Genomic DNA, 288,358 nt, shown 5'->3' with positions numbered 1-288,358 from the left:
CCCCCCCCCCCAAACTGACACATTCTCATCCCCCCACTTTTGCTTCGCTCCTCTTTTACCCACATTCCTCCAACAGGATCTCCCACCTGATGTTCCTTCCAATTTCTGGCAGTCAGTGTGCGCAAACATCTTCTGTTGTGCAATTTTATTTTAACCGATGACAAAAGAATGTGCGGACTGAATGCTTGTGCAAATGCAAACTTAAAATTGTTTCAGGATAATTTTGGTACAGCCTATCTCTCATGAATAAGTACGATTATTAATTTCTACATTATTTTAGGTAACTAACCTTTTGTGTGCACATTCATTTCCTTTGTGCACTGGTTGCAAAATGCGTGTGTGCACGCACACAGTTTAGAAGGAACAGAGCCTCCATCTCCTTCAGTTCCACCTGGCCCCATCTGTCCTACTCCTCTCTGCTCATAGGTTCCAGTATTATCTTCTCGATGTCATATTCCAGAATTGGCAGCCTCTGTTTCCATTTATCACCCTCCATTTGGCCACCTCCAGTTTCACCCGGTATAATTCATGTTCCTCTGCTTGTGTTCATTTTTTTTCTCTTGCCCCCTCCCCCTCCCCTCTCTCTTTGTTGGAAATCTGTTTCTGTCTCCCAGCTCTACCCTACCCTTCCCCCTCTGTAAATCATCCTTCACCCCTCACTGGTTCACCAGTCCTTTACTGGCCTCCTATTCAATACCTCCTGCCCTGTCCTCATTATATTGGCCATCTCTGCTCTGCACATTTAGTTTTGTTGGAGGGTTTGGGTGCAAAACACTGACCATTCTTTTCTCTCACTGATACTGCTCAATCTGCTGAGTTCCTCCATCTAATTATTGTTTTTTTTTTCTCTTGTGCCTCCTTGATAATGATTCCCTTCATTAATGATTTCAGAATACAGTAGCCCATATTATTCTCTGATTTCCCCATCTGCTTTTGCTCAATTGTCAAATTCATATTTCCACCCTCATAATGTAATGTCATAACATGCTACAAAACCGAATCCAGTGAAGTTGCAGAGGGCAAAGCTTCACTCCCAGAGGAAACTCAATGCCATCTACGCCCAAATTTGGTGAGAGTAACAGTGACAAACCACCTCTCCACACCCCCACGTCCCCTGATGATCCCATCCTGTCTGTATCTGAGGATGACGTGCATGTTGTCTTCAGGAGAGTGAATCTGAGGAAAGGATCCAGCCCTGACGGAGTACGTGACTGAGTATTAAAAATCTGTGCTGACTAACTTACCAATGTGTTCACAGATATCTTCAATATCTCACTCCAGAAGAGTATGGTACCCACCTATTTTAAACAGATGTCAATCATACTGGTGCCCAAGAAGAGTGTAGTAACCTGCCTTAATGACTATCGGCCAGTAGCACTTACGACAACAATGATGAAGTGTTTTGAAAGGCTGGTGTTGAAGCCTATTAGCCCCTTTCTATAATGGTTCAATATCTAACATTTGTGATAAGTTGTTTGGAATAAGAGAGGCTCCCATAGATAAAATTAGAAAAAGCCTTGGAACAGGACTTACGGCTTTTAATTCCTGATGAAACTTGCAATGTAATTTTCAAATTGGTTAATATCTCTTCTTCTTTATGTATCCACCAATCTCTCCTACAATTTGAAGTAGTCCATAGGGGTAACATGTCCAAAGTCAAACTATCTCATTTTTATGTGGATGTATTTCCTCATTGTGATAAATGCAACAATGGATGTGCTTCATTGTTTTGGACATGCCAGAGTCTTTATTTGGTATTGTTGGAAAGAATGACATAACATTAAAGACTTCGGAGTTCCAGGTATTAACCTTTATTTCTCCCATGGCTAGGTGGGTGGTGTTGATCAGATGGAGAGACATTATCCCGCTTAATCATGCTCAATAGCTCCGTGATTGCAGTGAACTGAGATTCACTGGTGGTGTGTTGTACTGATGGCTGGCTCCACCCCCATCTACCCATATATAACCCTGGTTTCCCGCCTAAACCCTGAGCCCTTCTGAAGACCACTATAAGACCCTACCCTCAGTTATAAGCCGATAAAAGCATATGTTCTCCTTCCAGCTTTCATTCATGCTACAGTGATGTCATGTCATATTTAAACTTAGAGAAGATTAAATGTTCAATTTCCAATTTGAATATAAATTTTCAAACTGTGGGTACTCTTTTGAATTACTTTTATAATCTTTGATTTGGTATGAAGCTAGAAGTGTTAACTAATGAGGTAATTTATCACTCTTAAGAATTCTTTCTTTTTTTTGGCCAAACAGCTTCTTTCTTGCTCATGGGTTTAGATTTTCTTTTTTTATATAAAATAATAAAATAAAATAATATTAACATAATATAATCTGTTTGATTAAAATGTGGAGTACCTTACATGAAATGATATAAGTATTCTTTTGAGTTTTAACATTTGTGGATATATGTTGGATGTGAAATTTCAATGTTAATAAAAATATTGAAAAGAAAAGAAGAATATCAGCTCCTGTCTAATCGGTGAAATTGATATGTTCCAGTTCACATATTGTAGCCACAGGTCAACAGCTCCACACAAAGACCTGGAATGTCTGGACAGTAAATATGCATTCATTAGGATTCTCTTTATCCCCTACAGTTCAGCATTTCACATCATCATCCCCCCCAAAACTGATCAGCAAACTCCAAGACCTGGGACTCGACACCCCACTGAGTAAATTGGTTCATGGTATTTCCTCTCCTCCAGACTTCATTCAGTGAGGATTGGCAAGAACATCTCCTCCACAATATCCATCAGTACCCGAGAACCACAGGGCTGTGTTCTTAGCTTCCTGCTCTATTCACTTTACACCTACGACCTGTGGCTCAGTACAACAATAACATAATTGATATATTTGCTGACGATACCACAGTAGTGGGTTGTATAAATGAAGGTGATGAGTCAGCATATAGGAGGGAGATTGAAAATTTGGCTGAATGGTGCACCAACAACAACCTTGCCCTCAATGTCACCAAAACTAAGGAGCTGATTGTGGACTTTTCAGGAAGGGAAAGCCAGAGGTATACAATCCAGTGATCATTGGGGGATCAGAGGTGGAGAGGATAAGCACATTTAAGTTCTTGAGAGTCACTATCTCGAAGGATCTTACCTGCAGCCAACACACTAATAGCATCTTGAAGAAAGCACGTTAGCACCTCAGGAGGTTGCAGAGGTTTGGTATGACATTGAAAACCTGTAGCTTGATCAATGACCACACACAGACATGAAGCACATGACCAAAGGCTTTCATGTCCTGAAATCTCCAGCATACAACTACATCCTTCTGGCCCAGATCCAAGACTGGAATTGAAGGAGGAGACTAGGGCTCTCAGCCTTTATTGGTAAACCAAGGGGAGGAGTTACTAGGTTGGAGTCAGGCCTGCCTGAAGTGAGGTCCCCTACCTGCATTACCATGTTCCACCACAAAACCTTGGAAAATTTCTATAGAGGTGTGGTGGAAAGAGTGGTGACCGACTGCATCATGGTCTACTATGGGGACACCAGTACCCCTGAGCACAAAGCCCTCCAAAAGGTAGTGGATGCAGCCCAGGACATCACAGGTGTCATGTGTTTTCCCTTTGAAAATAATATCACTCGAGAGAAGTGGTAAGTATGTCTTTATTCATTTGAAGATGGCGCCAACTAACACTCACCCTACAATGTACCATGTACCTGACATCACACGCACATGTGCGTCCCATAGTCCTCTTTCCCCTCAAGCAAATGTTTTGTACTTACTGGAAAAAAATATAAAAAGTTAAAATTAACGATACTGACACTACATAAAATTTTATGATGTTAACACTCAAGAGAATTTAACTATAACTTCCACAAATCATGGTAACTATTGATTCCGCACTACTGGAAACATACAAAGTCTTAAAGTCTTAAGTCACCTCTCATAATACATTTAAGATGTACTGAATAAAGTCTTTAAGTTACTGCACATAGTCTCTTAAATGTACTGGAGGGTGTCTTTCTCTCTTGGATCTTTTTGGGGATGAAGATTGCTGAACTGGAGTACAACTTTTCCTCACTGGCTGGCACTACTAGCTGTGTGTCCAGTATTTGATCAGTATCTTGATCTTGTGCTACTGGTACTGGAGCTTTCTCAGGGCATCATCATCACGTTGTGCCCAAACCAGAATGAGCGGGGGTTCATCCGCCATTGGAACGGAGATGGAGTCCTCGATTGCTCTTAACTGGTTGAGGTGTCATTTCTATATCTTGTCCCCCACTTTCTCTGAGCTCCAGAGCTCTTGTTGGCTTACTTGGGGATGTCAATTGTTAAATACGAAGTCCGATGTTTGGGTGTTGCGTCCCAACATCTGTTCTGCTGGCATGCATTTTGTAGTGGAGTGCAATGTTGTTCAATATGATAACAGAAAGTCTGCAATTTTATGGTTCCATGATAATTTCCATGACTTCTTTGCTTTCATTGCTCTTTTAAATGTCTGCACAAAGCGCTCTGCTTTATCATTAATATTATGATGGTAGGATGCAGTTAATATGTGCCGCCCAACAAATTGAGGTCCATTATCTGAAACCAGTTCTATGGGTAATCCATACCCTGTGAACACACCTTGTAATTCCTCCATTGTTTTTTTCCACTGTCATTGTCCACATTAAGACTACTATAAGGCATTTGGAGTGTGCATCCACAAAAATAAAGAACATTTTTCCCCATAAATGGACCAGTGAAATCAATGTGAATTTTGGGCCATGATTGTGATGGCCATTTCCATGGGTTAGCTTTGGCCTGGGGTACCTTCAGTTACATTTTTAGGCAAATATGACATCGCCGTACAATCTGTTCAAAGTCATTGTCCATCGATGGCCACCAGATATTTATGCATGCCAGTTCCTTCATCCAAACCATTCCTGGATGCTTGGTGTGGAGGTATTTTAGCCTGGCCTCTTGCCATTTCTTGGGGATGATTGTTCTTGTTCCCCACAACAGGCAACCCTCTTCAATTGCCTCATGGTAAGCTTTCAATTCAGGGTAATACTGTTACCCCCTGGCCACCTATTCAAGGAGAAGTATAGAATCTTCGACAGTGTAGCCTCTTTCTGTACCTCTTTGCTGATAGCCTTCGCTGTAATAGGCAAGTGATGAAGTTGTTCCTGGTTGTTCGCTGTAGCTTCCGCTGTCCGATTAATGTTCTCAGCCAGTGGTAAGTGTGATAATGGATCCACATTGTTGTCCTTGACTAGTGGACAATGCTTTATCTCATGATCATAAGCTGTAAGCTCCATCCCCCATCTTTGAATTCTTGCAGATGCTAACACAGGAATGCCTTTCAAGCTCAGTAGTTTATTGTCAATCACTAAAGTAAACTTCTACCATATAGGTATTAGTGAAACCACATGAGACCAAATATTATGACCAGTCCTTACTTCTCCAATTGTGCATAGTTCCATTTCACAGGCTGCAAAGGCACGGGAAGTGTATGCAACCTGTTGTTCTCCCTTTTCTGTGATTTGTGACAATACCACACCTAAACCAATGGTGAAACATCAACAGCCAGGGTGACTGCCTTATCTGGAACATAATGCATGAGAACATTGTCCCTTGAGGTCAGCAGTTTCTTCAAGCAATTGAAAGCAATTGTCGGTTTCCATATTCCAGCACCATTTTTTTTTTAACAACAGGCTGCATAGCCTTGACATGTTAGGGATGTGCTTTTGATAATGGTTAAACAATCTATAAATGATTGTAACTCAGCTTGATTCAATGGGTAAGGTGCACTGCAGATGGCTTCGGTGCCAGCTGTATCTATCCTGATTCCTTCACGGTCAATCGTAAATCTCAAATATGTTACTGAGGGTACTATAAATAAACACTTGTCTTGATGCAGTTAGAATTTAGCCTGTTCTCACCTGGCTGGAACTGTTTCCAGGTTTGTTAGGTGCTCTGCGACATCCCAACCCAATCCAACATTTAGTCCTTGCAATAGTTTGTCTATGACAGCTTGAAATATTGCTGGAGATGATGATATCCCATATGGCATCTTGTGTAAGTGTGCAATCCCAGGTGGTGTTGATAGACACATATTGTCTAGATTTTGGGTCCATTTCAACTTGTGAATGTCCAATTTCATGTTTTTTTCCCACCATTCAGAGCTTGAAATAATTCATCTGCTCTCAGAATGGAGTGTCTAGGAACTTGCAGGGCTTGGTTAATGATGATCTTATAGACCCCACAAATTCAAATTTCACGATTGGATTTTGTGACCAGAAAAATAGGAGCTGCCCGTCACTGTACTGAAGTTTCTGAAATATTCTTTATTTTTCTCATGTGTTGAGCTCCACTTCAATTCCTTCTTTTTATTAAGATCCTTGGCTTAAAGAACTTAAGTTTGGCTTCTGGTTCCAATTGCAATTTTACCTGGACTCCCTGAATTTTTCCAAGGTCCTTCTCAAAAACTGTCTGATACTTCTGAACCACTTGCTTCAGCTTTGATTTCTTTTCACCCACAATTTGTACATTCTTCACTGCAACAATTTCCTTCCAATCCAGTTGGATGTGCGACATCCAATTCCTTCCAAAGAAGGCAGATTATTTTGTATCTGCAACGTTAAGGGGCAATCCTTTCTTTGACTGTCACTTATACTTGATATCTACTTTACATTTCCCTAGCACTTTGACTTTCTGTCCGGTAACATTCTTGAACACTATGTCCAACCGTTTCATTTCAAGTTTGGGCAGTAGTTTGTCTTTCAGATCTTTCAGCATTAATCACACAGCCACCCAATGTTGAGTTCCATCTTCACTGGTTCATTGATAACTTTAATACGAACAATAATTTCTGACCTGCAATCAACTACACAGCAGATGTAACCATATAACCATATAACAATTACACCACGGAAACAGGCCAATTTGGCCCTTCTAATCTGCACTGATCCAAGTACCCTCCTCTAATCCCTCTTACCAGCACTCTGCCCATATCTCTTCATCCCCTTCCCATCCATATACTTATCCAACTCTTTCTTAAATGATAAAATTGACCCTGCCTCCACCACCTTTCCCGGAAGCCTATTCCACACAGTAACCACTCTCTGAGTAAAGAAGTTCCCCCTCTTAAACCTAAACCTTTGCTCATAAACTCTCAACCCATGACCTCTTGTATCCATCTCTCCTACTCTCAATAGGAAAAGCCTTTCCACATCAACTCTATCTATCCCTCTCATTATCTTAAACACCTCTATCAAATCCCCTCTCAACCTTCTATGTTCCAAGGAATAAAGACCTAATTTGCTCAATCTTTCCTTGTATTCCAGATGCTGAAATCCAGGCAACTTTACTGCCAATGCTTCATCATCCTTAGGTTGCTTTGGTACTCTAGCTCACTGCTGGAAATTTTGTCATTTCCCCTGAGGTTTTTTTTAATTTGGAAGTTTTTTTATACTTCATTTTCTGGTTTTTCTTCCTTCTGTGACCCTCTTTTTCTCTAGTTTCTTTCTGTCTTGGACACTTTGAATTGATGTGTCCCTCCTTGTCACATAAATAGCACTTAAATCCTATCGTCCGGAGTTTATCCTCATCACCACTTTGTCCTGTATTTCCCCTTTGAAAATAACATTCACTCAAAAGAAGTGATAAGTGTGAGTTTATTCATTTGAAATTGGCACTCTCCCTACAATGCATTGGATACCTGATGTATATAACAACAGGCAAAACTCTCTCCACTAACATCTACAGGGAATGCTGCCGTGGAGAGCAGCACCAATGATCAAGGATCCACACCACCCAGCACACGCTCTGTTCTCACTGCCGCCATCAGGAAAGAGGTATATGTGCCACAAGACTCACACCACCAGGTTCTGGAACAGCTGCTACCCCTCTACCATCAGACTCCTCAACAACAAACTCAATCAGAGACTCACTTAAGAACTCTTGCTTTTTTAAGTTCTCTCCGTATTGCACAGTCGGTTTGTTTACATTCATTATATGTTTACAGTTCTTAATTTGTTTACATGTTTATGCTGTTTATAGTTTTTTTTGCACTACCAGTAAATGGTAATTCTGCCCTGCCCACAGAAAAAAGAATCTCAGAGTTGTATGTAACGTCATGTATGTAACTCTGACAATAAATCTGAAATCTGACAATGATCCATTTCAGTTGCAAATATCTGAACTGGCACACCATTCACAGTCAGACAGGTTCTTGGCACCCATGGTTGGCTTAGATGTTGACCAACTCCAGTTCCTTATGTTAAAGCCCTGTGGCAGATGACTGCAGTGAATGAGTATCATAGAGTGAAGAATGCCTGCTGTTGATGTCAGTTTAGGATGTTTGAATGTTGTACTCCAAGTGGCTACCTGCTAATTAATTCTATGTTGCGCACTTCCATTTCCTCGACAGGGAATGATCACTGAGATCACTCCTTCTCTCCAGATGTTACTGTGATAGTACAGACCTATCACCAATGTTTATAGTTACAGTATCTAGAGTGTAATGACTGTGCTTACAGCGATTGGCTGAGAGCTTAGCCATGCCTACTGTCTGGGCCTTAAAGGGTTGTGTCCCTAGCCAGGTCGGATCATTCCGGACCTGTGAAGAGCTCCTGTCTTTTGCTAATAAAAGCCTTGGTTTGGATCAACAAGTCTTTGGTTCTTTCGACGAGCTCTACAGTTACCCATCCAGCTCATTCATTCTTTGTGGCTCACAGGCTGCATATATCCCTGATCTGGAAAGCCACTTCCAAATTTCTGCCTCATTTTGGAATGCACTACTCTCTTCACCAGCAGGGAGGGGAGGGAATGAAAAGACAGATAAGTGACATGTGACCACTGGCAAGGGGAATGTTTTTGCTAGGGAAAGAGACATGATGGGACTTGTTCATTTGTGGATCCATGGCTGAGGATATGGCTCTGTACCAGGTGTGTATGGGGTGGGGAGGAGAGTGCGTTGAGTAGCAGTGGTGCATCCGTAGCCATGCACAAATAAGTATTTGATGGGGAAAAGGTTGCGAATGAGTGGGAAGCTGCGTAGGGGGTCTGTTGGAAAGGGTGAAAATGTGTGTGCAGGGGCAGGAGAACAAAAGTAGCTCAAAAGAAGAGAGAGGTGGGGGGGCGGGGGGACTCATTACCTGAAATTGGAAAATTCAGTGTTCACACCATTGGGCTATAGACTGCCCAGAGAGGAAGAGCGCAGGACTGTTCCGAGAGGAAGAGCGCAGGACTGTTCCTCAAGTTTGTGCTAGGTTTTACACTGGCAGGGGAGAAGGCCAAGTGAAAACCATGCGTTTCCTGCTGCTTTAGTGTTACTTTCACAACTCACCCACCCACCCACCCACCCCCCCCCTCACCAAGGCAGAGAAAAGGTGCTGGCTCTGAAGTGGTCTAAAGGTCCTAAAACAAAAACAATTCCCCTTTAAAGGAAAGAACTGTACAGGCAGAAGTTAGACCAACACTTCATGATCTGGCCACTTCAAACATCACCTCAGTTTGGTGATGGACTGCTTTGTGGGTGCTCTGGATGCAGCAAATAGAGAAAAATTAGATGGAGGGTTTCCTGAGCGATTGAGGTAATTTACCTGAATTTCTGTATGAGATAAAATTAACAGGGATCATTAAGTATGTCCACTCTGGAGATCCAGTGTGACAGGCATAGGAATAAACAAAATATACTATGCATTTTCACATAACAAGTGTTATCCCACCACTACCAATCTTTCAGGGGAAGACTGTTTATGCATAGGAAAGGAGAACAGAAAGGGCATCATGAAGAGGATTGCCAAGGAACAGGGGGATCAGGGAAAGACAATTGGATAGGCAGATGATCAGGGTAGGACACTGACCAGATTTTTGGAGATTATGTTTGAGCTGATGATGGTGGCTCAGACTCCACAGCATCTGACAGACCGAGTCCTTGGGAAGAAATGGAGTCACTGATTCATTCCTGGACTTGGGGGGCGGGGGGCGGTGGCAGAGCATCATTGAAGTAGCTGCAGTTTGAGAAATGTTAACGAAGTGGTGATGGGCGCAAGAGCCCTTGAAACCAATGACATCTGCTTGTTTTTTATTCAGTCAAAAATGGGCTACAAAAGCTTAATCTTAGATTACTGATCAGGGAAACATGATGCCCTTGAGCCTCAATGAATAAATGAGCAAGAGAGCACTCAAGACCATAAAGAGTACAACATGCTTTTATTCAGTAAGAATAGCACACATGGTCTTTGGACTTAACTGGAATTTTGGCAGGGATCCAGGGTTTATATCGGGATATGTGGGGGAGGAGTCGGGGGAGGTGCCAATCCTTAGAACATCATACCAGTAGTGAATTCCCAGATCACTACAATGGGTACATAAAACAAAAACAGAAAATGCTGGAAATACTTACCAGGTTGGGCTACGATTGTGGGAAAAGTAACAAAGATCTTTCATTCATATAGAGCAAAAGGAAATCCTATCTCAGAGCAGATATAAACTTCTTCAGGTTAGGCATTCCTGTGAGAAAACTGGTCATGAATTAAACAAATAAGTGAAAATCAAAAAAAGCTGCAGATGTTGGGAATCTAAACCAAAAAAAAAGTGCTGCAAACACTTTTAAGGTCAGGCCACATTTGTGGGAAGAGAAACAAAATTAAAATTTCAGTCAGAGATCCTTCATGAGAACTTTGATTTGAAATGTTAACACTATTTCTCTTTCCACAGATGTGGCATTTTCTGTATTTGTTTTAGATTTCTAACATATGCAGAATTTTGATTTTGACTGGATGGGTACCAAATGTGTGTCCAAGGCCATTACATTACCGTCACCAGCATACCCCATCGCAATACTCACCTCTCCCACAATGTAATGCAGAAAGCCTACCTCAATGCTTAATACTAATGATTACAAAAAAAATCATAGATTTATTGGCCAAAAGAATGTGTTCACTTTTCTGCCAAGGAGCTGGCTATGATTTTGTCAGATGAATTGTGTATTAATGTTCTGTAGGGATTTTAAATTTATACACTAAAATGTATTTTTTGATATATTTTACAATCCCAAAGGAGGGGGTTGGCATCTTTCATCACTATGTTATTATTTGAATTTCTATTTTGCAATGTTGAATATTGTTCAGATGAGAAATGCCCAATCAATTAAAATAAATACAGTAAAATCCACAGTGTCCAGTACCTGTGGGAATTAGTAGATGCCAGGTAAGAGAATTTGCCAGTTGCTTGAGATTCCGTCTTGCGTGATTGTCAAACTAACCACTAGGTGGTGGCACATTTAAATGTTTGTATTTTTTTTCCTATTTATTTTCTGCAAAGTTTTTGCCAGTTGCTTGAATTCCGGATAACAGGCTTTTTACTGTATTGCTTGGTCAACAGCGGCAAGACAAAGGAGCCTATTGTGGATTTTAGAAAGGGAGGCTGAGGGATCACGTACCTGTGTTCATTAACGGGATGGCGATGAAGATGATTAGTACTCAGGTGGCCATTCCTAAGGAGGACATGGTCATAGGTTACCATATATATATAAATTAAATGATATTGCAAAAACAACAAGTGCAAACACATTGAATGTATGTATAGATTTGGGGAAAAATCTGTAATTCCAATGGAAAGTCAGCAATCAAATGACTGTACCCCAGAGGTACTGCTATCGTCTTTAAGGACACAGAGGGAAAATACTTCTTTTGGGAAAGCCAATAATTTCTGGTTGGTTTTGGCAGAAATGGTCGTCAACTGAAGCATAATGATGTGCTCTGGCTCTAAAGCAAAGATTATTTAATGATAGAAGGTAGAAAGTAAGGCACCACTGACTTACTGATGAGTCTCTCACCCAAAAACCAAGTGCTCCCTTCCTGCCCTCAGTAGAAAGTACAACACCGAGCAACAGTTCATCAGCTTCCCACCAGAGAGCCAAGGCCACATGTCATAAAAAATATATATAAAAATATAAGTAACCTATGAGCATATCCTTCTTTGGTATGGTCACCCTAGTCCTAACTAGTACCTTCAAGTTGTTGGGAGTTCACCTCTCCTGGAGCCAGCATTCTGTCCGGTACAGACATAGTGAGCTGTAGGGCCTGTTTCTGTGCTGTATTCTTCTATGTTCTTGAATTACCTAAAGGCAGACATATGGCCTTGGCTCTCTGGTAGGAAACTGATGAACAATTGCTTGGAGTTGTACTTGCTGCTGAGGCCAAGAAGGGAGCAGATGGCTGTTGGGTGAGAGACACATCAGTAAGTAAGTAATAAAGTCAGTGGTGGTGCCTTACTTTCTACCTTCTATCATTAAAAAAAATCTTTGCTTTAGAGCCAGAGCACATCATTATGCTCCAGTTGCCAACCTCTTCTGCCAACTCCAACCACAAATTATTTTCCCTTTGGGTCCTTACAGACTTTCATGGACTTTCCATGGAATTATAGTTTTTTTTCCCTTCTAAATCTAAGTGTTTCAACTGTTTGATCTCCAACCTGCATCCTGAATTATTCCTTTAGGTACTAGAGCTGGGATCACATCCAAGGGGCGTAGCTATGCCCACTGTTATGAATTGATAGAAACCCACAAATGAAATGTTAATGAAGTAGCTGCATTAAAAACAACTGATTAATAGATTCAACACATATCTGTTTTTTGTTTTTGATGTGCACTCTTATTTTCCATACCCCTTGATCCGAGAGTGAGTGCACATTAAAATCTTGCCAAAAGTAACAGGAGTAAGTCATTCAGCACCCCACCACTGAGCCTCCTCAACCATTACATTAAATCATGACTTATCAGTGCTTAACTTAATTTACCACATCTGTTCTGTGTCCCTTGATATCCAACAAAATTACTCCATTTTGAAAGCTCCCATTCCAGCTTTCTTTGGATCCATAATTTCTCAGGGAGGAGAATTCTGCTTTGCCACAACCTTGTGCAAAAGGATGCTTCTTGATTTTGCTCTCAGCTCTAATTAGAAAATGATGTTCCCACTTCATTATTTTCTCACCAGATTCTGTATCAAATGGTTTTAATATTTTAAACATCTTGATCAGTTCAACATTCAGACTTTCCTCTTCAGGGCAACCAGTTGTGCTTCTGTAGCCTGTGCTATTATTTAACCCTTTAGCATTTGCTGTGTGCATTTCACCCTGTGCAAGCCCAATGTACCTTTTATGACATACATTGTCCAAGACTGAAATAGTATTCCAGTATTGGTGAGCTGATGTATATCTGTGGTCAATTTATAATTCACCCTCTTTGTTATAAAGGCCACTGAGGTGAAAACATTGGGTCTCTATGCAAATTGCTGAAATATATCAGCAAGTACCATGAAATATATCTTTTTATTCTACCCTGTCTGTACAATGTTTTTAGCAGTATCTATAACATTTCTTTTTCCTTCATGTTAAGGATCTCAAACAATTCAAATATTTTGGACAGGCATGAACTACCCATCAAAAACATGCTAATACTGGTCAGCTTACACATTTGAGGCAAACCTCAAAGCAAAGCTCGAGGATGCAATCCACCTCACGGACTCGTCCCCTGAAACCCTCTGGGATCAGCTGAAGACCACCATACTGCAATCCACTGAAGAGGTACTGGGCTTCTCCTCCAGGAAAAAACAACAACTGGTTCGACGAAAACAACCAGGAAGTCAAGGAGCTACTGGCAAAGAAGCGAGCTGCCCACCAGGCTCACCTTGCAAAGCCGTCCTGGCCAGAGAAGAAACAAGCCTTCCGTCACGCATGCAGCCATCTTCAGTGCAAACTCCGGGAGATCCAAAATGAGTGGTGGACTAGCTTCGCTAAACGAACCCAGCTCAGCACGGACATTGGCGACTTCATGGGTTTTTACGAGGCTCTAAAGGCTGTGTACGGCCCCTCACCCCAAGTCCAAAGCACGCTGCGCAGCTCAGATGGCAAAGTCCTCCTAAGCGACAAGATCTCCATCCTCAACCGATGGTCAGAACACTTCCAACTGGATGAGGTCCTCACCCGGGAAGAGACATATAAGGCAATTGAACAACTGAAAAGTGGCAAAGCAGCAGGTATGGATGGAATCCCCCCCAGAGGTCTGGAAGGCTGGCGGCAAAACTCTGCATGCCAAACTGCATGAGATTTTCAAGCTCTGCTGGGACCAAGGAAAGCTGCCTCAGGACCTTCGTGATGCCATCATCATCACCCTGTACAAAAACAAAGGCGAGAAATCAGACTGCTCAAACTACAGGGGAATCACGCTGCTCTCCATTGCAAGCAAAATCTTCACTAGGATTCTCCTAAATAGAATAATACCTAGTGTCGCCGAGAATGTTCTCCCAGAATCACTGTGCGGCTTTCGCGCAAACAGAGGAACTACGGTCATGGACTTTGCCCTCAGACAGCTCCAAGAAAAGTGCAGAGAACAAAACAAAGGACTCTACATCACCTTTGTTGACCTCACCAAAGCCTTCGACACCGTGAGCAGGAAAGGGCTTTGGCAAATACTAGAGCGCCTCGGATGCCTCCCAAAGTTCCTCAACATGGTTATCCAACTGCACGAAAACCAACAAGGTCGGGTCAGATACAGCAATGAGCTCTCTGAACCCTTCTCCATTAACAATGGCGTGAAGCAAGGCTGCGCTCTCGCACCAACCCTCTTTTCAATCTTCTTCAGCATGATGCTGAAACAAGCCACAAAAGACCTCAACAACGAAGATGCTGTTTACATCCGGTACCGCACGGATGGCAGTCTCTTCAATCTGAGGCGCCTGCAAGCTCACACCAAGACACAAGAGCAACTTGTCCGTGAACTACTCTTTGCAGACGATACCGCTTTAGTTGCCCATTCAGAGCCAGCTCTTCGGCGCTTGACGTCCTGTTTTACGGAAACTGCCAAAATGTTTGGCCTGGAAGTCAGCCTGAAGAAAACTGAGGTCCTCCATCAGCCAGCTCCCCACCATGACTACAAGCCCCCCCACATCTCCATTGGGCACACTGAACTCAAAACGGTCAACCAGTTTACCTATCTCAGCTGCACCATTTCATCGGATGCAAGGATCAACAACGAGATAAACAACAGACTCGTCAAGGCAAATAGCGCCTTTGGAAGACTACACAAAAGAGTCTGGAAAAACAACCAACTGAAAAACCTCACAAAGATTAGCGTATACAGAGCCGTTGTTAACCCACACTCCTGTTCGGCTCCGAATCATGGGTCCTCTACCGGCATCACCTACGGCTCCTAGAATGCTTCCACCAGCGTTGTCTCCGCTCCATCCTCAACATTCATTGGAGCGACTTCATCCCTAACATCAAAGTACTCGAGATGGCAGAGGCCGACAGCATCAAATCCACGCTGCTGAAGATCCAACTGCGCTGGATAGGTCACGTCTCCAGAATGGAGGACCATCGCCTTCCCAAGATCGTGTTATATGGCGAGCTCTCCACTGGCCACCGTGACAGAGGTGCACCAAAGAAGAGGTACAAGGACTGCCTAAAGAAATCTCTTGGTGCTTGCCACATTGACCACCGCCAGTGGGCTGATATTGCCTCAAACCGTGCATCTTGGCGCCTCACAGTTCGGCAGGCAGCAACCTCCTTTGAAGAAGACCACAGAGCCCACCTCACTGACAAAAGACAAAGGAGGAAAAACCCAACACCCAACCCCAACCAACCAATTTTCCCTTGCAACCGCTGCAACCGTGTCTGCCTGTCCCGCATCAGCCACAAACGAGCCTGCAGCTGACATGTACATTACCCCTCCATAAATCTTCGTCCGCGAAGCCAAGCCAAAGAGAAGACACGTTATTTAATTACTCAGTCACTCTGTCTTTGATGTTCGATTCCAGTAACAATTCCACAGCCGATGTTTGTGGTTTCTTGTTTTCCAGTAATCTTTGCTCATTTCTTGCCTCTAAATCAGAAGATTGTACATTCAAGTTACATTTCAGAGATGTGATCAAAATGTCAAAACTTCTATGCAGGTCTACTGGGGGAGGTGATGTTGTTTGGAAGAGACATTGAACTGTATTTCCATTTTGTTTCACAGTATACATATAAAGCAGTCCATGATATTATTTTGTAGAAGAAAAGGAAGTTTTTCCTGATATACAGACCAATATCACTGAAACAAATTGAGGAGTAATTATCACATTGCTGTTCATTGAAGTTGCAAACAAACTGATTATCAACATTCAGTTTAAAGCCTTTGTTACTGGGTTAGGAATGACCCATGCAACTCATTTTGGCTTTGGTACTGCTACCTTTTCTGTGCAAGTCTTACTAAAGTGCATCTCTTTTCCAGCTCTGGTTGTCACTATTCATTGGTTTGGGCAGTGGTGTCAGAGACGAGCAATGAATTAAACTAGCTTTATAATTTAGCTGCCAGCTTCTGATGGTCTCTTTGCATAGCCTCCTCCCCATTCTTTACATGTTGCTGGTTAAATCATGAACCATGTGTTCCTTTCCAGTGCTTCAACATACCTCCTCCTGAATAGTTGAGAAATATATACCTGTGGTTAATATCTCCTTCTAAGACATTGGAAAAATAATTATTGCAAATTAATTAAAATAAAAGGTGCTTTATTAAATGAAAGATAAGTAATCAGTGCAGGACCTTATCATTGCTGTGCTTTACTTCCATGGAGACACATCGGTCTCCTCAGTTGGCACTGACATATTCACAGCAAAATACAGAGAACAGTTGTAGTTTCCAAGATCTGAATAATTTCAAATAGACATGGGCCTTATTTAATCCTGGTAAAGTTATCTAGCCTTAAAACAGCACGGATTGTTAACATCACAAATCCACCTGAAAGATTCTTGATAATAGACCTGCAGCTCTTCGACTATAACTTACTGCACGTTGGCTTATTATTTTTCCAGTATTGCCCTGATGGTTAGGATGCTCCAGTCAGTCATCAACAGCATCTTTACTTTCTGACATGGCACAGCATTAAATAGCTTCCACATGCCTCGTGTATCCCTTTTCTGAGGTTTTCTTCTGTGAGAGTTCACTAGTCATTGTCTTGGGTATTTTGTCTCAGGTCTTCTGCCCTCCCAATGCTCCCAGCAGAGAGTATAATCTATCCTTCAAATAATCTGAACTTCAATGACTTCAGCCTCTCTATGTTATTCCATTTTCCATTGGCCACTCAACCACACATGCACAGCCATTCAAACCTTCCCCCAACTAGATCTCACTCTACCTTGGGCTCTTACTGTTTTGGGCATCACCCTTATTACCTTATTCCTTTTTCTAACAAGCTTCAAATACATTACACAAGATAGTATAAACCAGTTTATCTGGTTTCTCTTGCTCTGTCTTCCCTTGATTTCTTCACTAGTTATCAACCAGTAGCACTTATATCAACAGTTATGAAGTGTTTTGAAAGGCTGGTGTTGAAGTATATCAGCTCCTGTTCCAGTTCGCCTATTGTAGCAACAGTCTATGGCAAATGCCATCTCATTGGCTCTACACAAAGCCCTGGCACAGTAAAGATGTATTCAAAGCCCTCTTTATCAACTACTGTTTGGCATTTAACACCATTATCCCCTCAAAATTGATCAGCAAACTCCAAGACATGGGGCTCAACACCCCACTGTGTAATTGGGTCATGGATTTCCTCACCTCCAGACAACAATTAGTGAGGATTGGTAAGAACATCTCTACCATCTCCATCAGTACCGGAGTAACACAGAGCTGTGTTCTTAACCCCCTGCTCTACTCACTTTACACTTACAACTGTGTGGCTCATCCTGATAATTGGATCATCTAAAATTCTGCCCACAATACCACAGTAGTGGGTTGTATAGATAAAGTGACGAGCCACCAAAAAGGAGGGGAATTTTTTTAAAAATTGGCTGAATGGTGCACCAACCTTGCACTCAATGTCACCAACATTAAGTTGCTGATAGTTGACTTTAGGAAGGGGGAAACCAGAGGTATACAATTTAGTGATCATTGGGAATCAGAGTAGAGAGGGTGAGCAAATTTAAGTTCTTTGGAGTCACTATCTTGGAGGATCTTTCATAGACTCAACACACTAATGGCATCATGAAGAATGCACATCAGCATCTCTACTTCCTCAGGAGTTTGTGGAGGTTTGGCATGTCATTGGAAACCCTGGCAAATTTCTACAGATGTGTAGTGGAAAGTGTGCTGACCAGCTCCATCTCGGTCTGGTATGGGGACATAGATATCTTTGAGTGTAAAGCCCTGCAAAAGATAGTGGACACAGCCCAATTCATCACAGGCAAAAAAGCCCTGCAAAAGATAATGGACACAGCCCAATTCATCACAGGCAAAACACTCCCCACTATTCAGAACATCCACAGTGAACATTGCCGTCAGAGGGCAGCAGCAATCATCAAGGATCCACTTGCTTTTTTTCTCGCTGTTGGTATCAGGAAAGAGGTATAGGTGTCACAAGGCTTGCACCACAAGGTTCCTGAACAGCTGCTACCCCTCCACCATCGGACTGCTCAACAGCAAACTCAATCAGGGACTCATTCAAGGACTCTTACTTGTGCACTTTATTGATTATTTTTTATTCTCTCTGCATTGCACAGTTTGGTTATATTTGTTATCTGTATAAAGTTTATTTGTTTACATGTATCTTCTTTGCACTACCAATAAGAGGTAATTCTGCCTCGCCCACAGAAAAAAAGATTCTCATGATTGTACGTGATGTCATGTATGTATTCTGACAATAAATCTGAAACCTAATCTAAATCTAATTTCTCCTGTTAGTGACCATCAGTTCCAGTTCCCCTTCTCTAACTTTGTCTCTTCATTTGATGTAATTGTATTGGATAAACTGCCCTCCTCCAAAATCTGCTGAATGTCCAACCTGCATACCAGTTCAACAGTGCAGAATCTGTGTTTCCTCCTTGCCTCCTTATTATTTCTTTAATTTAATTGATTCCCCATGCTGTTTTTAAATACTTCCTTTGTTTATTTCCTGCAGTGATCTACCACTAAAATCTTTTAACCACATGAACTGAAAATCATCTACCAAATGAAAGGAAGCTTCAAATACATATCCGTACTCTTTGTATTTAATCTAATAACATTTCCAATGATTTCAGTTAAGATGACAAAGCTTTTATGGTAGCTCTACCAAGATGAAGGAAGTAATTCATGGAAAGTTATATCTAGAGTACAATCTGGTCGACTAGAGATGAACCACCAGTATTGCAGAAACGATAGATTAGAAATTTCCATAAAACCCAAGAAATAAAAATACAAAATTGCAACATTTAGGACCTGATGTGTGCTCAGTATCATTAAAAAAAAATAGCTACAATTTGTTTTTTATATGTTAAAAGCTGATGCCTTCAGACATCAAAGTAGATTATTGTGGCTGTTACGTCAGTTAAGCAGCCTGGGTGAATGTCACGCTCACCTAAAAGCTGCAAGTCTAATTACTTACCAGGAGAAGCAGAAGCATCTAGTCAGACAAACTGCAATAGTTTTATAAAGCTGCTGCGATTGTTAGACTTCAAGCTATACATGGCTCTATTCACATAGTCATGTGAAATTAATCAGATGGAATAAAAAAGGTCTCAGTTCCTCAACTTTCATTTGCTGTGAAATATCCAAAATATACCATCATTCTTTGCACATCACATCCTCCTCCAAAAGTGAAGTTGGCATCTGGTCTGATCAGCTCTTGATAATATTCTATAGCATTACTTCATTCAATTGTGTAACAATTTGAATGAAGTAATGTAAATGTAGGGAAGTAGAATAAGTGAAAATCCAGAAGGCAGATTGATGCTGATGCAGGAGAAGTGATGTAATTTTATATCTTAAAATTACTTGGTCATGCTGGGGGAGGCAGGGGGTAGGGGATGAGGGGATAACGGGGGCCCCTTCACAAGTTTTACGCATCTTCACACACAAAATCAATCCAATATCATGCCACAAATCATCCTCTCCATATATTTCTGTACAATTTTTTTTTACATTTTTACTCCTGAAAAGACTGGCTCTAATCCTTGTCCTAATCTGCTCAATCATGGGAATTAGTCTTTTTTCTATCTCCCTTGCCAGTTCATCTCAGAATCTTAAAACATTAAATCAAATCACCCTTAATTTTTTTTTTAATTCTCAAAATATTACCATGGGTTTGTATAATCTTTCCCTAAAAATCTGTGTTTCCAGGATTCTTGCAGATGATATTTTTTGCAGGACTTTCTTCAGTCCAATGTGTAGGGCCGAGAAACACAGTACTCCAGATGAATCGTAAGCAAGGTTTTGCATAGCTGAATCATAGCTCCACCCTTTATACTGTAGTTCTTTGATAACATCCTAAAAGGTATGACAGTTTAATGCTCCATATGCAAGTTTCTTTGGACCTTTACAATGTTTAGTGTTTTCATTATTGAGAAAATATTCTGTTCTTTTAATAACCAAGGCGACCTTATTTATATTTACTTATATAGAAATCAATATACCAAGTTTTCTCAATTTGCTTAATCTATTAATATCTCTTTGTACTTTTATACTCCCATCAACATTGTTTATAATTCTACCAAACATGGGGGGAGGGGAGCGTGGCAAGATGGCGTAGAGGTCAGACGTGCGGTCCTAATCCTCCCCAGCCACATTTTTTAAACACCCGTTTTTAAACTTTAATCTAAGTATATAAACACTTTATTTCTACTTCTAAGTACATTATTTGTCTATAATGTTGGCTAATATTAAAAAACCTAAGACTCAACTACAGAAAAAACTACTCTTTAAAAGTGCTGAAGAACTGAGGCCTACCTGTCCAGCTGGAACCAAGGAGTTGCCGTCGGGAACCTCCAAGCCACAGAGAACTCCAGCTAGGTTAAGTATTACGCCGGTGCCGGTCTTGTCTCCATAAGATGGCGCCGGCTTGTTGATGAAATCGGCTGACGTTGACCCACGCGTTCGCGATGTCGGGCATGCGGGCGACCTGACTGAACAAAGAGCCCTTGAGTCTGCACTGCCATTGGTGGAGACGAGGACGTGCAGGAGAGCATTGGAGATTGCCCCTGCACAGCCCATAGCCCTCCAGGGTCCACGACTTACTGGAGCGTGTGTGGTCTGCAGAGGGCCCAAGCGGCGGTGCTCCGATGTGGTCGGGGTGCCGTTGTCAGGTGTGCAGACCTGCAGCTGCATGGGAAAAAGCCTGACAATGGTGGAACAAGAAGAAGACTTACCTTTAATGGCTAGTTCACAGGAACAACTGGAGGAGGAGTTTATAGAAGGTGGGTCCTAAGATGTGGTACTGGAATCTGGACTGAACTCTATTTTTACTGTTTTGGAAGGGATTGCCTACCATATGAATAATATGTCTCACCAAATGACCCAAATGCAAACTACAATGTTTAATGTGTCTGAAGATATATGTACACTTAAGAGAGATGTTAATAAATGCCTTACTTCAGTGGATGTAGTACAAGAAAATTTTAAAAAGCTTGAGACAACTTTCTCTGAATGTAAAGAGCAAGTTGTATGTAATAAGGATAAAATAGAGAAAGTGGAAGATTCATTCATGGATTGGGGAATTCAGAAAAGAGATTTATTGAAAAATATTGATTCATTGGAAAATCAAAGTCGGAGAATTGTGGGCCTTCCAGAAGATATTGAAGGAGCAGATCCAATAAAAAATTTTTAAGGACTGGATTCCCGAGATGTTGGGTAAAGAGTTATTTCTGGGTGGTTTAGTATTGGAGAGGGTACATAGAGTGCTAAGGAAGAAACCGTTACCAGGACAGCCATCACGAGCAGTTTTAATTTGGTGCCTGAATAATCAGGATAGAGAAATTATTCTACGGTTGGAGGTACAGAAGGCCCGACAAAGTCAAGCTCCAATGATGAGTCAGAACAATAGAGTTTACTTTTTTGCAGATTTGAGTCAAGAAATTATTAGATGTCGACGGGAGTTCAATTCGGCCAAAGATGTGTTGTGGCGGAAAGGATATAAATTTGCTTTTCGATACCCTGTTGTGTTAAAGATTTTTTATGGCAGTTAACAATCTCAATTTTTTGAGAATGATCATGATGCATTGGTCTTTGTTAATTCATTACCAGATCTTCGTGGTCAGGGAAGAGTCTCACCGTCGTCGCCTAAAAGAAGGGCCAATGGAAATGGAAATGGACAGAAAGGAAATAATGGGAAAAATGGGAAAGATGGAAAGAAGGAGGTTTTGGTGCACAGTCTTATTGATGTTGAAGATTCGAACCAGTCATTGGGACTGGAGTCACAGGGCTGAATATTTCTATGACATTGAATTACATTATTTTATATATATTGTATTTCTGGCTGGCAGGAGGTGGATGGCACTGATATCTTTGATAGTCATCTGCCACTGGTGGAGTTTACCACAACCAGTTTTTTAGGGAGTTACTACCTTTGGTTGTTTTTTTTTTGGGGGGGGGAACTAATTGTATTAATTTTTATATAAACTTTTTCTATAATATTAGGGGAGGGATAGTGAATTTCATTTATAGTAGGAGAGCTATTTTTTGTATTAAGTGATTATATTGTTAGTTTGTTAAAATGTCTAGTTTGAAATTTGCAACTTTTAATGTTCAAGGATTAAATAATCCAATTAAGCAAAAGCGAGTTTTAGCTTATATCAAGAAAATGAAAATTGATTTTGCTTTTTTACAAGAAACACATTTGACCGAAAAAGAGCATTTGAAATTGAAAAGAGATTGGGTTGGTTTTGTGTTTTTTTCTTCATTTAACTCTAAGGCAAAAAGTCTAGCAATTTTAGTTCATAAGAATTTATCTTTTGAGTTGCATACTGTAGAGGGGAATGCTGGGAGGGTTTTAAAAGTGGACTGTAAAATCTTTAATGAACTTTGGACTTTACTTAATATTTATGCACCTAATGTAGATAATGAATGTTTTGTTTCAGACTTTTTTTGTTATTCAGTCAAGCTAATGAAAATATTTTAGTTGGGGGGAATTTTAATTGTGTTTTGGATCCTTTGATAGATAAATCCCCAAAATGTATTAGAAAATCAAAGATGGTGATACAAATTGGGGCTTTAATGAAAGATTTAAATTTGGTAGATATTTGGAGAAGGATTAATCCTACAAAGGAAGATTTATCTTTTCATTCTTCCCGACATGATTCCTTTTCTAGAATAGATTTTTTAAAATATTGACACATTTACAAGGAAGGGTATTGCAGGTAGAATATAAGAGTAGAGTTATATCAGATCATTCTTTATTATTTTTTTCTTATGAAAGTTTGGAGGTGGTACGTTCATCCTATAGATGGAGATTTAATACAATGTTGTTGAAAAAACATGAGTTTGTTACTTTTGTTAAGGAACAGATCAATTTTTTTCTTAACTGAAAATGCTAATTCAGTTAAAAGTCATTTTGTGTTATGGGATGCATTAAAAGATTATTTAAGAGGGCAAATAATTAGTTATACTACTAAAGTTAAGAAAGGATATATGGCTGAAAGTCTTAAATTAGAAAAGCAAATTGATGAACTGGAGAATTTCAGAAGAGAGTGACAGAAAATAGCTTTGAATACATTGAAACTGCGATATAATATGTTACAGACTTATCAATTTGAATGTTTACTTAATCGATCTAAGCAATGATATTATGAGTGGGGTGAGAAGGCACACAAAATACTTGCATGGCAGTTAAAGAAGGAACCGACCTCAAGGGTTATTAATGCTGTTAAAAAGAATTCAACGGTTACCTATAAACCTCAGGAAATCAATGACCAGTTTTATTCATTTTATAAAAAATTAAATACTTCTGAGGGGAGACGGGACAATGGATCTATTGTTTTATTTTAATCTACATTAATGTTATCAGCATTAGAAGCAGAGGATATTATAGATTTGGAAGCTCCATTTACTGAATTAGAGATTAAGGCAGCTATGTTGGAAATGCCTAATTGTAAATCACCAGGTAATGACGGGTTTTTGGTGGAATTTTATAAAGTTTTTTATGAGGATTTATCCTCGGTGTTTGGGGAGGTATTACAACAAGTGACTGAACATTATGAGTTACCAGAATCTTGTTCTAGTGCTTTAATTACTGTAATTCCAAAGAAAGATAGAGATTTGTTAAAGGTGTCTTTGTATAGACCTATTTCTTTATTGAATGTGGACTATAAAATAATAGCTAAAATGTTAGCAAATCGACTTACTAAATATTTGCCTAAATTTATACATGTAGACCAAATGGGTTTTATTAAAAATAGACATGCTTCAGATAATATTCTTCGATTAATTAGCTTGATCAATCCATACCGGCAGCAACCCAATGGTGGTTACGCTTGATGTGAAAAAAGCTTTTGATAGGGTTTATGAGATTTTTTATTTAAGGTTTTGGAAAAGTTTAAATTTGGCCCCTTTTTTATTGGTTGGGTTAAAGCTTTATATATAAACCCGACTGCTAGGGTGGTGACAAATAGACAAGTTTTGTTGTCATTTAAATTGATACGTTCTATCCAACAAAGTTGTCCATTGTTACCAGCCCTGTTTGTATTAGCCATTGAACCATTAGCTCAATTAATAAGGCAAAATGAACAGATACAAGGGATGAGAGTTCTGGATGAAGAGTATAAGATTAATTTATTTGCAGATGATGTTTTGATATATTTAACAAACCCAGAAAAATCCTTGCCGCACTTACAGGAATGTTTATTACAGTACGGATCATTATCTAGATATAAAGTTAATTGAGATAAAAGTGAAATTTTACCAGTTGGTGAAAGAGATTATTCAGTTTATTAAAATGTTACTAATTTGAAATGGTTGGATAAAATTAAATATTTAGGAATAATTGTGAATACTGAGTATCAATCTTTATATAAATTAAATTATGTTCCATTATTGAAAAAGATTAAAGCAGATTTAATTAAGTGGAAGGACCTTCCGTTAACTCAAACTGGCTGGGTTAATTGTATTAAAACGAACATTTTTCCATGTATTCAATATTTGTTTCAATCAACACCATGTTTTCTTGCAAAGAACTTTTTTCAGGACTTAAATAAAGTCACTAGGGAATTTTTATGGAAAGGTAAATTACCAAGGGTAGCATTAAATAAACTTACTTGGAAGTATGCATTAGTTGGATTACAATTACCTCACTTTCAGAACTATTATGAAGCAGCCCAACTTAAATTTATTAGTGGTTTGATGGATTTGGATTGGTCTCCAAGTTGGGCTAAAGTTGAGATGGCATGTATTTTTGAAACTGCAATACATCAATTTATATTTTGATAATATGCTGATATTAAAACATTTACTAATGTTATGGACAAAAAAGAATAAGATTATAGGATCAAAAAGTAAATTATCTATTTTAATGCCATTATATAATAATCAGCTTATTTGTTTTTCATTATTTAATAGTCATTTAAAGAACTGGGATTTTAAGGGTATAAAAACATTACAGGATTGCTTTGTAAAAAGACAATTTCTTTCTTTTAATCAATTGAAATAACATTTTGATATCGTGGAAAATTCTTTGTTTGTTTACTATCAACTTCGATCTCTGGTAACAAATATGTATGGTAGAGAGATGATTTTACTTGTATTGTCGGAATTTGAGTCTTTAATTTCTTCTATACCAAAAAAGGGTTATATTTCTGTTATGTGTCAAGATAATATGGATAAGCCAAAATGGGAGAAATCTAAGCTTAAATGGGAAAATGACATAACTTTTGTTTTCCCTGAAGAATATTGGATGGATATGTGTCATGATAGAGTTACTAGATTGACAAATACACAATATGGAATGGTTAATTATAATTTTTTGCATCATTTTTATTTAACACCTGAGAAATTGAAAAAAAATATGGCTTTAGTAATTCAGATTCTTGTTTTAGATGTGATGCATGTGTTGGAACTTTTTTACATGCTGTTTGGTCCTGTATGTATGTACAACCATTTTGGGAAGAAATTAAGTTAATTTTGGAAAAATTGTATAAGTTTAAGTTACCATTAGATCCATCCATTTTTTTTATTGGGTTATGTGATTCCTTTATAGGGATTGGGGTTGGATAAATTTCAAATTGCATTTGTATATTTATCATTGTCTGTAGCTCAAAAATGTATAGCAAGTACATGGAAAGATAATAATGAAATAAAAGCTTGTATTGTTATGGAAAAAAATTACATATGTTTTGCATGATAATTACTCTTTTTTGTTAATAAGTGTGTACCATTTTTGAATTATATGCATTTAGATGTACCTTGATTTATTTTATTTTTAGTTTTTCTTTATATATTATTTTGGCTCTCCTTAAGAGAGCTGACTGAAGGGGTGGGAATTTAATTTTGAATTTTTTTTTCTTTTTTTTCCTTTTTCTTTTTTTCTTTTCTTTCTTTTTATTCTTAATTATTTATATTTCTATATATATAAATATATAAATAGTTGTTATTGTCTGTATTTTGTATGATTACTAATAATTTTTCAAATAAATAAAATTAGAAAAAAAATTCTATCAAATATTTTGATATCATCAAACTTTGATGTTGACCTTTCAACAAGTCATTATAAGTATGTCAAAGAGTTGAACATGTACTTTGAATAAATTATGTCAAAGTGAATGTCTAACTGTTTTCTTCTCGGGTCTCATGTCATTCAGATAAGTGTCTCCACATGAAGTCCATTGAAATATAATCTTTCATTATTCTCTGGTCCTCTGAATGGTAGTTCATACCTAAATTTGTGCTTCATATTGTGAAGGCATAGATTTGTGTAAACTCATGCCATCTAAATTCATGAAGAAACTTAAACTGTAAAAATCTTAAAAGACCAAAAATTACAATTTAGATGTAGCATTACAGTGTTAATTTGCAAGTCACATTTAATTATCTGAAATAAAGTGACACTGGGCAATATCAACCAAGCTTTCTGTGGGTGCATATTCATAGCAGGAAGCCACCCAGAAAACTTGGCACTGATTAGCTACAACTGAAATATGCAATCCATATGTGGTTTAAGTCTATTAATACCAAGATGCGTAATACAAAGCAAACAACCATACATCACTGTGTTTTGGTTCATTATTATGTGCAGCTTTGAAGTTCACCAGTAAAAGTATTTGAGTAAAAAATGGTGGCACTTCATAATCTGCTGTTAAGGCAGTGCTACAACTTGTGTAGACCTGGAAGAAGGAGTATCAGAGACACAGCGCTACTCCACAGGGTCCAACCTCCAGGTCCTGATATCAAAGGATCTGTACAAGTTTTAAATGGCCGGTAAAAGGAGTTTTTAATTAAAATCCTGCATCTGCATTGCCTGTGTCCAAGATTAATCCACCATGACTGGATCAACAGCAATAAATATCATCCTTTAAAATTATGTAAGTGATGAGATCTGACTACGTTGATTTTGATTGACACCTATCTTACATGGACCTTGCCTGGTTACTGAAATAACAATCTCATCATATCCTGTTTGTATGCAGCTGTGAGCATTGAGCTGGTGGGTGCATGGCGACGAGTCTGGTGTGTCAATTGGGGTTAGGCAATATGCCATAGCCCTGGTGCATCGTGAGTGATGAGGTGTGGGAGAGGTGTGGGGTGATCAGTGGTAGTCTTCGGAGTCCCTGAGGGCATGAGGTCCCTAATGGAGATAGTGTCTTCATGGATATTGGGGTAAACCACATAGGTGTATTGGGGTTTGGCGTAGAGAAGGTGGACCCTTTTAACCAGTCTTGTGATTCCTCACCTTTCCAGATTAGGAACAGGCCTGGGGAGGTCAGCCATGTCGGCAGCATGGTCCTTGATGCTGATTTCCTGGGAAAAGAAAACATACGTTCATGCAGTGTGGAATTGTTGCCGTACACAGAAGGGACCTGATGGAGTGGAGCACCTCAGAGAGGACCTCTTGCCAGCAAGAGATTGGGAGGCCCCTAAACCACAGGGCTAGGAGGAACAGCTTTCCAGATCGGAGCATTCTCCCTTTCTATCTGCCCATTTATCTGGGGGTTGTAGCTGGTAGTTACACTCAGGGCAATGCCTCTGGCCAGCAGGTACTGGCACAGCTCATCACTCATAAATGAGGACCCGGTCACTATGAATATAGCTGTGGAAGCCAAACAGAATGACGAGATGGTGTAGGGCTTTGATGACTGTGGCAGCTGTCATGTCAGGGCAGAGGATGGCGAACGGAAAACACGAGTACTCATCAGTAACACTGAGGATGTTTACATTGTGGTCTGAGGAGGGGAAGGGTCCTTTTAAATTGACACTTAGGTGTTCAAAGATGCAAGAGGCCTTTATCAACTGCGCTCTGATTGGTGAATAAAAGCACGGTTTGTACTCTGCGCAGACCAGGCAATTTTTGGTAATTGATCTGATCTCTCAGATGGAATAAGGCAGGTTGTGGTGTTATAGAGTTCTGTGTTGTGTATTGGTCTATGTGTTGTGTGGTTTTATGTTAAAAAGTTACAGTTTGCCTGAGAGAGCCAAGGTGAAGACGGACTGCAGAGAGTGGGAGATGGACTGAGCATGTGCAGAAAATTATCTAAAAATTTCTGGACTTGGATGATAAACCACCACTGGGTGGTGCTGTGGAGTGGAAGGAGGCCCAGAGCATGAGTCATGGTCTGTTGGACAGTTTAGAATGTTAGAATTTCAAAAAGGATGAACATTCCGAAGGGAGCCAGAAGGATTCAGACCAAGCCAAGTTGTTCCTCTCTCTGCAAGCAACACAAGACAACTTTGAATTTTGTGCTCTCTCTCTCTCTCTCTCTCTCTCTCTCTCTCTCTCTCTCTCTCTCTCTCTCTCAAAGATCTTTTGGCTTCAGTTTACCAAACAAACTGAATTTTGTTTATGATCTTTGCTTTGGTTGAGATCAAAGTTTTGTGAGTCTTGTGTATTTTGTGTCTAAGTTTTTCTGTGGGGTGGTTGGAAATATATCTTAGACTTTAATTACATATATTATATTTAGGCTGGGGAATTTATTAGTTTTACATTGTTATAGAAATTTGCATAGTAACCAGTGGGCATTGTTATAAAAGAAGGGATTTTTGAATTTAAGTTTGAAGGTGAATTTTTTGTTAATAAAGTAATTGTTCATCTTTACCCCTGTGTGATATGCCTTCTTTGTGGTGCTGGTTTGATCTTGTTACATAATTTGGAGGTATCATCCAGGATCAAACCAATGCATTTGTCTGAGTTTGACTCAACCTCCAGCTTGAAATTAAAAATAAATGGTGAGTGTATAAATCACCAGCAGAAAAACCAGCAACTATGAATATTGACCAGTTCATAGTGAACCCTTCAGTGGTTAATTTAAAAATGGCTAAAAAGTCAGAACTGATGGTTATAGTTGGCAAGTTAAAATTTCTTACAGTAAGAACTGGGATAAAAAAATGGAAATTGCCCGAAAGATTGATAAGCACTATGTAGGAAAGGGGGTATCTGAAGAAGCTGCATTAGAACAGTTTCCAAAGGAGAAAACTTCAGAGGAAGTAAAGTTGGCTTTGAGAAAACTAGAGTTAGAGGAAAAAAGAGAGGCAGAAAGGAAAGCTGAATGGGAAGCAGTAAGGCAGGCAGAAATGGAGGAAAGGGCAGCCCCAAGGGAGGAGAGAGAGAAAGAATGGAAACAAGAGCTAGAACTAGCTAAATTGAGGCAGACCCTAACCCAAGGAGAGTGAGAAGCACAAAACCCATGTGCTGGTCAGGAGGAGAGGTTTCTGGTCAGTAGAGAAGTGAGGTTAGTTCCTCCATTTGAGGAAGCTGAAATAGACGAGTATTTTCAGCGTATTGCGAAAGTAGCTGTAAATTTAAAATGGCCACCAGACCAGTGGTCACTCCTGCTACAAAATGTTCTTAAAGGGAAAGCCCAACAGGTGTATTCGTGTCTCACTGTACAACAAGCAGCTGATTACAAATTTGTAAAGCAGGCTAGACTCCAATCTTATGAACTAGTCCCAGAGGCTTATAGACAAAAGTTCAGGAGTTTAAAAAGGAGAGCAACCCAATCTTACCTGGATTATGCTTAGAGGAAGGTTGTGTATTTTGATCGGTGGTGTGCTGCAATGAAAGTAGAAAATAACTTTGATTTATTGAGGGAAATCATTCTGATTAAGGAGATTCAAAATTGTCTTCCTGACGATATTCAAGTGTATTTGGCAGAGAAAAATATAAAAACTTGGCAAGAATTGGGTAAATTCACAGAGGAATATGCTTTAACCCACGAGTCTAAGTGGACACCAGGGAAAACCTTTCAAAGGAATACTACTGATAATCCAAATAGAGTAGAAAGAAAATCTAGAAGTGAGGTTAAAGGAAGAGAAGAAGAGAAATTGGTGAAGGAAAAATTTTCGAGTGTTATTTGCCACTATTGTAAGAAGCCAGGGCACATAATAGCAAATTGTCCTGTACTGAAAAGGAAGAAAGAGAAAGGGGTGGTGCCAACCGCCTGTGTTCAGAGTGAGAAAGATAGGGATATTTTTAAACCAGTCATGACTGAAGGTTTCATTTCAGTTAAAGAAGGATCTAATTAAGTGCCAGTTAAAATCCTGTGGGATACCGGAGCAGCCCAATCGCTTGTATTAAGCAATGTTTTGAATTTTGGTGAGGAGACCGATACTGGAGATGTGAATTTAATTAAAGGCATTGGTGGTGAAGCAGAGCCTATACCTTTGCATAGAATAGTGATGAAATCAGACTTAGTTAATGGCCCGGTTATGATAGGGATAATATCAAGTCTGCCAGTGGATGAAGTTTCTCTTTTGTTAGGAAATGATTTAGCAGAGGGTAAAGTCATACCTGTGGTGAAACTCACAAGTAAGCCATTGGTTTATGAGTTCAAAAAGGATTTGGAAATCTACCCTGCGTGTGCCATTACTAGAGCCATGTCTAGAAAAAAGGTAGATGTAGAGAAAGTCTGTGATGATCCTGCAGTGGAGGTAAGCATTGAGGACAAACCTAAGGATCCAGCTTTGCTGTTGTCAAGAGAAGAATTCTTCTTTGGCTTGGCTTCGCGGACGAAGATTTATGGAGGGGTAATGTCCACGTCAGCTGCAGGCTCGTTTGTGGCTGACAAGTCCGATGCGGGACAGGCAGACACAGTTGCAGCAGTTGCAAGGGAAAATTGGTGGGTTGGGGTTGGGTGTTGGGTTTTTCATCCTTTGTCTTTTGTCAGTGAGATGGGCTCTGAGGTCTTCTTCAAAGGAGATTGCTGCCCGCCGAACTGTGAGGCGCCAAGATGTACGGTTTGAGGCGATATCAGCCCACTGGCGGTGGTCAATGTGGCAGGCACCAAGAGATTTCTTTAGACAGTCCTTGTACCTCTTCTTTGGTGCACCTCTGTCTCGGTGGCCAGTGGAGAGCTCGCCATATAACACGATCTTGGGAAGACGATGGTCCTCCATTCTGGAGATGTGACCTACCCAGCGCAGTTAGATCTTCAGCAGCGTGGATTCGATGCTGTTGGCCTCTGCCATCTCGAGTACTTTGATGTTGGTGTTGAAGTCGCTCCAATGAATGTTGAGGATGGAGCGGAGACAGCGCTGGTGGAAGTGTTCTTGGAGCCGTAGGTGATGCCGGTAGAGGACCCATGATTCGGAGCCGAACAGGAGTGTGGGTATGATAACAGCTCTGTATACGCTAATCTTTGTGAGGTTTTTCAGTTGGTTGTTTTTCCAGACTCTTTTGTGTAGTCTTCCAAAAGCGCTATTTGCCTTGGCGAGTCTGTTGTCTATCTCGTTTTTGATCCTTGCATCAGAAGAAATGGTGCAGCCAAGATAGGTAAACTGGTTGACTGTTTTGAGTTCAGTGAGCCCGATGGAGATATGGGGGGGCTGGTAGTCATGGTGGGGAGCTGGCTGATGGAGGACCTCAGTTTTCTTCAGGCTGACTTCCAGGCCAAACATTTTGGCAGTTTCCATAAAACAGGACATCAAGCGCCGAAGAGCTGGCTCTGAATGGGCAACTAAAGCGGCATCGTCTGCAAAGAGTAGTTCACGGACAAGTTGCTCTTGTGTCTTGGTGTGATCTTGCAGGCGCCTCAGATTGAAGAGATTGCCATCCGTGCGGTACCGGATGTAAACAGCGTTTTCATTGTTGAGGTCTTTCATGGCTTGTTTCAGCATCATGCTGAAGAAGATTGAAAAGAGGGTTGGTGTGAGAATGCTGCCTTGCTTCATGCCATTGTTAATGGAGAAGGGCTAATAGCTAGACAAAAGCATGATCCTGATCTTGCTGTGATAAGAGATCTGTCTAACTAGGAAATTGAAACTGTGCCAGTAGGTTACTTTATTCAGATGGAATATTGGAGACCACAAGTGATACCTGCCAATGAAAACTGGGTGGTAGTAAGGCAAGTTGTAATTCTCAAAACTTACAGGAATTAAATATTAAAGTTGGCTCATAGTACAACTTTAGGAGGTCACTTTGGAGTGAAGAAGATGGTAGAAAAGATAAGGAAACTGTTTTATTGGCAGAAATTGATGTTGTGAACTTTTGTAGAACCTGTCACACTTGTCAATTGGTGGGCAAGCCTAATCAAGGACCACCAGTGGCACCTTTACAACCCATCCCTGCTTTCGGGTAGCCCTTCTCAAAAGTGATAGTGGATTGTGTTGGCCCATTGCCAAAAACCAAAACAGGAAATGTATATTTGTTAACACTCATGTGCATGGCTTCAAGGTTTCCAAAGGCTATTCCCTTGAGAAACATTAAAGCAAAGACAATTGTGAAGGCTATACTAAAATTTTTCACACTGTTTGGCCTACCAAGGGAAATTCAATTGGACCAAGGGAGTAATTTTCTGTCTAGAATATTTCAACAGGTGGTGAATTGGGAGCCTATCATTCTGAAAGTCAAGGGGCCTTGGAAAGGTTCCATTTAACTGTGAAAAATATGATGAGGGCTTATTGCATGGAAAATAATAAGGATTTTGGATGAAGGAATCCATTTGTTATTGTTTGCTGTTAGAGAGGCAACTCAGGAGTCTCTTGGCTTTAGTTCATTTGAGTTGGTGTTTGGTCATGAAATCAGGGGTCCATTACTATTGTTGAAGGAACAGTGGATACATAATAATATACAATCAAATTTGTTGGAGTATGTTTTCAAATTTAAAAACAGATTACATCAGGCTTGCGAGATGGCAAGGAAAAATTTAAAGACTGCTCAGAAAAAAATGAAAATTCGATATGATCAAAAAGCAAAAATTAGGAATATTAAACTTGGCGACAAAGTATTGGTTTTATTTCCAATGCTGTCAAACCCTTTGAGAGTTCAGATTTCAGGACCATATAAGATGAAATCAAAAATTAACCAGGTCACCTATGTCATTGAGACACCGTATCATCGAAGAGAGACACAGGTCTGTCATGTGAACATGCATAAACCTTATTTTGAGAAAATGACTGAGTAGGAAACTAGGATTCCAACCAAGGTCCTAGTTATAGAGGAAAGTAAGGAGGAGATAAGTTTTGTGGAAGGCCATGGAGCACAGAAAGTGATATGCCCCAGGCTGGAAAATTGTATAGATTTGCAAAACTTAGACACCAAGTTAATGCATTTGACTAAATCAGAAAGGGAAGAAATGAAGACATTACTTATGAAATTTAAGGATATATTCCCAGATGTTCCAAGAAGAACTACTGTGGCTTGTCATGATATGGAGGTCAGTGATGCTAAGCTTATTGAGCAGCATCCTTACCGAGTTGATCAGGAAAAGAGCAAATTGTTGGATCAAGAGGTGGATTATATGCTCAAAAATAACATCATCTGAAAATCAAGTTCAAATTAGAGTTCACCCTGTGTTTTGGTGCCAAAGCCAGATGGCTCAATTAGGTTTTGTGCAGATTATCAAAAGGTAAACTTGGTGACAAAGACTGATGAGTTCCCTATTCCCAGAATAGATGATTGTATAGATAAGGTGGGAAAGGCTAAGTTTCTTACAAAGATTGATCTCTTAAAAGGATACTGGTGCGTTCCTTTGACAGAGAAAGGCAGGGAGATTTCTGCATTTGTTACACCTTTGGGATTGTATAAGTATAATGTTATGCCTTTTGGGATGAAAAATGCACCTGGCACATTTCAGAGAATGATTAACGCAGTGATTCAGGGTTTAGAGCACACAGGAGCCTATATCGATGAATTAGAGCAGTTATTTCAGAGACTGGTGGAAGCACACCTTACAGCGAATTTGCACAAGAGTGAGTTTGGACATGCCACTGTCATTTATCTGGGTTATGTGGTAGGACAGGGACAGGTGGCATTGGTTGGAGCGAAAGTATGGGCTATCACTGTGTTCCCTCTCCCCAGTAATAAGAAAGCTCTTCGGAGATTTCTAGGTATGATTGGCTACTATCGTAGATTTTGTAAAAATTTTGCAGAAATTGCACTCCTATTAACAAAACTACTTGGAAAGAAATAAAAAAATTATCTGGTCAGATGCATGCCAGGAAGTGATTCTGAAGTTAAAGGCCATTTTATGCTATCAGCCTGTACTTGTGTCCCCTAACTTAGAAAAGCAATTCTCTTTAGCTATGGACGCCAGTGACTAAGCCGTTAGTGATGTACTGTTACAGAAGAAGGATGGTGATGAAGTAGAACATTCTATTTCAAACTTCTCGAATAAGTTTAATGACCATCAACAAAATTATTCAATCATTGAGAAGGAGTTATTAGCGCTTGTTTTAGCTTTGCAACATTTTGATGTGTATATTTGTACTGCTCAAAAACCATGAATAATATTTTTCTTTGGCTTGGCTTCGCGGACGAAGATTTATGGAGGGGTAAATGTCCACGTCAGCTGCAGGCTCGTTTGTGGCTGACAAGTCCGATGCGGGACAGGCAGACAGAGTTGCAGCGGTTGCAGGGGAAAATTGGTTGGTTAGGGTTGGGTGTTGGGTTTTTCCTCCTTTGTCATTTGTCAGTGAGATGGGCTCTGCAGTCTTCTTCAAAGGAGGTTGCTGCCCGCTGAACTGTGAGGCACCAAGATGCACGGCTTGAGACGATATCAGCCCACTGGCGATGGTCAATGTGGCAGGCGCCAAAAGATTTCTTTAGGCAGTCCTTGTACCTCTTCTTCGGTGCACCTCTGTCACGGTGGCCAGTGGAGAGCTCGCCATATAATATGATCTTGGGAAGGCGATGGTCCTCCATTTTGGAGACGTGACCTACCCAGCGCAGTTGGATCTTCAGCAGCGTGGATTCGATGCTGTCGGCCTCTGCCATCTCGAGTACTTTGATGTTAGGGATGAAGTCGCTCCAATGAATGTTGAGGATGAAGTGGAGACAACGCTGGTGGAAGCGTTCTAGGAGCCGTAGGTGATGCCGGTAGAGGACCCATGATTCAGAGCCGAACAGGAGTGTGGGTATGACAACGGCTCTGTATACACTAATCTTTGTGAGGTTTTTCAGTTGGCTGTTTTTCCAGACTCTTTTGTGTAGTCTTCCAAAGGCGCTATTTGCCTTGGCGAGTCTGTTGTCTATTTTGTTGTCAATCCTTGCATCCGATGAAATGGTGCAGCCAAGATAGGTAAACTGGTTGACCGTTTTGAGTTTTGTGTGCCCGATGGAGATGTCGGGGTGGGGGGAGCTGGTAGTCATGGTGGGGAATTGGCTGATGGCGGACCTCAGTTTTCTTCAGGCTGACTTCCAGGCCAAACATTTTGGCAGTTTCCGCAAAACAGGACGTCAAGCGCTGCAGAGCTGGCTCTGAATGGGCACATAAAGCGGCAGCATCTGCAAAGAGTAGTTCATGGACAAACCATTAATAATATATACTGATCATAATCCATTAGTTTTTCTGTCTAAAATGAAAAATAAGAACAGAGAGTTTTTGAATTGGAGCTTACTATTACAAGAGTATGATTTAATTATTACAACATAAAGGGGATGGATAATGTAATAGCAGATTGTTTGTCAAGATGTTAATCTGGGTAGATATGAAACTAATCATATATTTATTTTTTAAAAATTGAGTGTTTATTTTATTTATGTAATATTTCCATTAATTGTTAAAAATTTGTTCTTGTGGACCAAATTGTTTTTAGCAGGGGAGGTGTTACAGAGTTCTGTGTTGTGTATTGGCCTATGTGTTGTGTGGTTTTGTGTTAAAAAGTGACAGTTTGCCTGAGAGAGCCAAGGTGAAGGTGGACTGTAGAGAGTGGGAGATGGACTGAGCATGTGCAGAAAATGATCTAAAATTTCTGGACTTGGACGATAAACCAGCTCTGGAAGTGCTGTGGAGTGGAAGAAGGCCCAGAGCATGAGTCATTGGTCTGGAGGACAGTTTAGAATGTTGGGATTTCAAAAACGATGAACATTCCGAAGGGAGCCAGAAGGATCCGGACCAAGCCAAGTTGTTTCTCTCTCTGCAAGCAACACAAGACAACTTTGAATTTTGTGCTCTCTCTCTATCTCTCAAAGATCTTTTGGCTTCAGTTTACCAAACAAACTGAATTTTGCTTATGATCTTTGCTTCAATTGAGATCAAAGTTTTGTGAGTCTTGTGTGTTTTGTGTTTGTTTTGTGTCTAAGTTTTTCTGTGGGTTGGTTGGTACTGTAGCTTAGACTTTGATTACATATGTTATATTTAGGCTGGGAAATCTATTAGTTTTACACTGTTATAGGAATTTGTAGAAATAGTAACTAGTGGGTATTGTTATAAAAGTGGGGTGGGGGGGTTTGAATTAAAGTTTGGAGGTGAATTTTTTGTTAATAAAGTAATTGTTCATCTTTACCCTTGTGTGATATGCCTTCTTTGTGGTTGCTGGATTGATCTTGTAACAATGGACTTTGACAAAGTGGAAGAACCTGGTGACTTCAGGGTGGCAGGGATCATTGTGAAGGTCTTGTAAACAGTTGATTTGTGTGCTGGCAGATGTTCCATGGGATAAGGGATCTGGGGGCTCATTTAGTTTCCCGGGCCAGAACAAGATATCGTAATTGTAGGTGGAAAGTTAAATTCGCCATCTCAATATTTTGTCATTCTTGATTTTACCCTGCTGCTGGTTATTGAACATGAACACATCGGCATCGATTAGCAAGGTAAATAGTGGGGGGGGGGGCGTGGCAAGATGGCATAGAGTCTAGACGTGAAATTCCAACCTCTCTAGCCAGACTTTTAAGTACCCGTTTTTTAACCCTTTGTTTTCAAGTTTAAACTTTTTAACTTTTAGTTTAAAATATTAAGGAATTGTTATGGCCATTAATGGTAAGAAGATTAAACCTCAAGTTCAGAAGAAGTTACATTTTCGAAATGTTGAAGATTTGGGGCCTAAATAACTTGCTACAGCTTCAGGTTTAACATCCTTAGTGCCTAAACCACAAAGACTGCCTGTGGGAGCTGAAAAAAATGTCTACTACTCACCAAGTGAAGGATAGCGCTGGAATTACCCATTCTCTGGAAGAAGGTGCGTGTTCCCAAGAAGTGGATCCCAATTCTGGCAGCCTTTCAATTTTAAAGGAGGGAGCACGCAGGAAGACGACGCTATTGTCTGAAATGCTTCAGGCAGCACTCCAACCTGAAGATATCGATCTCCTCCATGGTTTTGTGGAAAAACAACAAGCTGCGAGGGGAGCCCAGCATCGACCCCCTAAGGAAGTCGGGGTGCCATCACTGGGAGTCTAGACCTGCAGTAAAACTGTTAAAATGCCTTTTGTTGAGTTGCAGCAGGAGCTGCAGTTACCTGGTTCTGCCACTACACAGAGAAAGCAGGACTGAACTTTTTTGACTACAATATAAGCAGTTAAATGCTGTAATTCAGCCTATAATGCAAGAGCTGGCTCAAATGAATGGTAGTATAAGTTCAGAATTGAATACAGTTAAAGCACGTGTGGAAGCATCTTGTGAAGATTTCAAAAAATTTCAGTCTGCTTTTTTGGAATGTAAACAGCAAGTGGCTTCTAATACAGAAAAAGTGTTGAAGGTTGAAAAATCCGTTATAGAATTGCGAGACCATGAGAAGGAGTTAGAGAGGAAAATAGACTATTTGGAGAATCAAAGTAGAAGGAATAATGTGAAAATTGTTGGTTTGTGAAGGATAGCGCTGGAATTACCCATTCTCTGGAAGAAGGTGCGTGTTCCCAAGAAGTGGATCCCAATTCTGGCAGCCTTTCAATTTTAAAGGAGGGAGCACGCAGGCCCCCAGGGCCTGATGGGCTGCATCCTAGGGTGCTTAAAGAGGTGGCTATGGAAACTGTGGAGGTACTGGTCGACATTTTCCAAAGTTCCATAGAAAGGAGGGAGGGAGAAAACGGGAAATTATAGACCGGTTAGCCTGACATCAGTGGTGGGGAAGATATTGGAGTCCATCATAAAAGGAGAAATAGCAGAACACTTAGTCAGTAATAATAGTATAAGGGCTAGTCAGCATGGATTCCTTAAGGGTCAGTCATGCTTGACTAACCTTCTGGAATTTTTTGAGGATGTGACAAAGAGGGTGGACTCGGGAGAGCCAGTGGATGTGGTGTATTTGGACTTCCAGAAGGCCTTTGATAAGGTACCGCACGGGAGTCTAGTGGGCAAGATCAGGGAGCATGGTATTGGAGGTAAGGTGCTGACATGGATAGGAAATTGGTTAAGAGATAGGAAACAAAGGGTTGGAGTAAATGGGTCTTTTTCAGAATGGCAGGATGTGACGAGTGGAGTGCCTCAGGGATCGGTGTTGGGTCCTCAGTTGTTTGTAATTTATGTTAATGATTTGGATGAGGGGATTATAAATAACATGAGCAAATTTGCAGATGACACTAAACTGGGTGGCGGTGTGGGGTGTGAGGAGGATGTAAGGAAAATGCAGAGGGACTTGGACAGGCTGGAGGAGTGGGCGGCTAAATGGAAGATGAATTTCAATGTGAACAAATGTGAGGTTATTCATTTTGGGGGAAGTAATAGGAAAGCTGAGTATTATTTAAATGGAGACAAGCTAGGGAGTGGGGAAGTGCAAATGGATCTGGGTGTACTTGTTCACCGGTCACTGAAGGCTAGCGTGCAGGTTCAGAAAGCTGTGAAGAAGGCAAATGGAATGTTGGCTTTCATAAAGAGGAGATTGGAGTATAGGAACAGAGACGCCCTTCTGCAGTTATACAGGGCCCTGGTGAAACCCCACCTGGAGTATTGCGTCCAGTTCTGGTCTCCAAACTTGAGGAAGGACATACTAGCTATAGAGGGTGTGCAGCGCATTTTTACAAGGTTAGTTCCAGGGATGGCAGGGTTGTCATATGCAGCAAGGCTAGAAAAACTGGACTTGTATCCATTGGAGTTTAGAAGGATGAGGGGGGACATGATTGAGGTATACAAAATCATCAGGGGGATAGACAAAGTGAAGTCTGATTACTTGTTCCCAATGATGGGGGAGACGAGGACTAGAGGGCATAGTTTAAGAATACAGGGTAGGCCCTTTAGGATGGAGATGAGAAAGCATTTTTTTTACCCAGAGAAGTGTGAATCTGTGGAATGCTCTGCCACAGAGGGTGGTAGAGGCGGATTCGCTGACTATGTTCAAAAGAGAGTTAGATAAGACTCTTGTGGGTAACGGAGTTAAGGGTTATGGGGATAAGGCTGGAAAGGGGTACTGATGGTAATGATCAGCCATGATCTAAAATGGCGGTGCTGGCCCGACAGGCCAAATGGCCTACTCCAGCTCCTATTGTCTATTGTCTATTGTCTATTGTCTTTGTTTTTTTAAAGACTGGATCCCACAAGTACTAGGGCGAGAATTTTTTTGTGGAGGCTTGGAACTGGAAAGAGCTCATAGAGCTTCAAGAAGAACACCTTTACCTGGTCAGTCACCGAGACCTGTAATAATTCGATGTTTGAATTATTTGGACAGAGAAACAATACTTCGACTAGCAGTGCAAAATGCGAGACAATGACAAACTCCGTTATTGATTCAGAATAGCAGAGTTTTTTTAAATCCTGATTTGAGTCAAGAGGTCATTCAACATCGACATTGATTTAATCCAGTTAAAGAAGTTTTGTGGCGTAAAGGTTATAAGTCTACTTTTCGCTATCTGGCAGTGCTGAAGGTGTTTCATGGAGATTATCAATCTCGTTATTTTGAGAATGATCATGAAGCAATGATTTTTGCTGATTCATTGCCAGATATAAGATGCAGTCCACCATTGTCTCCTAAAGAAAAATCTGCTTGTTCTGGAAATGGAAGAAATGGCAGAAATGGGAAAAACAGGAATGGAAAGAGTCCAACTTCTTCTGAAATGGGATCTCCGAGTTTGGAATCTCTTGGATGAATAGAAGAATCTTATTCTTATTTTACTTTTTATGTTATTATGAAATTTTGAGGTTAATTTTTGTTTGGCTGGGGAGGGAGAGATTTGCTCTAAGTTCTATTAGTCATCAGCCACTGGTGGGTGATCCACACCCAAATTTTGTTTAGGGATTACTACCTTTTGGTAGTTTTTTGGTTTTTTTTAAAATTATTTTTATTTAGCTTTTAATTTGTGCTTTATTTTCTCGTATTGGAGGGCCTATAAACATTGATTTGAGTTTTTATATAAAGATTTTATTGGTCTTTAGTAATATTAGTAGATATGTCAAAGTTGAGGTTTGCTACTTTTAATGTTCGAGGTTTAAACAGTCCGATTAAGCGTAAACAAAGGATTGGGATAAATCCAAAAGTAAATGGGAAGTGGATATTGGTTTTATTTTTTCTGAAGATGATTGGTTAGATATCTGTTATGATAGTGTAACTAGACTGATAAGTGCACGCTCTGCAATGATTAATTATAATTTTTTTACATCAATTATATTTAACACCTGAAAAATTAAAAAAGTATGATTTTCATGAATCAGATTTGTGTTTTAGATGTGGTAATTCTGTTGGAACTTTTTTTCATGTTGTTTGGTCATGTATATATATACAATTTTTTTGGAAGAAAATTCAATTGTTTTTAGAATACGTATAAGATTAAAATACCTTTGGATCTGAGTATTTTTATTGGGCAGTTTGCAACTTTTGAAAGGTTTGGGATTAGATAAATTTTAACTTGTTTTTGTATATTTAGCATTATCTGTAGTGAAAAAATGTATTGCTAGTATGTGGAAAGAGACAAATATGATTGATATTAATAGATGGCATAATGAGATGAAATATTGTTTAATAATGGAAAAAAATACATATGTTTTGCGTGATAACTATAGTTTTTTTATTAGTAAGTGGTTGTTATATTCAGAATATTTACATTTTGATTTATGTTGATTAGATCTTAATATGTATGTTTAATTTTTCCGTAATTTTTTTTTCCCTTTCTTTATGGCTCTCCTTAGAACAGTTGGCTGAAGGGGGGTTCTTTTCTTTTCTTTTTATCTATAAAATATAACTTTCCTGTTTATGGTTCATTGCTGTATATGTTATTTACTATCTGTATTTTGAACAAATAAATAAAGTTTAAAAAATAGCAAGGCAAATCGTTTCCAGCCAGGTAGTGTCTCCAGTGCCATAACACCTCAACAATGACTTGTGCTTCTTTCTCGACAGAGGAATGTCGTATTTTGGGACCTTGGAGAGTGTAGGGAAAGAAAGCGATGGGTCTACCCGCCTGATTAAGAAGGTGACCAGAGTGAAGTATGATCCATCACTTTTAACCTGGAACGGGATGAATTCATCCACAGTGTGGATTGTAGCCTTGATGTGGCTGAAAATTATATGGAACTCTGGTGTCTGGGGAAAAGAGGTGGATTTAATGAGGGGTCGGGCCTTGTCCGCGTATCTGAGGACCCACTGGGCACAGTAAGAGAAAAATCCCAGGCTCCTTTTCAGGGCCTTGAGGCTGTGGGGTAGGGGGAGTTCCAGGAGCAGGCATATGCTGTCAGAGTCAGGACCAATGACTCTGTTCTCAATGACAAAGCCAAGGATGTCAAAGCTTGCTATGTGAAATATGCATTTAGCCTTATTGTATATGATGTTAAGGAGCTTGGGGATGTGAAGGAATTTTTGAAGATTGGTATCATAATCCTGCAGGTTTTGACCTGCAGATGGTGACATTGTCAAGCTATAGAAATGTGGCCTGCAGCTGTACTGATCTACCAGGTGGTCCATTTCCCATGAAAGGCCAAGACTAATGTTGACACCAAAGAGGAAATGATAGAGACAGCCATCTGCCTCAATCCCAGTATATTGGGGAGTTGATGGTATGCCAATTTTAGGTCATGGTAGAGAAGACCTGATGTTGTATGATTTGGTTCACCATTCTGATATACGGGGAAGGGGGTATGAGTCCAGTTGTGTGTACCTTTTAATAGTCTGACTATAGTCGATGGCCATCCTGCATTTTTCCCCATTCCTCACTACCACCAGTTGTGCTCTCCAAGGGCTAGTGCTAGCCTCAATTATCACCTTGTTGAGGAGTCGCTGCACTTCCTCCCTAATAAAGGCCCTGTCTGCAGGACTGTATCACCTACTTTTGGCGATGATGGGTTTACAGTCGGGGGTGAGGTTGGCAAACAGTGATGGAGGGGTGATTTTGAGGGAAGAGAGTCCACAGGTTGTGTGCGATGGATGATCAGGTTGAAGGCTGTGTGCATTGGGGGAGGGGGCTGAAGGGTAGCTGGAGTACAGTGGGTGATTTGAAAATTGCTGGGTACAGACAATGAGGGGTGTATGGGGCCCATCATACTCCATCAACACGTTTTTAAGGTGATACTGAAAGTCCAGTCCCAGTGGTATGGCAGCACAGAGCTGCGGCATCACCAGAAGTTTAAAGTTTTGATGGTCTGTGGTCCGCACAGTTAGAGTCACTACACTGTAACCTGGATATATGCTGAATATGACTTTGATGTCAGGGAGACTTTTTGGCTCACTGGGAGTAGCACTGCATGGTGACAGGGTGGATGATGTTCTCCGTGCTCCCATTGTCGAACAGGCAACTCTTCACATGGCCGTTACCCCGAATGTCCATCATCAATCTGGAAAGTTGATGGCGACTGCCCTGATCGAGAATGATGGAAGCCAGTGTCAGGTTGCTGCTTTTCATTGTGTCAGAGAGTTCAAATTTTCATTCAGAAGATGGCAGCATCCAAGATGGTAGCCCCATGGCCTGCAGACAGCACTGCTGGATCACTGAGATGGCATCCCTCACAACTTGCACACAGCACTGCTGGGTCTCAAAGATGACACCCACAATGGCAGCCCCCACAACTTGCACGTGGTGCCATTAGTGTCCGGAGATGGCAGCATCCAAAGTGGAAAACCCCACAGCCTACACGTGGCACTGCTAGGGAGGGATAGTTTTGATCGGCGCACCTTAGCATAGTGCCCTTTCTTCTTAGCAGCATAGCAGACCGTGTCTTTCGCTAGGCAGTGTTTGCTCAGGTGCTTGCCCAGGCCACAGAAGTAGCACTTTGGATGCTCACAGAGTACAGCGGCCTTGGTCAGGTCACTGTCGGGACATGGTGGTAGTGGTGTTAGGCACTTGTGGAGTACGACTGCTTTGGTCGGATCACTGGCGGAATATGACGGTGGTGACACATCCCAAGTTGGTGACGCCTGGGGCAATCTCAAGGTGGTTGTTGGTTGAGTAGGCATCCATGTTCTGAAGGGCCAACTCCAGTGTGACTGCCAATTCAACCAACCTTCGCTGACTGAGCTCACCTTGCTCTAATAGTGTCTGGCTGATGCAATTGGACCTAATGCCAGCAACATAGGCATCTCTAATCAAGTCCTCTGTGTACTCTGCGATTGTCTCAGCCTTACATTCACATGTCCGTCTGAGGGTTTTCAGGGCCTGGAGGTACTCAGCATTTGACTTCCCAGGTCATTCCTTTCTGGTCACTAGGAGGTGTCTGGCATAGACCTCATTGACCTTTTTCAGGTACTAGCCTTTCAATATGTCCATTGCCTCCAGATACGACGCTGCATCCCCAATCATTGTGTACACCAGGAGCCTGACTTGGGATGCAGTACCTGCAATTTGCCTTTCTCCAACCGAACGATGGCTGATGATGCCTGCAGGAGCGCTTTGAAACAGGGCAGCCAGAGTTCAAAGTTGGTAGATGCCTCGGGAAATTCAGGGTCAATTTCCAGTTTCTCTGGCCTCAGGATCTACTCCATTGTCAAGATTATTGCGAATAAAATTGATGCACCATCAAATATTCAAAGGTCTGAAGTTGAGCAAAGCTGATAGGCTTTTATTCTCATTAGAATGAACGCACATCCCTGCCGGTCGACTGTTCCGAACTGAGGATGGGGCTGAGGGACAGTCACCTTTATTCAGGAGCCTGTGGGAGAAGCCACAGGTACAATCGGACAATGGGTGTGCTCAGATAAATATAAACATACAGTGGTTTACAAAATGTGCAATCAAATTTTTTGGTGGTCCCAGACTAGTTTATAGTTAGGGTTGGAGTAGTGCAGAGAGGTTTAGGATTGGGGTAGTGAAGATAGTTTTAAGGTTGGAGTAGTGCAGAGAGATTTAGGATTGGGGAGTGCAGATAATTTTAGGGTTGGGGGAGTGCAGAGAGATTTGGGATGGGGTAGTGGTGCACAAAGGTTTAGGGTTGGGGTGATGCAGAGAGATTTAGGATTGGTGTCGTGCAGATAGATTTTGGGTTGGGGTTGTGCTGATAGTTTTAGGGTTAGGGTAGAGCAGTGAGATTTATGGTTGGGATAGTGTAGAAAGTTTTAGGGTTGGAGTCGTGCAGAGAGATTTAGAGTTGGGGTAGTGCAGAGAGTTTTAAGGTTGGGGTCGTGCAGAGAGATTTAGGATTGGGGTAGAGCAGCAGAGAGATTTTGGGTTGGAGTAGTGTAGTGAGATTTAGGATTGCGTAGTGCAGAGAGATTTAGGTTTGGGGAGTGCAGAGAGATTTAGAGTTGGGGTGGTGCAGAGAGTTTTAAGATTGGGGTCGTGCAGAGAGATTTAGGATTGGGGTAGAGCAGCAGAGAGATTTTGGGTTGGAGTAGTGTAGTGAGATTTAGGATTGGGTAGTACAGAGAGATTTAGGTTTGGGATAGTGAAGAGAAATTTAGTGTTTGGGTAGTGGAGAACGATTTAAGATTGGACAGTTCAGCAGAGAGATTCAGGGTTGGAGTACTGCAGCACAAAAGTTTAGTGTTGGGGTAATGTAGAGAGATTTAGGGTTGGGGTAGTGCTGATAGTTTTAGGGTTAGCGTAGTGCAGAGAGATTTAGGGTTGAGGTTATGTGGCAGAGAGGTTTAAGGTTGGGGTAGTGCCAAGTGGTTTAGGTTTGGGGTCGTGCAGAGAGATTCTCAAGTTTGATTGCTGTTGGATAAAAAATATTCTTGAACTTTGATAAAATATGTTTTTGAAGTATTATTTATAGGAGTCAGAGTCCTTGCAGGGAAGTAAGTCATTTGACCCCTGTAAGGTAAAACATCATGAGATGGGAATGTGTAGGGAGTTACCCTGTACAGGGCAGTAACAAGAAGGGGAGGTGTCCTTGTACTCCTGTTAGGTAAAACATCATGAGATGGGAATGTACAGGGCTGTAACAAGATGTAAATGCATCCTTGTACTTACAAGATAAGAGAGACATTGATGGATTGAGAGGCAGGAAGCTAGCAGGGAAAGGATAGCAACAGTTTTAGTCATTGGACAAGTAATGATATGATGATGTTCTAAGCATGTATCCAAGGGTATAAAAAATCACCATTTTGCTGATAACGGCAGAATGCATTCTCCGACTAACTTTGTTAGTCGCAAGTGTTACAATCCGGTAATAAAGAACAAAGAACCCTGATTTCGACTCAGCCTGGTGTTTGTCTCACTCATTCATGAACAAAGCAGACCTAACACCCCTCACGTCTGTACCATACCTCAAGCCCCTATTTTCACTAATGCTGCACTGTCTATTTTATTTTATTCACATTCCCATTAACTCTCCAATTTCTCCTACTTATCCACCTACAAGGGGCAATTTGTAGTGGTCAATTAGCCAACAAACATGGGAGTCTTCAGGATGCAAAAGGAAATGAGAGGACCCAGAGGAACTCATATTCGTTAGCAGGGAGAATGGCCAAACTGCACCTAGACTGCATCGGAAGTCATGATTGGACCCAGGTCACTGGTGCTCTTAGGAGCCAAGTTGACTAGCTGTGTTACTATGGAAACTGTGTCTGACACAAAGGTGAATGGTAAAGTGGATGGCTCAATTCACAGAATGGCAAAATAAAATGAGAAATTATTGCAAACATATTTCTGCACAGAAGTGAGCATCTTTCAGATATGTGATGTTGAAAGGAATTGCAATGCATCTGAATTGAGGCATTTTTCGGCTGGCCATGAACCATATAGACATGAAATCATGCTTGTTGACATGGGAGAGTTAAATATTTCAGCCTTCTGCTAATGGAATTCCTCAAGTTTATTATTTTTATTTTCCCAAGGCTTAAGAGATAGCCTCACAATTAGTTGGCAGATCCTTTCAATTTCCTCAAGGATTGAAATATTTGCCCCTTATGGAATTGATTCATGCCTCATTATGAAAATGTATTTCAGTAAGTAAAACATGGAAATAAAATGTATGTTGAGCATGTAATTTGTACCATGGGCCCTTGTCCATATATAACTCAGTGGTATGAAAAGACAACAAAAAGCTTTCTCTTCCATCTTTGACAGGAAATAAAAAGCTGTTAGTTCTTTATGTACAATTAAATCCCAACTTACTGCAAACAAAACCTTAAATATTTATTGTAAATCGAATGAACAATTTTAAATTAGCTATCATTGGTCCTGCTCAAGATTGATGCCAAGGGATGGCAATAGGATCAGCATGCTGAGTGGGGTGTGGCCATGGACAGACTTCATGTACTATCCCATCAAGACCACCCATAAACTGGAGGAACAGAGCTTGATTTTCCATCTGGGAACTCTCCAGCTGGATGGCCTTAATATTGACTTTACCAGTCTCTGCTAATCTGCTTTCCCTTCACTTCCCCTTATCTTCTTTCCCTCAGCTCTCCACTCCTTCACCCTCTAATCACCTACCATCCCTCCTCCCCTTGCTTGCTGCTATTACCTCCTGTTTTTGCGACCACACCTCTCCCCTCAACTTTTTATTCGGACACCTGCCGACATTTTTTTATACCTTGATGAAAGGTTCAAGCTCGAAACATTGGTTATGTACTTTTATCTTTGCTATCTAAAGAACGCTGTTGGACCTGCTGAGTTTTTACTTCAACCACAGTGTCTGCAGACATCCGTGTTTTACTTCTAATAGAAGAAAGGAGTTCAAGGTAAACAAAATATATAAATAAGATAGAAAGAGTGCAAGAAGATTTACTTGGATGTTGCCCGGACTTCAGGAACTGAGTTCATTGGAAAGGTTAGACAGCTGAGGACTTTATTCCCATAGAAGAATGAGAGGATATTTGATAGAGGTATTTAAAATTATGAGGGGAATAGACAGAGTAAATGTAGAAAGGCCTTTTCCACTTTGGGAAGGTGAGATATAAACCAGAGGTCATGGGTTAAGGGTGAAAGGAGAAAAGTTTAGGGGAACTTCTTCACACAGAGAGTGGTGGGAGTATGGAATGAGCTGCCAGCTGAAGTGGTGAATGCAGGTTCAATTTTTACATTTAAGAATTTGGGCATGGATGGGAGAGGTATGGAGGCCTATGGACTGGGTGCAGGTCTAGTTAGAAATATGGTTCAGCACAGTCTAGAAGGGTCAGAGGGGCTTGTCTCTGTTGTGGAATGTTCTTTGGTTCTATATGTTCAGCACGCCAGTTATAGATCAGAAATGTGGCAATAGATCTCTGAAATGTGGCATCGATTAATTCTTATTGATCACCAAGATTTTATCATTGAGGTAAAAAGTATAATGCTTGTATTTAACATGATGCAGGTTTTCCAGAATGTATTTCCTGCAGTTCAATAAAAAAAAAGGAATATCTGCTTGTACTACAAGAGTATCTTCATTCGGTTGTCATTAAAATAAAAGGGAAAAGGAAGCAATTTCCTGTTCTCAGGCTATGTCCATCAACACCAGTTAATAACTAAAATTTGTGTATATTTTTCATCCCCTGAAATGTTATCTGTAAGGGTGTATCAGAGTACTTAAAAGCACAGTAGGCTAATGTCATTATAATTTCCTTCAAGTGTGATCTTGCTTTACAAATCCATTGGAATTCTCTGAAAAAAAAACAATGAGCAGGACAAAGAAGCACCAGTAGATGCAATTTATTGGATTTTCAGACAAGGTGCTGCACATGAGGCTGCTAAATAAGATAAGATCCCATGGTATTATGGGAAAAGTAGCATGGATAGATGATTGGCTGACTGGCAGAAGACAAAGAGTAGGAATAAAGGGGATCAAGGAGCCGTTGACAAATGGTGTTTTGCAGGGATCAGTGTTGGGTCCACTACTTTTCACGTTGTAGATGATGGAATTGATGCCTTTGTGACCGGTTTGTGGATGATACAAAGATCGGTGGAGGTGCGGGTGGTATGGAGGAAGCAGGGAGTCTGCAGAGGGATATGGACATGTTGAAAAATAGGCATAGAAGTGGCAGATGGGGGAGTCACGAGACACAGAAGATGTAGGACGTGGGATCCTAAAACTCCTGGGAAAATAGAAGAAAATTATTATTTAATTGAAGTAAACAGAGATTAAAATATGAAGTAGAATATAAGAATAGTCCTTTTGCTTTTTAAAATGCCTTCGAAGAAAGGAATTGTTGCTGGAGTGGACGAAGATGTTGTTCCTGGATATGAAGAGAGGCCTTTGAGGCAAAGAAATCTTGGATCTGGGGTGATAATCAAGGCCCAACAGAGAGTTGAGTTACTGGGAGCAGCAGTGAGTGTGACCAGCCTCTCGGATGGCAAAGATGGCATCGGGCCAAGGAAAACAGATTCTTTAAGCAAGGTCAAACTGTCGAGTTCAAGTGAGATGATTGATTTTGGTGGTGAATTAGCAAGTGTTGTGGAACAAGGACAGACAAAATTTGGAGAGGATGCTTCAGTCTATGAAAATGTGAAACAAGTTAAATAAAAAACTAAGGCTATACAAAAGGATAAAGAGAACTCTGATGGTGAATTGCAACAGATAGTATGGAAAATGTGGGATTATATCAAAATGATGTGGAAAGAAATAGATTATTTAAGATCTGAGGTTAACGATATGAATGAAAAATACAAGCAGTTATCAACAAATGATGCAAGTACAAGAACAACAGGATGAGGAAAATCAGAATAATGAAGGTTTATCAAAAGGTTAAATATGTAAAGGAAAAGTTGATAAATTTGGAGTCTGAAGAAATTGTTGAGAGGAAGACAAATTCAGAAAAAAATTGATAAGATGGAAAATTTCAGTAGGAGAAACAACATTAAGATTGTTGGCTTCGAGGAAGGAGAAGCAAAACACGACATGGTTTAGTTTCTCCAAGGATGGATACCTAAAGTTCTGGGTGTAGATCATTTTGAAGGTCCAATTGAAATTGAAAAAGCACATAGAGACTTCAAACCATGACCACAATCAAATGAGAAATCTCTCTCTGTAGTAATTAAGTGTTCAAAATATCAAGACAAGGAAAATATTTTAGCTTTAGCAGCAAATTAAATTAAGATTAAAGAAAAGTCCACTTGAATATTATAGTTCAAAGGTTTTCTTTTATCCGGATATTACTATACTCCTGTTAGCTAAGAGGAGACAGCTTAATGAAGTTAAAAGAAGTCTTTGGGAAAAGGGATACAAGTTTACATTACGTTATCCACCGATGATGAAGAATGTATTACCGGATGGAAAAAATAATTTTTTTATGGATTACAAACAGGCATCAGATTTTGTGGAAATGTTGCCTTCTAATAGGCCAAGTAACTGAGAAGTAATTATTTGGAATGAGACAATGGACTAGTAAATTAGAGACTCTGTTCTGATGTAACACCCGGGAGGTGAAGGGTGCCGGAGTCCATCGGCTGCTGTTCATGGGCGCATTTGTGGCAATGAGCCACATCCCACATGATAGAGGGGGGGTGGTGCTATAATCTTTAGCACCAATAAAAGGGGGGGGGGGTTCTACTAATAGATATATATATATGAATGGAGTTATATTGATGCTTTATTTTACTTTAGAGAATTGATTCAACACAGAATTTAAATTGGATGATGGAAGAGGTGTGAGATTCTTAACGGATATATGATTAATTATGATTAAAGGATTAATGTTAGATATATTGGAATTTAACATTTGGAATTGATTTAAAATATAAGATGTCCAAACGAAATTGAAAAGCACATAAAGCTCTCAGACCACAGCCGTAATCAAATCAGATTTGGCAGAAACTTGAGTACTTGAGAAGGAATTATTTGAGTCAAAGTGGTAAAAGGCATTGGCTCGAAGGGCTTTGCGAGAAGGGGGTGAGGTGGTGGTGCAGGAGTAAGTAAGTAAGGCCACCCTATTTAGGGAACAAAAAGGATTCAGCAGGTAGGCACAGGTGAGGGCAAGTTTGTATTTACTTATATATCTTTATATCAAGTCATAGGCAGTGGTAATGAATGCCAAGGCAGGGCAATGCTCCTCTTGCAGAATGTGGTTAGTCATGGAAGCCAACTGTATCCCTGATGACTTCATCTGCAAGATGTGCAGCTCCTTACAAAGCAGTTAAGGAATTGGACCTGGAGTTGGATGAACTCTGCATCATTTGGGAGGCTGAGGGGATGATAGAAAGAAGTTATAGGGACTCTATAAACTTAGGAGGCAGGAGGAAGATAGCTGAATCTCAGTCAGGAGAGGGAAAATGAACAGGCAGTCAGATCATGGCACCCTTGTGGCCTTTCCCTTCAATAAAAAGTATACCATTTTGGATACTGTTGTGGGGGATAACTTACCAGGGACAAGACATGGCGATCAGGTCTTTGACATGGAGTCTGGTCTTAAGGCTAAGAAAGGGAGGGAAGAGGAGGAGAGCTGTAAGTGACAGAGGATTCCATAGTTAGGGGGACAGATGGGAGGTTCTGTGGAAGGGGTCGAGATTCCAGGATGGTACGTTGCTTCTCTGGTGCCAGGGTCCAAGATATCTCAGATTGAGTTCAAAGCATTCTCAGGAGGAAAGGCGAGTAGCCAGATGTTGTGGCCCATATAGGGACCAATAATGTGTGTAGGAAGAGTGAAGAAGTCATGCAAAGAGAGCTAAGGGAGTTAGGTGCAACATTGAAGGACAGGACCTCCTGAGTTCCTGCCCATGCCACATGCTAGTGAGGTTAGAAGTAGGAAGATAATATAGCCTAATAGGTGGCTAAGGTCATGCTGCAGGAAGGAGGGCTTCAGGTTTCTGGATCATTGGGTTTGCCTCCAGAGACGGTGAGACCTATTCCGATGGGACGGTTTGCATCTGAACTGGAGGGGGACTAATATCCTTGCAGGAAGGTTTGCAAGTCTGCTCTGGGGGAGTTTAAATTAGATTTGCAGGGGAGAGGAACAAGAGTGCCACAGCAGATAGGGGAGAATATGGAAAATGCATGCAATGTCAGATGTCAGCGGGTTGTACGTGGTGGAAATAGTCTCAGGTGCGTCTATTTCAATGCAAGGAGTATTGTAGGAAAGGCAGACAAATGTAGAGTGTGGATTAGCACATGGCTCTATTCATTTTGAGTAATTTTAAGGTTATAAGACCTAAATTAAAATTAAGTATGTATCAAATTAAATTTGCACAAATTGCTTTAGCAGTTTCTAGGAAATGTACAGCAATATCATGAAAGTCAAATGTAGATTTATGGATGGAAAGATGGCATGCAGAACTTCATAGCTGTATAACACTAGAGAAGATTACTTACAGTTTACAAAATAAATATAATTTGTTTTGGAAAATATGGCACCCATATTTACAACATGTGGGTTTGTGCATTTGATAGACTCCTTGAAGTCCTCACTTCTTGGTAACCTCCAGTATTAGACTTTATAATATAAATGCTCTATTCCCTTGGCATTCTCCAGTCTTTCTTTCTTTCTTTCTTCTCTTTTTCTTACTTTTCTTTTTTCTTTCTAGGGGTTTTGGGGGTGGGGAGGGAGATGGGAGGGGGAAGAGGGTTTTTATATTCCACATGTATAACTTTTTGAAATAATTTTTGATTTTAATGAAATGTAATTATTATTGTGGTTTAAAATTTGTAAATAAAATATTTAAAAAAAAAGAATTATGACTCTGTGGCCATTAGTGAAACTTGGTTGCAGGAGGTGCAGGACAGGCAGCTCAGTGTTCTGGGCTTCCATTGTTTCAGATGCGATAGAGCAGGAGGAATGAAAGGGGGAGGTATGGCATTGCTTATCAGGGAAAATATCACAGCTGTGCTCAGGCATGACAGACCAGAGGGCTCGTCTACTGAGGCTATATAGGTGGAGCTGTGGAACGGGAACTCATGGTGTTGTATTGTTGTCCACCCAATAACCAACAAGGATTGTAGGACCAAATCTATAGAGAGATAGCAGACAGCTGCAGGAAACAAAAGGATGTGATATTAGGGTATTTTAATGTTCCACATATTGACTGGGATTCCTGTACTGTAAAAGGATTGGATGGCTTGGAGTTTGTCAAATGTGTTCAGGAAGGTTTTCTAAATCCACATATAGAGGTACCAACTAGAGAGAGTGAAATACTGGATCTCCTTTTAGGCAATGCAACATGATAGGTAGCATAAGTATGTGAAAGGGAACATTTTGGGTCCAGTGATCATAATGCCATTAGTTTCAAGTTAATTATGGAGAAGGATAGGTCTGGTCCACAGGTTGAGATTCTAAATTGGAGAAAAGCCAATTTTGAGGAAGTGAGAAAGGATCTAGAATGCATGGATTGGGCTAAGTTGTTTTCTGGAAAAACTTTGTGAGTAGAGAGTTTACTCCTGTCAGAATTAAAGGCAAAGTTAACAGGCATAGGGAGCTTTGGGTTTTGAGGGATATTGGGGATCTGGTTCAGAAGAAGAAAAAGGTGTGTAACAGGTATCGACCACACGGAGCAAATGAGGTTCTCAAAGAGTATAAAAAAATGCAAGAAAAAACTCAAAATAAATCAGAAAGGCTAAAAGAAGACATGAAGTTGCTTTGGCCAATGACGTGAAGGAAAATCCAAAGGTTTTCTACAGGTATATTAAAAGTAAAAGGATAGTAAAGGACAAAATTGGTCCCCTTGAAGATAAGAGTGGTCAGCTATGTATGAAGCCAAAAGTGATGAGGGAGGTTTTAAATGTTTTTTTTTTCACATCAGTATTCACTCAGGAAACAGGCACAGAGTAATGGAAAGTAAAGAATACAAGCAGTGAGGTCATGGAGCCTATACAGATTAAAGAGGAGGAAGTGCTGATGTCTTAAAGCAAATAAGGGTGGATAAATCCCCAGGGCCTGACAAGGTATTCCCTTGGATTTTGAGGGAGACTAATATATAAATTGTAGAGCGTATGGAAGAAATATTTAAAATGTTCTTAGCCACAGGAGTGTTTTTGGAGGATTGGAGGGTAACTCATATTTTCTTTTGTTTAAAAAAATGTTCCAAAAGTAACCCTGGAAATTATAGGCTGATGAACCAGATGTCAGTAGTAGGCAAATTATTGGATTATGTTCTAAGAGATTAGATATACAAATATTTGGATAGCCATGAAGTAATTAGGGATAATCAACATGGATTTGTGTGTGGTAGGTCTTGTTTAACCTACTTTATAGAGCTTTTCGAGGAGATTACCAGGATAGTTGATGTAGGTGTTGTCTATGTGGTGAAACCACTATTGTATATTTAAATGACATGAGCTTTTATGTTTGACCCTGCTGTCACTGGCCAGCTCATGACTCCTCCCCCTTTTCCCCCCAAAAAGGCTGTCATGCCACAACCCTGCTCCCAGTTTGAGTCCGAATCAGTGTGAGCCAGCAACTCAAGAGATGCTGTCCATGTCTTGCTAATAAAAGCCTTCAGTCCCAATACCTTCAGTTTTTGTGCAAGTGATTGTGTATCAATTTTATTAGCAAGATTTTGCTTTCCTCAGAACATGAACAAATACTTAAAGTTGGATCACCTAGAAATCGACACGAGAGAACCTGAAGCAGCTGACAAATTCACGCTCTGGTGCTGCTGCATTGAAAAATTCTTCATAGCCTCTGCAGCTGTGATTCAGGATGACGAAGACAAGCTCCATCTGTTATTTTCGTACATTGGGCACTGAGTCTACTGGATGGTCTGGGACTGCCAGACATACAGAGATGATATGGACATCCTGAAAGACCAGTACAAGGTACAGGTGAATGAAGTCTATGCACGGCACGTACTCCACTTGCGCAGACAGGGACCTGGGGAAACATTCACTGACTTTGTCTGGGCCCTGCAGGAGCTTGCAAGGGACTGCAACTGCCAGGCTGTGCGTGCTGAACAGCACGCACAGCTGCTGATCAGAGACACCTGTGTAGCAGCCATCCTCTCTGACTACGTGAGGCAAAGGTCACTCAAACTGAAACAACTGAACCTACCTCAAACCATTCAACTGGAGAACACTCTAGAAGTAGTCATCCACAATGCTGAATTGTTCTCCAACGAGCAAACAGCCACCTTGGGGGCGTTTCCATCTTTTCCATCTTGGGAGGTGGGAACACAAACCCCCCCTCCCATCCTGAGATGAGTGTCCTCCACTTCCATTAGTGACCACCCGATGTGCTATTTCTGCAGGCAGGGCAATCATCCAAGGAAATGCTGCCCTGCCAGGGACACCATGGGCTCCAACTGCAGGAAGAAGGGACATTTTGCAAAGATCTGTAAGTCAAAACAAACTGCAAAGTCCAGCAGAACCACATGCGGGCTGTGACCACCATCTTTGATGTAGTCACTTCCACCGTCCATTCGGGGGACCTGGGATGCCTGCGTATGTGCACCACAAAGATCACCGACTGTGATGTCACTTCCGTCTTCACCTTCTTCTCTTCCGGTGAATAACAATGGGGCTGCATGCATATCATGGGTGCCGCCATCACAACCACCATCTTACTGGACTGCCAGTAGCCAATGGAACTCCTCAGATGATGAGCTAACACTGGCATCAATAATCCTGAATCAACACAGACTGCATCAACTCTTCATGGTCGTCCAGGTAAATGGCCACCCCACTGCTTGCCTATTTGACAATGGAAACATGGAGAGCTTCATTCATCCATACACTGCACAGCCCTACTCCCTTGGGGTGAAGCCTGCAAAACACAGTGTTTCTCTGCATCCCAATACCACTCAGCTAATGTTTGTGGCAGTTGTACAGTAACACTGACTGTCCTGGGCACAGTATACTGTAACTTTAGGTTCCTAGTACTCCCACAGCTCTGTGCGCCCATCCAACTGGGATTAGACTCCCAGTGCAATTTAAAGAGCATCACCATGGAGTACGATGGGCCCCACCCTCCCCTCATGGTCTGAAATGGGCAGTTTATAAACCCCCCCCCCCCACCATGTGGCCGACCAACTGCCTCAAACCCATATGGCCAACCAGCAGCCCCAAATCCAATCACTGCATCTGACTTGCGGCTTCTCTATGATCCACATCCACCCCCCACCCCCCCGTTCCTGTTTGCCAATCTCACTCTTGACTACAAGCACGTTGCCACTAAAAGTTGGTAATATAGTGCCAGGGACAGGGCACTTATTAAGTCAGAGGTGAGATTCCTCCTCACTGAGGGGAGGATAGAGCAGAGTACAAGCTGCTGGAAAGCCCAGGTAGTGGTAGTGAAGAGTGGGGAGAAATACTTATGGTCATGGATTACTCCCAGACCATAAACAGGTTTACACAGCTAGATGCATACTCCCCTGCCCCACACAGCCAACATGGTGAGCCAGATCACACAATACAGGGTGTTCTTGACCATAGTCCTTAAGTCTGCATATCCCCAGCTCCCCATCTGCCCCGAAGACAATCGACTGTACCACTTCCTGAGAGTCCCTTTTTGGGGTCATGAATGGAGTGTCCATCTTTCAAAGGGAGATGGATTGGATGGTGGTTGAACACGGGCTGCAGGCCACTTTCCCCTACCTCGACAGCATCACCATCTGGGACCATGATCAGCAAGATCATGATAGGAATCTCCAAAAATTCCTCCACACCGCAAAAAGCCTCAACCTGACAAATAACATAGGGAAGTGTGTCTTCAGCACATGCCGGCTGTATTGTGGAGAATGGAGTCATCAGCCCCAACCCTGAACACATGCACTCCCTGTTAGAACTTCAACTCCCCCACTGCCTCAGGTGTCTGAGTTTTTTTTCTTATTACGGTCATTGGGTTCTCAGCCATGTGGAGAACGTCCGACCCCTCATCAGGGCCACCTTTTCCCCCTGTCGGCAGAAGACCGCGAGGCATTCGACTGTTACAAAGCCGACATTGCAAAGGCCACAATACACACAGTGGACGAATCCAACCTGTTCCAGGTGGAGGGCGATGAACGGACATTGTGCTGGCTGACACATTTAAGCAGGCAGGCAGGCCCATGGTTTTCTTTTCAGGCACGCTTCAGGGCTCCGAGACCTGGCACTCCTCCATCAAGAAAGAGGCCCAGGCTATCGTTGAAGCAGTATGACACTGGAGGCGTTATCTTGCTGGTAGGCATTTTACCCTGCTGACTGGCCAACAGACAGTCGCCTTCATGTTTAACAATCAGCAGCGGGGTAAAATCAAAAACTTTAAAATCCTGAGGAGAATTGAGCTCTCCACCTACAACTATGATATACTGTACTGGCCCAGAAAGCTCAAAGACGCTCTGTCTCAGAGGACATGTGCCAGTGTGCAGATAGACCAGTTTCAGGCCCTGCATGATGGCCTCTGCCACCCAGGGATCACCCATTTTGGCCTCCCCTATTCTATTAAGGACATCAGGATGCTGACCAAAAATTGTCAGGTCTACGCAGAGTGCAAACTGCACTTCTACCAGCCTGACCTGTCACATCTGATCGAGGCCACTTGCCCCTTTGAACGTCTAAGCATGGACTTTAAAGGACCCCTACCCTCTGTGAACTCCAATGTGTACTTCATCACCATCATCAATGAGTACTCGTGGTTACCCTTTGCCTTCCCCTGCCCAGATATGACTGCAGCTACTGTCATAAAGGCTCTGAACAACCTGTTCACCATTTTTGGATACCCCTGCTACATCCACAGTTATAGGGGTTTGTTTTCATGAGCGATGAGCTGCATCAATATTTGCTCCAAGGGTATTGCCTCTAGCTGGACTACCAGTTATAACCCCAAATGGAATGGCCAGGTGAAGCGGGAGAACGGCATGGTCTGGAAGGCAGTACTACTGGCCTTAAAGTCCAAGGTCATCCCTGTCCCCCACTGGCTAGAGGTCCTCCCCGAGACTCCCTTCTGTGTAAGGCCACCATCGAGACACCTCATGAAAGACTCCTTACATTCCCCAGGAGATCAGCATCGGGAACCACCTTACCAACCTGGCTGATGTTCCCTGGGCCCGTCCTACTTTGCTGGCACATGAGAACCAATAAGTGTGACCCTCTGTCAGGTCGAGAGAGTTCAGCTGCTCCACGCTAACCCACAGTACACCTACATGGCATTCCTGGATTGGCGCAAAGACACAGTATCCATACAGGACCTGGTTACATGCAGGAGCATATGGACAACCCCCCCCCCCCAACCAGCCAGCAGGTATGCCCCCTCAGCTCTCCAGGGCCTCATTTCCCTACCCCCACCATTCAGCAACCGACACACACACACACACACACACACACACACACACACACACACACACACACACACACACACACACACACACACACACACACACACACACACACACACACACACACACACCCCCCCTCCCGGCTCAACCAAGTACCCCAGCCGGGCCAAATGAGATGGATCAGCTAGAGCCAAAGAAGACCACAATGGAGCCCCAGACAGGGATGCGCCAGTCACAATGCCAAAGGAGACTGCTGGACAGACTGAACTTATGAGGTCGGAGGTAAAACAGGATTCTGTTGACACCATGGTTAAGTGAAAAAACACACAAATACTGGAGAAACTCAGCAGGTCAAACAGCGCCTTTATGTAGCAAAGGTGAAGATACATCACCAACGTTTTGTGCTTGAGCACTTCATCAAGGTGTGGGGAAACTTGAGAGATGTCTGAACAAAAGGGAGAAGGGGTGATGGTGAGGGTGGGAGATAATAGCTGGGGGGAGTGTGAGGAGGAGTCTAGGTGGAGAAAGGAAGTAAGAACTGGAATAACTAGCTAGTGGGAAGAAGGCAAGCTGATTAGTGGAATGCAGTGAACTCAATGTTCATGCCCTGGGGTTGGAGGGTGCGCAGATGAAAAATGAGGTGTTGTTTCTCCAATCTGTGGGCGGTCAGGGTGGGGTCATGTGAAAGGCCATGGACAGACATGTGAGTTTGAGAGTGTGACTCAGAATTGAAATGGTTGGCTACAGAGAGGTTGCTTTTGTTGCGGACGGAGAGGAGGTGCTGGGTGAAGTGATCTCCTAATCTGCGACCGGTCTCTCCAATGTAGAGAAGGAGTTCTTTGGAGGTACAGGTGAAGTTTTGCATAAATGGGAGGGGTAGGGAGAGCTGTGGACTGAGTGCAGGTTAGTGAGACTAGGCAGAACAATGGTTTGGCACAGAATAGAAAGGCCGAAAGAGCCAGTTTCTGTGCTGTAATCTTCTATGGTCCTAACAAGAGGTCACACTTTTGAGATGGAGATTAAGAGAAATTATTTTTCTCAGAGATTGTAAATCATTGGATTTCTCTATATCAGAATTACGGGGTTGAAAATAGCAAACATTTGAACAACAAATATATTGGGAGAAAGGTAAAAAAGACCTTGCTAGGATCCACCATGCTCATTTGACAAGGCAGAGCAGATTGGAGGGGCTGATAGGCCCACTTCTGTTCCTGTTTCTTCTGCTCTATCTTTCCTTTGAAATTTCTGATCACACTCGTCACAATTTTGTTCTTTAAATCTGCAGATGGATGCAATAGCGACCAAGCTTTGTGATCTACTGTACTTAGCTTCCACTCACTCTCCAATAGCAGATAACAAGCTAATTTGAAATGTCATTCATTGCTAGATGTCTCCTGTCCTATCTTTAGTAATTCATGCTACCATTTAGTCAATCACTCTCTACATACATTTATATATTAAACTTTAATTTTTAAATATTTACTTTAGAGATACAGCATCTCAAGAGGTCATTCAGACGCAAGAGTTTTCACTGCTCAAATACACCCATGTGACTAATTAGTCAACTAACTCCATACAGCTTTGGAATGTGCGAGGAAACCAGAGCACCTGGAGGAGACCCACACATTCACTGGGAGAACATGCAAGCTCCTTACAGATAGCAGTGGATTTGAACCCAGCTTACTGCTGCTGTTACTGCGTTGCATGAACTTCTACCCTACCCTTGCCATCCCATAAAGTGACAATACTCTTGTGATTGGTCTGCAGATTAAATTTGGATGGAACATTAAGTAGTCAATGCAGTTGTCTCGAAATGTTGACTGACCATTTCTTTTTTTTTCTTTTTTTTTCTTTCACATTCTTGATCATTTCCAATTCTGTTTGTGGCGGAAAAGAGAAAACTAGGAGGATGAAAGTGGTTGAAGAATGTGGGCGACGGGCATGAGCCTTGCGGGGGAGGGGGATGAGGAGGAGCATGCGCGTTGAGGGGGAGGGGGATGAGGAGGAGCATGCGCGTTGAGGGGGAGGGGAATGAAGAGGAGCATGCGCGTTGAATGGGATGAGGAGGAGCATGCACGTTGAGGGGGATGAGGAGGAGCATGCGCGATGAGGGGGGGAATGAGAAGGAGCATACGTATTGAGGGGAAGGGGATGAGGAGGAGCATGCGCGTTGAGGGGGAGGGGATGAGGAGGAGCATCGACCATTTCTACCCATGGATTCTGTGTGACCAACTGAGTGCCTGCAGCAATTCTTTTTTTCTGCTCAAGATTCCAGTATCTGCAGCTTTTGTGTTTCTTTCATTCAGTAGACCTTCCCTGTAAAGGATATATAAGTAATTTCACACTGACAGAAAGGTTGTTGTGGATGACCTATCACAAATCTGCGAACACACTGAGCCTATCACCCAAAATGCATCCTCTTTTCCCAAGCAAATACCCGACTCCATAGTTCACTGATTTTTGACCTGTCACATGCCACTGGGGAAAAAAAAATTGCCAGAATTTTGATGTAAAATGTCAGCATTTGACATCATATTTCTGAGAATGAAGCTCTACTCCTCCATAGGGTATGTAGTCTTTGCAGTTACAATTAGTTGGAAATTGATGGCTTGTTGCATACTTGAACAATTAACAGATTAGTTTCACTATAATAAACAAAGGTAAATATTATTCATGCAGGCCTATTTGAGGTTTTAACACGTGATTTATGTTCCCTGAATTTTACTTCAGCTTTGCTGTCTTGTGATGGTTCTTCAATATGACTGGCTGGTTGGCATAACTTCAGTCTGGCTTGTTCTTCAATATGTAAAATGCTGAATATCAAATTTGATATTGGAATGAGGTAAGATAATTATCAAGAACTTTCTAAAATTTTGCGAGCAGATTGATTTGCAAGGCCATTTTTTCGCAACTGACTCCAGTGTCTTCATTTGTTAAGCTCAGATGCAGTTGACATATCCTTGTGCACTAAACTAGACGTCAAGCACAATTCTCTGATTATAATTGGGAAAATTCATTCCCTCAGATCAAAGCAAAATTGCTTGGTGGTCAAAAGTGGATTTCTTGAGTAGGCAAAACAGCACTACAACACTGCCTAGGAAAAATCAACTCTGACCCATATTAACAAGGTATCATCCCAGGAAACCAGTCTCCTCGGAGCAATGTAATGTTCTATTTTCCCCTAAATATGGCCCATGCCTAGGAAAAATCAAATCTGACCCATATTAACAAGGTATCATCCCAGGAAATCAGTCTCCTCGGAGCAATGTAATGTTCTATTTTCCCCTAAATATGGCCCATGCCTAGGAAAAATCAAATCTGACCCATATTAACAAGGTATCATCCCAGAAAACCAGTCTCCTCGGAGCAATGTAATGTTCTATTTTGCCCTAAATATGGCCCATGGTGTCAGAACGTACAGCCTGGGACATGGTTTCCAATGGCAGCCACAATGAAAGATAGAAACTTCACCATTCAGAGGCAATGGTCTGTTCTGCTGGTCAATGAGATGGCATCTTAAACATAAGCCATCCTCAATCTCTGAATGTCAGCAAGCAAGAATGAGCCCTGCGAATCATTTTCAATTACATCAGGATTGTAATCCAAGGCTATAATAAACTTTTATGGTTTTGAACTGAAGTCTTTCAGGGCCAACATAATAATGAGGAGAGTCTAACTGTTTCAAGATGTGTTTGAAGGGACCTTGCTTTGTATTCTGTGGCACTACAAAACTATGACTTTTGCTTGCTTATGGAGAATTGGCATTGATCCTGTCAGAGATTTAATCATACCACTGGAAAGTCATTAGAACATGTGGTGTAAATCAACCTGTACTGACAATTCTCATTATGGGCAAGAAGAAAGAAGATACAGTGTCCTCTGTTCTGATGAGTTCATGATTGGTGTAACTTAATAGTTTTATGAGCTGTATGGGGTGTAGCTGCCCAGATCCTGGCAGTGTTTTCATGGGTTCTTTAATAGAATAAATGGTTGCAGCTTCCTTGATGATGCTGGATCAGCAGTTACTGGCAAAGAATAGATCCAGCATATTTCCTCAACCTTTGTACTTGGTTGTGGATAGCCAGTTAATTTTTGAAGGAAAGAGTTACAACCTACAACTACTATTACATCAATGATAATTGCTACATTGTACTTTTGGTTACTTGCCTTTGAGACATACAGATTAATTTGTGTAGTTACGGATGTAGATCTGTGTATATTTATTTGATATATCCATTCATTTGACTATATTTTAAAGAAATTGTTAGTTTTCATGAGTCACATGTATAGGAATTTAAATTATCAAGGGATTTAATCAAAAGAAGTAGAGGGAATGTGAGCAATAAATGCTGGCCTCACCACATCCTGTAAATGAAAAACAAACTTGATGCAGAGTTCAAAACTTGGAATCATAAATGCATGTCTGATAAACCCAGTAAGGAATTCAGGACAAACCCATTTGATCTGAGAACAATAAGAATGTGAAAGTTGCTAACATGTAATAATTGAGCGAATATCATTGAGAGGACTTGGGGAGAATAAAGTAAGAGTTGATAAGGTGATTAATAAGGCTTCTGAGGAGAAAGAACACAGATGTTGGACAGAATAAAAATATAGTTTTATCTCCAGACAGCTTGTGCAATCCATGAATTATATCAACATTGTATATTATCGGCAGCAGGATCATAAACTATTTTTACAATAAGATAACTGATTCAATTGTCTGAAAACAATTTTATTCTCCAAGAATCTTGGCCTAGAATTTCCTTTCTGTTACTCCAGGGAAAAAAAAAGGGGCTGTGCTGTTGAAAATTATTTAATTTGTGTTAGAGAAATATTGTGACCATCTTAATATTCATTCTGAAATTCAAATCTTTACATTTTGGTGATTTTTGCTTGACACATTGTGTCCATGAGATCTTCAACTTCACGGGGTATGAAAAACAACTGTTGTTACTTGCTCACAGAATAATCGGGTTTTAGTCACCTAGTCACCCAACTCCAACTATACAATTTTAACAAAGGAATGGCCAGGCTGAATTCTATTCTTCTGAGTTCTGTGACCTCTTGCCTTAGCTGCTGCCAGCTGGACTCACCTCCCAAGACCGATTCTACCCATAGCCCATAGCATGCTCCTCTTTTCACTCTGCCTTGGTCAGTCAATTAGGTTATTTTTAAATAATTTTTTTATTTTTCACACTGTGAACCATATCAACCAAAATACAGAGTGGCATTTTCTCCCTTTTTTCCCCCCTACCTTCCCTCCCCCCCTTCCCACCCCCTCCAAAACCAATAAATATTCAACATGCATAATACAATAAAACCATTAAACAATGTCATCACACAATGAAAAATAAACAAGAAAAATGTGTCATCTACTTTTTCACACTGGATCAAGTCATGTTGTCTTCTTATCATTTTAGGGGGTGGAGGTCCACGGTAGGCCCTCTCTGTTATGTTCCATGTATGTTTCCCAAATTTGTTCAAATAATGTGACTTTATTTTTTAAATTATATGTTATTTTTTCCAATGGAATACATTTATTCATTTCCATATACCATTGCTGTATTCTCAAGCTCTCTTCAATTTTCCAAGTTGACATTATGCAAGTTTTTGCTACTGCTAAGGCTATCATAATAAATCTTTTTTGGGCTTTATCCAATTTGAGGCCTAATTCCTTACTTCTTATATTATTAAGAAGAAAGATCTCTGGATGTTTTGGTATGTTATTTTTTGTGATTTTATTTAATATCTGATTTAGATCTTCCCAAAACATTTTCGCTTTCTCAAATTGCATGTACTGAACATCTATCTGATAATGTTGGATCCCATTTTTTTTTAACTTTTGGGACATGATATATAACCTGTGTAACCAATTATACACTATCATGTGTAACCTTGCGTTTATAATATTCTTCATAGTTCCAGAACATAACTTTTCCCATGTTTCATTTTTTAGCTTTATGTTTAAATCCTTTTCCCACTTTTGTTTGGGTTTCAGCTTTTTTCATCATTTTCCTTATCTTGCAGCTTAATGTACATGTTCGTTATAAATCTTTTAATTATCATTGTGTCTGTAATCACATATTCAAAGCTGCTTCCTTCGGTAATCTCAGTCTGTTTCCCAATTTATCCTTTAAATAAGCTTTCAGTTGATGTTATGCAAACATTGTACCATGAGTTATTCCATATTTGTACAACTGTTGAAATGTTAATAAATTATTTCCCAAAAAACAATTTTCTATTCTTTTGTTTCCTTTTCTCTCCCATTCTCTAAAGGAAAGGTTATCTATTGTAAAAGGGATTAGCGGATTTTGTGTCAGTAGTAATTTTGGGATTTGGTAATTCGTTTTTTTTTTCCTTTTTAAGTGGATCTTCTTCCATATATTGAGTAAATGCTGCAGTACCAGTTAGCTTTTATATTGTACCAGCTTTTCATCCCACTTATAATGTACATGTTCCGGTACCTTCTCTCATATTTTATCTAGTTCTATCTTAGTCCAGTCTGGTTTTTTCCTTGTCTGGTAAAAATCTGATAAATACCTGAATTGTGCTGCTCTATAATAATTTTTAAAGTTTGGTAACTGCAAGCCACCTTGGATGTACCTCTCTGTTAATTTATCTAACTCAATCTTTGGTTTCACCCCTTTCCACAAGAATTTCCTTATTATTCTCTTTAGTTTATTAAAGAATTTCTCTGTTAAGGGAATTGGTAACGATTGAAATAAGTATTGTATCCTTGGGAAGACATTCATTTTAATGCAATTTACCCTCCCTATCAACATTAGCGGTAATTCTTTCCAATGTTTTAAGTCTTCCTGCAATTTCTTATTAGTGGCTGATAATTTAATTTGTATAGGTGGCTTAAATTATTATCTAACCTAATATCTAGATATCGGATTGCTTGTGTTTGCCATTTAAATGGTGATTCTTTTTAAAATTCTGTATAATCTGGATTACTCATTAGCATCACTTCACTTTTACTTGCTTTGATCTTGTATCCCGATATTTATCCATACTCCTTCAATTTCTTATGTAGTTCTTTTATTGATATTTCTGGTTCTGTTAAGTATACTATGATGTCATCTGCAAATAAACTGATTGTATACTCCTTCTCCTTTATCTTTATCCCTTTTATTTTCTTTTCTGTTCTTATCAGTTCTGCCAACGGTTCTATTGCTAAAGTGAACAGTGAGGGAGATAGTGGACATCCCTGCCTAGTTGACCTACTTAATTTAAATTGGTTCGGTACATATCCATTTACTGTTACCTTCGTCAAGGGTCCATTATATAGTGCTTTAATCCAATTAATATATTTTTCTGGTAGAGTGAACCTCTGTAATACTTTGAATAAATAATTCCATTCTACTCTGTCAAAGGCTTTTTCTGCATCTAAAGCAACAGCCACTGTTGGCTTGTTATTTCCTTGAACTGCATGAATTAGATTAATAAATTTACAGACATTATCCGCTGTTCATCTTTTCTCAATAAATCCAGTTTGATCTTGTTTTACTATTTTTGGTACACAATCGGACAATCTGTTTGCTAATAATTTTGCTATTATCTTATAATCTGAATTAAGTAGAGATATTGATCTATATGATGCTGATGTTAGTGGATCGTTCCCCGTCTTTGGTATTACTGTAATTATTGCTGTCTTAAATGAATCTGCAACTGCTGCAACCATGCCTGTCTGTCCCGCATTGGACTTGTCAGTCACCAATGAGCCTGCAGCAGACGTGGACATACCCCTCCATAAATCTTCATGCACGAAGCCAAGCCAAAGAAAGAAGAAAGAAATGAATCTGGCAAGTTTTGTGTTTCTTCTATCTGTTTCATTACTTCCAGGATAGGAGGAATTAATAACTCTTTAAATGTTTTATAGAATTCTATTGGGAATCCATCCTCTCCAGGCGTTTTATTGTTCGGCACCTTTTTTAATATATCCTGAACTTCCTCTATTTCAAGTGGTTTCAGTTTGTTTTGTTCCTCTTCTTGAAATTTCAGCAGTTCAATTTTAGCTAAAAACTCTTCTACTTTATCATCTTTCCCCTCGTTCTCAGTTTGGTATAATTGTTCATAAAATTCCTTAAAGTTCTCATTAATCTCTATTGGATTATATGTAATTTGTTTGTCATTTTTCCTTGATGCCAATACAGTTCTTTTAGCTTGTTCTGTTTTAAGTTGCCAGGCTAATATTTTATGTGTTTTTTTTCTCCTTCATAATATTTTTGCTTTATTTTCATTATTTTCTTCTCCAACTTATACATTTGTAATGTTTCATCTTTTTTTTGTCCGTCAATTCTCTCCTTTTCGTTATATCATCCCTTTTTACTAAAAGTTTCTTTTCTGTACTTACTATTTCCCTTTCCAACTGCTCTATTTCCTGATTGTAGTCCTTTTTCATCTTAGTTACATAACTTATTATCCGCCTTCTACTGAAGGCTTTCATTGCGTCCCATAATATAATTTTGTCTTTCACTGATTCCGTGTTTATTTCAAAATATGTTTTAGTTTGACATTCAATAAACTCTCTAAATTCCTGCCTTTTAAGTAGCATGTAGTTTAACCTCCATCCCACACTCCTGTTCGGCTCCGAATCATGGGTCCTCTACCGGCACCACCTACGGCTCCTAGAACGCTTCCACCAGCGTTGTCTCCGCTCCATCCTCAACATCCATTGAAGCGCTCACACCCCTAACGTCGAGGTACTCGAGATGGCAGAGGTCGACAGCATCGAGTCCACGCTGCTGAAGATCCAGCTGCGCTGGATGGGTCACGTCTCCAGAATGGAAGACCATCGCCTTCCCAAGATCGTATTATATGGCGAGCTCTCCACTGGCCACCGTGACAGAGGTGCACCAAAGAAAAGGTACAAGGACTGCCTAAAGAAATCTCTTGGTGCCTGCCACATTGACCACCGCCAGTGGGCTGATAACGCCTCAAACCGTGCATCTTGGCGCCTCACAGTTTGGCGGGCAGCAGCCTCCTTTGAAGAAGACCGCAGAGCCCACCTCACTGACAAAAGGCAAAGGAGGAAAAACCCAACACCCAACCCCAACCAACCAATTTTCCCTTGCAACCGCTGCAATCGTGTCTGCCTGTCCCGCATCGGACTGGTCAGCCACAAACGAGCCTGCAGCTGACGTGGACTTTTTACCCCCTCCATAAATCTTCGTCCGCGAAGCCAAGCCAAAGATATGTTCTTGGTGGGATGTCCTCCAGTTCCATTGCTAATAACAGGGGTGAATTATCAAATAATAATCTAGCTTTAGATTCAGTTTTCCTAACTCTCCCTTGAATATGGGCTGACAACAAAAACATATCAATCCTTGAGTATGTTTTATGCCTACTTGAATAATATGAGTATTCCTTCTCTCTTGGGTGCTGCCTCCTCCATATATCCATAAGTTTCATTTCCTGCATTAATTTAACCATAAATTTGGCCTCTTTATTCTTTTTGCTAGTCTTTTGTCCAGTTTTATCCAACATTGGATCCAAATTAAGGTTAAAATCCCTTCCTATCAATATATTTCCTTGTGTATCTACAATCTTCAAAAAATATCTTGCATAAACTTTTGATCCTCTTCATTAGGTGCATATATATTGAGCAAATTCCAAAATTCTGAATATATCTGACACTTTACATTTTGATACATTTTTATTAATTAATATAGCTACACCTCTAGCTTTTGAATTATATGATGCTGCTGCTATGTGTCCTACTCAGTCTCTCTTTAATTTATTATGTTCCACTTCAGTTCGATGCGTTTCTTGCACAAATGCGATATCTATTTTTTCTTTTTTCAGTAAATTTAATAGCCTCTTCCTTTTAATTTGGTTCCATTAATGTTTATAGTCATATAATTCAGCATAGCCATCTCATATCCTGTTTACACCTCATTTCCGCTTCCTCACCACCACCATCCCCCTTTTCCCCATTTTCATCTCTCAGTTTTCCCTTTTTAAACTCAATGTATGACAACACATTTAAAACATAAAATACCCCAACAACTCCCACATCCAATATTCCCTTAACCCCAAATATCCCCCCCCCCCTCTCTGAGTTGCCCCTTGTCCCTTGCCAGGCAACCACAACTCCCCTTTCCATTTGGATTGCGAACCTGCTCGCAAGCATCAACTGATTTTGCAGTGACGATTATTCTCTTCCCCCAACCCACCCCAGAAAACACTTATTTTTTTACACATATTGCAAAGTTCTCCCTTTTTTCCCCCTGACTTCCTTTCTTCCCTTCTCTTTCCCTTCTTTAGTTCTTTACATATACATTGTTTTACATCTTTATATATATTTTATTGCCGTTCTTTATTCTTGTTATATCTCTTCATCTCTCCTGTCCTGCAAGCATTTTGCAAATTCTTGTGCTTCCTTCAGATCCGAGAACAGTCTGTTTTGGTCCCCAGGGATAAATATTTTAAGCAGAGCTGGATATCTTAACATAAATTTATAACCTTTTTTCCATCGGATCAATTTTGCTGTATTAAACTCCTTCCTCTTCTTTAAGAGTTCAAAACTTATGTCTGGGTAAAAATATATTTTTTGACTCTTGTATTCCAATGGTTTATTGTCTTTTCTAATCTTATTCCTAGCCAGCTTCAGTACATTTTCTCTTGTCGTATATCTCAAAAATTTTACTAAAATGGATCTTGTTTTTTGATATGTCTGTGGTTTCAGAGCTAGTGTTCTGTGTGCCCGTCCAAGTTCCATTCCTTCCTGTATTTCTGTCATTCCCAGGACCTTCAGATCCATTCTTTTATAAATTCCTTCATATCTGTGCCTTCTTCATTTTCCTTTAGGTCCTTTATTTTTATGCTGTTTTGCCTACTATAATTTTCCAACATATCAATTTTATGAGCTAACAACTTTTGTGAATCTTTAATTTTTTTTATCACTTTCTTTCAATTTTCCTCTTAAGTCATTTACTTCCATTTCTACAGCCATTTTCCACTCTTCCACATTTTCTACTCTTTTCCCTATTTCTGTCATGACTAGCTCTAATCTTTACATTTTATCTCCTGTTTTCATTTTTCTTTTAATTGCACTAAATTCTAATGATTCTCGTTTGTTCTTGGAAAAAAAGCTTTATCTATATTCTGTCCATCTGTTTTACCTTCTATTTCTCTGTGAAGATCTTGGTCTTCTTCTTCCTCTTCTTTTGTGTCTGTACCTTTATTTGTGTTTTCTTCTCTTCTTTGTATCTGTATCTCTTCTGACTTACCTGACGAGTTGCTTGTCTCACTTTGTTGGGCCTCTTCTTGCTTGGCCTCTTGCTGTTGGTCCTCTTCTTCTGAGCTGCGCATCTGTTGAGGCTCCTGCTGCTACTCTTCTTTCCTTTCACCCCGTCGACTTTCCTTCTCACCTAGTACTTCACTCCCTCTCCTGCCGCTTTCCTCTTCTTCCAGCTGAGAGCCCTGGTGTCGGGCATCCCTCAGCTGGTCGCGCTGTGGTTGCCCACTCCTCGGTTGAGCTCCCTTCCCATTGGTGTTTTCCTTTTCCTTAATTTGCTCACTGCACATGTGCGACTCCTCACACGTGCAGTTGCACACTTTTGTTTGGCTCAGAGAGCCATTTTTGCAGTCCACCGGTCAGGGGGTCACTACTCCACAGGGCCATCACCAACCTTGGAGATCGGGTGCTCTTCTCCACCACGGCTCCCTGTTTCTTCGTGCAGCTAAGGCTTCTCCTTTCTTTTCCGGCTTCTTTTCTTCTTTTTTTTTCCCGTTGTTTTTACTTTTTCCTTCTTGGGTCCCATTTTCTTTCTTTTCTCTACAACTTTATCTTTTATTTCCTATATTTTGTATTTATTGAACTTTGTATTTTCTTCACTTTTTTTCTTCTTTTCTGGAGAGGGCTGGTATTACCCTATCAGCCTCTACTCCATCATGTGACTCCTCGATCAGTCAATGAGGTTGATAGCTGTTCCAGTCTATAGTTAATAAAAGCCTGTCAGTTTCACAACTTCAGTCTTTTGTGATATTTGATGATGCATCACTCCCCAAATATAACCTCATAGGATATGCAAGTCCAGGTTGCAACTTTCCATTCTCAGGATCACCCCAGTCTATTGCTGGGGATTCAGGCACATTAACAGTTTGTTCTTCTCTACTGCTTTACCGAGGTCATTGAAGAGAAGACTTGGATCGACTAGGGCAAGAAATTAAATTGATAACAATCTGATGGGCCCATTGACCTCCTTTTATGTTGCAAGGACATACAAAATATGAGAAGAAATGATCATATCATAGAAAACAGAGTGATTACTGGAAGTGCGATTCGTTGCACAGGGTTTTATTGTCTACTATTAACTGCACATGTTTACTGACCAATCCTGAGTAATCATTTACAGAGATGAAGCGAGGGAGTGTTTGTAATGGTGAGACTGTAAATTTTGAAAACTCAGCTAGGAGATGACTGAGGCTGCAGACAATCTAAATCCACTCTGAGATAATTAATAAGTGTGCAGAGTTTGCGACTTCCATTTGTACATCACATTCAAAACTTAATGCCTGTCTGTTATTCAATCATCACTAATCTATTCCTTGAGTCTACTTGATATTTTTACTCATTAAAACAATCTCAATGTTGAAAAAATAAATTATAGAGTTGTGGGAGCTTGCCCAGGCAACAGACGAACCAGCTCATGGAGTCGTGGGCAAGTCCATGGCAGATCCAACTGTGAGAGATCCAGGTGGAGAGCAAGCCACAGCCTGGAACCTTGATGTCATTAAGGTTCCAGGAGTCGCAACCATCATTGGGTTTCGAGGGATTTAAACACATGCGAGAATTCTAATAAGAGTCAGTTGGATCAACTCACTTTAGACTCTGTGTGGTTCTCTCGCTCGCTGTCTGCCTAGTGTGACTACATTGGTGACCCTGACAGTACAAGCGCCATTTAGACCCAACGATGACCGACCCAAGCACACAGAATGCAGTTTCACTGAAACTACCAACTTTCTGGACCTCACAGCCGCAGGTCTGGTTTGAACAGGTGGAAGCCCAATTCCAGGTCAGGAAAATAATCTCGGACGCCACAAAATACTACTATGTGGTCGGTTCACTCGACCAGGAAACAGCAGGCTGCATCATTGACTTCCTACACCAGCCACTGGCTGTGGACAGGTTTGAAAAAATCAACGTGCTCCTGATATGTACTTTTGGTCTGTCCTGCCATGAGCATGCAGCGCGGTTGCTCCACGTGAACGTCCTAGGCGACTGCGTGCCATTGGCCTTAATGAACAAGAATCTGGCACTAGCAGATGACCATAAGCCATGTTTACAGTTCAAACAAGTCTCTCTTGAGCAGATGCTAGAAGGTATCCACCTTGTCATCGCTGACAACGATTTCAGTGACACACACAAAGTAGTGGCCTGTGCAGATATCCTGCAGCACACCAAGCAACATGGTGGGGCCTCCATGGATCAAGTTGCTGCGTCACGCCCTATGGCCTTAGCCTTCCCCATGACACCAAAGCTGTTGATGTTCACAGCAGGGAGCAACCAGTTCAGATCATTAGTATTTTTAACCACCAAAGTTTAACCAGAGGTTAAGGAGCCCACCATTGCCGCCCACCCTGTTCTTTCTGGGAAATGCCGAGGCCAGCCGTCGCTAATGTCTACGGCGGCTGACCACCGTGATAGCCTCCTTTATTTATGTGAATGACACTTCAGGCAAAAGTTTCTTGTAGACACAGGGGCGGATGTTAGCGTCTTTCCCCCCTCAAGCCATGACACCCATGCCTGGAAGTTAGGACTGGTGTTCACTGCTGTCAACAACACCAGTATTCACACCTGCACCAACTCTGCCATTGCCTGAGTGAATATGGCCTGGCCATCAACCCCACGAAGTACCAGTTCAGGTTGTCATCCATTGATTTCTTAAGGCACCACATCAACCAGCATGGAGCAGCTTCCTTGCCAGCAAAAGTCAAGACCATACGCCAGTTTTCCAGGCTCATTACTGTCAAGGGCCTACAGGAGTTCATGGGCATGATCAACTTTTACCACCGATTCCTATCGTCAGTGACCCGAATCATGCGACCCCTGTTCAGCCTGATGTCCAGCAAGGCCAAGCAAATCACCTGGGATGTGGAGTCAGCAGCAACTTTTGAGCAGGCCAAGGATGCTCTTGCAAACACCACCCTCCTGGTACACCCATGGGTTGATGTACCCACAGCCATAAAGATTGACACTTGCAACTCAGCAGTCGGTGGCATACTGGAACAATTAATTGAGGGTTAATGGAAACCACTTGTGTTTTTCAGCCAGCACCCTGTGACCCCTGGAACTGAAATACAGCACCTTCAACAGGAAGCTGCTTGTCCTCTACTTCATCATCCAGCACTTTCGATATTTCTTGGAGGGATGGGAGTTCATCGTCTTCGCTGCCCATAAACCGCTCACCTTCGCATTCATCAAAGTGTCAGATCCATGGTTGGCACAGCAGCAATGCCACCTGTCATACATCTCGGAGTATACCATCTCCATGAAACACATCTCCAGGAAAACAACATTGTGGCTGAAGCACTGTCTCGCCTCTCCATCCACTCGGTGCATTCCCTGTCCCCAGTGTTGGATTATGTGGTGCTCAATGTGAGCCTACCACAACCTGGTAGAGCATTTCCGTCGGCCCTTATGGCGTGCCTCCGAAGCCCAGATAGGGTGGATGAACTCCTGTGAGTGCTTCTTGGCATTCACATGGTTTCCAAAGAAGACTTCACCACATCTTCAGCAGATTTGGTATATGGCACCCCACTAATGATTCCAGGTGTTTGTGCTGGCAGCCCATGGCACAGAGGAGACACTCGCGGCAGTGCTCATGACCCGAGAGAAAATAGGAACATTAGCTCCTGTCCCAAACCTGTGCCTCGATCCAAAACCTTCCTTTGTCCCCAAGGTCCTCTGGGACTGCGACTACATCTTCATCCGCAGAGCATGTATCAGACACCCTTCAGCGGCCATACGAGGTGGTGTGTCAGAATGGAACCATGTGCATCCTCAATGTGAGTGACCATGAGGAGACCTTCATCATCAACCATCTCAAGCTGGCACACCTAGACATGGAATACCCTGTGACTGTGCCACTTCCATGCGAACAAGATCATCCATCCAAATGGACTAAAGAGGTGTTGGCTGTGGACTCCACACCTCCTAACACCAGTTTTTTTTTGGGGGGGGGGGGTGTCATGTGGCCACTTGCCCACACTAAAGGTGAACTGGCTCACAGAGACACAGCATGTCCATGGCAGATCTGTCTGTGTGAGCTTCGGGTACAGGGCAAGCCCACAGCCAAGCGGCTGATGTCATTAAGAACCCGGGACTCGCAAGCGTCTTCATATTCTGAGGGATTTAAGCACTCACGAGAGTTCTATTAAAGTCAGTTGATTCAACTCAATTTCAACTCTGTGTGGTGCTTTCGCTCATTCTGTGCCTAGTGCGACTACAGAGTCATATATAATTTAACACCACCTTCTTGGGGCCATACCCTGCAGTCAGAAGATTTTAAATAAAACACTGTTGGCTTCTTTAATAAGCCATTTAAAGCATGTACAGAGCCATTGAGAGTAGGACTGGGCAGTACGACCCCATTGGGGAGCATTGTGTCTCTGCTCCCCACTCTCCCCGGGACCACATCAGTGGCAGTGTTGCTGTTACAGCAGCTTTAGCTATGCCACCACTTTATTTTTGGAGGCAAATTGTCCAGTCGATTGGTTGGCATGGACATGTGTGATTGAAGGGTCTGGTTCTGTGCTGCAGAACTCCATGTTATGATTAAGTAAGGCATTACTTAAGGTGGTATGTGAATGGCAAATAAAAAGGTTGAGACCACTGTCCTAGACTCTTCCAGAATGGGAAATAACCTTTCTTCATCTACTCTGTTCATGCCTTTCAACATTCAAAATGTTTTAATGAGATTCCCCCACATTCGTCTAAATTCCAATGAATATAGGCCAAGAGCTATTAAATGCTCTTCATATGATAACCCTTTCATTCCTGGAATCAGCCCAGTGAACCTCCTTTGAATCCTCTCCAATGTCAGCACAACTTTTGTTAAGTAAGGAGCCAAAGACTGCTCACAATTCTCCGTGACATCACACCAGTGTCTCGTAAAGCCTCAACATCACACCCCTGCTCTTTAAATGAATGCCAGCATTGCATTTGCTTTCTTCACCAGTGTCTCAACATGCAAGTTTATATTCAGGGCATCCTGCACAAGGACTCCTAGGTATTTTTGCATCTGGGTATTTTCAATTTTCTCCCCAATTAAAAAATAGTCAGCCCATTCATTTCTTCTACCAAAAATGCCTGATGTCCCTGTTCCTGCAGTCAATGCAAGTGTACTCATGTGTGCCAAATGCCTTCTTCATCACCCTCTCAACCAGTGTCACCACTTTCATGGAATGGCATGATTGTTGACTGCATCCTTGTCTTTTGAAGGGATGTTGCAATTTCCATTGTCCTCTGTGTGAAAGTATACTTCTGTGACAGCACGCTGCTAGGCAAGCGAACCGACCCTGCGGGGCAGCCGGCCAAAATTGGGGTTTCTTCCCGACTTCGGCACCAGGCTTAGAAGCCCGCGCTCTGCGGTCCACGTGTCGTCCTGATGACGTCCGGACCCACGGCATGGTTCTCAGCCAGGTCTGGGCTGGGAGAATAGAACAGCCAGGCAGACCTCAATAAATCAGTTCTGCTCACTGAACTCAACCCGTTTAGTTGTGGAGTTATTCAATAAGCAGAGTAGCCATCGCTACACTTCCTAATTTTCCTTCACCAGAGGAAGTATAAACCCTGGTCCCTGGAATCACCAATGATTCAGTCGCTGCTGACCACTTACCTTTTCTGCATCCTCCTTTTACATAATGAGGCTCTCTACCATTATGTATTTTCTGCTCATATATCGCATCATGGGGAGTGGGTGCAGCCCTGACCTTTGAACCCGCTGATGATATCTGGCAGCTGGATAAAGCCATGTCTTCTGACTTGTCAAGGAACATTTCTCTGGTGGTCAGAAACATTCAAAATCATTCTACAACTATTACAAATGAAAAACAACCATTTTATATTAAAATATTCAGCAATGATGACATCAATGTTGTCATGTGTTTGATTCTCTGAACATATGAATATTTTGGAAAATATTTTATCTTTCTTACGGAGAGCAAAATTGTGAACTTCTTCCTCCACAAAGTGAGAAAAGGCAACTTGGTGCAAAACTTACGACAGTGCTAGCACGCTGTGTGGCACACTTGATTCCATACTTAAACATACAGATATCTAGGCAGGCTTTAGTTCAGCTGAATTAAATACTTTCACTTATTGGGGATGTTGGTATTCATTAGCCCAGCTGCAGAACTATTTCAGAAATTAAATGGACTTGATTTTTTTTCAATCATAGAGATTAGGAAGTGCAATATTATTACAGGCTGGACGAGTAGTTATGGCCATATTGGTGCAGGTTGTATATCAACCTAGATTACGGTAACAATTGAATATGTTATTTAATATAAGTTCTGCCCTCAGTGTTGCAGACAGTACAAGTTCAATCATGACCAGATGGATTTCCACATATTAAATACACTATCACAATGTGGCACTGGGACACTTGAAGGGCCAGTATGTGACTCCCAATTCTAGGATACAAAAACTCTTGTTTCTCCTCATCATTATATAGGTCACCCCAGATAATTTCACACATAGGCAGTAAGGAGCCTGTTCCAGGTGTTGAGTGATGTATCCCAGCCACTGATTGTTTGCAATTCCAGCCAGTTGTGACTGGGACTTTAGTTATGATCCATTAGCAGCCATGGAAATGACAGGGAAAACATCAAGCTATGAGATTTATGCCCCAAAATTCCACCCCCTTGTTTTGTCCATGTTCCAACAAAAATGCCTGCATTCCCTGGCCAATATTTGAGCTCCTTGTTTCTTACTTTACCTTGAAAGCAACAGGTTGCATTTGTTTCTTTCATAAAGTTAGCATCCCATCAAGGTTCATATATATAGTCAGGCTCAAAATATTCCAATATCTAATTGTTCAGAAATGCTGATAGTTTGGCACATGGCTCACCATGGTGTTAATTCCTGCATACCCTTTCACACATCATAGCCTCAGTTTTTATACTCCATATAACATAGTCAGGCCCTGGTTCCCATTCTCCCCATAAATGCACCAGGATGCTTGTTCCTTTAAACTGACTGGGGCACCAGTTCTTGTGCTCCTTTTAAAAGCTCGCTGGACCCCATTTTTTGAACGTCCTTGAAACCCAACATGGTCTCTTTTCGGTGCATTTTTTTAAACTAACTGGGTTTGCCGGAAAATTTATTATACAACTGTGTACCACATTACAAAAAGTGAATTAAGAGTGTGTTGGAGTATGAAGTGAAATAACATCCAATAATCTGCAGAATTTGCTATGCCACCACCCAAAAGTTCCAAACATGTCGATTTAAAGGAGTTTTACTGTAGTCTTCTCACAATAGTATGGCTGGGGTGAAAACTAAGGCAACAAGGCTAAATTCCACCGACCCTATTGTAATGCACTATCGTCTGATCTCATTTTGCAGCCCATTAATATGACAGATATGCTGTCAAATGGCCCATAGCTCAAAAGATATGGCAATGAAAATTCAATCTTTCACTCAAATGAAGCTTATGAATTTAGTACAGCTTTCTGGATACATCAGCTATGTTATTAAATTAGGACTCTTGTTTATTATATTCTAGGCCTCTTTACCCCCCTCTACAATTGGATCCTTGATTTTCTCATTTGAAGACCACAGTTAGTGCGAATTGGAAACAATGTCTTCTCCTCACTGATTATCAACACAGGTGCACCCCAAGGATGCGTGCTTAGCCCACTGCTCTACTCCTTATACGCCCACAATTCCAATGGCATCTACAAATTTGCTGATGACACCAAAGTTGACAGCATAATCACAAATGGCAGTGAGGAAGCATACAGGAGGGAGCTAGATCAGCTCGTCGAATGGTGTAATGACAATAACCTTGCACTTAATGTCAGCAAAACCAAGGAGATGATAGTCTTAAGGAGGAAGTCACGGGAACATGACCCAGTCCTCATCAAGGACTCAGTAGTGGAGAGGGTCAAGAACTTCAAATTCCTGGGTGTCAACATCTCTGAGTATCTGTCCTGGACCCTCCACGTTGAAGCACTCACAAAGAAAGCTCGCCACCGGCTATACTTTGTGAGGTGTCTAAGGAAATTCAGTATATCTCCGAAGACTCTCGCAAACTTCTACAGGTGTACCGTGGAGAGCATTTTGGCTGGTTGCATTACTGCCTGGTAATGGAGGTGCCAACTCTCAGGACAAGAATAAACTCCAGAGGGTTGTTAACTCAGCCTGCGACATCACAGGCACCAGACTTTGCTCCATCAAAGGCGGTATCTTAAAAAAGTAGCCTCTATCCTTAAAGACCCCCACCACCCAGGCCTCTTCACTCTGCTACCATTGGGGAAAAGGTGCAGGAGCACACAGACGAACACACAGCAGCACAAGGACAGCTTCTTCCCCACTGCCATCAGATACCTGAATAATGAATGAACCAAAGACACTGCCTTACTTTTCATGCTATTTTTATTATTATTTTTTATATTTTTTATATAATGTCATAAGATAGTTATAATATGTATATTTGTACTACGACGCTGCTGCAAAACACTGAATTTTGTGACTTGTTCATGACATTAAATCCTGATTCTACCACAAAACAATGCATTCAATGTTTATGATTGATGGCCAAAAGATTCTATGGTTTATATTCATCCTGATTTAACTCTTATTGTATTCCTGGCAATGATCGCAACTGGTCAGCAGGAATTATCACCTCTTCTTTTATATAATTTGGGATATGTTAAAGATTATCTATGTATTTGAGCAAAGGCTCACAGAATTGGATGGACACTCACTTTATACCCTGACTTTCTGCAGACATATGGGTTCCAGTTGTGAAATCAAGACAGAAAGCCAGAAATACTGAGCAGGTCAGGAGGCATCTATGGAGCAAAAAAATTAATATTTCAGATGTTTTTCTCTCTCTACACAGAAGTTGCTGAGTATTTCCAGCATTTTCTTTTTTGATGCCAATTTCCATCTCTGCAGTATTTTGTTTCTCAAATCCAGTCAGGAAAACTAGGTTCAAGTCAACCCAATATATATGTTCAAAACACAACTACGACTTTAATTTCAATTTTATATATTAGATGTGAGAATACTTATGAATCATTGGTGCAAGTTTTACCTCCATTGTCTGGGCATTAATCTGGAAAAACCAATCTTATTCTCTGGAAGAATCAAACAATTTTCTTCCTTTCCAAATGTTATCCCTCCACTTTGCAATTTATGGAATATGCAGAAAATGGTAACAAGGATGTTTTCAGACCCATCTGGAATGTAAAATCTCTGCCTCAGAATTCAAGACATTTTAATAATTTCAGTCTGCATTTCTCCAGCTCTGGTCTGGTTCCTGGCAAGTATTGTGCTCAGTGAGTTTCCTGTTAACTCAAACAGACACCTTGACAATTGATGATCTGGGCTGTAAGATCCAAGTGACTACAAGATAAAGGCTTTGTAACAACTGGTATGATACCAAACACAAAACAGAACAATGCATCATCTCTCATCATGGACCACATTAATCTCTTAAAATTCATTTTTATAACCACTTGAGTGTTCTCAATGCAACCCCGACCTGGAAAAGTCTGAGATAATGCTGCACGATTTCTGGAAGGCAAGTGATTAGTAAAATGTTTATCAATCATCAGTTGGTGATATGACTTGCTGCAGCCTGCAATTATATGTACGTTTGGGTAATCAGAACTGGTGGAATCTTCTGAGTTGTTCATTTTGGTTGGTTGGTGAATTCATCACATGATCTCTTGTTTGATCTACCACCCCAGATTCCACTCATTGGTCAATTAACATGCCTATCCTAATGGCACATCAACTTTCCAGACCATTTGGAATATGAAAAGTCTTTATTAACCAACTGGACAATTCTTGATAGTAATACAATCTCTCATGCCATATCCAATAATCTCTTGACCAAAAAATAGAAGCATACAAGGAAATTAAAGAAAAGTACATTTTCTCATGGAGTGCCCTGGAAATTAGCCCAAAATGTTAATGATCCTGATGGTTTATGGCCTGATGTAGGTGGGACCTGTGTGGATGACATGACACGATCACAGGGGGAATGCTAACTGGCAGCCTTCCTTTGTGTACATCCCTCAAAACAAATAAAGCAGCAATTTTCTCAGTGAGAGCAGACAAAACAACTGAACAGTTGCTGACTGCAAGGAAGATCTGCAATAAGGCCAAGTCTTTAATTTTATGAAGCAGACTGTGAGCGTGAGATTTGACAGCCTGGGTCTCATTTGGACAGGTCCCCTTCAGCTAACAAAGAAAACCTCCAATATCTCTGCAAGGTTATTACTTTACAAGTGGTCTACAATGTCTATGGGGAGGTGAGGTCGAGGTTGTTGGATAATGCTGAGTAGGTCCACACACAACAAATGTCATGGGACTCATAAATATCATCAAATATCTGCATTTTTCCAGAAATAAAATAAAAATTAAATTCACTGTCTTTGATCAATAACCATATTTTGATAATGAAATACCATATATTTCAGCATATATGTCGAATTGTGAAACACTAAAAAAATCTCAAAAAGTTGGGGGATTAACTTATTCACAGAATATACTTTTGAGACCTTAAATTCACCAAGAGGATAAAAAAGATTGACATCAATTCGGAGTATAAGTCAGTGCTGAAAGCACCTCCCCACCACTGGCACCGCCTCTCCCCGACACCTCCCCACTGCTGGGTGCCACCATAACTGGTCCTACCTGGAACCCTGAGGTTGCCATTGCCGCTTCTGCCTGTGATAGGCCGAGGTTCCTACTCCTGCTGGGAGCACAATGCCGCTGCTGTTGCCTGGTGGGCAGCCTTCCCGCTGGGAGCATGATGTCGCCACTCCAGCTCCATGGGCCATCGCTGTTGCTGTATGGTAGAACGACTTTTGTTTTTACTTAAATTTACAGTTTTGTTACTAGCGATTGGGGTGTTTTAAAAAAATAATTTGGGTTGTTCCTGGGAGACCCGGAATGCACAGCCTGAAAAATGAGGGTCGACTTTTACGCCAAAATATACGGTAAGAATGATTTAAAACTATCGGGGCTTAAGGGAAGACGAGTGTGAGGATTATGATATTTTACTGCCACATTGAATGAATTGCAGGCAACAATTGCTCCTATCTCATTCTAATTATTTAGGCAAAATGAACGCATGATTTAATGTAGTGTATTTTGAGACATCCAAATGGTTATTGTGGTATTCAGTGGCAGATGGAAAGAATAATATGGGATGTTGGAGAATGGGGAATTGGGGCTGAGCAAATATATCAAATGAATTTTTCACGGACTAGATGGCAGAAAGAGTCGGCCTACTTTATCTTGTTCCTTACTCTTTTCTTTGTCCACCTGTTTTGAAGTAAGTTGTCATGAAACTGGTGACAAAAGCTTGTTTCTATCTTCCTGCACTGAATATCTTACCCCTCTACACCACTCCTACTCTAAGTGGCCTCTGCTCTCTGACAAGTCATGCTGTATCCCAAAAGGAATGCACCATATTTTGGAATTCATTTTTTGAAGAAACTAAAATCAAAATAAACCCCCTTCAACACTTGGTTTCACCCTTCCCCAAAGAATTTAGCAATGTTAAAAGAATTCTAGAAAATACAAAACAGTTGTAAAATTATGACGAGGAATCAATCTGCCACTGACGAAGTTAGTTGATTCTTTCGTTAATACAGACAGGGCGAATCTCTCCTATGAATGAATCTGTGATCAGTTGTGCAAGGTATGAGGAGAGGATGAGCTGTGTTCCAGAATTATAGCTAAAAGCACTATGCTGGAGAAACTCAGCAGGTTTCCTTTATATAGTCAAGGTAAAAATACACAACCAACGTTTCAGTCTTGAGCCCTTCATCAAGGTATGGAAAAATGTCGGCAGGCATCCGAACAAAAGAGTAGAAGGGGAGGTGTGGTGGCAAAAGCAAGAGGTGATAGGTGGAGAAGGAAGGGAGGGGCCAGCAGTGAACAAGGGGAGGAGGGATGGCTAAGTGAAGGGATGGAGGAGAACAGGTTTGCAGAAACCAGAAAAGTCGAGGGTAATGCCATGTAGATGGAAAGTGCCCAGACGAACAATCAGGTGGTTTTCCTCCAATTGGCGGGTGATCTTGGTGGAATAGTACTTAAGGCTATGGAGAGACATGTGAATGTGCGAGTGAGACACAGAACTGAAATAGTTGACTACTGGGGCATCTCTGTCATTGGTGCAGATGGAGTGAAGGTGTTCAGTGAAGCAATCCCCCAGTCTGCGCCCAGGCTCTCCAATGTAGAGAAGGCACCATATGCACCCCTCACTTTGCAACTGTCCCCTCTCTCCCTTCTCAACCTGTCACCTCCTGCCTTTGTGACCTGCATCCAGTGCTCCCTTTGTGGCCTTCTCTTCATCAGAGAGACTGGGTGCAGATTGGGAGATTGGTTCACTGAGCACCTTCGGTCTGCCCGCACCAGTGACGGAGACCTCCCAGTAGTCAACCATTTCATTTCTGTGTCACACTCCCACAATCATGTCTGTTCATGGCCTTAAGTAATGACCCACCAAGACTACCCGCAAATTGGAGGAAAACCACCTGATTTTATGACTGGGCACTCTCCAGCCAGATGGCATTAACATCGGCTTTTCCTCAGAACAGGCTAACCTGTTCTCCTCTTTCCCCTCCCCACTTCCCTTCCCCTTTCAATTTTCCTCCCTCCCTTCACCCAGCCATCCCTCCTCCCCTTCATCACTGCTGTACCCTCCCTCCCTACTCAACCTATCACCCGTTGTCTTTGCGATCACCCCTCCCCCTACTCTTTTGTTCAGATGCCTACGGATATCTTTCCATACCTTGATGAAGGGCTCAAACGTTGGTTATGTAGTTTTACCTTTGCTATATAAAGGACACTGTGTGACCTGCTGAGTTTCTCCAGCAATCTGCTATTATTTCAACCACGGTGTCTGCAGAATTTTGTGTTTTACCTCCAGAAAGACAGTATCTGCTGTATTTGCTAAATGATGACCTCACCTGCATGGTGGCTGGCAAGATTCTCTCCAAACATTCATCATGTATATGGCAGCACTATATTGAAGGGGCATTGCCAAGTCCAATATCGGAAAAACTATTGAGTAGACCTTAATCCAATTAAGTCTGATCCAGAATCTAATTAAATCGTGTCTAATATCATCCAAAGTTATATTGATTCATTGATGTCACTTTGATCTTAGTTAATATCACCATGTGATTCTTTTTTTTTCCAATTTTTGCTTCTTGCCCCAAAGCTTCTTAGTCATTGGTTTTTGGAGAGTAGTACAGTATTGTACTTTTCCTTTATGCCTAACAAGTTGAAAGCAATTGGAACTTGTGTTTTTAAAAATCATTTTAAAAAACTGTGAAGTAAAAACAGAAACTTCAGGAAATACTCAGCAGGTCGGACAACATCTCTTTAAAGAGAGTTAGACTTAACATTTCTGGACTGACAAAGGGTATTTAACATGAAGCGCCAAGCTTGTTTCCATGGAAACTGATTTCTTTGCTTTGATGTTCACATTGCTTTCAGTTGTTACTTCAAGTCAACTTTATTGTCATCTGATTGTACAAGTAAAACCCAATGAAACAGCATTCTCTGGTCCTCAGTGTAAAAACTTGCAGACACACAGCCAGACACAACAACCATACAGACAAACAATACATATACAGGACAAGTATTTAATCTGTACAAATAAAAAGTAAATATTGCAGTGTACAAATAAGAGTATTGGTTAGTGTGAGCAGTTTCTTTGGTCATTCAGTTTTTTCACTGCCCGTGGGAAGAAGCTATTCCTCAGCCTAGTGGTCTCTGATATTCCTGAATCTCTTCCCTGACAGGATCAGCTGAAAGAGATGCTGGGTTCAGGGTGGAAGGGGTCCTTGTTAGGTGCTTTTAAACTGCCACACCTGAGTAGCCCTCCTGGGACCCAAGTGTGTTAAATGGGTCAATGGTGCTCCCAGCATCTTTCAGCTGGAGTAAGATCGACCCAGTAAATCGTCAACCTGGGATCTTGCCCCCTGCAATGATGTGTTGAACTATCAGTAACTTTCCCTGTCCCCCCACCAACTGTCAGTCGCTTCGCCTCCCCCACAGCAGCCAGCCCCTCTGCCCACAGGGGAGCTGATTGCAGCTCCCCCCACCCCCGGCCTGCTAATTGCGGAGACCCCTCTCCCCTTCTGCCAGGGATTCCCTGTGAGACCAGTGTGCAAGTGATGATGTCACAGGAGTAACTGGGTCAGCCATTTTTGCTTTCAAGCCACAGAAGGACGCAACCTAGGTAAGTTTTAATGGGTTCCCTAACTACTTCAGAGGTAGGGCAGGGACCCGGCTGATTTCCAACATGCCTAACCTTGTCAGACCCTTTCAAAGTGCCCTGTGAATGGTGCGCTAACTGGGCAAATTGCCCGGTTATCCCCATTTTACAGGGCAGTTTAAAAATGCCAAATTATTTTGTTCACCCTCTTCAATGATCCCAGATTATGTCGATGTTGGGAGGGGGGTGGTTGTAGGGAGACTCCAGTGATCCTCTCTGCTACTCTTAAGTTCCTGTGGATTGACATCCATTTCTCTGCAGCAACTCTACGACACTGTGATGTAACAAGTCAGGACGCTCTCTATGGAGCTTCTATAGGTTGACATAATGATGGCCAGTAGCCTTGCCCACTTAGTCTTGTCAGCAAGTGCAGTGCACCTACCAGACAGTGAAGGGATGTTGAGTGTCCACAATAGGTCACCAGTTAAGTGAATTGGAAGGAACTTGGTGCTCTCCACTCTCTCTACTACAGACTTGTTGATGTGTAGTAGACAGTGGTCATTCCTGGTCTTCCTGAAGCCCACAATCATCTCCTTCAACTTGTTCATGCTGAGACTCAGGTTGTTACTCTTGGACCATTTCACCTCTTATCTGTAGTGAGATTCATCATTGTTGCCGACGTGGCCAACTACTTCTATTTAATTATTTAATTTCCAGCTCGGTGTGCATTCCTTCCTTTCCTGTTACTGCTATAAAATTTAAATATTTTAGCAAATAAGGTACCAACAGAATTCAAAGATTCCTGATGTTGGCATGTTGCCCCAGCCTATACCCCAGAAGCATTTCCTTCACCTCACACAGTCTCTGCATGATACTGCAGTTGTCAGTGCCATTGCGAACTGTGCACTTCTGGCCCATTCCAGCATTAGATCATGCTTGATGTGGATGGTTCCTCTACTCTGCCTCCTCAAAATCAGGAGTACCCAAAACAGTACATCCAAACTGGCAATGCGTTTTAGCTTCTTTCAACACCTTCAGGACCTTCACAAGTGAATATCTTGCGTCTTGCACATGTGAAAATGTAGCACATTGTGAAAATTTTCAAAGTTCATAACCAAATGTCAGACTACCTGAAATTATTAACCTTACCTGACTCCACAGGGGTCTTTTTACTGATATAATGACAGGTTTCAGTAATATTTAATTTTAATGTTTCAAAACAACAGAAAATTGAGTCATTTATTGGTAACGTGAATTGAAAATTAAGTCAAATTTGACCCCTGAAGAGTTCTTAACAGGACAAATTAATCCATAATTTTATTTTTATACTATGAAGCTCAAGCTTGCTTTCACAAAGTCACATCAAAGACTTCAAGAATAGTTTCAGAAATACACAATTAAATTTAAACTTCTAAATACTGCCAGGTTTTAATAAAACAGCATGACGTCCCAGTAGTATAACGAATATTTCAATTCTGCATCTGATTTTATATTAGCTGAGGAAGGTTTTAAATCTAAAAAAAAATCACAATCTTCAATGGGGTTTGAAAACGCAAAAAGCGATGTTTGTCTGTTGGATAGATAATGATTTATGATTGTTTGATACAAGCTGTTTTGTCTGTGTTATTATTGATTGCATTGTTTGTGGAGCTAATTCTTATAAGGAGGAAAAAGAGATAATGAACAATGTTTTCATAAAAGTCTTTTATTACTGTCTCGTTCAATAAAACCGCGAAAGAGGAGCACAAATGCAACACACTCCTTCAACAGTCACGCAAACTGAGATTTTATTTTCCCAGCAATGATCTGCTGCCTGAGCGTAGGAATGGGACATCAAAAACTGTTTTGGTTGTTGGTCTTCCACTGAGTTTTTTTTTTGTCTAGTAAACCTGCTGCTTGGAACTCATTGCAGAAGTTTGGATTGGAGAATGGAGCTTGGGATGCAATCATAGACCCAATGATATCTGCATTATGACTGGGGTTGAGGGTGGGGACAGAGATTGTGGCATCTGTTGTCCGTAAACATAATTCTTCCACCAAGTTTTCCAAATTACCAAGTAAACTGTCATATCCAATCATCAGTGAGCTGCAGAAATTGTGTTGAAACAAGTTGCCTTTAAATGGTAGATTGTAAAGATTAAGTTATTCACTGCTTCTTTTATTCCTGATGAAAGCAGACAGTAAATCTTTGAGAAGTTTCACAGCTTTGGGTCTTCAAGCTAATAATCCCATGACAACTACATCTTGCTTTTCATATTAAACTTTGATAACTTTGCCAAATTTACACTTCCGGTTAAAAGCTGCTGCAATATGAGCAGGATTTCAGCAACTTTCCCTTTGTTCATTCTCATCTGATGCTATTGCAACCCCATCCTCTTGCAGCAAACAAACAGGCAGAACTCCAAAAATGAAACCTTTCTTTGTACATTATCCACAAAGTTAAAGAGAGTGAAACACAAAAGTTTGCAGATGCTGTGATTATAGTAAAAACACACAGAAATGCTGGAGAAATTTGAAGCTTGAAGAAGTGCTCAGGCCCGAAACGTCTGTATGGACACTGCGAGACTGGCTGAGTTCCTTCGCCATTTCTGTGTGCTTTTATTGTCCACTTAGTTGGACAAGTTGGACATTATGTACCCCATGGTTTCACACATTTTTGTCCTTTAATAAATTTGATGGTAAATTTGATAAATGAATGGAAATTATGATCCATTTTTCAAAGCATTTTTTCCAACCTGATTCCGAAGAAGGTTGATGTCCCAGGATTCTTTCATTAAGGGTATGGATCAGGTATTTAGCCCTTACATGATTCACACAATACTGCAAACCAAAGCCATATGCCAGTATTCTACTCTTAGCTGGAGGGTAACATGCCTCGCTATGTCAAACACATTGTTCTTTGAAGCTGAGCTTTGTAAATTTGGACATAATTTTCATACTTTGTACATTTGCAGTGGTAATAAAATTTATTTTTAAGGCATATGTAAATGTGCAGGAATAAATTGTGAAAACAAGAACACTGCACAGTTAAGGCAGTTAAGCAGGGATCTTATTGTACAATTTTTTTGTTGCTCTTTTTAAATCTCTGCATGTTTGAATTGTATATACACCAATGAGACAATTTCTCAGGAGAGAAGTAAAACAAATTGATGATGAGGAGGAGGAAACGATCAACCTTTAAATAACACAAAAAGAATACAACACACGGACATGGCTTGTGTTAACTGTCAATATTCAGAATAACAGATGATCCTGCAGAATTGTCATTTCATTTAATTATGATTACATGGTTTCCAGTCATGAACAAGTGAGTTTTTTGTTAAGTGCAGCATTTTACAATCAAATATTTCTGAACCCCTTCAAAAGTTTTCAGAAACATAGCTAGAACCAAAATGGTTATTTGTGAATCTTTTACTCCCATTGTTCAATAGATGCCAGGTAGAAGAGATTTATCAACACTGGTCTTGCTCAAAGACTGTCAGCTTATTCCCAAAAATACCAATGACTTTTCTCAATAGAGATTTCAGATTTAATGTCAGAGTACATACACATCACATACAACCCTGAGATTCTTTTTCCTGCAGGTGCACAATAATTGACTAATGGGTAGTGCAAAAAAAATCTACACAGTGTAAATAAAGAACTGTAAACAGATAACAAATGTCAACAAACTGACTCTACAATACAGAGAGAATAAAAAAGAAAATCAATAAGTAAGCATCCTTAAATGAGTCTCTAATTAAGTTTGTCATTGAGGAGTCTGATGGTGGAGGGATAGCAGCTGTTATTGAATCTGGTGGCACCAATACATCTTTCAGAACAGAGCGTGTGCTGAGTGGGTCTTTGATGATTGCTGCTGCTCTCCTACAGCATCATTCCCTGTAGAAGTTCTCGATAGTGGGGAGGGTTTTGCCTGTGATGCCCTGGACTGCGTCCACTACCTTTTGGAGGACTTTATGCTCAGGGGTATTGGTGTCCCCCTATCAGACAGTGATGCAGCCAATCAGCACACTTCCCACCATACTTCTGGAGAAATTTTCCAGAGTTTCTGATGTCATACCAAACCTCCACAAACTCCTGAGGAAGTAGAGGTGCTGAAGAGCTTTCTTCATGTTGGCATTAGTATGTTGGGTCCAGGAAAGATCCCAAAAGCTTATGTTTACTCACCCTCTCCACCTGATCCCCCACTGACCTCTGGCTTTCTTTTCCTGAAGTCAACAATCAGCTCCTTAGTTTTGGTGACATTGAGGGCAAGGTGGCAGATGATTAAATCTGAGGATATCACAAATTGTGAAGCTCTTTGTAGTAACACATACAACAAATTTAAACATTGCAATAATTGTATAACAATTCCCAGATGCCACAGTTATAGCTCTACCACATGGAAAACTTGCTCACCGAAAGAAAGACAAAGAATGAGAAAAATGTATTGGTTATTAGATGTTTATGTGCTTAGAGAATTAATAAGGGTATAATGGTAAAACTTTATCCCAATATTTTATACAGCTTTCTTCTATTAGGCAAAAATCTTGTGCTAAAAGTTTAATGTTTGGGGTGTGGTTTACTTGGTTCAGAGGTTTATGTGGGAAAGAAGCATGATGATGAACTGCTCAGGGACAGTCACTTAAAAAAATCTATTTGCAAATATATAATACAAGAATATGTTTGGCAACTTTTAGGAATTCTGAGCAATATTGATTAACAGCAAAAAAGAGCCAATCAATATTATCAGGATTGAAAATTAATGCTTTGCAATTGACTTGTAATGTTAACATTTTATTGGCTCCTTCATTTTATAAATCCAACTTATCTGAATTTCATTGGTTAAATTGTTTGTTCCTTCTTCTGAGGGGCTATGTCAAGAATGGTTTTGTCACAACAAACTGGCACCACCTGGCCCTAAAGAAATAAAAGCATGGAATTTAAATTGGCTCCATTAAGGAATGGAACTTCTCCTTCTCTTACTTGCTCCATTCAATAGCCCCACGCACAAGATTAAAATCCAAAGTTTTAAGAATTAAAAAAAAAAGGGAAAATGTGCTTTTTCTGAAAGAACAGAAGAGAGTGGCAAATTGCATCACTGTACAAAAGAGCTGTGGCCACAATGGAACAAATGGCATTGGAGAACACTGCAGCAATCCACATTTGGAATTAAACATAAGGCACATGTGTTTTTATATTTATGGTTTCCAGATCCATTGGGACCTTTCCAGTCTCTTTTTGGGGGGGGGGGGGGGGTCATATTTCAACATGGAATCTGAATATCTTCATGAGAAAATAAATATAGCTACTCTAAATGAAACATAGAACTTGCTGAGGCCCTATAGAACAAATGATAAAATAAAGTGTGTCTGTTGGTCTCCCTCACTGGTCACCCTGATGAAGCTTTAGTTAATTGAGACTGCAGTTTAAAAGCAACAGTTAATTCTCTAATCAGTACAAGCAACATATTTAGTTAAGAAATTTATTACATGATAAACAAAAAGCCAGAAATATTATTCAGTTCACTTACATATCAAGATGCAGAACCTTAACATCTTTTGTAATACCATTTACCATGACTTCATCAAACTTGATTTTTTCCTTTGGAAATATGTAGAAGTCCATGAGATTTTATTTTGATCATTGGATAACCCCCATTACCAAGGCTCATAATCACTTTGCATTTTCCTTTCAATCCACAAAGCACTTTGGGCATTTTCTAAGGTGCACAATATCTCTTTGCTCTCTGTAATATTCCATCTTTATGTATATAAATAATAATCTTTTCTCCACTTTATTTTTCCCAAGAGGCAATTGTTGTGTAAACCTTTAAAGGAATTTATCCCCAATTTTATTTCAGTAAAGCTCATAAATTGACTGGTAGTCACCTACCTCATCCTCAGCCCATTAATTCAAAGCAAATTTTAAATCAGAATCAAAGTTTCACATGATCAAAACTGACAAAGGAAAAAAAAAGGAAGAAGGAAACTAAACAGCGATCAGCTCTGGAGAGCAGGAAGAGTGTGGCTATCTTAAGTTAAGCAAGAAAATCTGCCGATGCTGGGGTTAAGACAACAGCATCCATAGGAAGTATAGGGTAACTAACATTTCAGGTCTAAGCCCTTTGTCAGATAATCTTAAACAATGTACCCAAATGAAAGATGAGGTGTGGCTACCACTTTGACTGGACAACAGAAAGCATTGGAAGCATTCAGCAGGCCAAGCAGCATCTGTTGAAAGAGAAACAGAGTTAGAGTTTCAGATCAGAAATGTTCACTCTTCTCTCTCCACAGATGCTTCTTGACCTGCATTTTGTTTTATTTTAACTTGCAGCATCTGAATATTTTTTATTTTCACCCACTTTATATCACTGATCTAATGATGCCAAATGCATCTTCTTTTATCTGGGCCCTGTGGTGTCCTTGTGACATTTTATTAAATTTAACATTATCTAATAATCACCCTTTGCTCTCTCTCTCTCTCTCTCTCTCCAGTTATGGCTGCACCCGTTACATTTTTAAAATTTCTCTAACTTACAATTCTGAAAGTAAATGTTACCTTGACATCATTGGTCTGCCCCCATCACAAAATTCTTCTATTCTCTCCATACCCCTCCATCCCCTTTCTGCAGTTGAAAAAATGCTTGTCGTCTCACTTTTCCAGTTCTGATGAAGGATCTTTGACCACAAATCCCAAACTCTTGCTTCTCTCCCCATGAACATTGTCTGACATGAATGCTGTTTGCAATTCCAGGTTCCATTGCAATGCCCCAACAGTCTGTCCTAATGTTAAATTGCCTGCTTTGGACATCAGTTTTGTATTTTAAAATATTAGCAGATCTTCCAGTGTAGTTTATTTTCATTTGAATGGTAAACACAACTTGTTTTGGGCTGTTCGCAAAATCACCAGACAGTTCCAAAATTTAAAAATGTGCTGGTGATGTCCCACGTTCACCTGGCTCAGTAAAGGATCCAAATCTGATAAACTGAGTAAAGCACAAATGTGTTTGCAGTAAAAACATACCAAAATGCTGGAGGAACTCAGCCGCTCTTTTCAGTGTCCATAAAACACAAAGATATATTGCTGACATTTAGGGCCTGATCCCTTCTTCAAGGAATAAGCAGAATGAGCCAGAAGCAGGAAATCTCCATCAGAATTCAGACAATACTGGCAGGAGGAGGAATCTAGGCCAACAAAAGGTGTTATTTGGATAAGGTAAGAATTTATTATGTTTGTGTGAAAGGTGACAGGGAAGGGAGAGGTGAAGAAGTGAGGTGGGGGGGGGGGGGGGTTACAAAAACTAGAGAAGTTGCTATTAATCCCATCTGGTTGGAGGGCATTGAAACATTGGCAATATATCTTTCTGTTTTATGGATGCTGAAAAGACAGGCTGAGTTCCTTCAGCAGTTTAGTGTGAAACATTGATTGGCTATTTCTACCTGCTGAGTCCATCCTGCTTCTCATTGTTTGTCCAAAATTCCACTATCTGCTGCTTTTGTGTTTCTCCAAGAGAATAAACCTGTTTGCCAAGTTTCATCTCCCTGTATTGAATTCCATCCATCGTTTACAAATCCATCGATTTTTTTTCCTCAGCAACATAAACATTAGAATATTTGGAGTATGTCATCATCTTAAGGTACCCAATCTCATGTCTATCTCTTTTTTGTCTATCACATGGACTAGGCTGGGCTGTCAAACATTTTTGAAGCTGATCAGCTTTTGTTTATTTTATCAGTCCAGTATGTGTGGTTCTTTTCTACCTGTGATTGGTAATTAATAGCTTCAGACTGTTCAGTTCCTGAACAAACTGCAACAATGGAATCAAATATTCTGCTAGCGAATTGGTTTCTGCCATTGTTACCGACTGCATGTTCTGTGCTGAAAGGAACTGTAAAGCAGTAAACAGTTGGAGAAAATTGCAAGAGCAAATGACAACTTTTATTTCAATCTGAAGTCACTTTTAAAACTATAAGCCATTGTGGACTAAACCAATTTTACTCAGGAACAACAAACATGTACAAAATTGTATGCATTATAAAAATAGGCTAAAACAACCTTTCAATTCTTAGTCGGCAAATGTATTGCCTGCATGTGAATGATAAATTATATTTCAATTAATGGCTTGCTATGGCAGAACTAAGTGATGACAATTCACACACCCCTTTATATAACATTTACCTACCACAGAGAGCTTAGAGGACCAGATGCATTCAGATCATTCATAACAATATAACCCCAAGGCGAGCAAGCCACAATGTCCTGCTAATTCATTCAATTAATTATTATCCTATTCATTCATATTTCAAAAATACTTTATATCTTGATGTCAGACATTCTGTCACAATTTGTACTGCACTGCTCCATGTAATAGCATTTCCCTAATCCTCACATATTCATCGCATAGATTCCTGCAATTCAGTACCTAGCAAATTATTGTGGGCTCCAATGACTGTGCACTAAAATACAAGCTCTAAAACTACTTAAAATAACACTTAAGTCACATTTCACAGAGTACTTTCTTGAGTTAAGCCATGTTTTTGCCTACTGCAAAGATAATCTTAATTCAGATCCTTGTTTTTTAAACCATTAAACCATGCACAATTTACATTTATTATGAAACAGTGCAATATTAGTACATCACAGGTGAATGGAATGGGAGAGAAAAATATGCCCTTTTAAACCTGAGCAAGGTATTTGCTTTCTCACTGAAGAGTGAAAGCCACCCTGTTGAACAGAATTTTCTCTGGTGTTTGTTCAGACATCTCCCAACATTGCCTATAGCAACTTTAAGAGCATTCCACTGGCCCCTGCTCCCTCCCACCCACCCCTCCCATATCCAACTGTTTTAAAAGACTGGTTTTTACCCGAAGAGCTGCAGAGGGAAGTCAACAAAACTGTACAGCAATTGATAAGGAGTATTGTCAAGATCGTGAATTCAGGATCTGGGCATTTTTCTTTTAATCAGTGTTGCTATGCAACAAAAGTTTGACACATGGAGCCCCACCACTTTGCTGCATCACTGGTACAATTGTACTGGTAATCTGTTCATGGTCAAATGCATTTTTCTTTCACCTGTTCATATAAGATACAGGAGTATGCTGAATTTCACATTTACCACAGGCCATTACACAAAGAAATGCCAGTTAATGTATTCGGTTATTTTCAAGAGGAGTTTGATTAACGCAACAAATGTAAAAAGTATGCAGGCAGGGATAAAGAGGCAGGCATCTGGCAAAACTGACATGCGGGCTAGAGACTTGCCAGCAATAGTAACATCATTCCGCTGCAACAAACACTTTGCCACTGGCTGAGCTACATCACATGCAGTCATTTACCATGCTGACTTACCAAGAGAGTGTGATAATGTAATTGTGCTTTCAGGTTCCAGACCTTTAGACATCCTTAATTACAAAGTAACACTGAAAACAAATGCAAATAAAAAGCATCAAAAATAAAAAAAAATGATGCAGTTAAAGAAAGATGGATAATTGAAAATACACAGAAAGGGTTTGCTCTGGCACTTGTCGACCATGACGAGAAGAAATGCTAAAATTCTATTTGTATTTTAAAAAAATGAGAAGCTATGTCCATGACTTCGGCATAGGCCAAATCCATTCAAGTCACTGAGGGGTCGGGCAGGAGCAATCCAATTAACGATATCTTCAGAGCAGAACAGGAGCCTCCAGTCAGAGAATTGCCACAGGAACGGGTGAAGGGTTGTTGTAATGCCTTTCTCATCATGAAAAACTCAGAGAAGCAGTCACCATAGTGAAAAGGGGAACGAGAGGAAGAAATATATGAACTTGGAGCAATCTGTTGGAAATAAATTTTGCACACTGTTAGAATATAAATCATTTTCAGTATCCTTAACCAAGTAAATCATTCTGAAACATCTCTCTCTCTAGATGTCTGTGTATACATATATGTGTGTCCATATGTACGGGTGTGTGTGTTTTACACCCACAATAAATACAAAATTATTATGTGATCATGGTCCCTGATTGTACATGTACAGTCAGATGACAATAATAAACTTGATCTTGATCCAGTGAAGCTTTCACTCTTCAAGCAGACCACATGGGGTCAGGCCAATGTCAACTCTCTTTAATGTAGTGCCTCTGATGTGGAAACATGTCCCAAATACTGCACATTGGTACAATCAGGCAAAAATGGACAAGTCAAGAGATAATGGTGACCAAAAGCTTGATGCAGCAGAGATTAGTTTACTGTTTGTTCTTAATGGAAGAGTGGAAGGCAAAGCATGAGAGGCAGATTTCTGCAGGTAGGGGGAGTTGTAGGCCCAGAGCAGGGAACAAGAATAGGCATGGCTAAGTAATCAATGCATTTAAACATGGGACATGGAACTTTAAATTTGAGACATTAAAGTAACTTCATGAGCATACTTGCGGTGAATGCAAGGTAAAGCTTGCATCAGAATTTGGGGAAAACTTCAATGGATCTTGAGCGATCGGAACACCTTAAAAATCTTAATCTGGCACGATCGGGATTTTGGTGCTGTTGGGCTGCCAGATTTTCTGACTATTGGACACTATTCCAATACAGGATTAATTCACTTTATTTTAAATTATTTTAAACATCAAGTAAACCCCAAGATGTTTCAAGGGAGCATGGGGAAGAATACCAGATGAGTTTCAAGGGAATACATGAAGCAAAGCTCCAGAATTTAAAGGCAGTGTGGGAATTAGCAGCTGGCAAGCTAAAAGCTGAACCACTGGGATTTCTGAACAATCAGCTTACGATTTATCAGATTTTTGTCTGTACAGTATTTAGGATGGGAGGCACTGAAAGCATAAGCAATGAATGAACTGAGATGGGTCACCTCAAAGGATATGGAACTGAAAGACTCCTTGGGATCCAGTGAGGCAGCATGGCTTAGCCTAAAGCAGGAATTGGGAAGTAGAAGCAACTGTTGCTGAGAATGCAATCTCTAAACCATGACCACAATCTCAAAGTTTGAATATTGGAAATTCCAGCAGCTGCCACACATGTAGTCCAAGGGAAGGACAGAGGAGGAGGGAGTGACTATAAGCGTCTAGAAAAGTCATGGGCTTAAGTGAAATCAATTTGAAGGCCATCTCATTATTTACTATCCAAGCTTCTTTCTTCCCTTATTTTCTTTTTACTTTTAATCACTTTTCTAAATAAGGAGTTATCAAGTTCTCTGGATAATAATTCAGCTGCTACTTCCATGATTAAAAGACTAAGACCAAATGTCTTCAGGGAATCGGCGTGGTCACTTCAAGAATTCCATTGACTCAGTCTGCCTTTCCATAATTTTTTTATATATAAACGGGAATCCGGTGGTGAAGGAGAGGAAAAATAAATTCTGATGTCTTAGTTGGCCAATTAACTTGGGAACTAAACGGGAAAGATATAGGATCAACCCTTAAATCTATTCTATTTTAGTTAATCTCAGCTATGAAGACAGGAGTTTTACAATCAGTTGATTCACCCATTTCCTAGTCAGCATCCAATGATTCTAACTGTAAAAGTCACTGGAACACTTTGAACGCAGATTAAATTGAACTTGTGACATTGTTTATATAGCGAGCCATGGGTTCAACATCTAGGTTCATGCTGAAGGAATGGTCATTCTTGAGATGTGTTAAACAGCAATGTGCTTCAATGCTATCTGCTTTTAGAAGAGGCATTGAAAACATTGGATGAAAAAATAAAAGCAATGCTTCAATAAATTATAAATTAAGATTAAAGAAAAGATTGGCATAAATTGCTTCATAATAACCACTGGTACAAAACCTCCAGGAGTGTAATTCCAAATACAAATCAAAGTATGTGAACAAAACAAGATCAGGTGACAGCAGTGCATAGGCACTTCTCCGAGTGAAAAAGATTTTTCAAGAATTCTTCTGAGAAAAAGATTTTCTTAAGTTTGTACCTTGGTGAACCTGAGTTCAGAAACAAGAAAGTCTTTACCATGTCTCTATGGGACATGTTTGCACAAGTTGTCCTGTGGAAATTATCATCCTTCAAATTTTCCCCCCCACACCAGCTAAAATGTTCTTTTTAGTTGATCCATTTGTTTTGGTCATTCTGTCACTTGTTCTGAGACTTGGCATTAGTACTTACCACAGGTTTTATTTTAAATGTTATCCAGCTTTTGTGTCTACAAGCTGCATCTGAACGTTCACTGGTATGGGAGGACCTGCATACCCGCCCTTGGACTGCATTTGATTCTGAATTGAGTTCACCTGTGGATGGAATTAGTGGATTTAGATACAAGTTAACTACCTTTCACAGCACTTGACCAACATTGAATAATGTGAGAAGATAACACCAATAATGTTAAGTTAAACAGTCACATATTCCACTCTTAGCAAGAGACCAAGGTAGGTCTGAGATACTTACAATGACTCATTGTTTTTGTTCCCATCTCATAGTTATAGCTAAACTCAGTGGCACAAACGTAGAAGATTTCATTAACTTCTCTGCAGACCCAAACACAGACAATTTGCTTTCTTAAAACAGTAGATAGATTGGGTGCCTTGAAGCTGATTATTCTATTTTACTCCATCTCCTTTTAAATTTAGCTTTTCAATATACGGTTCTCAACATTTTCCTTTCCACTCACATACCACTTTAAGTAATCCCTATGCCACTGGTGCTCTGTGATTAGTAAGGGATTGCTTAAGGTGGTACACGAGTGGGAAGGGAAGGTTGAGAATCACTGCTCTAGACCCAATTGTTACTGAAATATTTTGCTTGAGAAAAATTACGAAACCGTGCACATAGCGAGTCAATTAGGTACATTTAAAACAGTGGTTTTCAATCTTTATCTTTCTACCCACATACCACCTTAAGCAATCTCTTACCGAGCACCTATAGCATAGGGATTACTTAAAGTAGTATGTGAGTGGAAAGAAAAAGGATGAGAACCATTGACATATTTTTTAAATTTTTAAAAACGTTAAATTTATATTTAAAAAATTTTTTTGGTCTTAAATTTAGACATGGAGCACGGTAACAAGGCATTTTGGCCCATGCACCTGATTGACCTATACCCTAACATGGGAAGAAACCAGAGCCCCTGGGTAAAACCCACACAGGTACGACGAGAATGTACTAACTCCTTACAGACAACGCAGGATTCGAACCCAGGTCCCAAACATTGGTGATGTAATAACGTTGCGCTAACTGCAACACTAACCATGCCTCCACACAGTCTTTCTTTGGTCTCTTCAGATTATGTGGTTACTGATTTACTCTCTGAAGATCAAAGCACTTCTTGACTTACTCTTAATCAAAAGAATATAAAAACAGTGTCACCTGGTGTGTGTTATATGTGGATTGTGGAGAAACACGTGGACTCCCAGCCTTTCTGAAATATTGTGGGTTGCGGATGGTCAGGTGTCCTCCCTGTCTGAAACTTATTCGGAGATTACATCACCTGTCAATCAAGGTTGGACTCCTGCCATTCATTACCGCACTCCTTGCCGTTGGCTCGTTTAAATTACCGTGGCTCATTATTGGCTAGGTGACCAGATTAGAACTTTATATAAAATCAGTGCACAGCACATTCTCTCTCTGCCTCGTGGACCAAGCCCCGAACATCATTCCACGCTAGGTTGTCACTAGAGGTGTCGTGGGTAAGGTGTGCACTACACTTAAGCTGAGCCGTTCTACTGCAATAGATTAGTGCTTGCAGAGAGCTGCACCCCTGTTGGTGTGTGTGAAAGTCCCTGTCTGTAGAGTGTGTATACATGTGAGCATGCAGAGTAAGGTGACCACTGGTATCGGAGTCCAAACTGGGTCCAATGTAAATGTCTATATAGTTGTTTAGTAATATAGTAATCATCATTTGATGTTCTCCCCTGTTTATCTCCTGTGTGTTCATTAAAGTTACCTGTGATTGTAACATGCATCCAGACCCATCACTCTGTGAACCTATTGAACCTGATACTCTTCCAAACACAACGGTGTGATACTTGATAATAATGAATATTCCATGGGTTTTCTCATTTGATGTTTGCTAAAAGAATTGCATTCATTTAATTGGCCAAATAATTAATCAAGAGATCTTTATAAGTTTACATGATAAATAAGTATAAATCTCTAGCAGTAAATAGGTAATCCTCACTGAAACAAATACTTCTCTGGGAAGTTAATCCCGATTTTCTTCACTTTTATGGAGTCATCCATGTGAATATTTCTATCCCCACAATCAGATAAATAAACTTCCATACCTGTTAAATTTTATTCAGTAATTTCAAAAATGCAATAGAAGCATAGTGTAGAGCTCGTCGAAAGAATCAAAGACTTGTTGATCCAAACCAAGGTTTTTATTAGCAAAAGATAGGAGCTCTTCACAGGTGGCCGACCAGTCCGGAATGATCCGACCTGGCTAGGGACACAACCCTTTAAGGCCCAGACAGTAGGCGTGGCTTAGCTCTCAGCTAATCGCTGTAAGCACGGTCTAGATATTGTAACTATATACACTATATACATTGGTGATAGATCTGTACTATCATACATAGGTGTCCAGTTTTCTATTATTTATTTGATAAGAGAGATTGCTGCCTCACCACAATTGATAGCTGTGTCTATATCGAGCACCATCATGGTGCACCTCAGGGATGTGTGCTCAGACAGCTCCTGTTCACGCTGCAGACGCACGACTGCATCACCAGAACCAGCTCCAACAGTGTCATCAAGTCTGCAGATGACACAACAGTAGTTGGCCTCATCGCACTCCAGAGAAGAGGTAGAAAGTCTCATGAAATGGTGCGAGATTAACAACCTGAGCCCAAAATGGATACGATAAAGGCGATGATCATGGACTTCAGGAGGACCAGGAATGACCACCCTCAACAACTATGTAGTAGACAGAGTGGAGAGCACCATTTCTTGGAGTTCACTTAACTAGTGACCTATCATGGACACTCAACATCCTCTCACTTGTCAGGAAAATGCAACAGCGACTGCAGAGGGAGAGGCTACTGTTCACCATTATGTCAACCTTCAATAGGAGCTCTTTTGTGAGTATCCTGGATGGCTGCATTACAATGTGTACGGTTGCTGCAGAGAAATGGATTGGAGGTTAAGCAACAGGACCATAAGAGTGGCAGAGAGGTTCACTGGAGTCTCACTCCTCCCTACCATTTACATGATCTACTGGGATTGTTTTCTGAAGAGGGCATGCAAAATCCTTCATTTGATGTTCTCCCCTGTTTATCTCCTGTGTGTTCATTAAAGTTACCTGAGATTGTAACATGCATCCAGACCCATTTCTCTGTGAATCTATTGAACTTGATACTCTTCCAAACACAACGGTGTGATACTTGATAATAATGAATATTCCACCCTGCAGACAACATCTTTCAGCTGCTCTTGTTGGGGAAGAAATGCAGGAGTATCAGAGCCAGCACCACCAGGCTGAGGAACAGCTTCTTCCCACAGGCAGTGACAATGCTGAACAACCAAAGGAACTGCTCTCAATAGCCATCCGAAACTCTCATTTGTCCAAAACATTATTTTCATAGATAAAATACTTGTCTGCATGTGCATTATATCTGCTTGTGTATCTGCATGTTTTGCACCAAGGACCAGAGAACGCTGTCTTGTCAAGTTGTACTTGTGCAATCAGATGACAATAAACTTGACTTGAGAGAGAGAGACAGATAGAGAGAAGGGGGGAGAGAGAGAGTATATATATAATTTTTCTTTATTTGTTCTTTGTTGCTCAAAACAACTTGACTTCCCAGTAACAACCACAGTCTAAAGGAGAACTAATGTTTGATTTGAAATTGAGTTCCATTCATTTATTATTTTAAGTGGTTATTGGACATTCACAACACTCTGCCTCCTTAGCAGCATTTAATAATAGTCCCTAAGTTATTGAAATAATGTTACTGTATATTCGTGGCCTCAACCTTTTCTCAATGGCAAGTTTGGACAGGATTCCCTCACCCTCTTAATTTCACTCTGATACAATGATGGACTAGACATCCACTCTTGTAGAAGAGGCAAAGAACACTGCTGAAGAAGTTTTGCAACTTGGAACTGTAAGTGCTTGGGGAGATATTAACAAAATGTAATGGCCTTAAGAACCTATGGCCTTTTAAGTAAAAAGAAAATTACATTTCAAATTTGTACCATTCTTCACATTTTAAATTCAATAGTTAATTTTGTAAATCAATCACAAATAGAAACTAAATGTTGAGATTGATCTTGGCAAATCCACTTCAGAATATCCATGTACCACCAAGTTATATATTTTCCATCCAAAAGCAAAGGGGGACTGATATTATAACTTCAATGGGGAGTGGGCAACGTTCTCACAAGTTATTTTTCCCACAGCCCACGTGTAATAAAACCAGCTGAAGTCACTGCTTTGCATGCATGTCTTGTAAAGAGCGGAGAAAACCAGGCAACATATATTCTTGAGCCAGAAAAAACAAAACCATATTTCTTGAGTACACAGGGAATGAGGTTCTATTACACTGTGGGTGTTCATTCTTGACTCACTTTTCCCAAGGATGATTAATGTTTTATTTTCCTGATAAAAATGAAGAATTAACTTTCTGGCTTTTCATTGGTCAGACTTGAAAGAGTAAGTAGTTAAGATTTAAACAAAGATATTGTAATATTCCTATCCACTTCTAATTATAGAAGATGTCCTGTCTGTCTTTTATAATCTCAGTTATGTGAATCTTTGTTTTGTGTCACAAAAGATTTCTCTGCAAATTATCTTCACAAGTTGTATTTTGACAATACTTAAAGCACTTTAACTATATCACGGACCAAATTCAAAGCTTGAACACGGAGTGTTATGACATTTTTGTCTATTTGAATGAATTTACACTCAAAATTGAATTCTGTCACTTTGTAATTGCTGTGGTCTAATGCCATGTTTTTATTATTTCCAGACATGCTTTGATGTTGGAAGTAGATGTATTGCTTGGTAAGCAACTGTTCATCTTGGGCGTCATGGTTAGCATAGAGGTTAGTACAATGTTATTACAGTGCCAGCGACCCTGGTTTGAATCTAGCGCTGTCTGTGAGGAGTTTTGACGTTCTCCCATGTCTGCGTAGGTTTCCTCCAGGTACTCCAGTTTCCTCCTACCTTTCAAAATGTACACATGTTGTAGGTTATTTGGGCTTGAGGGCTGGAAGGCCTGTTACCGTGCTGTATATCCAAATTTAAAAAAAGATGAATCACCACATTACAAGTGAGTAATGTAGCTAAGCCGTGCTTTATTTTTTAAAATGCTAAAGAGTGGATTCCAATTCATCCAAGATGATGTTATAAGCTGTACAACCAGAGATGTGTGAACAGATATGTATTAATGGTGCCTCACATCCAAGGAAAGATTTAAAGATTAAATTCTTGTCCTCAATGCATACCTATCTAACCTTCTGCGCATAACATGTATGATTGCTGTTTAAGATTCCCAAAGGGATTGAGCAGAAGCTCAGTTTTCAAATTCACACACCACCTACAGTAGGAATGAATGATTCAGAAAGACATACAAGACACAAAAGTAGACTTAAACCGCTAGTGCTCCTGTCACATAAAAGAGACATGTTGTAGGTTATTTGGGCTTGAGGGCTGGAAGGCCTGTTACCGTGCTGTATATCTAAATTTAAAAAATAAAAGGAAAAAAAAAACATGAAATCTTATGTACTCAAAATTCAATATTTATCCTTGGGTTATCACTGGATCCAACACACATACAGTCGGATGGATATTAGTTTCTCGTGGTAATAAGATTTTATGGGGTTTTTATAATTGCTCATTCTGCACCTGAATGTAATAATTTTATATTTAAGATAAGGCAAACTGGTTTAGTCTAATGTAGTTGCATAAGTTTGTCCTAAATCTATTCGCATGAGACATCCTGAGGATATTACACTGCTTGGGTTCTTGCTCAGAGCAAAATAAATCATAAACCTGCAGTGAATTTAAATTAAAAAAAAAGCTACAATGATAATCTGAACAAGTTTTAATCTTGATATTAAATCTTCTTATTAAAGAAAACCTAAGGGAATAATCAGTCTTTTCTGACTTTGTAAATTTGTTTACCTTTATGTAAAGCACTGTCCAACTGTGTTTTATTTAAAATCCTGCGATGGGGTGGGGGGGGGGGAGTGGGCCCAAGATGGCGGATGGCGGCGCCTGTGCACATGAGGAGTTGTACACTCCAAGGCATCAGCAGACTGGCACAAGTCACCAGTAATGGGAAGAACATGCCTTGTTGAGAAGGAGAAGCAGACGATGACCATGGTGGTGGACCAGCAAGGGACTCTGCAGGTGAAGGACACAGACTGCAAGCTGTTGATGACTTGAGGTGAAATTTGCATTAAGTACTGGAGCCTTCACACCAGGCTACAGGCTGCTGGAGACAGGCTTATAAGAATCAGCTATCGGAACTGGGGGGGCTGAGAGGGTGCTGATGACAAGAAAGGCTCGCAAAGGGTCCTGGGCTCTGGAGGCTTCCTTATCATGTCGGAGGTTTGGATCTGGGCTTGGGTTGCTGATGGTTTGAACTGAACTAGAGTCTTGTGTGTCTGCCAAGACTATGGGAGCTCTGGAGTCTCAGTCTCTGAAGGCACTCTCTTTGCTTCTCTTTCTCTGACTGTGAGGGGTGTCAGGCATTACTAATGACAAATTTTTGTCTGCTTTATGGCAGACTAAAGACATTTTGTGTAATATTTTATTTCTGTTTTATTAATACATGACAATAAGTAGTATCATATCTGATCTTTAGTCGAGAGGTTATTTAATCCTATTTACACCTATTGCTGGAAAAGTATCTTCAAATATCACACTAAAAAATGAAAAAAAGAATGTGGAATAAGCATTATAACAGGCTGTGGAAGAAAATAAAATATCTAAAAATTCATCTGTGTGGCAATTTTTGTGGTGTCCCTGTTCATGATATACGAGCATGCAGTTCTCTGTGCCTAATACTCAGATGCAGAGGTGAACATCAATCCTCATACAAAGCCCAACTAATAGCTCCTCAGTTAACAATTAGTGTAAACCAAGCACAAGAATACAGCTCTGAAGACACATGTGAAGGGATTTTCAATTATTGGTTCATTTGTTGGAGATTAATTTGGGAGAATATGTTCAACAGTTGTCAAGTTAATCACTGGAATTTATGGAAAAAATTTCTCTGAACCCTGAGGTGAAATTTGCATTAAGTACTGGAGCCTTCATTGTAGTTCCTCTGGGCTTCCAGCATGACCAGAATCAGAAGAGAGGAACCAAAGGCAAAATCCCTGGAAAGGCAAAGAATAAGAGGGAGAATGACTTTGGCTAGGTGGGATGTTTTTCCAAGTGTCTTCTCAAAACTTCCATCATGCCTCTACCTGTCCAGTAAACTTACATCCAGCCCAATTACCTTCACAAAAATTGTCACCGTTATTACTTGCCATTACCAATGTTGTCTGGGCTGATAAGTGGCATGTAATTTAGGCATGGATTATATCAATCGATAAGCGTATACAGAGCCGTTGTCATACCCACACTCCTGTTCGGCTCCGAATCATGGGTCCTCTACCGGCATCACCTACGGCTCCTAGAACGCTTCCACCAGCGTTGTCTCCGCTCCATCCTCAACATCCATTGGAGCGCTTTCATCCCTAACGTCGAAGTACTCGAGATGGCAGAGGTCGACAGCATCGAGTCCACGCTGCTGAAGATCCAGCTGCGCTGGATGGGTCACGTCTCCAGAATGGAGGACTATCGCCTTCCCAAGATCGTGTTATATGGCGAGCTCTCCACTGGCCACCGTGACAGAGGTGCACCAAAGAAAAGGTACAAGGACTGCCTAAAGAAATCTCTTGGTGCCTGCCACATTGACCACCGCCAGTGGGCTGATATCGCCTCAAACCGTGCATCTTGGCGCCTCACAGTTTGGCGGGCAGCAACCTCCTTTGAAGAAGACCGCAGAGCCCACCTCACTGACAAAAGGCAAAGGAGGAAAAACCCAACACCCAACCCAAACCAACCAATTTTCCCCTGCAGCCGCTGCAACCATGTCTGCCTGTCCCGCATTGGACTTGTCAGCCACAAACGAGCCTGCAGCTGACGTGGACTTTTACCCCCTCCATAAATCTTCGTCCGCGAAGCCAAGCCAAAGAAAAAGAAGATATCAATCACTGAAGATTTGTAAATGGAATTGAACTTTGCACAGTTAGTTAACATCTCCACTTCTGATCAGTGGGATGGAAGCCCACTGATAAAGCAGCTGAAGATGGTTAGGTCCAGAACACTGGGTTGAAGAACTCCGATAACTACATCCTGAACTGGGATAATTGATCTTCAATAATTACACATCGATTTTGCACATATTTATAGAACTTGATGACCTTTTAATAAAATTAATAAATTTCCTTTATTTCTCACTTTTCCTTCACTTTTAAACCGTGTTTCTTGAAGCATTAACCATTCCATAAAATCAGGAGATTTTAGGAAAAAATATAAAATATATGAAAAATCAATAATTTTTTTTAACAGTGATTGACAAAAGAAGCAAACACAATATGAGGGAACTTTATTTGGTAAGATTCTAAGATAATCTATTCTTTTCACTAGAATATCTGATAGGACAGCTTTCAAAAGGGAATGAGACATGCATCGGGACCATGTTGGTCTCTGAAAGATTCACACCACCAGTGAAGTGGGATAACTGCACTGGGTTTTGAAAGACAGTGGGCCAAATGACTCCCTTTCATGTTGTATTCTTCTTCTTCAGTCAATCATTCTACATTGCCATCTGTTAGTATTAATTCTTGTTTGGAACATAGTTGGTAGAATTGTTGAGAACCCTTATGGGTGACTGGAATCAAATGGATACTGCTGCATACAACACTGACTTACATCCTTTTACAATTACCAGTAGAGATGTCAGCCAATATCATTCGTAGCTCTGGCTGTGATTCTGCCTGTTGAGTCACATTCTAGGCTTTTCAATTGTAGCTGACAAGAATTGTTGCATGAACCCTAACTCACAATTTGCTGTGATCAGAAACAAACATGACAGTTTTCAAAACAACTGGTTGGTTCTAATAAACTTATAAATGAAGTTTGCCCACTGCTGTGGGATGAAAGGGAAGAGATGGCTGGTACCTTGGCTGATATTTTTAAGTCTTCTCTGGCCCTTATGAAGTACCAAATGACTGGTAGACTGCAAATGTGGTGGTCCTTTTCAGGAAAGGCAGCAAGGGAAGAGCCTGATAAATACAAACCTGTGAGCCTAACATCAGTGGTAGAGAAGATGTTGGAAAAAAAAAGTTTGAGTAAAAGAACAAGTGATCACTTAGTAAGGCAGTGACTGAATTGCTTGAGGAGTAACAAAATGTATTGTTGAGGGTAGGGAAGTTTTTGCAATTTGTATGGACTTTAGTGACATGGGTGACTGGATCCAAAGGTTAGGGGTTGTAGGATCCAGGGCAAATAGCCATGACAATAGGAGTCAGAGGCAGATGATGGGAGATTGCTTTGTGACTGGATGATTAGACTTTTCCCACAATCAGTGCTGGGATGCTTGTGGGTTGTAATTGATGTGAATGATTGAGATACTGTCAGGAGAGGCTTGATCAGTAAGTTCACAGATAACCTAGATTTGAGGATTGGCACTGATGACAGTGTGGAAAATAGTCTTTGGCTTCAGAGACACATTGGATGTTTTGATGAAATTGGCTAAAAATTGCAGATGGATTTTAATCCAGACAAATGTGAGGGGATACATTTTGGGAGCAAATAATGAAGTTAGGACACACAATATAATAGGGCCTTTGGGAGTATAAAGAAACAGAGGGATCTAGGAGTATCTCCAAAGATCCATGCAGATGGCAATGCAGTAGGGTTAAGGAGGCATACAGGCTTCATTAATCAGAACTTGACTGGAAAAAAAAGATCAGATCTCAGCTGGAGATCTGGTCCTGCAGGTAAAGGAAGGATATGATAATGCTGGGAAGATGGATAGCAGGTTCATCAGGCTGTTGCTTGGCATGAAATAGAGTGGAGTTTGTCCTTGTTTGTCATCAGCCTCTAGGACGAAAAATGCTCTGAGGAATCAGAGCACTCACTGGGCCACTTGAGTATTAATTTCAATCATTTTGCGAATCATGATTGTAAAAGCTTGTAACTTATTTAAATGATCAGACATCAGAGGAAGGAACCAATATCTTCATTTTATTGATGTTTTCCCATAGCCAAAATAATTCGAAGGGCAGTGTATTTTGGAGGGAAGAACAATATCCATATTCAAAGGTGGTCAACACCAGCCTTTCATCTCCTGAACCTGAGCTTGAATCCAGCTAATGCCTCTCTTGGTCTCCAAAGACAATGAAGTCTGTTGGGTTTGCTTCATCTATATTCCTTGCCAACACATCACTGTTGAGTAAAATTATAAATAATATGCCACAAACTATATAAACCAAAGGAGGAGCTGACATACAAACCAGGAATAAAAGGAAACTATGTGAGTAGGAAGAAGGGTGAAGGAAAAGGCAAGTTAGGGATTTTAAACCAAACAAGCACATAGAGTAAGAATTATTGCTCTATAGGTTTGAGAACTAGGAGATGTAATAGGTAAGTTTTTCACACAGGGCATGGTAGATGCACGGAATGCGCTGCCAGTTTTGGTGGTAGAGGCAGATACAATGGAATCTTTTAACTGACTATTAGGCATATGGAATTGAAAAAAAAGGAGTGTTATGCAGTAAGGAAATTCTACGCAGTTGTTAAGAGTAGGTTATTAGACCAACACAACACTGTGGGCTGAAGGGCCTGTACTGTGCTGCAAATTTCTATTTTCGATGAAGGATGGACTTTCGTTGTTTGGGCTGGTAGAGGTCACTTTCTAGGTTGAATTTGTCTGCAATACTACAAGTGGGTTGAATCTCTCAATGAGATACATGTAACGAGGTACATTTGACACAACATTTGAAGACTTGCATGAACTTCCTTGGCCCACTCATCTTACTGAGTAAATTAAATAGCATAATGCCTCCAATAGAGATGCTTGTTGCTAATGTCACACAGCAGAATTTCAAATTATATGGCAACTTGGTTAATAAATATATTATCAAGAGTGCAGCAAGTAAGACAATGCAAGGGAATCTCCAGCTTTGACCCCGATTCTGCAGTGACTTACATCATAGGTCATGATCATGTTAGGCATGACTATTGTTTTTCTTACCCCAGGCAAGTGAGCAGAAAACTAGCAAAGATCACTCATCACTTTATTACAATCCTTTCTTGGGTATCTGCTGGAATTCCAGTCCCTTGGCTCCTAAACGTTCTGTGGGCAATTTACCACAATGACCAAAAAGGCCCAGCATGAATCTATACTTTCACGATTGAAATACGTGAGAGAGGAAGGAAGTGACAAATTGAAATCCCAAGAGTCAGTAAAATAAAATATTGTTTTATCGAGGAGGAAAAACTGACCAATCTAGTCTAGAACAAAAAATGTTTGTACTCACAGAGTTCATTCCACTATTAAAGACGTCTCCTGATCCTACGTGGGCCGTGTGCACAAAGTTTGTTGGTTCCCCTATCATGCTTCGGTCAATCCGCCGTCGCCTTTTCTGAAATGGAAGGAATGGACATCAGAAGCTCCTCTTGGGCACACAGATTGGTGAGCAGAAAGGTACAGGGACAGAGAACACTGTTCTTGTACTGCTTAATTTGGCACAAATGGTGACATCATCCTTACCTCATGAAATGTGTGCCGATTGGCTTGCATTCCACACTCTTAAAGAAAGTAAAGTGCTGCCAAACTTAAATGTCCTGTGACTTGCACAGCATGCTTCTTTGAAGGCTTCTGTTTTAATCAGAACAGTGTACAAACCCAGTACCTTCTTTGGGTGTTTTAAAAAAAAAATCTAGCAATGATCAAGCACCCAGACTTCAAAAGTTCATCAGTGTTTGATGGTTGAGACCATCTCCCCTTTAGAGACCCGTAAGTCAAGAACCTCAATTTTAACATGGAGTACAGGTGGGATATGCTGGGAGACCTCTGCAGTGAGGTGAGTGTGATACCAACATTACTTTAATTCATGGTACTCATCAAAAAGGTTTGCGAAATGAATGTCAAACCTGTAAAGTCTTGACAACAAAACAATAGATGCATATTAATCTTTTCACGGATGACACACTACTTTTCTTTATCTTCCTTCAGATTAGACAACAATTTCCTGTAATTGATAATTGCGTAAAAAATAAAAGACTAAAACTGCAAATCGTGGAAATCCCTTCCCAGAAATACAAGAGTTCCAAAGTCACATAGACCTGAGTAATTGTCATATACATTACACACGCACCTAAATTCTTACTTGCTGCAGACAAACAGGCATTTCTTAACAAAAACTACAACAGTATGCATTAAATTAAATTGAGGTAATAAATACAAAAGATAGACAATAAATATTTAGTCACCGTAGTGCAAGATAAAGAGTATTACAATACTGCAGAACTTTTTGTGGCGTCAGATAATATTATTATTATTGTTATTACAAGAGGAGGTTCAAGAGCCTGAATGCCATTGGAAAGAGACTGTTCTTGAACCTTGAGGTTCCGGTTTTCAGGCTTCTGTACCTTCTTCCTGAAGGTAGCAACGAGAAGAGGTTGTGACCAAGTTGTGATGGGGGACCTTTACAGAAACCCAACTGTATGTAAATCTGTATCCAGGCAAATGGAATCCATCATTGCTGGCTGACTACTGTAGGATACTGACATGACAGGCATCAGATTCTGAGTACAAATGAAAATCAGCAACAAAACATTTTTAGATAAGTTGAACTAACGCAATGTGTCACCATCATTCTTCATGGTTTAGTTTGAAAAAGGCAGTAGTATGCATTCTGAGATTATAAATTATGTTTTTACATTGCATCAAGAAAGAGAATCTAAAATCTCAAAAGAGCTGTACCTAACAGTTGATGAATTGGTGAATGCTGAATTGGAGATGATAGTTTTTGTCAGAAAAAGGCATTTGATAATGAGATATCAAAATTGAAGAAGAATCTGAATGTTACAAAAGCAAATCGTGTTTACAAGCTGAATCCTATTCTGGTAAATGATGTATTGAGAGTAGGAGGAAACTGCAATAATGCCAGAAGAAGCGAAACATCCATCTATATTAGCTAAGCAATTTCATATTTCTGATTTGAATGTTCGGCATGGTGGTTGTAATCACGTGTTGTCAGAATTGTGACAGAAATATTGGATACTTGGTGCTTCAACATTAACCAAAAGAATTATATCAAAATGTGTTAATTGAAGATGTGCAAATGCTAAACTTGGACAACAAAAAATGGCAGATTTATTTTGTAAAAGATGGATTAAAGAATATCTTTTATTATTACATGAAAGAGAAAAATGGTCTAAAGCTAAATGCAATTTTCTACGGGGAGACATTGTAATTATCGTGGATGATTCTGCACCAAGAAATCCTTGGTTGCTGGGGAGAATCGTGGATACAATTCCGGACAAGGTTTCGTTCGCCAAGTGTAGATTAAAACCAAGACTGGTTACTTAAATTGACTAAAATCTGTCTTTTACAAGAAGCAGCAAGTATTGATTTTTAATCTTATACTTAACACATTTACTTTTGTATCTGTAATAGTAATTATTATGTATTAGTCATTAATGTCTATTATATTAATTTGGGGCTGGAATGTAAAGGTTAAAACTTGTGTTTTTGCTTCCTAGTAATTTTGTGCCTATCCCTTTAAGGAGAAGAATTTGTAGTGTTACTATAGATCTCTTCTCTTTGGCTTGGCTTCGTGGACAAAGATTTATGGAGGGGTAATGTCCACGTCAGCTGCAGGCTCGTTTGTGGCTGACAAGTCTGATGCGGGACAGGCAGACACGGTTGCAGTGGTTGCAAGGGAAAATTGGTTTGTTGGGTTTGGGTGTTAGGTTTTTCCTCCTTTGCCTTTTGACAGAGAGGTGGGCTCTGCGGTCTTCTTCAAAGGTGGTTGCTTCCCGCCGAACTGTGAGGCGCCAAGATGCTCAGTTTGAGGTGATATCAGCCCACTGGCGATGGTCAATGTGGCAGGCTCCAAGAGCTTTCTTTAGGCAGTCCTTGTACCTCTTCTTTGGTGCACCTTTGTATCGGTGGCCAGTGGAGAGCTCGCCATATAGCACGATCTTGGGAAGGCGATGGTCCTCCATTCTGGAGACGTGACCTACCCAGCGCAGTTTGATCTTCAGCAGCGTGGATTCATTGCTGTTGGCCTCTGCCATCTCGAGTACTTCGATGTTGGAGATGAAGTCACTGCAATGAATGTTGAAGATGGAGCGGAGATAACGCTGGTGGAAGTGTTCTAGGAGCCGTAGGTGATGCCGGTAAAGGACCCATGATTCGGAGCTGAACAGGAGTGTGGGTATGACAACGGCTCTGTATACGCTAATCTTTGTGAGGCTTTTCAGTTGGTTGTTTTTCCAGACTCTTTTGTGTAGTCTTGCAAAGGCGCTATTTGCCTTGGCGAGTCTGTTGTCTATCTCGTTGTCGATCCTTGCATCCGATGAAATGGTGCAGCCGAGATAGGTAAACTGGTTGACCGTTTTGAGTTTTGTGTGCCCGATGGAGATGTGGGGGGGGGGCTGGTAGTCATGGTGGGGAGCTGGCTGATGGAGGACCTCAGTTTTCTTCAGGCTGACTTCCAGGCCAAACATTTTGGCAGTTTCCGCAAAACAGGACGTCAAGCGCTGAAGAGCTGGCTCTGAATGGGCAACTAAAGCGGCATCATCTGCAAAGAGTAGACAGTACATTGATAGCAATTGTTTAGATGGCTCGGTCCAAACACAGGGAAATGGGACTCACTCAGATAGGAACTTGGACGGTTTGGCCGATAGGTCTGTTCCCATCTGTATAATTGTATGGTTTTATAATACTTTTAAAACAAGGCAAAAGAATGTTACTGAGAAGAATAAAAGACAGATGGATATGAGAGTACATGTCCCTTAAAGTATAGGACCAGTTGAAGTGGTTAAGGTGGACAAGAGGGTACTTGTCTTTCTCAGGCCATGCAACACAAGATCAGTGCATTCGAGTTAGGATACAGTCACAAGATTACTTGGAGTTCTGTTCATCACATTACAGAAAAGATGTGAGGGGTCCAAAGGAGAAGCCATGGACTTGTTTTGGAATAGAGAAGTTTACAGGGTGCATAACATTATGAAGAATTACACAGTAGATAAGGAAGTCATATTTCTCTTAGAAGAAGGCCAATAAGAGAGTTGATCTGAAGTGATTGATCGAATGATTGATAGGAAGTTGAGGAGGTAAACTGGGATATTAAACCCTCATCATAGTTTTACAAAATTCTTAGATTCAACAATAGAATAATAATTATTCTAAAAGCACATGATTAGTTTTCCTTTTGCCTTTCCTTTTAGCACTTTTCTCTTTTTCTATCGTTGCCAAAATGTATTTGCTTCTGATGGCTGTTACCATCTGTTTTTTTCACTACAGCATTATTATATTTGGTTCACTTATGTTTATTTCTGGTCCTAAGCATTGCAATTTGTAAGACAGGGCATACAGCAGCCACAATTTTAAACACTTGTTCCAGTTGAGAAGATGGCAAGTCCTAGAGAGATAATAACATGGAATGAGACTCTTCAGTGCACAGTCTGTGCTGAATCATGAACCACCCTTTAACAATAATTGACTGCACTAATATTGATCCTCATTTCATTCTCCTCACACATCCCTAATCTCCGCATGATTCTATCAACCACCTGCACGCAAGGGGCGATTTACTTCTCAAAGCCTACTTCAGAGATTCAACCTTTTGACCAGTTCTAGTGTGGATTTCTGTTGCTCTTTGTGCTACGATTTATGGGACCTCTGCGCAATTTAAATGACTTGATATCCTAATGTAACAGTGTCAATGCTAAATTGATAACTTCCTGTGAAGCAGTTGGAATAGTTTTACAATGTCAAACTTACTGTAAGAATTACTAGTTAATGGTTCTATTAAAAAAAAACTTAATTGACAATGCATTTGACATGTTTTCAGATTCAGATCAGCCCAACCACAGAGTTTTAAATCTACTCTCCATCTCAGCAATAAATATATCCACCAACTTTTATTATTAAATAGCGATCAGGTGAAGAGAAAAAGAGAAGCAAAACAAAAATCAGAACCAGAGGGAGAGGGACATGGAAAAGTGGGTGACCAAGAATAAGACATTGATGTCTTTGTTCCATCTCCTGCAGACTGCTAGGTGGTTACAACTTTCCATTTAGAAGCAAGTTTACATGGCCTGCTTGGTCCTGTTAAGTGGGTCATACTGCAGATCGGCCCAATGCCAAGCATTCTGGTAAAAGCTTGTTGGCATCCTGCTGCAGAAGTCCTCTGACTGTTGCAGTTGTAAATTTTAAATGGTGACATGCTCAATATGCATCTGCACATTCACAGCATGAGCTTGGATTTTTAGTTGCTGCATGTGTCAGGTGATACACAACACACCTGCAGTTACTTATTCATGTGTTCAGTCCATGAGTGTGTGAAGTCCAAAGCTGTCCTGCTGTCATTGTACAGTGTCTGGATGGCCCTTGACAACTGCATCCTGTCTGATCACGGAAGTGAGCATTGAAGCCTACAAGGAACACACAGGTCGCTTCTGATAATTGGACACTCTGGCATTAGTCAACGCTGAAAAAAACCCGATTCCATCTGGAAAGGAGGCTTTGAAAAAAAAAATGCTATGCTTAATTCCAAGGGGAATACAGAAAGAGGAACCATGAAAATGTTTCTAGTTCCTCTTCTTCTCAGGCATCCCTTAGGTGTGAGGATGACTCCAGTTCTGTGGCTCCTGCTGTACTGATGGGGAATGTGGTCCACTCCTTCCAGAGATGCTTTATGAATTTTGTGTGAATGATGATAAATGTTTCCAGTGGCACTCTGAATGCTCCTTCGCCACGATGAATAGCCATGGGCCAGAGATTTACCTGAGTTGGTGGGATGCTGCAAAATGGTTTTCATCTCACTTCTTCTCTCTGCCTGACAATCTCTCCCAATAATGACAATGCTCTAAAAATATCGAAACAGAAATGTCTGCAGCCACTTGTTATTGAAGCAAATCCACAAAATTGCTGGAGAAACTCAACAGGATATGCAGCACATCATAGGAGGTAAAGATGTAAAAGCAATATTTCAGCTCAGATTTTGCGCATCTTATTCAACCATCTAACACTGTGGCCTACTCACTGGAGATAACTGAATGGGATCAGGTTGAAATTTATTGTGTGTGGCTCTTAGGTTAAGCAAGTTCTAGCCAAAGCCAGACATCTACTATCAGACACTTATTCAACAGGACCCCACCAAAACGTGACAAATCACCATTTCACATACTATCTCTGAACTCAACACTTCTGGTCACCTCACTTCCACGGCCTCCAACCTTATTGTTTTCCACCCTGCTCTGCCTAGTTCTACCTCCGACCCAATATCCACAAAGCTATTTGTCCTGGTAGACCCATCGTTTCCATGTGGTCCTGAAAAAAATTCCACCAAACTGGTATCCACTTTCCTCGACTCCGTTTTTTCCCCCCCAGTCCAGTCCCTCCCCACTTCCTTCCATGATACTTCACAGGTCCTCTATCACTTCAACAACTTCCAGTTCCCTGAACTGAACTAATCTAATTTCACCATGGACATCAAATTACTATACACCTCCATCCCCCATGTCAAAGGCCTCAGAGCCTTTTGTTTCTTTTTTGACAACAGACCCAACCTGTCCCCCTCCACCACCACCCTCCTAGGGCTGGCAGAACTTCAATAACTTCTCCTTTGACTCATACCACTTTCTCCAAGTCAAAGGGGTAGTCAAGGTTACCAACATGGGTCCCAGCTACGTCTGTCTTTTTATTGGCTTTGTGGAGTAATCCAATGCTACAAGACTATACAAGCAAGGCCCCTCAACTCTTGCTCCGCTTCAGTGATGACAATGTTTGTGTTGCCTCATGCACCCATGATGAGCTTGTCCCTTTATGTATTTTGCTGCCAACTTCCACCCGACCTCAAATTCATGGTCCATTTCTAGCAACACTCTTCCCTTTCTCGATCTCCATCTCTTGAGATATGCTCTTAACAGTCACTGTCAACAAACTCACCCTTAATTCCCACAGCTACCTTGACTAAGCCTCTTCACAGCCTATGGCCTGCTTTTTGCTCATAACTTGAAGAAGGGCTCATGCCAAAAACGTTGGTTTTATCTACATCTTTACCTCCTATAGAAGCTGCGACACCTGCTGAGTTCCTCCAGCATTTCTGTGTTTTTACTACAGTCCACAGTGCATGCAGACTTTTTTGTATCACTACATGTGATAGATCATCCTCAGTGCATATTCAGGGAAGGATATAAACTTTTCAAATTAATTCATGGTTCAGCTAGAAACAACTAAGCTGAGAAATCTACCCCCTCCCTTGAAGGATAATAATGTTATTAAGAGAGTGCATTTGAAAAAGGTTCTTCAATTATCATTTCAAACTGTTTACTCCTTGTTAAACATGATGTTTGAATTAAACCTGTAACACTGTTAATAACCAACTTGACTGAAGCACAGAGGTGGCAAAACACATGCTGCCCTAGAACCTGTCATTGGCTGTGGTACTTACTTAATTAACTTGGACACACAAAAACCTGTTCACCGTCACCTTTATGACTGGGTTTTGGGTACCTTCTAATGTTTCGACCCTTTCTCGAATGATGCACCAATCGTCAAATATTACTCAAATGATCTTAATGTGGTTTATTTGACAATCAAGATTAAGATTCCATTTATTGTCATGGCCAGGAAATCCTTTTCCCTTTACTGGCCCTGTACAGGTTCAGAGAAAAGCACCACTGGTTCAGTGCCACTACCAAGACAAGAAAGAGAAGCAAAGGAGAGACCCCTCAGAGACAGAGTGTTAGTGGATCTTGCTGTCTCCTCCAATATTGCCACCTTTTGTGTTCCTGTATTCTCCGTAGCTGCACAGCCTCCTGTCCATTCAGTCCAGTGACGAACCCAAGCTCGAGGCATCCCTTGTTGGCCCCTGGTTCCGAACCCATGAAGCAATTCAGAAGCAGTCACTCACCAAGGCCCCTTTGGGAGACCTGTGCATCATTGGCAAGTTCCAGTTCCTGGTTCCCATGAGCTAGTCCTGTGGTGAGAGTCCTTCAGCTGATGAGCCCCAAGGTGGAGCCTGATCCGCTGCTGTGGTCTCCTCCCCTGTAGGGTCCTCTTCCGGACTTCTCATTCACTGCTCTGGAATGGGATGGGAGGGGGAAGGGTAGTTCTCCTGATCTCTGTGCTTGAGCCCATAACCCATGAGGTCTTGGCTGTTGAACATGGGTGCTGGACTCTATGAATCTTTGATGTAAAAAAAAATCACCAAGCACATTTGACAGGCACTGTAAACCTGCATGGGGTTGTCTGATGGGATGCCTGGGCAGGGGGACACCGAAAGAACTCACCTTAGCTCTCTGGCTCTTCCTGAGTCTGAACCCGTGGTAGTACCCCAGTTACAGCAATTACCGGAACACTATGAGTAATTATTTTGCATGTCTCCAACTATTAGTACCATGTGAGCTTCACATGGCTGCCTTTTGAACTTCAAGTGCCTCAGGAAAAATCTTTATTTTGCCAAAGAGCAACAAATATTAAATTTGGCATTTATTGATATTTTCACTCCAATTACAAAATGCACACTCTACAAATAAACAATAACCTAGCACACCCATGTGACTTAAGACATTTTGTTTCAGACTTCTAAAAAAAAATCCCCTGCATGTTCCTTCTTTTGTTTCTTTGCTTTTCTTATTATTGACATCCCATTTTCAGCAGTTTTGGGTTTTTTTCCCCCCATATTTCTCTTATCATTTCCCTCATTTTCTGAATGATGTCTTAGTGTCTCCAGAAAGCTCTAATGCTCAAGATTGGGAATGCCATCAACTGAAATGTTAGCAAGATTTCTCTCTCCATGAATGCTGTCTGATTTGCTGAGTGTTTCCAGCATTCTCTGTATTTATTTCACAGATAGATGCCATTGGATTACGGCCATCCCTTACTTTACAGGAACATAAATGTTTGTGCAGGCACAAATTATATCAAGACCACGCAGCAACACAAACACGTTGGTCAGCAGCTTCTGGAGCTGATCCATCAACTGGTTAAGACCTCCTCCAGGTTTATTGACTGTCAAAACGATCAGAGGTTGTTTTAAAATAATATTGAAAATTGCTAAAACATCAAATTTTAAACAGCTAAATACAGTTAAATTAAGTTTTAAAAAATCATATTCCATTTACACATCTTCCTGTAGCTGTTTCTTCCCAATCAACCTGATAACCTTGTCCAAGGTCTCATCTGACAGAGCTTCCAGCATCAGTGCTGAGGATTCAGTGGAAGCTTGTCTCTCACACAGGAATCCCAAATTTCCAGCATGTTATGCAGTCAACATTTAGCCAAATGGCAGGTTTTTAAGCAGACCCATTCTGCCCTTTTCTTGTTGATTGTAGTGAAGATGAGAATCTAGATTTGGTATTTGCTCAGAGGAAGTGGTATTTTGTGCTAGAAGGGTGGCAGGTCCCTAGCACACCAGGCAGAGGGTTGATATGCCTGACACAAGGGGTCATTAGTGGAATAGTTCACCAATAAACTCAGCCAGCATTAAAGTATGCTTTTACACAGGTGGTTTACTAAAGTGTAACAAATTTTATGATGTTAAACATTCTCTGATTTGAAAGGATTTAGCTGCAGTCAAAAATATGGTCATTCGTAAATAAATAATTGAGCAGGGACGTGCAAAGATCCATGCTTAGAAGTTTCTTCCTGCCCCTTTTTGTGCTAAAATAGGATTGAATCTACCCACTGTTTGTGAAAGTTGAAAAAATAGCAAACCATCGAATGAGAGGTTCACAGATTAATATTGAGTGGGTTTCTGTGTGTAACGACATGATGAATCTGATACCGTCAGTTTTAACAAGGTTTTCACTATTAGTGCATGTCAGCTTCTGGCAGTTGTTATTTCTGCGGCATTAGCAAATGAACAGAGGTGGAGCTACAACAGAACTTGCTTTCAGTCCCATGTCCCCTCTACTGAGGCTCTGTATCCTCATTCTCTCTCACCCTCTGGACAGCACCACTTTATCTACAAAGTAACAATCTATAGTAGCTAATAGTAATCCTTTAGAATGTGAGAGAAAAATGGGAGCACCCAGGAGAAACCCACGCAGTGAAAGGGATAACATGCCAAATCCATTCAGGTCAAGGTAGGACCTAGGTCTCTGGATCTGTGAGACAGCAGCACAGTGCCATTTTATAATGGCCAGGTCAGTAGATAGCCTGACAATTTTGCCTCAGACGGGGTCTAGAAATAGTCCTGCTCGGGTGAGATAGTGTATTCAGGCAGAAGGTGCTGTCAGTTCCTGTTATGTGTGATTGGGTGGAGCAGTCAACTTCCTGCCTGCCATATACTCGATAAGATACATAGCATCTTAGTTGGTTTTGTGCCTGACCTCAAGATATGCTGAGCGAAGGCTGTGCTTCCTCAAGGGAAGATTAATCATGAAGTGGTAACCTCAACAGGCATAGAAACCTCATGTGGAAATGGAAAGGGTTTCAACATGGGAACAGCATGCATTTAGCAGATAGCACACTTACTTCCTGCTCACCACTTTGACGCCTCTACAACTGCCTGAGTGAAGATCGATTTCTGGACCATCACATCTGTTCACACACAGAATGGGCCAGGAGGGAAGTTACTTTAATTTCTCCAATTATTGGCATTTGGCAGGTCTGTTTAGGGCTGTCTTTAGAAAAGCACATTTGCCACCGGAAGTGAAGCAGACATGGGTTGAAGCACATTTATATGAACCAAATCTCTTGCATCTAGCAAGAGAGGAAATGATGCAAATTTAAAATGACAGCAAATTTATGGAATGTATCTGCCAAGATACATTCCCTTTGACAGTCAAATTGCACAAACCAGATGCAAAGTCAATTAAACAGCTCCCAAATCCACATAAAGCTTATTACCAGCAGGCGTAAATTTTGTTCTTAAATGAATGCAAGATGACAGTAACAATACCAGATGAAGATTTTACATGCACTTATATTGTGTACTTATGCTGAAGTCTCCTAGAATGAAAGAAAAACAGCACCTGAATGACTCCAAGACTTTTCAATTCAAATTTTTAAATTTGTAATGTTGCAATTATCTGAGATAAACTAACCCTCTCCCATTATGGAAACTGGTATCAGTGGTTCCTCCTTGCCTTATCTCCATACAAATGTGCTGAGCCAACCCTTGATACTTTTTAAAACACAAAGCTCTGCTCTCTGCTTGTCTCCATATCAATTGCTTTTTAACTTATTAAGATGAATGTGGTGCTACCACTGTGTATATTGCATGTATGTGCTTATGGGCTGGCCCGTCCCTGAACCTGTGAATCCTCCCTCCCGGATATCCCCATAAAGGCTGTTACGCCCAAACCCCTCCCTCAGTACCTGCCTTGGAACCAAGGCAGCAACACATAAGATGTGCTGACACCTAAAGATGAATAAAGCCTATTAATCAGAGATCTTTGTCTAATGTGGTTGATTGGTAGCACAATTTAACCTGCTTTATGCTTTGGGCCATGGACAAGGTAATATTGGCAGATAAACTTGACACCGAGTTACCCTGAGGTACCAGAGGCCTCGGTCAAATTCGACTAGTGGGTGCCCTGCTTCAACGTGTTTATGCGGCGTAACGATGTGGAAGCAAAGAGGACAAACGGGATATGCTCTTTGCTCAGGTCAGCCACAGGGTATTTCAAACAATAAGAGACACTGCTGCAATAGACTTCCTGCAGAAACAGTACCAGGACCCAATGAAAGTCATCTATGCCCAATTTCTCCTGGGCAGTCGTAAACAAGCACCCGGTAAGTCCGTTGATGAATACATGTGGGCACTGTGGGAGTCTCAGCAACTTCCCACCTCAAAGGCATATACATGACGCGTGTGTGGCTGGATTTAGGTCCGATTACATCAGACAGACACTGCCTGAAAAAGGCAAACGGAGCCTGCAGGAGGTCAAATTGGCGAAATCACTCAAGACAGCGCAACGGAATGCTGAAGTATTCTGCTTGAACAATGCAGCCGCCACGCGGGGAATGCGGGTGCTGCCATCTTGGGACACGGGATTCCACGTCATCGCCACTGCCATCGAGAATCCGAAGTGCTGCTTCTGTGGATACAGGAAACATCCCTGGAAAAGCTGCCTGGCCCGAAACGTAACGTGTTCTGCTTGTGGGAAGAAGGGACAACTATGTGAAGGAATGTAGGTCCCAACCTTGTGCCAGAATCACCATGTGTGGCCTCCAGCCGGTGGACCACACCACTTCCAGCTCCACCTTTGGCGTCACTTCTGGTCATGGGAAACGGCTCAACAGGGCCCTGGGGATGGCAAGCTGGGGCGGCGTCACTTCCGGTGGCAAAGGACAGCACCGGGTGCATGAAATGGGGGCCGCCATCCCCAAACCAATACAGCAGCAACTCAGACAGTGGTCAGACACTAGCATCCATCATCCTTGATCAAGGCAGCCCACATCCACAGGCCATGGTCATGATGACCATCAAGAAAAATGGCCACATCACCCCTCGGTAACCTGGGACCCCAATTACACGTACAAAGCCCGCCCCCTGGTGAAATCAACCACTGTTGCCCTATTGGAAGAAGCCCAAATGGCGTTCACATGCATCAAGGGTGACATTGCTAAGGCAGCAATGCATGCTGTGGATGAATCCATCCACTTCCAGGTGGAGAATGATGCGTCCGACTTCGCCCTGGCTGCCATGCTCAATCAGGCGGGCAGGTCCTTGGCATTCTTTTCCAGAACCCTCCAGGGCCCTGAACTTCAGCACTCAGCCACAGAAAAGAAGGCCCAGGCCATAGTGGAAGCTGTGCTCCATTGGAGGCATTACCTGACCAGAAAACCATTCACCCCGCTGATTGACCAATGTCCAGTCGCTTTTATGTTTAATAACAAACAACGGGGAAAAATCAAGAATGACAAGATCCTGAGGTGGAGAATTGAGCTATCCACCTACAATCATGAGATCTTGTACCAGCCCGGGAAGCTTAACAAGCCACTCGATACACTGTCCTGGGGGACATGGACCAACGCGCAGTTGGATCTGCTCCAAGCCCTTTACATTAACCTCTGCCACCCTGGTATCACCAGGCTCTACCACTTCGTCAGAGCCTGTAATCTCCACTACTCTGTTGAAGAGATCAGGGAGTTGGCACGGAACTGCCCAGTCTGTGCCGAATGTAAACCCCAGTTCTACTGGCAGGACGAAACCCACCACATCAAAGCCACCTGCCCCTTTGAGCAGCTGAGTATGGACTTTAAAGGACCCCTCCCGTCCACAAACAGCAATGTGCATTTTCTCAACATCATAGACGAGTACTCTCATTTCCCCTTCGCCATCCTCAGCTTGAACATGACCAAGGCTACCATCATAATGTATGGCATCTTCGGTCTGTTTGGATACCTCTGCTACATTCATATTGACTGGGGATCCTTATTCATGAGCTAGGAGCTGTGCCAGTACCTGTTGATCAAGGGCACAGCCTCGAGCAGGACCAAGGGCTATAACCCCCAGGGGAATGGACAGGTAGAAAGGGAGGAGGCCACTGTTTGGAGGGCAGTCCTCCGAGCCCTAAAATCAAAATGCCTGCCCATCTCCCGGTGACAAGATGTCTTCCCTGAGGTGCTCCACGCTACCAGATCTCTCCTCTTCATCGCTACAAATGCCACACCACATGAAAGGCTCTTTTCCTTCCCCAGGAATTCAGCATCAGGAACAACATTGCCATCCTGGCTGACGAACCCTGGGCCCCTACTGCTCCAGAGGCATGTCAGGCACCAGAAGACTGACTCCCGGTTGAGAAGGTCCACCTCCTCCATGCCAACCCCCAATACGCCTACTTGGAGTACCAGGATGGGCAACAGGACACGGTCTCCATCCGGGACCTGTGCATGCATGGGTTCCAACAACCAACCCTCAGAATCCAGACCAGCTGGTCCCGCCATTGGCACCAATCCCTGACCAACCAGCCCCACCATTGACACCCGAACCTGCACCCCAAACACAAACTCACCCGAACCATCCCACTGTACCACCACACCCCCCCCACCCCCGAATCACTGGAGGCACCGCCTGTTGCACAAGACACCAACTGGGAACCAGCAGCTGTGCTACAGCAGATTCTGCAACAATTGCAGTGACGGATGAGAATGCCGCACAGGGTAAATCTGTGATGAACAATGTACCACATCAACCCTGTCGGACTTTGTTTTAAAACAGCGGATCTCAACCTTTTTCTTTCCACTCACATACCACTTTAAGTAATCCCTATGCCATCAGTACTCTGTGATTAGTAAGGGATTGCTTAAGATGGTATGTGAGTGGGAAGGGAAGGTTGAGAATCACTGGTCTAGACCCAATTGTTACTGAAATATTTTGCATGAGAAAAATTGCCCTTGGCCCATTTTCTTTGGAGTTTTGAAACCGTGCACAGAATGAGTCAATTTGGTACAATTAAAACAGTGGTCTTCAAATTTTTTTCTTTCCACTCACATACCACCTTAAGCATCCCTTACTAATCACAGAGCACTTTTGACATAGGGATCACTTAAAGTGGTACGTGAGTGGAAAGAAAAAGGTTGAGAACCACTGGATTAAAAGAAGGGTGAATGTGGTGCTACCACTATATATATTGTATGATTGTGCTGTATGGGCTGGCCTACCCCTGAACCTATGACTCCTCCCTCCTGGATATCCCCATAAAAGCTGTTACGCCTAAACCCCTCCCTCGGTACCTGCCTTGGAACCTGGTCAGCAACATCCAAGATGTATTGACAGCTAAAGGTGATTAAAGCCTCTTTATCACAGATCCTTGTCTAATGTGGTTGATTGGTAGCACAATGGTGCAATTTTCTTTTAGTCCCCCTAAATAATATTCCTACAATACACCATCAGTTTTCTTCTTTACTGGGGACTGGCTCCAGAACTACACCAGAAGAAGTCATTGTCTGATCTAAACAATTGTCAACTGATCCAGGTATGCTTCCTGCAACCTTTGAGCCACAATACTTCATTCAACAACTTCAGGTCATTCACTTTTGGTTTGTTTCACAACTAGCCGGTTCTAATGTAGATTATCCACCAGTAAAACCCATTTCTTCACTCTACAGACACTGCCTGATCTGCTGGGCATTTCCTACATTCTTCTTTTGATTTCAGTTTCATCCAACAGCCCTGACCTGCTTTACATTTTAATATGTCCCCTTATTTTTTTCTCTCTTTCTCTCTCTCTCTCTTATGCTTTTCATTGATCTAGAAACTGGTTACCTTTACAAACTCCACATCACCTTGATAGGCCTGGCTTCGTCCAGCAGTGGTCCTCCCTTTGTTGTGTCTATCCCTCCCTGTATTGGATCTGCAACTTGGAACTAGCTTGTTTTCCATTTCTGATGAAGGACCTTCAACATGATACATTAGGTCTATTTCTTCTCCTGCAGAACCTGCTGACCTGCTGAGTATTTCCAACATTTTCTGTTATTAGCCCTGATCATGGTTCCTCAGTGGACCGTCCCATTCTCCTTCATCTCAACTCCAACTGTAATTTCATATGGTGTGAACCTCTCATCAGCTGAAACCATCACCCTTCTCATTTTCACTGGTCCCAACAGGCTCTCCAATGCAGCAACTCATTTCCCCACCACCCTCCCCAAATGGGCCTGATTTGATATCTGCTTGCCCTCTCTCTGCTACCTCAGGATCCTCAGACTTTGTTGACTCACACACTAAGGAAAATTCACAACAGCCTTAGACACCACCAAAATCTGCAGAGGCAGGCCCACAACAGCAACATGAGGATCCAATTTATTGTCACTTGTACCAATGACACAGTTTTGTGCACAGACTAGTTGTCTATCTTGTACTTAGTACAAGAGGAAACAGCACAAAAAGTGCAGAGATACACAGAGAGGTCAGTTGGTACAGAGTAAAGGCAGCATCATTTTCCTATTTTGAGGTTCGTTCAAAAACTTCATGACAGAAAGAAAGAAGCTGTCCTTGAATCCTGTGTGAATCTTCTCCTGACAGGGTGTGGGGGCTGAGGTGAGGTGGTGAACAGAGTGTGGCTGAAGTGGGAAAAGCCTTTTAACATGTTGGCTGCTTTTCCAAGGCAGCAGGAATTGTCAATGGAGTTGATGGTTGGGGGCACCGTTTGTGGAACACTACAACTTCCGGCCAAAGGTTATTTTTAAAAGCCACATTTTGTTTTTGCATATTTATTTTCCAAAGAGAGTTTTATTTTTTAAAAATAAATGGTTGTTTTAAATTACTATATATTTTAAGTGCAAGGAAAATCAGCTTGATTAAATTATGTAACGTGCTGCTTTGAAAGCTGAAGCAATTCTGACTCGACTGTTAACCTCCAAAGATGCAAGTTTTTTTAAAATGAGTATTGTTCTGGGGCAATTTGGTTTTTAATTTCATGCTGTACTGATACATTCTTGGGCACAGTGTGAAGATAAATGCAGAACAAGTGGCTAAAATTTAAAAATCTTACCAATCTGTTTAAGATTCTCACTCATCACTTTTTTTCCTTCCAAGTCAAATTAGGCTAGCCCTGTCATCAAGTTAATTGAAGAGGTTTCCCAGAAAGATGTTATTTTCATACATTTCACTACATGAATGTTCAGACGAGCACAAAGCAGAATACTGCTTACTTGCTTTGTATGGTTGGGAAGATGCGTCGTGCAGACATCTTCATGGCTTGTTGGGAAAATGCTCCGTGCAGACATCTTCATGGCTTGTTGGGAAGATACGCCGTGCAGACATCTTCATGGCTTGTTGGGAAGATACACCGTGCAGACATCTTCATGGCTTGTTGGGAAGATACGCCGTGCAGACATCTTCATGGCTTGTTGGGAAGATACACCGTGCAGACATCTTCATGGCTTGTTTGGAAGATGCGCCGTACAGACATCTTCATGGCTTGTTGGGAAGATGCACCGTGCAGACATCTTCATGGCTTGTTCTGGGGAGGCTTCGTTTTCACCCTCTTTCATCCTCCTTCTCACTATGCAATTTAGACACTAACACATAAATTGATATTATCCAGAAAAGCTTGGAGACCAGAATAATGCGCCACATGAGTTTTAGAGACGCCCACCACAATCACCTTTCTGCATGACAGTAACCACCTTGCAAATGGCTGTATCAGATGCGCACAGCAGCAAATTTAGTGTCACTCCCCCAAAAAACAGATGCAAAATGCATACTTATTTTTGCAACTGTCAAACATATACAGAGCATCTGTAATCGTAATCCTTTTATTTGATCTCATCCTCCTCAACGACATTTATCTGCCCTTTCCTACATTGACAATATATCTTTGTTTCCTATAGATGCTGAGTTTCTCCAGCGTTTCGGTGTGATTCCTAAAGAATACCAAGTTAATTTGTTACTTAAAAAAAAAGAAAACAGTTAAAAATGCTTATGTATAGAAGTTCAAGTGCAGCAATCAAGGGCATGTTGCAGTTTGGTTTGGGGGTGTCTGACTATACATAGCAACTGTCTTTTTCTTTTCTTTTTTCTTTGGCTTGGCTTTGCGGACGAAGATTTATGGAGGGGTAATGTCCACGTCAGCTGCAGGCTCGTTTGTGGCTGAGAAGTCCGATGCGGGACAGGCAGACACGGTTGCAGCGGTTGCAAGGGAAAATTGGTTGGTTGGGGTTGGGTGTTAGGTTTTTCCTCCTTTGTCTTTTGACAGTGAGGTGGGCTCTGCGGTCTTCTTCAAAGGAGGTTACTGCCCGCCGAACTATGAGTCGCCAAGATGCACGGTTTGAGGCGATATCAGCCCACTGGCGGTGGTCAATGTGGCAGGCACCAAGAGCTTTCTTTAGGCAGTCCTTGTACAACTGTATACACAAAGAAAAGCTCACAACATTGTTAGGTGCCACTGAAATCTATGCACACTCAGCTTTGGCCTAACAACTAAGTCACACAAACACAAAATTGGTTCTTCTGCCTACACAAGTAGAGGCGATTTAAACATTTTTTTTACAACATTAGGGTTGGTTAAAATTAGTCCCATTTGTCTAAAATCAAATTGATACCAAATTCTATAACTTTCATTGAGGAGTAACAATTGCACAAGATAAAACCAACAGAGTCTTCATTTTGTGTTTGAACTTTGGTGCATGTGAACACTTGTAAATGATAAGCATTTTTTTTCTGCTTGAATAAGACTGTTTCCATTGCATTCAATGGCTCCCTGACACCAGGCAACGTGAACTTATTTAATTTGTGAACCAAGACATGAGAGTGGCTGGTCCAGCAAGGCAGTTTCCATTAAATATATCCTGTGCATGTATTATAGCTTAGTCTGGAAGCAGCTTTGCCCAAGAATACAAGCAACTGTAGAAAGTGGTAAATGCCACTAAGGCCATCATGCCAATCAACCTCCCCTCCATCTATATCCTCACTATTTCCAAAAAGCTGCTGACATATTAAAGAGCCCATCCCACCCCAGTCATTTTCTCTCCTCCCCCTCCCCCCACCACTCCTTCTACTTCCATCAAACAGAAGATACATGTGCTCCAGATTAAATGGCAGAATTTTTCCTGCTGTTATCAAACTTTTAAATGGACCTCTCACTGACAAAAATGATGCCCTCTCACAGTTTTTAAACTGTAGCTTTCTCTAAATCCTGCACTACTTGACTTACTGTAACACCACTGCCTCATGTATTGACATCATTGGAATAAATGGTGTATGAGCTGATCTGCCTGGATAGTATGCAAAATAAAGCTTCAGAATATATCTCAGCACATGTGATAATAAATAATTTAATTCAAATGTATAAGACATAAATGCCTAGGTTTGATTTCCAAAGTTGGTCAACAAGTTGTTGCATAATTTATGCTGAGTACCTTTGACAGAATCTTGAACCCTGGGTGTCTGAGAACATCCCCAAACCTGTGAACTCTATCTACCACCAACAAGGGCAAGGTGCACGACAATATCATATCTCATTAATCCATAGTTCCTTTTTAACATGGATGCAAATTATTTGGGCCAATGGGCCCATATTATCTCATGAAACAATTATTATGTCCCCTAATTTTCTCTATCATATTCTTCCTACACTTCCATCAACTTGCCTCCAAGATTTTACTCAATGTGAGTTTTATTGATAAATTTAATGCCCGGGCATCTTCACACACAAAAAAAATGACACCTGGCGGCTCCCTTTTAAATCACACACCATACACAACTCAGAAATAGTCCTTGATTCCTCCATAACTGTTCCATCTAAATCCTGGGACAACCTTCTTGAAGGACTGTAGCTGTTCAGGAAGGTGAGTCTCCATGACCCTCTCAATGGCAATAAATGCTGGTTTTGTCAGCATCAAGCCATGTCTTGTAAATGCATTATGAAACCTTTACCAATAAATCTATGGGAGATGTATGCACAAATTTAGTGGACCATTTTTGGAAGAACAATGCATACATTGAGTCAATTATACACACATACATGTAAAGGTGATCCATTGATTATTGCAAGGGTGGTGAGGTGGAGGTTTGGCCTCTAGCCCTGTCCCTGTATCCTACCTTCTGAGAACCAAGTGTTTCTACACATCTCTAAAAGCTATAAAGGGAGCTCTTTAATTATATCTTTAAGACACTGCTTTAAAGTATTCTTAAATGTTTTGTCAAATTTCTCAAGATAAATTTATTCCCCTGCTATAAAGGTTTTCATGTTCATTTCAAAAACATGTACTTACAAATTTCTTCTAAGAGCAACCAGCAAAAGCTAAGTTGAATTCAACATCCTTTTTCTTGTTTTGAGCTGTTTTACCCTCCTTCCATGTATTTCTCTAATCATTAAGGAAGCAGATTAGTTTTGCATGTCACATCTTTTAAGATTTTGTTGGATTACTGTTCCAGCCCACTTGCTTCTCATTATGTATTATTGTGGTGGACCCATGTTTCTGCAGCACAGTTTGAATCCAAAAAATTCTGCTTGCATCCATAGGGATTCAGCGACCTAGATTATCAACCATTCTCTACCAGACAAGATTTTTATGGGGCAGAATTTGCATTGCTATTTTGAGGAAACAGCTTGCAAATTCAACAGAACTCTCTGAACAAAATCAGTCATCACTTCACAGGCTCAGGAAAATAAAAACAATTAGATTCCAAAGCAAATGATTGATCAGAGATACATACACATTCCTGCTTGCATCATTTAATATACACCAAATTAGTCTAATGGGCATCTTGCCATGATGTAAATAGGAATTAATAATGTTAGCCACAATCTTACAAGGTAATCTAATGGTGTGTATAATAACGAAACACATGGAACTCTCAGTAGACCTCTGTGGGCTTCCTCCCCCTTGCTGATTAAGTAAGTGCACTTGTTGGCTTCAGGATCCACTCCCAGCCTATACCAAGATATCCACAAGTGTACCCTGAGGTTCCAGTAAAATACACTGGTTTGCCGCCTTCCAAACTCCAGATTCACGATCATTTCCCACAGAAGTGAAATATAACCTCACTCTTTACAAAAAGAGAGAGAGGCAAAACAAGGAAGTAAAAACCAGTTATCCTGACATTAGTAATAGAGGAAATCTTATAGCTCGTAATTCCCCATGTCACATAAAGATTCTTTGGGTCATTGAGTTGGGTTAATGATGAATTTAAAAAAAAATGTTCTCATCATTAAGAATGGTGACAACACCAAAAAAACCAGATTAATGTGAAAAATCTGTTTCAGTTCAGTAATATATTTTCAAGGCAGCAAGTAACACAACTACTGAAGCTGCTGCTTCATGGTTCATGTGATCCATGTCCAATCCTGATCTTGACCACTGTTGTGTGAAGTTTGCATGTCCTCTCTATGACTGCATGGGTTTCCTCTGAGTGCTCTGGTTAGCAGGCTATTTGGCGACTGTAAATTATGCCTAATGCATAGGTGAGTTGTAGAATCTGGGGGCGGGGGAGGGGGAGGTTTTGGGAAGAATTATGGGAATGTGGGATTGATAAATTGGAAATAGTGAAGGATTAGTGTAAATGGGTACTGGAAGTTCAATGTGAACCTAGTGGGCTGAAAATTCTTTTCCTGTTCTGCATAACTCTATGATTCCTTGTCAGACCTTATTAATCCCTTTTCCTCACTTAATTTCTTGTAATCTCTTTATCATATGCCTCTTAACTCCCTCCACACCACCCTTTATTTTTCCTACCACTCACATATTCTCGGGAATATTTAGAGGCCAATAACCTCCATATCATTGGAATATGGAAGGAAACCAGAGCCCACGAGAAAAGCCATGTGGACTCAGGGTAAACATACTTAACTCCACTCAGACAACTGCTATGGCCAGGACTTGAAGCTATGGAGCAGCTATGTCACTATGCCACTCTAACTTGGCTGCCAGTTGGAATTTATCGAGGGTTCTACAATTCCAACAGGTATATGGACATCGAGAAGTTCTTTGAGAGGATGCCATACAAGAAATTAATAAGCAAAATGAGAGCCCATGGTTTTGGGGGCTAATATACCAGCATGGATCAAGGATTGGTAAATGACAGAAAATAGAAAGTACAAATAAACTTATTAATTTCAGATTTGATGCTATGCGTTGTAGCACGCAATGTGGTTCTGTGCTAAGATCACAGCTGTTCACATTGGATGAGGTGACAATACATAAAATATCCAAGTTTACTGATAATACAAGACCTGGTACCAGTGTCCGCTGATGTTCAAATGGACTTTGATGGAAGTTAACATGCAGAAAGAGGAAGTGATTAGGAAGGCAAAATATTGAGGATTTGAGTTCATAACCAGAGATACATTGTACCAGTTGTATAGGGCCTAATGAGACCACATCTGTAATACTGTGTATATAGAAGGTGTGGTGGTGTGTCTTCCCTCCCTTATCCACCTCCTGCCTGTGGGACTCTGCTCTTGCCCTTGCCCATCTCCCCCATCTTTTTGTTTGGGCGCTTACCTACATTTTGCTTATATCTTGACGAGGGCCTCAAGCCCGAAACATCGGTTTTGTATCTTTATCTTTGATATATAAAGTATACTGATTGACCTGCTCAGTTTCTCCAGCTTTGTGCTTATACTGTTCATATATCTGATAGTCGCCTCCAAGTCCTTGCCCCGGCACATGATGCCTAAAGCTGAAAAGCTACAAGGCACCGTGCTCATCTTCGCTTGCGAAGGGATGGGCCATGGATGGATCTGATAGTCCCTTAAGAAGAATATACTCACAATAGAAGTAATACTTCTTGAGGTGATGGATTTGTTTGAGTGATTAAACAGACAATCTATGGTTGAGTGACATTAGAAAATGGAAATATACAGAACTCTTACATAGTTTAATAGGGTAAGTTTGGAGATAATGTCTCCCCTGCTTGGATGTCTGGTCTCAAAATATAGAGTCAGACATTTGGATCAAAGATAAAAACAAATTTCTTTATCCTGAATATGGAGCGTAACATTTAGCATAGCAGTTAGCGCACTAGCAATCGGGACCGGGATTCGAATCCCATGCTAGGTGCAAGGAGTTGATATGTTCTCTCTGTGTCTGTGTGGGTTTTCCCCGGGTGCTCTGGTTTTCTCCCACCATTCGAAACGTACCGGGGATTGTAGGTCAATTGGGTGGAATTGGGCAGCATGGGCTTGTGGGCTGAAATGTCTTGTTACCATGCTGTATGTCTAAATTTAAAAAATTTTAAATGAAAAAATATATAAATTTAAAAAAAATTAAATTTGGAACATGCTGAATTTTTGGAAGGTTCTACACAAGAGAACTGAGGATGTTCAATTACTGAGAATATTCAAAGCATGGACGGACAGATATTTAGATGTTAAGAGAATATCAGGAAAATAAGGGACTGCTGTAGTAAAGTGGCACTGAGGGAAAAGGATCAGCCAAGATCTTACTGCATAGTAGATCTGAACAGAGGGGCTGAATGGCCTATTCCTAATTTTAATGTTTTATGCATTTAGACCTTCCCAAATTTGGCCCGTGATCTCCAATAGCTTAAAGAACACAATAGGATCTCTAAGACAATGGCTAGAAACTCTGGACCAGTGCATTTATACATGATCTTTTAGGGGACAAGTTGTACAATTGGTGCAGACACACCAGATGTTGGCAGTGCAACTGGTGCCTGAGGCTTGTAGCCTGAAATATATGATAGTGAACTCACAAAGATGTCTGCAAGTGCTTTCAATTCTGCAATCATCTTTGGAAGCCTGAGGTCAGAACAGTACACAACATACAATCCCAAGGGGCCATGAAAGGGAGATGTGAAAAGGAAGCTTCATCTTGAGAGGGATGACTTAGAAAATATGAGGTTGCACTCCTAAGACAAATTAGGTGATTTTTTTTCCTCTCCTGGAAGATAGAGAGTCTTTGGTATGGCCTCCCTCAAAGAGGGCGGATTGGGAACCTGGAACTGTTACAATCAGTTTAACTGTGATCTTACTGAATGGCCCAGCAGACTGGAATTGCTAAGTGTCATACTGCTGGTATTAATTTGTTTGGTTTCATGTTGGGATTCAAATATTATGGAGCTTGGGGCAAGGCACCCTGGGAAGGCAGAAGGGAAAGAAACCCAGAATTAAAGCACGGTTAGCATAGAGGTAAGCCACAACATCATTACAGTGTCGGCAACAAGTGCTCAAATCCAGCACTGTCTGTAAGGAGTTTGCACGTTCTCTCTGGGTCTACATGGGGTTCCTCTGGGTGCTCCAGTTTCCTCCCACATTCCAAAGACATACAGGGTTAGTAGACTAATTGGTCACGTGGGTGCATTTGGGTGACATGGGCTCATGGGCTGGAAGGGTCTGTTCCCATGCTGCATCTCTAAATTAAATTAGAATAATGGAAAATAATGGGTACATAGGATTTACATTCTACAGGAAATGTCAGTTGACCGAATCCCTCAGTGGGATTAATGCCCTGCAATCACTTCTGAGCAACCTTTTTTTTATTTTAAATGTAGGTGAGTGACACTCTCTAACCCTTCAACTGATGCGATATTTGCAAAAGGTGAAGTATCATTTCAACTGGAAATGCGTTTGTTTTCTGTTATACAAAGGTGCTTCTGGAGAAGGGTGAGTCTGCTTGAATGAGAGGAAGGTTGCGAGCTGACTGTTAATATGCTGCCAAGGTGAAGTAACCTGTTTTGGTAATACCGCCATGGATTGCTGATGCTCTCATCTAAACTGAACAACTGGCAATGTAAAAAGTAACCGGAGCCAGGCTTGAGACACAAATCACAAGCATGCTTAGAGGCAAATCATCGACAGAGAATAGACACTAAAATTGCTTTCCAGGGAATCAATTCAAATGTTTCTTCATAAAGTTGAAGTGATCAGGTCAGTTAACTCAATTCTTGTCACAGGCATCACTCCAGGATGGCATGTTACCCCCTGTGATGCCAGAGTCAAGGTTATCACTGAACGGCTCCAGAATATTCAAAAGTAAGAGAATGATTAGCTCGAGGTTGTAAACCATTTTGATCCTAGCATGGGTGCAGAAGGTGATAAGCTCCTGCAGATTTTAAGGAGTTAGTAAGGATTGGAAGCAGAACCTCAAAAGGTTGTAATCAAGCAGCTTATTTCTCACATCATGCACTAATGAACTTAGAAAGAAGAAAACAGCACAGGTGGATGTGTGATTCAGAAATGGTGCAAATGAAGAGCTTCAAGTTCCTGGGCACCAAGGGAGGGAGAACCTGCACAAGTGTCCCAAGTCAATCCCAACAGGACCTGGACCAAGATCTTTATGGCTGGATTCACCAATCCAGTTGGGAAGGTTTACATCTGCTTGGCCCATGGATGGGAAGCTGAGCAAAGATAGAAAAAAAAATGAAAAAATTTGAAAGGTAGAGGTTAGAAAATAAAAGAGGAAAAAATAGCTTTGGCCTGCTAACAAAATACAAGTGAAGAAAATTGAGGAGTTGCGAGCATTGTCGGAAAATAAATGGAGGAGAGCAGGATTGGCAGCTTAATATTGCTAATTATCAGGTTATAGGATGAGACAGAGAGGGAGATAGAGGAGGATGTGGTGGATCAAGCAGTTGACAGAGGATTAAAAAATTGGATAAGTAGTTTACAGTGGAAGACTGCTGGAAGATAGTATGGACAGTGGGGTGGAAATGTGAGAAATGGAATTTAATGCAGGGAGTTGCAAGGTAATTCATGCACTTGAGAAGGTGCAGCAGGGAATATACAAAACGGTGGTGTGGAGGAACAAAAGAACCTTCAAAGGTTTATAGATCTTTAAGGAAGCAGGACAGGTCAATAAGCTGGCTGAAAGGCATACAGAGTATTTCCTTTCATTAGCCAAGGCAAGGAACTCAAGAGCAAGTAGACACCTCCCCCCCCCCCAACACACACACACACACACACACACACACACACACAATAACAACTCACGCATAGATGAGTAGTTAGGCCACAGCTTGAGTCCCACGAACATTTCTGGACACATTTTATAATTAAATTGGAGTGAGTGCAGAGCAGATTTATATAGATGTTACCAGGACTGAAAAGCACTATTATCTGCGGGGAAAGAATGGATATGCTCTCTTTGTTTTCTTTGGAACAGAAGAAATTGATGGAACACATAATTGAGCTGTGCATAGCTATGAGGAGCCTAGATAGAATATAGTGAACATGGTCGGGATCTAGTTCCACAAGACCATAAGACATAGGAACAGAATTAGGCCATTCTCCTCCATTCTGAACATGGCTGCTAAATTTTTTTCCTAGCAACCCCATGGTTCTTCCTTCTTTCCATAACCCTCGTCACTCTTGCTTATCAAGAGCATATCAACCTCTGCTTTAAATATACCCAATAATTTGGCCTCCACCCCCATCTTTGGCAGCAAATTCTACAGATCCACCACATTCTGGTGAGTACAGGCCCAGAGCTATCAAATGCTCCTCATATGTTAACTTTCTCATGCCTGGAATCATTCTGGTAATTCTCCTCGGGACCTTTTCCGATGCCATGATAGTCTTAGAATAGAACCATAGAATATTACAGTACAGAAACAGGCCCATTTGGCCCTTCTAGTCTGTGCCGAACCATTTTTTTTGCCTAATCCCACTGACCTGCACCCAGTTCATAGCCCTCCTTACTTCTCTCATCCATGTACCTGTCCAAATTCCTCTTAAATGTTAAAATTGAGCCCACATTCACCACTTCAGCTGGCAGTTTGTTCCACGTTCCCACTACTCTCTGCATGAAGGAGTTCCCCCTCATGTTCCACCTTAACTTTTCCCCTTTCATTCTTAACCTATCTCCTCTGGTTTGTATCTCATCTACCCTCAGTGGAAAAAGCTCATCTACATTTACTCTGTCTATGCCCCTCATAATTTTAAATACCTCTATCAAATTTCCCCTCATTCTTTTACATTTAGTGACATTAAATACTTATTCATATCTGTAACCAACCATTACAGCTGATCACAGCATTCTCACATGGACATGTCTGTCGTCGGGCTCATCCATTGTCAGGGCGAGGCCAAACATAAACTTGAGGAGCAATGCAACATCTTCTTTAGATATGAGACCCAAAATTGAGCAGTCAAAATCAAGAGGGCATGGATTTAAAGTGTTTGGAAGAATGGAGATAAAGAAATATTTTTTACCCAGATGGAATCAGTAGTGGGAATACATTGCCTGAAATGGTGGTAAAGGCAGAAACCCTCACCACATTTAACCAGCTCCTGGATATTTACTTGAAAAGCTGTGACCTGCAGGGCTACAAACCTCAGGCTACAAAGTGAGATGACTGGACAACTCTCTTTGACCACCACAAAAATCAAAAGTCCTTTCTTTGCATCATGAATTTCCCATATTTCTACAGTGTAAATGTCGGCACTGTATGCACTGGGCAGCCAATTTCAGCCTGACATGAATTCAAGCCTAAAGGGTTGCCCTTGCCCCTGCTGCAGGTACCCTCTTCTGTTTATACGAGCTTGTCGCTGTTGGAGCTTTGGAAGCAAAGACCAACTTGTTCTTCATGTTTTTGTTCCCTACATTGTGAAGTTAAGTCAAATCTTGATCAATACCAGAAGCAAGATATTTGCCTTCCTCATATTGCCAGTTGCCATGATTGGAGTAAACACTGTATTCTTGTACATTATCTAAAGGTGCTCTATAAATTACTCTGTCAATTTAAACTTAAGTGTTGAATGTTCTCTTATCTTTTCATTACACATTGGAATTCTAATACATGCAGCAATCTATACAAGTACAGAAACTAGATTTCTCCCTTTTTTGGTGAGCTAAACTAGTATTGCATTTTCTACCAACATCTATTCACAAAATCATGAGAGTGGCTAAAAAGACCTTGAAGCAATATGAAGGTAGGTGGTTTATACCCAAAAGATGGGACTTGCATTGTACCCAATGTTGGTCTGGAAAGTAGCCAATATATTTAAAGCCCCACTCCAGCCTGGTCACGTGCTCTTCCCCCCCCCCCCCTCTCTTCGGGCAGAAGAACAACGAATTTGCAAAGATGCACCAACAGATTCAAGGAAAGTTTCTTTTAACAAACTATCGAATGGACCTCTCTTTAGTAAACTTATGTTGCTCTTGCCCTGTTTTAATTGAGCTTTTCACATTTTCTGCACTCTTGTTTTATTTTGTGCTAGGTTGACTTGTCTGGATAGAAGGCAAAACATTTTTTTTTACTGTACTTTGGTACATGTGACAATAAACAATTCTATTCAAACAATGTGTCAACACTAAGCAACCACTGAATTGGAAAGTTACAGCTAAATGTCAAGAACACACTCCATGTTGCCTGTAGCATTCTGTGGGCTTTGCGAACCTGATGTCTGTTCTAAGCTGCCTAGTGAAGCCTCCCACAGCCAGCCTGGTCACACTCTTATTATCTCCCTTGGTCCTTTGGCAGCGCAGGTGGTGGGGAGGGGGGGAGGAGAGAAGAAAGAAGATCCCTTCTCATTTTGAAGGCACATGAGAGAATTCAGATGCTGAAATCATTTGATACTTTCAAAGTACACAGTGACATCAAACACAGACTTGGGGATCATTTCGCAGAGCATCCACATTATGGCCTGAGCTCCTGCTTGCATGCCATTTTAACTTTCCATTCCCACATTGACCTGTCTGTCCTGGGCATTCTCTACTGCTGGAGTGAGGTCCAACATAGACTAGAAGAACAACTCACATTTCACCTTGGCCGACTATAGTCCAATGGCATAAACATAAAAGGTTCTAATTTCAAGTTCTTTTGTTCTCCTTTCCCACCCACTCCAATCCATTATCATCCATCCCCTCCTCCTGAATCCCCATCTCGGCACCGGATTTTTCCTCACTCTCTTATTCCCCCATCCCCTGCTCCTCTCTCAGTTCCATCTGGTCTTTCTTTATACCACCATTTTCACCTTCTCTGCTTATCGTATTCTAGCATTGGCAACTTTTGTCATGCACTTCACCCTATATGACTCCTCTTCCTCTACATGATATGTCTGTTTTGCTTGCCTCTCTCTCCCTTTTGTCTGACATCTGTCAGTCATCATGTTTCACCCCTCTCTTGTTCACCAATCCTTTGTGGGGCCCCTTGTCTCAACTGTCCCACCTTGTTAACTTTACTCTGCCATCAGCTCTACATCTTCTCAGTCTTGATAAAGGGTTTCAGTTTGAAACATCGACCATTCCTCTTCTCCCACTGATGCCGCCTGACTCATCAAGTTCCTCCAGCAGAGCGTGTTTAGCAACAATTTAAGATTCACGAAAACCAACAAGGTCGGGTCAGATACAGCAATGAGCTCTCTGAACCCTTCTCCATTAACAATGGCGTGAAGCAAGGCTGTGTTCTCGCTACAACCCTCTTTTCAATCTTCTTCAGCATGATGCTGAACCAAGCCATGAAAGACCCCAACAATGAAGACGCTGTTTACATCCGGTACCGCACGGATGGCAGTCTCTTCAATCTGAGGCGCCTGCAAGCTCACACCAAGACACAAGAGAAACTTGTCCGTGAACTACTCTTTGCAGACGATGCCGCTTTAGTTGCCCATTCAGAGCCAGCTCTTCAGCGCTTGACGTCCTGCTTTGCGGAAACTGCCAAAGTGTTTGGCCTGGAAGTCAGCCTGAAGAAAACTGAGGTCCTCCATCAGCCAGCTCCCCACCATGACTACCAGCCCCCCCACATCTCCATCAGGCACACAAAACTCAAAACGGTCAACCAGTTTACCTACCTCGGCTGCACCATTTCATCAGATGCAAGGATCGACAATGAGATAGACAACAGACTCGCCAAGGCAAATAGCGCCTTTGGAAGACTACACAAAAGAGTCTGGAAAAACAACCAACTGAAAAACCTCACAAAGATAAGCGTATACAGAGCCGTTGTCATACCCACACTCCTGTTCGGCTCCGAATCATGGGTCCTCTACCGGCATCACCTACGGCTCCTAGAACGCTTCCACCAGCATTGTCTCCGCTCCATCCTCAACATCCATTGGAGCTCTTTCATCCCTAACGTCGAAGTACTCGAGATGGCAGAGGTCGACAGCATCGAGTCCACGCTGCTGAAGATCCGGCTGCACTGGGTGGGTCACGTCTCCAGAATGGAGGACCATCGCCTTCCCAAGATCGTGTTATATGGCGAGCTCTCCACTGGCCACCGTGACAGAGGTGCACCAAAGAAAAGGTACAAGGACTGCCTAAAGAAATCTCTTGGTGCCTGCCACATTGACCACCGCCAGTGGGCTGATCTCGCCTCAAACCGTGCATCTTGGCGCCTCACAGTTTGGCGGGCAGCAACCTCCTTTGAAGAAGACCGCAGAGCCCACCTCACTGACAAAAGGCAAAGGAAGAAAAACCCAACACCCTACCCCAACCAATCCCCTGCAACCGCTGCAACCGTGTCTGCCTGTCCCGCATCGGACTTGTCAGCCACAAACGAGCCTGCAGCTGACGTGGACTTTTACCCCCTCCATAAATCTTCGTCCACGAAGCCAAGCCAAAGAAGAAAGAAAAGAAGATTTGTGCCCGACAGCAAAAAAATATCAGGTACATTATCCTGAGTAATGGACAGAGGTACATTGAAGCCATTGGGAAAATGGTCCATCAGACCCAGAAAAGATGGCTAGAGCAATCCAATCCAGATTGAAATCCTTTATGTGTGATTTTTGCAAACAGAAAAACTGCTGTATGTGACGATTCACTTATTTTTAGGCAAAAGAAACAAATAGTTGTCACATGACCTTGTTGGTTTTCGTGAATCTTAAAATGTACCTCTAATTTAAAAATTATACTCAATTGACTTAATTATAAAGAAATTCACTCTTAGGATTTCAATTCCACATTAAGTGAGCTCTTGGATCTCAGTCAGAACGCTTTGAAGATTACTGGCTCATAATCCATTCTGTCCCAGTCATATGACAACACAACAACAATTTAGGATTTTCTACTGATAAATCAAGACTTTTCTGCAACCTTTGTAAATTATTCATATATTTTTATGCACTGCTCCTCTAATGGAGTGCAATCAAAGTCTCCCAGACTGTGGTCACCCGCTGTGAATTCCCCAATGGATCAAATGGTTCATTTGTGACAATTGGTTATTTTAACAGTTGGACTTTTAATCAATTCTGTTGTTAAAATAGCAACTTCAAATTTTAATTGAAAATCTTTAAACTAACATAAGAAGAATCAGGAAGTGAAAAATTACATTAAAATCAGCTTTCAATAAAATGGTGTCAATTAAATGTGGACTTTATGAGAAACTAGGGTGGCCATTCCAAAGGAGGACATACACAGTGTGCTTGCATTTGTTGTTTTTGCAATACTGTTTAAATCTTATATTAAAAAAATTAAACACATCCTAGGAGAAACGGTCTTAGTTGTTCTGTGAGCAAACAGTTTCTCAGCTCAGTGAACTTGAAAACTGGATTCCAGGGTTTGGTGAATCAGACTGTGACTGAGTGTGCCAAGTGAATACTGGGTCAGGTGGGATTAATGAGGAGATTGGTGGATGGAGAGCATGCATCATAGGGACATGGGATCCAAATGGTGGAAGGGATATTTTAGTGGGGTCCCAGACCCCAGCTCTGAGTCATGAAGACTGGTCTCTAGGAGTGTCCAACAGTGGTGTCTCCTCAAATAACCTGGTCCATTTCCACCACAACTTTCCAAAGGGAGAATTCATTGGGAATATCAGGTTGGCAATCTCAACCCAGGTGTGGATGACCTAGGTCCTGTATTTGTATAGATATGTATTGGCCTGGAAATGGTTGCTGCCACATTTCATTCTGTGGCAAGTACTTGCCTGACCTACTTTCTTGTCCTCCTATGGTCTGCATAAAATCATAGTTTTTGTTGAAACTAAATAAAGTAAATCATCCTGTCTTATCTTTAATTCATTCATTGAATGTGGGTGATACTGACATGGACAGGATTTATAGTCTTTGAAAAGATGTGGCTCAGCTGGCCTCTTGAGTTGCTGCAGTCCTTGTGTTGAAGATACTCCTGTAGTGCTCTGGGTAGGGAGATGGTACACACAACGCGACTAGTGGTAACAGAAGAGAATATTAAATGTGAAGGATAGGATGTCAATCAGTTGAAGTATTGTGTTCAGTGATTGGTCAGATGAGTATATTCTGCTTCTGATAGAAAGGATATTTTCCACTACATCAAATAGATAATACTGCTTATTGAATGAGACTGTCCCATAGCTTAATTGTAGTGGAGATTTTGGGACAAGTGATTATAAAGATCTCCAATCCTGTTTGACCTGCTGAATTTCTCCAGTGTTGTGTGTTTACTTCAACCATGGTGTCTACAGATTTTCGTGTTTCACTTCCAATCTAGAATATCAGGTGGGCAATCTCAACCCAGGTGCGGATGACCTAGGTCCTGTATTTGTACAGATATGTACAAAGGGTAGACTCGATGGGCTGAATAGCCTATTTCTGGTCCTATGTATGGACTTACAAAGCCAATTCTTTCTGACTGTCTACTCTAATAACTTGGGTTCTTTTTTTTACATTGATGAGACACGGATGGTAACAGAATTCTGAGACATTAGCTAGTGTGAGTCCAATGATTTTGCCAAGCTATTGTGAGGCTGCTCTTTGGGAACAGTGACCAAATTTGGCACAGCCTCCACCGCTAATGGTCTGGGCTGTTTGCCTGATGCTCCAGTTGACCATATTGCTCTGAGCCTGGAGTTACAGAACAGAGCAGGAGTAATGCAGCAGATTTCCTTCCATAAAAGAAAGCTACTAAACCAGATGGGTTTAAGATCTCAATCCAGTAATTTTATGGTCACTGTGACTGATATTAGCTTCTATGTTATGCTATTTAATTAACTGAGTTTACATTCGCCAGCTGTCTATTTGGGATTTGAACTCGTGCCTTTGGAATATTTATGTCCAGGCATCAGGATACAGTGAAATCACCTCTAGCTACTCTTCCTGGCACATATAGAGTACAAGTAGGTTATTAAATATCTGCATCGTGTTTATTTATCTATATTTGATAATAAAATTAGCAGATTGTAAATTTTGTTTTTTCTATTTTGAGGATTCATATTCTTTGCCAGAACTGATTTAGACCAGCTCAACAGTAACCTTGATTTTCTGACAGGGCAATGGATCCTTTATATCCAGACAAGGTTTTTCATATTGTATTTCAGGAATGTAGTATTCACTCAATTATAATTACAAATCCATAAAGTTGAGTAAAATGCAGAGTAGATCAGGTTACTGATCGTGTTAGACCAGTGTCATTTAAATATGGTAAGAGCATAATGTAGTTTGAAAGAAAACTTGTGCAATCAACCATGATTCAAACAAAGTAATCCTCTTTTGCCTGTTCAACATGATTATCCTTGTAGTCTGCCACTAGGATGTACACAGAGGTGACACTTCGCTCCAATTTCCCCCCTCCCCCCCACTTCCAAGTGTGACCACACCCTACCACTTTCCATCACAGGTTAATAGTTGGCAATAAAAAATGAACAGATGGTACAGGACCAAGCTTGAAAGCTTGCTGTAAAAAAAACATAAACCCACATCTCCTTTCCGGTTTCAACACAAGACAGCAAGTAACATTTTGTTTCATGCAGGAAGTTTCTGTGAAGTTCAATATCAATCTACTAAGAACTATACATTCAGGAAGTACCTCTAGAAGTCTATATACAGCTCATAGTACAGCAACCTATAAATAATGAAGAAAATTCCATCTGCTTTTTGAAAAATTGCTCACAGATATTGTTAAACATTTAGTTCATATTTTATTTTCTTGGTCTAACACTTTTTATCCACGTCGAATGAACAAACCCAAGAGGTTCTCTCTGGACAATAACTGTGTTAGCATGGTTTACAAAGAGTTCCATCAAGGTAATGTGATATTGAGACAGCTGACTAAATTTATTCAGCCAGATTGGCTTTAATTTTAAATTAAGTGCTTAATTAGGAAATGCATTTTATATATTATTTGGAAAACCTTTCTCAGTGTATTCATAGGAAAACAATTTTAAGATGGCATTTTTTAATAAGGATCTGGATAAATTTCTTACAGTATTTTTCATATTCCCACTTTGTATTGGAAATCAAAATATTATGTTAACAAGCAGTAATGGTTATTAGAGAATATTATATCCTCCTGTCAATTTGAAGTTTGGCCAGGGCTCCATGGTATGATTTTACATTTTCAGATGCTGCTGTCATTCATTTATTACATTTTTAACAAGGAGCTCATAAGGACCACTACAGGCTAAGATTCAGACACACAGTCCAGATCAGAGGAATTTAAATTCACAGAATTAAATGGTGAAGAATTAAATAAAAACCTAAGAGAACCACGAAATCCATAGATTCCACTAAAACACAAGCGGTTTGCTAGAAGGATCTCAATGGTGCAAGAAGGTGGCTCACCAACATTTTATCAAAGGCATTTAGGGATCTGGAATAAAAGCTGTCCTTGTTCATGGTATAAACAAAAGTAAATATTTTCCTTTTCTTCGTTTACCATTCTGTCTAATCATAGATGTATTGTTATGATTAAAAATAATACCATGTTATTGCAGGCTGAGTGTAGGGACAGACAGATGCAATATAGTGGAGAGACAGGCAATGATCAATATGGGCAGGGAAAAAATAACATCCAATAGACCCAGTGGTTCTTAACCCTTTTTCCCCCCAATCACATGCCACCTTAAGTAATCCCTAACTAACCACAGAGCACTTATGGTATAGGTGCTCTGTGGTTAGTAAGGGAGTACTTAAGGTGGTAGGTGAGTGGGAAAAAAAAGACTGAGACCCACAGCAATAGACAAATAACCTGGAGATTACACCGAGTTAAAGTGTACAAGAACAAATACCTCGTACAATGGAGCCAGCAGATGACAGAAAACCTTATGCAGGTTACACTGGGTACAAAACAAAAGCAATACATTTACCATGGTCTAACATTGGCTCTATCACAGAGCCAATAGTGGGTACATTTAAGTTGTACCCACTATTTTCCTATAGCAGCACATTCCAAATATGGACAACTTTCTGTGAAAAAGTTGCCCTTAATGTCCCACTTAAATCTCTCCTCTCTAGTTTTGAAATCATCTTCTCTGCATTCACGTTATCTAAGTCCTTATGATTTTATAACCCTCTGAAAGGTCACCTCTCAGCCTCCCATGCCTAGAACTCAAGCCTCCCAATCCCAGCATAATCCCGGTGAGCTGACTGTTGAAGCTGCGCAGTGAGAATCTCTAGGTGAGGAGCAATGCTTTGAATAGGACCTTTCATGCCAAGCCTCCACCACTGGTGCTGTGGCTCTTCCCATCATATATATGCAGCAGAACAATGGCACTCTTCCCTACCCATAATCCCCCATGCAACTGGAACCGCTCAGTTTCCCAGAACAGTTCCAGCTGCACGGGGGATTACGGGTAGGGAAGATGGCCATTGCTCTGCTATGTTTTGAGCTGCTGATGGGCAGCCATGACGGTCAAAGCGGCCTGGTGGGATGCCGGAGTGACTGGCGGGGCTGCCAGAGTTTGCACTGGCTGCCCCTGCCCTGAGCGGGTCATGGAGGGAGAGGGGTGAATGGGTGGGAGGGATTGGGGAGATGGGTCGCGGGCTGACGGCACCATCGCGACATCATCAGCTAACCCCTAAACATTTGCTTGCAGTGGCGGTACATTCATGTGAGGTGACAAGGCACAGCGCTCCACTGATGATCCTACCCTAAGTGGGATTGCAGTCGGCACCTCGGAGCCGGCCACGGCACATTCATAGATGCAAGTCTCCCGACGTAAGGGTGGAGAACCTCTGCCTTTACAGTCAGGCTCTTGCACTGCATGAAAGGACCTAATGTCATCCTGATCCATTTCAACCCTCCTCTTCACCAGACACAACTGTTATTGTTGCTTACATCCAAAATCTGTCAAACTCAAGATATTTTGACCTCTTTCCCACCCCCCCCCCCCCCCTCCAGCCTGTTTGATTATTAGGATTCAAGTTTGCTCAGAGATCTTTTTTGTTTGAAAAAAGTGTTGTCATAATTAGGTCACACTTACCGGTTGAGGCTGTTCTGCAATACAGCAATTGAAACACAACCAGAATTCACTCATGATTTACAGTCCACTGTTAAATGGTCCCTCAGTGACAACAGAACCCAGGCTTCAGATCCCAGTGTGGGGAAAATCCAACGTCCTTCCCAAGGCAGACGAACGTGCACAATCGTGAGAAAGTCCTTCCTGGTAGATCCCAATGGTGACAGTATGGCTGCGATTATTGGCCAGCTAGCCCGTGTGGGAATCTTCACTCGGGACCTCCGGCGCCTTCACACCTTCCCTTCCGGGCTAGGAACGACCACCTGCAGGGAATTAAGAATAAAGGTTGGCAAATACAGGAATGAATGGTTCAGGACAGTCGTGACTTGCATCACCATTCACGTTGCCAGCACAAGCAGCTCCTGACATGCTCATATGCAGGGCCAAAAGCATCTGGAAATCTTCTGCTTGACAACAGCCGGCATCCTTTCCAACGTGCAGTACTACCACTGAACCCATACCAGACTTCAATGCTTCCTGTTCCTGGTTTCAAAACATCAAAGCAGAAGAAAGCAAGTTGATGCGAGAGAGAGAGAGAGAGAGAGAGAGAGAGAGAGAGAGAGAGAGAGAGAGAGAGATGGGCAGGGAGGGAGGGAGGGAGAGGGAAAGAGAGAGAGAGAGAGAGAGAGAGAGAGAGAGAGAGAGAGAGAGGCAGCGTGATCCTTGCATACCATAACATACCATAAAGGGACATTAGCTCAAAAGCCAGAAAGAAAATAAATTGGTCAAGACGAGGACTCCTGATTTTGGGGACAGCAATATTTTGCTCGGATTCTCTGTTTAATGACCTGCTGCGTTGGTTAAAGCCATCCTCACTTTTCGAGATGCTTAAAATATCAATCAGCTCTGCTTTATAGTTTTTTTAAAAAATCTCATGCAGTATGAGTCCTCCCCGTCAAATTGTAAGCCGCCCTACAGAAAAGCAGTGCTATAGAAATAATAATCCCGATATTTCAAATTTTGGTTTAAAATTGTGAAGCTGTCTGCTGAAACACTACAACTCATTCTATGAAGTAAATTCTCAGTTGGAGATTATGCTCTTTGCACACCACACCTGCTGCCCACTATGCATTTAAACAGCAGAAAGGCATATACCGGTTTCAAACCAATCATCCCCAGAATCATAGTTAACCACAAAAGGGTTCACCCTATTGCCTTTCCAGTTTCTAATCGACTAGGTCATTGCAGCAATCTAAGACAAGGGTGACAAAACATTTTTTTTAAAATTAACATTCTGCTTGATTATAATGCTGTAAATTAAGATCTTAGGACAATCTATTCTAGTTCTTGGATAGATTTAGGACAATTATAGACTTTTTCCATACATTCTTCCTGCAGTGTCCCTATTTTTTACAGTGCCTTAAATCAAAGATTAGTTTTTGACTCTATGTGGAGATACTTAGTGCACAGTTCCCTGAGATTGAGATGACTTGCCTCCTGTGCTTTTCATAAGAGGTGACTGATGATGAGGCCAATTTGGGACCCATAGATACTGGTCACATGTGGAGGAAGGAGATGTTTAACAGTCTTGGGAGGAGGTGCATTCTTTCCACTGTTTGTTCTGGAATTCTGTACACTCTATGCCATCCAGAATGCTCCTTCTCTAGTCTGACCAGTTGCAGTCTAGATGCTGCGTTACTTCGGGGATATGTTGCATACAAGCCTCAACTGTTTGTTCTATCTGCATAATCTCTTGCATTGACAGAGCTTGGAAAGGAGTGCCTGTTCTATAAGTCTGGGATTGGAATAATGAATAACATAGTCTGACCCAGGGAACTAAGTGAGAACAATCCAGTGGTTCTCAACCTTCTTTCCTCTCACATAAAACTTTAAGTATTCCCTATGCCATAGGTGCTCTATGATTAGTAAGGTGGTATGTGAGTGGAATGAAAAAGTTTGAAAATTGACTTGTTATGTGCATGGTCCTCATAACTCCAAAGGAAATAGGCCAATGACAATTTTTCTCAAGCAAAATATTTCAGTAACAATTGGGTCTAGAGCAGTGATTCTCAACCTTCCTTTCCCTTTCACATACCACCTTAAGCAATCCCTTACTAATTGCAGAGCACTTATGGCATAAGGATTAGTTAAAGTGATATGTGAGTGAAAAGTAAAAGGTTGAAAACCACTGAATTAGACCCTTAATGCTGGAGATATCAACTGGAAATAGAATACTGATGCCAGTTTTCTTATTTGGCTAATGGATTTTGAAGGATATTTTTGAGACATTAGAAAGACCTCCATTCTGCTCCATTACTCAGAAGTATACAAAATGCCAAGGGACACCGCTGACCTTGAGCTTTGCAGAGGATATGGAGTCTTACTCTTCAAACAGCCAATAGCTGTGCAGGCCTACTAAAAGTGATGGTGAATTTCATCACTGACTTCTGATTTAGCTGAGAGGTGGTTCACAAAGATGTTGGAAATGTTTCATGTTTTCCAGAATCTTATTGTCAGAGGATAATGTTGTACATCCAGGAAGGTTGGCAGAGGATTATTGTTTCAAGGATGTTGAGTGTATTATCTATTTCAGTGACTGAACTGATAACACCTTGGGCCTCTGCCTGTGAATGTATGGAAACCCAAGCATCGAATGCACCTTGTAGCTCAATGGTTGTAGAAGGGTTAGCTGCAGTTCTGGAACACTAGTGATGTGAGCTGAATTGGAAAAAAAATGTCCTTCAGGTTATTCATACTCTAAAACTTATTGCAGCAAGAACGACTGAGGAAAGCATTGTGGTGGTGAGATGGCCTTGCTTGCCAACAGTTTGTACTGAGGCTGGATTTGTAGTGGATGTACCATCTTTCTTAAATGACTCTTCTAAACGTTACATAGATCCTAATGCAAACACAGTTCTGTGACACACTTTGCAATAACCTGTGAAAGAGATCCTCCAGACACAAATTAGAGACCATCTTCAAGAAAGGAGACAAATTTAGCAATAATAACTACAGAGGGTTCTTCGTGGTGTCTGCCATACAGAAGGTTATCACTAAGATCTTGGTTGAAGAGCTGTTTCCCAAACCACAGTGTGATTCCATCTATTCAGAGACACAGAGAACCTGATCTTACAGAAGGTGTTGAACTCTCAAGGAACACTGTCCTTGGAACTGCAGCAATCAGGGCAGTACAGGCCAACAATGGAAAAATACACAAGCTCAGTGCAAGATTCTCGAGATGATGAAACCCTTGATCCTGGGTATACCAAACCTCTCTACCACCTTGTGCAATTAAGCAAAGACAAGCTGATATTGAGTCACAAAAGTAGCTGCCAATGTAGCTACTTTTCTTTCCAGGATAGATTTTATGGAGTAGTTTTAAAAGAGAAACGAGAAATAGAAATCAATGCTTGATCCTAAACTATTCGCAATATGGATAAATGATTTGGATGATGGAACCAAATATATTTCTAGGTTTGCTGGTGATACAAACATGAATAGGATTGTGATTTGTGAAGTGGATGCATTATTTAGACAGGTTTAATAAGTTGCAGTATCATATTATTCACTTCAGTTGGACAATTAGAAGGTTGATTTTTTAATAAAATTATGTTAGATTGGGAAATGTTAATATATAAAGGTGCTTTTTGGATGTTATTGTACATCATTCACCAAAAGCAAATATGCATTTGAAGCAAGCAGTTAAAGTGGCCAATGGTACCTTGATCTTCATTACGAGAAGTTTTTCACACAGGAAAAGGAATCTCTTTTTACAATTATACAGGGAGTAGAATGCAAGTATTTGGTCTCCTGAACTAAATCAAATGCTACACAACCAGTGCTAACCAGACATCATGGATGGATGCAGAGGTCCATGCACTTCTCAGAGCTTGTGATGCTGCCTCCAGAACAATAGTAGACAGGAGGATACTAAAATCAGCCAGAGCTGAACTCTCCTGTGTAACTGCAAGGCAAATTGTGAGCACACACAGAATATTCAAAGTCCACTGTGTGACATCAGCATCACGAGGAGTGCGTGACAAGGGATTAAATCTATTACAAGACAACTTTGCGAATCTAAAGTGGCACCTCCCTTCTGGACAGACTTAACACCCTCTACACACAGTTCAATGAGAAGAACAGGCTGACACCAAATAAAGCTCCATCTCCCCCAATGAAAGGGCCCCTTGCAAAGCCTGGCTGAAGTGAACAGAACCCAATCCATGGTGAACCCACACAAGGCAGCGGGAATGAGACAACATATCCGGTCGGGTCCTGAAGGATTGTGCAAAAAACTGACCGAGGCATCTTCTTAAATGACTCTTCTAAACGTTACATAGATCCTAATGCAAACAACTGACCGAGGCATCTTCTTAAATGACTCTTCTAAACGTTACATAGATCCTAATGCAAACAACTGACCGAGGCATCTTCTTAAATGACTCTTCTAAACGTTAATAGATCCTAATGCAAACACAGTTCTGTGACACACTTTGCAATAACCTGTGAAAGAGATCCTCCAGACACAAATTAGAGACCATCTTCAAGAAAGGAGACATCTTCAACATGTCCTTGCAGCAGTCCATCGTTCTTGTCAGTTTTAAGACAGCCACTTTAATCCTGGTACCAAAGAGCACATCCGTAATAGGCTTCAATGACTACCGTCCAGTCACACTGACTTCCGCCATTATGAAATGCTTTGCGTGTCTGTTGATGGAAAGTATCAAAATGCTCTTCCCAGAACTATTTTAATTTGCCTACAGACAGGACTGTTGCACTGAGTATGTTATAGCCTTGCCCCTCCGCTTCTGGAGAACGACGCATCATACACCAGGCTGATGTTTATTGACTTCAGCTCAGTGTTCAATACAATTATACCCCAGAGGCTGTTGGAGAATCTGTCCTCAACACCCCTCTCTGTAACTAGATTCTGGATCTAACAGAAAGACCATAGTGTGTCAGGTTGGAACCAGAACGTCGAGCACCATCACGCAAAGAACTGGCACACCTCAGGGCTGTGTGCTCAGCTTACTCTTATTGACCCTTCCTATCCATGACTGCAATGCCAGATCCAACTCCAGCAGTCATCAAGTTTTCAGATGACATGACAGTCATTGACTTCATCAGCAACAATGATGAGTCACACCGCAGAGAAAAGGTGGAAAATCTCCCGATATGACATGAGAATAACAACTCAAGTCTCAACGTGGATAAGGCAAAGGAGATGGTAGTGGACTTTAGGAGGACTAAGGATGAACTCCCTCTAACCCATTAATAGCTCAGTAGTGGAGAGAGTAGAGAGCACCACGCTACTTGGAGTCCACTTAAGAAGTGACCTATCCTGGACACATGACATCTCCTCACTTGTCAGGAAGGTGAAACAGTGACCCCATTTCCTGAAAAGACTAAGGTAGGCAAGGCTACCAGCCTCCATCCTGTCAAATTTCTTCAGAAGCTCCAACGAGAACGTTCCGGCTGGCTGCATCATAGTGTGGTATAGTTGCTGTAGAGAATCAGATTGGAGGTCAATCCACAGGACCATAAGAGCGGCAGAGACGATCACTGGGATCTTCCCTCCACCCCGCCCCCCAACCCATTGATGTGATTTACCGGGATCTTTGACTAAAGAGAGCTCGCAAAATCAGTGAGGATCCCTACCACCCTGCATGTAGCATCTTCCAGCTGTTCCCTTCGGGAAAGAAGTACTGAAGTATCAGAGCCATAACCACCAGGCTGAGAAACAGCTTCATCCCATCAGCAGTGAGACTGTCGAACAGCCACTGAAGTGCTCACAAAAACCCTCCGTGACTATTTATTTAACAATACATTTATTTATTTTAATATTTGTATTATACTGTGTATATATATTATTTGTCTGTATGTGTATTCTGCCTGTTTTACACCAAGCACTGGAGAACGCTGTTTCGTCAAGTTGCACTTGTACAATTGGATGATAAATAAACTTGAACTTGCTAGCCATTGCATCACCTGAAACCATACTCACTGGAATTCAGAAAAATAAGAGGGGATCTTATAGAAACATATAAAAATATGGAAGGAATATAAAACAAGATGGAATCAAGAAACTGTCAGAATCAGAGGACAAAGCCTCAAGATTTAGGGAGTAGATTTTGGACAGAAATGAGGAAGAACTACTTTTTCCAGAGAACAAAGAATCTGTGAACTTCCCGCTCCAAGAAAACAGTTAGTTAGATAGATTATTGATAATAGTAGAATTAAAGGCAGATGGGAAACATTGGTAAGTGGATTTGAGTCCATGGCTAGATCAGCCATTAAATGGTAGATCAATCTCGATAGGCCAGATGGCCTACTCTTGTTCCAATGCGTATTGGTGTTTGCCGGTCAGCAAAAACTTTGTGCACCAAAGGGCCCGTTTCTGTGCTATACGATGCTACTACTCTTTTATCTCCAAAGACTGCACTTTACAAAAGAACCACTGGCAGCACAGTAAAAGCTCATGGCATTTACAGCAGTTGCATTATAATACAGCTGCAATGAACGATTAGTGAGTGCCTTCTTTGTCTGCTTCTTACCCATTTACACAGATCTAACTTTGTTGTGGGATGAAAGGACTTACTGTCAAAAAGAGACCGAAAAGAGATTTGCCTTAAAAAAAATCAATGCAATTCGCAGTTTACATTAGGAGGAGCTCATGGGAATTATATCCAAACACAGCCCACGCCCCGGATGTAATGAGTAACCAAACACCAAACTCCAGTCATGCACAGGGGAGAAGCAATGTGTAACTCACCAGCAGATCAAACACCACCATTCACATTTGCCCAGACCAAACTCCAGTCATGCACAGGGGAGAAGCAATGTGTAACTCACCAGCAGATCAAACACCACCATTCACATTTGCCCAGAGTTAATCATAGTTTTCCCTCCTTGCATAAGGATTAATTCCAAAGAATGTTATTGCCCAAAGGGATGAAAATGAACAGGCTGCATTCCTTACTACAGGAGAATGTTAGTCAGTATTTACTGAGAAATTCAATGTATATTTAACCAAGATTGTAATGCACTACAGACTGGCTCCGACTCTGGAATCTCTGCTGTTAATAACATTCAAATGATTATACCTTCCTATTTAATTACCTGTTGCATTACTATCCCATATTTAGAAAGCTGGAAGGTGGGAAGAATAAGCAAAACAATCACATCAGGCTTTTAAAATAACTGGAGTTCCTCAAAGAATTCTAATCCAGGTACAGCCAAGGCCAAGATATATTTGTATTGTTCAGTACTATTTAAGAAGGGAAGTTCCAAACATAGATCAAGAGCAATGCACAATGGTCCTAAGAGGGTGAGATGACACATATACATTATGATGTAAATGCAGGCTTCCAGACAGATTTACAATGCAGATATCCTACCTTACAGAGGCCAACCCAGACAATGCTACATTTTAATGCATGGTGCACCTAAAATTAATTGTTTTTGGACCTGGGATCCAGAATACGACTCCAAATTTATACTAAAGTCAGCTGACAAACTGCACTCCAGGCTTGGAAGTCAGAATCAGATCTCCAATTCAGTAAAGAAATGTACAAGGTTTTATGCACATTATTTAAAATGTTTCAATAGCACAGCATGGTAGAAGGTCCTTCTAGCCCATGAGCTCATGCTCCCAAATGACACCCAATTAAGCTACTAACCCGTAAATTTTGGAGGGTGGGAGAAAACTGGAGAATTCAGAGAAACCCCATGCAGGCCATGAAGAGAACATACACACTCCTTACAGGCAGTACTGGATTCGAGCCCGGATATTTCGTGCTGTAATCACATAATGCTAACTAACCATGCCACCCATCTGCAACACTTATTTCTCAGAGATAGCTACGTGCAAAAGTAATCTGAGGCTCCAAATACAATTTCAACCCTCTGTTGACACAGCTAATTCACACCTGCAACCTCACAGGTTACAGTGGTCTTGCAATGTTGCTTGGCAATTTTCTATTCAGCCCACCCTGTCACTGTGCTTCCTCTATCTGGTCTGAATAAGAAGCAAGGCATTTTTCTCCTCAACACGAGGTAGCAATGGAATGAAAAAAAATACAACCATCATCTCAACTTCAGTCATTGCTCCATTTCATGGTTGCAAAACTAATTTGTTTATAAAAAATTTTTTAAATAAATTAATACGTTGCGTAATGAACAGTGTCTAGACTTGAGGGTTAAACCTTGCACAGATGGTTTTTTCAGCCACCTCAGGCAAATGCAAAAACTATAATTAACACAGAATGGCATCAGTCAAATCTACACAGAGCCCAATGTTTCTTCTGCATTAATCTTTTAATTTTGTTTGTTATTTAAGTAAATGAGCCTCAAAAATGTTGTGATGACATGCCCTGAAAACCTAACACTCTTGATAAATTCTGTCATTGTTTAAATGTAGAATGCTTGAAGTTGCTTCATGGGGACAACCCTTGACATTGAAATTAAAATAAAGTCCGTAAACCAGGTGGCTTGGCTGTCAGCTGCCTGGTGGTCTTCCTGCTTGCAGGCAGGTCGACTTGTGAAGCTCATTAATGCTGGAATATGCGCAACAGAAAGCTTAATTTTATGGCTTCACAAAGGAAAGGTAAACTAGGAACAATAAAGTACTCTGAGATAGTATTCTGTGTTCATCTTTTTAAATTATTACAAGTTGATACAATCATATATTTTGTTAGCAGACTAAGTTAGTTTCACAGGACTTACAAAGAATAAGATGGTCTCTTATATCCTAAACTTTTGGCTTGAAAGAGAAAGCTGGGTTAACAGGGAATTTCTTCAGAACCCCAAGTTTGTCGTGATGAGGGCAGGCTAGAATTTCATATTCATTCAGTAAATGATTCAACTAGACATAAAAAACAATACTTCAATGGACTTGCAAAGGCATAAAACAAAGAAATCAGGAGAAAGTTAGAGAGGAGCAAGGAGAGAGAGAGAGACAAAAGGGGTAAACAGGGAGTAAGGGTGAGAGGGGAAAGGGGAAGAAAGAGCAAAAGAAACACTGAGCATGGATGCAGTAATCAAAATAAATAAATTGGCAGAAAAATTCTCAATAATTGGGAGAAATGTTACCCAAAAATTTGTTTTTAAAAAAGGACCCCTACAGCCCAGCAACTTTCATTTTCCAAATCAAAGGCTCGAGTCCATTTTATGATGTGCAATGATCCTCACTTGTGGCATGAGCAACTTCTCTAATTATGTGTTAATAATTAGACTATTCATGCAAGTATAATTCTCCCAAGACTCCAGATCATTGTTACACTTGCGGGTGTTTGGTGAGACCATGTCTGAAACATTATGGAATATTTTAGCCTGATTATTTAGAGAATAATATTTAGTCAAAGAGTTGTGTAGCACTGAAACAGACCTACTGATCTATGTGAGTGGATGTAGTCACTGTAACTAAGAAGAAGATGCTCGAGAAGCGGAAGGTGGATAAGTCACCTGGATTGGATGGATTACACTCCGGAGTTTTGTAAGAGATAGATGAAAAGATTGTGAATGCATTAGTAGTGATTTTTCAGGAATTGCTAGTCAGGAATGTTTCCAAAGGACTGGAAAATTACAAATGTCACTCTATTCTTTAAGAGAGAGTGGCTACACATGGTAAGGGAGAAGATACCATGTGGGATTCTAAATTAATATGCAAAAAACAGACATCCCGATACTAAAGCATATAATCCAAACGTGCAAAAAATAAACCAGATTATTGGGTTAAATGTAAGGTTGTCTCCTAATATGCCACTAACCCAGAACAAATTAATCCCTATGATAAAGGGTAACAAGATCCTGGACACCTGGTGCCAGAAAGGGATCAGGTGATTTGAGGACTGTTATGAGAAGGGGCAGCTCATGTCATTCAAGCAAACAAATTAGATTTTTCAAACAAGACCTTCTGCTACCTTCAATTAAGATCCTTTTTGAGGGACAAATTAGGGCTGTCTATGATCCTGCCACTGTGTAGTGACGTGGAGGCTCTAATTCGAAGGGGGATCAAAAGTAAATTTGTCTTGGCTATGTATCTCCTATTCCAAAGCAAGAGCCTGAAACCAGGTCTCCATAAAGCGAGGCAAATTTGGGAGTCAGATTTAGGAACTACAATTCCTGAACGATGCCGGTCTGACTTCTGTCAGGACAGCATGACAGCGGTTATTAATACCAGATATAGGCTGGTGCAATACAATTTTTTGCACCAGCTATACCTAGCGCCACAAAATTTTCATAAGGTTAAACCAGAAATCCCTGAATTGTGTTTTAGATGTGGCATAAAAACAGGAACTTTTGTCCATTCAACGTGGCTATGTGCCATGGTGAAACCCTTTTGGGTAGAATTAGGGAACATTTTGAAAAAAAATTACAGGGGTCGAATAGCATCAGTGAGAGAAAAAGTATGGTTGATGTTTCGAGTCAAAACCCTTCGTCAGGACTGTTTCAACAGGACTGCCCTCATCTGTCTTAGAAAGCATTCTCCGGAGTTTGAAAAAAAATAGGAAGAGCTTGAAAGGGAATAGATGTATGAGCTCATTTCCCCTTGTGGCATTGCCTTAGGGAAAATAACAGGGCCAGCCACTGAAGACTGAGCTGACTTTCTTCCTGAAACCATGAACCTTTAGAACCTCAGAGAACTGTGGATGCTGAGGAAAATGGAACTTTTGACTGCAGGAGAATTAAAGGTTGGGAATCAGACAGGAACGTGGAACTGAGGCCAACAATCAAATCAGGCATGCTTATATTGAAAGGCAGAGCAGGTTCGAGGGATCAAATGACCTGCTCCTGTGTGTTCTTTTTATGTTCCAATAATAAGTGATTTCAATAATAATTTATGAGAGGAGGTTGATAGTTTAAAAAAAGTACTATTATGAGCTCCAGTTTCATTTAATGTGAGTACCACTTTAAGGGCTCGTGCAGGCTGCAGCCATTCACAACTGTGGAGAGACTGGGTGGCAACAGCTAGAACAAGCTGTACTCAAATTCACTACTTTGGAGAGGAAAAAGAACATTTGTTACTTTTTCCAGGGACACAGGTGGTGAGGGAGTCATGTATGTGGAACACTAAACAGCACATTTGACCAGCGGCCATCTCATTGAACACTGAGCAGGAATGACTCTGTGTGATCATAGACAATTTGGCTGATTCTCCCTGTCAGGAAAAAGCGAATTGCTGCTTTGGATTGTGTCTAGAGTAATGGTCATTTTGATTGACCCATACCTGGGATTTGGAAGCATTGTGGAATTCACGCATTTTGTTTCCCCCATGCAAGAAAAAGGGGAGTTGTGTCAACCGTTTGTACAAAAAGATATTTCCCTAGAAGAAACTCGACAAGGATTCGTGAGTTTTTGGCAGTCCAATCACTCAGTTTCTCCCATCTCATTTGTGATTACTTCTGTACATCAGTTTAAAAGCCTGCATTTTGACAATGGATTTCTAAGACTCAACTTTGGAATGACTTTCCAGAATTGTGGCTAATTTGTAATGGTTTGGATCTCTCTCTCTCTCTCTCTCTCTCTCTCTCTCTCTCTCTCTCTCTCACACACACACACACACACACACACACACACACACACAGACATACGTGCGCTGGTTTTGATTTGACTAATGTGTTATATCATTAGTAGTTACTAATAAATATAGTGTTTTAAAAGAAAAAAATATCATTGCCTTGGTGAATTTCCATTACTGCTGGTTTGTGATGTAACAGTGCACAGAACACATGTTTAAAATGTAATTACCTATGTTAACAGATATTCTTTTATTGCTTTTTAGTGGGGGGAAAAATTGTTCTGAAGGGCTGTATTCTGATCAACTGCCTTAAGTGCTAATTGTGTGAAGTAATTTTTTGCAAAGTTAAGTGAATAACTGTTTGAGTGGTAAATGAGTTGCAAGGGCCTCCCTTCCCCACTGTTCTCTGTAAGAGCCATTACTATAAACATACTATTTGAAATGAGTTATAAATACTTTTACAGCAACCTCCTCAACAGGCCATGTGCTGATTTAAGCTGGAAACATGATTACATGAATTAATAAGGCCTTTCATAAAATGGAAAAATATGTAAGCCAAATTAACTTTTGCCACAATTACCGAGATTTTCACCACTGCTTTAGAAATCCAGTCTTAAATTAATGGTCAACACTTTATCCAAGCGCGATGCATTATTCTAATTTTAAGATTACATAATAATGTGGGTAGGTGAAATTCAAAAGCGTTGACAAGGCAACACAGCATCATTATGGAAAAGGGCATCAGTGACTTCTCCCTCTGACACCCCTGGCGAGTTTCAAAATTCAAGTCTCTATTTCTCCGTATTCTACTTCAATCCATTTTAGAATGCACAGTGAAATCCGGAATGGGATGAGCAATGATGAGTCACGGTTAAAAACTCCAGTAACACCAACTGCTTCATTCGCACAAAGATGAGGAACGTGGGCAGAGTGTTGCTGGGACCCAAGGAACCATATGCTAGCATAAATTAGCTCTTTCCTGTCCACATAACGCATCACAGCATTTCAGCAACAACTTGCTGTTTGAAGCTCCTCACATATTTTGACAAATCTTCCAGACCCACTCAATTACTGATACTTTTACTGGCTTTTGTCTATTTTATACACATCAGCTTTGATCGAAGCATTGCCAAAGAAACAGTAAAATTATCAAGTTTACAGCAAAAGCACTTAAAGGTAGAGGGCTGATCTTACTGCATGCATTGTGGAGTGTTCTCTTGACAGCTAAAGTAGATGTGTCTTTAATGAAGCTGCTCATTTGATGGAAAATGACCTACTGGTGTGGCCCATGTTTAACAAAAAAAAACTATTTCAAGATATTTAGATTTCAACCATGTTAGCACTTTTTAATTTTTTTTAAATTTTTCACACTATGAACCATATCAATCAAAATACACACAAACATTTCCCTCTTGAATATACACATTGGCATTTTCTCCCCTTTTTTTCCCCCTACCTTCCCTCCCTCCTTCCCACCCTCCTTCCCACCCCCCTCCAAACCCATTAAACGTTCAACATATACAATACAATAACCCATTAAACAATGTCATCACACAATGAAAATAAACAAGACAATTGTGTCATCTACTTTTACACACTGGGTCAGTTCATTTTGTCTTCTCATTCTGTCATTTTAGGGGGTGGAGGTCTGCGGTAGGCCCTCTCTGTTGTGTTCCATGTACGGTTCCCAAATTTGTTCAAATAACGTGACTTTATTTTTTTAATTATATGTTATTTTTTCCAATAGAATACATTTATTAATTTCTATGTACCATTGCTGTACTCTCATGCTCTCTTCTGATTTCCAAGTTGACATTATACATTTTTTGCTACAGCTAAGGCTATCATAATACATCATTTTTGCGCTTCATCCAGTTTGAGGCCTAATTCTTTATTTCATATATTACTTAGAAGAAAGATCTCTGGATTTTTTGGTATGTTGCTTTTTGTGATTTTATTTAATACCTGATTTAGATCTTAACAATGTTAGCACTCTTGATGGTGAATGGAATGTCCTCCCATAGTGAGCACTCAGCATCAGTGTTAAGACACTCCTAGAAGACCATATGCATCACAAACGATCACAGATTCTCCATCAGCAGAAATTGCTAAGCGATTCTTACAGTCAGAGAAAGAGAAGCAAAAGGGAGTCTCCCCAGAGCTACCGAGCATCTGTGGCAGCCTCCGCAATCACACACATCAGTCCAAACCATTGGCATCTCGAGCTCCAGATCAGGAAGTCTTCAGCACCCTTGGCATTCTCTCGTATGCTGGGTCCAATATCTGGTACACCTTCAGCCAGCCATGAGTAGTACATAGCCTAGTGTATATGCTTTGACCGTAGATGCCCACAGCCCATGTGGGTTCCTCATCTCAAGTTGCCAACAGCCCGCCTCCTGAGTGTTCTTCAGACGCAGAGCCCCTTATTAGTCTGCTGCCGGATCACCATCTCGCAGGGTGTTCTCCTCTACTTCTCTCTCTCAAAAAGAGAATGTTCTCCCTCTTTCCTGGTGCTCTGGTCTGCTACCCTGAAGTCTGCAACCCCTCGAGGCAACTGTCGTACACAGGCGTAGCTATCTTGGGCCCAGACTCTGCATTCACAGGATTTTAAAATAAACTACCGTTGGATCCTTTAACAGACTGTTAAAAGCCTTAAGGGAGCTGTTGGTAGTCAAAATGGGCAGTAGAACCCTGCAGAGGTGGGCTATGTCTCCTCACTCTCTGCGGGTCTGCACCAACAGCAGTGGCGCCATTCAGCAGCTCCGGCAGACCCTTCACCCTTAAAGGATGCATCCTAACTAATGACAAGTGAAAGTACACTGTCTAATTCGCCGAGTTTCTACAGAATTGTGTTTTTTACTTCAGTCAGTGTCTGAAGACTTACGTGTTTTACTTCAGCTCAGCATTAATGTTGCTTCCTTAAGTGGGATTGAAATTTAGTTTCATAATGTCAAATGCAAACCAAAAATGCTGGTAATATCCAGCAGGTCAAGAACATCTGCAGATACAGAAATAGTGTTAACTTTCTCTCTTCACATATACTGCCTAATTAGTTGTGAATTTCTTGCATTTATTATTTTATTTCAGATTATCAGCATCTTCCAGCAGTATTCTTGTCTTCTGGCTATTATTGACCAGCAAATACTTGAGGATTCAAAAACTCATCAGTTTTACAAGGGCCCATTAAAGAAGAGCACAGATCAACCTTTAATCCCACTGACTGGACTGATTCAAACAGAAGCCATGGAGAAAACAATTTTCATAATCGGTCGGGTTCACACAGAATTAAGGGAGCAAGTTTTAGAGTTAAATGTACGATGCACTTGAGATGACCTGTTCTCTTTATTTATGTCTGTTCGCGTCTAATTACTTGTAGGCAGTCAATCACACACCAAAATATTCTGTGCAAGGATGTTAAATCTAGCAATATCCTTAATGTTCATTAAAGAGAAACCAAGGCTAATATTTTGAATGAAATGCATAGTCTATTTCTTTAAGACTCTGGTTGTGAAATTCCTTTCACAATTTACTGCTTTCAAATAAGAAATATTACACATAATATTTTGTTTTTGAAACTTTGTGAGGGCAAGAAGTATGCTGAACCTCAGTCTAAGAATTACTCCAATTGCACAATGACCCACAGTGGAGTATACAACAAATATGGTAAGTCAGTTGCTTCTTGGTACTCATTTGGGAAAATAGTGCCAGCCATGTGTCTGTGAGGAAGTTCCCAGACTACAGTCAATTATTATTGGAGCACTCAAGTAAGAAAACTAAATGAAGATTGTGGCCATTTAAAGTACGAGTCTTTGTGCTCAGTGGCCTCTCAGTCACGGCTGAAGGCAATGCTGCACACTGGTGCATTGAGAGGCAAACTGCCTACTGGCAGGCACCTCGTAGGAGAGTCACAGACAAGAAACATCAGCAGCCAATGGCAGTTGACCTTCAGCTCCATAGCCAACTACCACTGACACAGATATATACTCTAAAACAGTGGTTCTCAACCTTTTTTCTTCCACTCTCATACCACTTCAAGTATTCTCTGGTCTGTGATTAGTAAGGGATTGTTTAAGGGGATATGCAGGTGGAAAGAAAAAGTTTGAAAACTACTGTCTTAATCGTACCTAATTGACTCGTTATGTTCACAGTTTCATCACCAAAGGAAATGGGCCAATAACAATTTTTCTCAAGCAAAATATTTCAGTAACAATTGGGTCTAGAGTAGTGGTTCTCAACCTTCCCTTCCCACTCACACACCCCCTTAAGCAATCCCTTACTAATCACAGAGCATCAATGTCATAGGGATTACTTAAAGAGGTATGTGAGTGGAAAGAAAAAGGTTGAGAACCACTGCTCTATAAGAAGAGTCTGACAAATTGAACTACAGCAAGAACATGGTTGAGTTTTTGCTGGTGATGCCAAGATCAGATTCAGACTTTTTCCTGTACCTGTGTGCTTAACAAAGAACCAACTGGAATCATCCTGATCCAAAAGGCTCAGTTGCTCATCAATCACTAGGAAGGTTGTCAGATCAATTCACATACATGACTTCTGCGAAACCAGCTAAATTTCTGGCAATTTCCCTTCCTCTCCTATATACAGTAAAACTCCTGGTTCCAGAATACAAGCAACCAGCAAAAATATTGAGGAAAACAAACAAATTTTAAAAAATTATAACGATAAAAAATACCTGTTTAAAATTATAAAAGTAAATGTTTTCTGAAGTAACACATAAACCTTTGGTGAAAATGGGAGCAAATATTCAGCTAGTGGAGTGCCTCTCTCCTGCTGTGCTCGTAGCAGCTGTTTGAATCTCTTCTCTTTGGCTTGGCTTCGCGGATGAAGATTTATGGAGGGGTAATGTCCACATCAGCTGCAGGCTCGTTTGTGGCTGACAAGCCCGATGCGGGACAAGCAGACACGGTTGCAGCGGTTGCAAGGGAAAATTGGTTGGTTGGGGTTGGGTGTTGGGTTCTTCCTCCTTTGTCTTTTGTCAGTAAGGTGGGCTCTGCGGTCTTCTTCAAAGGAGGTTGCTGCCCGCCGAACTGTGAGGTGCCAAGATGCACGGTTTGAGGCTGTTTGAATACAATTGTGTGAAACAGCAGTGTTGTCACCCAGGACGAAGAGTTGGTTGATGCCGCTCACTGTTGGGGTCACCCTTTTCTTGTCCCTGTTTAGTAAGGTTCACCCCAGTCAGAGGCTTTATCTGTAAACTTTGTGGGGGTGGGGGGGGGGGGGAGAGAGTTCATTATCTATAATGTTATTGTTCATCTTTCAGGCGGCTCCATGGAGGGGTGGAACCTGCTGATGGAATGACAGTTAAATGCTTTCAGAGAATATGACTGAAAATAAAGTAAAATGCTTTAAGGTTTATGTAAGTGAAATTTGTTCTGTGTAAGTTCAGTATAGTATTATCTTTTAAATTGTTTACTATTAATGCATTGTAAGGGGATGGAAATTTGTCAGAATAGTATTCGGAAATTAATTAATGCTAGACTAGCGATTATTAATTATAATTTTATTCATCAGCTATATTTAACGCCGGAGAAATTAAAAAATTTGGTTTTAGTAAGTTGGATTCTTGTTTTCGATGTGATCAGACGGCCAATATTTTTTTGCATACTGTTTGGCTTTGTGATCGATGGCAACAGTTTTGGAAAGGTATTCAATCTGTTTTTAACAGTTTATATAATATCCATCTTGTATTAGATCCCGATATATTTTTATTAGGGAACATGCAATCATTAATCGATTTAGGTTTAGAGGATTATCAGATTTCATTTATTTATTTAGCTTTAGTTGTGGCTAAGAAATGTATAGCACTTACTTGGAAAGAAAGAAATATACTAACTTTAGATAAGTGGTATTTGGAAATGAAATTTTGTTTGACTATGGAAAGGATATCTTTTTCAATTCAGGATAAGATGTCTTTTTATAAGTTAAAGTGGACTCCGTTTGCTAATTATATGCATTTAAGTTTGATTTAAATATATGTTTAAGTGTGATATTTTAGTATTGACAATTTTTTTTTGTTGTTGTTAGAATTTTTTTAGGTTAAGTTTTATCTCTTTTTTGTAAGTGGGTATTTTTTTCATATATAATATTGTCAATTTTATTAACTCTTCACTCTTTATTTTGGGGGGAGGGTTGGACTAATTTTAAGTTAGACTATTAATATTGTGTTACAATTAACGGGGGGGGGTTATTTTGTGTAGTTTTCTGATGTAATATTGTAATCATACCTTTTTAAATGTTTTTTTTCTATTTTTCTTTAAATGTAATTCTTTATTGTATTCATGTTATAAAATTTTAAATAAAGTCTTCAAAAAAAAAATTAATGCATTGTACGGGTAAGTCTCAAGTAACTGGAAAATACACTTATCTGCTGTCTACCAATCCTCATAGGAGCAGGATACCAAGGGATTTTTTTACTGTATACAGGCTTTTTGCTTATGCTATTCACCTGCATGATCACCACGGTTCTCTCAACATCAACACACAAAACACCTCTTGCTTGGACTACTGGCTAGGAACAAAAACAAATAAAGCACTCCCACCACTATTAACACTGAGATCATCTGATCCACTGCTAAATCAGCTTTTTACACTTGCATATCACCATTATAGAGACATCAAGTGACAAAATGCTTCACCAGTGTAATCAAACAATGAATTGCAAGCCAAATTAAGGAAAAGATTGAGAAAGTGAAAATCACAAAACTTGGTCAAAGAAGATAATAAACATGACTTGGGAAGCCCTTGTGGTGGAACCACTGTGTAACTGCTAGTGGTGTCCTAATACAAACACATTGTATGGGCTGGCCTGCCCCTGTACCTGTAACTCCTCCCCTCAGAATTTCCATAAAGGTGGTTATGCCCAAACCCCTCCCTCAGTAACTGCCTTGGAACCAAGCTAGAAAAATTTGAGACATGTCTGCATTTTATGGAGTTTAAAGCCTATTAATCATGACTTCTAGTCTAATGTGAGTATTGATAGCGTATCAGGTGGCTTGTTAAGGGATTTATAGGAATCAGAAGCGGACAATGAAACTGAGTGTATTTGTTATACATATTGTACAATGCAACTATGCACTGAAATTTTTACTTGCTGTAGCCAAACAAGTACTTGTAAAGAAACACTATAATAGAGAACTAATTGAATTAAATTGAAAAGAGACAACAAATACATAAGAGTTATAAATATTCACTGTGCAAAAAAAAAGCTTCCAATCGTGCAGACAGTCCTTTTGTGCCTTTAGAGCAGTCTATAGCCCTTTTTCCACTGGCATCCCAGTTAATTGGGATAGGAAGCCATTTATGCTGTTTCCACTGAGCCACATTTAACCAGGACACCGACTACTTTTCCACTGAACTCAACTCGTTCCCGGGGATTGGAGAGTCTACCTTCAAATCGAATGGAATGAAGTTGTCCATTTTCCACTGGTTTAATCAGTAAGCCAGCGTCAGCTGACAATGGAGATCTGAGTAGGGGTAGAGGCAGTCAAACCCCGGCATGATTTGATGCCGACGTGCTGATCCTTTTCCTTTTCCACTGGACCCTTAACCGGTTAATACCCTGTTAATTACTGGGTCAAGATGCCAGTGGAAAAGGGGCTTATGGTTAGTGCACCAAAGAGAATTTCAAGAACCTGATAGCTGATGTAAAGTGTAAAAACATAATGTTGGAGAAACTCAGCAGGTTAAACAGCGTCCTTTATATAGCAAAGGTTAAAATACATAACCGACGTTTTGGACTTGAGCTGTTTATCTAGGTATGTTGGAAAGAAACTGTTCTTGAACCATAAGGTGTATGTTTCCAGACTTCTGAATGTAGAAGTGAGAAGAGGTTGTGTCCAGTGCGATGTGAGTCCTTTATGATGTTGGCTCCTCGATGAGGAATGACCTCATGTTGATATCACCAATGGACAGAATGAGGAATACTCTATAGAATTATGGAGCCGGGGACAGGAATTTTAATAGGGCACAGGCAGACTGTGAGCTAATAAGGCAGCAAGATTTTGGTGAATGGGTACAGAATAGGATGCACATCAGAGTTTGGCTGAGCAGCAGTTTACAGAGGTGCATGCCAGTGTAATCGTAGAAATAATAGAGCTTGGGTGAGATCAAGGAAGAAAGGGAGATTTTACAACAGCGAAGGAAGTAGGGAGGCAGTTAAAGTTTCGAAAGTGGCTATTCATAATGACAACAACATGTAATTGGAAGGTCTAAACAAATGACTCAAGGATGTGACAACTAAAATATCTAATATGTTTGAAGATATATCCAATATGTCTGAAGATATATCTACACTTAAGAGGGATGTCAGTAAATGTATTAAATCAGTGGATATTGAGCAAGAAAATTTAAAAAAAAATGAAACAGCTTTTTCTGAATGTAAAATTCAAGTTGTACGTAATAAGGAAAAAATAGAGAAAGTGGAAGATTCGTTTGTGGATTGGAAATCCAGAAGAAAGACTTACTGAAAAAAATTGATTCATTGGAAAATCAAAGTTGGAGAAACAATGTGAAAATTGTTGGTCTTCCAGAAGACATTGAAGGGTCTGATCCAATAAAATTTTTCAGGAGTTGGATTCCTGAAGTGTTGGGCAAAGAGTTCTTTTCGGAAGGTTTAGTATTGGAGAGGGCACATAGAGCATTACAAAAGAAACCGTTACCAGGACAACCACCATGAGCGGTCTTAGTTCGGTGCCTGAACTATCAAGACAGAAAAATGATATTACGGTTGGCGGTACAGAAGGCCCGACAAAGTCAATCTCCAATGATTCAAAATTACAGAGTATTTTTTTTATGCAGATTTGAATCAAGAAATTATTAGGCGACGACGGGAGTTTAATTCGGCTAAAGAAGTATTGTGGCGGAAGGGTTATAAATTTACTTTTCGATACCCTGCAGTGTTAAAAGTCTTTTATGGTAACTTTCAATCTCAATTTTTTGAGAATGATCATGATGCATTAATTTTTGCTAATTCATTACCGGATTTATGAGGACATGGAAGAGTTTCGCCACCGTCACCTAAAAAGAAGGGAAATGGAAATGGAAATGTGCAGAATGGGAAGAATGGGAAAAATGGAAAAAATGGAAGAGGTTTTAACACAAAGTCTTATTGACATTGAAGATCAGGAACAATCATTGGGAATAGAGTCATTGGGTTGAATATATTTACAGTATTTAATTGTATTAATGTGAATGATGTTTTTCTGGCTGGGGGGGTGGGGGGTGGATAGAACTGAAATCTTTGATAGTCATCTGCTACTAGTGGCATTTACCACACCCAGTTTTTTAGGGCGTTACTATCTTTTGGTAGTGTTTTTTTGGGCGGGGGGGATAATTAAATTTTTTTCTATATATATTTTCTTTTAAAAAAATATTTAGAGGAGAGTGGTATTCATTTACTAGAAGGGGAGCGATAGTTTGTAGTCAGTGATTATATTATTAGTTTATAAGGATGTCTAATTTGAAATTGCAACTTTTAATGTTCAGGAGGTTAAATAATCCAATTAAGCGAAAGCGAGTTTTGACTTATATCAAGAAAATGAAAATTGATATTGCCTTTTTACAAGAAACACATTTGACTGAAAAAGAACACTTGAAATTGAAGAGAGATTGAGTTGGGCATGTGGTTTTTTACTTCATTTAATTCTAAGACAATGGTTGTAGCACCGTGGACGATGAGTGTTTTATTTCAGATGCTTTTTAGTTATTAAATCAAGCTAATGAAAATATTTTAGTTGGGGGAGATTTTAATTGTGTCTGAATCATTTGTTGGATAGATCCCCAAAAAGTATCAAGAAATTAAAGATGGCGAAACAAATTGGGGCCTTGATGAAAGATTTAAATTTGGTGGATATTTGGGGAAAATCCTACAGAGAATTATTTTTCTTTTTATTCGTCTCGACATGATTTATTTTCTAGAATAGATTTTTTTTTAGTATTGGCACATTTACAAGGAAGGGTATCACAGGCAGAATATAAAAGCAGGGTTATATCAGATCATTCTTTATTTTTTTTTCTGATGCAAGTTCAGAAGTGGTATGTTCATCTTATAAATGGAGATTTAACACAATGTTGTTGAAAAAAACAGTTTGTTAATTTTGTTAAAGAAAAGATTTTTTTTGTCTGAAAATATTAATTCAGTAAAAAGTCATTTTCTGTTATGGGATGCATTAAAAGCTTATGTAAGAGGACAGATTATTAGTTATACCACTAAAGTTAAGAAGCAGTATATGGCAGAAAGCTTTGAATTAGAAAAGCAAATTGATGAATTGGAGAAGGAATTTCAGAAGGAAGTGACAGAAGATAAAAAAAAGTGGCTTTGACTAAATTGAAATTGCATTATAATACATTGCAGACATCAATTTGAATGTTTAATTAATCGATCTAAGCAGCGTTATTATGAGTTGGGTGAGAGGGCACACAAGCTACTTGGATGGCAGATAAAGAAGGAACAGGTTTCACGGATTATTAATGCTATAAAAAAAGAATTCAACAGTTACCTATAAACCTCAGGAAATTAATGACCAGTTTTATTCATTTTATTTTTAAAAATATACTCCTGAGGGGGAAACAGGACATTGGTTCTATTGATTCTTATTTATCTAAGTAAACACTATCAGCATTAGAAGAGGAGGATGTTATGGATTTGGAAGCACCATTTACATAATTGGAGATTAAGGTGGCTATGTTGGAAATGCCCAATGGGAAGTCACCAGGTGATGATGGGTTTTTGGTGGAATTTTATAAAACTTTTTATGAAGATTTATCTTTGGTGTTTGGGGAGGTATTACAACAAGTGACTTAACAGTATGAGTTACCAGAATCTTGCTCTAGTGCTTTAATTACTATAATCCCGAAAAAAGATAGAGACCCGCTGAAAGTGTCTTCGTATAGACCTATTTCTTTATTGAATGTTGATTATAAAATAATAGCAAAAGTGTTAGCAAATCGACTTGCTAAATATTTACCTAGATTGATACAGGTTGATCAAACAGGTTTTATTAAAAATAGAAATGCTTCAGATAATATTCTTCGATTGATAGTTTGGTCAATGCATATCGACAGCAGCCCAACTTGATGTGCTTGATGCAGAAAAAGCCTTTGATAGGGTCGAATGGGATTTTTTATTTAAAGTATAAGAAAAGTTTAAATTTGGCCCTTTTTTTATTGGTTGGGTTAAAGCTTTATATACGAACCCGACTGCTAGGGTGGTGACAAATAGTCAAGTTTCATCATCATTTAAATTGACGCATTCAACTCGACAAGGTTGTTCATTGACACCAGCTGTGTTTGCATTGGCTATTGAACTGTTAGCTCAAACAATAAGGCAGAATGAACAGATAAGAGGGATGAGAGTTATGGATGAAGAGTATAAGATTAATTTATTTGCAGATGATGTTTTGATATATTTAACAAACCCAGAACAATTATTGTCACATTTACGGGAATGTTTATTACAATATGGATCATTATCTGGATATAAAATTAACTGGGATAAGAGTGAAATTTTACCAGTTGGAGAAGGAGATTATTCAGAGTATAAAAATATTATAAAACTGAAATGGTCTAATAAAATTAAATATTTAGGAATAATTGGAAATACTGAGTATCAATCTTTATACAAGTTAAATTATATTCCATTATTAAAAAATATTAAAGCAGATTTAATTAAGTGGAAAGATCTTCTGTTAACTTTAATTGGTCGAGTTAACTGTATTAAGATGAATATTTTTTCCTCATATTCAATATTTATTTCAATCTTTCAAAGAGTTTCTTTCAGGATTTAAATAAAGTTAGGAGAGAATTTTTATGGAAAGGTAAACTACCACAGGTATCATTAAATAAACTTACTTGGAAGTATGCACTAGGTGGGCTTCAATGACATCATTTTCAAAATTATTTATGAAGCAGCCCAGTTGAAATCTATTAGTGGATTGAGTTGGGCTATCGTTGAGATGGCCTGTATTTCTGAAGTCTAGGTGTATCAATTTATATTTTGATGGAATGTAAATTTGTTCAGGGAATATAATATGCTGATATTAAAATATTTATTAAAATTATGGATTTAAAAAAATAAGATTTTAAGATCAAAAGGTAAATTGTCAATTTTAACTTCATTATATAATAATCAGCTTATTTCCTTTTCAATGTTTAATAGTCATTTAAAGAGTTGGGATTCTAAGGGTATAAAAAACATTACAGGATTGTTTATTGAAGGACAGTTTCTTTCAATCAATTGAAAGAGTGTTTTGATATTGCTGAAAATTCTTTATTTGTTTATTATCAACTTCTATCTTTGGTGAAAAATATGTAAGGTAGAGAGATAATTTTACCTGTATTGACGGAATTCGAGTCTTTGATTTCTTCTATAACAAAAAGGGGTTATATTTCGGAATGGGAGAAGTCGAAGCTAAAATGGGAAAATGATTTAGCTTTTGTTTTTCCTAAAGACTACTGGGCATGATAGTGTTACTAAATTGACGAATGTGTGCGATGGAATGGTTAATTATAATTTTCTACATTAGTTGTATTTAACAGCAGAGAATTTGAAAAAAAAATGGTTTTAGTCATTCGGATTCTTGTTTTAGATGTGGTGTATGTACTGGAACTTTTTTACATGCTGTTTGGTCTTGTGTGCATGTACAACCATTCTAGGATGAAATTAAGTTAATTTCGGAAAAAAAAAATAATTTTAAGTTACCATTAGATCCATCTATTTTTTAAAATGGGTTATATGATTCTTTTAAGAGGATTAGGGTTGGATAAATTTCAAATTGCATTTATATATTTAGCATTGTCTGTAGCTCGAAAATGTGTAGCAAGTACATGGAAATATAATATAGTGATTAATATAATGCGATGGCATGAATTGAAAGCTTGTATTGTTATGGAAAAAATATGTATAATCTACATGAAAATTATTATTTTTTTGTTAATAAGTGGTTACCATATTTGGAATATATGCATTTAGATATATTTTGATTTATTATATACATTTTGTTTCTGTTTATATATTTTTAGCTCTCCTTAAGAGAGTTGGCTGATGGGGTGGGGGGGGGGGGCAGACTTGATTTATTTATTTTTTCTTATTTTTTTTAATATATAATATTTTCTTTATGGAATGTATTTTGTATTACTATTAATGATTCTTTAAATAAATAAAGTTTTTTTTTAAAAACATGTAATTGGAAGCTTTACTCCTGTAACCAGGATATCAGCATTGTACACCGCCTCAGAGAAGTTTTACATTTTTAGGCCAATACTAGTTGCCAAAAAATTGCAAGTAGTATTGGCAGAGAAGCAAACAGATTTTGGACTACTCTGCAGCTTCCAACATTAAATGTGCTTTTTGAAGACAAGAGCCAGATGCCATGTCCTCAGTAAATGAAACAGTGTTAACATTTTTGTCATGTTCAAGGAAACTCCAAAGATCATCCTGGTTTTAAATAACTGTGTGCAGGCTCAGCTAATAACAATGTCTAAAAGTGTTCCAGAGTTAACTTTCCAAGACTGATTTTGTTGTGTGTTTCTTCCAGCAGCATCTTAATACAATCCATCCGGTGCTCTAAGTACAAAGCCTCTTTGTGCCATGCGGCCTCAAGGACAACATCTGTCCTTCAGTTCACAGCAACTCCAGTATCACTCATTCCGCATGGACCCCTATCTACAAACATTATTTGCTTCGAAACATCCAAATTATAACAAATGAATTTGTAGTCTGTAATTTTCTCAGAAAAAAACATGGATGTAATTAAATTCCAAAATATCAAGTATACCTCTCCCATCTCAAAATTAGACAAATATTGATGAATATAGTTTCTTATGTCAGCCAGATACAGAACCCCCTCTCGGCCTACTCAATCTAAAAAATAGATTGGTATTGACTATCAATTTCTTCCAGAATGACCACTGCTGACTTGTTCATAAATGTGGACATTTTGTAATTATTTTCCAACAAATTTAAATAAGTGACCTACAATGGATGCATAGGCCCAGGGGGAAGAACAGCACAGTCCAAGAATCCTGAAACCAGTAGTGATCTTGGGAGTTAAGTAGGTGAGGCCTGCCTCATTTTAATTGAATGATTGGTGTCTTGCTCAGAACTTAGTGACTAGGAGTACGACTAATTGAGATCCAAGGGACAAATCCTGCCGTAAGGGATTGAGAGGCGGAATGCAAGCAGCTACCACTGGGATATATGTGGACAACTAGACTATGGTTGGAGGTAGTGTTTATCTATAAATCAATAATTGGAGATATAGTGATCTACTGTTATCAATCCATAATTACACTTCAAGGTTTTATTTTCCTGATGGGAGAGAACACGGTCTCTTGATACAAAAAAAAGGAAACCAATGGAAAATGTGATTTAAATAAACTGGATTATTTTTACACATTAAAGACGCTTTCACATCACATCAGAAAAGATAACAGAAAACCTAGGAGTAGGAGTAAGCCATTTATCCCATCATGCCTACTCTGCCATTGATCAAGATCAAGGCTGCTCAGGCTATGCACTCAGATTACTTGCTCGCCAGTTCCCAACAACCTTAATTTCCCTATTCTTCAAAAATCTACCCATCTGTATCTGAAATACTTCCACTGCTTCCTTGGATGGAGAATTCCACTACTCTCTGAATAAGCAGTTCCTCCTCATCTCTATCCCCCAAATTTTCTGCCAGTGATGACATGTTTCCTGCTTCTATCTTATCTATGCCTTTCATATTTTATGTTTCTATAAAATCCCCCAATTTCCTTCCAAACTCCAATCAGCGAAGTCCCAAACGACTCAAACTCTCCTCATAGACTAAACCCTCATCTTCAGAATCAGCCACGTGAACCTCCTCTGCACCACCTACAAAGCCAGTATTTCCTTCCACACGTAAGGAGACTAGAACTGCACACAGTACTCCAGGTGCAACCTCACTAGTTGCCTGAAATGTTGCAGTAGAACCTATCTGACCTGAAATCCAATCCCTTGAGCAATAAGGCCAATGTTCTGTTTGCCTTCTTGGTTATCAACGGCACCTGTAAACTAACCTGCTGTGATTCATGTACAAGGTCCCCAGGCACACAAGAGTGTGCTGCAATTTCCACCATTTAAAGTCTGATCTACTATTTTTCCTTCCACAGTGAATGACTGAGCAACAATTAAGGTCCTGAGCATAAAATGCTTCAGCTAATTTGAGTATAAAATTAAGTAAATGCAGAACCCATGTCACGAACCGCACAGCACTGATTGCTTTTTTTACGTCAGTTTGCTGGGATATAAAAAAAATTACTCAGGTGACACTACGAGTAAGTCATGTGGGAACATGCTTCACAAATAGTAAAGGCAATTCTTTTTTGAGACAAAAGGCACAATATCTAAAAGGAATATGAAGCAGCCAACAGAGCTTGTGGTCAAAGTATAAGGCATGAGTCAATGGACAAGTGGCCTGAATACTGCTGAAATTCTAGTGGCACCCTGCACGAGCAGAGCAATTTAGCAACCAAAGATGATAAAAGGCTTCAGGTTTCTGTTTCGTGTGCACAAATTCAAAGGGAAGGGCTGTGTGGCAACTCTGGCTGTTTTCCCAAACCAACCCAGAGTGAATGTATGCACAAAGAGAAATAATTTGCAAGGCTACCTGAAAAGGGTCAACATGTGGGATTAATAACATAACTCTTTCAATAATCGAGCACAAATAAATGAACCAAATGGCCTCCTCTTATGCTGTGTGTTTCCACGATTATCCAAGGGGCTTCCATTGCTGAACAACATCTGTATGCTGAATGCTTATGAACACAAGTAGAGGTAATTTAGCATCTATTGGTTCAAAGTCTCGTCTGTCTCAGGAGTAATGTATGCAAGTATTAGAAGTATGTGTTTCATTGGCATTTTCATCTTTCATTTATTTTATTTCAGATACTTTTCCTTCTCTTTCTTCTAATTGCATTCCAAAGGCAGGGTAGACTAATGCAAATGCAGACAGCTATGGAAGCAGGCAGATTGCCTGAAATGCAAGGCCGGGCAAGGGAAATTTTTCATCCATCGTAACAGTTCACAGCATTGCAGCCAATGTTAGTAAAAGGCTGTGCAAAGGCACACAAGGAGTATGGGTTAAATGCAAAGTCAAATCCCTTTTACCTGGCAGCCAGAACAAATCGTAATCCCACCAGTGTGACACCTTGTGCAAGATAGAATCAGCATTTAAAAACACCTGCCATTTTCTGCTATGACACAAGTACATCCATTTCAAACTGTTCTGCCCATGAATCACCTTGATATGTGTTTGAGAGGTTTGGCCTGGTTGAGGGTGTAATATGCATTTAATTGATGGGAAGAGATAAAAGTATGCAGAGGTAAAGATGTAGGAAGTTCCTGAGATTTGTTGGCTCTTAATGATGACAGCATGAAGACGTAAATTGTTCAGGAGGGAAAATGAATGCAAAACATGTTAGAAAAGGGATGATGTAAAAAAAATACAAAAACTGTCTTACCCACAATGATACCTAGGACTCAGTAGCAATGCAATTATTAACCATGGCATTTGAGAGTTTGAAGTACTATGCAGTGGAGATTCCAAACAAAAACAACAGTAGTTGTTTCAGTCACTGGGCTGGGCTCAGCAGATCAATGAAGAGAGGCTTTGAATGATGTTCATTAGTGGAAAGGTGCAAGCTGATGAAATGAGCAGCCAAACAAAGTAGGTTTTCTTTGGTTTCAGACCTGGGAACAACTGTTTTGTGTGGAGGCTGCCAATCAGAGTTTTGGATTGGTTGAGTCTGTGGTGACCAAAAAGTTTAGGTCATCGACTCGGTTAGGATAAAGCCCAAACTTTTCTGCTCAATGGTATGTATGGGTGCAAATGGCAGGATTCAGAGACTTGCAAGATAAATGTATTTTTGGCAAGGCAGATCAAGCAGAGGTTACAAAAACATTCAAATACTGTGAAGGAGGATGTGCATGCAGTTACAGGGTTAATATATTCAATAACAGGATGAAAATGGTACTGTTCAGCATTCTAGTCAACAGTGCACTTAGTGCAGTAACTTAATCCCTCTCCTTTACCACTACCTCCCAACCCTAATGCAGCCGTCCTGTACTCATAAGTCTTTGCTGTAACGGTTTTATACTTCGTATTCCTAGTCAAGGTATCACAGAAGATAACCTGGTGTCTTAGAGCACACATGTCAAACTCTGGCCCGGGGGCCAAATTTGGCCCGCAATATAATTATATTTGGCCCGCAAGATCAAAAATGTATTAGGGGTGGCCCGCTGGCCGCCGCGCCATTATAGCGCATGCACAGTAACCGCTGTGTCCCAGGGTGAGAGAGAGAGAGAGAAAAATCCTGGTCCTTGAAAAGTAGTGGTGGGTGGTTTTATAAACATGCTGTCGTGTCCCCCCGCCCACCCCCCCACCGCAGCGCGGCCTGGCCGGTGTCAGGGGAAGCCAAGGCCACTTCCCAGTGCCCGGAACCCCTGTGGCACAGCGTTTCTTGGAGCTGCAGATGGAGTCGGGACGCCGGAGGGAAGATTGGGTCTCCCTGCCGGACGATGGGGGCGCCGGCCGCCCTGCGCCTTCCCACCGGACCAGCGGCGGGTGCCCGGAGTACACGTGGAGAGCGAGGCTGGTCGGGCAGGTAGGGTGGAAACCTCCCGCCAATCTCGGGAGTGGCGTGGCTGGATCGGGATGTACTGTGTGAAGCGGTTAATGGTCTGGCTATAGTCGACCACCATCCGTAGTTTTTCCCCATTCTTGACAACCACCACCTGGGCTCTCCAGGGGCTTGAACTGGGTTCGATGATGCCCTCATCCAGCAATCTACGCACCTCACTCCTAATGAATTGCCTGTTTTCGGAACTATATTGCCGACTTTTGGTGGCCACAGGCTTCCAGCCAGGGGTGAGGTTTGCGAAGAGTGCTGGCGGGGCAATCCGGAGTGTGGAAAGGCCGCAGGATTGGCCCCGGGGCACGGGGGCGGGTTGCTCGGGTGCTTCGGGAGTGGGGCGATGGCAGACCGAGAGGGGGGCGTGGGGTCCCCCAAAGTGTAGGGACACCGTTTGGAACTGACACTGGAAGTCTAATCCCAGCAACACTGGGGCGCACAATTGGGGAAGGACGAATAATTTAAAGTGGGTGACCGTCACGCCCTGTACTTCCAGCGTAGCGATGCAATACCCCTTTATCCCAGTCGAGTGCGACCTCGTCGCTAATGAGATCCTCTGGGTAGTGGGGATAATGTCAAGTCCCCAACGGAGGGCCAGATCTGGCTGGATAAAACTGTCAGTTGACCCAGAGTCAAATAAGCAATTGGTGTAGTGTCCATGCACTTTAATCAGTTCCATTGCTCTGGTGAGGGGATGAGAGCATTGCTGGTTTAATGTTATTGAAGCAGTTGACAGGCGAGTTTTGCGCGATGACGTCACGCAACGGGATGACGTCACGCAACGGGATGACGTAGTCAACGCTCGAGGAGCAGGTTGGAGAACCTCCCGGAAGTGCTGTTGTGGCGGGTGAATGGTAAGTAGTGGGGTTTGTAGTTGCTCGCGATCGGCGGTCGGGCCCTGGCGGTCGTCAGCGACGGACACTAGGGTGAGCACCTGGTTGGCCGCGGGGGTGGCTGCGGCGGCGGTAGCGTCGGCCCCGGGGGTGTCTGTGGCGGCGGCAGCAGCGGCGGCCCCGGGGATGTCCGTGGCGGCGGCAGCAGCGGCGGTAGCGTCGGCCCCGGGGGTGTCCGTGGCGGCGGCAGCAGCGGCTGTAGCGTCGGCCCCGGAGGTGTCCGTGGCGGCGGCAGCAGCGGCGGTAGCGTCGGCCCCGGGGGTGTCCGTGGCGGCGGCAGCAGCGGCGGTAGTGTCAAGTGTTCCGCACGGGGGCGAGAGGCAGGCCATCACCATGGTTGCGACGGTGGGTTGCCCCTTCCGGGTTCGGCGTCTCCGTGACGTCAGGCGTTGCCGTGCAGGGGAGCCCTCGCTCTCATTGGACGAGAGCTCTGGGGAAGAAGAGTTTGAATGGGATAGTGGCGGTTGAGCTTCACACGAGGCACTGTGTTTGCTGGCGGCCATTTTAGACCTACAGACTGCAGCAAAGTGGCCGTTTTTAAGGCACTTCTGGCACCTGGCTTTTCTTGCTGGGCACTGGGACCTGCTGTGCTTGTCCCTCCCGCAGAAATAACATTTCGGGTTCGCACGGGGCAGGGTAGCAGCAGCCGACAGGCCGTCAGGGGTAGGGTAGAAGGGCACTCTACTCACATCAGAATGTGGGGTCCAGTCCCTAGAGAGCTCGGTGGACTTTAAGGCTGCATCCTCCATTGTGATTGCAATCCGGGCCACGTCCTCTAGTTTTTCTACCCCTTGTTCGAGCAAACGCAGCCTCACTTCGTTCGATCGGAGCCCGGCCACATAGGCATCCCGGACGAGGTCGCTAGTGATCTCGGCAGCAGTTTTGTCCACACAGTTACAGTCCTTGCCCAATGCCTTTAATACTTGTAAATATGCCCTGCTGGACTCGCCGGGCTGTTGCTTCCTCGACGCAAGCACGAGCCGGGCATGAACTCTGTTCACCGGTTGATCATACAGTCCTTTCAGTACCTTTATGGCTGCGGTGTAAGTGGTCTCATCCTGGATGTTCTCGTAGACTCTCAAGGACACCATAGACAGCAATGCTGTTAGACGCTGGTTATCCTCCTCCACCTCAATGAATCTCAGGAAGTTTTCAAAGTTCAGCAGCCAGAACTTAAAGGCTTTGAAGGCTGTAGCTGACTGTGGGTCGATATCAAGTTTTTCTGGCCGAGTTAAACGCTCCATCCCTTTCAAAAAAAAATTCTTTTGCTAATAAAATTGTAGAGCTCGTCGAAAGAACCAAAGACTTGTTGATCCAAACCAAGGCTTTTATTAGCAAAAGACCGGAGCTCTTCACAGGTGGCCGACCAGTCCGGAATGATCCGACCTGGCTAGGGACACAACCCTTTAAGGCCCAAACAATAGGTGTGGCTTAGCTCTCAGCCAATCGCTGTAAGCACAGTCTAGATACAGTAACTATATACACTATGTACATTGGTGATAGATCTGTACTATCACACGGGATTAGCCGCGCTCACCTGCTCCTCCACCGCTGACCGGGATCCCAGCGCGGTCTTGAGCGCGGAGACTGCCCTGGAAAGGTCCTGGGACACCGGCACGAAAAGAAAATGGGGTCCAGGAGAAACTCAGCAGGTCAAGGGGGGTCCGGGAGAAACTCAGCAGGTCAAGGGAGGTCCGGGAGAAACTCAGCAGGTCAAGGGGGATCCGGGAGAAACTCAGCAGGTCAAAGGGGGATCCGAGAGAAACTCAGCAGGTCAAGGGGGAGGGGTCCGGGAGAAACTCAGAAGGTCAAGGGGAGTGGGTCCAGGAGAAACTCAGCAGGTCAAGAGGGGTCTGGGAGAAACTCAGCAGGTCAAGGGAGGTCCGGGAGAAACTCAGCAAGTCAAGGGGGGTCCGGCAGAAACTCAGCAGGTCAAGGGGGGTCCGGGAGAAACTCAGCAGGTCAAGGGGGGTCCGGCAGAAATTCAGGGGGGGCCTGACCTCGCCAGGATCGTTGCCCACTCCCCCTCCTGCCGCAGGCCGACCCACGACTCATGGTGACGGGGCCGCTGATCCGCCGAGATGCCGCCCTGCAGCGAGAGCCGATGCCCCCGCACTGTCGTTGTCCAACCTGATCGCCAGCAAACCCCGCCCTCCCGCACACAGACCTGAGTAAGTATTATGAACTTTAATCTCAGGATAAAACGATCTTCCAATCGTTTCATGTCACAGTGATCAATATATTCCTGGTTAAAAATGGTCCTGCACCTGGATACAAGCTCATTAGGCATAAAACTTGAAAAGTGTGTAAATCAAAGGATATCTGTACCAATGGAAAAAGGGCATGGCAAATAACCCTGCTAGAGTTCATGCCCACAATCAGTCACCCATTTGATTGTTTCAGGAATCACGTTATTCTCCCACATTCTCAATAGCCCTCAGATTTTACTATTCGACAGCACACTAGCAACATTTGACAAATCCTCTATAGAGAAGTATTATTTATTGAATATTTTATTTCTTATTTGTTAATCCTTCTGGAAAGAGTTTATCCAAAACTATTATTAAACATTTATTTTAATAAGAAAAAGTTTAACATTACATATGTTGAAAGAAGAGAAAACATGCAGATGTTGTTGAAAATTTTCAATAAATATTTAGTTCGGCCCTCGACTTAGTCCAAGTTTTTAATTTTGGCCCTCCGTGAATTTGAGTTTGACACCCCTGTCTTAGAGTCTCTTATTTGCTTATCACGATACAACTTCACTGGGAATTCAGGTAAAATGCCTTCTATTCTCTGCAAGGCTGTTTACAATCTTCCCTGCAGGCAGACTGATTCAAAGACCTGAAATGTCATTACTGTTTCTTGGTATTTTGATTCCACTAATTTAAAGATTTGACTTTTGAATCTCAGATAATTCAATAGCCTGCTACTGTATAGTAATTTTCATTCAAAGACAACACCCAGTCTTTTCCTCCATCCTTAGTAATGGTCCATGGATTATTGCTTCACCATAAATCCTGGAATTTAATTTGGTAAATGATTCGCAGAGCTTTCCTGCACAGAGTGTGAACTATGGTGTCCAAATGCAGCAGCAGTATCAAGCTGTTGTTTTTAAATGAGGTTGTGCAGTTGTGGAATGGTGTGAATCCCAGACATCTGGATAATGCAAGTCAATTTCCTACTTGAAAGGCGGCAAATTAGATGGGAGAAAAGATCATTGAAAGCCTGAAGGAATGGACGACAACATAGAGGACTGATAGCTTGCAGGTGAGGGGGAAAGGGAAAGGAAAAGGACTTTTTATGAGCCCTTTGAAATGCAGTTTGAGGAAGCCGGTGTTAACACAATGCCTTGTTCTCTCAGTTTCTTGCCAATGAGTGGATTCCAGCCAACGTACTCTGCCATGACTCTGGTTGATCAATTGCACAGGCTCAAAATGTTAATTACCTTTTACTCCCTACAAATGTTGCATGACCTGCTGAGTTTTTCCAGCACTTTGGTGTCTTGTACTGCAATCAAAGTTTCTGCAGACTTTCTTTCCTGATTAACTCTGGCATTACTCTGCTTGCTTTTGAATGAGAAAGTTCTCGGTGAATTTTCCAATAAGTAGAAATTCTACCTGGCCTGCAGTATAAAGAATCTCAGGGTTGTATGACTTTAAATCCTAATTTTGAACATTTAAAGCACTTACAGCAATGTATTCTGATATGAATCAAGGGACGTTTGTTTATCTGTAAAACATTGGAAAATGAGAGAAATTGTAAGTTTTTTTCATCTTTTCCACTGACACCTCCACATGAGGAATGTTAATGTAGGGGGTAAAAAAAAACTCCAGAATTGCAAAAAGTCAGGGATTTGGAAAGGAGGTTTGCTGAGCTGATGGGATTTTGGTGAATGCATTATTTGCAGCTCAGTATGCTGAAGGCTTTTTTTCTGGTCATATGCAAAAGTTGGGTTTCCAGCCCTGTTCCAGCTGACACTTCAAATTGAAAGGCTGAACATCAATATCATTGGTGCAAGAGAAGAGACATTGAAGAATGAATAACTTCAGACTTTGAGATCATCAATCCCCTGCCAGAACTAAATGCAGGTGTGTTTTTCTTTAGTGAGACAACAGAATAACTTGGAAAAATAAAATTGTAAATAATTTTATAAAGTATCTCAAGTGTCCATTTCCTCTTGGGTTTTATTTTGATCGCATGACTTAAAGCTCAGGACTCGAGCTTCAGTCTATTCCTTTTGTTTGAAGGAATGACAAAGTTCTGCAAGTTCTGCTTTAACTAAAAATAACTTTCTCTGGTGTTGGTGCTTTGTAAAGAAAGGCACACCTGCAGTGTGCATGCTTCAACCCTTGTATGTTACCACTCCCTGCACCCAAGAAGAAACGAGTGACTGAATAGAGGTACAGCAATTGTTTGCTTTCTTCCTGCTCCCATCCTACCTGTATTGATCTATTACCTGCCAACCCGTGCTCATCCCCTTATTCTGACTGGGTGCTAGTTGCTTAAGGTGTACCACAGGGGTCTGTGATGGTGTGAGGGCCACTTCCTTTTCTGTTGTATATTAATGATTTGGATGATGGAATGAATGGCTTTGTGTTTGCAGATGATACAAAGGTAGGTGGAGGAGCGAGCAGGTAGTGCAGAGGAAACACGGAGGCTGCAGAGGACTTGGACAGATTGGGAGTGTGCAGAGAAGTTGCAAATGAAATATAATGTCAGAATGCATACGGTCATGCACTTTGGTAGAAACAATAAACGGCCAGACTAATTTTAAATGTGGGGGGGGGGTGGGATTGAAAATAACCAGGTGCAAAGGGTTCAGGGAGTCCTCAAAGAGGTTAGCCTGAAGGTAAACTTGCATGCTGAGATGGTGGTGAAAAAGGTAAATGCAATGCTGGCCTTCATTTCAAAAAGTATGGAATATAATGTGATATTTAGGCCTTATAAGATCTCAGTTTTGGGCTCCTCATTAATGAAAAGTTGTGCCAACGAGGGCGGGGGGGGGGGGGTGGTGGGGATCTCACTGAAACATTTCAGATGTTGAGAGGCATGGACAGAGTACATGTAGAAAGAATGTTTCGCAAGGTGGGAGCGTCTAGGACAGGAAGACTCAACTTCAGGACTGAAGGTCCTCCACTTCAATCAGAGATGTCAAGAAATTTCTTCAGCCAGAGGGTGGTACGCTTGTGGAATTTGATGCCAAAAGTGGTTGTGAAGGTCAGGTCATTAGGTGTATTTAAGGCAGAGATTGATGGATTCTTGATTAGTCAGGGCATCAAAGGTTAGGGGAGAAGGCCGGGCAGTGGGGCTGAGTGGGAAAATGGATCAGGTCACGATAAATGGGCTGAATAACTATTTCTGCTCCAATATCTTATAGTCTCCCCCACCCTTTAATCCAGGCTTCAGCCTCCCCCCCCCCCCCCACCCACCTCTCTCTCTTTTGCCAGTCCTGATTGATGAAAGGTTTTTGACCTGAAATTTCAACTGTCTGTCACCTTTCATGAATGCTGCTTGACCCGCTGAGTTCATCCAGCATTTTATGAGTAGCTTTCATTCTGGGCTCTGGCTGTCAATTATGTACACACCAAACCTTGGCAGAGGCCCACACCAAGCTGCATAGGGTCCATGAATAAACACTGGCATTCTCGTCCGGCCTTCCCTGAGTACTAATCACCCGTCTCGCGAACAAGGCAAAGCAGATAATGCCTCTTTCTGTAATGTGTGCCTCTGGGCTTTGCCAGAAACAAATTAGGCTAAATACTGAATCATAGAAATCATGGGCAATGCCAGAAATGGGGGCATGCAGGGTGTGGATTCCAGGCAAACTGCAGTGAATGACAACAGTTCCCTGTAGGACAGCGTAACTCATTCAAAAGGGAGATAATATTTGTGATAAACAAAATAACTGGAACCTCTCTCCTTTCAGTGAACTGCCTGAAAGCTTCCCACTTCAGTGAATCCACAATCAGTGGCGGCGGTGGAGTCACAGATGAAGAACTCCGGCAAAGCAGGATATTTTAACCTGACGATCCTTCGTCTCTTGATGTCATTCAAGGTTCATTTAATATCAGCTATTCAGAGTGTGGCTCTTTGCTGCTGGTCTTGGCAGCTCCTACAGAGAACTGATGCCCATTTATTTCAAAGTACTTGTGGTTCAAGTGCTGGTGTTGTCTCTATTCTAACAACAACATGCAATCACATAGTGTAAACCAGCAAGATTGCATTTTGCTGCAGAATTACAACCTGAAGCAAACTCTTCTCCTGTGTTAAAATTATGAATGAAAAAAACCTCTCAGCCTTTATTCTGCACACCTCTTTTTGGATTCAATTTCATTTGCCTTTAAATGGGACAATTGCCAGCCTTGTTTAGCTGCACTAATTCCTCACTTCTATGCCATGTTGCCTGGGTTGCAGCTGTGGAGTTGATCCTTGTCAAAATGCAACCGTCAGGACAAAGGCCTTCATTATTTTCCCCCAGTGCACACAAACAGCGAGGGCAGTGCACGCTCATAACAAAATGTTGAAATAAACTCAGCAACTCCATCACTGTATATTAGCATATCAATTGCCCAGAGTGAGGCTGGGTGAACATCATCCAGCCTCAAGGCATCAGGAGGGTACATATGATGCATCAGTCACTGTCCCAAGTGTATTCAGTTTGTAACTAGTCGAAGTAGAATGGGCCTCTGCTTGTTGCCAATAATATGCTTTTGGCTAATTTGAGAACCACCTTCAGGCTTAGCTGTTCCGAAGAATAAGTAAGCCTGAAATACTCCTGATTAAACATAGAGTTCATAGTCTGTAAGTTGGGTGTTGGATTGACAAAATTTATTTGTTAGTGCTGTCATACTCAATCATTATAATTGGAAATTTCAGTAGATTTAGTGTTAAACTGATCAGGTTTTCCTGAAATCTATCAAGAAAGAAAGGAAATTATGTAAGAACATAAACAATAGAGGAGCAGATGTAGGCAGTCAGGCCCTTCGAGCCTGTAGTGACATTCCTTAGCATCGTGGCTGATTTTCTGCCTTTGTGCTATTTTCCAGCACCGTGCCCACAGCCCGTGGTATACATACATTTATTAATCTGTTATGAATGATAATCACTCTCTAAGTGAAACTATTTCTCTTAAACAGCCTCTACCTACCTTGTAAACAGTGATCCCTAGTCCAAGAAAAAGAACTTACTTAATCTGAAATCTCCATACTGTGGCCTCGATCCACGAGTAGCCTTCAAGTCAACAAAATGTATCTTCATTTGTACTTATTTCTTAAGGAGGGTTTATTTAAATTGTGTGGATATGGGAAGTGGGGCTGCATGGTTGGGTGGTGGATAAAGAGCTAAGATGAAGACATTTACTGACTGGCAGACATTGTCAATCCACACAGATGCATAAAAGTAACCTCAGTCTCAACTGCCCAATATGCCTGTCCTCACTGACCTGCAAATGTAAAAGAATACCTTGAGGAAAGTTATCTGAGGAAAATAACTCCTCTCGCATTACAATCAAGTGCTTTCAGCCACGTAAAAAATATTGTCTGGAACTTCCTTGATCAAAACTGGAAGAACTCAGGGGGTCAGGCAGCATTTATGGATGGAAATAAAGAGACAACATTGAGATCCTCTCTTAATTTTCCTCCATTATGACTAGGTTGTTGCCTGTGTCCCTTATGGTATACTGACAAAGAGGTTGTGCAAGTTGACCTGTTGAAAAAAAATCTGCACATCCTTCTGGTTAACTATTGATTTGAAGCAGTAAACAGGTTTCAAGTAATATACTGCATGGCTCCTATACCATGCAGAGATGTACACATCAATACAAGATGGATTTTTAAAAGAAGTTGCCAAGATAAATGAAACATTAAACTCCCACTCATCATATCCAACAGGAGAATAATCCAAAACCAGTGTGACTTTCAAAATATCAGCTATTCAGAGTGTGGCTCTTTGTGTTGTGAGAAAGCTTTTTTTTAAAAACATATTTGTAATATAGATTTTAATTCATTGCTCATATAAGAATAATTATAATTGCAACCACAGAAACTGTGTAAAATTACAAAAGCCCCTTCACACTTGCAAGTGGTCCCAGGAATTAATGGTCAATCAGCCTAAAAAGGGACTAGTGTGGATTGAAAATTGCCTCAATGCAGGCATCAGATAACATAATCTCACACCAGGGATAGATTGCATCAACCACTAGTGCAATCCCTGGCATCTGTAGATGCCAGCATTGCAATCAGGCAAGTTAGAACAGGCAAATGCATTCTAGGACAGGAATGACCAAAGTTTTTGTGTGAGTGCAGGAAATTGAGGGAAGAGTAAAATGAAGGTATAAACTTATCCATGGGAAAATCGTAGTAAGAGAGAGAGAGAGAGAGAGAGAGAAAATAAATAGCAGTAACAGACAATTTTTAAACAGCACTGGTAAGTTTGCAGCCCTATAGTGCACTATTTATAAAGACAGTGGGAAAAAGCGATGGCGGACCTGACTTCCCAGAATGCTGTGCTGCAGAGAAACCCCTCCATGGGTGCTCCATGCACGCAGCCGTGCATACAGCCCTTTCTCTGTCACACGGAATTCTGGGAGGGCATGTGTACATTGAATCAGTTTTTTTTTGCACTGCCAATAAGTGGTAATTCTACCTTGTCCACAGGAAAAGAATGTCGGGTTTTATGTGATGTCATGTATGTACTCTAACAATAAATAAATCTGATCTTTAAATAAATCTGAATAATGTTTTCATTTTAATTGTAAAGTCCATTTCTGCCTCCACAAATCATATTACCCTCGTTTGCTTTTTTTCTCCTTTCACTTCTTCTCCTCCTTCACTCTCTCTCATATCTCCTTGTCCCTCAGGTATCAAGATTCATTTTATTATCACGTACACAAGATACACAAAAATCTTTCCTTTGTTTTCCCTACAAAGGCAAGCAAAGAGTATGAGTCGTTGTTCTGCTGCTGGCAATGCTTAGCCACATCCTGCACCCAGCAATCCAACATCATTATTAAAACAATAAAGACAAGCAGAAGAGAGCCCCTTCAGAGACAGTAAGTGGCTGAGAGTGTCGACGCCTGTCCAATGTAACCACCTCCACTTCCCTGTAACAGCATCATCTACATTAGTAAAGGTAAAGGTTCCATTATTGTCACATAATAATACACTTTTGTCCACTGTAAGGTAGACAGAGAGTCCTCAGCTCAAGGCCCAGTATCCATATTGAGTTCCTTGGCCGCTGTTTTCCGATCCCTGTGGCCTTAGGAAGCTGTCAGCTCCTAAGGCCTTTCAAGAAGTTTGCTCACCATCACCCCTACACGAATCCTGGACATGATTCCTGGTTCCCAGAAGCTGATTGGCCTCAGAAGCCAAATTTAGCTCTTTGCCCTCCACATAATAGCACCTTGCCCTTCTCTCCTTTTCCAGTTAATCTCATTGCCAGGCTTTCCACTGTTGTTTTCACACCATCCTTCCTCACTCCAATCACCCGTCCCAAGCCCCCAAATCCCCCCAGTCTTCTTTCTCCAACACTCACTCTACTCTTATTCACGGGTTCTGGTTCTTTGTTGCTATCAAAAGTCCCATTGATCAAGATTTCCTTTCTGCTTCAGTAGATATCCTTATCTGGTCAAGATTTTGTGCTCAGCACCAGTATTCATTACACATGCACGTGGGCAATGATATTTCATTTTCGTCGAGAGTCACAGCGCGGTAACAGGTACATCTGGCCCACGATCCCACACCACCCAAATGCACCCATGTGACCAATTAACCTTCTAACCTTGCACTTCTTTGGAACCTGGGAAGAAAACAAAGCTTGTGAGATTTAGCAGTGGAAATGTGTACCAGGGCTCTCAGTTAAATTAGATATAGAGAATGAACTAAACTACAATAGGAGAGAACAAGCTTTTTAAAACTTCCAACAGTTATAGAAATGTTAAGTCATGAGAGTCTACAAGTTATTTAAGATTTCAGGCTATTCCTGTCCTTATCCTTGACCCTAACTTCTTTTGGTGGTTTTATTGGCAAGCAGCTAAATCCAATTTCTTTCCACAGAAAGTCTCACAAATGTATTGTGGTCAGGCAGCTTCTGGAGAAGCTAGAGACTTGGTCAGCAACTTCTTAACTACATATGTGCAGATACTGGTGAATTTACATTAAGAAGAAGTGCACAGTTAACCACTGCTCATTCCATTGTAAGTAAACTGTACCTATTTTTTCCACTGTGAAATTCAGTGGTCAATAGGAAGATGTAGTAATGGAACTACAAATTAATACAGAAAAATCTCTGTCAACAAATAACTCCTGAGCATCAGAGATAACACATTAGACCTGGAAACAGGGAAGAAATGCAGCATTGTTCAGAACTTACTTCTGGTAAATTAGGGAATAATTAATGATCCCTTTGGGAACTGGTTCACAGGAAGCCATAATTGCTATATTTTTGTGGCTTTGGCCTTTTATTTTCTCTATTTTGAAAACTTAAGAAGATTATGACTCATGTCAATTTATCGTTCCTCAAGGATTCATCTCTTGAAAATCTTCCATCATTTGAATTGAACAAACAATAGAATTGCCTCAGCAAAACACTTGTTCTTTTCCAATTGTGACATTGTTCCAAGGTTGGATCCCACTGTTTATACATACAGTGTAGACAGTCTGGATGTGTCATTAAGGAGACCCCAAGGGCAGTTTTGATTTACAAGGTCAAGGAAAAGTACACCTGACAGATTGGAAATTACTATGCAGTATTTCCCTTCAGACCAGAGCCACACATTGTGATCCTGAACTGGCTGATAACTCTACTTCCCCATCACTCATGATGAAAGGAAACTATAACTACCTCCACTGCCTAGTTACAAAAGGTTTTTGACTTAAAACAAACACCATTTTTGAAAAATGCCTTCCTTGCTCCAATGAGTAGGATTATAGCCCACTGTCAAGAAAAGTAGAACAACTAACCATTATTATCTTTAATACAAATCCCAGCCGATTATTTTCACGTTAATTTCAAGCTCCCCCCCACCCCACTTTTCCCTAAGCTAGATAAGTCACTTCCACCATAGTTTTCAAGAGCAAACCATTAAAACATTCGCTGCACAAAAATGAAAACACTCAATTTATATTTGTCATGCAAATCTTTCATCAGTGTACAGCTGCACTAAATCATTTCCTGATAAATTGGAAACAAATACAAGACAGAGATGCTTGTGATTTATCCAATTCTCCATCCAACTTATTTGATTCACCGTTTTGTTATCATCAAAATCCTCGTGATAAAGTTAAACATTTTTCACGCAAGAAAATATCAAGCTGATGCCAATTAGAAGTTGATCTTCAGTTTTATTTTTTGTCCATAGTTTTTTTTTTAAATGAACTGCTTTTTTTTGCAGTGATAATGGGAACTATGCCTTACCAGCAGTACCAAACGTTTCTGCTCCTGGAATGATGTGATACCGATTCTATCTATGGGTCTATTGTCTGCTGAACCAAGTTGATTCTGGCACCAGCTGCCTTATCTTGCTTAATTCAGGCTGTGGGTCCTCTGCTGAGATTTTTTGACACCCAGTGTGCTGACTCCCTCACTCCCCTTCTCTCGGTACCACAATCCTCATTTTGATCTGCACTCGCAACATAAATCCAACATTGGCAGCAACATTTTTAAACCCAAGATTTACAAATTTAAAACATATTCTTATTATGAATTTGTACAAAATAGTTCTTAGGCCGTACAACTTTGTTCCACAAGCCGTTTAACTCATGTGCAGCAGAGGTTCATTTGAATAATTTGAGGAGAATCATGTGACACACAGACCGATTCCACAAGAACAAAGAAGTTCAAGCAAATTCCGTGGACTTTTTCAAAATTACAAAGAGCTTTTGATACAGTGGGTTGTTTCAATTGACAAAATATCTGGAACAGACACAAATAAGAAATACAGAAGTCATTGTAGTTCACTGGGGTAGTGGTAGCGAAGGGTTTAACTTCTTGTGACACAGGCCCATCAGACCATTGTGTCTGATAGCAGAGTAATCTCATTCCCCTCTTCAATTTCTCTGCAACCCCCTTATCTTATTGTTTCTCACATGTCCATCAATTGCTCTTTGATTCTTTTACCACTCACTTCAACTTTGGGATGTTTTATAGTAGCCAATTAATGTACGACATAATATCTTAGGCATGTGGGAGGAAACTAGACCTAGCTGAAACATATGCAGTCATGGAGAGAATATACAAACTTCACACTGACAGAACCTGAGGCCAGGATCAAACCTTAGTCTCTGGTGTGTGCTGCATGTGATGTATGCCCAAGAATGACAATTTACAGAGCCAGCTCTACTTTATGAATCTATCAATTTGATTCACTGCATGATACCAAGAAACAACCAAGACTGCTGGATACAATAAAGACTGCAGGGCTAGACTATAGGCCAACTGTGGCACTGAAACTAGTGGTGCCTCTAGCCAGCTTTACTAGCACACATACAAACTTGTCATCTACCTGACAATGGGGAAAATTGCTTGACTAAGTCCTGTTCTCAAAAATCAGAACAAATCAAATCCAGCACAATCTCCTGAAAAGTGATGGATGTGGTCATCGACGTTTCTCTGAGGCATCGCATACTTTTCAATAGTCTATTCGCTTCAGGTTTCTCCAGGCTCACAGCCTTGGCCAAACTTGGTTCAAAGATGAACTTCAGAGATGAAGTGAATGTGACTGTCCTCAACTTCAAGGCAGTTTTGACAAGTGTGTCCTTAAGGTGTTCTGGTAAAATTGGTCAAGAAACATCAAAGAGAAAACATTCCAGTGGCTGGAGACATGTATTGCATAAAGAAATATGGTTGTGGTTACATATGAGGCATAGAACATCGCTGCCTCAGTGAGGTTTCCAGACACAGTCATCTTGAATCATAATGTGAGAAGAGGGCATGTTTTCTGTATATTTCCTTTGCAATTTCTCAGCAAATGAAGCAGTCCATACTTGAATGCAGAAATACCTAAATGACATTCTGGGTTTAGCTGATGTGGCACTGCTGTTAGAGTGAACCTGTCGAGAGTAGAGACACAGGTCTCCTTCACAATGCTCTACCGCCCAGCCTAACCACCACGGTTCCGTACAGGCATGAATCGGCCTGTTAAAGGAGCCGACGGTAGCTTATTTTTAAATTCTGTGGCCGCTAGGTCTGGGCCCAAGACGACGGTGCCTGTGTTTGGCGGTGGCTTCGAGGGGTTTCACACTTCGGGGAAGCAGTTCACTGGCACAGGACACCCCCCGTTTGAGAAGGAGAAGCAGAAGAGACAACACTAAGGGGCGATGGTGACCATGGCAACAGACCAGTGAGGTGCTCTGCAGCTGAAGAACACTCAGGCTGTTGGTAACTCGAGGCGAGGAACCTAAGCAGGTTGCGGGCTGCTGGCGACTACGGTCAAAGGACTCACGCCAGGCTGCAGACTGCTCGAGTCTGGCTGACGGGATACTAAGAACCGGGATACGAGAGGGTGCCAAGGACGCAGAAGGCTTTCTGATTGTGTCGGAGATTCGGATCTGGAGCTCAGGCTGCTGATGGTTTGGACTGAAGAGTGTTGGTGTGGCGGCAGAGACTGTGGGAGCACTGGATGCTAATCCACAGACACTCAGCAACTTTGAAGGTACTCTATTTTGCTTCTCTTTCTCTGTCACGGGTACCGGTAAATTACTGCTGATAGCGAATCATTGTTTGTAGCAGACTAAAGGCAATTTTGTGTAATATTACACGAGAATAAAATAATTTTGAATCTTTATTCCAGGCAATGGCTATCACCAGATCCAAACCTCCGACAGAATCAGGAAGCCTTCATGTGTGTTCACATGCAGTCACCATCTCTTAGTGTCATCTCCTCTGCTTCTCCTTCTGAAATGGAGGACATTATCCCTTGAACCTCAGAGTTTAAGGGCAAGACAATCAGTGAGTTCCCATCTCCATCCAGCTTGGGCTCAACATTAACCAGAAATTCATCTTGAGCAGCCACATGAATTCTATGGCTACAAGCACAGGCCAGTGGCTGGGTCATCCCATGGCATGGCATATCGGTTAGCGCAATGCCTTTTCAGTGCCAGCGATTGGGACTGGGGTTCAAATCCCGCGCTGTTAGGAGTTTGTATGTTCTCTCTGTGTCTGTGTGGGTTTTCCCCGGGGGCTCCAGTTTCCACCCCCCATTCAAAACATACCAGGAGTGTAGGATAATCAAGTGCGAATTGGGCAGTATGGACTCGTGGGCTGAAATGGCCTAATACCGTGCTGTCTAAATTTAAATTTACATCCCATGTTCCTCACCATCTACAAGGCTCAGGTGAGGAGCATGATAGAACTCTCTACTCTTGTCTGGATTCATCCAGCATCAACAGTTCCCAGGAAGCTCAACATCATTCATGACAACACAGTATCAACCACCCAGAGCATTCATTCTCTCCACCACTGATGCAGGATGGTGGCAACATGCACTTTTCAAAAATGTGTCGCAGATACTTGGACAGACTACTCTGACAGTACTTCTTGACTCTGCAAACCCTGCCTCCAAAGATTGGTGCAGTAATGGCAACAGATGCAAGCCAACATCACCATCCCCCCTCCTAGTAATGCACGGCCCTAATTTGGAAATACATTGCTGCTCCTTTTCATTGCTGGGCTCCACTCCTTATTCTTTCTACCAATCAGTACCATGTAAATGCCTATACCAGAATCTCTGGAGGTTCAAGAAAGCTGTTCATTGCAACCATCTCAAGACCACTTAAGAATGGGCAAAATAAACTGACCTTGCCAACAAAACCCAGATCGCGAAAAAGAGTTTTTAAAAAGTTGGCTTGCAGAAGCAAAGAGTCAGTGCAGTGAAATGCATAAATTGGTGCAGTAAATATTTAAATCTGTTTGTTACATCTTTGTTTTTCTTTATCTTTTCCAAAAGTCCTGCTAATTCCTAGTCCTTGCCTGTTCAGACTTGGCAAAAGCTGCGAATAAGTTAAGTTTTTCAAGGGCTTCTGTCATCTCTGTGAGATCTTTCTTAAATTGCTTATTCTTTAACTTCTGTATATTTTTCCACACCCACTCATGGTGATTTCATGAGAATTTTCCATAACAGCTCCTGAAGCCACGAGGTGACAGGAGAAAACTGGAAGTAAAATTTCTGCCTGCTTGAATCACCCCCAAACCTATCAGGAAGACATTGGCATACATTATGCCAATAGAAGAAAATCTACATTGCAGACTTCCTGTTAAGATATGGTCACTATCTGGACCAGGATACCCTCAGTGATCATTATGCATGTTTCATTTCTGATTGCAAGCGTCAGCAACCAGTTTAACGTCACTGAGATACATTACCTCCAGCCTTAAGCCTGTCCCCACACTTCAACTGCCACATACATTTCAGGAGATACTAAATTCCAAACAACATGACTTCCCTCATTGGATACAATCGGACTTTTAAAAAATACTCAATGCTTCATTGCAATCCGATCACCCAAGAGATCTTTGTAACATTTAGAATTAAGCACCAAAATGTTGAATGCACTGACTTATGAAGCACCCCCACCCCCACAGAGCATCAAAATCACCAGACAATGCTAAAAATAAGAGATTTCTAAACAATTTCCATGTTAGAATCAGCAAAGTCTGGGAGATTGATGCAGTATCTAAACATAGAATCAGGTCAAATCCACAGACAAACAATCAGGCACTGACGCACCTTGGCTCAACCCACAGTTCAAAACAAATTAAACGATGCACAAAACCCCAATTTTGCATAAAATACCTCGAACTTCACAGATAAAGCCTAAAAATTCAGAAATGTTGCCCTGCTGCTTCGCCCAGTGTTATCTATCAGAAACTGATTTTATTTTCTCTCTCTGGAGTTGAGCTATTTCCAAATCCCAGCACGCCACTGAAAATTCAACCAAGCATTTTGGTTGTAGATTAGCTTTGCACCACTCAGAATGATTTTCGAGTTAATCGTGCATGGGACAACATTATTCCCCGAGGAGAAGTCTTTGGACTGTTGGATGGGAATTTTTTTTTCTCTCATGTCATTGAGCTTTCCTGGTACAAATATACTTTTAAGGTGCTGTTCCCTTGGCTGCTTACTGGTGGCTTCTCATGTTAGGTCCCAATGCCAGAACTTGATCCAATAAGATCCTCTTTAATAGTTATTATCCCTCCTCTTCCACCAGTGCTGGACCCCCAACCTTGATTTCATGATTCATCCATAGCTCTATCCAATGCAGCACAAATTACCAGCTTCTCCTGCCCACCAACCACTCAAACCAATTCCAAAACTAGCTCTGGTCCCTCACTCAAGTTTATGTTTATTTGCATGCTCCACGGTGCACCCATAAATGTGAGCATCAGCCGAGAGTAGCCTCAATTATATGGGTCTTTTGCTCTGAATTCCCATGTACAGGGACCATCGCCAAATCTGTTCTTGCAATATCATTTCAGTATAGCATTAAACATGGACACAAATTTCCAGGCCACTGTGACTTGGACAATTGTTTTGAGATCGGTCAGCTCCTGCACCATGTGTGGATTTTGAGACCGGTATGCAAGGGCCTGCCTGGGTATTTTCAGTAGGACAGAAAGCAAACCAGGCCAAACAAAAGGCAGATGGATTAGGTGAGGGCCAGCAACCTTGAAGAAGGGATCAGGCCCAAAATATTCTACCAAAACCTCCTACAGACGTTACAAGACTTGGGGTGTTCCTCTAGCATTTCTGTGCATGGATTCGTGGTGGGTAAGATGAGCAGTCAGGGATTAAGACCAGCAATAGTGAGGGGTGGATTGGCTGAGGTGCATCTAAGAGGCTTGTTCCCTTTGTCAGTGAAGTGTTCGATTAGAAGATTAGTGGTCATGATGGGATTGGGCAGAGCACCAAATTTGATTGGTGGCTGGGGTGTTGAGGGAGTGCACTTATTGGGTACTGATCCAAGTTGGATTTCTAGGTCTGGTTCAGGAACCCAACAAGCAAATCCCCTATAATTCCTTTGAAAGCCTGCTTTTGCATGATTCATCACTGAATGGTGCAGCCAAGGCTACACCATCGAAAGTATGGAAGTGACGCTTTGTGTGAATTATCTCTCTAGAACTCCACCAATCGTGAAGCAAGGAGTACCAGGAATGAAAATTGTAGGCTCATCTCACTCACATCATGCTCTTTATTTTCAGTAACATTTGAATTTTCATTCAACTTGTATCGTGTGATAGCAAGTTTCCACTTTCCAAACAAAAGAGAAATTAAAAAAAAATCATGTCACTAAATTATTGATGCAAATGTCCTATTTCCAAAGGAAATGAACAAAAATCTCACTTTGAATATGTGCTTAATATTTCTATGCTGCTGGACTTATTAGCTCATTAGGATTTTCTTTGAAAAACACATCAAAGTACAACATGCACACAAAAATCATAAAAATTAATTACTATTAATTTACTTAACAGTCAGTGGAAATCTGGAGGCCTAACTTATTACTTCATTATTTGTCTGCCAGCTTATACTTGTAGAATAAGCTTGTTAGAATACATGAATTGCTCTATAATTAACAATTTGGAAATGACTGAAAATTACTACACAAAAAAAATACTGTGGTTGCTGAATTGCGGTGAGAAATGAAGAATTGTAGTCGAGTTGAGTTCAAACGGAAAACAACAGTTTACTGTTGGACCCATGCACTTTTTAAAACCCCGGGCTACCAGCCACCCCAGTGCCACACATAGCCAAAGGTGACGTCATTGTGCTGCTCGAGTCTTCCAAAGCCGGTTCGATTTTCTGGCAGGCAAGCCACCACAATACCAAATTGAAGACTTTTTAATCCATGGATAGTAGGCAAGGTTAGCTTAACTCCTCCGTCTTTTATCACCAATTGATGTTGAGAAGAAAAGTTAGTTAGGCAGTAATGAAAAGCAGAATGCTCTGACCTATAACCTGAAGGTTATTGCCTTCACTATGCAACAACATGCACTAGAGATTCTTTTCTGCTATGGACTGCAGCATTTTTTGTTAGGATTAGAAATTCTGATTGGCTGTGTGCTAGCCCTAAATTTAACCTTTAGAAGGATATTAACTTTAAAAGAAGACTGCAAAGTTCATTCTGAGGGGCAAGCAAGTCAAGTTTATTGTCATCTGATTGTTCAAGTACAACCCAATGAAACAGCATTCTCTGGTCCTCAGTGCAAAAACACGAAGACATACCTGCAGACAAAACACACATACAAGCAACACATATGTAGGACAAGTATTTCATCTATATAAGTAGTTTTCAAACTGCCGCCCTAAACTCACATTCCATATTAAGCATTCCGTATGCAATAAGTCCTCTGTCACTAGTAAAGGATTGCTTTAGGTCAGGGGTGTCAAACTCAAGGCCAAAATTAAAAACTTGGACTAAGTCGAGGGCCGAACTAAATATTTATTGAAAATTTTCAACAACATCTGCATGTTTTCTCTTCTTTCAACATATGTAATGTTAAACTTTAGGATATAACTTTAGGAGGATAATGTTACAGGTCAGGAGTAGGTAGCTCAAGTTCACCCTTTGCTTGACCTGAGGGAAACATATTTGGTCCCTGTGGAGATGTAGTCAGCATTCACAGGCTGTGTCCATTTTGGCCTGCATCAGGACTCAGCATTTCCTGCTCACTCCTCAGGCTCTAGGCCTCTATTCACCCTCGACCCACCATCCCTCTATCTGACCAGTCCTTTACCCAACCTCTTCTCACCCCTCACTCCACCCCTCTACTGCCTCTCCCCTCAACCTGTTCCTCCCTCTACCCGTCTCTCACCTTCTGATCACCCCTCCCCTACTCGCCCTGCCCCTCCCCTATTACCTCTTCCCTATCCACCCCTCCTTCTACTCATCCCTTCCTCTAACTGCCCCTCGCACCACCATAACTTCCCCTGCCCATTACTCCTCACCTACACCCTCTGCCCACCCCTGCTTACCCACCCACTCAGGCCCAGCGCGCTGCCGATCAGCCTTTGCGGACAGCCACCATCTCTCTCTTCACGTGCAGGGCTGAACCAGCCGTCCCTGGGGTCCGCGCGGGTGCAAGCGCTGAAGGCCGTGGAGACCGGGAGAAGTGCGCTCGCGCTGTGGAAGGGCCGTCCGGTGCCAGTCGCGCGGGGCTCGCGCTGCCCGGGGGCCGTGCGCAGCCTGCCATGTCCGTCGCGCCGACAGGAAATCACAGGCGCTCACCAATCCGCTGCACTGCTCAACAGGTGGGAGAAGTGACTGGTTGTGCGGGGAGCCTTCCAACTGGCTTGCCGGCTGATGACATCGACAGACTTCTTGTGTTACAATTTCTCGTGTTACAATGGGGAAGGATGTGCAATGAAGGGGGAGGATGGTGGGGGTGACATTACCAAAAAACAGCATCGGCTCTCGCTGCAGGGTGGGGCACCTCTAATACATTTTTGAAATGATCTTGCGGGCCAAATATAATTATATCGCGGGTCAAATTTGGCCCGCGGGCCAAAGTTTGACATGTGTGCTTTAGGTGATATGTGAGTGGAAAGAAAAACGTTTCAAAACCACTGTTTGAATCATACCTAACTGACTCGTTGTGTGCATGGTTTCATAACACTAAAGGAAATGAGCCAATGGCAATTTTTCTCAAACTTAATATTTCAGTAACAATTGGGTCTGGACCACTGGTTCTCAACCTTCCCTTCCCACTCACATACTACCTTAAGCATCCCTTATTTATCACAGAGCACTTATAACATAGGGATTACTTAAAGTGGAATGCGAGTTTAGGGGGGCAGTTTGAAAACCACTCATCTATGCCAATAATGGGTGGCACGGTTAGTGCAATGCTTTTACAGCGCCAGCGATCGGAAATGGGGTTCGGATTGCGGTGTCTGTAAGGAGTTTGTATGTTCTCCCCATGACTACGTGGGCCTTCCTGGGGCCACCTTTTGAAATGTACTGGGGGTGTAGGTTAATTGGATGTAAATTGAGCAGCACACTCTATGTCTAAACTTGTAAAACTTTAAATAAATAAATAAATATAGATTGTCTCCGGCATACAAGAGCCTAGGATGGTTAGTGTGAGCAGTTCCTTTGGTCATTCAGCATTCCCATTGCTGATTTTGCATGCCCTTTTCAGACAACCATCCCAAGAGAGAAGAAACTTCTCACTTCTCAGGAGGTGATATTATCTAAGTTACCAGACACATGGTTCAGATGCACATTTCAACATATTCACTAAGAGAGTTTCTATTTAATTACTGGCACCATTTTGACTCATAGAGCAGGATTTTAATGCACTAAAATTTCTCATCCAGCATCCTGTACATCCTGGTCACTTTTGACAAAAAGGGCCATATTTCTCCTCACTAATTCCATGGTTCAGTGAGGGGAAAAAAAACTAAATTCTCTTGTATTCTCCAGCCTTTCCTCCAAATGCTGTTCAGCGTTTTTAAAGATCAGCTGTAACCTTTCATAATTGATACCAGTCGTCAGGCATCATCCAACGTCTGAAGCTGAGTTGGGGATAATGACAACTCAGTGGAGTGCCCCCACATCAGCAGCTCTTCATCCAATATTCACTTCAAGCAGGCACCAACTCCATAAAAGTAGTTTCATTTGTTCTGCCACAGATTTGAAAGCAATGATTTTATAAAATTGCATATCTATTTTTAATCTATGAAAAAAGTGAGCATTACATGCAGATAGCTGCCTTGTACGGATATCCTACATGAGCCTGCATGACTCTGCTCTTAAGTAACTCACCCCATAGTCCCTGTGGAAAACAATGACCCCAATTCATTTATCTTCACCTCTGCTAGGTGGGATTTCAACAAGAGGTCTCAATTTGTATTCTTTATTGGTCAAACTGCATGAGTTTTTCAAGCTTTGTTGGGACCAAGGAAAACTACCTCAGGACCTTCGTGATGCCACCATCATCACCCTGTACAAAAACAAAGGTGAGAAATCAGACTGCTCAAACTACAGGGGAATCACGCTGCTCTCCATTGCAGGCAAAATCTTCGCTAGGATTCTACTAAATAGAATAATACCTAGTGTCGCCGAGAATATTCTCCCAGAATCACAGTGCGGCTTTCGCGCAAACAGAGGAACTACTGACATGGTCTTTGCCCTCAGACAGGTCCAAGAAATGTGCAGAGAACAAAACAAAGGACTCTACATCACCTTTGTTGACCTCACCAAAGCCTTCGACACCGTGAGCAGGAAAGGGATTTGGCAAATACTAGAGCGCATCGGATGTCCCCCAAAGTTCCTCAACATGATTATCCAACTGCACGAAAACCAACAAGGTCGGGTCAGATACAGCAATGAGCTCTCTGAACCCTTCTCCATTAACAATGGCGTGAAGCAAGGCTGTGTTCTCGCACCAACCCTCTTTTCAATCTTCTTCAGCATGATGCTGAACCAAGCCATGAAAGACCCCAACAATGAAGACGCTGTTTACATCCGGTACCGCACGGATGGCAGTCTCTTCAATCTGAGGCGCCTGCAAGCTCACACCAAGACACAAGAGAAACTTGTCCGTGAACTACTCTTTGCAGACGATGCCGCTTTAGTTGCCCATTCAGAGCCAGCTCTTCAGCGCTTGACGTCCTGCTTTGCGGAAACTGCCAAAGTGTTTGGCCTGGAAGTCAGCCTGAAGAAAACTGAGGTCCTCCATCAGCCAGCTCCCCACCATGACTACCAGCCCCCCCACATCTCCATCGGGCACACAAAACTCAAAACGGTCAACCAGTTTACCTATCTCGGCTGCACCATTTCATCAGATGCAAGGATCGACAATGAGATAGACAACAGACTCGCCAAGGCAAATAGCGCCTTTGGAAGACTACACAAAAGAGTCTGGAAAAACAACCAACTGAAAAACCTCACAAAGATAAGCGTATACAGAGCCGTTGTCATACCCACACTCCTGTTCGGCTCCGAATCATGGGTCCTCTACCGGCATCACCTAAGGCTCCTAGAACGCTTCCACCAGCGTTGTCTCCGCTCCATCCTCAACATCCATTGGAGTGCTTTCATCCCTAATGTCGAAGTACTCGAGATGGCAGAGGTCGACAGCATCGAGTCCACGCTGCTGAAGATCCAGCTGCGCTGGGTGGGTCACGTCTCCAGAATGGAAGACCATCGCCTTCCCAAGATCGTGTTATATGGCGAGCTCTCCACTGGCCACCGTGACAGAGGTGCACCAAAGAAAAGGTACAAGGACTGCCTAAAGAAATCTCTTGGTGCCTGCCACATTGACCACCGCCAGTGGGCTGATATCGCCTCAAACCGTGCATCTTGGCGCCTCACAGTTTGGCGGGCAGCAACCTCCTTTGAAGAAGACCGCAGAGCCCACCTCACTGACAAAAGGCAAAGGAGGAAAAACCCAACACCCAACCCCAACCAACCATTTTTCCCCTGCAGCCGCAGCAACCGTGTCTGCCTGTCCCGCATCGGACTTGTCAGCCACAAACGAGCCTGCAGCTGACGTGGACTTTTACCCCCTCCATAAATCTTCGTCCGCGAAGCCAAGCCAAAGAATTGCTAATTTACATAATTTAGGAACCTCACATTTGTCTTCACAACACCTCCTCATTCGTCAGGGAGGCGTAGCAGCACCTACAGTTTTTAAAGAGGTTAAGGAGGGCAAGGTTACCTGCCCCATCTTGACAACCTTTTACAAGAGCACAATTGAGAAAGTCCTATCTGGCTTCATCATTGTGTGGTACTGTGATTGCAGAGCGTTGGTCCAGAAATCAATACAGTGGATCATTAAAACAACTGAGAGGATCACTGGCGTTTCTTTTTCCTCTTTGGAGAGCATTAACTGGGAGAGTTGTCCAAATAGGAGTCAAGGAATTATAGAAATCTCTTTCCATCCAATGCACAGTATCTTGAACCCATTACCACTGAGAAGGAGGTAGAGTAGCATCAAAATCAGAACTGGGGAATAGCTTCTTCCTGCAAGTGATGAGACTGATAAACAGTAAGTATTTGGTAACTGTGAAAGTCATCCCAAGTATTTATCTATATTTATTTTGATTATTTATGTGATCTTTATGTACTTCTCTGTAGATTGTCACCTTGTCATGGCGGAGAAGCTAGTATGGTCCTGTGATCCCGAGAGTGAAGCTGTCTGGAGCTATGATCCTTGTAGTATCACCCATGATGGTAAAGTTGAGAGTGAGGTCCCTGACAAAGAACAATCCAATCAAGACCTCAACAGTGGAACAGGCAGATGAAGTTACTTCAAACTCAACAGCTGTGAAGATGGATGAAGGCTGCAACAAATCCATGTGCTCTAATCATCTTGCCACAGGAACTAGTTGGTTGATTTGTGAAGTATCGTGTGCTTCTTGGAGGGCAAAGTCAAGTGCACGTTAAACAAATGCACGCACAGGTGTTCACATGCATGTTCATGATCAAAATTCTTGATTCCCTTTCCTCTTCAAACATCAAAAAGTCATTAATTTTTGTAAAAGTTTGTCCTCTGTCTTGCTGCAATTACAAAAGATTCACAGAAACTCCAGAAGAATGGAATCAAAACAAGGCAGGTAATATATTTGGAATTTCTATGCATCTAGCATCAGAAAGAAGAGAAAACAGCTTGAAAATGTAATTCTTTTAGAATCATTAGTAGATGGCTGGGCAAATTACTTGTGTCTAATAGTTGAAAATCTGTGCAATTAATTAAATGCATGAATCCAATTGTTTCTGACTTTCATCTAAAACATTAATACTTCTTCACCACTATTAATTTTATACATATGGAATTTTTTTGAATAACCTGAGGATATGAACCATAAAGACAGTCAAAATCCTATTTTTAAAAATAATTTTAATAGATAATTATCTGCAATTTTGTGCAATTCTTTTCAAGGCAAGAGTATTAAATATCAATTGTACATGATAAATTTAAAACCACCACAATGAATTATTACTGTAACTTTACATACATTAATCAACCTTAAAATAGTATTCAATATAAAATTCTTCTATCAATATAAATAAGTCCTGCTTTATTTCAATATTGCTCTATTTTCTTTCTTCTTTTTACAAAGGGAACTTCACCAAGGGGAGAGGCACTAGCCTTCTGTACTGCAGCAAACCAGTCAATGGATCACCTTGGATTGGTCATATGTGGGAGCTAATTTGCTCATTAAGTTCCACATCTATGCATGTTCAATTTGGAATTACTGGATACAAAAGGAGGGAAAACTCTGCCAGATCCAATTTCATCCCCATCTCTAGGAATTTGAAGGAATGTCTTCAACCAGGAACTAGGGAATTTTTGAGATGCTTTGGAAGACCCCATCATGAAGTATATTTGGGACAGAGATACACATATTTTAAGATGTTAAGGGAATCAGGAGATATGGGATTAGTATAGGAAAGTGGGACTGAAATAAAAGATCGTACATGATCGAAATGAATCTAAATCTCCAACAGTACCAGAGCACCCCAGGGCTGCGTTCTTAGCTTCCTGCTCCTTTCACTTTACACCTATGACTGTGTGGCACAGTACAACAACACAATCTATAAATTCGATGATGACGAAGCCACTGTAATGGGTTGTATAAAAAGAGGCGATGAGTCAGTATACAGGAGGGAGATTGAAAACTTGGCTGAATGGTGCACTGACAACAACCTTGCACTCAAATGTCACTAAAACCAAGGAGATGATTGTTGAGATCAGAAAGTGAAAGCCAGAATTGTATGATCTAGTGATCACTGGGGAATCAGAGGTGGAGAGGGTGAGGAAATTTAAGTAAGTGGGAGTCACTATCTCGGAGGATCTTTCCTGGACTCAACACACTAATGGCATCATGAAGAAAGCACATCAGTGCTTCTACTTTCTCAGGAGGTTGCGGAGGTTTGGTATGGACATTGAAACCCTGGCAAATTTCTACAGATGTGTGGTGGACAGTGTGCTGACTGGCTGCAACATGGTTTGGTATGGGACACCAATACCCCTGAATGTAAAGCCCTGCAAAAGGTAGTGGACAAAGCTAATAACATCATGGGTAAAACCCTCCCCACTATCAAGAACATCTATAGGGAACATTGCAATCAGATAGCAGCAGCAATCATCACGGATCCACACCAACCAGCACAGGCTCTGTTCCCACTGCTACCATCAGGAAAGAGGTATAGGTGCAATAAGACTCACACAACCAAGTTCAAGAACAGCTGCTACCCCTCTACCATCAGACTCCTCAATAATACACTCAAATAGGCACTCATTTAAAGACTTTTACTTCTGCATTTTAATGTTTTTGCTTTTTCCCTCTCTGTATTGCACAATTTATTTCCGTTTCTTTATTTGTTTACATGTATACACTGTGTAGTTTTTTTAGCACTACCAATAAGTGGTAATGATGCCTCACCCACAGGTAAAAGAATCTCAGGGTTGTAAGTAATGTCATGAATGTACTCTGACAATACATCTGAAATTTGATCTGAAATCAGATGGTAAATATGATATAGTCTGTTCCTGCTCCTAGTTCTTACAATTCCAGTTATTATTCTGTTAAAAGAACATAAGGCAATTGACATAACTAGAACTTCTCTGCTCTATTTAGCTCATTAAGACTCCACAAAGTGCAAGAAAGCAGAAATTTACTCAACTTTTCTGTATAATGCAGACTTTTTTCATTCTAGGAGCTGAGCTAACCAGCAAAACCTGCTATACTCAGAGTACTCGAGAAAATAGCAGAGGGTTCCCCTCTCAGACTACGGCAGGAATTTTGAAAAATATACTCCCACAGTTGTTGGGAGGAACTTCCAAACTGTGAATCTAACGACAACTGAAGAATGATAATACACTTTCAAGTTAGGATGGTTCAGGAGGTGCTATTGAAATAACCTAGATAAGTAATTGCACTGCATTTTATAGATGATATAGACTGCAGCCATGCTCCATTGGGGTGTAGGGAGTGAAAGTTAGGAGATGTGAAGGGAGTAGTAATCACGCTGCTTTGTCTTTTTAAGTTGTCACGATTCTTCAGCGTTATGGGAGCTGCACTAATCCAGGACAATGGAGCGAATTCCATTAAATTCCTAACACGTTATTTGTAAGGGTGAAAGGGTTTGAGTTGTCAAGAGATGAGAAAATCTACCTCAAAAGTTAAATAAATGGGACCCAACAGTATCTGACAGATGTTTTCACTGTAAAAAGGAAATGGGAACAACAATTCATGCAATTTGGACATTTGAGAAAGTGAAAAAATTTTGGGAAGATCTAAACCAGATATTAAATAAAATCACAAAAAGCAATATACCAAAAAACCCAGAGATCTTCCTCCTAAGTAACATAAAAAAAAAGAATTTGGACTTGATTTGGATGGTGCACAAAAAAAGATTTGTTATGATAGCCCTAGCTGTAGCAAAAAAATGTATTATGTCAGCCTGGAAATTAGAAGATAACTTGAGAATACAACAATGGTATATAGAAATGAATAAATGTATTCCATTAGAAAAAAATAACATATAATTTAAGAAATAACATTACAATATTTGAACAAATATGGGAGCCATACATGAAACATAATAGAGAAAACCTATCGGGGACATCTACCGCCTAAAATGACAGAAGGAGAAGAGGATGAAAAGAACTGACTCAGTGGAATTTCTTGTTTATTTTTATTGAGTGACAACATTGTTTGACCAGTTTAATGTATCTTATTTTCTGAACTTTAAATAAATAGGAGGGGAGGGAGGGAGGGAAGGAGGGGCGGAGGGAAGGGGGGGGGGAAACGACACTGTATATATTCAAGAAGGAAAATGTATGTATGGTTTATAGTGTGAAAAATAAAAAATGTTTTAAAAAATGAGAAAATCTCCAATAGATATCCCAACCTCTGTAAAACAGGAAAACCTGCAAACGCTATGATGATCGTGCAAACCACAAAAGCACTGGAATAACTTTAACACTTATGTGATATCCAGTGCTATAGAGAAAAAAAAATGTTGATACCCAATATGATTGAGCTTCTAGTCAGAAATAACCCCTATGATAACAACAGTGAATACTCAGCAAAAACAATGCCATTGAATGGGAGGCAATTAGACTGATCCCTTAACAGAATTGATGATACTACAGTTTGGTGGGTGCAAATAATGACCAAGAAATATCTAGGTCATTGGATTTGGGAGGAAGGAATGCAGAAAATTGCTGGAGCTGTGAGCTACTGGCTTTTCGGGATGAATGGCCTTCATCTAGGGGTCTCATAGAAGTTGCTGGCAAGATAATTGATGTGATGGCTTTAATTTGCCAATCCTCCCTAGTTTCAGGGAAGATTCCATTGGAGGTGAAAAAGTTAATTTAACCCCCGATACAAAAGAGGAGACAGAAAATTATGATGAACATTATGTTTTTAGGAAACTTTTAGTTTAAATTAAAAATTATGAATAAATACAGTACATTCATTAGGATGATAATTGAGGGGCTCCCATCAGCCTCTTCCATCCATTTTACTGGCTTGGAAGTAATTACCCAAATCTGTGGGGTAAGAGCTCGCTGCTTGATCAGATGGAAGGGCAAATTAAAATGCAACAAATATATTTTAGTGGGTGCACTTTGAGCAACCCTTTACCCAAATTAAAAGCTTAGAATAAACATCTTTGCAACAACCATTAACCTTTCACCCCCCCCTTAAAACTACTTTGAGGTGTTTCAATTTCAGCATTCTTCGAAAGTGATGATTAATTTCAGATATCAAACTTAGAAGTAAGTACCTCACGATCTTCAAAATAAAAACGGAAACAGATGGAGAAAAAAAACTCAGCAGAGATCAGGATTATCTGTGGAAAGTAAAATAGCCAAATCACAGTTTCCACCTAGCCTGCTGAGTATTTATGAAGTTTTCTGTTTTTATTTCAGATTTTAAACATCTGCTATTTTTTTTGATCCTCAGGACTTCCCTTTTTTTTGGAGCAATGTAATTTCAATTCTCAGGCCATCCGGCATGCAAATTTACAGGGGCAGGTGATGACATTTTAGCACACTCATATATTTCAAATTTATTGTCAGAGGACATACATGACATCACATGCCATCCTGAGATTCTTTTTCTGCGAGCGAGGCAGAATGACCATTTATTGCTAGTGCAAAAAAATCTACACAGCATATACACATAAACAAATAAAGAACTGTAAACAAACTGACTGTGCAAAAAGAGAGAATAAAAGAAATCAATTAAGTGCACGAGAGTCCTTAAATGAGTCCCTGATTGAGTTTGTCGTTGAGAAGTCTGATGGTGGAGGGGTAGCAGTTGTTCCTGAACCTTGTGGTGCGAGTCTTGTGGCACCTATACCCCTTTCCTGATGGCAGTAGTGAGAACAGAACTTGTGTGGGTAGCGTGGATCCTTAATGATTGCTGCTACTCTCTGATGGTAGCATTCCCTCTTGACGTTCTCGATAGTGGTTTTGCCTTGATGTCCTGGGCTGTCTCCACTACCGATGATGCAGGGCTTTACGCTCAGGTGTATTAGTGTCCCCATACCAGACCGTGATGCAGCAGGTCAGTACACTTTCCACCACACACATGTAGAAATTTGCCAGAGTTTCTCGTGTCATACCAAACCTCTGCAAACTCTTCAGGAAGTAGAGGCAGTAACCTGCTTTCTTTATGATACAATTGGCTGTCTAAAAATTACACTTAATTGGTTTCAATGTAATTTCTAGACAAATATGAAAGTACCATCTAAATGTTTTACACTGAGGAGATGCCAATCAATATTTGAGAATAACTTTTGTTTGCACCTTTTCAGGACTCTGTGGGGCTATGGAGGCTGTATAAGCGCTGGGGACAAATCTACAGACACTCGGTGACTCTGGGGAAACTCTCTTTTGCTTCACTTTCTCTGACTATAAGAGGCACTTCAGGCAATTTCTGCCAATGGCGAATCTGTCTGCCTTACAGCATGCAAAAACAACTTCATGTAAAAGGACACTCTTTTATTATAGTGTCAATAGATTATATCTTGATTTTAATCTGCCTATTTGGGGTGGTGGTGGTGGTGGTGGTGGAGACTGGTGCAATAGGGACATTTAAAAGTCTTAGAGAGGCACATGGATAAAAGAAAAATATGAGTGTATAGGCGTGAGATGGCAAAGGTTTAGATTGTTGAATGGGTTCATAAACATCAGCATATGGCGGTATGCCATTAGGCAGGCGAACCGGCCCCGCTTGTCACGCATGCGGCGGGGCAGCCGGCCAAAATGGTGCCGTCGGGGGGTTTCCTCCCGACCTCGGCACCGGGCTCGAAAGCCCGCACTTGGGGACCCACGTGACGCCCCAGTGACGTCGGGGTCCCCCAGAGCGGTTCTCAGCCAGGCAGCCTGCAATAAATCTGTTTTTGCTCACTGAACTTAACCTGTCTGGTTGTGTGATCCTTCAGCCACCACTACAATGACATCATTGCACATGAACTCCTCAGACTTGACATCGACATAGCCGCTCTCAGTGAAGTCCGCCTGGCAGATGTAGGCAGCCTCCAAGAACGCGGCGCGGGCTACACACTCTACTGGTCTGGCAAGCCTTCGGATGAACGACGCCTATCTGGTGTAGGCTTCATGGTCAAGAGCTTCATTGCCTCCAAACTCGAAAACCTTCCGACAGGCCTCTCGGACCGAATCATGTCCATGCGACTCCCACTTCAAAACAAGCGTCACATCACCCTCATCAGTGTCTATGCTCCAACCCTCCAGGCGGAACCAGCAGAAAAGAACAAGTTCTACACCGACCTGCGCAACCTCATCCAACGTACCCCTACAGCCGACAAGGTTGTCATCCTGGGCGACTTCAACGCTCGTGTCGGCAAAGACTCAGAAACCTGGCCAGGAATCCTGGGCAAGCATGGCGTCGGCAAGTGCAACGACAATGGGCGCCTCCTGTTGGAGCTCTGCGCAGAACAGCGGCTTATCATTACAAACACCCTTTTTCAGCAGAGGGACAGCCTTAAGACCACCTGGATGCATCCCCGATCCAAACACTGGCACCTCCTGGACTACATCCTGGTGCGAGAAAGTGACAAACGAGATGTGCTCCACACCAGGGTCATGCCTAGCGCGGAATGCCACACTGACCACCGGCTGGTTCGCTGCAAGCTCAACCTTCACTTCAAACCAAAGCCCAGGAACAATAAAGCCCCCAGAAAGAGGTTCAATGTTGGAAACCTGCAGTCAGACGAAGCGAGAGGAAACTTCCAGGCAAACCTCAAAGCAAAGCTCGACAATGCAACCCGCCTCACGGACCCGTCCCCTGAAACCCTCTGGGATCAGTTGAAGACTACCATACTGCAATCCACTGAAGAGGTACTGGGCTTCTCCTCCAGGAAAAACAAGGACTGGTTTGACGAAAACAGCCAGGAAATCCAGGAGCTGCTAGCAAAGAAGCGAGCTGCCCACCAGGCTCACCTTACAAAGCCGTCCTGTCCAGAGAAGAAACAAGCCTTCCATCGCGCATGCAGCCATCTTCAGCGCAAACTCCGGGAGATCCAAAATGAGTGGTGGACTAGCCTCGCCAAACGAACACAGCTCAGCGCGGACATTGGCGACTTCAGGGGTTTCTACGAGGCTCTAAAGGCTGTGTACGGCCCCTCACCCCAAGTCCAAAGCCCGCTGCGCAGCTCAGACGGCAAAGTCCTCCTCAGCGACAAGATCTCCATCCTCAACCGATGGTCAGAACACTTCCAATCTCTTTTCAGTGCCAACCGCTCAGTCCAAGATTCCGCCCTGCTCCAGCTCCCTCAACAGCCCCTAAGGCTAGAGCTGGATGAGGTTCCCACCCTGGATGAGACATATAAGGCAATCGAACAACTGAAAAGTGGCAAAGCAGCAGGTATGGATGGAATCCCCCCAGAAGTCTGGAAGGCTGGCGGCAAAACTCTGCATGCCAAACTGCATGAGTTTTTCAAGCTTTGTTGGGACCAAGGTAAACTGCCTCAGGATCTTCGTGATGCCACCATCATCACCCTGTACAAAAACAAAGGCGAGAAATCAGACTGCTCAAACTACAGGGGAATCACATTGCTCTCCATTGAAGGCAAAATCTTCGCTAGGATTCTACTAAATAGAATAATACCTAGTGTCGCCGAGAATATTCTCCCAGAATCACAGTGCGGCTTTCGCGCAAACAGAGGAACCACTGACATGGTCTTTGCCCTCAGACAGCTCCAAGAAAAGTGCAGAGAACAAAACAAAGGACTCTACATCACCTTTGTTGACCTCACCAAAGCCTTCGACACCGTGAGCAGGAAAGGGCTTTGGCAAATACTAGAGCGCATCGGATGTCCCCCAAAGTTCCTCAACATGATTATCCAACTGCACGAAAACCAACAAGGTCGGGTCAGATACAGCAATGAGCTCTCTGAACCCTTCTCCATTAACAATGGCGTGAAGCAAGGCTGTGTTCTCGCACCAACCCTCTTTTCAATCTTCTTCAGCATGATGCTGAACCAAGCCATGAAAGACCCCAACAATGAAGACGCTGTTTACATCCGGTACCGCACGGATGGCAGTCTCTTCAATCTGAGGCGCCTGCAAGCTCACACCAAGACACAAGAGAAACTTGTCCGTGAACTACTCTTTGCAGATGATGCCGCTTTAGTTGCCCATTCAGAGCCAGCTCTTCAGCGCTTGACGTCCTGCTTTGCGGAAACTGCCAAAATGTTTGGCCTGGAAGTCAGCCTGAAGAAAACTGAGGTCCTCCATCAGCCAGCTCCCCACCATGACTACCAGCCCCCCCACATCTCCATCGGGCACACAAAACTCAAAACGGTCAACCAGTTTACCTATCTCGGCTGCACCATTTCATCAGATGCAAGGATCGACAATGAGATAGACAACAGACTCGCCAAGGCAAATAGCGCCTTTGGAAGACTACACAAAAGAGTCTGGAAAAACAACCAACTGAAAAACCTCACAAAGATAAGCGTATACAGAGCCGTTGTCATACCCACACTCCTGTTCGGCTCCGAATCATGGGTCCTCTACCGGCATCACCTAAGGCTCCTAGAACGCTTCCACCAGCGTTGTCTCCGCTCCATCCTCAACATCCATTGGGGCGCTTACACCCCTAACGTCGAAGTACTCGAGATGGCAGAGGTCGACAGCATCGAGTCCACGCTGCTGAAGATCCAGCTGCGCTGGATGGGTCACGTCTCCAGAATGGAGGACCATCGCCTTCCCAAGATCGTGTTATATGGCGAGCTCTCCACTGGCCACCGTGACAGAGGTGCACCAAAGAAAAGGTACAAGGACTGCCTAAAGAAATCTCTTGGTGCCTGCCACATTGACCACCGCCAGTGGGCTGATAACGCCTCAAACCGTGCAACTTGGCGTCTCACAGTTTGGCGGGCTGCAACCTCCTTTGAAGAAGACCGCAGAGCCCACCTCACTGACAAAAGGCAAAGGAGGAAAAACCCAACACCCAACCCCAACCAACAAATTTTCCCTTGCAACCGCTGCAATCGTGTCTGCCTGTCCCGCATCGGACTTGTCAGCCACAAACGAGCCTGCAGCTGACGTGGACTTTTTACCCCCTCCATAAATCTTCGTCCGCGAAGCCAAGCCAAAGAAAATGTTACTGTGGTGTCATGTTCTACATCAGCACATATTGGCATAACTGGGGTGCAAGGGAGTGCTGCTTCTGATCGACCTGACAGAGCAAATGGGATCAAATTAATATTGTTAAACAATACAACCACACAGCTTAAAAGTCCACAAGAAGCAATGACAGACCCAAGGAGAGAGACAGAAGTTAATTCACGATTTTTTTTGTGTGCCCAGATTAATGACTCAATGTTTCTCTGTAAACACTGCTTTTACAGTTTTCTTTCCTCTGCAAATGTGGAAATGAAGTGGAGTGGAACCATCTTATTTACTCTGATTTAGTTTATTTGGAGTTCGTTTCAATTGTTCTGTATAAACTAGGCTGAAGAGACAAAAGCCATCAATAGGACTTAAAGAAAATGTTGAAAAAGCTTGATAAAGATTTCTTTGCAAATAAATTCCACAATAGAGCACAAGGAGTGAAAAGGTCAGCAATTTCAAAACAAAATCTCAACATAATACAGAAATTATCAAAAGGATGCTTCAATCATAATAAGTTGAACATAAAATACAGAAAAAACAAGCTGGAGTAGCCCATTTGGCCCTTCATACCTGTTCTGCCATTCAATGCAATTGTGGCTGATCTTCAATTTTCTATTCCCACTCTCCTCACACTTTTCCCTATCCTAAAAAAAAATCTTCCGAGGAGATGGATAGCTGAATGTTTCTAAATTTGCATTTTGACTGTGCAATCTCCAAATTTAAAAAAAGAAATTTCACAATGCAATGCAAAAACTGTTGGAAACACTCTGCAAGGCCAGCAGAATCTGTGAGGGAAAAAATAGGGGTCAAGGTTTCAGATCAAAGACCCTTCATTAAAACTTTGACTGGAAATGTTAACTTTATTTCTCTTTCCACAAATGCTGTCAGTGCTGTGTGAGCTTCCGGTTTGTGAGAGGGTGAGATCAAAGGTATGTAAAAAATAAAGAACACTCATCTATAACAGGATGGGATAAGCCATGATGACTTATCCCATTGTGATTAGAGTTGCTCTGTATTTATCACCTTCTGCCTGTGTTCTTATTACTAACTTTCAGAAATTCTAAACCATTTAAACTTCAGTGTGGAATCAGACAAGGATTCCCATTATGTCTATTGCTTTTCAACTTGGCTTTAGAACCCTTAGCTGTATTTTTGTGAATCTAGTGATATTTCTGGTATTTTAAGTTTCACTTTATGAGGATCTACATATAACCATGTAACAATTACAGCATAGAAACAGGCCAATTTGGCCCTCAGTCCATGCCGAACACTTTCTCCCATCTAATCCCACTGACCTACAATCTAACCCGTAACCCTCCACTTCTCCTTAAATGCTAATATCAAGCCTGCCTACACCACTCTCTGAATAAAGAAGTCCCCCCCTCATGTTTCCTCTAAACTTTTGCCCACTAACTCTCAGCTCATGTCCTGTCATTTGTATCTCCCCTTTCCTTAAAAGGAAAATGTCACTCCATGTCAACTCTATCGATACCCCTAATAATTTTAAATACCTTAATCAAATCCGCTCTCAACCTTCGATGCTCCAAAGAATAAAGACCTAACTTATTTAATCTTTCCCTTTAACTTAGACCCTGTATCCCCAGCAACATTCTAGTAAATCTTCTCTGCACTCTCTCCAATTGTTGATATCTTTCCTATACTTTGATGACCAAAATTGTACACAATACTCCAAATTTGGCTTCACTAATGCCTTGTACACTTTTAACATAACATCCCAGCTCCTAAACTCTGATTTATAAAGGCCAACATACCATAAACATTCTTCACCACCCTATCCACATATGACTTCACCTTCAAGGAACTATGTACCATTATTTCTCTACTGTACTCTTTGATGCCCGACCATTCACCATGAATGTCCTATTTTGATTAGCCCTATCGAAATGTTACACCTCACACTTATCTGCTTTAAACACCATCTGCCATCTTTCCGCTCACTCTTCTAAATGGCCTACATTCCTCTGCAAGCTTTGAAACCCTTCTTCACTATCCACGTAATTGCTAATCCAATTTATCACTCATCATCCAGATCAGTAATGTATATGACAAACTGTAATGGACCCAATACTGAACGCTGAGGCATACCACTGTCACCGGCTTCCAATCTGACAAACAGTTATCTACCACTACTCTCTGGCATTCATTTTGAATCCATTTTACTACTTCAATGTTAATACAGGTACACAATCCTTTATCTGGAACCCTTGGGGGACAGTGTGTTCTGAATTTTGGATTTTTCCGGATTTCAGAATAAAAGCCAGCTGCCCCAGATTTAAGCCCCCCTGAATTGTGCTGCCGTATCCACCCCCTTCCAGTCGGGCTGGCGTCTCTTCCCCTCTCACCTACCCGAGTTGCGCTGCCATCTCTCTCCCACCTAACCCATCCGTGTCACGCTGCTGTCTCTCTCTCTCTCTCCTCCCCCCACCTGAGTCATGCTGCCTTCTCTCTCCCACCCCACACCCACCTGAGTCGTGCTGTCTTCTCTCCCCCCACTCGTCTCCCCCCACCCGAATCGCACTGCTGTCTCTCTCCCCCCCCCACCCACCCGAGTCACGCTGTCGTCTCTTTCCCCCAACCTAGTCATGCTGCTGTCTCTCTCTCTCTCTCTCTCTCTCTCTCTCTCTCTCTCTCTCTCTTCCTCTCCCTCTCCCTCCCTCCGCTGTACCAGCACCAGGAAAAAAAATGCTGGAGCTTTCTGGATTTTAGATGTCTGAATAAAGGATTGTGAACCTATACCTAATGAATGACCTTTCCTAATAAACTTCCCAAAGCAACCTTATCAAAGACCTTACAAAAGTTCATTTTTACAAAATCCACTGCCTGATCTCATCAGCTTTCCTAGTAACCTCCTCAAAAAGTTTGATAAGATTTGTCAAACATGATCTTCCCTTCACAAATCCATGTTGACTGTTCCTAATCAAATATTTATATATACCATCCCTAAGCATACTTTCCATTAACTTAGCCATTACTGACATCAAACTTGCAGGCTTATAACCACTAGATTTACTCCTAGCACTTTTTTTAAAAACAATGGAACTTCATGAGCTACTCTCCAATCCTCCGGAACCATTCCCGTAACTAATGACATTTTAAATATCTCCATCAAAGCCCCTACTATTTCTACACTAACCTTCCTCAAGGTCCAAGGGAATATCTTGTCAGGAACTGGAGATTTATCCACCTTTATTTTCCTTAAAAGGACCAGTACTTCCTCTTGTTTATTCATCATAATTTCCATAACCTACTTATTTCCTTTACCTTACATAGATTAATATCCTTCTCCTTAATAAATACTGATTTTTTTTTAATTTAAAATCTCCCTTATCTCTTTTGGCTCCACACATCCTCTAGGTGACCAATTTTATCCCTCACTATCCTTTTGCTCCTAATATATCTGTAGAAACCCTTTGGATTTATTTTCACCTTTCTTGTCAAAACAACCTCATATCTCCTCTTAGCCTTTCTAATTTCCTTATTAAGATTCTTTTTACATTCTTTATATTCCTCTAACACTTCATTTACATCATGCTGTCTATACTTTTTATACACCTCTCCCTTTTTCTGATCCATATTTCCAATGACCCTTGAAAACCAAGGCTCCCTCAAACTTTTAACTTTCCTTTAATCCTAACAGGAACATACCCTTAAAATTTCACCTTTGAATGCCCTCCATTTTCCTTCTCATAAAACAATTTATCCTAGTCCACACCTTCCAAATCCATTCCCATTTCCTCAAAATTAGCCTTTCTCCAATGAAAAATCTCAACCTTGGGTCCAGATCCATCTTTCTCCAGAATTATTTGAAACCAATAGTATTGTGATCTCTGGACCCAAAGTGATCCCCAACACACACCTCCATCACCTGATCTATCTCATTTCCTTCTCTAGTTGGTATATCTCTATATTGATGTAGAAAACTATCCTGCACACATTTAACAAACTCCAAACCATCCAGCCCATGTACAGTATAGTGTAAAGTGTTGGAGGTGGAAAAATCCATTAAAGAATTGCGAGAACGTGAGAGGGAGTTAGAGAGGAAAGTAGATTATTTGGAGAATCAAAGTAGAAGGAATAATGTGAAAATTGTTGGTTGGCCAGAAGGTATGGAAGAACAAGATCCTCTTCATTTTTTTACCGAATGGATTCCACAAATATTGGGGCAGGAATTTTTCTCTGGAGATCTGGTATTGGAAAGAGCTCATAGAGCCTTAAGAAGAAGACCTCTGCCTGGTCAACCACCGAGACCCGTGATAATTCGATGTTTGAATTATTTGGACAGAGAAACGAAACTTCGTTTAGCAGTGCAAAACACGAGACAATGACAAGCTCCATTAATGATTCAGAATAGTAGAGTTTTTTTCTATCCTGATTTGAGTCAAGAGGTTATTCAGCGTCGGTGTCGATTTAATCCAGTTAAAGAAGTTTTGTGGCGTAAAGGCTATAAGTCTACTTTTCGCTATCCGGCAGGGTTGAAGGTGTTTTGTGGAGACTTTGAATCTCAGTTTTTTGAAAATGAGAGTGAAGCAATGAGTTTTGCTGACTCATTGCCAGATGTAAGAGGACAAAGATGTAGCTCACCATTGTCTCCTAAAGAAAAATCTGGTTGATCTGGAAATGGAAGAAACGGCAGAAATGGGAGAAATGGGAATGGAAAGAGTCCATTTCCTTGAAATGGGGTCGCCGAGTCTGGAATTTCTTGGATGAATAGAAGAACTTTTTTATTTTTATTTTATTTTTATGTCATTATGATATCTTATTGTTATTCTTTGTTTGGCTGGGGAGGGAGAAATTTGCTCTATGTTCTACTAGTCATCAGCCACTGGTGGGTGATCCACACCCAACTTTTGTTTAGGGATTACTACCTTTTGGTAGTTTTTTTTGGGTTTTTTTTTCTCTTTATCTTTTTATTTTCATTTTATTTAGACTTTAATTTGTGGTTTCTTTTTCTCCTATTGGAGGGCCTATTTACGTTGATCTGAGTCTTTATATATTGATATTATTAGTTTTTAGTAATATTAGTGGATATGTCAAAGTTGAAGTTTGCTACTTTTAATGTTCGGGGTTTAAACAATCCAATTAAACGTAAGCGTATTTTTATCAAGTTCGATCTTTGGTAAAACATGTGTTCGGTAGAGATATGATTTTACCTGAAATGATTAAATTTGACACTTTTGGCATAATGAGATGAAATATTGTTTAATAATGGAAAAAATTACATATGTTTTGTCGATAATTATAGTTTTTTTATTAATAGGTGGTTGTTATATTCAGAATATTTACATTTTGATTTATATTGACTAGATTTTAATATGTATGCTTTACTTTTCTTTATTTTTTCTTTATGGCTCTCCTTAGGAGAGTTGGCTGAAAGAGGGTGGGGGGGGGGTTCTTTCCTCTTTTTTTCTTTCTTTTTTTAAAAAATATATAAAATATAATGTTCATGCTTTGTTTATTGTTATATGTTACTTATTATCTGTACTTTGAACAAATAAATAAAGTTTAAAAAAATAAAATTGTTCCTCCAGTTCCACATTCGGTGGCCTATAATACACCCCCACAAGTGTTACCATTTCTTTCCTACTCCTCAATTCCACCAATAGTGCTTCTCTAGAGGAGCCCTCTAATCTATCCTTCCAAATCACTGCTGTAACACTCTAACAAGCAATGCAACACTTCCCCTTCTTCTATCACACCTGAGGCAATGAAATCCTAGTATGGTTAGTTGCCAATCACCCCCCTCTTTCAGCCATGTTTCACTAAGGGCTACCACATCATAATTCCAAATCTAAGCTCATCTACTTTTCTCACAATGCTCCTAGCATTGAAATAAATATATTTAAAAGTGATTTTTTTCCTGTGAATAATTTGGCACTGATAAATACTAACCTTTCCTTTAAGATTGTAAGAAATCAATCTACCTTTTTGGGTGTAACAATCATGAAGAACCATAAAAACATAGTCAAAGAAAATTTTCTCACTTTAGTCAAACTCATGAGAGGGGCATTATCAAATTGATCATCCCTTTTTTATCATTAGTTGGCCGAATCAAATTTATTAAAATGAATATATTACCTAAATTTATATACCCTTTTCAGGCTTTTCCTGTTTTTATTCCTTAGTCTCTTTTTGATCCCCTTGACTCAATTTTATTTTCTTATGTATGGAAGAATAAACATCCTCGCCTAAACAAAGTCCCTGTACTGAAACATAAAAAGAATGGAGGTTTAGCCTCCAAACATTAGGTTCTATTATTGGGCAGTTACTATTTGAAATTTTACATCAGGGGTTCCCAACTTTTTTGTTCCTCTGTACCCCTTGTTCCCGTGTACCCCTAAAAATTAAGGATTAAAAAAACCACAACATTGTGCAATCTGACTGCAGATTACAACATCATGTATTGTACAGAATGGTTATTCTCTCAGACCCAATGTACCCCCTGAAAATTGCACATGTACCACTGGGGTTACATGTACCCCAGGTTGGGAGTCCCTGTTTTACATTTTGCTCATATTATATTAATCATGAACACTGTCCAATATGGGTCTCATTGGAATCTAATTCTGATACAAAATTTTCTATTGTTTCCCTTCTCAGATCCTTACTTCCTATTATCTTTAAATAAATTGACTGATAACCCAGTGGTTAAACCTACTTTTGAAAATCTGGATACAATTTAGAAAACATTTTGGCTTATTGAGATTTTCTCTTTCTAGTCCTATTTTTTTTTCTAATTATCTCTTTAAACCTTCCATGACTGATGTAGCTTTTAAAGAATAGTATACATTAGGCATTAAATGTTTTAAAGATTTATTTATCAAAGGAAGTTTTACTTCTTTTGAACAACTATCAGTTAAATATAGATTACCAAATACTCTGTTTTTCCGTTGCTCCGCCTACTCATACTCAATGGGTACGTGACGTTGTGTCATGTTTGAAATTTGAGAAGATTAGATGTTCAATTTCAGATTTAAATTTAAAATTTAAAACACTGTTGGGACCTTCTATGAATTATTTCAGAATCTCTGATTTGATATGAATGCAGAAGTGTTGACTAATAAGGTAATTTATCACTTTGATAAGGAATTCTTTTTTCCTCTCATTGCCAAACAGCTTCGTTTTTGGTAGTGGGTTTAGATCTTTTTATAAAAAAATAAAGTATTACTGTAATATAATTTGTTTAATTAAGAATACGAGGTAGCTTGGATGAAGAAGTACAATCTAAGCATAATATACTTTTTTTAAAAACTTTTAAAATGTATTCTTATGTACTCTGTATTTTTTTGATGTGGAATTTCAATAAATATAATGGAAAAGAAAGAAGTGGCTGTGCAATAGATGCAGCCTTGTGTGGGGACACTGCCCCAGTTTTTGCCAATGTCACGGTACGACAATATTCTAATGAGCCTAACCAAACACATTAGAATCATCAATCCCAAGACTTTTTCTTGCATCCGTGCAGACTACGTATATTCAACCCTTTCTTCACAATTCCCTTGCCATAAAATACCTAGTTTCAGATCTCAGGTAGGATAACCCAAGCAGCACTTTGACTCAAGCAGATTTGTTCATGAATCCAAGTAATTGATAGAGATGGGCACCACATGCCCCCAAAAAGGCACCATGTAGGCAACCAGGGTCAGAAATAATGTAAATGAAGATCCCCATCAATAAACACGAAATTTGACTTATCCCACAGCAGGACACCCTCGGGACCATCCATCATGAAAGGTCCAGCCCTTTCACAAATTCTAGACCCAGTCTTCACCCTCTGGAAAGGATTGCTTCAACAGTCAAGGCCTGCACTGCTCTTAATACAACATCAGTTTAAACATCATTAAAGTCAATTGTGTATTCCTCAGGATTTTGTGCACATGAAAGTCTGTAACATTCAACATAATCTACTAGAGAAACTCAGCAGGTTGAGCAGTCCCAGTGGGTCATAGGAGTTCCACCAGTAGATTACAGTTAACATCAAAGTCCTGCATTTGTAGTCTCCTGCATGCCTCCGGACTTTGATGAACCTTCTCAATGAAGAAATGTGCACAAAATTAATAATTACAATTTAATTGGTATTTTCAGCACATGAAATGCTAGCAACAAGAGACTGAATATGCAGTTCAACCCATGTGCTATTTGATAATGAGTATTGATTCAGAGCCAATGAGGAGCTCACCCTTGTTCTTTCAGTGGAACATTGTATATCCATCTCTGAATCTGATCGGTTTCACGTTTCATCCAGAGGATGAGACCTCCACCCCCCCCCCCCCCCCACCCCCATCTTGCAGCCCTTTCCCCTGCACTGCACTGAAATGTCAGCATAGATGATGTGGACACAGCTGGATTTAAGGTTGACACCTTCACAGAACTATAAGACTGAATTACAGTCCCCATCACAACTCTTGCACATTGTATGATCCCACTTTACTGAAGAGGTGGGGGTTGCCATCATTTTGAACAATCTTAGACATGAAATTCCAGCACATTGTTTATTTCTCCATCCACTTGCCAGCTACGTCTAAATGCCTAAATTCAGGGGCATGTGTAACCAGAGGTTTGGAATCCACACACAATCTCCAGAGTCTGTGTCTATAATTTCAGACACATGAGGACATAATGAGACACATACCAACCCAAAGCCTGCATAGCTCAAAAATGAAATGGGGTGGGCCCTCTCCCAACCAAAAATATAGTGGCCACGAAACAAAACAGGAAAACAAAAGCAGCCTTGATCACATTAGTGATCTATATGATGTTACATCGAAAAGACTTCACAATTCTTGCCTGATAATTTTATTTAAAAAGCTGCCATTTCTCCTTTTATTCTTACAATATTTTCAACCAATTTTAGAAATGTAATTAATCACAGTCTCATCTGGCCAATGCATGTCTAATGTTTGATTGATTTAACTCACTAACTAATCTCCGAGTAACCAATCCTAACATCTAATGACCAAGCAGACAGTTGTAATGAAAGATAGTTCTACATAATCAGATGCAAGGTAACACAATATGGAAAATGTCCAGGTCAATAATTACTCCAGCACATGAACAAACTGCCCATGTCGCAATAAATCCTCTGATCCCTTTTTGCTTCATCAGCCCACAAGATCTACCGTAATCCTCAATGCTGATACGGTTTCTGCTGCAACCACGAAATGAATTACTGTCACTGAGCACACTTGGCACAGATGATCTTTGTGCACTCTTGCATAAATCTAATTCAGTTTTAAGTCAATGAGCCCATACCTCATCATCCATTCCACCCATATAACTCCCTGACAGGGAGTATCACTACATTCGCTTAGGCATTCTCTGCTTCTGATAGCAGTGTTGGAATATCACTGAACCAGATCTGTTGATCTGCTCCCTGGATCGTTGCTGAGATTCCCACCCAACTGTTATTACTACATTCAGGTCTGAGTAAGTTGACTGACCGTGCCCTAGGGCTTTCCAGCAGGGTGAAACTAGCCTCCCTTGGGCCTCAGGCTGGGCATCCTGAGAACTCGACCCAAAATGGCTTGACAGACTATGACACATTTGCCAGGAAAAAGCCATCAGATTGGAGGGTGCCCAGTCGTAAGATGAGGTTTTGTTCCTCCAATTTGTGGGTGGTCTCATCTCTTAGTTCATCAGTTCATAAGACATTGGATAGATATGTTAGGAGGGAAATGGATGGGAAATTGAAATGGGTGGCCACTGTGAGATCCACACTATTGCAGAAGACAGAATCGAGGTGCACAACAAAGTGATCTTCAAGTTTGCGTCCAGTCTCTCCGATGTGGAAGAGACCACAACGGGAGCACCAGATGCAGTAGATGACCTCTGCAGATTCACAAGTGAAATGTTGCATCACTTGGAAGGACTATTTGGGGCCCCGAATGCTGGTGAGGGAGGAGGTGTGGGCACAGGTGGAGTATCTCCTGCAGTCACAGAGGAGTCACTGAGGGAGCAGTCCCTGTGGAAGGAGGAAAGGGGAATGCTTGTCTAGTAGTGGGATCACAGAGTAAGTGGCAGAAATGGCAGAAGAGGATGTGTGTTGGATGCGAAGGTTGGTGGGGTGGTAGATGAGTACCCTGCCAAGAATATGGGATTCTATTTCATACAGACACAGATTATAAACTTGCACAGAAAAACACATGCACACAAGCAGGCTCTGACAGATCATATGGCTCACCATTCTCTCACCCCATGGAACTTTGGTATGTTTTGCTTCCATAATCTACTTGAATTTTTCCTTTTTGTTATTGCACAAATCATTCATATGACCCCCAGCATCAATATTAAAAGGAACAATTAATTATTTATGCAGTTTTCTGATCACAACTACAAATATGCAATCTGTTCCTTGTTGGGTTCCTTTGCCTTTCATATCATTTGCTATATTTACAATTTATTTTTCTTATAATCTGATGCTCCTTTAGGTTTTCTTCTCTCCCAAGTCTCCCAGAATTAAATACAAGTATCCAGGAGATGAGTGAGAACTATTCAGGAGATGTGTGAGAACTATCCAGGAGACAAATGGGGCATTTTGAATGCTGAATCCAAGTCAAATAGCTGGTGTTTAAACCTCCAAAGGTACATACATTTGATAATGCCCCTCTCATGTACTGTGCCCGTGAATTCACAATGTTGAAATGGGGAAACGCTGTGCACACACACTTATTCGGAGGTAGTCCTTCGAAATTGGGAATGAATTATTTCAACTCTGGCTTTCCTGCTTCTGAAGTGACCATTGAGGCCAACAAAGGAAGTCACAAAATGTGACAGGATATGGCTGATGAAGCAGGCAGATGGGCAGTGTGTGAGGTCATGCGCTCCTTCCTCTGTTTAAATTGGGCTTCTGTATGTTCCCATTGCATGGTTACAAGAATTCTAATGCCATCCTGAATGCTCCATCTCTGTTTTGGAAGCCTGGTGTCGAACAGGGTCTGCTCAACAGAATCAAGTGCATGAAATTAGGTCTTCAACTTGAGGGGTGGTGACCTGGGAGAAGATATTGACTCTTGCTCGCTTATCCTTCTCGTGGATTGGATAGATTTGTCAAGCTATTATTGGTGTTATTCATCCAATAGCTTGAGAAGCTTGGTGTAAAGTAGGCCTAAGAAGCAAGGAATCAATGTTACTCAGTAGACCGTGGGTGTGTACCAGGTTTAGGACCGTGATTTTCAAATGAGCTTATCTTATGAAGTAGATGCTCAGCTTACCTAAAGTACTGAGTTTTATTAATATATCAGAAATATGCAATTGATTACAAGTAAAGACCCTGTTTATAGAAACTAGCTTTGCATAATAAATAAACTTGTTTCAGAACATGCTTTGTGCCCTGAAGCACTTTTCGTAAAATATGAAGAGAGGGAGCCTTTATCGTACATGCAGGATGTGCAACAACAGAAGGAATTTGTGAAAATCAAAGACACCACATGTTACCTCTTTTTTTTTTACAATAATGGATGCAGATCATAATCTGGAGACAGCATCAGAAATTTGAGAGAAATACTGTACTGCTGTCCATTAATTAAGTAATACTAGCCTAGACTGTGCTCACAAAATACATATAAGATTTGAAACAAATTCAGAAATAGCAAGAATCACCATGATTGACCTCACTGAGAATGATTTGGCACCAATATTGCAAGAACTTAGCCGAATGATCAAAAATATCAGGGTTTTTCCACAGATCCAATGCTTTGAGAAGGGAAAACAAATATTTCTTCCAGTGTTTTTTTTCCCATTTTTCCCAAGGCATAAGAAGTTTAATATAGCTTTCTTTATTTTTACACTGATAACAAAAAGACAAGTGAACATTGAACTCAGTGGTTCAAATATTATTGAACAATCTAATGCAAACTATGTGCAATATTATCCAGTTAGTTAGGCATGTGTCAAATTTGAGGAAAATTTGAAATAACTAAAATGAATGTTGAATTTCATGCATGAAATAATGTTTTTAAATTTTGCCATTGAAAACAAAAGGCTTTCTTCTGCTAAATGGACAGAATCTAAGTTTGTAAAAAGCTAGTATAGTGAATTTGTGTAATGTATGATCTAGGTGACCGACTCTTCTGGCAGCAACAGAATAAGTCTAACAACACCCTCTCTCATGGCCTGCACATTCTTTATCGAAGGAAGAAGAATGTGTCAAGATTGTATGGGAAGCATTCAATGAGTATGAATGGACAGGAGCCTCTCTTTTGTTGCATCTCTTTTCTGTTCAATTTCTGGGAGTATTTTTGTCATCTTCAAAAGATTGAAGGATAATGTTGTCAGCTAAACTAGTTCGATTGCATCAGGGAAAGTCTTCTGTAGAAAAATGAAAGCCAGTTCTATTAAAGACTAACTATTTTTTGCAGTGTTTAACATCTAATGTGAAAACTTGTGAAAGCAATTGATGCATTGTCAAGGTGCAATGCATAACTTGACAAATTAAGTCATTTCCTGACATCTATTTTCTAAATAAATACTGATCCACTCACTGGACAATCAAGTCAAATGATATGTCCTTGAGAAGTTTGCTCTATCAATCAAGATTGATTTTGGCAAGCCATTTTACAGCCAACGTGGGGAGAGATTGTCTCAAAAGAGCAAAATTGATCGACCAAAGGAAGATAAAATTTCAGTTACCAGAAATTGAAAATAGCCACATGCTTAAACCCTTTTTACCTTCAGTCCTATTCTCAAGTGCTCACGGTAAAAGAGTTTTCATTGCTTTGAACTTCACTTACTTCATCTACTGGTCTTCATATCAACAAACACATAAATGCAATAGCTTTGATCTACATCAGAATGGGGTGTTTTCACTGATCTAACATGCTACCCATGATCTCTGACCAAGAAAGCATTTATTGGAAGAGCGCAAAATGCTGAGAACCTGGCTCTCTTCCAACAGTGCGGGCAGAATATGTAGGAAATGCTTTGTAAACAAGATCCACATCATACTCAATGGGGCTTCATTTGAAAATAACTGCTGTCATTGCTTTAGTCACAAAAGGAAACAGTTGCATAACAAAAACATATATATATAATTATTTTAAAGGAAGAAACAACAAATAGTTTTAGTAACTCATAGAAAGTATATAAATGTGCTGTACCAAAAGCTGAGATTTTAATCGCATTTGGACATGAACCAACCAAACATTTATCTGTAGGGAATTGCTTGATGGATCAGTTGGGTCCTGGCCATTAAATCTCCATTGTGCAAAACCATTGTCCCCATCCAGACAGATTAGTTTCATACTTAACACTGCACAAATACCAGGCTGAGATGAAGATGGAGAAGGTAGGGCCATTTAAAACTGGAAGGAATTTACACACTCTTCGATCATCCTGTTTTGATCATCAAAATTCTAAATTTCAGTAGGCAAGACTGCTCAGTAAAAATCAACGGGGCCTTGCTTAAATCGGCCAATCAAGTTACAATAATATCCTAGTCGATTATTTTAACCAGAGATCCGAGAGTTAGAGATGGGATATCCTTCCCACCATGGTAAACCTGTTGGGGACTTTCCCAGGACCACAAGGCCCAGCAAAGACCAGCTTCAGTATTTATTTATTATTATTTTTTAAAATGGCGACTCATAGTGATACCACTATTTCCAATAAGCTGAAGCTAGTTACGCAATTCCCCAAGCAATCGCACTTGGAGGCCACGCTGCTGGAAGCAACCAGAAAAAAAATCTTACACAGAGAATTTGCCCTGGACATTTATTCCACTCTCACTGCATTTTACAAAAGAGTTATTATTTAAAGTGGAGAAATGTAATCAGTTTTGGCCATGTTTTGTTGCTGCAACTCTTGGACAACAACTGCTGCAAATAAGATTTGTCACCTGTAAAATATACTATTGACTGTAAGATCTGTCTGCCCCAACTCACTATCTGTCGTGTATTACTATTTTCCTCCGTTCAAGCAGTTCAGTGTTTAATCCAGATCAGTGTGTGCCCCAGCTTCCAGTCAAATCCAGCTCATTGTTTGCCCCATTGGATTCCATGGAGTGAAACTAACCAATCTCTCCTTTTGCCCAGAGTTTATTCCCACAAGAAGACAGTTGTTCAAACAGGCAAGCAGGGGAGGGGATGTAACTTTCTTGCAACTTAAAAATTTAATCTAATTATCCAACAGTTATTGGAAAGAGAATGCAGCATCTGGCAAAATAACCAAAAGAATTCTTGTAAGAACTTGCAGATGCAACATTCCAATTCTTGTTATTTGTACAAGGTGACTGCTTCACTTTTACCTTCTTGGCACAATTCAGTGTGAATTCAGCAGTTAATGATTACAAAAAAGTTCACAACCAAATTAAATAACACCATTTGATGAAACCGCTCAAATTAATTCTTAATTCACAGACCTTATACCAAGAAAAACAGCCGCCACAAGGACTAACTGACCTCTCCAAGAATGGACTCTTTTTTGAACCAGCCTGGTGACACCACAACTGGCCTCACATATTGGTAAATAATCGTTGGGATCTTTGCACCCATCTGACATTCTTGGATGTTATGTCCATGACCAGGATATTCAGAAGGGAAGGGAATTTCACTTGGGAACTTCCAATGATGTTTTATTCGGTTATCCTGTTGAAATTCTGGGCGAGTGCATGGAAGAATCTCAGATTACAACAGGATCTGCCTGTCATCAAACATAGAAGGGAACTGACAATAAGAACTTTAACTATTTCATACTCCAGGTCATTATTCTTGCAGGATTGAAAGGCAGGGATGGGTAGAAGTGTGATGATGTAATGAAGGGGTGTATGTCTATGGCATATCAAGAAGGACACAGGGAAATAGTTCCCTACAGTGGTTGTTGGGAACCAATTCCTTACAAGGCTGGAAGGATATGACTTATGAAACCATGCCTGGTATGATTGTTCCTAATCTTTCATTGGTAAAGGGTGTGTGTGTGAAATGTGCACAAATATTTAACCAGGGTCTGGAGGGCATCGTTCGATTCTGTTATTCACTGCTTAATTAATCAAAACAGAATGGGTGCAACATGGACTAGGTGACCAACACACTGCCAATATTTCAAACCTCCACCTTTGCACCTTACTCACCGAGTAGAGCTTCAACAAGGGGAGAGAGGAGGCAAAACTGAGTGTTTGTTTTCTTTGCTCAATACTGGCACCATGGATACCAACAAAACTTGTATGGTCCTTACCAGAGATGAGGGGATGGGAAGAAAGAGTAAAGATAAAAGAATGAAGTCCATGGAACTACTGAAAGAATGCAAGTTCCCAGAAAGTGAAAATGTAAACTACATCACTGGACATTGAACTTGCAACAAGTCTCTCAAAGAAGGATTTTCTGCAATGTTGGATGTTGAACAATTTCTTTGCAAAGAGACAGGCAGGATAGAATCTGCACATAAAACTAAACTGATGACATCTGTGCAACAGCTGTTCAGGCCTCAAGAACAAATCAACCTGAGAGTAGCCTGGGACACTGAAAAGTGAACTGAACCATTAGGGCAAGCTCAGTGTCTGACTGATCATGCCAAACGTTCGCAGTTCCAAAGTTTGTTCCAGACTGAAGACTCTTTCTTTTAATTTAAAACAAAATCTTTATTTTTTCTTTCTCATCTCCAGATGGATTTGGAAGTGGGAGTCAAAGTAACTCCCTGCAAAAACTAACCAAGGCCAACCCCACTAATCAAAGTAAATGCAAAACAGATGCAATTCTATAAAGATTTTGAATTTTTAAAAAATGCAATTAAATGTGAATTTTATAAAGCAAATACAATGAGACCTTTAGAGTGATGGAGTCTGAGTTAACAGGAAGATCAGCTTACTGTAACTCAAAGACAAAAATAAGTGATCTCCAAGGTCACAAATGAAACCAAGAGCAAGGTCAAGCCTTTAATCCGAAAACCTCAGAACCACTATCCTTCTCTTAGCGATAGGATCCCAGTCCCAAACTGCAGTTGCTGTTGCAGCAATAGGGATTAGCAATAAAATAGTGAGTTGCATGTTGGAGTTACAAGCTTCCACTGAGCAAGACTCACTCAGGTAAATGCTGGTTTCAATGTGAAGAGCCCTCTCCATCTGGCCATTGACTCTCAATTAACTGATGAAGGGGTTAATTGGCATTCAGTGCAATAAATCCCAGGAAGCAGCTGGTTACAATCGGAAACAGAATGCAAGCTCATGAAGGAAGGTTAATGAAAGCAAACATAACTTGGGGGAGTTTTTAAATTTGTTAACAAGCACATAACATTTTTGAGGCAGTTTAAACTGCAATGCCCACAGAACCACTTCTTGCAAAGGCTATTGTGGCAGAATAACATTGTCATTAAGTTACTTGATCCTGGTACATCTAGTAGTGAGATGCACTGGGAACAAGCAGCTATGCTTTGAAGGTTCTGTAAAAATACCACTTTGGCTTTCATCCTCAAGCATCCACTTATCTCCCCATTCAAACCCATGACCAATCTACATTGACCAACCTATCTCAATATCCACCACCCCAGATTATTCTAATCTTTTTTCAACCCTCTGATCCACCAGTAAAAACCTCAATCATCCTGCACTGCCAATCAATTACCTAATCTCCTACCAAGAATCTCAGATTACCACAGGATTTGACTGTCATCAAACATAGAAGGGAACTGACAGTAAGAACTTTGCTTTAACCATTTCATACTCTATGTTGTTAATCCAACAGGATTGATGTTATTTGTGCAAGGTGACTGCTTCACTTTTACCTTCTTGGCACAATTCAGTGTGAATTCAGCAGTTAATGATTACAAAAAAGTTCACAACCAAATTAAATAACACCAGTTGATGAAACTGCTCAAATTAATTCTTAATTCACAGACCTTATACAAGAAAAACAGCTGCCACAAGAACTAACTGACCTCTCCAAGAATGGACACTTTTTTGAACCAGCCTGGTGACACCACAACTTGCCTCACATATTGGTAAATAATCGTTGGGATCTTTGGACCCACCTGACAGGAGAGAAGAGTAGGGGATGATCAGAAAAGCTCTGTCCCCAATTATTCTAATCTTTATTCAACTCTCTGATCCACCATTAAAAGCCTCAAACATTCTACACTGCCAATAAATTAGCTAATCTCCTACCAATAACCATCCCTCTCACCATTATGATCACATGATCCTCCTGACCCAATCTCACTCAATAACATTTTTATCCCTCCAAACAGCGCCAAGCTCCGGAACCTCCCTGTACTAGTACATCCATCACACAACTCCAGCCCACCAAAGATATGTCTGTACTATGATAATACGCAATTCTTTTCCACTAACTGGAACTGTGAATATTCATATTTTACATTTATCTTGTTTTCCGCTTCGTTGGTGATTTAATTCATACCTATCATTAGAAAGTGTACTTTATGTACCCATGTATCTGCAGCAAAAGATTCAGTACATCTCTACATTGTCCTTTGACAATAATCTTTCTTCTCAGACCTTACCTGCTGATTGATCTTATGCAGACCTGGATTAGGCCCCACAACTACCAGCCATCTTAACTCCCTGGTCACAATCTTGAACAGTACATTTTCCTTCTGCAATTATATTGGGTCTTCGTGAGGCATTAATTGGAATGTTTTGTAGAGGTCTGGTCCAACACTTGTGATAGAAGAGGACGCAATGGAGGTCTAAGAGACTGATTCCTGGGATGGTAATGAGGAGGGAAGTAGTCTTGACCATTCTCTCTCTAATTAAGAGGAATTAAAGAAATCACATCAGCTTTCTTTTGCTTCTCTCCCTTTCTTAATAACGACACTGAATTATTTGGTAACTCTTTGTCTTTGAAGGGCCCGCAGAGGAAAGGTTTTTGTGCATCTGTATGCATGATAATAAATTAAATTTTGAATCTACAAGTAAGCAAAATTCTTTCATATTTTATTTATGATTTTCCAAACTTGAACACAACATTATCAATGTCAATATTAACAATATCAGCATTGACTACAGTTTAGTTATCATTTCTATACAAAATTCTCTGCAGAGTTCAAGCTCTTTCTGTCCCCCCTCATCCCCCCCCCCCCACCCCCACCCCCACAGACCCTCAACATTTAACACTCAACTAACCACAGATACACATGATATTGAAGACATTTACAACAAGGGTGTGAAACATATCAGGGTTTTGTAAACAAAATTCTTATGGAATTTAGTAGAAGGCATAAGGTCACGTTGGCATAGCAGCTGGCACAACGCTATCACAGCACCAGTGACTCAGGTTTGAATCCGGTGCTATATGCAAGGAGTTTGTACGTTCTTCCCATGACCTTTGCTCCAGTTTCCTCCCTCTCTCTAAAACATATGGGGATTGGTAGGTTAATTGGGTGGCATGAGTTTCATGCTGTATTATTTTAAAAAATTTAAACAGGAGTCACAATTACAAAACAAAAATTAAATCATTTGCAATTGAGGCGGAAAGTAATTTATTTTGCCTGAGGTTATGAATCTTTGGAATTATGTACCCAAGAGAGTTCAATTGTTAAGAATATTCAAAGTAGAGAGAGCTATTTTAGACATCAAGCTACTCAAGATAGAAAAGAAAAATAGTGCTGTGGTAAAATATCAGCCAAGTTGAAAAATAGAATACGAGGGGCCAAATGGCCTACTCGGTTGTATTTCTTTGGTTCATATTGCTGAAAATGTGTAACGTCCATTCAGCAGTGTCCATGTTAACACTACACTCTTCTACGAGGATTCTGTAAAGTACCTCATGCCAAGGGCCCAAAACTTGATTAATATGAAGTGTTTGGAAAGTTTAACAAACAGAAAGTTGGCAGCATGTTTTACATCAATGCATTAAACTTCACCAAAAACATCACGCTGCCGGTGATATGAATAGCTTTGAATTTCACAATTTTCTCCCCTTGGTGGCCAGGTCAGAGTTATGCAAGCCAATAACTCATCTTAATAAGAAAATAAAGGAATTCCTTAAATAGTGACTGAAAGTCTCTTTTTATTTACTGAAAGTGTCTGAATAAATCCAGAGAGGGTTAACTCAACATATTTGTTCACAATTGGGCTAGATAAACTAAAAGCCTATGGGCACATTCCTGACCATCTCGAGGAGCAAATGTTTGGAATGTTCCTGTGGCAGCTCCCCATTGTAAGAACAGGGAGCGAACCAGGAATTGTCTGCAGCATTCATTGTTACCATGGTCTTATAGATACATTTAAAGAATGTGTGTGTATGTGAGACACTGAAGGACAAGGAGGAGGGAGGAGGGGAAACACTCACTGCTAACAATTCTTTACAGTTAATCTGTAGTCACAAACTGCTCTCCCCTCAATGGATGTCAAATCCAATGGGATTGAAATAAGGTGACTCTCTGCTCCCAGGGAATTCAAGGGTGCTACTTAAACTTGAATATGTGAAGTCTTCAAGGAAATGTGTGTTGCAGGCAAAAAAAAAATCTAATGAGAAAAGATTAAGTTTTGATTGTGATTTCCTGTTTTTTACTTGCAAATGTGACATCAATGGTAGAAAAAAGGGTTGGCAGAGTCGGTGGATCCATGAAGGAGAAATTATTTTTACCAAATTTTTTCCAAGCTCATTGTTGTTATAACAAACAGAACAAATAGAGGAATCAGTGGATGTGGTAGTTGGATATAGGCTTTTGATAATGCCTTCAATGTTAAAATCCAGCATATCTGATAGTTAATTGAGATTATTGTACAAAACTAGAGCATATGGAATTGATAGAAGGGTGGATTGATTAGAGCAGTGGTCCCTAAACATTTTCAGGCCACCACCCCCTTGGCTCCCAGGCCACATCCTTAGTCAATCCCTCCCATCCCACCTCACACACCACAAACACACACTTTTTTCTTGGTATTAGGTTTACCAGAATTTCAAACAACAACTAATCTAACACTATATACAAGTGTATGTATTTAACAAATAAAACTTTTCGTAAACCAATTTATTTAGAAATATGAAAGGGTAAATTTACATCTCAACTCTAACTACCATCGTCTTTAAGCTGTTGAGGTGGCTGGCCAGGGCAAGGATCAGCCATTGGGAGCTCAATGGGTGGCTGGTGGGGCCAAAAATAGAGGGGGGGGGGGAAACAGTGTATTTATACGCAATTTAAATGTACATTATTACAACCTGAAGATAATTTGAAATTCTTACAAACCTGGAGCCTTGGCTCTTGCAGACATGAATGTGGTGCATGCCCCTTCTTCTTTACTGCCCCTGACCGCACCCTTTCTACTCACCGCCCCCTTGGATCTTTTCACCAACCCCGGTGGGGGGGGGGGTGGCAGTGCCCACCTTGGAAATCACTAGGTTATCATGCAGAAGATATACTAGAAAAAAAATGGTCACTTTCAGGTTTGGACGTTATCACCATTGAGGTACTGGGAACCAGCTATTCACAATTTATAGAAATGATGTGGATAAGCAATCAAGTGTAATGTATTCAAGTAATACCAAACTAGATACAATAAAAGGGAGCGAGTGACCTTCTCCTGCCTGAGGGAATGAGGGGTGGGGGGGGGGGGAGGGGGTTGCTGCTGGCCTAGGGGACGAGGGGTGCTGCTGCCTCTGTCTATGTCCCGAAGCAGCCTGGTGAGTTGCCAGAATGGCGCTCCAGTGAATTCTTGCAGCACTACACCCCTGGTATTAGTTTTCAATCTATTAATGACATCTTTAAGACTTGGTGCCTCAAGAAAGCAGCCTCTATCATCAAGGACCCTCACTATACAGGGTATACCTTTTTCCTCACTGCTGCCATCTGGCAGAAAATACAGGAGCCGGAAGACACACTCAACATTAAAAAAAAACACTTAATCCCCTCTGCCATCAGACTTCTGAACAAAATCAATGGACGTTACCTTGCTCTTTCTTTTTTTGCACTAGTTATTTTTTATTTGAAGTCTTGTATTTACAAAGTTGTAATTTTATAGTGTTTTTTTCACCTTGTTCTGCATCATGGTGCAGCTCCAACAAAAATTTCACAACACATGTTCACAACAATAAATCGGATTCTGATGCACTTCCCAATGCATTGGTGTGGAGCCATCACTGAGGAGAATCGTTAGCTAGTCAGAGTAGACGGATTGAGGTATGGTTCAGCAATCAGCCTAGCTCAGGGTCTTTCTGCAGACCTAAGGATTGGAGCAGCTCAAACCTTTTGGTTTCCTTTAAGTATCTGAACTTAGGCAGTGAATAGCTCAGTTGTACAAATAGCATCAAATTTGCTTCTTTATCCATGCTGAGTTAGCTGATCGGCAATGGGCCTGGTCCAAATTTCTGTAGTTTTGACTGTGAAAAAATTATTAAAACACCTTTCATTCACAAAATTGATGCCTCATCTCAGCTCCTCTTAAGACAATTGTTAACAGACTTTAGTCAGTCAATTATGCCCCAGTACTTGAGAAGAGGGTGAAAGGCAATAGGCAAGACATACAATTTAAATACAAACATCTTGTGGAATTTGTTCAAATGGGAGCTTTATTTGATCCAAATGTTACTTAAACCTGCTTGGCCTCAGTTAAATCTTTTTAAAATCAGTAAATAGGCCTGAAACCTTCTGTCGAAAAGAAAGGATCTCTGTATTAACCCTCCCATGACATGCAGAAGGAGGATGGCAGCATGAGCCGTAATTAACAGAGCTGTCCTCAATCCTACGTGCATGTTGCCACTGCCAAGGTGATGGTTTTCACCTTGGAGCTGGAGCCTTATTTAGTGTATTTCACTTTGGAATTAAATGTAACTGGTGCTACACAAGTTGACTATGGCTAAGGAAACACAGTAGGCAACAAAAGGCACACGTTGTGGCAGCTCATCACAAGGCAGGTGAACCGGCCCCGCTTGTAAACTACGCAGCGGGGCAGCCAGCCAAAATGGCGCAGTCGGGGATTTTCCTTCCTTCCAGCTCGGGGCTCAGAAACCTGCGCTTGGGGACCACGTGACGCCCGGGTGATGTCAGCGCCCTCCAACGCGGTTCTCAGCCAGGTCCCAGATGGGAGTATAAGTGCAGCCCAGCAGCCTGCAATAAACTAGTCTGCTCACTGAGCTCATCCCGTCTGGTTGCGTGTGTTATTGGAGGAGCAGTGTAGCCGCTGCTACAATTGGTGACCCCGACTGGTTCAAACGTCTTTGAACCCATCATGAGCGAGCTTGAGATCAGTGCTATAGCCGTAAAACTGCCTGAATGCCGTCCTGGAGCAGCAGGTGAATGGACATTGGAGACCGCTGGCATTCTTCAGCCGTCTGCTTCGCTGCCTTCAACCGCGAGTTACTGGGCATGTACCTGGCGGTGTGGCATTTCCGCTATTTTTTGGAGGGGAAGACTTTTACCATTTTCACAGACCACAAACCCCTCACCTAGGCGCTTGCGATGGCAAAGGATCCCTGGTTGGCCCGTCAACAGCATCACCTCTCCTTCGTGTCGGAGTTTACTACCAACATTCGATACATGGAGGGGAAGGACAATGTGGTTGTCGATGCACTCACTACCGGCCATCTGCGTGCTGACGCCTGGCCTCGACATTGATCAGCTCGCCTAGGACCAGGAAGCTGATGAGGAGACAAGGGCCTTCAAGAGCGGCAAAGGCACCATACTGTGCGATATCTCCTTGGGCACCCCGCAGCCAGTGGTTCCGCAGCAGTGGCGCAGGCAGGTCTTCTGTCACATCCACGACCTTTCACATCTGTCCATCAGGTTCACGGTCCAGATGGTGGCAGAACAGTTCGTATGGCATGGGCTGTGGAAGCAGATTGTGGGATGGGCCAGAACATGCACCCATTGTCAAGGTGCACAGGCACACCAGGGCACCCGTACAGGAGTTCGAGCACGTCCGAGAACAGTTCAACCACATTAACATGGACATCGTCGGGCCCTTACCAGTTTCCCGGGGCAACCGTTACCCACTTACGGTGGTGGACCACACCACTCGCTGGCCCAAGGTGATCCAGATGCCAGACCACTCCACTGACTCCTGCTCTCAAGCCCTCTTGCATGATTGGGTCACCTAGTTCGGCATCCCAGCTCACCTCACCAGCGATCAAGGCGCCCAGTTCATATCTGCGCTCTGGGCACAGCTCATCAACAGGTTGGGAATACAGCTATACTGCACCACAGCCTACCACCCGCAGGCCAATGGACTAGTCGAACTACTGCACCGCCACCTTAAGTCGGCACTCATGGCCCGCCTCACCGGTCCCAACTGGACGGATGAACTACCTTGGGTGCTCCTGGGCATCCGCTCCACTCCAAAGGAAGATCTGCAGGCGTCATCAGCTGAGCTGGTCTACGTTGCACCGCTGGCACTACCTGGTGAGTTTGTCAACGCATCTCACATGAACTACTTCCTCACCTCAGGGCATGCTTGGACTCCTTCGAACCCCCACTGCCACCCAGGCATGGCACCAGCCCGATTCACATTCCTGGTTAGCTGCTTTCCAGAGTTCATTTTTGTTCAGTGGGGCCCGACCGCGGCACCTCTGCAGCGACCGTAGGAGGGGACATACAGGGTTGTACAGCATTCCGGCTCGACATTCATGCTGGACTTAGGCAGCAGGCATGCGCTGTTTACCATGGACAAGCTGAAGCCAGCACATCTCGATCCCACTGAGCCCGTGATCATTGCCCAGCCCAAGAAGCGAGGCCGCCCGGCAAAAAAGGACATTGGCGCCGGTTCTGGAGGGGGCTGTGTGGTGGCTCACCACAAGGCAGGCGAACCGGGCCCGCTTGTAAGCCACGTGGCGGGGCAGCCGGCCAAAATGGTGCCGTCGGGGGTTTCCCTTCCTTCCAGCTCGGGGCTCAGAAACCCACGCTTGGGGATCATATGATGCCCAGGTGATGTCAGCGCCCTTCAGCATGGTTCTCAGCCAGGTCTGGGCTGGGAGTATAAATGCAGCCCAGCAGCATGCAATAAACTAGTCTGCTCACCGAGCTCAACCCGTCTGGTTGCATGTGTTATTGCAGGAGCAGTGTAGCTGCCGCTACATCGTTTCCATTTCCAGAAGTTGTGTTCTTCAAAGCACTTCTTATCGGTCATTAGGAACAATGGTGCCTCTAACAACTCTACCCTGAACCCAGGAGTAACATCCTATCTCTCTGTAATCAGTCTCGCAGTGAAGTGGCCAGATTCTGCTCTTGAGCAAGAAATAAATCTTTGATAATAAGGTCTTGTTGGTAAAGTTGGCAGGCCCCCACATCATCTTGGCTGGTTAACCTCATGCCACAGTACTCCTTTGAATCCCAGAAAACCACAAGGCCTTAGGAACCACTACATGAGAATACTGCTTATGTAATTGTTTAGTGCAATGGCCAAAAAAAATATTGTGAAACACAATAGGCTGCATCTACTGCATCCGGTGCTCCCGCTATGGTCTCTACCTCGGAGAGAATGGACGCAGACAGGGAGATCGCTTTGTGAGCACCTGCGCTCTGTCTGCCGCAATAGCGTGGATCTCCCAGTGGCCACCCATTTCAATTCTCCAATCCACTCCCTTGCCGACATGTCTGTCCATGTTCTGAGATCGCCCATAAATTGGAGGAACAACATCTCATCCTCCAACTGGATGGCATTAATATCAAGTTCTCTGAGTTTCATAAAAATTCCCCACCCCCAATGCTTCCCCCTTCGTCTCTCCTTTCCCTGTCTCCTTTCACACCGACATGATAAATTCTCATGTAGTCCCTTATCATATTCAATTAAAACCTGGATTCCTCCCCATTGATTGAACTCTGAGATTTTCTGATACATCCTGCTTCTGCCTTTTCTTGTTTTTCCTTGAAAAGGGCTCAAGCCCAAAACATAGGCAATATATTTTTGTCAAAAAGATCCTAAATGCTGAATAAACCAGTAGAGTTCCTCCAGCATTTTGGTGGTGGTTTCATTTAAAAAAAAATATTGCCCTGTCTTTCAAGGCATATTTAAACATTTCCTTTATTACACTCCTGCTCATAGATGTTTTTTCCTTTTACTCTTTTCATAAATCTACTTGACAGTTTGAGACAGTGTTCAAAGTTCAGTTTAGTTACTCCTCTGGCTTTCAATGTCAATTTGGATTATGTATTGCAATCAGTGAGTGAAATAAATTACAAGAGGGTTCTCAGCTTGCTTCCAGAGCATACCAACAGCTTACCATGAGATTTGATCAACAGCTGTGCAGGGAAGGAACTCACCTTTAAAGTAATCTGGATCACAAAAGGCAGAGAGGCAAAGAAAATGGAAAGTAGGTTAGAAATGCAACAGTGTTACAGTCCCAAACTTAAATCGGGTAATTGCAAGAAGCACCACGAAGACTTCGACCCCATGAGTTCGCAGACAGAAATTAGTCATGGTTCCCATTTCTAAATTCTTTCTCAAAGCCTTGGATGAAGATGATACAATCTAAATGTACTGAACTGTCTACAGTGTGGTTAAAAAAGTGTTCACAACAGATAGTTGAGGCAGGCAGAATGTCCCAATTAACTTACACGCTCAGGACTCTTTAGTGGCTGAGAAAACACACGGTTAGCTTTGATTTTTGTGTAGTTCTGACCTTCGGGCAAATAAATTTGTCCCAAAACTTTAGAAGACTTTTATAGTTTACCCCGATTCAATTGGGAAGATTTGTAGTAAATGCTGCAAATCTAATATAGAGACAGTGAATCACTGGAATGATGAGCTAATGGAGGTCAATGTGCAACAAATCTATGACGTTCTGGCCTGCTGCTGGAAGTAATAACCAGAACAGTGGAATGCAAAGTTAAAGAAGTCAAAGGTTAGCCATCCTACAGCTGAGCTCAGCAACTGCAATGGTGTGGTTTCCTGCAGCCAATGCCATCATTGTGCATCACTGAGCAACCTCTAATGTGCCTGGAAACGAGGTAAACATTGGAGCTCTGGTGACCTCAACTAATGCTAGAATTTTTAAAATAAATTTAGACATACAGCACAGTAACAGGTCCTTCCGGCTGCTCCAATACCCCAATTAACCTACAACCCCGCACATTTTTAGAAGGGTGGGAGGAAACCGGAGTACCCCAAGGAAACCAATGCAAACACAGGGAGAATGTACAGACTTCTTACAGACAGCACCACATTGGAATAATAGTGACACTAACAAAAGAATATACTGTGGCGGCTCACCACAAGGCAGGCGAACCAGCCCCGCTTGTAAGCCAAGCTGCGGGGCAGCCGGCCAAAATGGCGCCTTCGGGGGTTCTCCTTCCTTCCAGCTCGGGGCTCAGAAACCTGCACTGGGGACCACATGACGCCTGGATGACATCAGTGCCCTTCAGTGCGGTTCTCAGTCAGGTCCAGGCTGGGAGTACAAGTGCAGCCCAGCAGCCTGCAATAAACTAGTCTGCTCATTGAGCTCAACACGTCTGGCTGCATGTTATTGCAGGAGCAGTGTAGCCGCCACTACAATACCACAGTTCCTTACTGCCAGGACATAAGTTGGCATCACGGTTAGCACAACACCTTAACAGTGTCAGCATTTGGGACCAGTGTTCGAATCCTGTACTGTCTATAAGGGGTTGGTTTGTTCTCGTGTCTGTGTGGGTTTTCCCCCCGGGGGCTCCAATTTCCTTCCACCATTGGAAATATACCACGGGTGTAAATTGGGCGGCATGGACACGTGGGCCGAAATTGCCTGTTACCATGCTATGTGTCTAAATTTTTTTTTTAATTAACATGTGGATACACACACACACAGAGCTGTGAAGCTGCAGCTCTACAAGCTGAAACATTGCACCACCCCAATTCTTCGTGAGGTAACGATTCCCTTATTACCTTCAGAATAAGAGAGCATGTTGGGGGGGGGGGGGTGGAATTGAAACAGATAATTAAGATAGTGCAGCATTACATGAACACTTCAATAATTGTAGTACTGTCTGGCTTAACTGACATATTGTGTGTGTAACTTTAAAAACAACTGTTCAGAGTTTGCAATTGTATCCAAGGAAATCTGACAACAATAGCAATGCTTTACCTGGAAAGAAATGCATGGAACAAGGGTTCAGTTCAAGTGTCAGAGCAGACGTCTGCGTCACTAACTGTACAAACAATTGTTAGGACAGTTTTAGTGTTGCTAGATGAATTAATCTGGCTCACAAATGCAAGTTGCCGAACAATAAAATGTTCTCTTCTGATCCATTCTGTGTATGGTAGGTGGAAATGCTCAACTAGGTTATGGAAGTGCAGGCATGCAGTATGACGGAGATTGGTAAGAACTGCACATTTTTGTAGGTTCGCATGCCATTGTTTGTCAGAGCTAACAATTATGAAAAGCAACACAATGCTAAATCAATTTAAAAAGTGCTTACAAAGAAAAAATAAGAATTGTGGTGGCTTTAGATGTCAAGTGAGCAGAAACTTGTTGAAAATTATTCATTTTAGAAGAACTCACTTCTGCACTTTAATCCAGAATTTAAGAACACGAGATGAAAAGTGTAGCCTCCCAAACTTATTCTGTCATTCTGTAAGAATGTAAGAACCATCACGGGTACCAGCCGCTTATCCATTGAAAACATCAATGCAAGAAACTGCTTCAAGAAGGCAGCCAACATCATAAAGGCAGGATCCTTCTCACGTTGGTCTCGATCTCTTCTCACCGCTACCTTCAGGCAGAAGGAACGGCACCTCGAGGCTTATGAACAATGTCTCATTTCAACTCCTAACAGGCCCCTGAACCTCCCCCAACTACTCTTAATAGTAAATTACATCGGGACCACCAAAAAACTATGTTTGAACAAAGAAACATTATTAACTACAACTGTGAATATTTATTTGCCCATCTTTTTTATATTTATTTTGTCTCATGACATATTGCAATTTAATTTATATAATTGTTGTTGAAGTACTTCTAGGAATTGTATGGCTGCAGCAAATGTGAATTTCAGTTCATCTGTACATGGCCCAATAAACTCTCTTATCATGTCATACCCATCAGCATGACAACTTTGGATCAGTGGGCAGATCTCACCACTGTGCTTTTGGGCAGTGCTTCTGATGAGAAGCATGTAGGTGAGAAAGATGAGGTGGGGTGGAGTCAGAAGCGGAGGCACAGGTGCAGGCACAGGAAGTCATTGCTGGCTATTTTCCTCAATGAAGAATGGAAGGAGGTAGGCACACACATCCAGCTGGACAATGTCAGAGAGGTGTTGGAGGAGGATAGAGTGGTCAAAACTGCAGGAAGGCAGGGAATGCATTTCTCTTATCACAACACATGAGATGCCACCAATGTTTTGTTCAGTGCTGTTTCAAGACCATGGCAATGTCAGAAACCTGCTTGGGAGCACTCAGTCAAGGCTGACCAAAAATCCGTCAAGCTTAGCTTTGATTAAACAAACCATATGACTAAGTGGTGATATCTTCAATGGGAGTGCACCATAAGTGCAGAGGAAAAGTAAAGCAATGGATCCTCCGTGTGCCTTAATATATTCAACCAAATTTCATTAATTAATTTACATTGATAAAAATCAGTAAGCTGCTTCGTTATCCATTCCATTTAAACTGATGGTTTTCTTCGTTGCCAAAGCACTTCCTTTATAGAGATCTGAATACATTTTGTGGTCATCGATGAATAAACGAATTTTGATCTTCCCTACATCTCCTGCTAGTAACACTTCTGAGTTTAGGGCTTTGAGAGTCATATCCAGATTGATGTGTCCCAAGGGGAATCTGTGCAGTGTAGGAACAGGAAAATAATGCAATGGCTCTTTAACTTGACGGAAGAATTCATTTTGAGAACATGAATTTGAGGAAACTAGAATTTAAATTAAAATCATGCATCAAACTTGAACTAAGTAAAATATACTTTAGTACTATAATCAAAATCCAAAGACATGAAACTGTAAATTATATTTTTTTAGTTGGAGCTTTGGAACAGATCCTTCAGCCCACAATGTCTGTGCTGAATATGATACCAAATTAAACTAAATCTCTTCTGCCTACACATGATCCATATCCCTCCCTTCCTTGCATATTCATGTGTCAATCACAAGCATCTTAAATGCTACTATTGAATCTGCTTCCACGCCACTATCACTGAAAGGCCGCTTACCACTCTTAAAAATACTTGCCCCGCACATCTTTAAATTTTCCCCCTTTCATCTTAAAGGCATGTCCTCTAGTATTTGACACTTGTTTCTTGGTGAAAAAAAGATTCTATCTCCTCTATCAAGGTCTCATAGTTCCATAAACTTCTATCAGGTCTCCCTTCTGTCTTTGATGCTCCAGCGAAAGATTCCAACAAGATTATTTGGTTGGAAAATACTACGAAAAATGTATTTGCCCTGAATGACCACTCTATGCTTACATGTTTAGTGGGCAACTAAAGACTTCACAGCTTTATTCTCTTCATATATTTTGATGTTTATGCAGTGATCAGACAGCGACTCCTACATTTCCACATTTAACTGATTAATTGAAAAGGACTTCTCTATTGAATAACAACGTTGAGAACTCAAAGGCCTTACTCTTTTGCTTAATGTACAATCATAGCCTACATTTAAGTGACTTAATCAAGACATATAAAGTATGACGCAAAGAGAGGGTTGGCAGCCAACACCCTTTTCCCGGGGTGACAAAAGCCAATACCAGCGAACGTCAGTTTAGGGTGAGCAAGCAAAGTTTAGGGAAGATGTCAATGGTTTTTTTTTATTTAATTCTATCTATCGATCTATTTATCTCTATTTATTTTTATAAAGAGAGTGGTGGGTGGGTGCAATCCACTGGTGGTGGTTGTGATGGTACAATAGGAACATTAAAAGACTCTTACATAAGGACATGGATGTAAGAAAAATAAAAGGGGTTATGGTTGTGAAGTATGGAAGGATTAGATTGCTGTGGAGTACTTTAGCATAGACCAGCATAACATCATGGGCCAAAGAGTCTGTACTGTGCTGTAATGCTCTATTGTTCATGAGCAGACCAGCCTATTTTCGAGAGTATTGTTTAGTGCTTGGCAGGAAGATACAGTTGCAGAATAGCAGTAAAAAGTAATGGCAGCAAAAACTTCATCATCAATGATCCCCTTTGGAATCCACTACCAAGATGACAAATAGGGTGGAAAATAACGGAAACACAAAGTTATTGAAAATTGACACTTACTGGTGAATTAGGAATGACTGATGATACCCCAGGGAGCTGATTCACAGAAGACCCAACTATTATGGTAATCTTGTGATTTTGGCCTCTCTATTTTCCCTTTTACCCAGTCATTTTTTATCATTCTGAATAAATTCTTCCTTTTTAAATTGTCTACCATTTACATAGAACCAAATAAATCCAAGGTCTAACATTGGTTTACATAATTGCAGCTCTTGCCAATTTGTGATGCCATTAGTGAATCAGAACAGATTATTTTAATTTTAGTCATTGCCTCTTTTCCAACATAAGGGAATCTAATACTAGATGAAATAGATTTAACGTGAAAGGAGAAAGGTTCAAAAGGGATTCAAGAGGCAACCTTTTTACACAGAGGGTGGTAGGGTGGAAGGAGTTGCCAGAGGAAATTGTGAAGCAGATACAACTGCAATGTTCAAAAAACATTTGGCCAGGTACATGGATAGGGAAAGATGGGTGTAAGTTAAATGCAGGAAAATGGGACAATCCTAGTCAAGCAACTTGGTCAGCATCAACAAGTTGAGCCAATGGGTCTTTTTTTCCCTGTGTGTAAACCTCTCTGGCTCATTAGTCCAAACTAGACAAGTTGATCTTGGCTGGATTCCTGTTATGAGCGTTACTGCTGGCCAGAATGCAGAAGAATAGAAAAAAAAATGGGAAGGCTCCCACTATTGATAGATCATTGGTGACCTATTCAGGAAAGCATGCACATGATGAATTAACTTGCTGACTGGATGATCAAGGAGGACAAAGTCAAACAATCTTTGCCTACAAATTCAGTTTCCATCGATAATGTAGCACATGACATCAACGACAGCAGAGGTGGCTCCCCAGCCTCAGCCAAGCAAACCAATCTTAGCCATTGGAACAGCCCCTTCACCTCCTTCATCAGATTATGTCACTCTTCTATTAAATTCATCCTTTCCCTGATGTTTTTGTTTGATATTACCTTTCTGAGCCCACCGTGAACTGGAATTTCATGCTACGATGTCATGATACAATTAATGGACTCAGCCACATAATAATGAGGTAGCAATGTTCAAAGTGTACACATCTCCATCAGCCCATTCTATTTCAACTATACTGACAGCTGTGGTGGAGAGACTAGTTCTGCCAATCTCCTGTGAGAGAGAATTGGCTACAGATCACGTGAGATGGAAGAGTTTTGAAGCCCACTATATGATGCTGTGCAGTGGGATTGAATGGCATTTTCAGGATTATTCCCTTGTTCTAGTTAATCTCAATTCTTCGTTGTTTGGTCACCTTTTGCTGTCAGATCTATAGCAGATTTTGGAAGGGGGTAGGTGAAGGATAACACTGGACAAATAATATTTTGCTTCCTGAACACTTCTGGGTGTATTCTATGGATTTTGGGCTGCTAAAAATCACAAAAATCACCTTAAATTTTTCCTATCACTTACAGTTTTTTTTAGATATACACTATTTTTGTGATTTCCTGTCATATTTTAAGTCTACTTGGATATTGCCCACAAAGCAAGCTGTTTTGGTCAGTTCAAGCATGGCTGGGCTTGCACTCAGTTCAGGTGCTATGCAAATATCTTAGGCCTGGATATCCTTAGTCAGGATAGAAGCAGACAGGCTATAAAAGTAGCTCACATATACATATGCTGTGCATTACATTGATTATAGATTAAATACATTTTGATGCACATGTTCTTCAGGTAAATGCATAGTGAGTGAACTTAACAATAGTCTTCAGAATGATTCAATACAGCAGAAATGTCTCATCAATGTCGCAATAGCTACGATATATTCTGATACATTTGTCGTGAATATACGCTGAAGGCTCAAAAACAAAGCACGACTGCACTTATTAAGAAAGCCTATGAACTCTACTTCAGTTGTAAAATTAGTGACCAAGATGACCCCTGGGCTCCACACATTGTTGTGCAACGTATGCAGTCAACCTGAAAGCTCGACTCAGAACTACATTAACCGATTAAATTAACTTTTATTGAATTTAGCATTATTTAATGTTTCTCCAGCTTCCTAAGTGTTACAACAAATTTGAAATTAACTGTGTGTTTAGCTTGAAACCGTCTATCATCATCTCAATTTTTTTTCAAGAAGAAAACCTTTTTAATAGTAGCCTATTGGGGGACTAGAAAATTGGGGATAACAAAGACAGGGTGACGGAGAAAGAGGGAAAAAAAGGAACACTGCCCAACTGACTCGAAGGTGAACATTTTTCTTTTGGAAGATGATGGTCCTAATGGATGGGGTAAATGTGCTCAGTTGTATGGGGAGGGCATGGGGAGATGGTGACAAGAGTGCAGGATTGGCTAGAGCAAAGGATGATATTAGTAGAGGGTGAGCTGTGGAGCTCTACAAGTAGAATGGGGGAAAAGTTTATTTCATTGAGGCCATCAGCAGACCCCAAAATTCAGCTCAGTGATTGGTTGGGCAGGGTGGAGTGGGTTCAGGAGTCAATGGATAGTGAGGAAGGGGATGGTAGTAATTCAGAATCAGAAATGTCCTATGAAGCATGCACTTACTGTTAATTCTGCAGTTACTGACCCTGAGGATTTGGTGATATGTCCAATCAAAAGGGAGATGAGATAGCAGGGAACAGAGGGACAGAAGAAAAACTCTGACTGGTTAGCCAAGGTGTCCAGGCTTGTTGAGCACCCTGGCAACCACAAGACACCCAGGGCTGGACAGAGGACAAACATTCTCAACCGTCAACAATGCAGCAGGACAAAGCAAATTAAGTTGTTCCACAATTGCACTCAATGGCCACAGCATGCATAAGAAATGTTGATTTAACCAAATATTCAGTCATTTACTCTATTTTGTTTTGACAGCTTACACTATGTGACATTTAATCCATCACAGCACCATTAACAGGAGCAATGGGAATGAAGGTATGCATGGGAACAATTGAAAGGCTTTTTTACTGCTGACCTATAATTTTTATTTAGTAATTTTCCAATTGGAACGTTGAGGTGTTTTCAGTATTTTTAATGTATAATACAATAGCAAATCAAACAGGATTAAAATGTTTTTGACAGAGAACCAGGAACAATCTTCCCCCAGTACTCTGACATAACAACTAAAATGAATGCACCATCAATCACCAGGGAACAAACTGAAACAAGAAGAAAGCTTACAGCCTGCACTTGAATCATTCAACAGTTCAGGAATGATTTTGTCAACAATATTTAAAATAATTTAGCCATCATGAACTGTTTAAATATAAGAATAAAAAGCCAAATAATGACTCTCATCTGCAATTTGGGTGAAATATTTAAAATTAATTTGAGGTCTTTGGTATCACCATAGTGAATTTAAAGTCAGAAATGTGAGCTGAGCATTTTTCTTTTGCAGCAATTGTCCACATTCAACCATCCCCAAAGGACAATGACAAAGATTCCAACAAAAATTTATAAATGGGCATGGGAGTTGTTCAGTGAGGAAACAGGCCCTTTGGCCCAACTTGCTCACGCCCCACTCACACTAGCCCAACCTGCCTGCATTACATCTGGCTTAACTGACAAAGTCCAGTTACGATGCCCAAAGGGGATAAAATGCAAGATTTCAACTGATTGGCAAATTCCTGGTGCATTCCCTAATTAAGAATTAAACATCCAAATGTAAACCGTTTGTTTCAAGATTAATTTGCAATAAATCTCCAATAAATTTAATGGAAACAGCTCAATAATCCAACTAAAAATATATCAATGACAAATAAGACAGCTTCCTGATGCTTATTACAAACAGAAAACAGACTCAGTAGTTCCATTGTATTGGAGTGTGATGAATACTTTAAGTGCTCCTGCTTCTAGATCAGCAATTTATGTCCTGTCTGAGAATGTGAAAACCAATATACATTTTCAAACAAACTTAATAGAAATTGCAGGTTTACAAAATTATGTACTTCACATTGTAGAGAATGTCTAGAATATTAATAGTATGATGTTGTATCTTATTGTTTAGCAGATGAAAGAAATTAACTGTTTCTGGAGTAACATGGTAACACAACACTCCCAAGTACTTGACAAGGTATTTCCAGGTGTCAGTAACCCAAGCACATGGTCACAAGTTCCAAACTCAGGTGCTGCAGCATGAAGTTGTTCCCCATGCAATATGCCTTTTCATCAGTGCCCATATGCTAAGCAAATCTGGGACACTAAGCAAGGTACACTTAAATTCCTGGATGTTTACCTCTCCTTTTATGAAATTATTTGTGGGATGAGAAGACAAACTTTGTAACACAGTTACAATGCATGAATCAATTTGTGTCAATAAAAAAATCAGTCATTCGGCAACAAGGCAGGTACAAAGAACTCATCTACTAACTCCTTGCACCTGTGTTCCTTCAAACCGAGGTCTATCAAAGAAAGTGCGGAGTTTTCATGTCATGCTATAGACCTCTTGGGCCAAATCTGATAAGATATCTTTCATTGCTGTCACATAGCAGTGAGTTATCTCACTGCAACTCAAACCCTGCAGCTCATCTCTAATGGACTGAACAAACACTCATCTTAAAAAGGTCTAACAGATAGCAGAATCATATCAACATAAGATTAATGGCAAATCCAGGAATTTTTTTTTAAGGATATGTGGAGTGATGTACTGTAAAACTCCTGGTATCTGGAATTCAAGCAATTGGCAATCTCAAGCAATCAACAAAATGAAGAGGAAAATAAATTTTAGAAATTCAAATAAATAAGATAAATAAATAAGGGTGGCTCGGTTGGTGTCGCGGTTAGCACAACGCCTCTACAGTGCCAGCGATTAGGACTAGGGTTCGAATCCCACGCTGTCTGTAAAGAGATTGTATATTCTCCCAGTCTCTACGTGGGTTTTCCCCGGGAGCTCCAGTTTCCTCCCACCATTCAAAATGTACTGGGGTGTAGATTAATTGGGTGTAAATTGGGCAGCATGGACTGAAATGGCCTGTTACCATGCTGTGTTGAAATTTAAAATTTAAGAATAAAGTAATAGGTAAAAATACACAAATTTAAAATTGCAAAATTACAGTGAGTCCCCGGGTTACGAACATCCAACTTATGGACAACACCTACTTACAAACAAATTGTGACCCCAATTCACGCATGCAGATATTACTTCGCGAATGCCCCTTCTGGTATGCAACACCGATGGAATGTTAGTAAATGTTGACTTTTAATCATGATTTTTTCTTTTTTTCTATCTAAACTGTTTTAAGAAAGGTTTTTTTTTACTGTACTGAGACAACATTTGAATGACACTGTTCAGACGTATCTACAAACTCGACTTAAAGACAGACATAGGAATGGATCTCATTCGTAACCCGTGGACTCCGTAACCCGTGGACTCCCTGTAAGTATTCTCTGAAGTAACACATCAACCTTTGCTGAAGATGGGAGCAAATATTCACCCAGCAGAGTGCCTTGTTTAAGCTTTGCTCATTGCAGCTGTTTGAATAAAGTTGTGTGAAACAACAATGGCATTGCCCAAGATGATGCTGCTCACTGTTGGGGTCACTCTCTTAAAATTCCTCCTTTCCTTGCTTAATAAGAATCACCCTGATCAGAGGCTTTATCTTTAAACTTGGGTGAAGGGGGGGTTAATTATCTATAATATTATTGTTCGTCTTTCGGGTGGCTCTGAGGATGAGGAGGAACCGCAAATGCAGCGATGGTTAAATGTTTTCAAAGAACTGTTACTCAAAAGGTAAAATGCTTTTTGGTTCATATATTCAAGTTTATAACTTCAAGTGAAGTTTGTTCAGTGTAAGGACAGCATAATATTTTTGTTGTTTGTTTTTAAAGTGTTTATTCTTAGTTAGGCATTGTAAGAGTACATATCCAGCAACAGGAAAATACTTTCTTTTTCTTTGGCTTGGCTTCGCGGACGAAGATTTATGGAGGGGGTAAAAAGTCCACGTCAGCTGCAGGCTCGTTTGTGGCTGACCAGTCCGATGCGGGACAGGCAGACACGATTGCAGCGGTTGCAAGGGAAAATTGGTTGGTTGGGGTTGGGTGTTGGGTTTTTCCTCCTTTGCCTTTTGTCAGTGAGGTGGGCACTGCGGTCTTCTTCAAAGGAGGCTGCTGCCCGCCAAACTGTGAGGCGCCAAGATGCACGGTTTGAGGCGTTATCAGCCCACTGGCGGTGGTCAATGTGGCAGGCACCAAGAGATTTCTTTAGGCAGTCCTTGTACCTTTTCTTTGGTGCACCTCTGTCACGGTGGCCAGTGGAGAGCTCGCCATATAATACGATCTTGGGAAGGCGATGGTCCTCCATTCTGGAGACGTGACCCATCCAGCGCAGCTGGATCTTCAGCAGCGTGGACTCGATGCTGTCGACCTCTGCCATCTCGAGTACCTCGACGTTAGGGGTGTGAGCGCTCCAATGGATGTTGAGGATGGAGCAGAGACAACGCTGGTGGAAGCGTTCTAGGAGCCGTAGGTGGTGCCGGTAGAGGACCCATGATTCGGAGCCGAACAGGAGTGTGGGTATGTTACTCAAAAGGTAAAATGCTTTTAGGTTCATATATTCAAGTTTATAACTTCAAGTGAAGTTTGTTCAGTGTAAGGACAGCATAATATTTTTGTTGTTTGTTTTTAAAGTGTTTATTCTTAGTTAGGCATTGTAAGAGTACATATCCAGCAACAGGAAAATACACTTATCAGACATCTACCAATCCCCAGTTTCTGGATACCATGGATTGTATTGTATATAGATAGTTCCTGTCACCTGTACTTGAATCTGCAATCATGTCATTTACTAAATAGAGACTGTAGTTTCCCAGAAGATTACAGCAGAGGTAAAGGGCTGGATGCCGAGTTTTGATTTTTAGGGCTCTTGCAGTGCACAAATTTACATCCATATCAAATGTACTATTGATCTTGAAGCTGTGGTAACATTCTTTTCATGGAATTGTTTATTCTTATATGTACCAAGATATAGAGAAAACCTTCGTTTAGCATGCTTTCCAGCAAGTCAACCCATACTGTACCAATACCACAGATGGTGCAATAATAATAAAACAAAGTGCAGGGTGCGGTGTTACAAAAATCCAAAGCGCAGGGGTCAGTGTTTAAGGAGAAAGTACAGCGAACAGTACCATTAAAACAGTGCAGGGGTGTTATCTCTTACCAATGAGAGATCCAGTTAAGAGATTGAAACTGTCATTGAATCTGGAGATTCATGTTTACAAGGGTATGTATCTTCTGCCCAGAAGAGAGTGTGATGAGATGAAATGGGTCTCTTTATATGTTGGCACCTTTCCTAAGACAGCAGGAGATATAGAGGATGTGTGTGTTGGTGGGGGGGGGGGGGAAGAGAGGTTGGTTTGCAATTATGGCCCTAGCTGTTTTCACAACTCTCTGCAGTTTCTTGAGCAGTGCTGTTTCCATACCAAACCAACAGAATACTTTATGGTCCGCTTTAAAAATTGGCAAACATGCCAAATTTCCTCAAGCTTCTGGGGAAATAGAATTGTAGATGCTCTTTCTTGGTCATAGCATCAATGTGGTTGGACCAGGAGAAGTAGATGGTGATATTTACTCCTCTAAACAAAGCTCTTCACCACCTCCACCTCAGCACCTTTGACATGTACAGGGACATATGCTTCCTCTGTTTCCTGATGTCTCTGACAAACTCCTTTGTTTCACCGACATTGGGGATAAGTTGCTCTACTGACACCATGCCACTATATTCACCATCAATGGTGTTAAACAAATGAATTGATTTTAAAAAAATGTTTAATTTAAAATATTCCATACCCTCTTTTCAATCTTCTTCAGCATGATGCTGAACCAAGCCATGAAAGACCCCAACAATGAAGACGCTGTTTACATCCGGTACCGCACGGATGGCAGTCTCTTCAATCTGAGGCGCCTGCAAGCTCACACCAAGACACAAGAGAAACTTGTCCGTGAACTACTCTTTGCAGATGATGCCGCTTTAGTTGCCCATTCAGAGCCAGCTCTTCAGCGCTTGACGTCCTGCTTTGCGGAAACTGCCAAAATGTTTGGCCTGGAAGTCAGCCTGAAGAAAACTGAGGTCCTCCATCAGCCAGCTCCCCACCATGACTACCAGCCCCCCCACATCTCCATCGGGCACACAAAACTCAAAACGGTCAACCAGTTTACCTATCTCGGCTGCACCATTTTATCAGATGCAAGGATCGACAATGAGATAGACAACAGACTCGCCAAGGCAAATAGCGCCTTTGGAAGACTACACAAAAGAGTCTGGAAAAACAACCAACTGAAAAACCTCACAAAGATAAGCGTATACAGAGCCGTTGTCATACCCACACTCCTGTTCGGCTCCGAATCATGGGTCCTCTACCGGCACCACCTACGGCTCCTAGAACGCTTCCACCAGCGTTGTCTCCGCTCCATCCTCAACATCCATTGGAGCGCTCACACCCCTAACGTCGAGGTACTCGAGATGGCAGAGGTCGACAGCATCGAGTCCACGCTGCTGAAGATCCAGCTGCGCTGGATGGGTCACGTCTCCAGAATGGAGGACCATCGCCTTCCCAAGATCGTATTATATGGCGAGCTCTCCACTGGCCACCGTGACAGAGGTGCACCAAAGAAAAGGTACAAGGACTGCCTAAAGAAATCTCTTGGTGCCTGCCACATTGACCACCGCCAGTGGGCTGATAACGCCTCAAACCGTGCATCTTGGCGCCTCACAGTTTGGCGGGCAGCAGCCTCCTTTGAAGAAGACCGCAGAGCCCACCTCACTGACAAAAGGCAAAGGAGGAAAAACCCAACACCCAACCCCAACCAACCAATTTTCCCTTGCAACCGCTGCAATCGTGTCTGCCTGTCCCGCATCGGACTGGTCAGCCACAAACGAGCCTGCAGCTGACGTGGACTTTTTACCCCCTCCATAAATCTTCGTCCGCGAAGCCAAGCCAAAGAAAAAGAAAAAAAAAAAAAAATACATGTAATTAATAAACCATTATACAGAACAATAAATGTTTAAATTTAAGAAAATTTCATTCATTACTCCACTTTCCTCCCTCCCCAAACCCTCATCCCCAAATATATATATGCTCAGAGTGTCACTTTCCAACACACTGGACTCCAACAAAGTTTATATGATCAATTTAAGGAAGATGGTTAACAAAGGTCTCAAGAGGCTGGAAGCACCTTTCTACATATTTATACCTAAAATGTGCATATACGGGCTCAAAATTCACAAAAAAAACATATTTATTTCTCAAAAATTATATGTAATTTTTTCTAAAGGGATACAGGTTTGAATTTTCTGCATTCTATTTTCCCATTCCTAAACGTGAATCCAATTTCCAGGTCACTGCAATACATTTCCTTGCCACTGCTCAAGCTATTTTAACATATTTCATTTGATATATTGGTAATTTCAATTTAGGTCTTGTTCCTTCTATCTTTCCCAATAAAAATATACCTGGGTTTAGTGGAAATACAATGCCTGTAACTTGTTCTAAAAAGTTCCCTAAATCTACCCAAAAAGATATTACCTTGGGGGATGATCAAGTTGAATGCAAGAAAGTACCTGTCTCGTCACCACACCCAAAACGTTGACCTGATAAATCTGATTTCATTCTATTCAATTTTTGTGGCATCAAATACAACTGATGTAAAAAATTATATTGAACAAATCTATATCATACATTAATAGTATTGGTCATACATTCTCGTCAGAGATTGTAATATTCAAATCTAACTGCTACTTTTGTCTAAATTTATGCACTCCTTGTTTAATAGTTCCTGTTTGCAATAAAAGATACATTGCAGAAGTAAATTTCTTAGTATTTCCTCTCCTAATAAGAGTTTTCACCTCACTACAAATAGGTAACCAGATCTCTGGACCTAACTTTTCCTTAAATATCCTCTCAGTCGAAAATAACAAAAGAAAGTATTACGAGGTATTCCATATTTATTCCTCAGTTGCTCAAATGACATCAATTGGCCAGTTTCATCATATCAACCTATTTCATTATTGAATGCAGATGATAAGATTCTTGCTAAAATATTGGTGAATGATTTGATTTTGTTTTAAAAATATTTCCAATCATGTTCGACTCTCACTGTCCGAACCTCTCGAATTACCTGTTCACGCTACTGGCCTACAAATGCATCGCCAGGTCCAGCTCCAACAGTGTCATCAAGTTTGCAGATAACACAATAATGAGTCGCACTACAGAAAAGAGGTGGAAAATCTCGTGATATGGTGCTAAAATAACAATCTGAGTCTCAACATGGACAAGACGAAGAAGATGGAAATTGACTTCAGGAGGATCAGGAACGACCACCCTCCATTACACATCAACAACTCTGTTCCTTGGAGTTCACTTAAGTGGTGACATATCGTGAACACACATCTTTTCACTTGTCAGGAAGGTGCAACAATGACGGAACTTCCTGAGAAGACTGAAGCAGGCAAAGCTACCGGCCACTATTATGTCAACCTTCTACAGGAGTTCTATTGAGAACATCCTGGCTGGCTGCCTCACAGTGTGATATGGTTGCTGCAGGGAAATGGATCAGAAGTCAATCCACAGGACCATAAAATGGCAAAAAGATCAACATGATCTACGGGACCCCTTCCACCTTGCACACAGCATCATTCAACTGCTCCCATCGGAAAGAGATACAGGAGTATCAGAACCAGCACCACCAGGCTGAGTAACAGTTTCTTCCCATGGACAGTGAGAATGCTAAATGACCAAACGAACTGCTCAAATTAACTATCCGAGACTCTCATATTCACAAAGCAATAATTATTTATTTGCATATATGAATAGTTGTCCTGCATGTGTATTGTTTGTCTATATGTGTAATATGTCTGATTGTGTGTCTGTGTGTTTTGCACTGAGGATCAAAGAACACTGTTTCGCTGGTTTGTATTCATATAATCAGATGACAAAAAAGTTGAATTTAAAAAAACTGTCGTTCAGAGAACAGCAGTAGGATAGCCAAACTGCGTATGTTGAGAAAACTTGAACACAATTAGTGGATTCAAGCATGTGCATGAAATTATGTTTGAAAATAACAAAGAATAGAGCACCAGACTGTGAAGAATCTTCCCCAAAGAAACTGCACTGCCCATCCACTGTGCATCCACAGTTTGTGAATGAGTTTGGTTGCAACATTTTGTTATCTGATCTAGATATTGAAGAGATGCATTGAGGGATTTAAGATTGTGTTGGGTGTTGGTGTCGGGGCAGATGTGAGGTGATTGATGGACAAATGAAAAATTTAGACATTTACAAAAGGCAGACTAGTTTCAACAAAGCATTGTAACCAGATTAGCGGAACAGAATCAGTTTTATTTTCTTCCACACTCAGTGTAAGAGGGAGCTTTCTATAATGACTTGGAAGCAGTTAGAGACATGCACACATGTAATTTAATTAAATTGCCAGAATTACCTACTCATGATCATTATACAATAGAATCACGAGCACGTTTGAAAGAAAGAATGATGGAACCCTACCAAGATTTGAGATTTAGAGCAACTTTAACATGATGAGGTAAAGATTGTCCAAAGTAAACTGGACAAGTGTGTTATACAAAGTGTTTTCTAAACAGAGGTTAATGTGATTTAAAACAGCCTTTTAACCCTAAGGGACAAGAGCTTCACTTGCCAAATAAAGTACTGTAATGGGATAATTGAAGAGGCAAGGGACAATATAAATTACAAGGTCAAACAAAAACAGAGGCAAAAGCTAGCACAGATCTTGGCAACTTTTAACTCATAAAACAGACAGCTTCAAAAATGGAGCATTTTCAATCTTTCATTGCTGCAATCAGAGGTTCCCTTCTGTTTCAAAAGCACATCAATCATGCCCAAGAAGAGCAGAGTGAGCTGCCTCCATGACTATTTCCCAGAAGCACCAACAGCTCCTGTGATGAAATGCATTGAGAGGTTTGTCATGGTCAGATTTACCACGTACCCAAGTAAATATCTGGACCCACAGCAATTCGCCTACCATCAAAATTACTCCACAGCAGATGCAATCTCCCTGGCTCTCCACTCAGCTTGAGATCACCCAGATAACAGCAACACATACATCAGGCTACTCTTCATTAACTACAGCTCACTCAGAGCTGGTCAACAAACTCCTAAACCTGGGCCTCTGCACCACCCCACCCCCCTGAAACTGGATATTTGATATCTTCATCATAAGACCACAGTCAGTACGTGTCGGAAACAATGTCTCCTCCTCACTGACGATCAACACAGGTGCACTTCAAGGATACATGCTTAGCTCATTGTTCTACAAGCTCTACACCCATGTCTGCGTGGCTAGGCACAATTTAAATGCCGTCAAAAAATTTGCTGATGACACCACAATCACCGGCAGAATTACAGACAGAAATGAGGAATTATACAGGAGAGAGATAGATCAACTAGCTAAGTGGTGTCACAAGAACAACTCAAGTTCCTGGGTGTCAACATCTCTGAAGATCTGTCCTGGGGTCTACATGTCTATGCAATCACAAAGGTGGCTCCGCCAGCAGCTCTACTTTGTGAGGAGTTGGAGGGGATTTTCTTTGTATATCACCAAAGACTCTTGAAAATTTCTACAGGTGTACTACAGAGAGCATTCTGACTGGTTGCATCACTGTCTGGTATGGAGGTGCCAATGCACACAGCAGGAAAAGTCTCCGGAGAGTTGTGAACTCGGCCACCACTATCATGGGCATCAGTGTTCATTCTGTTGAGGACATCTACAAGAGGTGGTGTCTTAAGAAAGTAGCCCCTATCCTCAAGGACCCTTACCACACAGGCCATGCCCTCTTTACTCTGCTACCATAGGAAAGGAGATACAGGAGCCTGATGAACACCCAGCAGACAGCTTCTTCCCCTCTGCCATCAGATTTCGGAATTGACGATGAACCACAGACACTACCTCCCTTTCACTTATTTTTGTACTAACTTATTTATTTTTAAAATGTATTTCGCAGCAATATTTGCATTGTAATAATAATAATAAATTTTGTGATGTTCGAGACAATAAATTCTAATTCTCTGATTCTGGAATCACAGTATTGTCACATCACAAAAGGTCACTCAGTCCACCTGGTCTGCGTTAGTACTTTATTTAGACAATCCAGCCTGTTTCAGTCCCCTCCTCTTTTCCACACAAATTTTTATTCACATTTAATATCAGTCTATTTCTCTTTGAAAACCGCAACTGAATCTGCACCCACCACACTTTCAGGAGGCGTATCCCAGATTGCTGAATTTTTTAAAAAAGCTCTGTCTCATGTCAAACCTGGATCTTTTGCCAAAGTTGAAAGAAATACAAATGGTCCAGCTGTCACGTTACAGAGTTCTTGGATATCAAAAATTGTTGCTCTTGATTCGATAATCATTCATGTTACTTTGCTGTTTAAGGAATGATGGAGGATGAGTACAAGACAGAGAGAGAGAGAGAGAGAGAGAGAGAGCAAAGAGCAGGAAGGTTATGGGCCTACTCTATTATATAATCAGCCAGTGGGACTTACGTCTACTTTGAGAGGTTGGCTTCACAGCAAATCAATGGATGGTGATAGAGAATTGAAATTCTTTTACAAAAATGATGCCATATCCTTTATTCAGCTCCAAAAGGATTTGTTTTAATTCCATACATTATTCCATACATTAAAACTCTTTGGGAACTAATAGTAATGGTGGTGGTGATTGAGCTGGAACAGCTTCATTAAAAATGGCATTAAAATGGCATTCCTTGAAGAGATTTTAAATCCTTTCAACTGCTCCACTATGAAGTTTCTTTAAAAATTGAACCTTTTTTTCATAAATCACAACACATCCTTTGTACATTGGCAGACAACAACATTCTTTCAAAACAAACCTGGAAGTTTAGATCTCTTTCCTGAAATAAGAGTGGAAAAGAGTGCAGAAACTGAGTAGACATGAATAACCTTCTCAATCAGGGTTAATTATCCCACACATATTCTGAATGTTACTCTGTTCCTTGGATTTAATATGTTCACAATAGGAATTACCAAATGTGTAGGGAAAATGCCAAAACATTCCCAACACCGATACGAACACCCTAAATGTCAGATTTACTGGCAAAAAAAACCCCAACTGGCACTACCTGACAAGACTGCATCAACTTTGAGAATGTGGCAATATCTAACACAGCTTCCTTGGGATAGGTCGTGGTGAGCTCCTTATTGGAATGAGGGATGTCCCTGAAAGAATTTAGCAATTTTGACCTGGCAGCACTGGGAGTGATCAACAACACACTTCCAAATCAGGAATGAAAGGGAGTTTACAGACTGCTGTGAATTGTCTTTGTTCTAATCACCTTCTGTTTTGAAGTGGTGGAGGTCACCATTTTGGGAGAGGCTGTCAAAAAAGCCTTGCTGACATTCCATGGATTTTGGAGGTGATTACATAATTCAGACATGCTGCACTAGCAGTGGAGGTCAGGGCTGTGGGTTGAATGCCAATCCAGTAGGCTTCCTCAACCGAGGTTGCACTGAAACTGGAAATTTATTAGAATTTCAAGTGGAGAGTACCATAAATATTCGTGTATCATGCTAAAAAAAATGTTCCCCCCTTTTCCCCTCAAAAATAGGGGGGGGGGGGGTCACATTATACACAAGAGTGGCTGGGCAGGTGAGCAGTAGTCGGAAGCACGACTCAGGCGGCCGGCCAGGCGAGCGGAGAGATGCGGGCGCAACTCAGAAGGCCGGGCGGGCAGGTGAGCGGAAAGACGCGAGCGGATCTCAGGAGGCCAGGCGGGCGGGCAAGTGGAGAGACGCGAGCACGACTCAGGAGACTGGGCGGGCGAGCGGAGAGACGCCAACGCAACTCAGGCGGGTGAGGGGAGGGGGTCGCATTATATATGGGATGCATTATACACGAATATTTATGGTATTCCACCAAATTTATGACTTGTGATCAGTGAAATGAGAGTCACTCTTTTCTAGACTGCAAAACTTCACACATATAGCTACAGATTTATTTGGCTCATTGAGTCAAGGTTCTGCTTAATGGTAAACCAATAGTTAGTGGAAATGTTGGATTTAGAGACGGTAATAATGCTGTGGATAGCTACTTAAGACTCTCCCGTTGGAGTCTCCAGGTGGCGCTCATGGAGTGAACACGTTTTGGTTTTTGCTCCATAAAATATACTATTTTTAACCTGTATCCACCTTTGAACTAACTTCACAGAAGTCAGAAAAATCTTTATTATTTCTCTAATTATACTTGAGTCTGAAAATTTTGAAGAAATGACTGAAGGAAAAGCTACACGAGCTAAAACCCGGGCAGAAGAAGGTGACGGCCGAGAGAAGAAACAACCAGACATTAAACTAAGTGAGATGACCTTCACTGACTTTTTAAAATTCTTTCGTGATGAAGACTCTCCCTTGTGCCAAATGGGTCATTCTCCAGCATGTTCAAAGTAGATGTTAATTCCCACATATGGTGTTATCTACCTCATGCCTGAACATGCCTATTACTTGCTGTGTTCAGTAATCAAGTCGTGAATAGGAATGAACACTGTAAAATCATCAACTATTCTCATGGCGTCAAAAAGGAATCCCCTTAAGGCAGAGAATAGTAAGAACAGATATAATCCCCAGAAGACTAGTTATGGGAGAATAACAGTTAATGGTGGACTCTCGCCCTTTTCACACTGGCTAACCTGTAAACTGGCCATTCAGTGAATCGGTTAAAGAAGGAACTTTTGCCCTTCACACTGGACCACTGTTAACCGGTTCTCTGCATCCTATCACATTCACCACCAGGCATCCTGGAGAGAGGGGTGCCTATCCTCCACTGGTGAGGTCTGAGTGACGCATCCGCTAATTATGATCTTGTATTTAAACAAAATTAATCGTGCCTAATTATAACATAATTAAGCATTACGTACAGTGCAGTATGACCCTTCAGCCCAACCTATATAAACCTTTATAAATTTATAAAAGACCATTGGAAAGTGGTATAAAACATATCGCTGCACAAATTTTAAAAGATCGTGGGAAAGTCAAGGATGAAATACACGCATCGAGCAATAGCAAGCCTGCCGTCCCTGAATTCCATGCAGCAGAGAAACCCCTTCATGAGTGCCCGATGAGTACTCAGTGCATACAGCCCTTTCTCTGCCACAGAGAATCCGGGGAGGGTAGGTACGCCATTGCTCAATGCGTGCATTTCATCCCTGACTTTCCTATGGTCTTTATAAATTGTGCAGCTATGTGTATTGTTGAGGTACCACATTCCCACAGTCCTTTATAAATTGTTTTATACTGTACTGTGCTGTACATAGTGTTTCATTATGTTATAATGATTAGACAACAGACTCGCCAAGGCAAATAGCGCCTTTGGAAGACTACACAAAAGAGTCTGGAAAAAACAACCAACTGAAAAACCTCACAAAGATAAGCGTATACAGAGCCGTTGTCATACCCACACTCCTGTTCGGCTCCGAATCATGGGTCCTCTACCGGCATCACCTAAGGCTCCTAGAACACTTTCACCAGCGTTATCTCCGCTCCATCCTCAACATTCATTGGAGCGCTTTCATCCCTAACGTCGAAGTACTCGAGATGGCAGAGGTTGACAGCATCGAGTCCACGCTGCTGAAGATCCAGCTGCGCTGGGTGGGTCACGTCTCCAGAATGGAGGACCATCGCCTTCCCAAGATCGTGTTATATGGCGAGCTCTCCACTGGCCACCGTGACAGAGGTGCACCAAAAAAGAGGTACAAGGACTGCCTAAAGAAATCTCTTGGTGCCTGCCACATTGACCACCGCCAGTGGGCTGATATCGCCTTAAACCGTGCATCTTGGCGCCTCACAGTTTGGCGGGCAGCAACGCCTGCAGCTGACGTGGACATTTAACCCCTCCATAAATCTTCGTCCGCGAAGCCAAGCCAAAGAATTGCATGGCTTTTTTCCTCATCTACACTTCCCTTTTATCATATGCCATCACATTTAAATAAAGGACAAAATCTCAACTACTTCTTGTCTTCTGTACTTACAGGTGTTTCAAAACAAGGTCACCCTGATCCCTCCATCTCTCAGCCTTCTGCCGTATCTCTCCATTTACACAATATTCAAGCTTTCTACCAAGGTGATAACCTCATTTGACTCCACATTATTCCCTGTCAGTTAAATTTTTGATCTCACCTCGACATATCACTTTGCAAGTTCTACATTTTTCCCCATGATTTGCCTCATTTTTCCCCATGATTTGCCTCATTTTTCCCCATGATTTGCCTCATTTGAACTTAATATATTAGAATCATATATATTAAATTTATTTATTTTTTTTAACTTTGACATACAGCCCACAAGACCGTGCCACACAATTACACCCAATCAACCTACAACCCCAGTATGTTTTGAATGGTGGGAAGAAACCTGAGCCCCAGGGAAAACCCATGCAGACACAGGGAGAATGTACAAATATATTAAAGACAGTGTTGGAGTTGAACCCCAGTCCCAATTGCTGGTGCTGTAACAGCATTGCACTAACCGCTACGCCACCCATGCCACCCCTCACAACAATGTATCTAGTCCTTTCATTCAAGGATACAGATTATAAAAAATAGTCAAGTCCTCAGCACCACTTCCGACAGCACCCCATTAGTTACAGCTGCCGACCTGAAAATGACCTGTTTATTGTGACTGTCAGTCAGCTAATCCTCCCTCCACATTAATGTATTAATCTGAATGGTATGAATTCTTATGTTGTAGAGTAAGGTAATGGGTAAAGGATAAAGGCACCATCAACTAGAATCATTAAGTCAAACTTAATATGATTGCATAAGTACAACCTGACGAAACAGCATGCTCCTATCCACGGTGCAAAACACTAAGACACACAGACATAACACACATACAAACAATGTGTATGCAGGACACGTTTTAATATATACAAATAAATATTGTATCATGAATATGAGAGTCTTAGATGATTAGTGAAAGCATTTCCTTTGGTCATTCAGTATATTCACCATCCGAGGGAAGAAGCTGTTCCTCAGCCTGGTGGTGCTAGCTTTGATAATCCTGTATCTCTTTTCTGATAGGAGCAGCTGAAAGCTGCTGTGTGTGGGATAGAAGGAGTCCTCAATGATTTTGTGCGCCCTCTTCAGACAATGATCCTGGCAGATCATGTCAATGTAGAGGGAACACTCATATGTTCCTCTGGATTGATCTCTGATCCATTTATCTGCAGCAACTGTACCACACTGATGGTATGATGCGGGTGGCCAGGACATTCTCAATAGAGCTCCTGTAGAAGGGTGACATGATGGTGGCCTGCAGCCTTGGCCATTTCAGTCGTCCCAGGATGTACAATCGCTGCTGCTCCTGCACAGTAGGACAGCATAATTACAGGTACACAATCCTTTATCCGGAACCCTTGGGGGACAGTGTGTTCCGAATTTTGGATTTTTCCGGATTTCGGAAAGCCAGATTTAAGCCCGCCCGACGCGGGCTGCCGGTCCCTCGCCCGCCCGCCCGACGCGGGCTGCCGGTCCCTCGCCCGCCCGCCCGACGCGGGCTGCCGGTCCCTCGCCCGCCCGCCCGACGCGGGCTGCCGGTCCCTCGCCCGCCCGCCCGCCCGACGCGGGCTGCCGGTCCCTCGCCCGCCCGCCCGCCCGACGCGGGCTGCCGGTCCCTCGCCCGCCCGCCCGACGCGGGCTGCCGGTCCCTCGCCCGCCCGCCCGCCCGACGCGGGCTGCCGGTCCCTCGCCCGCCCGCCCGCCCGACGCGGGCTGCCGGTCCCTCGCCCGCCCGCCCGCCCGACGCGGGCTGCCGGTCCCTCGCCCGCCCGCCCGACGCGGGCTGCCGGTCCCTCGCCCGCCCGCCCGACGCGGGCTGCCGGTCCCTCGCCCGCCCGCCCGACGCGGGCTGCCGGTCCCTCGCCCGCCCGCCCGACGCGGGCTGGCGGTCCCTCGCCCGCCCGACGCGGGCTGCCGGTCCCTCGCCCGCCCGACGCGGGCTGCCGGTCTCTTTCTCCCCCCCCATCCACCCAACTCGCGCTGCTGGTCTCTCTCCCCACTTCCTGGATTTTGGAGCTTTCTGGATTTTAGATGTCCGGATAAAGGATTGTGTACCTGGACCACAGCAGTTAGCACAACATTATTGCAGAGCTAGCAATCCAGGTTTGAAACCAGCACTGGAAGTAGTTTGTACATTCTCCCTATGACTGAGTAGGTTTTGTCAAGTTACTCCAGTTTCCTCCCACTCTCCAAATATTTATAGAGTTCATAGGATAATTAATGTATTTTACCCAGCTCAGGCTCATGGGGTGGAAGGGCCTGCTATTGTGCTGTGTCTCTTAAAATAAAAAGTGCTGGAGGAAGTCAGCAAGTTATGCAGCATGTATAAGATGAAACAGCCAATCAATATTTCATCAGGAACTAATCCTATGGATGTTGCACGAGTTGCTGAGTTTCTCCAGCACTTTTTTTGCCCTGCATTAGGCCCCAGTATCTGCAGATCTTCTTGTTTACCACCAACAACTAAAGGTTGCAGTTATAAATTCTGCCTCAATTAAGAAGACAAAATATCCTGCCCTAATGGAACACACTGCTCAATCCTTTCAATCTTGCCACTGTTTTTAATGATTATACCCAATTCTGTTTCATTTAATATTTATATAACAACCTTTTGACAGTGAAATACAGAGGACTTTGCTGAGAAGATGACAATTCACAAAACAAGGTCCACTGTAGCAGGGTGGATTCTCAAATCAAGACAAAACATTTTTTTTAAATTCAGAGCTTGCCTTCACCTGACAGTAAACAATTCAATCAAGCAACTGCTACAGTTCCAGAATTAGGGAACAAGCTGCCTCCTGTCACCTCAGCTGCAACACAATTTAGTGCACCAAGAACAAGACAATGGAGCATTGCTTTATTGTGCTAACGACAAAGTACATGACAGCACCAAAAAGATCCATATTCTTTGAACTCAAAGTAATAAAATGAAATGTGCAAGACATTGGAAAGGCTAATTCAACGCAGAAGGCTCCCACACATTCTTGAAGAACGGAAGTTATTTTAAGTTGCAAACCGAAGAATTGAGAACAAAAGAAACCTTCTCCAGTCTATAAACTTTAACCGTTAGCAGAATGTCATCTGAAGATATAACTTTAAAAAATGAACAAAATATGCTGCAAAAACCTAATCTCCCCATTTAATAAATTTTTGACTTGAAGATTTTAAACATTAACATTTATTAAGTTACAAATTCTGAATTCTCGTGCACTTTGAACATATTAAAGTTAGTGGCCTGGACTCATTTGCAAGTTCCACTTGGTGAAATCAAATTTAGTATACTTACCTTTGGAATCTAATTGTTTTATATATCTTAGAATGATGATATGTGTTGGCGTGACTGATTCAAGCATACAATTCTGTGTAGCCTTCTGTTCAAAGGGAGTGTGGGAGAAGGCTCTGTGTGGTACTACATTTCATTGCCAAGTAGAAAGCACAAGACAATGGCATTGCACACCACACTCAATCAATACAAATGTCAACGATTAGGAAAGCATTTTTTATGTCATACAGAAAGTGCAAACCAGATGTTGAAAGAACAGTAGTCTAGGTAGGGCAGCAGCATAGATAGGTAACTGAGTCACTGCCTCACAGCTTCATCGACCTGGATTCAATCCTGATGGTGTCTGTATGGAGTTTCCATATTCTTCCTGTGACCTCACTGGTTTCCTCTGGGTGCTCTGGTTTCCTGCCATATCCCAAAGATGAGCATGGTGGAAGGTTAGTTGTTTGCTATAAAATTCCCCAAGTGGTGAGAGGTAGGACCTGAGGGAGTTGATGTTGTTTATTGTCATACACGTTCCACAATGTACATATGCCTGAATTATTACTTAGTGCAACTAATTGAATTCAATTAAGTTAAGAGTCAATAAAAACACAAGCTATGTAATCAATATTCATAACAACCCTGGGCAAAAAATGACTTGCTATAGTGCAGACAGTCCATGATTAGTGTACAAGGGGAGGTGCAAAAGTCTGATAGCTATTGGAAAGAAACTGGTCTTGAACCAAGAGGTGCTGGTTTTCAGGCTTCTGCACCTTCTGCCAGAAAATAGCAGTGAGAATAAGATGTGACCAGGGTGATAGGGGATATTTATGATGCTCACTGCTTTCTTAAACATCCACCTCACATTGACATTTGCAATGGATGGGAGGTCAGACCCTGTGATAGGCATGGTTAAGTTACTATCTTCTGTATTCCTCAGCACTTTTATTGCCAAACAAGGCTGTGATGCAACCAATCAGTGCATCTGTGGAAGTTTGATGGAGCATCTGACAATAAGCCAAACCTCCTCAGACTCCTTAGAAAGAAGAAACATTGGGGTGCTTTCTTTACGGTTGCCTCAATGTGCTAGCTCATGGAAAGGTCTTTTGAAATATGGATTCCCTGGAACTTGAAGGATCTGACTCTCTCCACATCCTTCTCATCAATGTAGACAGGTGTGTGATCTCTGAGCCTCTCTTTCCTAAAAATCAACAGTAAGCTCCTTGGTCTTGGTGACATTGAGAGCAAGACTGTTATTTTGGCACCATCCAACCACCCAACTGGAAAAGTCTTATCATTTCCAGTTATTTGGCTGACAATGTTGGTGTCATCAGCAAATGTTTAGATGGAGTTGAAGCTGAACTTGGCTGTGCAGTCATAGGAATAAAGTTGGGAATAGAGTAGGGGGCTAGGTGCGCATCCTTGGAGTGCCCCTGCATTGATGATCAGAGAGGAGGAGGTGATGTTTCCAATCTGTACTGAGTGGGGTCTGCCGATGAGGAAGTCAAGAATCCAGTTAAAAAGGAATGGACAAAGTCCCAGGTCTTTTAACTTGGTCATGAGTTTTGCTGGTATGATGGAGCTAGTCAATGAAATAACAACCTGATGCAGGTGCTCCTGTGGTCTAGGTGAACTAATGTAGAGTGGTGGGCCAGTGAGATGGCAACTGTGTGGAGCGGTAGTGACAATAGGAGAATTGGTGCAGATCTTTCCCAAGATGGGAATTGAGAATAAAATGCAAATAGTATGGAGGAATCTTTAACTTGGTGGGATGAAGGACCTGCTCACATGCACTATAACTCTGACTCTAATTTGCAAACATCCTTTTACTTATTATCTTACAATACAAGAAGGAAGTTCATGTCACTCAAGTCAATACATACATGTGGAGAGAGGTCAGGCTGACTAACAGAATCAGAGTCAATCATAGCCAGAAATGAAGATGCAAAGACCACAGTTTGAATTCCACGATGGCACTTGAGGAATTTAAATTCACTACATCTGAATTTAATAAGAATCTTACCTCAGAACTGGTAATCTGAAATTGCTGGATTGAGATGAAAAGACACCTGCTTCAATAATGTCTAGATATATCAACCAATGCGGTTAACTGCAATCAATGGTCGTCAATAATCATTGTCACATCCCATAACAAATACAAACATTGATTTCTACTCACACTTGCAATCTTGCTGAGTGCAATTAACAAACCATCACTGAGAAACTCTGCATCCAACAGCAGGATCTAGGTCATTACTGCACTTTCACTCTGCAACAGTTTTCCTTCTTATGAAGCAATTTAACACAATACAAAACAAGTAACCTTCATTCATTCAAACTGCACAAAGGCCATTGGGTTTTTTCTTCTCCCAGATATATTATGGAGTCAGAGTTTTACAGCAGGGAAAGGCCATTCAGCCCAACCCATCCATGTGGACCAAGGTGCCTTCCTGAGCTAGCTCTATTTGTCTGCATTGAACCCATGTCTATGAAATATTTCCCATCCATCTACTTATTCAACTTTTTTTGTGCCTCTACCACTTCCTCTGCCACCTTGTTCCACATCCACATCTTCCCCTCCCTTTTAAATCTTTCCCACCTTAAACCTATGCCCCCTAATTTTAGACTCCACAACCCTGTTCATCTTTTCTAGGTTCGCATTGATTTTTATAAGCCTTTATAAGGTCAGCCCTCACCCTTCTTCATACCAAGGAAAACAGTCGAAGCCTATCTAGTATCTCCGATTAATTCAGAGATATTAAGCCTTTGGAGAGGAAAAGAAGAAATATACATTTCAGGATGCACAATTCTCTCTCCAAATTCCCTTGCTTTCTAATTTTTAAATATAGTCATACATCCCTTATATGTCTCAAAGAATTGCTTAATCTCAACTGCCTATACCTGATATATGCCTCCTTTATTTTCCTGGCCAAAGCATCAAATATCCTTCATCAGCTAGGGATCCCTAAATTTGACAGCCTTGCCCTTCATTCTAACAGGACCATGTCTAATTTGAACTCAGTTTATCTCAATTTTAAAAGCCTTCCATTTGCCAGATGTCCCTTTACCTGCTAACAGTCTCTCTAATCAAACCTGTCTAATGCTGTCAAAATTAGTCTTGTTCAAATTAAGGAGTTTAACTAATGGTCCAATCCTGATTCTTGCCATATCGGTTTTAAAACTAATAGAATTCTGGTCATTCATCCCAAAGTGCCCTCCCACTGACATTTCAACCATTTTCCAATAGAATGGCAGCATGGTTGGCATAGCGGTTAGCGCAATGCCTTTAAAGCGCCAGCGTCGGGGTTCGAATCCTGTGCTCTCTGTAAGGAGTTTATACGTTCTCCCCATGTCTGAGTGGGTTTTCCTCAGGAGCTCCGGTTTCCTCCCACGTTCAAATCATACCAGGGGTTTAGGTTATTTGAGCAGCAGTCACTTGGGTCGAAATGGCTTGATACCGTGCTGTATGTCTAAATTAAATTTAGAATTTAAAAATGTAAATTTAAAAATTAAATTTAAGGTTTTATGTTGCACCCTCTCTAGTAGGGAAAATTGCTTGAGAAATGTTTCCTTGTCACACATAAATTCTGCCCCATCTAATCCCTCAGCACTGATATATCATATATTCCTCATATATCTGTCCCTGTCAATACTGTATTATGAAAGTTTAAATCATTCATGACTATTATGTCTCTGTGTTACTTGGGGAGGCTTCTTAAATAACTTAGAGATGCAAGATTCAAATAACAGAAGAGAATTTACTTACTGATGCCTTCCACCATCTCAGGAAATTTCACACACTCACATATACATACACCCCACAGTAGTACACTACAGTTACTACAGTGAGAAAGGTGCATTCTTATATGGTTACAAAATAGTTCACATTATCCTGACTGCATAACATCCCGACTTCTCAAGATAAAGAAAAATGAGTGTCTTTATCACTTTCTTTCCAGTACAACTTAAGTATCTGTACTTATATACTAATTTATTTACATTAAAATTTTTTAAATAGTTCATATCAATATCACAGTGGTGGCAGTATGTTCCTCTGCCATTTTGTGGATTTGGCTGTGACCACTAGGCTCTGTGTTGCTGATTCACGTGTAGGTGACACGGCTTGTTGTGCTTCACCTGACAAGTGCTGAGTTGTCAAGTCACTTCACTTGATACCTCACTTGATATTGGTGTTTGTAGGCTTTGCTGGTATTAAAGCTTTCTGTTTTATCTTGTGTGGGCTAGATATGAATTCTGTTCCTCCTCAGCTGATTGCCAGAATCTGTCTCAACAATATGTGATCTTGGTGTCTCAGCTTCTCTGATGACCTTTGCTGGGATCCATGTTTTCAACACGAGCTCTTGAATATGCACATGCTGCCCTCTGAAGAGTTCTGGCAATGTTTGTGCACGTTTGTTATAATGCTGGAATCCTCCTTCTTTGTGCCAGCCCGTCTTCATCTGGTTTTCCCCTAGTCTTCTGGAAAGTGTATTTTGCTTGGCAGAGTTATTTTATATCTCCTGCCATTTAGAAGTTCTGTCGGGGACTTTAAGTCATCCCTGAAAGGTGTTGCTCATAATGATATAGCTAGGAATGGGTCATCTTTTGTTTCATGACACTCATGTAGTGTGCGTTTCACAGTGTGCACTTGTCTTTCAATGAACCCATGACCTTTGGGGTAGTATCGGATGGTGTGGTGACTTCTTGTGACTTGAACTGTGTTCCATTGTCACATATTACTTGCTTGGGTATTCCTTGTTCAGCAAGGTGTGCTCTCATTTCTGGGGTGATAGTTGACGCTCTCAGGTCTTTTGACGAAAGGAAACTTAGAGTATTACATACCACTTTTGATTCTCAGTGAACAAGTCTGCTTCCACTGTGTGCTATGGCCTGGCAGGTACTTCTGTGGAAATCATTTCCTCTTTTTGTTCTATATTTCTGTTGATCCTTTTGGATATCTTCTTTGTCTGGATCTCAATTGACAGAGATCAACTGCACGTCCCGGCAGCTATCCAAATCTATAATTGCTGGTCTGTCAGCATCTATCACGTGGAATGTACAGAGGATGTTCTTTCCCTTATGGCAGCAATTGATCTTAGATCTCCCTAGCTGCTTGATCATAAGTCCACCATAGGCCATTAAAGTTTAGGCCATTAATGTGACATTTGCTGTTTTCAATGCACTGTTTTTTATTATGTTCTCTGAGAACATCTGGTGGTAGAGTCTGAGTGGAAGCACTTTGGTTTGTGATCTAGTTTTCAGCTTCACCTTTCAGTTAAATATCATAGGCTTGTTCTAGATTGTCCTCTGTATTTGGATCCTTGTGGGCAATTCACTTTCTTCCTTCATCTCACCCGACATCTCGAGAAGGTGTATGGATTCTATGTCCAGTATCTGGGTGTTGGTGTCCTCATTGATGTTTCCTTTTATGTGGTGAATCTTCTTTTTGGTTTTTTTCTTTACTGGTATTACTGCTTTCTTCATTCCAGACTTCGCCCAGTGGTTGGCTTTACCACAGGCTCTACATTCAGAACCGTATACGGGGCATTTGTTTTGGTCATCGAATGGGTGTTATCTGCCACTCTTCCTACAGGTCTTGGGGTTTGCACTTTAGCGATTGTGTTCTTTGTAGTATCAACCTTTCCATCTCTTTGCTGTGGGTGGGTCTGCATAGATAGGGATTTCATTTGTGTCCTGTAGCTTCAAAAACTCTGACTGGGTCTACAGCTTCAGCCAGCTTCAAGCTAGCCTTCCATATAGAGACTTTTGCATTTCAGGATGGGCACGCCTCTATATTAGTTGATCAACTAATGTTTCCTCTATATCCTTAAATCTGCATTTTGCAGCAATAGTTTTTAGTCTAGTGAGGAAGTTATCAACAGTTTCATTAGTCTCTTGCATTAAACCTTGAAATTCATAGCATTTAATTCTATGATCAGACCTGGGTTCAAGGTGAGAATCAGACTTTGCAAATATCTGCTCTGGATCATTTTTCTCCACCTCTGTAAGCTCCCAGCTATTAAATAAGTCAAGGCCTCGCTCCCTTGAACAGAGAAGTATAGAACCGACCTTCTCTTCTGCTGTTGCATTTTTAAAATAGCCTTTGAATACTAAATTGCACTTCTGGTGAAACATTTTAAACGATTGGACAATATCTTCAGCCTCCCAGTCCATCACTGGGTGAACTGCTGTTGCTCCACCAGTAATTTTTTTTCTCTTCTTCATCTTCGTATTTCAGAGACTTACAATCAATTGTATGACTTTATTCTTGTTCTCTTATACCGCTGCCACCATGTTATGTCTCTATGTAACTTGGGGAAGCTTCTTAAATATCTTGATGCAAGATTCAATAACAGAAGAGATTTTACTTACTGATGTCTTCCACCATCTCAAGAAGCAGTTTACACACTCAGATATACATAAACATATGCTCTGCAGTGGTGCATAACAGTGAGAAGGGTGCATTCTTACACAGTTACAAAATAGTTCACATTATCCTGACAATTTAACGTCTTCAACCCCTCTATTCCTACAACAATCTGTGATCTCCTGACTTTCTTTCTCCTCTAATTCCCATCTTGTTGAAATTCTAATGTGTCAGCATTAACACACTTGTTAATTTCAGAGCCATGTAACTGGAGAGGAAAAGCATAACCTCAATCGAGTGGAACAGAACATGCAGTCGCGTTTGATTTCACCAGCACAAAGAAGGAAACAATCAGCAAACACAGGAGAGTTAGGATGTTATGACAAGTGAAACACAGAGCATTAAAGAGTAACATGTGAATGACCTTCAGAAGAACATGATCTCAGTACATCCTGCTTTACAAATGGTGGATAAACAGTCAATGAAGTGTTTCTTTAGTGTGGATAGATGAAGCAACTGCAACCATGCTAGCTGTCCACCCAGATCCTATCCTTTCTCAAGTCTGGGTTCCAAATCTCCACAAATTGTATTTTCTTCCATGTATGTCATCTCAAGTGAAGCAACATTTACTTTGCCTTTTAATAGTCAAGAACACTAACCACTCCAAAAGCTTCACCAGGCCTAGAAACCACTAGCAGCCTACAAGTAAAACTTGGCTCTAAGCTGTGCTGACTGCATTCAAAGTTTGGTTGGAATGTTTAAGAGTAATTCCTTGATAGAGGACAGTTACCATGGATCATTTGTTCTGAAGCCAACACAGGTATGACTGCACATCACCACTCACTAAATTTGAGAGAGTGAATGATCAATGACCACCCGCAGACATGGAAGTAGTCAAAAGGTTTTATTAACCAGAAAACCTCGATATGCCTCTACATGCTGTTGGCTCACGTCCAAGGCAGGTATGAGGGAGGAGGCCAGGGCTCTTACAGGGAGGAACTACAGGGATGGAAGGCAGACAGCCCTGCGCAGTCCAGTGAGGTCATACCTGCAGTACCATGTTCCACCACAGTGAACGTCTCACTTATGCAGTCTGCCTCATAGCTCTTGACCTCAAAGATGAATCAACAGGACTTTATTTCCATTCCCTTTCCTGATCTTCATTGTTGTCAGCAGCAATGCTCTGCCACCTATTCATTGTAGCAATGATTATGTGACCTTCTAACACATGCAGTAAATTCTAACAATGAACTGGAGTGGCCTGCGTTGTCTGGAAAGCCTATTTCAAGGTGTTTTCATCATGCCCTCTCACATTTTGTGGGACCTCAGTGATACATTCGGGGATTATCCACACAGCAACTTACACTGCCCTCTCTCATTTTCATCAATAAATATTGCATGACAATAAAGGAACCCCATCTTAAAGTAGCAACCTTAAGATTGCCCCATCATCTGCCCAGGAGCAGAATCCAGCAATTCCACCTGCCCCATCACAACCCAATATCCACCGAGTCACCCACTGCAACTTCCTTTCAATTTTACTAATGTTTATGCAACAACCACTATTTCTTGCATTTGGTGCAGATGTTAGGATGAGCTGTGGGTGGGAACCTTTTACACAACCAGTTAGTTGGCAATCTTGTACATAGTTTCAAGATGTGATTGAGTGTGTACCTGAGTAATGATGACTACCAAAGGACTGGATTAATACTCGAGAAATGTGTTTTAAAGGCACAATCATGGAATATTTACATTTTAATTTCAGCTAATAATCGGCCAACTTCGAGATGCATGTGAACGTAGCACAAAACTGAAGAATTATTTTTGCAAAACTATAATTCAAGACTTGGGCAGGGACCAGTCCTTTGTTGGTTCAGACTTCATCATTGTCTTGAATGCTCACTCTTCCCCTTCCCCTGCCCCAGACCACAATCCTCAGCTCATGTCCACTTGTCTCACTCTCCTGGCCCCTTGCCCAGCCTTAGTTGCAGCCTCAGACTGCACGTTGTTGGCTGTGATTCAGGCACAATGCCTGGCTGGTAGCAAAACACAAAAGCTGCGGATGCTGGAATTCTGAGCACACAAAGAACTGCTGCAGGAGCTCAGGGGGTCAGACAACATCGTGCCCGAGGTGTGGAGTTGGTGGATGTGCAGAAGCCTGCAGCAGTGGGCCCAGGGCTGAGTCTGTGATTGGCAGTTTGGATATTTCACATGTGAAACATGCACTGTGCTATGTCTGTTCAATGACCAATTCCTTGAAAATAGTATTTAAAAAAAAGAAAGTTGCTCCACAAAAAAATAGCATAAAGGTCTAAACTTCTCTTTCTGGGATTTTTTTTCAAAGCTAATTCAAGTTACTTACTCTGGACTTGAAGTTGGTTACTTTTGGGTTACTGTTCACAATGGTTGTTTGGTTAGAAATTTTGTGGTGGAACATTCCAACATTTGCTATCAGCATGTTCTTTATACAGACTGTCTCGTCAATCATAGCAATTCAATAGTATGGAAATAGGGCTGAGTTCATGAGCCTCAGGAACAATACAGAAGGCCTCTCAGGGGGCTACAAACAAATAGTCACAATAGAACATGATGTGAGCCATACCATGCTTCAACAAGACTTATGAGCCAGAAGGTTAACTGCTGGCCAAGTCTTGAATTATAGTTTTTCCAAATATAATTCTTGCTGTTTTACAGTGCATCCATTCATACCTATATTTTGGCATATTAACTGAATACTGGTGCCCAAAAAGAGCAGTGAGCTGCCTCAATGACTATCGTCCAGTAGCACGCACATCCACTGTGATGAAATGCTTTGATAGGTTGGTCATGGCAGAATTAACTTATACCCAAGTGAAGATCTGGACCAACTGCAATTCAACTATAATCACAATCCCTCTACAGCAGATGCAATATCGCTGGCTCTCCTCTCAGTTCCGGGTCACGGTCAGAACAGCAACAAATACATCAGGCTACTTTTCATTAGGCTTTTTCAGGTTCATTCTACGCTAAGAATGCGCCTGAAGAAGCAGAAGCGGCCCTTTAAATTGCCATTCTGGTGGCAGCATGTAAAGCGCAATGCTGGCCACCTGAAGGATGCAGCTGCACAGGATGCAGCTCTGAACACACCCCGGCTCCTGCCCAGTGTCAGCTGTGATCAGCAGCCTCACCCTTTAACATCTGCTTTCGGCCAGCTGCATTCAGATGGCTGGGGGAGCCACCTGAGCTAAGCTGATTATCCCTCTCGGAGGAGGGTTACGTAGCTCGCCTCAAGAGCGCCTCCTGCACATTTAGGTGGCCTCAAAATAGCCGCATATCGCCTAAACATGCGGCTTTTCATGCGGGGCAATTGGCCACCTGAAAGTGCCTATTGTCTACAACTCAGCCTTCAACACTATCACACACTCAGTACTGCTCAACAAACTCTAAAACCCGGGCCTTGGGGCTCTGCAACTGGATCCTTGACTTCTTCATCTGAAGACCACAGCCAGTACAAATCAGAACAATGCCTCCTCCTCACTGACAATCAATGCAGGAGCACCTCAAGGATGCGTGCTTAGCCCACTGATCTGCTTGCTCTAAACCCACGGCTGTGTGACTAGGCACAATTCCAATGCCATCTCCAAATTTGCCAATGATGCCATGGTCGTCGGCAGAATCACAGCCGGAAATGAGGAAGCGTACAGGAGGGAGATAGATCAGCTAGCTGAATTATGTCACAATAACTTTGGACTCAATGTTAGCAAAACTAAGGAGGTGATTATGGACCAGGAGGGGGGAAATCAGGACAACACAAACCAGTCCTCATCGAGGGGTCAGCATGGAAAGGGTTAAGAACTTCAAATTCATGGGTGTCAACCAGGATTTAGGGTGGCAGTTAGTGTAATGGTTAGCTCAGTGCAGTTACAGTGCCAGTAATCGGGTTTAGGTTCGAATCCCGCGCTGTCTGCAGGGACTTGATACATTCTTTCTAGGTTAATGTGGGTTTTCCCACGGGGGCTCCGGTGTCCTACCACTGTTCAAAACCTACTAGGAGCACCTTTTCCACTGGCATCCCAGTTAATTGACTGTACAGTGTCCCTGAATAGGAAGCCCTTTGTGCTGTTTCCAATGGGCCACCTTTAACTGGGAGATATTTGGCTAAAGAAACAAAACAGACATTGAACAATTCTGATATCTGTACTTCCATCAAACACAGGACTCGCACAGCTATAAAAATGTTTATTGTTCATCATTTTCTAGCAAAGAACCAATTCAAAATTTTCTTTGACATCAAACTTTGTTCAACAGTAGAACACTGTTCACAAAAAGTATCTTAATGGTATTGGCTCAGGCCATTTCAGAAATGACCTAAAAGTACACATTGGCCTCCTTTTGTAGTTGTAAATCTGTCACTGCAACGTTTATTAAGAGCTTGTGGCGGTACGCCATTAGGCAGCCGAACATGCTCGCATGCACGCGGCAGGGCAGTCGGCCAAAATGGCGCCATTGGGTGTTTCCTCCTGACCTCGGCACCGGGCTCAAAAGCCCGTGCTTGGGGACCCATATGATCCTCTGGTGACGTCAGGGCCCCCCAGCGCGGTACTCAGCCAGGTAGTACAAGACCAGCCAGGCAGCCTGCAATAAATCAGTTTCGCTCACTGATCTCAACCAGTCTGGTTGTGCGATCCTTCAGTTAGCAGTGTAGCCGCCGTTACAATTGGTGACCCCGACAGGTTCAAATATCTTTGAACCCAACATGAACGACCCTTCGATCAACGCTATAGCCATCGAGCTTCCTGACTTCTGGGTTCAGGAGCCGGAGCCCTGGTTCAGCCACACAGAGGCTCAGTTTCACCTCCACCAGATTTCGTAGGATTCGACCAAGTTTTACCATGTGGCCGCCACCCTGGACCAGGCCACTGGCAAACGAGTGCTGCACCTCGTTCAGCATCCACCCACGGAAGATAAATACGGGACCATCAAGCGGATGCTCACCGGCTCCCTCGGCCTCTCCAGGTGACAGCGTGCCACTCGGATGCTGTGCCTTGATGCCTTAGGGGACAGAACTCCAATCGAGTTGATGGACGAGATGCTCGCGCTCATGGGCAATCACACCAACTGCCCACTCTTCGAGCGCATCTTCCTCGACCATCTGCCTGAAGACATCCAGCCGTTACTGTCCCAGGAGACCTTTGTCGACCCTAGGAAGGTCGCTCAAAAGGCTCAGGAGCTATGGCTCGAACAATTCCCGGAGGGCTCAGCAGTCCAAGAACACCACCCAGACTTTCCAGTGCCTTATGGACACAGTGGGCAGGGATTTGAATTTTGTTTTCATTTACCTGGACAACATCCTTGTTGCCAGCAGAGACCGGGCACAACACAAGTCTTACCTGCGCACCCTCTTCTCCTGACTGGCCGACTTCGGCCTCATGATCAATCCGGCCAAGTGCCTGTTCGGGAAAGAGTCCATGCAATTCCTATGCCATACCATCACAGCCGAAGGAGCCACGCTTGCCGCTACGAAGGTTGCTGCAATCAGGGAGTTCCCATGCCTGGACAACCTCAAGGGGCTATAAGAGTTTGCGGGTATGGTCAATTTCTATAACTGCTTCATTCCATGCGCTGTGCGCATCATGCAGCCGCTCTTCGTCCTCATCGCAGCCAAAGACAAGACATTCGCCTGGTCTCCAGAGGCCAGCAGGGCATTCGAAGCCACAAAATATACCCTCGTGAAGGCTACCCTGCTCGTCCACCCACGCACCGACCTGCATATGGCACTCTCCGTCGATGCCTCTGCCACAGTCATCGGCGCCATCCTGGAGCAGCAGGTGAACGGACAGTAGAAACCACTGGCATTCTTTAGCCGACTTCTTCGCCCGCCAGAGCGCAAGTATAGCGCTTTCGATCATGAGCTGCTGGGCATGTACCTGGCGGTGCGTCATTTCCGCTATTTCTTGGAGGGGAGGCCTTTCACCATTTTTACCACAAACCCCTCACTCAGGCGCTCGCTATGGCAAGAGATCCCTGGTCGGCCTGCCAACAGCGTCACCTCTCCTTCATGTCAGAGTTCACTACCGACATTTGGCACAAGGCGGGGAAAGACAACGTGGTCACCAACGCACTTTCACGACCGGCCATTTGCGCGCTGACACCCGGCCTCGACTTTGACCAGCTTACCTGGGACCAAAAGTCTGACGAGGAGACACGGGCCTTCAGGACTGCCATCACGAGCCTGCAGTTCCAAGACCTCCCGACTCCTCACGGTGAGGGCACTGTCCTGTGCGATGTCTCCATGGGCACCCCGCAACCAATGGTTCCCCAGCAGTGGCGCAGGTGTCTTCCACCATATCGATGACCTTTTCCACCCTTCCATCAGGTCCACAGCCCATATGGTGGCAGAACGTTTCGTCTGGCACGGGCTTCGGAAGCAGATTGCGAACTGGGCCAGAACCTGCACCCATTGTCAGCTTTCCAAGATACACAGGCACACCAGGGTGCCCGTACAAGATTTCAAACACGTCTGGGAACGGTTCAGCCACATACATGTGGACAACGTCGGACCCTTGCCCGTTTCCCGAGGTAACCGTTACCTTTTCACAGTGGTAGATCGCACCACTTGTTGGCCCGAGGTAATCCCGATGCCAGATGCCTCAACGGACTCCTGCTCCTGAACGCTTTTGAACGGTTGGGTTGCCTGATTCGGCATTTCAAACCACCTCACCAGTGATCGGGGCGCCCAGTACACCTCTGTGCTCTGGGCACAGCTCACCAACAGGTTGGGGATAGAGCTACATCACACCATGGCCTATCACCCACAGGCCAATGGGCTAGTCGAGCGATTGCACCGCCACCTTAAGTCGGCACTTATGGCCCGCCTCACCGTCCCTGCCTGGGTGGACGAGCTGCCTTGGGTGCTCCTGGGCATCCAATCGACACCCAAAGAAGACATACAGGTGTCATCAGCCGAGCTGGTCTATGGTGCACCGCTAGCCCTACCTGGTGAGTTTGTCAACGCACCTCACAACCCCCAGCAGTCACTGCACGGTCTACTTCCCCGCCTCTGGGCCCAGTTGGACTCCTTCACACACCCACCGCCATCCAGACATGGCACATGGGCCTCTTACGTCCCCAGCGAGCTGTACTCCAGAGTACGTTTTTAATCAGGCGGGGCACATCCACAGCACCTCTTCAAAGACCATACGAAGGGCCATACAAAGTCGTCCAGTGTTCAGGATCCATTTTCACACTGGACATCGGTGGTAAGAGGGAACTGTTTATATTGGACAGGTTAAAGTCAGCCCACCTCGACCCCACCGAACTGGTAGTTGTGGCCCAACCCAAGAAGCAAGGTCGCCCGGCAAAAAAGGACATTGGCACCGGTTCTGGGTGGGGGTGGGGTGCTGTGTGATGGTACGCCATTAGGCAGGCGAACCGGCTCCGCTTGTCTCGCATGCAGCGGGGCAGCCTGCCAAAATGGCCCCGTCGGGTGTTTCCTCCTGACCTCGGCACCGAGCTCAGAAGCCCATGCTTGGGGTGACGTCGGGGTCTCCCAGTGCGGTTCTCAGCCAGGTCTGGGCTGGGAGCATAAGACCAACCAAGCACCCTGCAATAAATCAGTTTTTGCTCACTGAACTCAACCCGTCTGGTTGTGCGATCCTTCAGTTAGCAGTATAGCCGCTGCTACAAGCTTTGCTTTTCTTTAACCTTGTTTTAGAATAGACCAGATGAGAAAGTGGTCAAAGATGCATGTAAAAACAAAAAAAAATGTTTATTGAAGGATCCAGCTTTCTCATCGCATATACATTATTTCTCAGTAACTTCTGAAAAACGTGTGAGGTCATCAAAAATTATAAGAACACAAGCTTTTCATTTCAAATCTTTTTCTGTTAACTTATAGATTTATTTATTAATGGCAAAAGTGTAAATGAATATGATGTTCTTCCACTTCTCTCCTGTTTCAATTTTACACATTTTCTGCTAATTTTGGGGTCTACTAAAGGGCAGGAACTGGAAGATTCTAGTTGTGGTAAAAAAAATACATTAACAATTTCTACTCCATAGATGCTGCATAATTTGGTAAGCATTTCCTGCCTTTTCTGATTTAAATAAAATAGAAGCAGAGCCACCAATCTCTGATTATGATCAACCATCTCAGCCCTGGAACATCTGTGGAAGAGTTCCTTATGGTAGTGTCCTAGGCCCAACCACCTTCAGCAACTTCATCAATGATCCTAAAGTCAGTAAAAGGAATGTTCACTGGCGAGTACATGCACAATGTTCAGCACCATTCGCGACCCCTCAGATAATCAAGTTCTCCACAACCAAATGCAGGAAGATCTCTACACAATATCCAAGCCTTGGCTGATAGGTGGCAAGTAATTCCCGGTCGCACAATTGCCAGGCAATGATGACATCCAACTAGAGAAAATGTAGCCATCACCCCCTGACCATCACTGAACCCCCACCCACCTCCCCCCCCCCCAACTATTAATGTCCTGGCATTAATAGTTTCCATGGATCAGAAACTTAACTGGAAAAGCCATATACACAAAGTAGCTACAAGAGCAGGTCAGAGGCTAGGAATTCTATGTCAAGTAATTAACCTCCAAATTCCCCAAAGCCTGTCCAGCATCAGTGTTCAAATCAGGAGTGTGATGCAAGACCCTCATGAAATGTGACACATTAGAGGGCGCAGTAATCGGTTTGATAGGCACCCCATGCACAAGCATTCACTCACTCCATCATCAATGCACAGGAGCAGCAATTTCCATCATCCACAGGATGCACTGACTGCAGCAAGTCAGCAAGACCCCTGAGACAGCACTTTCCACGACCTCTGCCAAGCTGAAGGACAAGGGTGACAAAAGCAATGGAACCCCACTATTGGGAAGTTGCTCTCCAAGCCACACACTGTCCTGAGTTGGAAATGCATCACCCTTCCTTCACTGTCTCTGGGTCAAAATCCAGGAAATGCCTCCCTGATACATTGTGGGTACACCCACTCCTGAAGGAACAGCGGTTCAGGAAGGGAGCTTGCTACCACCTTCTCAAGGGCTATTAGGGATGGGCAATTCAATGCTGGCTCAGCCCAAAAAGCCCACATCCAGGAATGAATTAAAAAAATGGCACACAAGTTGTTAAAAAAAACCTTCAACAATTAACCACTGCACGACTGCCTTTTTAAACCCAATTCCCCAAGTGGAATGCTTGTATTACAGTTTTAAGAGACAGGCTAGGATGAAACTAACAGCAGCCAAATGTGTTTTATTGTTAATTCCCTTTTTAATGTTTTAAAATCTCCAGCATAATTTTCATTTCTGTTGCATGTTGAGCATTATCAACCACCCCCCCCCCCCACCTTACCAGATTGCCCGGTTTTCCTTTCCATTGAAGTCAGGCAGGCAGGGTAGGACATGAGATGAGAAAAGCTCATTGGGACATGGGTCAGAAATCCACTCCACTAGTTTTGCTCCTGACCCAACAGAAAAATAATCCCATTTGATTTTTGGTCAACAATGAAATCCAAAGTCCTTAAGTCGATGGTTTTCCATTCTTTCCTGTTCTTCTGCTTTGATTTCACATTTCAATTAGTTACTTTTTTATGATTCGTCCTTGTCATGTCATTTTGTGAATTTTCCAGTCTTGTCAAGTAATCGCACTTAACAATTGGTTGGAAGCAAGAGTGGATCCACAAGCTCAGCATTCAATTTGAACCTTCTGAATGAAGGCAATAGTGCAAATAGATGTCAAATTATGACAGTTTGAATTATGAGGCTTGAATAGAAACCTTCCAACCAGCAGATGGGAAGGGGTTTTCTTGAAATAATCAGGATTTACATCATTATCACACACATGCTATGTCTAAAATCATTTACCACTGAGTTTCACTTACAAGCTACTACCAAAGCAGGGATCCTCAACAATCAAACTTCCTTTAAAATCTCAAACCCATTGACACCATTCCATAAACATACTTTCGTATGACTTACTTGCCAAATAGTTTTTTTTAAAGAATCATTAGATCTTGTGACATGTTTCAAAGACCCTCATCTTTCAGGTATGTTACAAGACTGAACCATTTTTGGTTATAGCATGTCCCAAGCATACTGTGACAAAAAAAAACTCAGGGCAGACCAAGTGTTCATAAGAATGTGAGCAAGTTAATAATCATGTGATAATTATTCTCTATTTTTAACCAGAACTTCTGTTTGAATGAAAATGAGCAATAATAAAAGTTCCCACCATCAAATCTATCATGTGATCTCTAACTTCCTGAGCAGCATAAAACCACAGCCCAACAGCTTTTCTCCCATTTACTCTTCTTTACGAAAACACCTGTTACGGGTTATATTATATTTTATATTGTACATAAGTGTTTTTAAAGGAGATGGATTGTGGGGGTTTAGTGTAGGTCACCACAAACAGAGCAACACTTCACATCTCATTTAAAATGCAAGAGCTTGGCTGAAGCCAGTAATGCAGGCACCAGTGGCTTTGCAAAAGACAATGGGACTGTTTTGAAAGGAATTTTCAAAAGCAGATGCAAATGTGGGAATCCGGGATCAAGTGTTAAGATCTTTTAAAGATTGGGTTTGCTGGTTTTTACAAGCAGAGAGAGAGGAAAAGACAAAACAATATTTCTCTAAGAGAGAGGGAGAGAGTCATAGCAAGCTGGCAGCTTGTTGAAAACCCCATTTTGAAGATGGGTTGCGAGTTCTGAGTTCAGCCTGTTGAAAAACCCTTGTAGTGCTTACAAGAGGAAATGGCAGGCTAGAATGTTTCTCCTGAAATAAGGGAAACAGCAGAAACTCTGTGGTGACCTGGAAGAAGAGGTTATCAGTTGGAAAACTGATGATGAGGCAAGATTCTTCGGCAAGACACTGAAGTACTGATCATGGGAAATCAATTTGTGTGTGTCCAATGAGCAACAAATCTTTCTCTGAAACCAATGGGAACTTTCTTGAGCGGTAACCAATTAACTTTAAGCTCAAGAGCCTGATGAAAATTCATAAATGTTAAATTCTGTGCACAGTATAAGAATTGACTGATACCGATAAAATAAGAATGAGCAGTGACATTGGACTGTGAATCAAAGAACTTTCCTGAATTAAGTTAAAGTTTGATCCTGTTTTTAATGTTTAAAAGCAAATTTTGTTTAAGTAACCATTTGTCTTGGTGAATTTCCATTGCTGCTGGGTTTTAGATCCTCTGGACTTCTAACACACCCCACAAATACGAATCCAAGAACAATAAATGATATTATGCTGTGGGCTTAATTATATTTTCATGTAAAGCATTAGACTCCCCCCTCCCCCCCCCCCCCCCACCTGAGACATACATCAAGCACACCTTCTTGAAGCTTTCTGAAATGTTTTTACTATAGCCATTTTCCTATGCTGCTGAATAACGTGACAGGTTTAATTCTGGCTATCAGTCACACAAGCTGCCATTTCTGTCTTTAATCAGATTTTAGCTGTCCTCATTCTGCACACATGCTCACGAACAGGAAGTGGGTGACTGATTAAAAAAAATTCAGATTCTACTTTAATCCTGACCAATGCTGTTTTTTTCCTCTTGGTTAAAAACAAAAGATGGAAAGTTTAGCCAATCTAGTGGAAGGTTAATGGTCAAAGGCAGATTCTGCACCTTCTACCACGTACAGGTTTACAAATAATTGTTTAATAGTGCAGTGGCAGAGCTCGAGCGGAAATGATAATAACTTTGGTCAGGATCTTGATCACACACAGAATTTTGTTTCAATTTTAAAATGAGATAACCTTCTTAATCAAACAATTAGCAACAAGTTTGTTATCAAATCCATTTGCAACAGAATGAGAAAATTATTGGCTTTGATAATAATCTTGGATTATGCTCTTCAACCATGTCATTAACTGATAGCCAAAATCTCAGTTATATGGAGCAATTGCAGTTACAGTAATTTGCTTTAGAACATAGATCATTACAGCACAGTACAGGCTCTTCAGCCCACAATGTTGTACCAACTACTGTAGATAGACTCCAAAGCAATTTATTTTCCCTACCTCACACTCATAACCTCCATTTTTATTACACCTATGTGCTATATAAATGTCCCTATTGTACCAAACTCCACAAATATTCTTCAAAATTGCAGAAGAGTATAAAGATGCTTATGGTTCTAAGGCCAACTAAAACTAATGACTACAGATCCATGAAGTTCACAATCAAATCCAGGAGGAAATTTTCAAAGGAAATTTTGATATTTTGAGTTACGAATGTGGAACTTGGACCTCAGGGAGCTAAATAGCAGGGAAATATTTCAGAGGAAGATATATAAGCAAATTTTGGGGCTGCATGGAGTGATTGGGACCAGGGTTCAAATCGAATGTTGTTTGTAAGGAGCTTATACATTCTCCCTGCATCTGTGTAGGTTTTCCCCAGGGGCTCCAGTTTCCTCCCACTATTCAAAACGTACCCGGGGTGTAGGTTAATGCGGTGTAAATTAGGCGGCAAGGACTTACGGGCTGAAATAGCCTGTTACCATGCACTATGTCTAAATTTTAAAAAAAATTTTAAACTTTTTAAAAGAATTAACTTTGCTGATAGGACAAGATGGAGTGGAGATTTGCAAGGTGCCGAAAGTAATGTACGAGACAAGTAGGGCCAAAGGCATTAGAATCTATGTAAATGATCCATTTTGATGTTCTTCACTCTAATAAAATGTGCATTTAAGCGCATTTATCATCATCTTAGTCCTAATGCTTCCTTTGAGTAAGGTGAACAAAGTAAGTTAGTTGGTCACATGGGTGTAACTGTGTGGCACGGGCTCGTAGGCTGGAAGGGTCTGGTACCGTTAAATCTTCCTCACTAAGGCAACAATATGTGAGTGTCACATCATATGACAATCCCAATGCAGAGGAAAAAAATAGATATTAACATGTGGTTTAAAAGCTAGTTTAGTTCCAGAATAGCTCTGTGAACTGCACCATTCAGAATAGAACTCAACCACAGAGCAAAGAACACGAGATGTTGAAGCAACTTTCTATCGGAGTCCAGGAAGCAGACGAGAATTAGCTGCATCACTGGGTTAGAGAGCTGGGTGAGCGGCTTCACCTACCAGCAACCCCCATTAACCCTTTCAGCAAATATCTCCAAGTACAGAAACTGGGTGGAACACAAATGAATGCAACGGCATGTGCTACTGAACCCCCAAATGACAGGCAATTGGCTAGGTTGAAGTGGATGGGGCATCCCAGAGTAGCAGATATCCAAAGGGTTGTATACCAACAATATGCTGCAGGTCCATGAAAAAAAAAGGAGGGACCTGGGCACATCAATCAGATCGGTTGAATTACTCCTCAACAAATAAATAACTGACAGCTCATCAAAGCACATGGGTCCTGTGCAGAGGTTTATTTCCAGCTATTTTACTCTGCCATATCAGATGACAGCATAATCATTTCAAATTTAATTTTTCATCCTTTACTCCTTTTTAAACACCTGGAAATGTGCATAACTGCCAATATTTTTTTTAAATGTAATCTGCTCTTGTTCATTCCTTTTTCATAAAACATTCAAGATACAACTTTAACAAGGGAAATGTGCAAGAAGAATATGATCTGGAAGAAAATGTGGGGTTTTCCACTTCGCTAAGAAGAAGGGAAAAAGAGACTATCTTTTAACTGCTGAGAGGTCATTGGATGTTGGCATTCATAGATCAAGAGAAATACAGAAAGTTAGCATATAATGCAGAAATAAGTTAGGAAGGTATATAACCATATATGGAGCGGAAACAGGCCATGTTGGCCTTTCGAGTCCTGAACTGTTGGTTTCAGAAAATGGAACATAAAATTTGGTTAGTCCAGCAACAACAATACAGTCTTTCGATAGGATGATACTTGGAAGTACTACGCAGCTTTGGTTTTCTCATTGAAGAAAGGATAGATGTATTTGAGGTACTGAAGAAAAGATTCACAAGGTTGATTATTTCTTGGTATGAAAGGGTTGACTTATGAAAAAGAACTGAGAAAATAATGAATAAATTTCTGGAGCAAGAAGAAGGAGAAATAATCTTATTGAAATGTAAAAGATTCTGAGAGGGCTTGACATTCTAGTTGGGGTAATCTAGAATGAGAGGCATTTCAGGATAAAGGGATTCTCAGTAAAGACTGAATTGGGGAAAATTTTCTTCTTACAGCTGACTGTGAATATTTGGAATTCTCTGCCCCAGAGAGCTGTGAAGACTGGGTTATAAAATATTTTCAAAACTGAGGTAGATCTATGGACTGCAGGAAAATCAAAGATTATGGGGATCAAACAGGAAAGTGAAGCAAGACCAACTGTCAAATCAGCAACAATCTTGCTGAATGACAGAGCTGATTCAAGGCGTTGTGTGGCTAATTACAAAGTTCTCCTCCTCAATATCATGAACTGATAATAAAGAAATGCAGAGTATTCATCTGATTACTAATTAACAAATTAGCTACAAGGAGTATAGTCTCCTTCTCTGTTCAATCAAATTGTTCTGAAAGTGAAAGAAGAGTAAACGATAATTTATTTTCAAGACTATTAAGTTCAGAATTTATGAATAAATGCAGAATTCATGAATATTGATACAAAAATAGTCTGACATGAGCAAATAAATTGAAACTCCTAAGCATCAGCTTACTTTATAAAGTATGTCATCATGGAGTCTCAGTTTTAATGGAAAATTATTTCACTCTCAGCTGACACTTTTGGTGTTTGTTTATATACTCCACTCCAATTCAGAGCTCTGACCATAGAAATAACAGGGCCCTTGAAGCAGCCAACATTTCATTGAAGATTTGAAAGGGCATCTATAACAGTTAAGAGGCACAAGCACAGAGGTGCTGATAAGCAATAATTGCTTGTTGGTCTAACCTAGGACCATTAGCTCACACAGTCATTGTCTGAAAGTAGTAACAGATCAGTACCACAAGAATTACAGTGCAAGCTTTGTGCTTAACAAATAGTGCAAATGGAATAAACTCCACAACATTTGTATCGCATGTTCTTGCATTTCCAGGAGCTTCCACAAAATAATCAGTCAAAGCTTGACATGAGGACAAGCTAAAAGCCTGATTAGACAGATTTTTTTTTGGAACATATTAAGGTGCCAATTCAATGAACTGAACAAAAATAGATAAGGAATTTTTACACTTTGGTGATGACTAAATATATTGCCATGGTGTGGCAGTAGTGCAAGAGCACAGATCTTGAAGAACACAGTCTTCTCATTGTATTGCAGAATATTGCAGAGACAAAGAGGAGAAGGCCTGGAAGGTGGAAGATTCAGTTCAAAACACTGGTGGATTAATTGCACAGTTAACAGCACCTGGTTGCAATGATGCATTGGCAGCATTTTGGATGAGCTCCAGTTTCTAACATGATGAGGAAATCATTTGCCCAGAAATAGCCAAACTTCTCCAGCAGCAGAAGGCCTGAACTAAGGATATTGGTGTATATGACAATTATAGAGCTATCATATTGTGATGGGTGGCTATGACACTTGGAGCTCACTTCAGGGTCACTAGGGCACTCAGGTTGTGGGCAGCTTGGCTCAGACAGGCATAAAATCAGTAGCTCTGGAATGGAGAAGAGCCAAAGCTCTGCCTTGAGAGACTGATTGAAGAAAATGTTATTACCCAGGTGAGACCAGCAACTTGACAACACAGGGATGGTGGAAAGCTTTCAGTGAGGTGGAGATGAAAGTCATTCCCAGCAAACTCAATCTCTCAAAAGAGTTTGGGTATGACAAAGGAAAACCTCAAGGCATCCATAGGAATAATTTCTAATTGATCAAACTCCACATTAATTTTTTTTCCCCACAATTACTAGTATGTAAATTTTGACTGCCACCTATTAGTCGGGCTTCTGGGGCTATCAATAATCAAAACTTTGTAATGTGGCAAGGTTAACTTAATGATGAAGTTATCTGTAGGATGTAGGTTTACTCACCTTCTAAATCTGACTGAATGCAGTGCTTCTGGACAATGTGTCAAATGAGCTATATATTGCAAGGCCACCAAACCTCCAGCCTGACAAATTCCACCGTGGTTTGTTCACCCCTTTCCTGTTCAAAAGGCCACAACTGATACATGAAGGGCAGGCCTAACTCCATGAAACCTGACAAAAGCTCTCTGATCTCTACATCTTCATGCCTGTCAATTGACTGTGAAGTGTTGCCAATTCCCTCTGTATCTCCAACTGCGGTAATGCCAAGAGTGGGAAAATACGCTGGTAACAAGGAGGGGAATTCTTCCCTCTCCATAGCTGCCCATATCCAAGCTCCATGCCAATTTTCACACTGGCTTTCTCAGCACTCAATGTAACTGATCACTCTCTGTCAGTGATTTTGTAAAATTTAATACATGAACTTGTTTAAATTACATTCTCTCATTATGTACCATTTCTGTTTTTAGACCTCCAGAACTAATTTCTGCTGTACAGTGTTGACAACATTGTGCATTTTTGTAGGGAAAAATAAACTTTTCAGTAAAACTTTTGTATGGTCACATCCCAAATTAAAAAAAAAACTGGAAGCAAATAATCAGTGAGATTAAGAGCCATTCAACATTATGGTCAGGAGAAAGAGTAACTAACTTTAATAATTGTTGATAGAAGTGAAGGACCAACAGCTGGGACCATGCATTGAGCCACGAAGTGATCCCCAATGTCAACATGTCTGCATTAACAAGGATGTCAGTAGGTAGAGGAAAGAGTGGAGCCTCAAGTGGAGCAGATGCAGTGGGGTTATTAAACAGGTGCAGCAATGAAAAAAAAACATGGAAGCGTATCTTCATCATTGAGCTGCTGGAGAATTCAGGACTGGGTTCCCTGTCCATTTTTGCACGGTAAATGGACAGGGAGGACCCAAATGCATCCAGTCCTCACCAATGGAACCGGTTACATGCCCTCCAAGCTGGAAAAATCACAGCAATTTGTTTAAAAAAGCAGCACGATGCATTCAAACAGGTTCCCCCCCGATGTGAAATCAATGGGTTGGGAAGTCTCTGAAACTGCGCTCGGCTCGGTCCATGCATCCCTGCCGACTGCGGTCGAGAGGGGTGGGTTGGCTTGGGATGTGAACGTGGACACCTTCTGCAGCCTTCGGGCTGGTCAGAGAAGAAATAGCGTCCTCTTTCATTTGCAACACTGTTCATCAGCTCCTAACACCACCCACCAAAAACCACCTTCAGTTATGGAGACAGTTCCCTGCAAATGAATGCAAATACCTTGCTCAGTCCCCAAACCGGGAGAGACCCCCCACCCCCCCCCACTCCAAAGCCCTGTCAAAATCTCCCATTCACCCCGAGCAATGCCTGCTGCCCGTGTCAAGCCATCTCTCCGTTTGGAAGTGAATGAATGCAGACCCCACAGCACTCACCGGTCCAAAGCAACAAGAGGGCAGAAAAATTCCTGGTGGAAACGCAGAGGTTGGGGAATAAAGCGAGAGGGGTGGGTTGGCACCTTCGCCTCTCTGCAGCGCTGGCCGCCTGGTCACCCCCGCGCTGCTCCCGGCTCCTGTCCCCGCTCCGGCGCGGCTCAGCCTGAAATCATGGCAAGAAAGGGAGAAGATGGCGACTCTGGGTTGGGGGCGGGGGAGGGGAGAGAGATGGAAAAAAAAACCTCTGCGGCGTTGAAAGAAAACCAAAACAGCGAATAATGAAGGAGCAAGGAGGAGACTGAGCGGCCCTCCTCCCGGAGGCGCGCACACTCCCCCTCACGCCCGGGCTGTGCGCAGAGGGGAGGCAGCGCCTTCGCCGGGCTCGCCTGGGACAGCAGCGCGACGGCTGGGTCGTTTCCACCCCTTCCCTCGCTCACTTCAGCGGGCACCAACCCTCCCCCCTCCCCACCAAGGGAAGCAGCAGACCGGGATCTGCAGGGCAAGTCGGTGAGGGAGTTCCTCCCCACCCACCCCAGCAGGAGCCGAGGGGATTAGGCAGCGAGGCAGTCCCTCCGGACCCTCAGCATCCCCTCCTTGCTGGCCTCGGCTGCCGTCGCCCGCACGGGACGCGTGTGCGCTCGGCTGCCCAGGTCCGACACAGCCCTGGGAATCGTTCCCAAAATCTTCCTGTTTCTCCCCCTCGCCTGCTCCTTCAAATCTACCGCTTTGGTCCATTGGGTAGGTAGCTCAATAAATACCTAGAGAGCATGTGGGCAATCCTCTGCACATCAAGGTTGCAACTTTCCCCAGAAAGAGGAGCTGTCACGTTGGGTCTGAGGTGGGAATGGAGATTATGACCCCCCCCCCAAAACATTTTCAAGTCATGGAAAATTTATTGCTGCCAGAAGAGTCCAAAGTTGGTCTGGAAAAAGTCCTTTTTATGAAGGTGACACACCAATTTAATCACTGTCCTTCACACTGGCAACTAATAGAGAGAACATGCATGTTTAAGATTTGTAATGATGAAATTACTGGAAGTCAGTACTTGGACCACAATCACAATTCCATGTGTTTGGTTGGTGTCAGGTCGATTAAGTTTTTAAAATAAAATTCGAGATTAAATTTAATAAACCAGATCCTTTCAAACCCCTGACTGAATTACATATTGCTTATTTTACATTTGGAACAGGATTTGATTTATAAATGGAATTCTAAGTTGCTGGTAGGATGAAGGGATACACCTGTTTTGAAACATTTGATTGAATTATGGAATAAAATTGATTATGCAATAGGTTCGAGAGGTTTCGTTTCAGGGAAAATGCTTCTATGTCAAAATAGACATTCCATTTTCCGTAGATAATCATTTTTTGAGGACGTGGATGCAGATGGGTACTGAGAGGATAGAGGATTGTTTTGAAGCTGGAAGATTTATAACATGAACGAATGAAGAATTTAATGTGCCTAATGATATTCCTTTGCTACTGTCAAGTTAAGGCTTTTTTGACTGATAAAATAGGTCCGAGTTTGATGCTACGTAGCTGGAGTGAATTAGAATTACTGATTTGTAATAGTAATGGAAGTAAATTGATCTCTGTAATGTACAATTTACTTCAAAGGAAAGCCCCCCAATTAGGGGTGCATAAGTCAAGGTTAAGATAGGATTTAAACAGACAAACAGGTGCGAAAGACTGGATAGAACTATGTAAAGATAAAATGACAAAAATTATTAACGTTAGATATAGGTTGGTTCAATGTAATTATTTTGCATCATTTACATCTGACGCCTCAAAAAAAAATTAAAATTTAACCCCTCATTGTCAAATTTGTGTTTTAGGTGTGGACAAGAGATTGGATTATTTTTGTATTCTATTTAGCAGTGTCCTAAAGTTAAACACTTCTGGGTGGAAGTTGGTCATTTTTTGGAACAAATAAGGGGGGGGGGGGGGGGTCAAGTTCCCTCAGGATCCGATGCTATTTTTGTAGGGTAATATTAGGGTTATAAGACCTAAATTAAAATTAACTATGTATCAAAGTGAATTTGTACAAATTGCCTGAGCAGTTTCCAGGAAATATATAGCAACAACTTGGAAATTGGGCACAGACTTAGGGATGGAGAGATGACATGTGGAACTTTGTAGCTGCATTCCATTTGAAAAGATCACTTACAGTTTATGAAATAAATATCATGTATTTTGCAAATATGGGTATGAATGTTTATCAGGCTCTCTGAAGACCTCTTTTCTTGGTAACCTCCAATATTAAATTTTATGATATTTTCCAGACCTTCTTTTTCTATCGTTCTTTTATTTTCCTGTGAGTCTGGGAAGGGAGGGGGAGGGTTGGGAGGTGGTTTGTATATCACAAGTATAATCTTTGAATTTTTAAAAATTGAATAAAATGTATTTAAAATTTGTAAATAAAATATTCAATAAAAAATTACATTTGGAATGGTTTTAATCTTATTGATAAGGCTGGTCTACTGAGTCACCACTCCTTACATAGAACATGACATGTTACATCACAGTACAGGGTCCTTGGCTCACAATGTTGTGCAGACCACTATAAACCTACACTACCACAATCTAATCCTCCCCTGCCTCACTATCTAAGACCCTTTGAAATATATTGTACCAACCTTCACCCACCCCCAGCCCTGGCAATGCACTCCAGACACCCACCACTCTCTGTGAAAAATACTTAACTCTGAAGTCTCCTCTGAACTTTCCTGCATTCTCCTTAATCAGCTTCTTAACCAGAATGAAATATTTTGTATCAGAGCCTCCATAACATAAACTGTGTTAATGTTGCATCTGTTCACTTCAGAGATGTTACTTGTTTTGTTCAATAAAAACAGAAAATGCTTGAACTATCAGCAGATCAGGCGGCATCTGTAGAAAGGAAATCAGAGTTAATGTTTCAGGCCAAAGACTCTTCATCATAAAGACCTGAAGCATTATCTCTTTTTCTTTCAACAGATGTTGTCTGAACTAATGAGTGTTTCCAACATTTTATTTTTTTTCTATAATTTCAATCTTGCAGGATAATTTTCTTTTCCCCTTATCTGATGATTGTAGTTTTGACAACACAAAAGCAGGATATTATTAAAGTTTGCAGTATGTGACTACAACAGTTATCTTCAAACAACTAAATAACAATATTATCCATTAAAATCTATTATTTATGGTCAAATTGGAAACTGAATGACCAATGGATAATCTGTCCTATCACATCAATGTATCTTTTCACCTTTGGAACCTAAATATGAATCCAGTTGTTGGAATAGGTGTCTTGTTTCACTGCCTGTTGGTAGCATCTTAACTGAAATGGGTACTGATGTTATTGTACTGACAATAACCACACCAGCAGTGCGAGTATAAGACAGCTTTAATAAACTAATATGTACACTAAGAGGTCTTGTCTCTGCAAGACAAACCTGGAAGGCTAGACTGTAGCTCTGGACTGCTTTATATACCAGGTCAGCCTAGTGGTGTAATTACATATCACCACATTCACCATCCCCCCTTAAAAAATTATTCCCCCACCCCCCCCAGGCCTCCTTCCCTTGTTTGTAAGTTCATAAGTTCAAAATTTTTCGTGGCTTCCGTTGCCTTCTGGACCTTCTCAGTAGTGGTATAGGGGTGGGGAGTGCGGTCTGCCTTTCGACCTTTCTTGGTGGAGGTGTGGGAGTGGGAAGTACTGGTTGGTCATGTGGCCTTGTGGGCTGGGGATCCTCTTGTATGGGATTAGGTCCTGCCATTAAGTCTAGGATGGTGATATTTTGTGGGGCGGGCGTACCCAGGGTCTTGATTTTCGGGGTGGGTGGTATAGTCCTCTGGGGTGACTCGATGGACGACTGTTCTAGTGACTGCTGCTGCGCTCCTTGTTGATCCGTAGATATCTGTGTTTCCTCCGCATTGTTCACATATCTGGCCGGCACGAGATCCCTGGTGGCCATCGAGTCTTCTCCTGCATCTGGGAATGTGACAAAGGCGAACTGAGGGTTCGCGTGCCTCAACTCCACTTGATCCACCAGCGGGTCCGCTTTGTGGGGTCTGCAGTGCTTCAGGAGGAGAACAGTGTCACATTTGTGGCCCGAAATGTGAAGTTAATAAAACATTGAACACTAGTTTTATCAGGTAAACTTCTCAGTGTCTTTATTTTCCAGTTTCCTTTGTTCTCCTGCTTGTGCTCTTATCTCTCTCTCTCATACCACGTGACTTCCGGTACATCTCATACATATTCATTATCATGACATCCCTCCTTTAATCAGAAATAAACTTTACCTTCACTTTCCAATATCCCTCGGAAACCTACAAACATCGTAACTAATGGTAATACTATAACTCAACTACATAAAATTTACTTCCTACAGCATTCAAACATGCACTTTATGATATAAGATTAAAATACTGTCCCAAAGTTCTTATTAAAACTATGGCACAAAGTCTTCGTATCGTTTGGGCACTTTCCGGTTTCGTTTCGGCCTGCCTGCGATATTGTCGTCGCTTCTCGGTTGTTCACTCTCAGCGTCGGAAATACTGCTCGCCACGGCTTCGGGTGTTTCTGGCGCTCTAGTCACTTCATCAGGAGTGCTGGTAACTGCCTCTGGAACATCATCAGGTCTCTCAGTTTCAGCATCTCGTATTGGCCTTTCAACCTCTTCACTCAATGTATCTCTGGACTGGTACCTTTTTACACCTGATACATTTCTCTTATACAGGACTCCAGTCGGAGACTTGACTGTCACCATACTGCCACTTCTGGATACGACAGTATAGGGTTGATGGTAATAAGGTGTGTCTAGCTTACCACCAGTTTCATGCCTCACTAGAACATTATCTCCTGGCATGATGTCTGAGTACTTGGCTCCACGTTTCGAATCTGTGTACAGCTTTGCTGCACCTTTCTTTTCAGCATCGCGGTCCCTCATCTCCTGGTCATCTCGGATTTCCTTTATTTCTGGCATTTTTGTGCAGATTTTTCTCCCAAAAAATGCTTCTGCAGGACTTTTTCCAGTGGTTGCATGAGGCGTTGCTCGATAGACAGCCACATAATTTGTCCTTCTGTGTGTGCAATCCTCAATCGTTTTTCAATGGACTGATTTTGTCTCTCTACTTCTCCGTTGGCTTGCGGCCATTTCGGAGTTACTTTATGATGGTGGATACCTGTGGTCCTCATGTATTCCGCAAATGTCTCTGAAATGAATTGTCGACCATTGTCAGAGTATAATGTAACAGGTAATCCATATTTTGCGAATATCTCTGCTAATGCTTGTATTGTTTTTTCAGTGGTTGTGGACTTCAACACCACGTACTCATAGTATCTGCTGTAGTAATCTATCACTACCATAATTGATTCACCCGTCGGTAAAGGTCCAAGAAAATCAACAGCTACATCGATCCATGGTCCTTTCGGGAGTTGCGTACTCCGGATCGGTTCTGGCGGATTACTCCTACTTGTGATTTGACATCCGTGACAAGTTTTAACAAATTTCTCTGCGTCTTTATCACAACCTGGCCACCATAGCTTGTTCCTGAGGTTTTGCTTGGTACCAACAATACCTAGGTGTACTTCATGCGCTAAGGATACGATCATCGGTCTCAATCTTTGCGGTATCACCAATCTGCAACCTCTTAATACACACTGTCCGATGCAACAAAGTTTGTCTCTAATGGGAATGTAAGCCTTGTGAGTACACTTGTCCCATTGTCCACTCTGTATGCATTCTCTTACTTCCATGAGTTCTGGATCACGTTCGGATTCTCTCTCGACTTCCTTCGTAGTCACAGCTTTCGGTGTCGACTGAATAGCTACGAAGCGTACAAAGCTCTCTGTTTCTGCTCCCAATTCTGACTTGGATTGTGGACCACCATCCTTCACCAATCTGGACAGCGGATCTGCAGTGTTTGTTTTCCCTGCAATGTGGATTACTTTATATTTGTAGGGTTGTAGTCTGAGTACCCATCTCTCTATTCTGGCACATGGTTTGGATCTAGGTGCATAGATCACCTCTAATGGCTTATGATCTGTGATGAGTTCAAATTCAATGCCGTATAAATATGCATGGAACCTCTCACAGGCCCATACAAGTCTGAGTGCTTCTTTCTCTGTCTGAGAGTATCTTCTCTCCACATCTGATAATCATCTGCTGGCATACGCAATGATTCTTGGTCCTCCATCATGCATCTGGACCAACACGGCTCCTAAACCAACTGGGCTGGCATCCGCTATGACTTTGGTTGATGCCGCCGGATCGTAATATCCAAGAGTTTTTGCATCTGTCAGGCTTTGCTTCAGCACTATGAATGCTTTCTTCTGCTCAGATCCAAAATAAAAAGGTACACCTTTCCTGGTTAGTTTCCTTAGTGGTTCTGCCACTGTAGCGAAATTGGGAATGAACTTTGCACAAAAATTAACCAATCCCAGGAAACTCCTCATCTCTGTTGTGTTCTGAGGTGCACGTGCCTCTGCAATAGCTTTCACCTTGGCCTCTGCAGGGTTTAGTCCTTCCCGTGTAAGTCTGTGTCCCATGAAGTCCATTTCTGACACACCGAAGTGGCACTTGTTTCCATTCACGGTAAGGCCTGCCTCCTGTAGTTTAGATAGTACACGCCTCAACCGTTTGTCATGCTCTTCCTTCGTTGGTGCATGGACTATGATGTCGTCAGAAATGTTGGCAACTCCAGGAATGCCTTGAATCACTCGATGGATTTCATACTGGTAGATCTCCGAAGCTGCATTAATTCCAAAATGATAGTCTCTTGTAACGATACAATCCACAGTGAGTCACAAATGTTGTTACATCTCGGGAACCTGGATCCAGCTCTAATTGATGATAGCCCAATTTCAGATCAATTTTTGAAAATTCCTTGTTGGTAGTTAGTTCTTGAAGTATTTCCTCCACTGTTGGTATAGGGTGTCGTTCTCTAATTATAGCTTCATTGGCCATTCTCATGTCAACACATAGTCTTATGTCACCCTTTGGTTTGGGCACAATCACTACGGGACTGACCCATTGTGTCGAATGTTCCACCGGTTCAATAATGTCTTGTTCGATCAATTCTTTGATTTTGGCTTCGACTTTCCCACGAAGTCCAAATGGAGTTCGGCGCATTGGTTGTGCCTTGGGTTTGACCGTTTCATCTACTGCTAGCTTCAATTGTCGACCTTTCAGCTTTCCTACTCCTTGGAAGACTGCGGGGAATTCTTGCTTCATATCCTTGTATGACTGAATTGAATTGACACAAGCTCCAATATGAAGTATTGCCAGGTCTTGCGCTGTGCTTCTACTCAGCAATGGTTCTCCCCTCTCTCCTATGACCATAAACTCTGCTTCGGTGTACTTATCTCCAGCTTCAACAGTTGCAGTAAAACATCCAATGGTCTGCAATGGCTTGGTTGCTGTGTATGGATACAGTTTCTTGGAACACTTCTTTGAGGTACAGATGATCTTTTTCCTTTTCAACTTCTCCCATAAATGTCGATCAATCACATTACTGTCACTGCCTGAGTCTACAATGACCTGCACTGTCACTCCACCAATGATCACTGGGACCTTCTCATGATGTACATCATTCAACGTAAATTGGTAACAACTCTGTCCCTCCTGGGTATCATCATCGTCACCGTCTATCTGGCGAATGGTATCTTCCTTTCCAGGATACTTTCCTTTCCCCCAGGCTTTGCCTTTGGAAGTTGTACTCTTCCTCTTCTGGTCTGCATTGGACTTGCTTTTGCACTTCTTTGCAAAGAGGTCCTTACCTCCACACTTTCTGCAAACTTTGCCTTTGGCTGGGCAATATGGGTCTTTTCCAAAGTGACCTCGGTCTCCACATCGATAACACTCCACGTCCTGTGTCGACGTATATCTTGGCTGGTTATGGCGATGTGAGAGCCTCTTAATTTGCTGGCTTGAGTTGTCTTTCAGGGTCATGGTATGAAATTGCCCTTCAACAGCCTCTAATGCAGCAGCAATGGCTAAAGCATCGGTGAGTTCCAACTCACTCCCTCTTTCCAATAGACGTCTTCTGAGTTTATCTGATCTGCAGTGCTGTACGACTTGATCCAATAATTGGTTGTCCAAATCAGCTGGCATGTAATTGCATCCAACAGCTAGCTGGCATAGTCTCGTCATGTACTGAGCAATTGTCTGGCCATCTTCTTGTCTCGTTCTCCGAAACAAATGGCGTTGAAATGTAGCATTCGGTGTCACTACATAGTGTGCATTTAATGCATCTACCGCTTTCTGGTACTCATCCTTTCTTCCAGTATTCAAAAGTGTCTTAAATGTTTCCCGAACTGCGGGACCAGCAGTGAAAAGAAGTAACGCCCTTCTCTGCGCTTTTTGTTCAACTGTACTGGTATCTAGAAATAGGCCACGACTGTCGGCGTAGGATTCAAATTCTTCCAGCCATGCCTTCCACTTCACACTTACAGTGCTTGCATCACCCGTTGGGTCAAAATGAGCAATTCCACTATGTGTAAGTAAGTTACCGTCTGCACCAGCCATGAGGAAATATTCCAGCCCCAAAAGTACTGAGTCAAAGAGAAAATTCTTATCACCTTGAAGTTGTCTGTAATCTTCTTTAGTCTTTAATTTTCTTCAAGCTTATCCCATCCTCGTCGCCAATGTCACATTTGTGGCCCGAAATGTGAAGTTAATAAAACATCGAACACAAGTTTTATCAAGTAAACTTCTCAGTGTCTTTATTTTCCAGTTTCCTTTGTTCTCCTGCTTGTGCTCTTATCTCTCTCTCTCATACCACGTGACTTCTGGTACATCTCATACATATTCATTATCATGACAAACAGGTCCCGGTGTCATCATCCATTTAGGTAGCACTGTGCCCGTCGTGGCTTTCCTTGTGAAAGAAAAGATACGATCATGTGGGGTCATGTTAGTGGCAGTACACAACGAAGAATGTATAGAGTATAGGGCTTCTGGCAACACTTCTTGCCATCTAGTAACAGGCAGGTCTTTTGCTTTTAAAGTCAAGAGGACTGTTTTCCAGATAGTGACATTTTCCCTTTCGACATGTCCATTCCTCCTGGGATTGTAACTTGTAGTGCGGCTGGTAGCAATTCCTCTCTCATGCAGGTACTGCTGTATTTCTGCGCTCATGAATGCAGCTCCGCTGTCTGTGTGTATGTAGTTCGGGAACCCAAATATGCTGAAGCTGGGTTGGAGCCATTTTATAACGGTGGCTGCTGATACATCAGAACACGGGATTGCGAAGGGGAAATGGGAATATTCATCTCTTATGTTTAGGAAATAGGCATTTCTATTATTGGACGGGAGTGGGTCTTTAAAATCAAGGCTGAGGCGCTCAAAAGGTTTGGTAGCTTTTGTCAGGGTGGCTTTGTCTGGCCGGTAAAATTGAGGTTTACATTTCGCACAGATGGGGCAGCTCTTGTTCACTGACCTTACTTCCTCTACCAAAAATGGGAGGTTTTGGGTTTTAAAAAAGTGAAACAGTCTAGCGACCCCTGGGTGGCCCAGCTCATTGAACAAGTTCTGCAAATGGAACGTGGGCTTAAGGATGGGACAAGTGCCTCTGTACAGCGTGTCCGGGGGCTCATGGAGTCTTCCGGGGCGGTATAGAATGTTGTAGCTAAATGTAGACAATTCTATCCACCATCACAGGATTTTGTTGTTCTTAATTCTCCCCCTGTTCTGGTTATCGAACATAAAAGCCACAGACCGTTGGTCCGTGACGACGGTGAAGTGTTTGCATGCCAGATAATGTCACCATTGCCTTACTGCTACCACAATGGCTAGTCCTCCTTATCTACTGCTACAGACCCCTACAGGGGTCTTACTTCTGACCCTTGTAGGATTCGCAATGATGGGAAAATCCAGAACCCGGGGCCATGGTTTGAGGATAATAGGCAAACCATTTAGGACCGAGATGAGAAGGAATTTCTTTACCCAGAGGGTGGTGAATCTGTGGTATTCATTGCCACAGAGGACAGTAGAGGCAGGTTCATTAAATATATTTAAGAGGGAATTAGATATATTTCTTCAATATAAGGGTATTAAAGGTTACGGAGAGAAGGCGGGGACGGGGTACTGAACTTTAAGAT

The 288,358-nt window shown here is 41.5% G+C and overlaps 2 protein-coding genes across 6 annotated transcripts in view; both read right to left on the bottom strand.

Moving 5' to 3' along the window:
• Positions 1-84,629: 84,629 nt before the first annotated feature.
• cdc42se2 (CDC42 small effector 2) lies at positions 84,630-278,589 on the bottom strand. 5 transcript variants are annotated; one of them, XR_011354481.1, is made up of 5 exons: positions 141,551-142,041; positions 106,373-106,477; positions 95,003-95,124; positions 92,243-92,707; positions 84,630-89,124 (listed from the first exon to the last, which is right to left on the bottom strand). XR_011354481.1 is itself a non-coding variant. In XM_069928181.1 (5 exons), exons 2-4 carry the CDS (start codon positions 141,602-141,604, stop codon positions 95,023-95,025), a joined length of 261 nt encoding a protein of 86 aa, XP_069784282.1. In that variant the 5' UTR covers positions 141,605-141,849; positions 278,276-278,589; the 3' UTR covers positions 90,811-92,707; positions 95,003-95,022. The 5 variants fall into 5 exon arrangements, 4 of the variants coding, with proteins under 4 accessions (XP_069784282.1, XP_069784298.1, XP_069784289.1 ...); XM_069928181.1 differs by lacking the exon at positions 84,630-89,124 and adding an exon at positions 278,276-278,589 and having other exon boundaries at positions 90,811-92,707; positions 141,551-141,849; XM_069928197.1 differs by lacking the exon at positions 84,630-89,124 and adding an exon at positions 142,048-142,087 and having other exon boundaries at positions 90,811-92,707; positions 141,551-141,849.
• Positions 278,590-288,326: 9,737 nt separating this feature from the next.
• Positions 288,327-288,358, bottom strand: part of LOC138737075 (uncharacterized) — a 3,020-nt gene continuing 2,988 nt past the window's right edge. Inside the window, exon 2 of the mRNA XM_069887578.1 lies at positions 288,327-288,358. This exon is cut by the window's right edge and continues 1,601 nt beyond it. The gene's annotated coding sequence lies outside the window, so the exon portion shown is untranslated.

Source organism: Narcine bancroftii, chromosome 1 (genome assembly GCF_036971445.1).
Source record: "Narcine bancroftii isolate sNarBan1 chromosome 1, sNarBan1.hap1, whole genome shotgun sequence".
NCBI classification, from domain to species: domain Eukaryota; kingdom Metazoa; phylum Chordata; class Chondrichthyes; order Torpediniformes; family Narcinidae; genus Narcine; species Narcine bancroftii.
The sequence above is the reverse complement of the archived record's forward strand: the minus strand, read 5'-3'. Positions and strand labels throughout refer to the sequence as shown.

Bases quoted from the DNA above. Each gene is read 5' to 3' on its own strand.
- cdc42se2 (XM_069928181.1), bottom strand. From the start codon at position 141,604: ATGAGTGAATTCTGGTTGTGTTTCAATTGCTGTATTGCAGAACAGCCT. The intron at 106,478-141,550 runs GTAAGTGTGACC...CTTCCATTTCAG, and splicing joins TTGCAGAACAGCCTCAACCG to AAAAGGCGACGGCGGATTGA. The intron at 95,125-106,372 runs GTGAGTACAAAC...TTCCATCCACAG, and splicing joins TTAATAGTGGAATGAACTCT to GTGAACTCAATTCAGAATCA.